Genomic DNA, 286,813 nt, shown 5'->3' with positions numbered 1-286,813 from the left:
GGTTGACAAGGTGGGGATCAGTCAGAGGTTGGACTTGATGACTGTGGAGGTCTTTTCCAACCTAAATGATTCTGTGATGTTTATGATTCTATATGCACAACTCTAATGTATGGGAATTTCCTTCTGACTGCAAGATGGGTGACCTCCTCCAAAAACTTTCTTCACCTTGGTTGCTCCCAGGTATAGCCGAGATACATCCAGCCTCTTTGAAAGTCCTTGTTTTGGGGGCACCTGCCCAAGGAGACATTTTCCAGACCTAATTCTTGAAGCTTTCCTGTAGCCAGCAGTGGTTTCCACTGTAAAGGCAGGAGGGAGGGGGCACAGAGCCCACAGAGGTGTTGGGCATCGTGTGCCAAAGGGCAGGCTGAGGGCACGGCTCCTTCCACACTGAGGGTTCTGTGTGCAGGTACAGAACTGCCGCCCGGATTTTCGGCGCGTGCTTGCAAAAGCGGCTCTTCTGAGGATGCAGTGATACACTTGAAGCAGGGCCAGCTGTCTGCATTTCAGAGAGAGATTCAAGGCACTCTCCTCCTGTGTGCCTCCCACAGCACGCCCAGAGCCTGCAGGCACCTGCTCCAACCATACGCCTCGTTGTTGTGGGTCTGGGCTTAGGTAACAGCACAGCTTCTGTTCCTTTCAGGAAGAAAGAGGGAGATGAATACAGGAGGCCACGTGTGTCTAATTTATTCATTCTGTCATCTCCCTGGCTTCTCTTTATTCCCTTCTTGTTTTGTTGAAGGCTGTTTGGAGGCACTTGGGAACGAATCAGTAACAGCACAGTACACGCTGTGCACTCGGTGATTAGCTTGGATGCAGGATAAACATAATATCTCCTACTAAATTTATTTCTTTTTGGTGAATTCGTTATCTGGTTGCAGACAGCAGGGACTGAGACCAATGAAATGCAACATGCAATGATATGGGGTAGGCTATGAATTTAAAACCTTTGCTTGCCCACCCAGGCACCACATTTTTTATTTTGTTTCCTCTTTTTTTTTTTTTTTTGCTCTTTTCAGTCCCCAGAATAGTAATCAGCTGGAGATCAGGGTTTTCTACCCTCTACTTTTCTCAGAGGAGTTGTGCTGGTATAGCGGATGCTGCCTTTGATAACCCCTCCTTCAAAATATGGAGTTTTTAAAATAGTCATTTTTGGAGTTTCTCATCCCTTTCATTTCCCTTTCCAGTCTTTATTCAGGAAAAAAAGTGAGATGTGGGTGAGTCTCAAAGGGCACTGTCTGGGAACCTCTGCTCCGAGTTGAAGTGAACCAGAGGAAACGAGGCAGGAGTTGTGCAGAGCATTGGCTGTTTGGGTCTCAAATCACATATTTCAGGGACTTGAACTTTTCACAGCAGAGATGTTCACAGTGTCTGTGCTTGTCACAGGCACACGATGTGCTCTGCTCCTCCTGCACAGCCCAGACCTGCTGCTGGTTCACACGACATGCCTCAGCCAGACAGACTGCTCAGCCAGCCACGTGCACTTCCTGAAATCCAAGGGATTTTGCTCAGTGATGCACGTGGGAATTCCCTCCCTGCCTTGAAAGTTTCTAGGTTTTTTTTGTTGTTGTTGTTGTTTTATTTTGTTTCCCTCTTTATTGATAATTTCTGACATTTTTGAGAGAAGCCAGTGTTAACATCAAGAAGAGGATTAAAGCACCAACCAAAAAAGCATGAGAAAAATCTCCAAGAATCAGAGGCTGGTTTTCATTTAAGTTCACAAATTCTGTAAAGAATAAGCAGGAAAACATGATCTTCACTGTGGTAATTTCTTTATAAGAAACAGCCTGGGCCCTGTGAGTGGGGCCATAACATGGGGGGGGTGTGAGGGATGTGTGTTTTCGGGGAATGGAGGGGGGCTTAGCACCAAGCAGCTGAATTCCCTGTATTCCAGGTGAATGGGACAGGGGAGCAGGCTAGGTCTCCCTCTTACAGAATGCCAGTTCATCCCCTGCCCTACCACCCAATACAGTCTCCTGCAGTCCACGAAACCTCTTCTTTTCCAGAAATCAGGATGGATCACTTGGTTTTAGGTGTTTTCCCCCTAATTTAGTTTCAGAAAGAGTGAAATCTCTATTAAACTGCCAAGCACAACAAACAGTGGAGTATCCTGTCGCCTGTGAGTCTACCCCTGTGAGCCCTTCTCTGGTCAGGACTTATCTCTGAGGTTGGAGCCCAGCCTGAGGTTTGGATAACTTTGCATTTACAATTTAGAATACAACAATAAACAAGCAAACAACAGCCCCTTTCCCAGACACACACGCATGCATGTACACATATACACACTGAGCAATGCTTAATTCTTGCTGTCCATGGGCCTGGGGGCTGTTTATATACAGCACTGCATGTTTATATATGGAGTTCATCTTCTCAAGTGAAGACATATTAAGCAGCGGGGTGAATAGACCAGTTATGTGAACTATGGGACTTCCAGCCTAGAAATACTGCCAAGACCAAGCCAGACAAATTGGTAGCACAGCAGTGTTTCTCATTAATGTACAGGGAAAGTTGTGCCTTGCTGATAATGCACAACAGCATCCTGTTGAGAAGTTTGGGAACCCATCTGGGAGCAGCATCAGAGCTGTATTCCAGGCTGGATTGAGTTGTCTTGCTTTCCCCTGTGTTTTCTCCTCTGACAGTCTTGCAGGGAAAAAAAAAAAAGTGCAACTCCCCTGCATTGACATCCTAAAATATGTGGGAATATCAGTATGTGAGTGGTATGGTTTGCTGAATAGAAATAAGATTATTGTATCCTCCCTTCCCTCCCTGCAGCCGTTCATTGCTGTGTGTGGTTTACTGGGTAAGTGGTTGTGGTGCCCAACTTCCATCCCAGGACAAATTATTTCAAACTTGAAAATAAGATTACCTACCATAACTGCATGTGGTGGTTTTCTTCACTGCTGCCAAGTGAAGATGCTGATGCACAGATTTGTGGGTTGGCTGCTTTTGTATTCTGTATGGAGTGCTCTCCTTCTCTCCCTGGCCTCTGCACTTTTAACACTTCACCTTCTCCCAGACACAGCAGAAAAGAGCAACAGGCTTGTGTCCTGGCCTGGGAATCAGTTGATTAAACTGCTGGGAAATTCCAGGGAAACAGAACAAAAGAAAAGAACCATGTCCCTGTGTTCCCATTCCTAACCATTTTTTTGCCCTATTGTTTTTTCCCCCCCTCCTTGTTTTGGAAAAATGCGTTCTTGGTCCACATGCTTGTTTATGGCAGACTCTGGAGCAGAGGGTGCGTCTCCGATGTCTGGCACAAAAGGTTACAGTCACCATCATCCAAATAACAAAAGGCCACTTGGCCTAGTTGTTCGGGGACCAAAACCCCAGCAATCCCTGGTGGACTGGACTGGGAGGTGCCCTTCTGTTTTTCCTTGGAAAGCACTTTGCGTCGTCAGGCTGGCTCTTGGCCCCCAGACTTGCTCTCCCTCGCTGCCCGTGATGTTCACCTCCAGGATGTCGTGGGCTTTGCCCTTATTTAAAAGGCAGCTGCTATTTCTGGCAAGCGCGCACACGGCGCCTCCGTGTATTGGATTTGTGGGGAAAGCCCCTGATAAGACACACAATTGCACCGTGGCTGAGGGGTTTGTGTGCCAGGGCTGGCTGGTTCCAGCAGCGTTTGCTTTGGGACATTCTTGCCTTCCTTTGTGTTGGAGGAGGAAGCTGGCAAAGGCCTCACATTGTTCGGAGCTGGACAACAACAACTCCTGGCTTGGGTGGAACTGGGCTGGGGCTTTTAACCTGCTCCATCATGATGGATTGATAGGAATAGTGCATTAGACTGTCTCGGAGGATGACCAGAAACCAGCAAACCTCTCCTTCCCTGTCTTGGTGCTATGGGTCAGGCATCTTGGCATTAGATGAGCAGCCTCTTTCTCTTACCTGGCTGAAAGCACCTCTCCACTACCTGCAGAAGCATCACATATCTCATGAAGTGACAATACCAAAACTTTCTGCATATTTTGGGCCATTTTTCATCCCATTAACATCTCTCTCACTGCCCATTAGTGAGTGATCTAGTCACAGACTGTCATTAGGATCGATGTGGGAACGCTTCTTGAAGAGCTAAAAAGCTGTAGCTGGCATTATTTTCTCCTTCCCTGACAGTATTTCTTGAGAGGGGTTATGTTGCTTCAGGGGATGAATAACATGGGTCAGCCTGTCCCAAAATCAGTCTGAATTCCTTCTAGTAACTGTCATGTCTGCAGCTGCCGTGTTGTGCCTGACTGCTGAAATGACAGAAGAGATAGCTCTGATTCATGGAAGGGAGTAAGAAAAGTGATTAAAGTTATGAGCTTGGATTTGCTATAGAGATACCACAGAAATGCCCAGGGATGAGTAAATATAGTTTTGACCCTGAAATGACAGTAATCTGCATGGAAAGACCTTGCCCTACAGGGCAGCTTGAATTCAGAACAGTATCTGGAGACGGATGAGGTGCCAAATTGCTGCAGGGCTTCACTGGTCCTGTTGCCACAGCTCAGCAATGACTGCCCAATGTCTGTCCATCATTGCTTGTGCAGAATGGAGTGCAGGAGTGTTGTCCATCTAGCTGGAGCAAACCTGGGGGAATATTTATGTGCCAGTGAGTGATTCTCAGCTATCTGGGGAGCTGTGTCTCATCTCACTCTTTGCTTTTATTTTATTTTATTTTTTTTTTTTTCTTTAAACACACATATTCCTCTTATCTCTCCCAAATTCTGTTGAGTTACCTCTGATTCTCAGCAGCAGCTGCCTGTGAGTCTCTGTGCCAGTCTTTAAGGGTTCTCTGAGAGTTTGTCAGGGGAAGGTAGGGTGTAACCTTGCCTGAGAGCTCTGCAAATCAGGGTCACCTGAAGCTGGGAAGCTACAGGAAGGCTTGGAGAGCACAAGCACCCCGAAAGGGAGAGGCAGGACTTACATTATATGTAAAAACTTCATAGTGCTCTATGCAGGCAGCTTGGAGTGGGATTGTAAAGTTGTCCAACTTGGCAAGAAAGCCCTCTTGGCTATTTAGTATTTTTTCCTTTAGAAAAGCACAGTTCTTATCTTGTGAAAATATACATATTTTCTCCATAAAGACAGAATTTTCCTAGTTAAACATCCTGGCTCATCTGCTCCAAGAAACATCATCCTTTCGTTATTTGGCTTTATTTGCCAGATTTTTATAATTATTAAATAGAACATGAAACAGTGAAAACAGCACTTTATGAGATTGGTTCAACTTTATAAACATCTTAATTCTGTGAAAGTACCTTTCTGACTTGCTATTCTCTGTCAGGAGTTGCATAGCAACCACCTGCCCTCTTAGGTCCTGTCTTGAACCGAGTATTTTTTGTGGTGAAGATGAACTTGACTTAAAAATAGATATTTTGCCCCGATGAGTCATTTTTCCATGGAAAAATATGTAGTTGGAGTACGACTAAACTCTTCACAAGTTTTATCTATAATGGACATTTCTCGACATTTCTCAAATGTTTTGGGCAGGGACAGCTGAATTAAAACTAAAGGCTTGACTAAGTGATACTTCCCATCCAGAGGTGTGCCTGACATGCCCACAGCGTGGAAGGCAATGGATTTTTGCAATTTACTCTTTTACCTAAGAGCTGTTCCCCTGCCCCCACAATAAAAGCAGCTTTGTCAGGGATCCCATGGAAGGGAGGAGGAGGATTCCACCTGGTGTGGAGCACGTGTGTGTTTGTACGGGACCATCTCTCAGGTGAGCTCTTTAACCCCTGGGGTGGGAGCTAAAAGAGAAACTTCTCCAGCTGTTTTGGAGGAGTCTGATCCTTTGGAGTCTAATCCTTTTCTTGCCTTTGTCAAAGTTTCCCAAGTATTTTGCTCAAGGACAAACAAAACATTGTATCTGAGACATATTAGCTGTTCAAACTGACAGATAAGGTTTAGATTAGATATCAGGAAAAAATTCCTCCATCTGAGGGTGGTGAGACCCTGGCACAGGTTACCCAGAGAAGCTGTGGTTGCCCCAACTCTGGAAGTGTTCAAGGCCAGGTTGGACAGGGCTCAGAGCAACCTTGTCTAGTGAAAGGTGTCCCTGCCCATGGCAGGGGGTTGGAATGGGATCATCTTTACGGTCCCTTCCAACCCAAACCATTCAATGATTTTATGATTCACAGGTTTTTCAGTCCAATAAAAAGGGGAAAATAAAATACTTTGGGGGCATTCTGAAATTACACCACTTAAAAATTGGTTCTCCCTCTGTCCCTGTTTGCAGAAGGCAGTGCAAAGCACTACTGATTTGCATAGCTATGTTTTAAAATACAGGGACAGAGTAGGTCTTCCAGTGGTCTGGTAACCCAAGGATACTTCCCCTAATTACATCTCCCTTTGGAGAGTTGTTGTTTCCACTTGGTGTAGGAGAGGTGGGCAGTGGAGGTTATCCTCTGAGTGTTGAGGGACACCAGTGGAAGGAAGCAGCAGGGATTGAAGAATTAAGAGGAAGCTGATGAGAATCCTTTAGCTAAATGACAGCTAATGTGGGGGAGATGAAAACTTCTCACAGATGCTGATGCCAAAGGCTAACACCTGATGGGAGTTAAACCAGAGCAGATTTTCTCAACTTTTTTCAAAAGTTTGGCTCCTCTGCCTTTGTGTGACCTCCTGAGTCAGCACCTCAGGTCCCTTCAGGGTGGGACAGAAATAGCTGCAGTGATGGGCTGTGGGTGTAGAAGTCTCCTGCTCTGAAGGAGCTGAGTTGTGGCTGACAGCATAGGCACTTTGCACAGCCCTAATTAGTGTGATCACTTATAGCTTCCAAGCACAGCTGCTTCTCCTCCCAATCCCAAAGGAGCCACAGTGCTTCCAGCAGCATGGTCCTACAGGGCTCCCCTCAGAATCACAGAGTCATTGAGGTTGGAAAAGATCTCCAAGATCATCGAGTCCAAACTGTGACTGATTCCCACCTTGTCACACAGCCCAGAGCGCTGAATGCCACGTCCAATTGTTCCTTGGACACTTCCAGGGATGGGGACTCCACCATCTCCTTGGGCAACCTCTTCCAATGCCTGACAACTCTTTCATGAGGAAATTCCTCCTGATGTCCAACCTGAATCTCCCCTGGCACAGCTTGAGGCCATTTCCTCTCATCCTGTCCCTCCTGCTGCTCCAGCCCTGCCGGGAGCCAGGATGCAAATGTGCTTCCATCCTTCTTCTTCTGTGCTCAGGAAGAGAATGGGTGTTGAGAACTGCAGTGGAGTAAAATGGGATGAAGTTTTCTTACCACAGGAGGCTTAAAGTGCTGAAGGAAGGTGTTGGGTGTCCCAATGCTTTCCACACTGATGAGACCAGGCAAAGTCCCTAGAGAACAGCCCATTGTTTGTGGAGAAGATTCCTGTGTCCAACCTGTGTGAGGTGAAAAACATGCTGGGTTGTATTCACTGAGGCTGTGCAAGACCCCGAGTTGTTCATCCCACAGTGGCTCCTCTGTGCTGCCTGTGGACAAGGCAGAGGGGTGAAGCCCCTCCTGAGCTCCTCTCAGGATAGTAAAGTTTTCACTCTCTCAGGCCAGCTCAGCCATGGGGTTTTTTTTTTTTGCCCTTATGCCTCTCTCTATCTCACTTTCAGCAAACTATAGATATCCATTCATAACAGACCCTTCGCATTGTTTGTGCAAATATGTTTATATCTAGTTATGTCTGTTTTCTCTCATGGGATTTCTCTGTGAAATCTATTTGGTAAATGAGACTTTCATCCCCTAAGGCCCTGCAAATTTCTTGTGCAACCTCTTGTCTTTGTGTTTTGTGTTATGCCTGCTTTTTTTTTTAAGGCTAAACAGATAACCTTGAGGCCCAGTGTGATTTTCTTTCTCTCTTAGTCCTTTTATAAGATCATGGGACTCTGTGAAATATGTATTCTTCAGTGGTTATGAAGAAAAATAAAAATTCCGAGTATCCCCGAGGAGGGGAAATAAAGGCAGCAGCAGGGTTTTGTTAACATTTAAGCAGAATAAGCCAAGAGACTGACACTGTCCAGATGGAAAGACCCACTTCCTGGCTGTAAAGATAATTCACTAAAGGAAACATTAGCTGTGGCTGCACTGGCGATGAGAAACACAACCACTGCCAAGAATTCACCCCAAGCCCAGTGGGAGCTGCCTCTTTCTCTTTCCCCTGTGCTAAGGGTTCAAGTTTACTTAGTTGGGAAATATGCCTAGCATTTCCTGAGGAGATGTGGTGGCCCTCTAGGTACAGCACTCATGTGGCCTCTCAAGAGCTGGGCTAGTTTCTTGCTGTGCAAGAATCATAGAATATCCTGAATTGGAAGGGACCCATGAGAATCATCAAAGTCCAGCTCCTGGCCCTGCACAGGACACCCCAACAGTCCCACCATGTGCCTGAGGGTGATGTCCAAACGCTCCTTGAGCTCTGTCAGCCTTGGGGCCGTGACCACTGCCCTGGGGAGCCTGTTCAGTGCCCAACCACCCTCTGGGGGAAGAACCTTTTCCTGATATCCAACCTAACCCTCCCCTGATGCAGCTTCATACCATTCCCTTGGGTATGAGACTGTGGTTGACCACAAGGAAGTGGTGTAGGTCTGGGTTTGCCAAGGTGTAAGTGCCGAGCTCCCTGCTGGAATTGCTGGTACTGGTTGTTGAAGTCCTGTATTGTTCCCTGGCTGGGAGCTGCTGATGGTGCCCAGGGTGCTGGAGACAGGAAAAGCATGTCATGGAAACCTCTGTGCCAGATGTCCACACAGGGTGCTGGAGCAGAGTTTTGTTATCTCAGCTTTGTGATGCCCAAAAGTGCAGCACTGCAGGTGTCAGGGTTTGGAATTGTGTCTCTACAGCAGGTATTTCAGAACACCCTTAGGACGAGGCTGTTTAGAAAAAGGGTGAGATAGGTGTGAAAAAAAAGCAAACATTTTTGGGTTTGGTTGAAGGAGTTATATACAACAGTGTTTTCCTGGTTAACCCACTCTGAGCTCTCTTCCCAGTGGGAACAGCTGAACTGGCTGTGCTAACTCTTCAGCTGCGGTCAGCGGGCAGAGGATTTGATGAGATCACATTTGTCTGTGTGTAGTTTTCTTTCTCCAAGGTATTCAATAGCCTTTTAAGTTGCAAAATTAACTGAGCAAATTGAACGCTAGGCCATAGATCAAGAATTATTGGCTTCTAATTTAACGTGGAGGTGAACACAAGATGAATCGCAGCGTGTATTTAACGCTCCGAATTTAGACCACCTCACTGTGACATCCACGGCACATTAATTCGCTCACTCAAAATGACTGAATTCATCACAGGGCCTGATGGTTCCATCCAGTGGGTGTGCCTCAGACTGGAGGTGTTTCACAGCTTTTTCTTTGTTGCCATGGCAGGGATAAACACTTTAATGCACTTGGTTTTAGATGCTGGAGGTTTTCCTGGATGTCAGATTGAACCTAATGCGTAGGACAAATTGAAGCCAATGCGTAGGATAAATTTAAGACCTGTTAGTTTTGTGGTTTTTTGGTGATGTTGGGTGCTCTGTTCCACCTGGGAATATCCCTTTGTTAACAAGTCATGGCTGTTCTCTCTGACTGAATTTTGGAAATTAAATCTTAAAAATATCCTCTATGTGGGATCTATTTTGGTTTGGATTTTTATAGAAGTTTATGAATTTTATTTTTTTCTCTCTAAAAGAGATCTGGATTCAAATACTTCCTGATCATCCTGGCTTTACAGGCAAAGTGATGTAAAAAGTGACACTAAGCATGTAGCTTCTCTGGGAAAACTAAGAGCCTGTGTGCAGGGGAATGACAATGGATATATTCTGTTCTTTAGGATGAGGTTTTGGACTGGTTTGCCTGTTTCTGTATGTTACAAAAGCAGTACAGAGAAACAACCTCCTGATACCACCATGCCTCTGAAATGGGATTCCCAACCATCCTTCCTACCAAAGTGGTGACTGCTCACCATGACATGCTTCAGGCAGGTGCTCCATACAAGCGTTGGCTTTTCCAGCCTTGGACCTGCATCAGAAGACCAGGGGTATCTTCTGTCAAGTCTTTTCAAAGATTTCCATTGATCCAGACTTCCTCTCTCTCGGCTCAGGTCCCTCAAAATCTTCTGTCCCTTTGTCACACATTGAAAGCAGTCCAGAAATGTTGCTTTTCTATTTATGAATTTTTCTATTGTCCTGTCAGAGCTAGTTAGGAGCTGGTGTGTCACAAGTTCACTATTGTCTTCTGGTCCCCTTGTAAAGGGCATAATTTGTCATGTTGAGTTCTGGAACAGGTCCATGATGCACTTGCTGGTGCTTGGACACCCTCTGTATCACGCTGGGCAGAGCCAGTACAGCCCCACAGCAGGAAGAGCTGCTGTTCTGTGGCCTGGGATTTTTTTTGCAACTTACATATTAGGTTTTCTCTCTTCTGGTTTTTTGTTTGTTTGTTTTTTTCCATCTGACATGCCAAAGAGGTTGTGTAACTAACTCATAAAATTGACATCACCCAGGAAGAACCTGGGCTGCCATCAATTTTGAGATCACAGGGGAAAACAGCATTTGTTTCTTGAAAAGGATGTTTCTGCCTGACAGAAATAACTGTGCAATGTGGGTCAGTGTGACATGACTGGCAGTTCTCCTAGGAAAGAATAAACCAAAAAATGTTACAAGTCAACACTGAGGTGTTTTGTCCAAGTGCCAGGAAAAAGGAACAGGGCAAAAGTGATGGCAGGGAATATTGCAGATCAGAATGAGAGAGATGAGAGCTGCTACTGGGACACGGGTGAGAGGATGGATAGCTGATATTTCCTGTCAGAGGCAATGTAGTTGGGAAATGGAAGGAGAGGAATGACTGATCAAAATGACAGTGAGGACAACACTGTGGAGGTGTTGTGGTTGCACATCAACGGGACCAGGGTGGGGTTTGCTCAAAGTGGGAAGAGGGAGGACATGGAGGTGGACTGGTCCCTGCATGACAGCACTGCTCTGCTGGGCTTTACTGGAAGGCCTTGCACCCTGGTTTGTTTATAGCCAGATTCCCAGTGGTGCCAGTTTTGGGCTTTCTGTATCAGGCTGGATGCAAAGGTCCCTTTCCTTCCCAGGGCAGAGGCTTCTAGTGCCATGGTTGCTGGGATATCTGGCAATCATCTCTGAGGTTGTGTAGGAGTGCAGAGGGGCACACACATCTGTATGTCAGTGCTTTAGATTTGTAACTCACAGGTTGGCCCATAAAAATTTGTTTGCAATGGGCTTCCTAGGGTTGTGCTGCATTTGGAGAGCTGGAGAGGAAAGGAGAGGTGGGAGCTGGTCTGTGGGGGGGGTCAGAGTATTTTGTTGTGCCTGTGGGGTATGTGAGGGATGTGAGAGCACTGGACATGCACTGCAAGAGGAAGGGCAGTGGTCTGAAAACAGGGAAGAAAACTGGGGGCTGGGGTGGGGGAAAGAGCAGAGGAAGCTGAGGAGGAGGTTCTGGCTGTTTTCCAGAGCCAGGGCTGCCTACAGCCTAGCCAGTAAACTCAGACTTTGAGTTTCTGGTTCATATGCCCCTATGGCATCAAGCCAAAGCTTCTGTGAGACAACCTGGAAACCTGTCAGCCACTACTTAAGCATCGACCCTTGGCACTTCACGTTTGCTTTCAAACATCTGTTCAGCAAAAGACAGGAGGTAGTTCCTTGACAAGAGGTGAAATGGCAGAGTTTGCTGGAACCTCTGAGCTGAGCAACCTTTGCTGGGGTTTGGAATGGAGCACATGGACAGCCCCTCTGGTGCTCTGTTGCAGCAGTTCCATTTTCCAAGAGTATCCAGCTCAAGCCAAGGGAGTTCCCCTGACTGCCTGGTCCTCACTGACAGAGCTGCACTCGTGGCTTTTGGGGCTGGGTCTGAGCTTGTGCCAGTTGGCACTTTTCAGCTCCAAACTGTTATGATTTGCTCCAGATGGTGTGTGTGAGCTGCCATGCCCTGAGTTAGCCAGTTGCTCAGCTCAAGCTCTTGCTCCTGGCGTTTCATATGCAACCATTCAGTCGCCTATGGAACATGAGAGAAGGAGATCCTGGGCTTTTGTAAACTCCAAAAAGTCTGTGTTTCTGCCCACTTCAGACTTTAATCATTCCCCAAAGAATGTCTTAAGGCCAGAAAAAAAAAGACATTGTTGCCCCAAAGAGCTTGCAGCTGAAATGGAAGCATTCAGCTGAAAGGGTGGAGGCTGGAAAGACTAATGGCAAAGTGTCAGCGATCTCAAGTTTAGATTGAAGTGCCCTGGATTTGTTTAGACTTGGTTTCTCTGCTTTCCCTCATGTGTTTTCTTAATGCCTTCTGAAGGGGAAAAAAGTATTTGTGAGGAATGTTTGGAGTAAATTGATGGGAGAAGTTGGAAGAGCAACATGCAATGCCAGAGAAGGGACTGAGAACTGTGGCTTGGGATGCAAGGAGCTGGTGGGTGAGACCAGGGAAAGAAGCAGAAAGATGAAAACCACTTTAAGGAAAGGAATTTGCTGCCTCTGGTGACTCCTTGTCCTGTCTCCTCCAGCATCCAACCTCTGTGAGCCTCTATGTGCTCTCTGTAATCTCTTCTGTTTGTCAGCCACCTCCTCCTTGGGGAAACCACTGGGTCTCTCTCAACATGAACTGTAGGACCCCATTGGGCTTGAGAAGAGCACAAGGGAGATATAACATGTAACATGGATGCAGAAAATTAGGATGAGCTGTCATCAGAGGGGAGGACATGGGTAATCATTTGTTACTCAAGGAGTCAGAAATAGCCTTGCCTTCATGCCTGGATCTGAGGAGAGTAACTGCCTCTAGAAACAGTGCATATGCAGGAGTGCTCATAGATATTTAGGCTCTCCAGACTTCCCATGCTGACAAGGAAAATCAATGCATCAAGTACATAAAATTTCTCAGTAAGTAAAGTTACCATATTGTGTCTTACCAGCACGGTCCTTTGCACAGCTGATCACATACTAGTGGATATATTAGTGCTTTTCCTGGGCTTGGAGATATCAGCCCTTGCACTGGGTCCAGCAAACTGTGGTTTGCCTGGCATGTGGCCTGTGCTGTGCCTCCCTCTCTGGGAGCAGCTGGGGCATCCAGGTTTCGTGTGGGCTCGTGCAGGTCCCTCAGAAGAGCCCCTTCAGGGTGTGGGTGACGGGCTGAGCTTTCTCCCGTGTTGTTTGTGTGCTGATAAGCTCAGCGTAAGCCGCGGATGAAGATGTACAATCTATTTATGGTTTCAGCCGAAATCTTCCCATGCCTGAAAGGCAATCTGCCTGACTTAGCATTCCCAAGATGCTGCCAAGCACAGCAAAGCACAGAGGAAGTGCCTCCCGCCTGCACAAACAGAAGGCCGGCAGAAAAGAGAGCCAGGCTAATGCTTTATGAGACATCTCAGTGCTGAGCCTCTGGTTGTGTTTGGCCTAGAAGCAATGCCACGGTCCCATAAATCAGTCATTTTCCTCCAGTGAATGCAAGAGTTGAGATTGAACCCTACAGCCTGCTGTGTGCCTCATGTTGAAGGTGACTGGGGAAAGAGTAGATGCTCTGCTCCTTGCGTCCTTCTTCACAGACAGAAAGGAAGTCTGGAACTGGGCAGGTTTTTTAAAGTTTTTCCTCCCTGTTTGCTTCTCCTGAGTACAGAAGACAAACTGGTATTGTACTCCTGATTCTCTGTGCTCTGACAAGGAGAATGTCAGAAGCAAACCAGAATATTTTTATTGAAAAGGGCAAAGAAAAAGATTGAATAAGAAATCTCTTTATCCTTTCTGTCTGTCTTGAAGTTAAGCATGTAAGCAAAGTATCCTCTGCTCTCTTTCATATTACTTCTTTGTGTGTGTGTGTGTTAAGGGTACTTCCTCCTCCTCATTGCTGAGTCTCCTGTTATTTATCTCATCCCTATTGTTTCTCTGTGGACCTCCAAGATATTTTCTGGCAATGCTGAGGAGATGAAACACGACAGCCAAAGAGAAGGTCCCCGAACTCTCCCTCCTGTAGATGTACTGCACAGGTAACATGGTGTCAGTGCTGTGATCAGGCCTGCAATGTCTCTTCCCTTTGCAGCTCATGTTTCAGGGATGTGAACTCGCAGCCACACAGCAGATTTGCAGACACACAAGTCTCTAAGGGGAAAATATAGTGGGCGGATTTTTGAAAAGGGCTAGGATTAATCTGACAACCTCTGCAGCTATAGATAGAGAGATGTCTGGTAGAGCTGCTTGTTGAGGGGTGTAGGCAGAGGAGAAAGGATTTTCATCCCCAGCTGTATTGTAAAAGATGCAGTAAAGGTCCTGATGTTGTTGAAGGACTCTCTCCCCCCAGTGGGGAGCATGTGTTCCTTAGTATATGTAGTTCCATATGTGCTGGGCTATACAGGCACAGCCAGAGCTGTGATGAAAATGATTTCTTGCATACTCAGAAGGGATTTCCTGCTCACCTCAATCTCACCTGCATTAGAACAGACTGGCTTCCCCAGTCCTGTTTGTGCATCATCTTATTTACATTCAGGCAGCGCATTTAGCCCTTTGGCAGCATGTCTGTGAGAAGCTGACCTCCTGCAAAGCTTCCTTTCCTCCCATCTAATCCCTGATTTTATGTTTTCTCATAATCTTAGCTATTTCCTTCCCCTGTTGTAATTTTTCTCCTTGTTGAAACATTACAACTTAAGGGCTAAGTTTTTACACACGATCGTTCCCTTCTGTAGGTGTAACCTGTAGAGGATGGGGATTTATGCCCACGATGTGCACCAGCAGTTCAGGCATCTCAAGGGGGGGTGTGTGGCCTGCAGTTAGTCAGATTTGAAAAGGAGGATGTGATATTTTAAATAGCTTGATCTAAAATTGATTCCAATCTGTCTCTTTATGACAGCAGGCTAAAATAATAACATTTCCAGGTAGGTGAGGAAAGCTGCCTGATGTGGAATTTGAGGGTGATCATGACTGACATAGATTTTGAGACTCTTCCAAGGAGAAGACATGTATAAGTAAATCCTCTGGCAGCTCAGCAGCAGAGTGGCTTAGTGCCTGGGTATAAGATTGCAAGAGGTGAGATCTCAGGAATAATAAAGCATCAGAAAGACTCTGTAGCAGGGAGATGCATCTGTGGAATGTGTGTCAGGCTCCAAAACTCGTCCCTCCATGTGTAACCGAGCCCAGGGCTGAGAGTGCCCTGAGCAGTGAGCCCAGTAAGTGTCCCAAAACAAGCACTGCCAACCATCCAGGCTGCCACTACCCTCCATATAGAAGGGACATCCTGGTGATACAGTGTACTTAAAAGTCACAGGATCCCTGGGAAAAGTGGATGATGCCCAGGAGGTATGACCCATTTTGGTAGCATGCCATGGAGCCTGTGGTCTTCCCTGCTTTTGCTCAAAGAGCTGTTGCAAATCTCAGCTGGTAAATTGAGAGGCACCTGGTTCCAATGGTTGATTGTCTTTTTCTGAACGGTTTTGTTTCTGCACTGGTAGTTTTACAGTCAGGCAGAATAAGAATGTAAAGAGGAAATTACTGTCAAACAGACCTTTCTAAATTGCTGTCACTGAGTGGCAGGAGATGAGCCAAAGAGATCCTGTTCTTGTCAGCCTCATTCGAGTAGTGTGCTGTCCTCATTCAAGGAGAGCCCTTGTCTTTTTTAGCTGTGTGTAGGATGAACCAAATAGTAAGTCATGTAAATGATTGATTTACTTTACTGCAAATGATTGAAACGTGGTGAAGTGGCAGCAAAAGTAGCGTGCACTGCTTGAAATGGATGAATAATGAATGGGGAAACAATTTGCTTGTGAATTGTAGCTCCTGATTTTCAGCTGAAGTTCCAGGTCTCCATCACATGCTGGCCTGGCCTTGTAATGCACAGGGAGAGGAGATGAGCACAGCCGCAAAGGCTGCACACAGGCAGCCTTAGTGATGCACGTGTCATGCTGGCTGATGGGCCACCGCTCTTGGATTTACCTTTTGCTGCATGTTTGCACATTCCCAACTGCAGCAGCTCTGGATGTGAACAGCCTTGCAGCCAGGACCACAGCCTGGATTAAACACCATGGCAAGAGGCTCTTGATTAATGAAGTGTGAGTGAACGAGGTTTCAGTCTTTCATCTTCTTTTACACCATGTTTTTGGTGTCATTTTCCCGGTGCTGATGGGCTCCCTTTCCGTTTCTCTCTCCCAAAAGGCTGCTCTTTCACCTCTCAATTTCTTGCTGTCAGTCCAACATTAGAAGCAAAATAATATCCAGAATCCTCAGGATGACGAATGACTGGGCTCCTGGTCTCCCATCCCAGAGGCAGGGACAGGACCACAGCAATGGATGAGATGTCAGGACTGAAAAGCACTGGCCCAGATTCAGATGCCCTAATTTCCACCTTTGTCTCTGTCTGATGTTTGCTGCTGGCAGATGCTGCTGAAAGCTGTGGGTCTTCCCACGGACCACACTAGGCTGGTAAATTAGGCAGAATTTAGGTCAGCTGAACCTGGGCCAAATTATGTTGAACTATTCATTTGATACAGTTCATCCCTTTGAGGGTGCATCTTCCTGCCTGAGAACATGGCACCTGCTTCCTGCTGGGGGTAAGAGAACACATGCTTCTTGGCCACCAGATTTTCTCCAGCTGGATGGAAAGCCAGTCTCTGTCCTGCCTAGGGGACACAAATTTGGAGCAGCAAGCCAAGATATGTGTATGGACACAAAAAAATTAGATGAGAGGATGTATCAACAATGATCGCTGCTTATTCCCAAGTAGCAATCAGAGTCTTTCCTGTCCTCAACTTTTTCAATAGTAATTATAATTCAGAAAAATAGCCCTTCACTTTGATTTGGGGTACATAGGATGCTTTGTGAAGAAGGGTATCATCATCTCCATTGGCAGGTGGCAAAATCGAGGCCTTCAACTCTTACAGTTCAACCAGACAACACTGATGCTGCCCTAGACCCCTATGCCCACAGAGGTGGTTCTTCTATGCTTGTCGAGGTCTATCCACAGTTCACCTTTCTGGGCTGGAAATAGTTAAATTGCAAGGCTTCTGAGGAGAGAAATACATGGCTGAGGTCTGTAAACCTCACTGGAAAAAGTCTGGTTTAATTTTAGCACAGTGTGCTGAAGGCAGGTCCTTAGGTTATGGTCCAGGATTTCCAGGGATTAAGTAAAGTAGGGCACAAATTATCTGGGTCATGAAAGGTCACCTACTGCTATACACTTGTTTCACAGCCCTCTGGGCTCTGCTCCCATGGGAGCTGGTGCCCTGAAGCTGTGGGAACATAGGACGCTCTTCGTCACCCCACCACCCAGGACAGAAACCCATTTCCCCAGACTGATTTGGAAATGTAAAAAAAATTTACTTTTTTCATTGAGCTTCAGTTAAACAGTGGAGGAGGAGTTTGGGAAGGACATCCATCGTGTTGCTGGCTCTTGGTTTGAACTTGCTGTATCCAACCCCTCTCCTGAGAAGGCCAAGAGCAGGGACATTTTCAACCAGATCCATTGCTCAGAGACCCATTCACACTGGCCTTGAATGTTTTCAGGGATGGGGCACCTGCCACCTCTCTGGACAACCCGTTCTGTTCTTCACCACCCTCATCAGATAAATGCAGTTTTGAATTCTGCAGAGTCTGGATCTAAGGTGGGGCAGAGATTTCTGTCATAGGGTCTTGTCCCCATGGCAGATGTAGCTGTGCTAATGGCAGAGAGCAGTGACAGGCAGCTTGTGCTATGCTGCCTGCATGAATATTTGCAGAATCACAGAATCATTTAGGTTGGAAAAGACCTCCAAGGTCATCAAGTCCAACCTGTGACCCATCTTGTCAACTAGACCAGAGCACTACAGGACACATCCAGTAATTTCCTGAACACCTCCAGGGATGACTCCACCACCTCCCTGGGCATCCCCTTCCAATGCCTGACAACCCTTTCAGTGAAGAAATTCTCCCTAATGTCCAGTCTGAACCTCCCCTGGCACAGCTTGAGAACATTTCCTCTTGTCCTGTCCCTTGCTCCCTGGGAGAAGAGCCCGACCCCCCGGCTCCCCCCTCCTGTCAGGGAGTTGTAGAGAGCCAGAAGGTCCCCCCTGAGCCTCCTTTTCTCCAGGCTGAGCCCCCCCGGCTTCCTCAGATGCTCCTCACAGGACTGACTCTCCAGACCCTTCCCCAGCTCCATTCACTTCTCTGGACACGCTCCAAGACCCTCAATGTCTTTCATGCAGAACTGGACACAGCATTCAAGGTGCCTCAGCAGTGTCCAGCACAGAGGGACAATCACTGCCCTGGTCCTGCTGGCCACCCTGTTGCTGATACAGACCAGGATTCCATTGGCTTCTTGCCCACCTGGGCACACTTCTGTCACCAGCACCCCCAGGCCCTTTTCTACTGGGCAGCTTTCCAGCCTCTCTACCCCAGGCCTGGAGTGCTGCACAGGGCTGTTGTGACCCAAGGGCAGGACCTGGCACTGGACCTTGTTGAACCTCATACCGCTGGCCTCGGCCCATCAATCCAGCAAATTATTCAGTTCCTTGGCGAGGGTTTGGACTGAGCTTCAACCTGCCCCACCTTTGTGCTTCCCAAGGCCCTCTCCAGCCAGGGTAAAGCTGGCTCAGCCCTGGCTCCAGGAGCTGCAGTTGTGGGGCTGGTTGTCTGTGCTGCCGCCGTCCCTGCGAGTGCGTGGTGCTGGCTGGGAAGGAGCTCCCCAGACACTTAAACAAATGGAGATGTCATGAGCACAGAGCATTAGACGAGGAAGGGATGTTGGACAGGCCAGCTGGAGTGTGTGAAGGCAAATGGACTAGATGGGAGGGAAGAGAGGCCTGGAAGGTGGCTACGTTTGTCTAGACAGTGTCTGTAATGGGTTTTTTACTATTTATTTTATTTTTGTAATGGAGTAGCTGTTCTCTCTGAACAGCCCATTGCAGCCTGGCCCCAGTGGGACTGGCCTGAGCACCACAGTCAGGCAGGGCTGCAGCCACCACAGAGCTGGTATGTCAGAGACATCAGCCCTGTGGGTAGGGGGGCTGTTTGTTTTCAAGATAAAAATAATTATGCACCTTTTATGAGATGTGGAATGTTTTTCACTTCGGCTGCCTCGCAGAGCTGACACTGGACTGTGTTGGCTTGACAGCTGTCAGTCACAGTACTTGGATGTGCCAATTAGCAAGTCTCATCAAGGGGTTTGAGATTTGTTATGAGGAATGTGTTGACAAAAGCCATTCTGTCAGGTTGCTCAAAACTCAACCTTGTCCTGTCCATGCCAGATTGGAAGGCACTGGGGCAGCACCCCCACTAACAGCCCCAGCAGCCTGAAATCCTCATGTGTGTGCTTTTGCTTGGCCCCTCTTCTGCAGCTCAAGAAGCCTGTCTATGTCTCTCGTTCCTTGTCTGTACAATTTTCTCTTGTTTTTCTGCTGCCTTTTGCACTTTCAGAGAGCACAATTCAGTGCTTTTCATAAGTGAAAAAAAATCCCATTTTGGAGATGTGCTGTTTCTTGACCCACCAGTCAGCAAAGCCTCCCCAGAATTGTCCAAAGCCTTGCTTTACTCTTGTCTGGGATGGATTTTAGCCCCACAAGAGAGCATTCCTCATAATTGAATCACTTTAACGCTTAATTAGGAAAATTCTATGTTTCCTTGGGGAAGCGTGAAACATACTGTAACTGAGGGCAGGCAAGGCACGACTGTGCTCCATCAGTCCAGCACAGCATCCCTGTGGAAATGCAGTGTGGGAGAGCAGAGCTCTCCAAAGATGCAGGCTGTTTCTTGCCTTTTTTGCCCTCTCTTCTCCCAGGACAGGAGACTGGGGAGCTTGTGCTGAATTTGGCTATTCATGAGGCAGTGGCTGGGTTACAGTCAGACATCTGCAGCCCACGGAATCTCCTTCCTTGGTTGTCCTGCTTTGAACAAGAAGTAGATTTTCATTTTGGAAAATAGCTGTTATTCTGTCAGGCTCCTTAGAAAGCTCCTTACACTAGGTGTGTGTAAAATAACTGAGGACTGAATAAAGAACAATAAAAAGTAATTTCCTTGGTTAACACAGTTGCTGAGCCTTAGAGTAAACAAATGAAATGCCAGTCACTATGGTACTTCCAGGTCCTTCCCACAAGTAGCAGCTCAGGTCAGTGTGTGTAGTGTCATTTTTTTTAAAAAAACCCCACATCTTCTAGGAACAATCAAGTTGCAAACTTTCATTGATTTCTTTTTCCTGAGTTACCAGCTCTGCTGTAACCTTGCAAGGATCTTTCAAACCCTCCAAAGTGATGTCTCTGAGACTGAAAGCTTCTCTCAGTCTGCTGCTCCCAGCCCCATTGAGTATTTTGGTTCTGATCTCCTCCATTTTCTCTGGACAGCTTTAGCCATGAGAAGTCTTGCCATTTCTATAGCACAGAGTCAGTTCCAGAAATCCAGCACTTGATCTTTGTCCAGAATCAGCACCAGGGAAACTTGGCCTCTGCAATACTCCAGTGGTAACAGCTGGGTATTGGGACAGTTTCTATGGCATCTGAACACACTGTTTTCTATACCAAACTATTGCTTTTCATCTGATTGTGTCGGTAGTGCTGTAGGACAATCCTCAGGCAAGAGAATTCTTCCCTGGAAATCCCAGGCAGCTCAGTGACATACCTGTGTCTTAGCTGCCAGGCTCGAAGTGAGAGCTGTCTTCTTTACCTTAGCTCACACTAATTCTTATTAAGCACCAGCCACTCCAGCATGCCTTTAAAGCTCAAATCTTTGTCCAAGCCTGAAAATGAAATACTTTTCAAATGACCTCCACCACTTAAGAAAAATGTTGAATGTGTAAAACAATAAGAAAACCCACCATGACACTAAACCTAAGCACAAACCTGCAGCAAGAGCTGTGGGGTGCTGGTGTAACATCAGTGCAGCCCTGTGCATCTGCAGCTTCTCCCAGAAGCCTCTCCCTATCCTGGGATAACAGGGAGAAAATGCAGATTTCTTCTTATGCACAGCCCTGGTGACCTGGGGAAATCAAGGAAAGGAAGTTGTAGCCAGGTAGGGGTTGGTCACTTCTCCCAGGTGACAAATGACAGGATGAGAGGAAATGGCCTCAAGCTATGCCAGGGGAGGTTAAGGCTGGACATCAGGAAGAATTTCCTCATGAAAGGGTTGTCAGGCACTGGAAGGGGCTGCCCAGGGAGCTGGTGGAGTCACATCCCTGGAAGTGTTCAAGGAATGACTGGATGTGGCACTCAGTGCTCTGGTCTGTTTGACAAGGTGAGGATGGGTCACAGGTTGGACTTGATGACCTTGGAGGTCTTTTCCAACCTAAATGATTCTGTGATTCTGTAAATATCAGGAGGCCTGTTTTTTCTCCAGTGGTTTCCAACTAGAGAGATCACAGTTCTTGCCAAACTTGTGTGAGGTCTGGTCTGCCTTTGTGTGCTGAGATTGGAGATCGGCAGCCAGTGTTGTGATGAAGATTGACACTCAAAGGTAGAGATCCCTGTCTTCCACAGCAGGAGCATCCTTAAATTCCCCGTGTCCTGCTAAGGTTTTCTTTATTGTGGGAATTTACATAACTCAGCATTAGGTAGATGTTGAAATACAGTCAGAAAAGTGGATGATATCATCCCGGTAGGGATGGGGGAGAGATGCCAAATCCAGAGGTGACAGGTGCTGAGGATTTCAAACGGTGACGGCAACAGCTCTGCTGGCTGCCACTCAGCTGGGGCATCACAGGGCTCTCTGCTTCTCATTGTCACAGCCTGAAAATAGCTCCCAGATAACACACTCCCAACACGGAGCGATGTGCGGGGCCGAGCACTGGGAGCCGGTCTCTGGAGCCGTGCGGAAGCCGGTGTAGGATCAGCCCAAACGGCTCATTCTGACTCCATTCCCAGAGTCTAATATTAGCTCACCTGCGGCTGTGACAGCCCTCCTGGCAGGCAGCCACCAGGCCTTTTTTTTTCCTCTCCCAGATTATACAGTTCCCTTATGGCAGTGACAGCCCAATTATCCAAGCTTTTCCCATCATCTCTGCTCCTGTTGACTTGGCTTGTGCTGAAGCGTTCTTAGGGAAAGATCAGTGTGTTTTAGCAGATGGACGAAGGCTGAAGAGCAAATTGTTTTAATCAACCTCCCCTTTTTTTGGGGACACCGAGTACTTACTGAAGCGGTAAAACAGCATCCGTAATTTCACAAGGCAGCAGGCTTGTCTCTAAGGAGCTTCTGTGGTTTTTTTGGATGCTGGGATTTGGGCAATTAACTTGCACACAAACTTGGCCTTTCCTCAAGGGCATTTGTACGTGCTGCCTGTTCCAGAATATGTAGGAGATCCACAGATTGTATAAGCCAGTGGGCAAAGAAAGGAACAATTTCTCCAGTCCTTCTGGGCACAGTGCTCGTCTGGACAAGGTGCCAGGGACAATCCAGTGGTTTAGTGGTGTTGGGAACCATGAGTGGTGGTCCTTAGATAGCAAGGTGGCCATTTGAATGCAGTGGTGCAGATGGTGTGGCAAACATTGTATTCAGTGGGGAAAATAAAATTGAAAAACTTGTTTCCTGCTGCAATAGACTGCTGTAGCCATTTCCAGGAGCTCTTCCAAGCAGGACTTCATAGTGAACCTTGTTTGGTATGGACTCTGGAGCGAGCAGAAGCAAGTTGTCTTGAGATGAGAATGAACAGAGAGCGCTTTCCACAAATGTGATCAGAATCCGGCTCATTTGATGAGTGTTTAAAACTTGGTTTAGTCTGTGCATTCTTAGGCATTGCTAGTGGAGCCACTCCCTTTAGTGGATCCTGTTAAATATGTAAACTGCTCTGTAGCAGGTGATTTTATCTTTTTTTTACTCTGTGAATAGGTGGGGATCCATGGGCCATGTTAAAAAAGCAACTGACTGGCAGTAAAACGAGGCAGGGAGTTCAGAGTATGGGAAGCCCAAGGCACCACTGCCTCTTGAGCAGTTGTTTCCATAAAGGATGCTAAGACACAGCCTGGGAACCATCTCCCTGCTCCCAGCCTGAAGGGCAGTCCAGGCTCACCTCCTCTTGGAAGTGACAGGGCAATGAAATGCTTACATGATAAATTAAGGTATGTCAAGACTCATAGGAAGGGAAAGATTCCATTTCTTTTCCTTGATTTGACCTCAGGCTGATGTTCAGGAGCACATCACGTCTCCAAGAAGGGCAGCACTGCAGATGTCAGCAGGTGCCTTGTACCCCTGTGCTTCTGGGCTCAGGTCCTGCCTGGAGGCCCTGGGACAAGCAGGTGCCTTGAAGGGATCAGGATGTTTTCAGGGCATGCACAGACACACACCACTCCTGGTGGTATTAGCAGAGTCTCAGCAGCATGGTGGGCTAATTTTTTTGGTCCGTGACAGGATGAAATAATCTTGTCAACTCATTTGCATTTTCTCCCATCCCTTCTTATTGTCACCCTCCTTGTGGGAAGATTTCTCAGGAAACTGAGGCTTGAGGACTCTTACTGGTCATATCCCAGCAGGACTACTCCTACTCCATTCCCATAGTTGGACACTTCAGCTATTTGCCTTTGTTCCTGTGGGTGTGAGTCTGTGGATAGAAGGGGGGCTGCTTGAAGTTCAGTGGCCATAAGAATTGTGGAGCACCAATGGCTTTTCTTTGCGTGAAAGGAACTGCATGCAGGAGACGTTGTTATTTATCACAGCACACATTTTTGTTGCTAATGGTTTGGGTTGTTCTGAGTGGCAATAGGAACTGTCTGTGGGTGTGTGGGCGGATAACAGATACTTAGGAGATGTTATAATTTGTATTCCTGCTTTTGCTTGGCCAAGTCTGTCATGGATCTGCTCTGATTGTCACTGGCTCATGTAGCAGTTAAGCAAGGCTGTCGCTTGTGCTGCACTGGGTTTTGTAGGACAAGAATTTCCAAGGAATTGGTCACCTGGTCACAGCCATAGGGACTGGCATCATGGAAGATGTTTGTCCATTTTTAGAGCTGAAAAGCTGTATCTGTTTGGCTTTCTGTATAGCTGTGGTGTCAGGGGTCTTAGCTGCAAGTTGTACTTGATCTCACTGTTCCCCCTCTCCAAGGAACACATCGGGGCACTTCAGTGGTGTGGGCATTTTTTCCCATGGCTCCAGTGCTTGAGAAGATGCTCTTCACCTTTTCTTTCACTGTGCACCCTCCTATGCTGCCTTCACCTCCTCCTGCCACAATACCTGCAGTCCCTCTGGACACAGCCCATCTGTAAGAGCCATCACTCAGCCCCTTTGCTGCTGCCATGGCACACAGCAGCAAAAAAAGACACATGGTTCCTCTCTCCTCTCCTGTATGTTCATGGAATCAATCAAGGCTGAAGGGAACTCCAAAAACACCATGGAAATGTCCTCTGCAGACTGGGTGGCCCCACTGTCACTGCAGGCTTTGAGCCCTCACTGAAGGGGCACCAACAAAGGAGCCTCATGGGGAAAGAAAAGGGCTGTTCTGCCTGATGCCTCCCGCTTTGGAGTTTATTTGTAGGCATGGTTGGTTTGTGTACATGCACTTAAACAGTTGTCAGGGTGTGCTTCGGCAGCACCGGCAGGAAAGGAAAAAGCGTTGGGAGGGTGAAATGCAGCCCCTCCACCCCAGCTCCATGTTGGGTTGCTACTGTTAAAATGTGACTAATGCTAAAAATAATTCTGGTGTTGCTATAGAAACTTGCAGTGTTGCTACGTGTGAACCTGGAGAGAATTGCACCCTCCTCGGTACATTGTTTTTCTCTTCCCCTCAGCCATGCTCACCCCCAAACAGGATGAGCACAGGCACACCAGACATTGTCGCCTGTGCCTTTGCACAGCCTTTCTGGGTTGCCACAGCTTTTTTTTTTGTCGTGCCAGAGGATGGGATTGGAGATCACTGCTTAATCTATCCTCCATCTATCCACTTCCACTCCTTCCAGCTCCCTCTGACGTAGATTTTTGAGTCCATGGCTATCTGGTGTGTTGGCCTCCTGCTCCTTCCTCAGGTTTGGTTTGGGCAGTGCACACAGGGAGCAAGAGGAGCAGGTCCCCTTCTTGCTCTTCCACCTCCTTGCTTGTCTCTCCTCAACCCACTGCCACATTTTCCTTGCTTTCCATCTGTAGTGGAGGCAAAGAATCTGTTGTAAACTTCCTTCAGGTCTAGAGATGAAAAACGCTTTTGTATTTGTTAACTTTATAAGGATACCGCAATCTTCCTGTCCCTCCCAGCTTTGGTAGCTAATTTGCAGGAAGCTGAAGTTCTCCAAGCTTTTAAGAAGAAACCAATCAGGGAATCAGTTTACATTTTTCCAAGGTGGAATGACAAATGCTGGAAACTTCCATTCAATTTGAAAAAGAAACTGGGATTAACCCAGAGACTGAACGACCATAACCCCTGGTCTGGCTCCTACAGACATTACCCTCCAAGGCAGGCAAAAGTTTTCCCCTCAGTCCTGCCATGGTTTTTTCTTAGCTTCACTGAGTGCAGCATCTGTGAATTTAGGAAAGAGCAATGACCTCTTCTATGCTCCAGATTTACAGCTTGTCCTAAACCTGAGGTGGAATAGAGCACAAACTGTGCCAGCCCTTGTGGGCAAACTCATTGTCATGACAGTATCTCACAGCGGTGACCTGGGAATGATGCAGAGGAAAGCAGAGAGAGAAGAATATTTGTTTTCCAGAAGAAAAAATATCTTTTAAAATGCCTTTCAAATCTGTTACTTTGAAAGCCTCTTTCTTGCCCTGAGAATTTTAAATGGGTTTTAGGATTTTTTACCTGAGACCTGAGGGTTTGCATCCCTCTAGCACTGATGCAAGTCAGTACCTGGAGGTGATTCACAGCAGCAGAGAGTGGCCAAATTTGGCAGACCTCTGGAGACCTTCCAGTCCTACCTCTGCTCAAAGCCAGGTCAGCAAGACCTGTGCCTGTGGGATAAAAGCTGCCCCTGCTTGTGGGATAAAAGCTGCCCCTAGCCCAGGGTACAGGAACAAGCACGATGACAAGTGGGATCCATGCTGCCAGAAGGACTTTTAGGACATGATTAAATGTCAGACCTTTAGATGGTAGTTCTGACCAGGGGATGGATGTATCTTCACACACAAGATGCTGCTGGGCACAGTTTAACATCTTCCATTTAACGATGCTGCACTGGATCAGATGAAGCACCGAGCCAGTGCACCTTCCTTTGGTTTTGTAAATATTTATCTGAGTCATTCCATTCTCTGTAACACTGTATTGTTCTTTACAATGTGTGAGGCAACTCACTGAGCCAGGGACCAGCAACTGGAGCATTATCCAGATGATGGAGGGGAGAGAGCACTGGCTGAGGTGAGGACCCCACTCAAAGCAGTTATGCCTTGTTTACATCTGTAATCCATTTCTCTATAAACAAGGCTTTTGGGACTGGTTCATGTGCCATCATACTGGTAAAACCATTTTGGCCATCACCCTTCTGGTGCTGGAGAGACAAAAGCGGCATGCTCGCCGCCAGGCTCGGGAGGGCTGCTTTTCCGAATTGTATTTCTGCAGAGCAGATCTTCTACCAATACCCAGACTTGAGAGGGTGCCAGAGAAGGGTTAAGAATAGAAAGACAGATGAGGCAAGCTTCTGGGAACTTCCCCTTCCACTGAGACACAGGAACATGTGTTATTCTCTGCCCCTTTGGCAAACACGGACGACATGACTCTCCCCACCTACGCGCGCTTGCCAGCTGGTCGTCTTTCTGTCTGTCTTTCAGCATCAAGCTGGTCGAACCTGCCCTGCAGCATCTCCACCAAATCCTTCTCCTGGCTTGCTGCCACCTCATTCCCCACCTTTCATAGGTAGGGGAGAGGGTCTTTCCCTCTCATATGCAAAAAGCTGCGTGGTGAGGACCAGGTGGTGTCCCATCCCATCTCTGTGTCAGACGAGTCGTACACAGCTCTCTTTTTTGTAAAACTTGGCAACTCAGCATTGCTTGCAATCAGAGGAATTTTGCCGTTGAACCATCAAATAGTTTGCTTAAATATCAAACAATGATTTGGCTTGTCCAAACACCGTTGAAGCTGGATGGACTCTTGTCTAGGATGTGGCTGATGAACCAGACTCCAAAGATCTAACGTGTTTTGTGGTTTTTAATGTGACTGTTGGACTTGATCTTCTGTCTTCTGAAGTGAATGAAAGTAGAGTCCAGCCCCTCTGCCATGGTTGGGGCAAGGAGATTTGGATAAAGCAGGAACCAGCCCAGACCTATGAATTGGCCTTAATCTGAATTTCTTGAGAAGCCTGAATAATAAAAAAAACAAACAACAAACTAGGCTGGCTTTTCTTGAAGTTGTTTCCATTTTCATAACAGTCTGCAATTTCTGATGTCAAGCTCCTGACAGACACTGTCCTTTGGGAACTCCAATCTGGCTGGAAGTAGAAGCTAAATCGCAAGGAATTTGTTCACAAGATTTATGGCCAGTGGTACAGATGCCAAGGATTTCATCGCAGTAGTATCTAACACTTACATGCCTAGCATTTTGAGTATGCATAGTAATTAATATACCAACATAAGTAGGGTAGGGACTGAACAGCCAAACATGAATCTGAACTCCTTTCCTTGGCTGAAGTTATGAAACACAGGTTCTGACTTAGTGTTCTGACTACATCTTCTAAGTACATAACCTGGATATTTTCATCTGGAGGGAGTATTGGGAACTGGAGTTGTAACTTGAACTGTCCCCATTTTTCCTGCTGATTTCTGGAGGAAACCCAAAAGCTACAGAGTTGGAGTTCCTTCAAAGGACTTTAGACCATTGGACAATCTGAATATCCTAAAAGTAGGATGGAAAACTCCATGAGAACCAGCTCTCTTGTGGTATCCCAATGTTTGCTGTCATCATCCCATGTAAATATAAATAAGCCCTTCCAGAAAGCTTGATTCAAGTTCAATTCCAGAAGTGTCCCCAGGCCAGCATTTCTGTTGGGACAACTTCTACCAAAACCTCCCCAGCTTTAGTACTTGTCAGATACCAGTTTTACTGATCAGCAGCCTTGGACTCTACAAATCTGTTGGCCTGTGCTGCACTGCAGGTAATTAGTTTGGCAAGGAAGACATTGCTAATGTGTCATCCAAGCACAGAGTTTCAAAGGGAGGAAGAAGTGTTTTGATCTGCAGGGACAGGGCTGGCTTTCCGACAGAACTGTGTGTGCTGTCTGTATTTCATGTAGGTAATATAAATGTGTGCTCCCTTTGACTCAGTTCTGTAGTAGTTTGGATGTAGTAACGCATTGCTTCTATCATACTTCATCAGTCTTCTTTAATTAAGTAGTAAGATCATCAGGGTAAGAACATTTAGCACATAAGGCAGCTCCAGTACATTTAATGAATAATAACAAATGCACTTTCCCAATTATTTTTTCTTCATCCTCTCTTACGAAATGACGTGCTATTGGCTTGTTCAGCAACCTGCACTATGCTCTGCCCTAGGGATGGGGGGCCTGAATGGGCTTAGCCCCTGCAGGCTTTGTTGCAGGCACAGTGTGGGAGTGCTCATGTGGGCTGACACCACTTCTCTGTGGGCATGAAAAGAATCACAGAATGGTTTGGGCTGAAAGGAACCATAAAGATTGTCTTGTTCCAACCCCCTGCCATGGGCAGGGACACCTTCCACTCGACCAGGTTGCTCAGAGCCCCATCCAACCTGGCACTGAACACTTCCAGGGATGGGAATGACAACTTTGAGCAACCTATTCCAGCACCTCATCACCCTCACAGGAATGAATTTCTTCCTAACATCTAATCTAAACCTACTCTCTGTCAGTTTGAAGCCATTCCCCCTTGTCCTGTCACTCCAGGCCCTTGTAAATAGTCTCTTTCCATCTTTCTTGTTGGTTCCCTTCAGTTACTGGAAGGCCACAATCAGGTTATCCTGAAACCTTCTCTTCTTCAGGCTGAACAGTCCCAATTCTCTCACTCTTTCCTCATAGCAGAGGTGCTCCATCACTCTGATCATCTTGGTGGCCTCCTCTGGGCTCGCTCCAACAGGTCCATGTCCTTCCTGTGCTGGGGAAAAGGGGATTTCTTCTTACTGGTGCATGCATTCAGACTTGGAACTGTGGTCTTTTCAGATTTGTGTGCTGTTATCCTGGGTTGTTAATTTTGCTTGGGCTGCCCTATTTCATCCTGCATCAATTATCATACAGAGAAAAGGGCTCAGAGATGCTCAGGGTCTCTTGCAGAACTCTTTGAGATAAGTGGAAGAAAGCTGTCATATCTTAGGAAGTAGTCGCATTAAAGTGGTAATTCTTGGTGTTTAAACAGGATCTGATGACAGATGGGATTAAATGCAAAGCAGCTTGTTATGAGGTTTTAATAACTGTGACAGACCTGGGGAAAGTGGTGTGGGGTGTGTAAGTGATCCAGCTAAGGCAGAAGCACATGATGCAGGATGACAGCTGATAGCATTGCCCAGGAGGGAGATAAGATTATGTTGCAAAAAATTATGTGAGTGTTTTGGAGAGGAGGGAAGAGGGGAAAAAAACCCCCCAAACAGAGGAGAACTCTATATTCCCACTGTTCTACCCTGTAACAGAGCTACTGCTGACAACACACGTCAGTGCCAGGTATTGTGGCCACTAAATAAAGGGGAGGAAATATGTCAATGTTATTGTCAGGTTGGGAACTAAGGGAACAAGAGACTCTCCTTCCTGTCAGACCTGGGGATTGCAGAATTTGCAGGCTGAAAACCAATGAGGTCATATCTCCTTCATGCGTCTTCCCTAGTCCTCACTCCTTCTTGCAGCATCTCCCTGGGATCGAGGAGAGGGTGTCCCTCAGAGCTGAAAAACCTGGATTTGTGCTCTGTGGAGAGCAGTGGTGGGGTTGCATCCTTGCAAAGACACTGCCGTGCAGTAGAGAGGCATGAGGGGATTCACCTGCCTGGCTGTTGCTGAGGAAGAGTCTCATGGGGGTGGAGGTGTTGACTTGCAGGCTTGGAGGGTTCCCCTCTCAGCTCCACAATATCTGCTCTCCGAGAGGAAGAAATCTCAGCAATAGGATCTCTGTGTGTCTGGAGCAGTTGCACCTGTGAGACAAATGCAGAGAAAGAAAGGCCATGCACAAAACTCGGAGATGAGTGAGGGAGAAAAAGAGCCTCCTGCTCATGGTGGGATAGAGTTGGGTGGGATAGGGTTATGTTGGAGAAGAAAGGATCAGCACTTCTGAAAGGCAGCGCTGATAAAGAAATGTCTTAGGTGGTTGCAAGGCTCTGTTCTCTACCCCTCTGACAACCCTTGCTGTTAACTGTAGCAGAAAGGCACCATTCATAGAATCCCAGGATCATTGAGGTTGGAAAAGACCTCCAGGATCATCGAGTCCAACCTTTGACTGATCCTCACCTTGTCAACCAGACCAGAGCACTGAGTGCCACGTCCAGTTGTTCCTTGAACAACACCAGTGATGGGGACTCCACCACCTCCCTGGGCAGCCCTTTCCAATGTTGACAACCCTTTCCATGAAGAAATTCCTCCTGATGTCCAACCTGAACCTCCCCATGTGCATTTTAAGCCATTTTCTCTTGTCCTGTCAAATTAATCTTGTGTAGATGAACTAAATGTCATCACTAATTCTTGTTTGGACCCAGTGCTGTTAATAACAATGGAAAAACTTGATATAGTCTTCCACTGGGCTTGTGAATAGCATGGTTTTATCTCCAGTCACAGTTTGTGTTTTGAGTAGCTGGGGTTTGAAATGACCAACCAGCAGGTCCATCACTGAAAATGAGTCTGTGACTGGGTATGTTTTTACTTGTTCATATTTTGGCCTTTTGCAGCTGCCTCAGGATGCAGCTTATGCCATTCCAGTCTTTTAACATTTGCATTGTCTGAGCTGGGGACACCCCAAACTCATGTGAGGCAGGGCTGCATCAGGGAGTTTGCAGGGGGCCCACAAGTTCCTCTTATACAAGACAGCTGCTTCTGCTTTTAATGTGACTTTCACCTAAGCAACAGATCCCATTTTGTAGACTGCATCCTTTATCTAGGAACATCCAAGATGGGACCTGTGGTTCCCATGAGCTACTTTTGTGTGCCAAGAGAAGAGGCGGCTCTTCAGCTGGGTTCCCAGATGCATTCTGCTTCTTCAGAAAATAGGATTTAGTTAAAATGGTGATCTGGAACTACCTAATTTAAGCAAGTCTGGAGTCCTGAGTGCTGGGGAGCTTCAATGACTGAACACAGCAGGAAGTGAGTTGGCTTTAAGCCTTAAAGGCTGCAGGAATCTGTCCTTATATATAGCCTCTCTCTATGTATATATATGTGTGTATATATATATTTTTTATATGCATATATACTTACATATCTTTTTAGGTCATTCTAGATACTTCCTAGTCTATGGTAATTCCTAAAAAGAAGTGGTGCAGCCTTCAGCCTACTGTACAGCCTTCAGCTGTACAGGAGCAGATGATCTTCTGGGGTCAGGATCATTCTCTTCCCCAGCAAGCTTGCTTTCATTTTCTGTATTTCTTGCATGGAGAATTTTTTCCCCTCTCATGCTATCTTCTGCTGAAGACAGCTGCATGAAACTGGTTGATCTTTTTGCTCATTTCCACCCACAGAAGTCTGTCTTTTTTAACATCCTAAATACCTTGGTAACAAGATCATGGGTCTTGATTTGAAATCAGATTTTAAAAGATCTTTTTTCCACCCTTTCCTTTTCCAGATCTGAACACCACCACACATGTAAAGACATGTATCTTCACACGAAAGACTGAGAGGGTTTCAAAACCTATGTTTGCTTTGGTGTCTCTCCTAACAGGGAATTTAATCAGGTTTCTTCTTCCCCTGAAAAAAACCCAGTAATGCAAAGCACTGGAGTGAAGACCTGCCTTTTGCTGTCATTCAAAGGACAGTGAAACCAGTGTAAAGTCTGGGATTATCTTCAAGGGATGTTTGAATCACAGAATCATGGAATAGTTTGGGTTGAAAGGGACCTTAAAGATCATCCAGTTCCAATCCCCTGCCATGAGGGGTTAGCTCAGACCGCTGCAGCTGTGCAGGTTTTATCCCACCATGAGCCCTGGACTCTGGGCCTCTGCTGGGCCCATCAGAGAAGCAGCTTGTAGGTCCCCAAATTCGACTTATCAGCCCAGAACCTCCTTCCCCACAGGCAGAGCTTTTTACAGTTGGAATGGAGGCCAGCACAACCTCAGTCCTTTTCTTTGTGCCATGCCGGAGCTTATGACCATTCTCCAGTCTCCACAGCAACGCTTTCTGCAGGCCTGGTGGGGGATTAGAGATAAATATGTGCAGAAAAGGGTATTCTTTTGATGGATGAAGATCTCTCTTACTAGAAAGCAAGTAAAAATAACACAGAGAATAGCCTGCAATCTGCTCTCTGAATTAAGGTCTGGATTTTTAGACTCTCAACAGAGGGTCTAAAAGGTATGTAAGCTTGGCATGGCTGTGTGACTCTGGCAAATGCATGTGCAAGTTAAATGCAAGTTAATTGTATTCATGGGCCTCCATGATTTCATTGCTGTTAATTTGCTTTTGAGACAGAATAGGGGTTTTTTCATGTGATTAGTGCTTTAAGGTGATTTGAAGTAGTTTTCCTGACCATAGATTCCTGTTTAGTGGTTCCTAACCCAAATCTGGCTTGAACACCTTAAGTGTAGAGTCAAATATGGAGCAGGATGGAGTGTAGTGTTTGTAGGAGAGGTCTCAGTAACAGGCTAAGATTGTGAGGTGCATTGTGAGGCCAGAAGTTTATGGTGTACCAGGCAGAGAGGGGCATAAAAACACCAGGATCACTGAGATGACCCGTTCTCAAATCATAGAAAATAACCCTGAGCAGATGAACTAGAGTTGCAACTGAAGAAATTCTTCCCTGTGAGGGTGGTGAGGCCCTGGCACAGGTTGCCCAGAGAAGCTGAGGCTGCCCCATCCCTGGAAGTGTCCAAGGCCAGGTTGGACAGGGCTTGGAGCAACCTGGGATAGTGCAAGGTGTCCCTGCCCATGGCAGGGAAGTGGAACAAGATGATCTTTAAGGTCCCTTCCAATCCAAACCATTCTGTGATTCTGTGAATGTACAGGTGTTTGTAGGGCTGCAATACGAACATCATTGCCTCGGGTCCTTGGTGGAGGGTGTTATTGTAGAGTGCCTGATGTAATTATAAATAAAACATAGTTTCAAGCAAACCTTCCTGACTGCTTTGCACAGTTGTACAGATTTGTGAACTGAACCGGTTCTTGTAAATAATTCTTGCAAATAAACTGACTAAGGCTCATGAAAGTAGAAGGTGGGGTCAGCAGTTCATTGGGCTGCACAGCCATTCAAACATCCTGTACAGGGGGATGAGTCAGGGATATCAGTAACGGCACAGAAAGATTTGTCTTAGTGAAGACGTTGGGACTGGTCTGAGATCATCTTGCACTAGGGCTCATTGCCTTGTAAAATCCTGTGGTTCATAAGCAGAGTCAGATGTGACTAAGGCAGCAAGGTGATCACTATCGCTGCCCGGTGTCCCCCAGGTCACCCTGTGCTTGTGGAAATTGTCAGCAAATTCTGATTTAATGAGCACAAAGTCCTCTTGGATGGGGGCGGGGGGGGGGGGGAGATTTCTTGCTTTTCCAGATTCTTCCTGCTCTGTAACAACAGCTGTGAGCTTTCTTTGCCTTCATGCTTACTTGCTGTGCTATCAGACCAAAGAAAGGCCAAGTCTGCTGCCCGCCAACGTAGCTCTCAGATCTCCAAATGAGAGGTCAGATCCCAGATGCAGCCAGCTTTGTAAATTAGACCTTCCCTTCCAATGTCACCCCGCAGATTGCATTTGGGATTGATATGGTATTCTTGAATCCCACGTCCATGAATTAAGCTCTAACAGCATCCAGGAAAATAGTGGAAATTTACTGACATTCGTCCTGCTTTTCATTTTTCATCCTGTATAAAACAAAAGGTAGTTCCAATGAGTAGAACAGCTCTTGGGGTTAATCCTGATGGAATGGGAGCAGGATGTGGGCTCCAGCTGGTTTTAAACTCTGTCCTCAGGAATCATGAGACTTTGGCAATTGAAACTTTGGCCTTTCCATGTGTATTCAACTGGCATTCTCAGTCCTCTCTGAAAGACTTTCTGATAAGAGGGAGATGACATTTTTAACACTTATGGCCATGAGGCAAACAAACTCTAGCGAAGGAGAAGAACCATGCAAGTTGATGGTTATTTTCAATATTCCTTGGAGTTGTGTGCCTTTTGTCTGCCCATCCATATTTCCAGCTGTAGATAGTGTAGCCAGCTGCATAGTCTGTGTAGGCACCTGGGGTCAGTGGGGCAATTTATTTCACTGAATGTAATGATGAATTCTCTTTTTGCTGTGGTAAGGGGTAGGTGGGCTCTACACCAGACAAACCAGAGTGCAAAATCCACCAGTGGCCCCAGGCATGACTGTGGATGCTGAGAGGCGGGAGTACAAGACAAATGTCTCTGTTGACTACCCATAAGCAAAATGTAAGTGAAAAAGAAATTTGTTTTCTGAAGGCATTTATGAAGGAGAGAGAAGGAGGTAGAAAAGTGTTCTCATGTGGGTATTTGTGTGAGAGACAGCAGCAACCAGGGAGTGACAATCAGTAAAGAGCCAGGAGGAAACTGCACATGGGAGATGTGGCTACTGTTAAGAAAATAACTGTAAAAACAATTGCAACTGCTTTGTTACCCAATTGCTCCCCTCCTTTTGTCTGGGTTGACACATTGCACATGTTTACCAAACTATCAAAATTTGTCAGCTGGATTTCAGATCACCTTATGCCTCCACAACAGCTACGTCCCAGTCACTGACTCTCTATTGCAGGGAACGATCCAAAATATAGGAAAAATAAAACTGGGTGATTTCAGCAGTCTATAGGATCTGTAGTTTGAACAGGGCAGGAGAGCATCCTGACGTGGTGGGCTCTATCCTGACCATCACTGCAGTCCAAAAAGGTGTCATTGGGACCCTCTGGGACTCGCACTCCCCTCTGTAAGCAGAGCAGAGCAGAGCATGCCTTACCGATGAAGAAGTCATGTTTCCAGGGTGTCCTCAGTGTTGATGGGAAGTATTGATGCTGATTTTGGAAAAGGAGATGAACAAGGCAGAGCTGTTCTGGCATGTGGCCCCTAAGCAAGAGAGGAAGTTGCACAAGCTGATATTTTTCAAGTGGAAAGGGATGAAATCAATGGGGAAAAGAGTAATTGTTCCTAGTTCAGAAGAGCACGTTCCAGACGGTGGGGAGGAAAACCTATTTTCCGAGACGAGTGTGGCTGAGCATTTTTCAGCTGAAGGATCTGAAAGTAGACACAATTGGTTATGTCCACTTGGAGGTGAAACCTAAGATAACCACACTAAAAAAAATCATGATGATGTAAAGGCTTTTTCTACTCACAGTGTTTTTTTCCTTATCTGATCTCCACCTGCAGCTGGGAGTTGGCTTGTTTTTATTGTGTTGAAAGATCCAGTTTGCTTGAGATCCTTCCAGTAATGCTTACAGCAAGGTTTCCTTCCAGATTGTTGTCATTAGTTTTCAGATACAGCTGGATCTGCATGAAAATCAGCTTTCTGCCACAGACATTCTCAGTGACCAAAATACAGTATTGCTTGAAATTTCTTGGGCCAAGACAAAGTAAACCAGATTTTTACCAGCCAATACAGTGGTTATCCTTGCCCTAACACAAGCTTTGAAGAGGTTATGCATGTCAAAGATCATTTATGCCCTGCCAGGGAGGACAGAAACTTCCAAATCCTGAGACGAAGTTGAAAAGGAAGAGGCAGAGAATGTTTTTCATCTTTAATTTGGGACCAGCCCAAAGGACACCCATGAGAGTGGTAGGGGGAAGGAAATGTCAAAGTACAGTTTTCCAGCAATGCTGATTCTTTTGCATTTTGTAGATAATGGTTAAAAGAACATCTTTATTTTTATGGTACATCAGAGATGTGCTTTGTGCCCACAGACATAACTTAAATGCCATGTCCTTGCCCAAAGGAGTCTTGTATTGAACTGAGTCCTTTTATTTTATAGAGACATATGTCTGGCAATAAACAAATTGCACTTAGTTTTTATTTCCACTCACACAAGCAATTATTGTACATGACATGAAACTGGGCCAGCTGGTTGCATTGTCAGGTTCTCAGATTGTTCCATCTCTGTAGATGCTGCCCATGGGGGTGTTCCATAGAGCACAGCTGGACATCCACATAAAATATTAAAAGCAAGGTTTAGTAGGGGAGTTTAATCCTCACAATTTCTGAACTCTTTGCACAAAGAGCTCCAAGTGGCTACTAAGATTCATCTGTAGAACTTCTTAAACAGACCCAGAGTCTCACCTCTAAGTGGAGTTAAACTGTGGTTGCAAGGACTGTTAGAGAGGGAAGCCATAAGACACAGAATCAGAATCAAATTATAGCCACAGGGAAAATTTAGCAAGATATGTTTACCCAGAGGTGGTGTTCTCCTAAAGACTCCAATATTCTGATGTGAGGGAGGTCTAGAGAATATGGAAAGAAATGAGACACAAGGTTCAAAAGCATCTGCAGGGAGCCAGGACAACCAAACCATTCCTTGATTCTATAGTTTTTTTCAGTCAAATATGTTTCTCAATACTGGGTGTATGGAATGTCATCCTCATTGGGTGTTTATCTGCCTGAAGTTTCTATGGCCGCCTTATTCCTGCGTTACTTTGATGAGTTGGGAATAGCCCCTGCAGAGTCTTTGTAGAGAGCAGGACCTCAAGCTCTGAGCTCCTCCTGGAGATTTGGGGGATAGGTGGTTGTGTGCAGCTGCAGATCAATGTTTGCACAAGGAGAGCAATAAATTTCAGACTCTCGTCATTAAATTGTGCAGTTTGGTCTGGGATTCTGTCCCAGTCTCAACAACTATTTGTTAATAGTTAAGAAGGCCTTGAAATACTCTTAACTGGTTAATAAATGACTTAGAGAAGATTTCTTTTCTAAATTGCAGGTTAGTTTGCTTTATTTTTAATTATGTTCCTCGCGTGTGCCTTGTAAAGTTTATGGAGAGTGTAAGTTGGTGAAAGGCCAGTGGCATTGCAATTACTTATGCTCTTTTTTCTGTGTTAGGCCAAGGCAACTTTGTTTTAGTCTCTTGCCTCCTATGAAATATGTTATAGGATTAAATATGCTGCTGTAAATAAAGATTGAAAAGGCCTATGGAACTTGCTGGCAGAGTCTGTCCTCTTGCAAAATCGGATTACAAATTCCAGGTGATGTCATCTCAGGTATGAAATACTTCCAGCCAGAAGAGATCGGGTTATTTTCCTAATAGCATTCCTGAGAACTAGTGCCCATCATCTGGGATTCTGCAATTGATTTTGTTTCTCCATATGTTGGAACAGCCTTAGCAAAGAGTGTTGTTCAGTCTCCCATCCCCCTGAATTATTTGGTGAATGCTTCTTTCATCTTAGATCACAGACAGACAAGCATCAGCTCACGAGGTGTCATGTACCAGCTACTGAATATAGAGCTCTAAGAAGCAGAAAACATAGACTCTGCTTCTTTAATTAGTTCATACATCTGCTTTGTTAGCTGATCAGAAGTCCAAGAGCATAAGGAGTATTTGGCCCAGGACACTGATAGCCATGCAGTGAGATCATCAACAATTCTTTCCAAGGGGGAAGGTTAAGGAGTCCTCCTTCTAGGTCCCAAAATAGATTTCCTGTTGAAAACCCAGATAGATACACTATTTCAGTATCACAGAACCACTTCTTGCCGTTATGCAAAGAGTTGTGAAGTTTGGTGGAGTTTCTACCCTGATGCACGTGACTTCCAGCAAACCCTCACCTACAGCTGAAGCTGATGATCCCTGTGCTCTTGCCCTCTCAGAGCTGTGCAGATGTGTCCCTTGCAAGCTGCTGTTCTCTGTTCTGATAGATCTCCCAAAGGGCAAAGGTGATCCAGGCATCCAGAAGACAGTTTTGTTTGCTGGTCAATGCAAAGGCTTGAATAGTGTAAGAAGAGGGTAAGATCAAAGGTACTTGTTTTAGCTTTTAGTATGGGGAAGGTAGCAGTATGGATTTGTTAGCAGTGGCAGATGGAAAATTCTGTTTCTGAACAGGAAAAGCAACATGAAAGAAAGATTGTATGGCATGGGAATTTTTGTAGTGAGTTGGTGGCTCTTCTCTAGAGGGAAGATTAAAACTCTACAGCTAGCATGGATGTTTTTGTAAACCATGACCATAGGGAAAACATCTGAATATGCAGCGTGCATATTCCTGCCAAATACAAGGTGCCTTGTTTTCAGAAATGAGAGCAGCTCTTACTTTTTCACATATTTTAGCTCACCTACCCATCTTTTGAATGTTTGACTACCTTAACATTGTACCTTCAGTAAGTCTGAAAAGCAACTCTGCAAAATGCTGATCTGGATGCACAGAAGCACCGAGACCCTTCTCCCCACCCAGGTGCTCTGGTCTGGCTCAGACCAAAGGCACTGCCTTTGCTCCCCCAGCACAAACTGGCCTGAGCATCTGAAGAATGCCTGATATTCACCACTGTCCTGCTGGACATCAGCCATCCCAGGGTGGGTTGAACTGGCTGAGAAGATGGTCTTCTGAATTCCACTAAAAATGGGAAGCTTTGGAGGAAAAGCCCTTTGTTGTGGGAGTCATGTCACATTCTCAGACTACACATATGTATATAAGGTATATGAAATGAACTCTGTGATCCAATTTAAATCTCATGCAGATGAGGGCAAGGCTGTTTTCTGGAAAATACCTGACCCCTAGAACCACCCATATTAATCTGTCTGTGGGACAGGGTTACATCCACGCTTACTGCTCGGAATGAGAGCAGCCCGTCTGCTCAGCCTAGTATTTAGTTAGGAATAGAATAATTACATGTGTTTAGTTCTCAATATGATAAAATCAAGATCTGGCATGGTTGCTGGTCTTGTCTTAACCCTAACACAAACTTCAGTTTAATACCGAGGACCAGTTCTAAGTTGCATGAATGCCTTGTGTTAAGAACAAGGACTGACGATTGTGGGTTATGTCCACATCCTGCCTTCCACAGAAGGATATGTTTAGGGCTCTCTTTTCCAAGTGCATGCTTTCTATCTTTAGGTTCTGGGTCAGAAATGTGTTTTTCTTGGTCTGTAGCACAGGTGCTCTGGTCAGGGTTTTTTATTTCAGGGGCTGGTGATGCTTGTGCAAAGTGTCTCGTTGGCACAGGGAGCATTTTATTTAGTCCCTGATCAAACCACGCTCAGACACAATGATCTGCCCTGCAGATTGATTTAAAACAATAGATTTATGTCATAAACTGTTTGCTGGAAGCACCATACTATTCCTAGTCCTGTGCCAAGGCTTGACTGTGAACTGGAGTAGAGGCTTCTTTTCTGCAAGCTGGACCAGTTTCTCTCTCTAGTTTGCAGGACTCTCAGGGCAGTTTTATCAAAACAAGTAGGAAATGGGGGCTATAGGCACATTTTGGAAGGGCACAAGGGTGGGAACGAGCAGCAAGGGTTGCAGGCATCTGAACCTTGCACTGCTGAGTACTTTGTACCCTGTGCCCAGGAGCCTGGATCAGGGTGAGGGCAGAGAGCTGGCAGGAGACACAGAGGCTGGGAGATGCCACATACCAGTGCTGCTGTGTGTCTCCAGTCCTGGCATTCCAGCCACATCCTTGTATTGAAAGGGGCAAACTGGAGCAAAGTTAACCCAGGCCTGGTATGCAGGGCAGCACAAGTGCAGGCACAGCAGAGCAGGGAGATGTGGATCTGTACTTGGCGTGCTGTCTGTGTAGTACTCAGTCACGCAAGGAAGCCTGTCCCAGGTGAGACGTTTTAACTCTCTCCAACTTTTCCTTATCCTGGGAGGAGGCAAATGGAGCTGAGGGCCCCACTTTGTAATTAAAGGCGTCAGAGATGAGGAACACGTAAGACAATGGTTCCTAATTAGCAGCTGCCTGGGTTAAATGCCATCTTAGTTTTCCTTTTTGGTGGCAAGGTGAGCAAACAGTGGAAAGTCCTTGTCTGGGACAGAGGGAACAGGTTGGTCTGCAGCTTTCTCCATCCCCATGAGGAGAGATCTTTGATGTCTCTGAGTGGTGACTCTCAGCCCATTAATTCCAGTCAGTTTTCAGTCTGAAGGGCATGGCAGGCACAAAGTAAATAACCAGATGTCGAACTTTCTGCCCTTCCCTGGAGTCATGAGCAGAGGCTGGAGCACATCTTTGTGCCTTTGATTACATATAAATATTCTGTGTGTTGTTCTGTGTCTCCCCTTGCCCCTCACGTCCTGTGACTTCATCTGATGGTCTTTGGAGAACAAGGGGACTATTCTTGGAGACAGTCCTCATCCTAGAAATCATAAACCTGGCAGCTATCCTGGCCCTCTCTTCTTGGATGTGGCCCTATCTGAAATGCTCATGGCACATCAAAGGAGCCAACACGGGCTCCCGAAGGGTCTGCTCTCTATTGAGGACACAAGTGTCCTGTCCTCACATACTGAGCTACTCACAGCTTCTTCTCTTGCTGCTCAGTCCCTTTTTGCTGCAGCCCCATGACCAAAAGCCTTGCATTTGCAAAAGGAAATATATGAAAAATAGTGTCAGGCTAGGATAAATCGCAGGGAACAACATCAGCGTGTTCTCCTATATATATATATATGGATAGGAGAAATCAGGTTGTAGAACTAGTAGTTCTAAGGGTGGGATTTGAAAGACTCCCACAGCTCTGAGTTCCGTCTATATAAAATGACAGCTGCGTGTGCGCTATTTTTTTATTGTTGTTGTTTATAATTTTAAGAGGGTTGTTTTTTTTGGTTTACCCCCATTAGCATTTCCTTAGTAGAAATCCTTTCTCCACATCAGCCATTTTAAAGACTAAGAAAGAGACAATGCCTCTGCAGGAAAGGTGAGCTGGGGTAGCTGCAAGTTGTGTCCTGCTTCAAGGTATGTCACTGGACACCTGGAGACAATGCACAGCCATGGCCATGAACCTGGCTAAAGACAAAGGAAAATGTGGTCCAGTCACTTCAGGGGCATCACTTTGGGTCTACCTGAGCACAGTCATTGAGAATTTGTCTTGTTTGGAGAAAAATTAGTTAGTTAATTTTAAAAATTACTATTTATTTTCACGCCATTCAAATCGGCTCAGGGTGTGTTTCACACAGCAAAGCAGTGGTGCAATGAAAGCAGTTACTTTTCACTCACATTGGTCGTGGTAGACACCTTTGCTAGCATAGAGAACCCTTAAGGGGCAGGGTTTTACCTACACTTTGAGGGGCAAAAGCCACCCCTTCCATGGGAAGCTGCAATCTCTCCGACCCTCCTGCCCTCCCACCAGCTCCTCCCACATGTGTAAGTACGTGAACTGATTATATAAGTGACCTGGGTTACAGCTAACCTGGAGGGAAAGAATGATAAGATTAAAAGAACAATGAATTAATGTCACCACTGTTGGGTTTTATTGCCTGTGAACACTCATGAGAGCTGCAGCCTGTGAGACCTTGGGTCAGCAGCAGCACTTGCAGCAGGACCCACAGGAGCATTAACCAAGTGATGCACATACCTGGGGCTCCATAATCAAAGGGCTGCATGTTCTTCCCTCTCTTTGTTTTGTTTTTTTAAGTCATCCTAATTAATCAAACAGCTGATGGAATGGCAGGGCAAGCACATTGTGCAAAAACTCAAAGCTGCACAGGTTTTCAGTGTGGACCTGATGAAAAGGCTTGTTGGTGTGCCCTCATTTTCATTAATGTAATTTACTCTGCTCTGAGTCAACTGAAACATCAACGAGTTGACCATCTTCAAAGCAAAAGTGATTTAACAACAGTGAAACTGATTTTGGAGCACGTGAAATGCCTTTCCTTTATGCAGTGGTTCTGAGTTTTTGAACAAAAGCTTTTTTTGTAGGATGGATTTTTTTCTGGTAGTTGAACATTTAGACAGAGAATTCACCTCATTTTCATTAATTTTTTGGCAGGGGAAAAGTCAGCATTTTCTCAGTGAGGACTCACTGAAGCAGAGAGGCAGGGCTAGGTAAAGAAGCATGGCTAACTCCAGCAGATTTACTGAGAAAAGCCAAAGTGTGTAGTGAGCAAGTGCCTCTTTGCTTTAGTGCTTTAACAAATTATCTCTATAAGCCTGGCTTATTCCTGAGATTTTATTTTACTTCAGTTAGTTTAATTCCACATTGACCCCGGGCACAAACTCCACTTGAATAAGGAGGCAAGTGTAGGAGAGATTTGGCAGCCCACTGTTGCAGACTGCTCAGTGAGTAGCGTTGGTTTGTGTGAGTAATGTCATTGCAGTGGGGCTCTCTTAAGGTTAGTGGATCCAGAGCAACATATAATGGGTGTGTGGCAGATTTTTTTGGGTGATGGAGCTTGAAGGATGGGCAATTTGAATTTTATACTGGGAGAATCTGCAAAGCAAAGGATGGGAGCTTTTGCACAACACTTTCTTCCTATAGCTGTGATCTTGGAGAGAGTTATCAGAGCAGACCCCAGAGATAGGGGTGCTGTGTTCAGGTCAATCACCCAAAGGAAGTCCAAGTTCCTTTCCTGTTTTTTCCTACCCTCCTGCAAATAACCTGCAACTTGCTGCAGCACCTGTAACACTGGGAACAGCTTTTCTCTGGAGCTGTTGGGCCTTCTGGAAACCTGACATTAATGAAGTGGTCACTGCCCCATCTATGGAGAAGCTGGGGGGGATGGATCACTGCTAATGGCTCAACAGCACAGAAATCACCCTTCAGCAGTTTGACCCTGGCACTCAACAGCCAACACAGATAGAAAATGGGTCAGGGAAGCTCAGTGTCTTTGGAAACCATCCCTCAAAGCATGATGCTGGGTAGATGCAAGTTGTCCTTGAATCCTCTCCTCCTGGAGATTTGAGGGAGAAGGAGGTGCTCCTACATAAGCAGTGACCCCGACTAGTGTGTTGTCCTTATTCTCCCAATGGCTGCAATGAGCATGGCACAGATGTAAACCCATAATATTTTCCTCTCTAAAGCAAAAATATTCTGAAAACACCTCCATGTATGCTGGAAGGGCCCATGCCAGAGCAACAGGGAAGGATTTCTCCCCTGGGGTGTTTGGCAGGCGCAGCGGCAGCGGCCACAATCCACAAGCTGATAATGTGCTCATGAGTCACTTCTCAAACACAGAACTGGTGAAACAGGCTGCACAAGGGCTCATCAGTGCTCAGGATATCGTAATTTCGATGGCCTGGCTTGTTGAAGGGGGGCAAATGCATGATTATTTATAAGGAAGTGTCAGTATGGTCTAATCGTCCCAGGGACACATCCTGGGCCTCTCTAGGGAAGCAAATATGAGCCTTTGGTGTCCTTGGCTCATTTACCCTCACAGCAATTCAGTTCAGCAGGAGCATTTGTGGCTGAGGTATTCTCCTGATGATTTTCTTGTAGTTTTTATCACCTTCTTCCACTTCAGCAAACCAGTTCTCCCCTCTGTTAAATAAATGCTTGAGTGAAGATTTGTGGTAACTGGGAATATCTCTGAAGTTTCACTTCACTATAATCACAGAATGGTTGGGGTTGAAGGGATCTCGGGAGAACATCTGGTCCAAGCCCCTTGCTCAAGCAGGTTCACCTAGAGCAGATAACCCCTGTCTGAGGCACACAGGGTTTTGCACAGACCCAGAACAGTCGTTTGTATGAGCTGCCAAGAATCTCTGCCTGTCCTGTCCCTGCTGCTCAAATTCTGGCTCTGGCAAAGGTCTAAGCAGTGTGTTCTGCACACCCTGTTATTCAGGCTGGTGCACATTCCTGGGAGCAGCAATTACTTACCTTTTTACAGCTCCTGCCTCAGCTGTGGTCTGCTACGGCATTTTCCCCAGTGACACTTCAGAACAAACTTTTTCTATATCATTAACTGCCCAGTTAGATTAAAAGATGGTAAAACAACACGGTCTGAGTTGGGACAAGAGGAAGGTAGAGACACGTGCATGGTATGAGCCTGTTGAGAGCTCACCCCAGCCATGGTGACCCACTGGATGGGTGGGAGTAGTGACTGTGGAGAACAGCAGACGAGCTCTGGTGGGAGCAGCCACAGGTGAAGTCATTTGCTGCACTGCAGGTCTGGGTGAATGCACATTACTGCCACTGCACACGCTGTCCGTCAGCTCCCACGGGTGTCTGCTGTGTCCTCCAGGGCTAAGCTGATTTCTGGCAGGTGCTTAGATACAGCTGGTTGGCCTGAGTTGATTCACTGCTCAGTGGTGGAGGGTCATGGGGCAGGAAGGGGCTGTGCTGCAGCCCCTCTGTGCTCAGCCAGGCTGAACACAACAGGAGAGACAGTCCCCGGAGCAGCCAGCCCACAGCACCAACCCATCACACACCTGTGCTCTCCCTGGATGTGATTCCATGTGGATGGTGGAGTGACCATCCCTGGAGGTGTTCAAGGAACGACTGGACATGGCACTCAGTGCTCTGGTCTGGTTGACAAGGTGGGGATGGGTCACTGGTTGGACTCGATGATCTCGGAGGTCTTTTCCAACCCAAATGACTCTGTGACTCTCTGGTGGTGTCTCATTTCCCAGAAAAGAAGGTTTGAGATACATATTTTCTTCCTAGGCGGGATAAAAACGTGTGGGTAAAATAGGAAAGATTTCATTGTTTCCTGTGGGGTTTTGAAAAGCCTCCTCTGTGAAAGAGGGACTTGAGTTTAGATTTACAGCAATCCAAGCAATTATGGAGCTGTACCTAACATCTGCAGCTCTCAAGGAATCTCTTGCTTCCATACCCTTGCATGTTGTCTTTTCTGACATTCACAGGTGTGTGTGCAGCTGTGTGGTTTATTTACTCCTCTTGACTTAGGTGATGCTGTTTTTTAAACCAGTGCATCCTCAGGTTGGACTGAATTCCCATAGATTTTTGCTGGATAAGAGGCAGAAGCTCCTCAGCATTTTTTTGAAAGGAGGGTCAGCATGGTGTCTGGGCCAATCCCTCATTTCTAGGATATCTACATTTAGCTGGTTTTGTCTCTGGAGACCTCTCTAAGTCTGTTTTGCATCTGAAGATGGTGATGTACGTGAACTGGGCAAAACTGCAGAGGGAATTATTTCCAGAGATGAGCAGAATGAGGTTGTGCACAGTTTCCAGACCTGTTCATGGACCACCCCATCCTCCTGAGCTTGTGCCTGACTGCAATACATGTCTGAGGAAGCCAATGCCTTCCTTTGAGCACCTGGAATGTGCTGCCTGGGCTGTGTTTACTCCCCCCCAGACCCTCCTGGTGGCTCACCAGCCTTGTGGTGGCTGCTGCAGTGTGCAGTCATTCTCTGCAACAGCTCTATGAGGTATGAATACCTCATACTCTATATGGTATGAGCAGCCTCTTCCCAGTTCCCTAACATCTCTCCTACTCATAGAAAGGAAGGGAGACAGAGCCAAGAAGCATCTTTCTCTCCCTGGGGCACAGCAGGGCAGTGGTGCCTGACCTGAGTCCCCAGCTCTGCCAAGGGTGACCAATTGCTCTCAAGTGACAAGCCCTGTCTTTCCATTTTAAGCCTATTTGTTAAAGGAGGGCTCTTTTCATTTTTTTTTCTGTCTTCTTTTGATGCCAGTCTCTATTGTTTGAGGAAACTTTTGCTAGGAAACTGGGACTGGGGAAAAGGAAATTCAAAGACAGAGCAGCCAAACCCTTTGCAGGAATCTGCTCTCTTCTGAAGGTTAAAGCTTGTCATTTTTTGATTTACTGGAAATGATTGGTGTTTCCTTTGTTCTCCTTTGTGGTGGCTGCTCTGATAAACCCTGAAGGATACTTTCCTTGGACAGATCTGGAACATTTACAGCAAAAGAAATAAGGAAAGTAAACCCACGTCCTGTTATTCCATATTCCATTTCTTGTAAATCAGGGATTTGCCTCGTTTCAGAGGGAGACTCAGGACTCTGTGTCTGTAGTTACAGGGGACTTTAAATGGCTGCAGACCCCAAAATACCATCCACTACAGATTGCTGTGATGACAGTGGTGCTGAAGGCACTACCGGGTCTGACCTTTTATTTTTTTGAGAGTGGCTTCTGGGACTGACACAGCTCAGAAATGAGGGTTATTTTGGAGACTGGTGTGAAGCTTGGTGGCAGCCCAGAGCCCTTTTCTTAGAGTCCAACTCTGAGTCCTTTCCAGGACCAGAGCAGGCTGAACAGGGCTGTGTGTGGCCCAGAAATACGTTGGGAGATGCTGCAGGTCCAAGTTGGCTGATAAAGCCCCCCTGATTCTAGGAATAAACATCTTCTACCAGGCTGGATGGTGAGTGGAAAGGGACTTGGCCAGCACTGATGCAGAACATGTGCCATGTGAAGTGGTGCTGCTGTCAGTCAGCCCCACTGTTCTTTCCTAAGGTGGAGTCCTCTCACACCCTGGAGAGCTGTTCAATGAGGTGCCATTCCCCTGCTTGTGCAACAGCAAACTCTGCTTATCCCTGCCAGGGGCTTCCCTGCCTGGAGAAGGCTAGAGGCCCCAACCCACACTCCCACTGAAGCAGTAGGAGACTTTCCCAGCGACTTCAGCGGGCTGCAGCCAGCTCTGTGACACCTCTGTGCCTTGGTTTCTCAGTGTAAAATGCAACACAACAGCCACCACCTCCTCGGAGTGCTCAGAGGCTGCTTGTATTTCATGAAGCACTGAGATGTGTGGGAAAAATGTGTCACGAACACCCCTCCTGAGAAGGCAGAGCCTGAGCACTTGTGACTGCTGTTTCTGAGCTGCAGGGACAAGCCTTGCAGGCAATGTTACCTGCTGTGGGCAGCTCTGCTTGGAGGCAGGAAGAAGGGGGGGGCACTGCCTTGCTATTTGGGTAGAGCTTAGGCCAATATGAACTTGGGGGGACAGCAGCTGAGTGACCCCCTTGTGCAGTCCTCCCCCACCCCTCTCTATGCCTTAGAGTCCTCTGCCTGGCCATGGTGAGGTTTTTTGTGCTGTTCTGGTTGCTGCAGCACAAACAACCCACCGAGTCTGAGGAAGCTTGAGGAGCCAGCAGCTGGTCTTATTACCACCCTCGTGCCTTTTCCTCTACCAGCCTTCAAGGCCAAGCTCCAGGGTGATGGCAGTGCCCACCAAACTGCTCCAGATGACCCAGAAACCTTCCCTATTTGAGTTTGTTTGTTTTTTTTTTCAGCTGGCACACATCTGACAGGGAGATAGTGGGAGCAGCTGGAAGGAGATACCCAGCAGCACTGTTCATAAAAGTCCAGATGAAGGATTGAAACACCTGCTAGCACCAGGAAAAATGTTTGCTATGGGACGTTAGAAATTACACCCTGTGGTGCACATGGCTGCTCGCATGCATAATTTCCTCATCATTGCCAGTTAAAAAGGCAGGTGATGGATGGGCTGGTGTAAGCCAAGAGCATAGTGAAGGCAGCAGGCAGTCCTTGCCAGGCAGTAGAGATGATGTCTTGCAAACTGTTGTCCTTAATACCAAGAGGTATCACAAGTATTGTGAGACATCGCCTCCTTTTCATTGCACAAAGATATATAAAAGATGCTGCTTTCTCTTTTCTTCACATAAAGCTCTTCAGTAACAAAGTACACTGCAAGAATGGGTCCTTTCATTCAGGATAGATGGGGTTTTAAAATACACAAAGTGAATTCATGCTCATAGGAAAATCAATGACAGGTTTTCAGTTGATTTTATCTCAAAACTCAGTGCAATTATTACACTAGTAAAACCCAGGCCAAGGAATCCCCCCAGTGAGAGGAGCTAGAATAGGTGCATGATGAAGAAAGCTGTCTGCCACAACCAAGGGACTTGGAGCCACACATTTGCTTGCCAGCATGAAGCTGGCCCAAGGGGAAAAGATGAACTAGCTGGAAGATACGAGGATTGAACGCCTCTCCCATGCTCTGTCCGTCAACACAGCTTTCTTTCAAGAAGCTGCTGGAGCTGATAACTGCAGAGCTTCTGCCACAACCTCTGAGATCTCTGAGCTGGCCAAGCCCTGGCCAAGCCACGCAGAGCCCGATGCCAGTTCACTTGCATGTACCTCCCCATCCCTTAGCACATCCAGGGGCAGCAACACCTCTCCTGGATTCGTCCCACCACATGTGCACACAGCTGAGGTGTCCCAGCATCACCCCATACATCAGCCCAGGAAGCTGTGCCCTGAATCCATGTCCCTCCCTGGCCAATGTCACCAGCCTCCTCAGGAAGCTGTGGCTCACCTTCCTGCTCTGGATGTGCTGCCACTGAAATGGGAGAACCTATAAAAAACCTGACAGAAATATTTTATATATATTGCTTCTTGGGCAGGTCTCGTTTTCCTCATAAGTCTGTGTGAGATGCTTTGAAAATCTGTTTTCCAGACCTTGCTGGGCCCTTCTCCTGAGAAAGTCAGCTGCCAGGATTGCATGTCAGCTTGGGCACATGTTGGCTGCTTTGGAAAAGCCAGGTCACTGTGTTACCTCTTGCCTTGTGCTGTGACGTGCCAGTGTGGTCCTCGTTTGTGAGCATGCAAAGCCTGTGATGAGATTCAGCCTTTTCAAAGGGAAAGGTTGAATGTCAACCCAAAATTCTGGTTCTCTGGTACCACAGAAGAAAAGCTTTAATGTCCTACTGAGTTTTGTAACATCCTCATCTTCTGAAATTTCTTTGAGGCCAAGCCCAACTTGGAGGCGTAATGAATTCAGCGTTCTCTCTCTATTAGACAGCTCTGATTTCTGTGGTTTTGTAAACATCCCCAAAACCACGTAGTGCTGTAGTAGTTGTCTTTCAGCTACCTATCTCAAATTGCCTCTCAAGGGAAGAGACAAATCCTGTATCCCACTCCAAGTCCCAGAGGAAAAGACATAGAAATTCAGACCTTAGATTTGTATATGGGAAAAAAAATTGAGACACAGGTGTAGAGTCTTAATTAGTGCAAGCTCAGTCTTGAGTCCTTGCTGGGACACAGCCCTCTGAGGGGGGTGCATCCTGAGGAGATGGTCCTCCTGATGGTACCATGAGGAACCTGAACCTTCAGGCAGGTTCCTTTCTGCACAATCCTGCACAGAGGTTGGATGAATGCTCTGCCATCAGAAACTTGCAACACTGGGGCAAGATTTAGTAATTGCAGCTATTTCCCTGCTCATGGTGGTGGGGCTGGAATTAGATGGTCCTTAAGGTCCCTTCCAACCCAAATCATTCTGTGTTTCTGTGATTCTGTGATTTATTGGAGTCTCTTTACATTCATGTTACATGATTCAAGGGTTGTTATCTCCAGTCCAAATTGTTGAGTCTCGAGTGGTTACTTTGGTTTTTTTAATAAAAGTATCCTGTCTTTATTTAATAGCTGAGATAGCAGGTTCAGGCCAGTATCTCCTGGGAAGTCTCTAAAATTGGCAGCTAAAAAAAAATTAGTAGAATTTAGGAATTACTGATGCTTTATAGAAGAATTACTGATATTTATAGAACACGGATATACATTTAATTTGGAGACAATTGTGCAGATGTAGCAGATCTTGGCAATTGTTTTCTCCCCTTTTTATTTTGCTAATAAGAACACATAGAAACAAGAGGGTCATTTATTAGAACTTTCTGCTTTTTTCCTTATGTGGTCTCCTAACCCTCTCCCAAAGGCACATGGAGATCTCCACCTGTCTGTTCCTGAACGCTGAGTGTGCAGTACCCATTGTGGTGAATCAGCCAGGCCTTTACACCAGTGATTCTGCAGGGGTTTAAGGTTACTGGTTACAGTGGAACCACCTTTGGGTTTTATGATCTCTCCACCCAAGCTCCACCCAAGCTCCAGCACGTTTTCCCCATAACGGGGATGCAGAGGAAAGGCTTGGCTGGAGCCATGGGCAACATCAGAGGAAAGGGAAGGATTGAAACTTGTCCCATTTCTGCCTTTCTGCCAGGTCTGCAAGATGAGCAGTATTAAACTGTGCCCTTAGACTTGAATGTGTGCAGAAACTTTGATCCTGCTGTCATCCATGTTATGTCCAAGGGAGCTATATCTGGTTTTACAGTCCTTCTGAGAGATGAATCAGTTGTTTCTCGGAAGGGTTATTATTGTTACTATGGTTATAGGTGAGCACGCAGTCCCAGACATGTACTGTGAATCCCTGCTGAGTTTGGTGCTGGGCTTTAGAGAACAAGACAGGCCCTGCCCCAGAAAGCTGCCTGCCCTTTAGGTTCCTGTCAAGGTATAATTTGTTTTTCATTACAATGAGCACTTCTACAAATTTCTGCACTGAGCCTTTTTGACAAAAGGTCTAACCCGAAGCCTCTTGCAGGATTTTTTTCAATTAAACCAGCTACTATGATTTTTTTCATGGTAGGGGAAGCAGCAACTCTCTAGGCTACCTGCAGCAGAAGAAAAACCAGGCACCATATGCAATGTAACTCTTGCTTGCTCTATCTCAAAAATGCCGAACTCTGGGAGAGAATTCGTCCCACCAAACGCCCACTAAGCACATTTTTTAAATCTGGTTTCTCAGCCTTTCAGGAAAGGAGAAGCAAAATCTAGCTATGTTCTTCTTGCCTGCTGGAACTGGGCCCCGTTTCATGAAATTAAATGGCTAAGGAGGAAAAAAATATATCCAAGGCAAAGATGCTATTCTCAACAAAGGGAACAGTATATGCAACAGCTTCTGCAGCATTCCTGCAACATGATGTCTTTCCCTGCACAGTTTCAGTTAGGAATTGATTGTCTAAACAGAGAATTGCTCGATTCAGAAAGGCTTAAGGCACACTTCATGAACTGTTTGCTAAGAGGATGAATAGATGGGCATGTGTGTATATAAATCTATAAATCATGTCTTGTTCTGCCCCAAAGAGGACAGCTGAGATTGTATTCTTTGTCACTTGATTTCATGTTCTCAGGGCTAGGGATAAAGGCAGCAGTGTTTCACACATGGGGTCAGGATTCGATGCTGCAGCTCCAGAAGGACAATCTGTGGAAAAGAGGAGATAACATTTACTGTGAGAGCTAGAGCTCACAAAGGGAATAACAACATTCATACTGCTCTGATGGGTTCACAGTTAAGGGAAAATTTGGTTAGTGTCTCTCTTTTGAGTTCTCTTCTATTCCAATGGGGTTTTTTTCCAAGCAATGCACAGGTTCTTGTTTGAAACCCTGGGTGTTTGGTGGCACTGCTGCTGTAAGTTGTTGCTGTCCATCCCAGTCTCTGCACTACCATGCCCATTGTTGCCTCTTCCTGCCCTTCTGCTCAGGGATGCTCTGCTGTGTTTGTGCTGATTTGGCTGGATTTTTGGTCAGGCTTTGCCCCACTGGTGAGTTTTGGAGTGGAGGGTGCTGGTGGTGGGAGTTGGTACCAAATTTAGAGCTGAGAGAGGCACTGTAGAAGGGCCCTGCAAGTACCTGTGCCGTGACCAGGGGTCCTCTGGGAGATGCTCTGAGCAGGGAGGGGAGGGTTCAGTAGCCAGTTGCCCTGAGGAACTACCACATTTGTCCCCCAGAGAGCCCTCCTGCTACCCGAGCCAGTGGCCTACAGCAGGGGCAAACCTAAAGCCCTCAGCCAAAGACCTGTTTTCTGCCAGCTGAGGCTGTGCCTGGGGGGCATCTCTTCTAGGAAAGCCCCCAGAGAAGAGTTGTTAGACCACATAGCAATCCCTACGGTGCCCGTGTGAGCAAATGTGAACCCCAGGCCAAGGGCAGGCTGTGGGACATCCTGAGCCTGCTCTCGTGCCAGTTTGGGTTCTGTCCATGAATCCCTATGGGCAGTTCTGTGATGCAGGCAAATGCCACGGTGACTCTCTCTCCCTGGGTGAAGCAGGGTGGGAGGTGGCTCCTTTGCTGAGCGTGGTGTGTGGGCAGCGGGGGCGAATGGGTGGCACCGGTGCGGGTCTGTGGCAGTGAGGCAGGCACTGATCTCACCGTAACCAGGAGCACCTTTGGAGAGACACACGAGAGCTTTGACTCATCCCTCGCCTGGCCTGTGCTGGGTGCACTGAATGGAATGCAGGAGGTGTGCAGAACAAAAGGCTTTGCTCATTTCTACGTGGATGCTCCATCCGCCTCGCCGGCCGCTGTGTGTGTCTTTCCTCTGAGATGACGCACTGGGGATGGCTGAATACAGTCCCCTGTGTGGCCCTGGCATGGCAGGTCCAGCTGAGCAGAGGTGCAGGGTTTTGGTGGGCTCTGCTCTGCCCTGGTCCATGAAATGCTCTCCCACAGCCTACCAGGCAATAGCTTTGTGCCTGGATAGCTGGCACTGCAGCATGGGCATCCCCTGGGCATAGAGCTCTTGCTTATAAATTAACTACAAGCCATCAAGGGTCAACTCCCTTTTGCTATATTATGCATGAAAAGATTGAGAAGGTCAAGCAAGAAGTGAAAGATGTTTTTTCTTTAATAGTTTTCTGCACTATCCAGTATCCCTGTACCTCCTCTTCCTTCTTCATTTCAAGAGAATAACTCTTAAGTAGAAACTTAAGAAGCTGGTCCCATATTTAGAAGGTCACAGAGGCAGTACACATGGGATTTGTTTTGGTTTGGTTTGGTTTTCCCATGAGCTCCTAAGATGTAAAATATTATCAACTACTGCATTTAAAAGTGGCCTTTCAGTCATTGTCCTGTCTGGGGAAATCAGTAACAGGTGAGAGAGCTCGAAGCACGGGCAGACGTCCTCCTCTGTTTGTGTTTCTCACTTGTCATCTGTTCCCCAAAGAGCTCCCAGAAGTCAACCAATTCTGTCTGCCTGCTTTGTCTGTTACAGAGACCTCTCTTCCTTCACTAGGAAAATAGTTGGTCTTTAGTCAGCCCCAGGAAAGGCCAGTTATCTACCCCAGATTTGCCTTGGCAGCAGCATGCTGCTTTTCAAAGAGCTCAGAAGAAACCCTCCTGCCAGCAAATGTAGGTAGTGCTTTTTTCATTTCTTCTGGAGAAGTTTCTTTTTCTTTGTGGAGAGGATTTCTCAGTCTCCAAAAATCTGCCATGCGGTATTTGTGTTCTGTAAAATGCATCCTCCTTGCCTGTAGAAATATTGCTCCCTGCTAATCCCAAACCAGTGACTGTGGGAATGGTGCTGACAAAGTCAGACTCAGCAAGCTGAAGGGAGTGGAATAGATCTGGAAATGGGTACCAGCTCTGCTCCCTGCCCAGTGACCCTCTGCTAAATATGAGTCAGTTTATATTTACGAGAAGCAGAGGGAATGGAAACCTTGGAGGGGGGTCAGGAGTAACTGTTGCAGATGTTAGGCTCTGGGTTTGTTTATTTGGGTCTCCCGAGCACACTCTGATCCCAAACTTTTCCGCTCTGATGAGTGGGACTGGGTAAACTGATTCCGGTATTTTAGTCCAGCCTGAAGTGACAAGTATCCACAGCTCCTGATTCACACGCACTTCACTTCCTCCATGGTGGCTGCTCATCACCACGTGCATTCTGGGAGTTTCCTCAAGGACAAAGGGAGATTCCCCAAGGAGAAGGGGAAGGGGAGAGAATTTTTCCTGAGGGTTCTTATTTATCTTGTGCACATCAATGTTTATCAGAAATTATGCTCATTTTCCAAAAAACCCCAGTTTGCAAATCTCTAAGTTTCCCATGGCACTGTCTATCATGTTTCATTATCCCAAATTAGCCTGTGATTGGTATCCAGCACCCAGAGACTGTATCCTGGTAGTTCTGACAGTACTTCCCAAGATGAGCCTGTTGCATCGGAAAGTTCTTCTGATTCCCTTCCCTTATTAAAATAATAATTTGCACTTATGTAATGTTCTTCAGATCTCCTGGGTGAACATTAGCTGACCCTGCTGTAAGACACAGACAAGTTTCTGCTCTGCAGATGAAGGAAGGAAGGCAGAAGGTCACACAGCAAAGCAGGAGCAGAGCTCAGACTGTAATTCACAGAACTGCTCTTTCCCTCCTGCTCCAGGCACTGCTGCACAGCACTAACAGTCCAAATTAAGAGATTATAATGCATAATCCATACTGGTGTGCCAAGAATTCTCTAAATCATATTACACTGTCACATAAAATGATGACTCATTTGCTAACACAGCCCACAACCAGTTCCTTTATGTTAAAATTACGTGGACAAGACTGGATTTAAAAAGAAAAAGGAGAGCTTATTGTGTATGTAGTGAATGCTGAGTTATAGATGCTTTCATGGATTTTATTTTGGCTGATGCTGAAGGAGCATTTGTGAGCCTGTTTGTTGACAGTGGTGCTTGGGACCAGAGATGCTGACATTCCACTAACAATAATAGGAACTGCCTCTGTTTGTTTCTAAATTGGAAATTCTTCCTTACATGGGCCCAACCCACCCTCCACCCCCGTCAAAGGAAAGGGCATTCGTCTGGGACTGGCAGATGGAGCATCTCCCTGCAGAGCTGGTGCCTCTGGGCTGCAGGGCTGGCCCTGTGCTTAGTCACTGCCAGAAGCCCCTGTTCTCCCCATACCTATGGAAAGGGGGCAGAGAAAGCACAGTTTATCTAAAGCAGTTAATAACATGGCAGAACAATCAGCCCAACTACACTCTTCCCAGGAAAAGATGCTTTCACCGAATCTCCCCGTTGATGCCTTTCTTCTCTCTGTTGGCTCTGCTCTCCTTGCTCCTCCCTGCACCATCATCCTCCTCACTGCCACCCTGGCTTCTGCCCCTCGTGATGGCCTCTGCTGCTGTTTGGGGACTGTGTTATTACACTTCCCAAAGCCATTTGGGATGTGGCTTGTGCGAGTGACACTGAGCTGTGTTTCGCTGCGCTGTGGTTTCACCATTTCCTTTTCGTCTTTCTGCCGGGGCTTTAATTCCCGTGGCTGAGGAACTGGTTGCAAAATCCTTTTTGCCAGGAATGCCCACATGTTCTTCAGCTGAGAGTTGTTCTGGCATCTTGTCAGAGATTGCTTTTCCATACCCTGCATGGCTGGCACATGTCATAGCCACTTGCTGCACTTTGAATAGAGAAGGCTGTCAGGGCAGATGGTCACTGCTTCTTTTGAAGCCACAAAGGGCTTGTTTGACCCTTGGACATGTCCATCTCTGCAGACTTCCTTTCCCTGTCTGCCTCAGATCCCATGGGTCACCTCTGGCCCAACACCATCCTGGCCTATATTCCAGAAAATGTAGTTTAATCTCCCCAGCTTTGGGTAAATAAGCCTCAGCAGCCAAATCTCCAGCAGGCAGTAAGGACTTGGATCAGGAAACAGCTTCAATTGCTGCGTAGTCAAGGCCAGTTCAAGAAGCTCTTTGGAAGATTTTCCTACTGTTGTGCTGGAAGCTCCTGCTTCCCTTCATTTCTTAGAGACAAAAAAAAAAGTAAGAACCAGTTTCTGTGCGTGACCTGCGGAGACCCTGCGCATCCTGTGCTAGTGCTGAGAGCAGGGGAGGGAAGTAATTGCTTTCAGCAGTTGGGAGGCGTGGGTGGCAGGATGGCTTTGCGCGGTGCTGGAGGACGCTCCGTACATGCATCCCTCCTAAACAAATACCTCTTTAAATGTGTATTATGGGGATTCAGGGAACAGCTTTGTTTTTTTTTTTTTTTTCCCCCTTACTCCAAGTAGGAGAGAGGCTTATTAGTACTCTCCTTCCATAGGCAAGGTGCGGAGGCTGGGAAGTTGTGAGACAAGTAACATTTGCTTTCATCAGTCAAATCTGCTCTCTCCTGGACAGTCATTTCAGCCAGAAGTACGAGGAAAGGAAGCACAAGGTGCTGTCAGAGGCATGGCTGCTTTAGGGGAAGCACATAATACTGTTCAGCACAGCTATGGAAATGAACTTGTGTCAGTAGGAAGGAATTATTTCTGTGATGCTGTTTGATGCATCCATGCTGGATAAGTACCTGTTGAAGAAAATGAGTTCTATATCACTGATGTCCATGTCAGAGTAACTGCACTCTGTTGGACATGGTATTTGGATGCTGGAAGAGCCTTTTTCCAGTGAATTTTACAACTGCAGTCTCTGAGAATTCCAAGGAAGCTCCGGCTAAGTAGGGGAGGGAAAGGGATGTTTCAAGGTGAGATATGATGGAAGGGAAAAAGGTTTGGACAGTTTCAGAGCTCCAGACAGATGGGGTTGAAAGAGAAATGGATGCTCTAAGCATCTACTCAGATTTAGAGTCACAGAGAAAGGAAAAAAAGCAGACCTGAAGGTGCAGGGGTGTGAAATGGGAGCAAGAGCTGACAGCCCTTAGGCTATGGAGCAGGGTTAGACACAGCTCTGCAGGGAGATGTCTACAAGCAGCAATCTGGTCTTTGGTAAAAGACAGATAAATCTGGGAAGTCCACAGGTTTTCAATGGAGCTCAGCTGTGAACAAGATGGAACTGGCCAGTTTGAGAGCAGAGGAGTAAAACTGGTGCTTGCTGGGAGGCAGCCAGGAGCAAGGGTGACTCTGCGGGCCAGGGAAGGTGCATCCCACCCTGAGCTGGGGTCAGGGATCAGAGGAGACAGCTCTGCTTAAGCCCAGGAGGGCTCCCTGCCCTGATGGGAAAGACAGACAGGTTTTTCAGTGTTTTATCTCACTGTTGCTGAAAGAGCTGAGTCTGTCATTATTTATTGCCATCTGTTAGAGAGACAAGAATGGCAGCTGCTAACAGTGATACCTTACATCTCATAATGTCTTTCATCCCCCAGAACTCGAACCCCCAAGGGATTTACAAAGGCAATGCAACCAATCCGATGCCATAAGAAGAGTTTCTCCTTGGGCTGGTATCAATCAGTGGAAATTTAGCTGTTCCTTGTAAACTATTTGCATCTCTGGGAACATTACATTTATACAAATGTGTTTATATGGCCACTAACAGGCAGCAGAGCCCAAAACCTCTCGTGAGAGATCTGGCCTGTGCAGGTGCTTATAGGAAGGTTTGTATCAGATACCTGTTGTGACAAACCTCAGGTGGAATTCATCACATTTTTGATTCTGAAAAAAATTTGTCTCTCTTTTTCTTATTTTTTTGGTCCCATATTTTAAAGGCCTGGGTACAGATCCATGCACAGTAAGATTTAGGGGTGATTATAGTGATCTGGGAAGCAGATGTCTGACATCAGTGTAGTACACAATGCCTCCCAGAGACTTTTTCCCTTGCATGGGAAAAAGTATCCTGATCATACTCCACTATTCTCACCTAGATGAATTTGTTATGGGAGGCACTAGTAAATGCAAAGCTGCAGTACAGTGGCTGCATGTGTCCAGTCCTGTGAGTTGGATCCAACACAGTCAGTGTTTTGTGGCTCCTCTGTTCCAGAGCTTTGCTCCAGAGTTGGCCGATGGCCGACAGATGACCTTGTACATGTTTCCTGGGTTCCTCGTGGCTCGGTTCCATCACTTATGAAATAAGGATAATGTCACTCACCTTGTCTGCAAAATGACTTAAGATCTAGTAATAAAAAATACCGGGAAGGAGCTTAGGTGATATTACTATTTTATATCTATGAGAATGCAGATACCAAAGCAAATTACACCCGTGTGCAGGTCATTCTGTCCCTTGAGGGGGAGAGAGGGAAGGGGATTTCTTAAGGAGTAGCCATCTGCCAGGCTTACAGAATAAATTACTGAAGTGTGTTATCAATAGTTATCAAAACTTGCTGGAGCGGAAAGAATTTTAAAATGCCAATGAGGTTTCATTTGTGGAGCTTTGGTTGGGCCAGTTGGTTTCCTTTCTGCATTTCTCCAGGCTGACTTTGCACTGCCTTTCAGTTCCGGCTTGGTGTCCAGTTCTGGCTCTCTCGTACTTTCTCAGTGTGGTTTCTAGAGAGAGTGAAATCATCCTTGCTGAACTGTTTCTCATGCGTATCATTTTGCATTGTGTGGAGCGGGTTATTTTAACAAACTCTAAATTTTTACAATGCCAAGAAGTAGGAGCGTTGATTGCATTCCTGGAGGCTGCCTCCATGTCCCAAGGATGTGCATTTCCATTTTATTGTCTTCTATTTTTACCTCATTTTGGGGAGGAGGAAGGGCTGGAACACCCTTGGGACAGGCAGTGACTGTCTGCGGGCTGGTGTGGCCACAGTGTGGAAGGAGGGACACGGGCAGATCCTGGGGAGGTGGCACCCAGCCCACACGTGGCACACACATGAGCTGCCCTGACAGCCCCTGGGCAGCTGCAGGGATCCAGCTGTGAAGAACCCCTGCTGCTGCCTCCGGCTTTTGAAGGCTCGTTTAAGCCCTAAAATAACAACTGCCACTCCCTGCTGAGGGAAACCAGCCGGGATTAGCTGAAGCCTCCCATTCCCCGCTGTCTAGTGAAACAAGGACTTTCCCCTCTATGTAAATAGGGTGATATTGCTGCCCTCCCCTTCTCCCTGCAGGGGAGCTCTGTGCTCCAGCCCTTCTGCCCTCCTGCCCTCTGACAGCTCCTGCCCATGGTTTACAGCTCAGGGCACCAAAGGCAGTGGGAGACGTGCTAACCCAAGGAGACAGCAGATGGGTGCAAGAGGTTTTAAGAACAGCTGCTGGCGTCTCATTCAATAATCCCATTTTTAACAAATCCGTGTGATAGCAAAAAATACTGGAAATTAGGTTTTTCTGTCCTCTCTCATCTCTTGAGCCACACTTGACCTGTTCAACATGATCTAGGGATTAAAGGCTTGTTATTTTAGCTCCTCTACAATAGATCAGAGTCTGACCTCTGCCAGGCTATTGAGCCTTGACTGTTCTTTGACTCTCCACTTCTTTCTAGCTTTTTTTTTGTGTGTGTGTGTCCCAGGACTTGTGATAGTCCACAGATGTGACTTCTGCTAAGTGGCTTTTTCTAATCATTGTGGACTGTGGCATCAGCCCAATGTGTTGGTTGCAGCACATTTTGTAGCCCTGAGGCTCCCAGTTCTCCAGTCTTAGAACTATGGAAGCCGCCTCAGAGAGGAAAGGCTTGGCAGCATCACTCCTCAGCATCATCACCCCTCGGCAGCATAAGTGTGGCCAGGAGGAGGAAGGAAACCCTTGCTCTTTTCTAATGGGGCTATATTTTTCTGTCTGAGATCAGAAGGGAGAGAAATTGTGAAGCCAATATTGTCGATACTGCACTGGAGGCTGTGGGCTGAGGTGTCTTTCGTCACCGTGCCATTGCCGTGCTTCAAACTAATCACGCATTTGCCAACACAACACTCCTGCTAATTCCCTCAATTCCCAGGTGGGGAAGTCGTGTCACTGAGATGCAAAGTGGCTTATCCAAGGTCACCCGTAAGGAAATGACACGGAGGGGGAGAGAGCTCGGGCTTACCGACTCCTACTGTTTCCCACTGCAGCTGGTACCCCTCGGGAAGGTGTTGCTGATGGACAGGTGTGCCCTGAGGGTACCGCTAGATGCTCTCCAAACCACTGGTTTTGCTACGGGGGGGGGGGAAGAAGATTTATTTTTTTCCTAAGAGAGAGAAGCAAAAGGTCTGTCTGGGGGTCAGCGAGCGCTCTGGAGAACAGCCGGGCCCGTGTTTGCCCAAACCCCGGCCGGCAGCTGCTCCAACAGATGCCAGCGGGTGTTCGCCGGAGCGCCGCACCCCCGTCACCGCCCCGCGCAGGGCGGGTTCCCGCAGCCCCCGGGCAGCCCGGAGAGGCAGCGGGGCAGGCAGAGCAGAAGGGCAGCGGCATCCCAGGCTCGGCCGCGACTCGGGCGGGGCGGGCGGGGAGGGACCGCGGGGCGGGTCGGGGGCGGGCGCGGAGCGGCGGCGGGAGGCGGGCGCTGTCCATGGCCCTGCGGAGCTCCGGGCGGCCCCGGGCTCCGCCGCGCCGCCGAGCGAGCGAGCGATGGGCAACACGGTGCACAAGACCCTGGCAGGTACCGGCGGGGGCTGCGGGGCGGGGGGCGCGTCCTGCCCCGGGGGATGCTGCGGGCGGGCGGGCGGGGGGAGCCGAGCCGGGGCGGGCGGGCTGTGCCGAGCCCCCGGTCCGAGCCCCCGGTCCGAGCCCCCGGTCCGAGCCCCCGGTCCGAGCCCCCGGTCCGAGCCCCCCGCGACCCTGCGGAGCGGCCCGGGCTAAGTCGAAAATGTCAAGGTTTTTTTCGAATATGATTGTTTCCAATGACCCGCGGCGGGCACCGGGGGTGATGCTGAGCGCGGGGCACGGCTGCGCCCACGGGGGAGCCACGGGCGCGGGTGAAGTGGGGCTGATCCCGCAGCTGAAGCGGCGATCCCCAGCCCTTTGGCCGAATCCTCTGAGGGGCTTTCTGTTTCATTTTCCCATCCTTTTTTTTTTTTTTTTTAAATGGAACTTTTTAATGTGGAGAGACCTTAGTCGTTCGGAGTCGCCAGAAGAAAACTGTTTGAAACGAGGTCTGAAATGTTTGTTGGGCTGCCCTGGTTTTTAAACTGCCTTTTAGCGAGTTCTGCTCTTACGCGAGAGATGTACAGAATCTTTTCCTTTGCAAGTTCATAACTGTGGGTCTTTTCCCCCCCTCAGAGAATCTGTGCATAATAAAAGCAGTTGGTCTCTATAGAATCAACAGTGTTGAATTACTGAGCCCTTGCCAGGCTGTATCTTCAGCTAGTTTGCTTTTCTTTTCTGCTCTTGCAGAGCCCCTGCATAGCATCCTTTGTACTTCGGGCTCCCATAAATAAAAAGGGTATTATTAAACTTATTTAAAGAAGCAGGAGGACCTATTGAACACATACACATGCCTCCCTGCAATCAGCCAGGGAGCTGAATATAGAAATAAAGAGAGGAATAGATTTGCATTTGGATGTGCCATATATTGTCTTTGCATAGAGAGGGTGCCTGGGACCTTCAGGGCACAAAAGAAAGCTGCTAAGCTTGTGGTTTAGCTATGAACCAGTGATTAGATTTCTAGTTGCATCTCCTCTCATTCTTTAATACATTTAAATGGGACATTAGCTCCTTTCACAATAAGGAAGTTTTCATTTTATTAAATACTTCACCAACTGGCAAATAAAGGCATTGTAAGGAGTGCATGACCTTGGAGAAAATTCATTTTGTGGCTTGGCTTTTCAGCTAGAGGCAACAGCAAAGGGCACATGCTAAAAACCTGGGGGGGAAAAAAAAAACCCCAGGGAAATATCCTTGGGTCAGGAGAGGTTACCTCGATAGGGCTAGAACTTCCCAAAGAAAAAATATCTGTACCTGCTGGGACGTGGGATCTAGCTGTGAGCTCTGTGCCAGAAGGCTGAGAGTTGTATCAGCCGTTCTGCCTGGTGCTAGAACAGTCTCTCCTGAGCAGCCTTCACATGCTCAGCCTTACACACGTGAATTTAAAAAAAGGGATGACATCAGCTGCACCGCAGCTCAGTGATTCAGGAGTTCCTCGCGGTGCTTTCAAAAGAACTTCCTAAGAAAGAGGAAAAGTTTGATGGAGAAAAATGAAGGCTTGATTTATGTAGACCTCCCAGCTCAGACGTTTGTTCTAGTGGCCTAGAAAATCTCTGTCCTGTCCTGCCAGGTGGAGACTGTCTGTAAGGATCCCTTTGCTGGGGATAGTCCATTTGCAAACATTTGTCAAATTGCGCAAGGCAAAGCTATGCAGGACACTCGAACGCCTTTGCTAATGTGCTGGATGATGCTGAAAACGTGTCTTTTCCCCAAATTCAGCTGTGTTCTGTTTTTACAGAGTAACAACTGTCAGAAGCAGCTGTTAACCTGTGGCTGCAGAATAGCTTTTGGATGTTTGTATTTTTGAAGTTTATAAATGTAATTTGTCGAGTTGGACCCAATTCAGCAATTTTTCACATTGATGTGCTAAGATGAATTGTTTGGCTTTTGTTATCCAAATGACATTACGGGGGGAAGCAGGTTTAGAACTGTTCTTGGAACAGACTTTTTGAAAATGATAAAGTTTTTCCGGAAGACTGAATTGTTGGATGAAATTCTATTTATAAATGCTAGAGCTGTTTAAAATTACTCAAAGATAATCAGTCAGAATTACATCTTTCCTCTTCTTGGTCTAAAATGCACCTCTTTCTTCACCCTGGCAGACTGAGCAAGGCACTTTCACTCTCATTTTGACTAACAGAGGAATTGCTCTCCCCTGATCCATAGGCTGAAGTAACTTATTAATAAAATCAAACATCCCCAAACTAAAATTTGCTTACTTGTGTTAAATTGATTCACTGTAGAATAATTTTTGTTGTTCACCATAAATAGCTTAAGGTGGCAAAAGGATTTTCTGGCTCCTGGAAAAGCCAAACAATCAACAATTCCGATTTTATACAGAAATACTTTTTTTCAAATAGTGGAATTCAATTTTAAATCCTATTGAACGTGTTTCAGCTCATTTTTATCCCTAAATTTGTTCAAATGTTTTCTGTGCTTGTTGCATCTTTAAATTCTTGCACAGCTTCGTCCTTTCTCTCCACATTTCCATGTAATGATTGAGAGCACACGCTATCGGTGCCGGAGAAATTTGTGTCGGGAGCTTGGGAAACTTGTGTTTGCCAGGTATCTGATGGTTAACGCACAATGGGTGAAGGCTTTGTCAAATTAACAGCGAGGTTCTAACCAGAGTGGTATTGAAATGAGTAATAGGCTGTGGCTAATGAAAGGCAGCTTCTATATTTGAACGGGTTGAGGAGGCATTTGAATGGAAAAGAGCTGAGATGTGTCAGATACGCTTAACAACGGGCCTGAGGTGGTGGTGGAAATTGCTCTTATCTGGGTGACAGCTAAATGACACAGGACACATTGCTCCTGCAGCTGGCCTGACCCGGAGGGGTGAGCACAACCTTCGGGCTCCTCTGTGGCTCCTGGCGCCAGCCCATCGCTGACCCTCCTGCATCTCCAGTGGGAGGATCTTCCACTGCATCCCCAGCACAGTGTGGGAATTTACACTTGGATGTCGACATTTTCTCGCCTCCCTCCCCTCACCACTCACTGCCCATTGTTTGAGGTGATTTGCTGGCAGGTGGTTAGGCAAGAGTGAATTCTTTATTATTGAGGCATGGCGTTTTCCTGTCTCCTGCAGGTGATGAAGTAGGAGTGCAGCATTGCAGCCGATGGGCAGAACCTGGCCTGGCCTGCGGAGTGGGCTGGGAGGCCGTGTGGTGGTGGTGGTGGTGGTGGTGGGTGGGTTGCATGTGGACATGGGCTTTATGCCTTTGTGGCTGGTTACCTGCGGTGCTCCGCAGAGGGTTGCTCTGAGTTAACTCACAGGTGAGAGAGGCAGCAAGCAGCACACCCCAGCATTGTGGATGGGGCTGATTGTTCCGTGCTAATTGCTGTCCTTGGCAGAGACTTTGAACGGGGTTCAGAAAATGGTTGATAGCCGGTGGGGGCACGAAGGTGCCGGGAGCTCAGTGGGGCTTCAGGACTGGCAGGTTGGCAGAGCTGAAAATTCCCCTGACCCGGCAGAACCCTTGCATGCAGCTGTGAGGAACTATGTCTGGGAGACTGGAACAGCCAGCAAGTGTCCCTGTGGTGCGTGGCAGCTCATTGTGACAGGGTGAAGGTGGACAGCTGCTGGGGCAGGCAGGGCAGGCGGGAGGCACTCACTGGCCAAGACACAAGTGAAGGACTTTCCATTTGGGATCCAGTTGTTGATCCTGACCCAAATAGGGTCATTGGTATTTAACAAAGGAGCCAAATTCCCTATTTAGAATCTGGCTGGGATCTGATTGCAGTGCTTCTCCCACAGCCTTCCTCACAACTGTGAGGAATACCAAGTATGAGTGGCATTTGTGTCTGGTAAACACAAGGGAGAATGGGGCTTGTTCTGGCAGAAGTGACTTAGTTTCAAGAAATTATTTTGTATTCTTAAGAAAAAGGCTTTTAATGACTAACCCTTTCTCAGGGAGTCAGAAATCCCAATTTTAGACCTTTGCCAGACTGATGCTCCCATCTGCCAGGCTTTGTGCAACAGTAGTGGTTGTAGGGTCCTGGTTACAGCAGAACAACAGGAATTTACAGCTTGTGAGTAAAAGATGATGTTTCCATGTATCCCTTTTCAAAAAACTGGTTCACTTCTTTTGTAAGAAATGAGGAGCAAAGACCATGTGGTGGGAAAAGATATCTCTGCCTTTTCCAGGGGCTGAAATCTTGGCTTCAAGGAGCACTTTTGTTTAGATTTGTTTTCTGGTCCCTCCTCCCCCTTTAGGTGCTAGTGATGAGTTCTTGGTATTGTGAGGAATTCAGTAAATTGTTTGATTTGGCTCCAGTCTGACTTCAAGAAAACTACAAAATAACGCTTCAGGTTGTTCTGGTTTGAGTGCAAAAGATACCTGTTCAGACCAGTTTTTGATTTGGGTTTGGTTCAACTCTGATCAACACTAACTGCAGGTGTTAATCCACTGCTATTCTGCCTGTTTTTCTGCATCTTTCAGGCTGGGAGTTGAAGTTTCTAGAGTCTTGTCTTCATTTTGATGACTCCCTGTGTGACCTTTGAGCAAGTGACTTTGTCATAGTCTTGCTTTGAACGTAAGGAAGGTAGAAAACGCTGTTTGGCTCACATGGATATACAAGAGTTAATTAATTATGAAGGATCTTCATGAAGAAGGTCAGAGAAGTGCAAAAAATAAATTAATTCGGTGCTTCCTTAGTAGCTTTCTGCTTTTCCACTCTTGAAAAGGAAACCTGTGAAGCTGCTCAGCCCTCACTGTGATTTAGAGCTGGAACAGGTCGATCGTATGCTGAGGACTATCTTTAACCAGCCTTGCACAGTACATACCCAAAACTGTGCTGCAGCCAACTGGCACAGTTAATTCAGCGCTGCCATTGGTATCTTGGCTGCTGAGACTGGAGACACAACTGTACTCGAATCCAGGAAGGCACCACCTATCAGGACAGCATTAAATGGAGCTGTGTGTCATGCCCCATGGCTGATGGGCTGTCAGACACACACGGGATGTTGCCAAGTGTGTCATTAAAGCAACAGCTTTTTGTTCTCTCCACTGTCATGCTGGGTAGTGCTGGGCAGGTGCCCTCTCTTCTACTGCTTATGCTGTAGAGGGGAATTGCTTTACTCAGAGGTAGGATATCTGGCAAACGGCACTTTCCCCCTTTTATTTCTTTAGATAATTGCTGCAGGTCAGGAGGACCTTTGTGTCACCATCTCACCCTCATGTAGATGCTGAAAATCACACCCTTAAGTCTATGTGTGTAGGCAAAACCCTTAGAGAGCCCTCACCGCAGGCAAAGGAAATTGCTGCTTCCCAGCACATTATAATTTGACAACCTATGGAAGTGCTTAAGTGTGTTTAAGGTGTTTAGGCAGTGAAGTTTAAATGTACGGGCATTAATGTTTGCTTGACATGAAAGGGATGAGTCACCTTGAAGCTTATACTGTGCTTCTCTTCCTGTTCTAGTAAGAATCCTCTTTGCATGTCATATTCAATGGCTTTTCAATTAGGAATGCAAATAAGCACCTCAGTCCTCGTTAGCTCCAGTGGATTTAGCATTCAAGCTCATTGAGTTTTGGAGTTGCACTTTCGGGCAGTCAGTGTCCTGCTGCACAGTTTGCCTTGAAAGGAAACATTTTCTTTCTCATCAGCATCCCACTGTTTACAGAGCCTATCTGTGCGGCTTGGAAGCTAAATTAAGAGCAGGCTTTCCTAAGGTGGAGTGTGCACGTCACCGTGATGGATGTGGTGGGTTCAGGAGAGAAGCAGGGAATCAAACCTGCTGAACCAGGCTGGGGTAGAGCGAGTGAGAACCCCTCTCTTGCTGGGGCGGCTGCATGTGCTGCAAGATGGGACAAGGCCAGGTGTGATTCCCTGAAACACGTGGCAGATCCCATCTGAGTTTCCTTATGGGGAAGGTGTGTGCAATCTCCTCCGTCTCTTCTCTTTGTATTTCCATGCATCTTATCTCTTATGTTGGTTTGGCGTCCTGGGCCTGCCGCTGGTTCTTGCCTGCGGCAGCCAAACCACAGGGCTGACTCATGACCTGCACCTTCCCTGCTCCTCATGGGCTCCTGAGCCACACTTTTGGGGCTTCCTGGAATCAAAATACACTGTTCTTCAGACTTACCCAGAGGGCAAAGGTGTGCTCACATACCAGCAAGTGCAGAAACAGATGGGAGCCCGAAGGGCTGTTGGAAAGGACCTGGCTTCATGTAACATCTTGGGGAAGCTTTTCTTGGGACAGCTGGAGGAAGTTTTGCTGTAGGAGGATTTCCATACTTTGTTCTGTCTTCTCATTTAGGCAACTTCTGACCCTTGCCCTCAGTGTCACTGCTCTGCTGCGTCCTGGAGGGGACAGACCCTGTGCCAATGGTCCATGTCTGTTTGGTGGCCCCAGTGCCCTTAGCTTGCAAAGTCCTACCACTTCACTGAAGAGCTCTCCATCCCACCTCTTTGCATGCTGCAAATACAGCAGGACTGTCCAGAGGCATCAGCAGGAGCAGTCCTTTCCCAAGGGACCCTTAGATAAGATATGTACCCATGGGAGGACTTTTTTGGTGGGAAGGAGGTGCTGTTCACTCTGAGTTGTTCCATGTTCTGATGATGGCTATCCATTTGTTTTCCCTCTGTATGTTAAAAAGCGTGAATCATTGGCAGTGAGATGTCTGGTTGAAAGTTTTATTTCAGTGTACCTGTGTCAGCTTTTCCCTTCAGGCCTGGATGCCCTGTTGTCTCAATTATTGAGTCCTGGAACATTAAATTCCTGGTGTCTGAACAGTTGAAGTGGGGCTTTGGGGAGGAGTGAGGGAGGAGAAAGTGATTTCTTGCTCGTTAATTTTGTTTTCCCCTCTGTGTCCAGGGAGATATCTTCCTCTGTTTTGTGTAAGCAGGGCTTGCTTTCCACCCAGGAGCTTTTGCTCTCTCGGCTCTTTCAGACCTCTGGCAGTGGAGCAGCTCAGAGATCTCCTACTGAGAGGATCAGACCCCATTCCTTCCCCTGCTCCAGCGAAACCATGTCTTTTTTTCCTTTCTGCGCCAACAGGACCAGTGTAAAAAAAGCACATCAGAACATAAGAAATTACTTCTTGCTTGCTGCTGGAATTACATAGGAATATTCTTTAAAGAAAAAAATATTTAACTGCACTTTAAAGCTTCCCAGTGCAGCAGAGAAATCACATTTAGGATTTTTTTAAGAGCTGCTGATGCTTTGAAGGGAGAAAAATGGATGGAGTTGTGTTTATAGAGTTGTTGGCCAGACAGTTGCACTTAACAGTTTTCATTTTTGAAGTTTTCTTGTTTCACTGTGGATATTTACATAATAATGAGACTTTTGTCCTTTAGGAATTCTCCTATTTTAACTGTTTTCCTGTCATTGCACTCCTGATGGCATAATGTCTAATGGTTACATGGGAGAAAGGACCACATAAAAGCAAAGCTCTGATTTTCGTTGCTCGTGTGGCAACACGGAAGACAGTCAAGAAAGAATTTCCTTGAGCAAAAGTTTTCCATCAGGTTTCCAAATGCCAGGGAAAAAAGTTGTTTGATTTTTGCACTCCTCCATTACTCAAACATTAAATCCTCCCAAGTCTTGCCTTAAGAAGCCAAAGATAAAAGATACACTATCCCATTTGGCAGCACAAATGAAATAATTTCATTGAAGTTTATCTTTCTTTGCTCAGCGATAACTGGTACTGTGGCAACAGCTTTTCTCAGGCTGTTATCTGGTTTGGTCTCATAGGGACACTGGCTTCTCAGCTTAGTATGTTCTGTAATTTATGGAGTGCAGTTCAAAATTATCTCCTTGGTGTGATGCTAAGGTTGAAAGCATAATTCCTAATGAGGGAAAGTTGCTATTGCTTGGGGTCTTAAACTTGACATAGTTGGATAGAGCTTTTCTTCTGGCAACAGAAAACACTTGCTGCTTGGGATCTGTCTGTCCTAGCATCCTGATAGTGGCCAAAATTGCTGTTAAGAGGAGCAGCTAAGAGGCTGCAGTGAATTACAGTTTTTGGGGGAGAAGATAGGACCAGCATCTCTGAGTACCTGCTCTCCAGAATGCAGCCAGGCAGGTTATCACCAATGCCAAGCCTTGGTGGAGTACAGTACATTGAAATATTTCTATCACTGGAGGTCTTAAAGGACAAGTTTGTTATTCATCAGCTAGGATTGGAATTAGTAGAGCTGGTCCCATTATGGGTAAAGGTGGGCTAGATAATCCTTGTGGGCTCCTGGCACAGCAGTGTGTCCTGGAGAAACACCTCTTTAGGGGCTGTTCCATGGCAGTCCTTTCCTCAGGACACCATCAAAAACTCTTGATGACTTTGTCCTGCAGAGTGAAAGAGTTACTAAATATGAAAACTGAAATAATTTAATAACTGGCTGTTGCTTCACTTGTAGTGATAAAGAGCATGTTCCATGCACGTGGAAGGCTTACAGATATTTCAGTATGCCAGGCATTTTGGTCGATCTCTCCTGGAAAGGAGATGTCCTCTGCAGAGTTCAAGGCAGATCTTCACATTGGCATCTGATTTGAGTCTTACATAGCAATTACTGGTGATTTGGCAGCAGCAGAACAGCACCACTTGTGCTGCTGATGTGATCAAAGGGAGAGGGTGAGAAGGACAGATGCTTCACAAGGCAGAATTTCAAGGAAATCCATCTCAGTTAAAGTTTATAAAAACTGATCTCAGCCAACAGACCCTATAGTGTGTCTTTAAATATCCCAGCCTTGAACAGCAGCCTGGGGATTGCTGTTATCCAGGGATATTATGAGGGATAAGAAGAGACAGTGCAATATACAACCACAGACACACAAAGACCAAATGCTGTTAAGTATAAAAAAATCAATCTCCTGAGTCTGAGTGTTGTTTCCAAAAATGTCTGAGTGGCTCAGGGCAGACTTTGATTGCAGGTTGCTTTACCCATCAGCAGGATGGGTTGTGCTGGGCTGAGGGTGCTGGCTTTGTATGGACTGACCAACAGCTGCCACCAGTGCAGGAAAGCTCCTCCCTCTTGGTCTTCATCAAAGGTTGGACTGGATGGTCTCAAAGGTTGGACTCAATGATCTTAGAGGTCTTTTCCAGCCTAAATGATGCTGGGATTCTGTCTTGTGGATTCAGAGATCTGACAACAAGTGCTTTATGTAAGACCTTTCATATCCATGGAATTGTGCAGGAAGGGAGATTTTTTTCTGAAATAAGAATGCCTTCTTCCAAATTAGCTTGTCCTGCTGCTGACGTCATCCACTTTGAAAAGGGATGTGAGCATGCCAAATATCAGTGTCTGCACAGAGATACTGGCAATAATGAATCTGCTGTCTGTTTGCACCCTGCCTGCTTCCAGAAGAACTTTCATGTCTAGACAAAGGATGCAGCTCACCTGCAAGGCTCATCTATCCCCTCTGTTTGTTTTGATATTGCATAGTAATTAAGAGATGAATTTATATTTAAGGGTTCCAAGAAATGCCTCTGCAACCCCAGTGTTTATGTAAGAGAGAAAAAGAAATTCATAATTTATTGAATTTGTGTGTGTTCTGCTGGGATTATTCATTGGAGGAATGTACTAAGTGATTTTTTTGTATCCTAGTAACCAACTGTGGTTGCTTTTCCATGAATAATCTTTATAGTTTAACTTGACCAGTCAAATCTAGAAGGGAAAACTCAAGTAAATTAAATTTATCAAGGCAAATAATTACAAGGCACAGATAGCTTTTTGCAGGTGAGAGAGAACAAATTTTTTTCTCCCTCATTTAACTACATAATAATCAGATTGACAGATGCTGTCTGGAGAGCCTGATTTTACCAAGCAGAACAATAGTGGAAGTTTGACTTGTTACGAACTAAACTTCAAAGCTGGATTTGTTTAACATTCATAATTAATGAATTGGTTAAAACAGTCCTTTCCTCCCTCAATGTGATGGTTTCCAGCACTTCCTAATAGCAGTGCAGATTATTTCCCTTCTGTGGGTGCCACGGTGGGGGTCCCCCACAGCTCAGGTTCCCAGCTCTGCCTCTGGTTCATCTGCCTTACAAGGACACTGATGATCAGTTAATAAAATTCTCTGTGAAGACATTTCTCCCTGAAATTCCAGCCCTAAGTGGAACAGCCAGAGTTTATCACTTAATAGGAGTGTTCGCGTTTTTCTTCTTTAAAATTTATTTTGATTCAAAATTAGCCCCTTTTCAAAATTGTGTTTCAAGGGATCACATTTTGTTCAAAATGCCTCTTGGTCTTGGAAATATTAAAAGATAGTTTCAGAAGCAAAACAAAGATAAAAATTGGCTTCCCAGCTCCCTGGATGTGTTCCTTGTTTCTCCCACCCTCTTTGAGCACTCAGCTGACCATCTCCAAGCAGAGGGCAGAGGTACATTCCTCCCAGAGAGGTCAAAACTGCTCCTCATTTTAAACCAAACTATTTTCGAACCATCTTTTTGTATGCATTCCTATTTAGTAAATGTTTATGCACCCGTGTGAATTAACTACACTCCTGTAAATACCAAAGTCTATGGTCACACTGGTAGAATCAGTCTCCAAACCACATCAAGCAGCCCTTAGCTGGTTGCTCAGATTTTCCTTTGAGATGAGATTAATGGCATGACCTCATTAGACAGTCCCAGAAGGAGGGAGAAGCCTTCCCTGTGTGCCTCTGGATCTTGACCATATTTTCTCCCATCTGATTTGCTCCCTGCTCCTTGTGTCCTGAACACAGCCCTGCGCCGACCACTCCTTGTTTCCTTTTTTCCCGTGGACTAAAGGTGATGGGCAGAAATGTTGGGTGGGACAGCACTGAGTACGTTCCTGTGCTTAACATTCCTGTATTTCCCCTTTCTGTGCCTATTCCTGCGCTGAGCCAGGGCATCACTTTGGAGTGTTGCTGTTGTGCCTCTCCAGCTGTCATTCATCACTGTAGGCTCACCACCTCAGATCTCTGCCCTACCCAATGAACGCTTTCCCAAAGCTCTCCCTGTCTTTTTCATGATCTTTTCCCCTGGGGCTAACAGCAGTACTGGGAGCACTGGTGATGACTTGTTTCTCTCTGTGGCAATGAAAGAGTAGCTGAAGGAAGCGATGCTACCTTGTAGCTCAACATTCTGTTGCCTTGGAGGGCTGTGGGGTTTGGAAGCGCTCTTTCTTCAGGGAAGTGACCATTGTTGGGAGAGCTGTTTGGGTGGAGCTTGGTTTGTGATGGAGGGGTTGGGGTCAACCCCTTCTCCCAGGTAACCAGTGATAGGATGAGAGGAAATTGCCTCAAGCTGTGCCAGGGGAGGTTCAAGAATTTCTTCATGGAAATAGTTGTCAGGCATTGGAAGGGGCTGCCCAGGCAGGTGGTGGAGACCCCACCCCTGGGGGTGTTCAAGGAACGACTGGATGTGGCACTCAGTGCTCTGGTCTGGTTGACAAGGTGGTGATCAGTCACAGGTTGGACTTTCTGATCTTAGAGGTCTTTTTCAACCTAAAGGATTCTGTGATTCTGTGGTCAGGCACATACCAGAGGGCAGACACACCTTGCTGTGGCACACGCAGCATGTCCTCCATGGATTTGAGTCGATGGTCGGAGCTGTGCCAGGATGGACATTGGCCACTGCCATTCAGATGATTTTCAGGTTTATTTTTAGACTTCCTGAATGCAGTCCCCTTCCTCGACGTGCTGGCAGACAAGGGGCTGGGTGACACCTGTAGCACCCAATATCTGATGGATTTGGGACCAGGGAAAGCCCCTGTGTGGGTCTGTTTTGATGACTTCAGGCTTTGGCATCCCTTTTTTCAGCATGTTTCCAGCTCAGAAGTCCCAGGGAGATGATGCAAGTGGGAGACACTTGGTACCATCTATTTTGGAGAAGCGGAGGGACAACTTGTAGTTAGTTGTGTTGCTGCCAGTGTTTTATTGTGGCCAAAACCACAGAAGCTCTAAGCTGTCAACACGTATTTGTGTATTTTTTGTTTGGTAGTAAAATTTTGTTCTACCAAAAAAAAAAAAAAAAAAAAAAAAAAGAACCCAAAGAACCACCCAAAGAGAAACAAAGTCTTTCTCCCCACAGTTTTTCAGATGTGATTTATAGGTGTGTTTTTCTAAGTAAATCCAAACAAGGCCAGTGGGTGACTCTGAATTAGTTTGATTCTGTTAATTGAAACGAGAGCCATCTGAGAGGAAATGGGAGGGTTTAGGCAGCTGTTTATATTGTTTTATGTGGGATTTCTAAAATTTCCACTTCCATAGTTAATAAGGAGTGTGGCATTTGACAGTACGGTGGGGTTTTATAGGTGTAAAGCATCTATAAAGAATACCCCCCCCCCAAAATACAGCTGTAATAATGACAACAACATGCAGCTCTGCAGTGAACTGTTGAGAAGGTGTTGACTGAGTGTGCTGTGCTGAACAATACACCTTAAAAAGGTGAGAAAATAGGGTGTAAACTAGTACTTGATACCTGGGCAATTGCAGTGCTGTTTGCTCTATAATTCACACCTTTACCCCATCTTTTGGGAGTGATTCTTTCCTCTAGAGGAGGGAGCATAAAGAGGCTTTGGACATTTTCTGGCCAAAAAAAGTGGGCATTTATCTTCAACAAGGCGTGGAACTGTCCTCTTATCTCCAGATTTCTTTGTTTCACCTGGCTCTATCATCTCTTGGCTGTGGTACCACAAAGGGAGAGTAAAGGGAGAAAAATGTTGATACTGACTTAGGTGTGCTGGGATCAAATCCCACTGGAATTAAGATTGACATGAAATCTTAAAAATAAACCTCTCTTGCTCAAATCCTTTTTGTGTTGAAATAATTGAAGACATTTGAGATGAAGGAATGGGCTGAGGTCATGGTGTGTCCAGTAATGACTGTATTTTCTTTAGTTTGGACAGTTTAATGTCTTGAAGTGGGTCTTGTTTCCTCTTATTAAGTCCTGCAAATATCATGGAAAAGGATCTCATTGCTCAGCCGTGCAGCAGCCAAGTGTTGCACAACCACCTGCTTCTCAGATTGGCTTCATAGCTTAGCAGAAAACTATGCATTTTAAAACATTTCAACTAAGGAAAAAAGGATGCATCTTTTTTTAGTTGAATGTTTTCCTAGGTTTCTGGACCAGAACTCTACTTTTTTTTTTTTCTATTAAAAATGTTTGAATTTGTTTCCCAAGATGTCCTGTAGTTAGAAAAAAACTCTAGCTTGTTTGTCTGAACATTAACTAAAACAGCCAACAAAAAAATGTGATACTGTTGTACAGGTTGGGAATGTACATGAGTTGAGTGAAGTCATCCGCTCTTCGGATGACTTGGAAAGAGAGTTTGGCCAGTGTTAAATTTATTTGAAATCACCCTGTTGGGACAGTGTTGGCCTGAGGCATCAGCCCACCAATGCAGACTGGGCTCAGCCCTTTGCAGTTACCTGTAACCCATCAGAGCTCCCAGTCCCACCAGTCCCACTGGTTTCCACCACCAGTCCCTTCGTGCTTGGCCATGCCTCCAAGGAAACAAGCCTGGCACACTGGAAGAGCTGTACTTTCCCCCTGATTTAATTATAACCAGTTATTACCATCCCTTTGCCCTGTTTTGGATTCTTTACATATTGTTTTGGAAAAGCTTAGTGGAATCGCAGCCTTTGTATATATAAAATATAGGATGATTGAAGACCTGGCCACTTCTTTATTTAGCTTCCTCAGCCATGCGTTCCTCCCAAAGCATTTTCCCCTCTTGCTGCCAGATCACTGTTTAAACTGTGTGTAAATATAAAAGGAACTGTGGATACAATTTAAAAATGCTGTACCATGTTGGAGGCAGGGCTTACTGGGAAGAAGACCTTCCTAGAGGCCTTTTTCCCCCTTGTCCCATGGTTTTGTGGCTCCCTTAGGACAGATCAAAAGCTCTGTATGGGTGCCACTGTTAAGTCTAATGGCTCTCTGGTTGTCTATCCCTGTTTGGACTGAAATAGCTCTACTGTTTTTTTTCTTTTAAACTGAATTCTTTCCTGTCCTTGGAGTATAGAGAAGTTGTAATTAGGAGGAGAAAAAAAGAGACCCTTAGAACCAGTATGAAGGAAGGAGATACAGACAAAAGAGGCTTCTGTAAAAATTATGAAGCAAAGAAAAATAGCAGGTTTGTTCCTTTTATCATAAGGTTGTCATAGAAAAAGTTGAAAGCAGGAATGAATGGCCGGGCTCTACTTTCTGCACTTGCAGCATCGCTCTGAGTGCTGATCTTGCCCTTCATAGAATCACAGACTGCTTTGGGTTGGAAGGGACCTTAAAGAAAGCTCATCTTGTTCCACCCCCCTGCCATGCACAAAGACACCTTCCACTAGACCAGGCTGCTCAGAGCTCCATCATCTGCAGCTTTTCTTCCTCTGTGGTCCTGGAGCTGGACAACTCCTTTGCTTAGGGGAAAGTTTTCACGTGTTTTTAGTGAGTGTGGAAATCACACTCTGCTCGTAACGCCCTCGGCTCGAGCATCACACACCCCACCTGAGTCACCCACGGTACATGCACAGACCGGGGAGGGCTCTGACAGCACATCTTATGTACTGGCCTTTCTCCAAACATGCTTTTTGGAGGTGGGAAAGGCGTAAGTGTAAATTGTTTACAGCCCGATCCCGAGGGATGAAGATAACGTAAACACTGGCTTTTCGGGGGGTTTCAGAGAACAATGCGCCGAAAGTGAAGCTAAATTACCACTATTACTGTTCAAATCTTTTTTTCTCCCTGTGTCACAAGCTGCCCTCGTGATGCAGTGCCATGACGCTGCCTGTCTGTAGGGGATGGGTGGGTTTCCTGCATCAGAGAGACAACAAAATGATTTCCCTCTTTTTTGTTCCTGTCTATGCTGGAAGCAACACATTGATGGGCTGTGGGAAGGATGTGCCAAGCTCCAGCACTCTTTCCATGAGCGCTGTATTGAAACCATGGGATGGAATAAAATTGCAGCTCCGGGGATATTAAAAGGGAATGCATGTCATTCTTCAATTTCATTAAAAGCCATTAACATTGGAATGACATGGTCACTATTTATAAATCCCCGGTGCAGATGACTTGGTACAGCTGGTCTGAAGAAAAGGCTCAATGGAAACAGGGAGTCTATTTGCATTAATGGTTGTTACGTGCTGCCCTGGCAGCAAGAGGAGAGAGTGAGGGCATGGACCATTTCAATGTCAGTGATTATGCCATGCACAAGTTCTTGTAACTCTTCAACAAATCCCAGTCGTGATTGGAAAATGAAAACACTGGTTCAGAGCAATGCTTTTGAAACATAACGTGTTGCTCTGTAAACCAGTCCTGAGCTGTTTGTACTGTCTGTAGGGGAAAAGTTGTCTTGGAAGTGAAGAATGAATGGAGAGGAATTGGGGGCAAGGACACCAACCCTTTTTTTTTTAACCTGTGAAAAATACTCAAAGATCTTTGCTGTGCAGAGGGATTAATCAGGAGTATGTGATGGTCTCCTGCAGATCCAATGACAGAGTGTGTTCCCACCTCAAAGCAAGAGCCACGTGGTGGCCTTGAGAGACCATCAGCACTTATGAATACAGCAGGTTTTTGGCATCTCTTGGGTTGCTCTTAGGTGGTGTCTGCAGTCCCTGCTGCAGCAGTGGACGCCTGGAGCAGGGAGGAAGGGAAAGGGGTCTCCGAGACAGATCCCACTGGCACAATATCCTGTAAAATTAAAATATCTCTGTGTCTGTCTTGTTGCCATGAAAATCTATATTTGGGCCATTCTGTACAGCACTGAAAACACTGAAAACAGAATCTTTCTCCTCTGATAACTGCAGGTGCTCTCATTACAGAAAAAGGTGCCCCGACACATGTGCTGTGGGGCTGTCCTTGGTCAGGCTGTGGAAAAAGGGAATGCACAAAGAAAGTGGTGTGTGACAGAACAGCAAAGCCACTGTTGAGGTCCTTGGCTGTTGGCCTCCTAAGATGGGCTAACTTGCAGTGAGGACAGCACACTTGATTTGATGCATCAGAAGCTGCTATTGGGCTTCAGAGCTCCCCAAAGTAACAACCATTGAGAAAAAATAGTTTAGCATTGTCAATCCCTGGAACTTGGACCCCATTTCAGTATGAATTCAGTAAACCTAAGCAGAATGCAGTTACCCCGGAGAACATGAGGGGTTTTGTTCACATCTCTGCTCCTCTCCTCCCATCTTTGAGTCTCCAGCTGTGTTCATTCCTCCAGACCGGTCTTTCCAGCCTGAAGTGTTGCATCTTTTAATGGTCTCTGTGTTATGGTGCACATTGTCTGTTTCTAGAAAACAATAATAAATCACAAAAATAAATATTCTAATCACTGACTGACAAGCTGAGCATTTAGATTTGGAAAATATTTAGTCTTCCAGCCTAGCACTCCTCAGAAACCATTTGTGTAGTTGCTTTAAAAGACATCAGCTGCTCACTTCTCATTACTCTTGATCACCTTCCAAAACTGTGCAACAGACTCTGAGCTTAGGACTAGAAGATAAAGTGAGCTGAGCAGCCCTCTGCTCTCCTCGAGTTAAACTTCACTTTCTAAAGAAGGTAACAATTTTGCAGAACTGTAATACATCAAGTAAGGGGCATGGGTTTGCTCTCACGGTGTATGAACTCTTAAGCATATGCAGCATATTAATGAGAACATAGTCCAAAAATTCCCAATAAGAGCTACGGTAAGAGTGGCCGACTGACTGTTTTTGACAAGATGTTTTTGTCTTTAGCCAGTAGCCAAAAATTTCATCTAGTTCTGCATCCCATACTTGATGACCTTCAAATCCATGACATCTTTCAAAGCTCTTTGGCTCGTGAGCGTGGCCTCTGGACTGACACGAGCCAGTGGACTTGGGTGTCGAGCCCGTATAACAGATTACAATAAGCTGTGCCATTTCCAAGGCTCCTCATCTGTCATGCAGCTGCTTTCATTGCTTGCACTGAAAGATTTAAGCAGGGATTATGGCATGAACCCTGCCTTTTCTCCATCCCGCTCACTCTCACTCTGTCTCTCATTAACCAACTCTAAGAATTTGTTACTAGAGTTGCAGACTCATTGACCCAGATTCGCTAATAATACGGGGAAGAGGAGATTTTTTTCCATGCTTAATCGCTGGCTTCTGTGTATACTTAGTGCTATTTATATGCAGGAGAACTAAAAGCCTGTAATAAAGATGGAGCCAACTTTGCAGCAAAATTCCTGCGTGCTGACACTGAGAGGCACAACAGGAGAGAAACAGGGGAACGGGGAGATGGAGGCAAGCGTGGGTGGTCGGACCTTTACTTGCAGGCCCAGCAGTAGGTTTTTTGATAGCAGACCCTGCTCTACAGCCTGATCCACCAGCCTATAATGGTTTAGCTCAGGGCTCCCCACTTTGGTCTGAAAATGCCTCACCGTTGAAGTCATGCACTGGCTTTCTTTGTGTCACATTTGATTTCCTTCACCACCGAAAGCAAAGTCAAGCAGAAGGTTTGGAAGTGGGCTGGGAGAGTATTCCTGCCTGATCTGGGAGAGTGCTGGCTCTCCTCAGTCTTTGGGGCTCTGTGATAACTTCTAGGTCGTGGAGGATTTGCCATCAGCACTTTCCATCCTTGGAGCAGAACTTCTGTCATGTTTTATTTTCTGCTTGGAGCCAGCTGGTGGTTTCTGGGAGGGAGACATCGGTGTTTCAGCTGCACTTGCCATCTTTTGGCTCTGGTGCTGTTGTCATGAGGAGATGCTCAGATAACCAGGAGAGCTAAGGCTTGGCATTGGATTTCCTGTCAAGGCAAATGTTCTTTTCCAGGATGTGGTTGAACTTTGATATGAGCTCCCCACTGCAAGGAAAGAGCTAAAGTTGAAAGCAGAAATGCAAGAGCTCATTTCCTGAGGACATAGTGGGAGAAAGGAGATGGAGAAGCCTGGAGTTGCTGGAGTTGCCTGTGTTTGCTGGTTTGAGAAAAAGGATCAGAACAAAAGGATTTGGCAAAATGCTGTTGGAGAAATACCTCTCTGTTTTCGTGGAAGAACACCTAGAAGCCGAGAGTAAATGTGTCATTAGCCTCTGCCTAGAAAAAAAATTGATTTTAGCATTTTTTTTAAATTCCCTGTAAAATGTTTGGTCTTAAACATTAGCCACAGAGCAAGAGGGTTTTCTTGTGAAGACAGGCAAAGCTCAATTTTTGCAAGCTAAAATCAATCCCCGTTCTCTGCCGGGGATTTTTCTGAACTGTTCTCCAGTGAAAAATTATATATATCCATTAGATATTTGCATCAAGAGTCACCTCAGTCCCACAACACACTGTCTTCTAATGAAAAAACAACTTCTGTCTTTCCTTCTCCCCTCCTTCACAAATGTTTCTTCAAAAATGTCACATTTCCTGTAATTCATAACAGGCTCTTCAGTGTCCCGTAACACCTCAATTTCTGTATCATTCTACTGCAAGTGAACCATTTTTTAACTCCCTGGAAGTTTGTTTCAGGTTAGAGGACCAGGCAGGGCGACCTTCCATCAAAGCAGGGCTCTGGGCTAGTTATGCAAACCACAGGAATTTACATGGGGGATATTTATTAATTGTTGAGTTTTCCAGTGTTTGAGCCAGCAGGACGTTCAGGAATGAGGCCAGGTTTTTTTTGCAGCAGCCTTATAGTGGATTTAGTTGCCTATCTTTACAAATTCACACTGGTGACCGTGGAATAGGCGACACCAGTGTTTCCCACAGAGCTCCCCAACACATTTTCTGCATTAAAAAAAAAAATGTCTAGGCAGTGCACTTAATTTTTATGTGAAATTATATTTATCTCCTGTTCTCAGAAGATAAGATCTCATTGGAGCAGAATCCTGTCTTGTGTTACTGTTAATGTTTGTTATCTGCAGTAACTGCCCAGTATGTCTCTCCCAGCCTTCCAGTGTCTGACTGCATCATCTCTGGCAGTGGAGATGCTGTGGGACAAGTGTGGTGAGGACCATGCTTTGACTGGACCACACTGGGATTGACTTCAGTCCAGGAGGGCTGTTTCTAAGCTCGCAGTCATGCAGTGAACTTGGCCTTCTTGTCCCCACCTGGTGGGATTTTCCTATCACAAAGCAAAAGCCACCTGCCCTCTCTCTCCAGACACTTTGTTTAATGTTCAACAGGGGTGTTGCAGCAGCGCCGACCCAACTATCTACTGTAATAGGAAAAAGTTCTCATGTTACAGATAAAGCAGCAGCCATAAAGATAAAGTGTGGGTGTGTTCGGTGGATTCCCTTTCACCTGTACAACGAGGCTGGATAGACAGATTTCAGGCCACACTCTGCTACCTCTCAGCCTCTCCTCTGAGCTTTTCAGCCTCTCCTCTGAACCTCTCAGCCTTTCTCTGAACAGCACAAGGAGACCATGCTTCCTCAGCCCGCTGATGAGTCGTATCTGCTGCGAGCTGGGTGATGGTCCCAGTAATTTCTGTTCCCTTGACATCCTCACTGTATCCAGGACACATCCCTGTTTGGCACCAAGCTGCCCCTTGTGATCCTGTGCATCTCTTGTCATGGATTTACTTGGAGGGGGTCCTCAGGAAAGGGCTGTGGGCCACAGGGAATGTCTTTTGATGCAGACCATGGATTTATTGGAGGGGCAATGCTCTCCTCCTCCTCCTCCTGTCAGGCTGCCCTCACTGTGACTGCTGTAGCTCTGGTCTCCTTGAATGTTATTCCCTTCTCCCTCGATTTAGGGGTATTATTCCTGGCTGGCTTGTCCAGGCAAGTGAAGACAGGATTGATCTGGCTTAAGGTCACTCGCCAGCTGAGCAGCCTCCTCCATCCCACACCCTGGAGAGCACCAGCCTTGGAGAGGGCTCTTGTGCTGAATTTTGTCTGCTGCTGTCAGTGGGATTACAGTGCCGCTGCAAACCCGATGCTGTGAACAAATGGGTGAAAAAAATGTTTATTTTTAGAACTGGAACCATGATAAATATGTGGAATTTGTCCATGGTCTGCCTGCTGTACCTTTTTGAAATGCAAAGTGCACGTCTGTTAAAATACCTCTCCAAAGGTCAGCATAACCTCTGAAATGAATGCGCTGGCCTTTTGGAAAGCAGGTGAAGCTTCAGATGTGCAGTTGAGAGCATGGGGCCCCATAACCCAAATCTGTTTCAGTGTTGTCTGACACCATAAGGATGTAGATGGAAATGCTGCCTTGCCAAAAGGGTTTCTTCTGCACGTTACAGTGAGGAGCCTTAGACCATTCTTCATCCTTCACTTCAGCTTTTTCTTCCTTTTTCCTGCCTTAATTTATATGTGCTGAAGTCTCTCTTGTGTGTTTAAGGGACATGCTGTAAGCATCATGTTTGCAGTTAGTGAGACTAGGGATGAAAAATGGAAAACTCTGGAATAAAAATAAGGAAAATGTTGGATGGAACCTCAAGACATCCCTTGGGGGACTCAGTTGGTCCCATGTGATGATGTAGCCAGCCTGCCAACATGCTTACAGGGTTCACGGATTGAAGGGTTTGAGAATCTTATATTTTTTAATCTATTTGGCTTCCTGTGGGGTGGAGGAATAGTGTTACTCTCTTTCAGACAGGGAAGTGAGGCAGAAAGAGAAGAGATTACTTGCTCAAAGCGTTGTAGGAATCTCATAGCTGAAAAAAAGAGTTGGCATAGCTCTTTGCTGCCTGTCAGGCACCCTTGGGTAGGGTGGCACTTCTGCCATGAGCTTGGCTGTCATTATCCCACCGACCAGCTTTTGGGTAGGAAAGCACAGTCAGGAGAGGAGAGGATTTTGAGTAATAGCAGAGGGACTGAAATGTGATCCAAACCATGGAAGCTGAGCTGCAAATTCGGGCAGTTCAAAGGCACAAACATCCTGTTGAGCTTGCCTAGTCCCCGTCAGTACATAATGAGTAAAGCACATGCCCCAGCTCAGCTTCAGGCGTGTTTCAGTGGGAAAGCTCTGCCTCCCCTGCCTCGGGTTATGTCAGGCTTTATTCCTGGTGGCAACCAGCAGGTGTTCATGCGAGGAGGGGACGATGTTATAAATAAATTATCCATTCATTTCCTTATGGGGACTTTCCTATTGTTTAGTCACAATATGCTTTCCTGTTTTTAAAAAAAACAAAACAAAAAGTGCCAGACCCTAGCCCCAAGTTCCTCTCTGGCAGGGTGGACCCGAAGCTGTGTTTGAAGTGGGTGCCTGTGTCATTGCTCTTCTGTCACTTGTGCTGCTGGCAGTGTCACTGCCACCTCAGTCCTCTGTGCCTTCCGAAAGTGGTGTGAGAAGAACCTGCCCTGGAGCGGTGCTGGAGGAATCATGTCCTGCCGTGCTCCGTCTTTACACGTGTCTTTTCTCCTGCGGGTTGATGTGGGAGGAAGGCTGGTGCTGCACTGGGAAAGCAGGGTATTCTTGGGATAGTGGAGAGGTGAACAAAAGCTCTCTTCCCTCGTTCCACCTCCTGGCCAACGCAGGGACATTGAGACCAGGGCACTTGCTTTCACAGGTTGGGGTGGGGGGGGTCTTCTCCCTGTCTTCCCCAGGACTCTGCCTTCATGGCCCTGCCATGGAAACGGCAACCCCCTCCCACTGTGTAAGAGCAAGGATGTATTTATTTACACCGGTGTTGGACAGGATTAACCATTACCTGGTGCTACACAGCGACTATCACGTACAGAAGGAAGAAACATAAACCCACCTTTTGTTCAGCTGCGGCACTTGCCTGTCACAATTTAGGACTGCCCTTTTTGTCTTGCTGCAAACAGAAGCTTTTTGCCTTTGTAGCTCTTTGACTTCTGTCGCAGATGCCTGATTGCAAGGGCTAATCCTGTGTTCAGATCTTGTCTGTGACCCCTCTTCTCTTTCATTTGCAAAGGCAGTGGTTGCTTAGTGCCTCTGTTAATTCAGACACAAATGCAGGTCCCAGCCTCTTGCTGCCCTGTCTGCTATGGTTTTGCTTGCAGAAAAAGGTGTCACAACTGCAGCCTCCTGCCAGCTCTTCCAGCTGTGCTCCCAGCATCTTCTGGTGGTTTTTTCCAAGAGAGGAAAGTGTCAGAAAATCCATCCCTTGTCACGAAGCAAAGCCTGGGGTTACACGCAGGGAGGAAGCAGCTTAAAGGAAGGACAAGGCAGGCAGCTTCTAAAGCTTCAGACATGGCAAAATATTTCAAAATGAATGTGAGCATGTGATGCAGTTTTGTATTTAGCAGGATGCCTTGGAGCACTCAGGATACGTTCCATTTTTGCTTTAAAAATCTACAAAGCCAGGTGCAGAGAGGAGGAGAGGTGGAGTGGGTGGGAAATGGGGAGACCGAATTGCCTGGAGCACCATGGTGGTGGTGGTGGTGTGATGGGATCCCAGGTCCTGGAGCAAAACCCCACGTATTCAAGGATATGCAAAAGAGATTGTCTCCACCTCAGGGAGCTCATAGCTAAGGCTTAAGATTAAAAGTTGAGCTTTTTTCATTTCTGCTTTGTGCTTGTGTTAACTTCATTTTAGGCCCCAAATCTGCTTTTCTTGAAATTGGTCTCAAAATTGCTATTGACTTAAAATGCTGAAAGATCTCACCCATAAATTCTCCTTCTCCCATCTGTAAAACGAGGATGGCAGGATTTCTGTGCCATCTGCGGTGCTGTGAAGCTGAAAACAATCACCATTTATAAAGTGCTTTGAGCTCAAATGGAAGGTTCTATGTAAAGTCAAGGCTTTGCAGGGTGAAATGCTCCTTAATGTGGCAGTTGCATCTGATATCTGAACCAGTGGCTGGGTTGAAAGTTTTGGAAGAACAGCCTGGTGATGCAGAGGTAGTGCTCCATCTGCTAAATGTGTTGGTTTATTTGTGTTGTTCAAAAATGCCTGTTCATTGCTACAGAATTAGGGCCCAGAGGAGCCGGTGCTTTCATGTCCACAAAAATCAGTCTCTTACATCTGTGTTCATCTCGAGCACCTCTGACATGTGACCATTCTCAGAGCTGATGTGTCTCTGGCCGCCATGTGAGTTTAACAACACAGGCATTGCAAATAGGAAACCCGGAGCCACAGGCACAGGTGTTAAGCCTTTCCGAGTGCAATAGGATGCATCTGATGGGAACAAAGGATGTTCCTTTCCATCCAGCTTTGCAGGGCGTAGAAGGGAAGCTGCCTAACCTTTGCCCTGAGAGCTACGTTTGCCTTGTATTTGCATAAAGCTGAGGGCCAAACTGGGACAACAATGAGCAGATTGTGGATAAGCACAATGTTGTAAGATTAAATAGCGGGTCCTAGCGAGGAGCGCAAGGCACTCCCGGCAAGGCAGGGCTGAGCCAGCACGTGGCCCGGGTCAAGCACTTCTGACAGAGCCACTGGTTTCTCCTTTTGCAGACACAAGCCACCAGACCCGCTCCGTCTCCAGCCGCCCCTACTACAGCCTGCCCAACAGCAGCCATGAGAGGCGCTCTGTCCTCGCCATCACGGAGCCACCGCGTTTCCACTCCCAAGCCAAAGGCAAGAACGTGCGCCTGGACGTTCACTCCCGCAAGGCCACGCGGAGGAACAGTTTCTGCAACGGGGTCACCTTCACCAACCGGCCCATCCACCTCTACGAGAAGGTGCGGCTGAAGCTGGTGGCTGTGCACCACGGCTGGAGCGGGGCCCTGCGCTTCGGCTTCACCATCCACGACCCGTCGCAGATGAGCTCTGACGAGATACCAAAGTACGCCTGTCCAGACCTGGTGACCCGTCCCGGATACTGGGCCAAAGCTTTGCCAGAGAGGTTTGCTGTGAGGGACAATATCTTGGCCTTCTGGGTTGATCGTCATGGGAGAGTCTTCTACAGTATTAATGACGAGGAGCCAATACTGTTTCACTGTGGTATTAAAGTTTCCGGTCCTCTTTGGGCACTCATAGACGTCTACGGAATTACCCATGAAGTGCAGATACTAGGTAAGTGTGTGTTTGTTCTTCTGGTTGCTCTTTCCACAGAGGCATGATCAGGTAGAAATGATGCATGATCCATCTGGTTGATCATTTCTATGGAACGCTTAAGAAAATTGATTTGCTGTTGGTTTTGTACCTCAAATTAACCATTTTCCTTTTGCCAGCACTAGGGATCCAGAAAGCAATATAGTTAGAGATATCAGTGGTAGAAAGCCCTAAGGCTGCATGTTATAGCAGCCATGTGAAGGGATAAATGGAAATCTTTACCTTTGACTTCACCCAGCTTTCTCTGAGCTGGATGTGCTGCTGTGGCCTGGAAAAACGTGGTGCTGCTTACAGCAAAGTCCCAGGGACTGAGCAGACAAAGATGACCAGTGCTGACTTCATTCTTTCCCAGCTACCAGTTACTGCCAGTCCATTGAAAACTATCACCAACGGCCCAAGAGTTTCCTGGAGCCCTTCTCCAGCCTCTCTCTCTTGGCCTTGGTCCCACCCAGACTGGCAGTTTAAGGGGCTGGATTTGCAGACATGACCTGATTCACCCTTCCCTTACACATGGGCATCACACAGATCACTGCATTCAGGTGGTGTCTGGCTGATTTAAAGGCATCATCCTTGGGGAGGGCTGAAAGAGGGGAGAAATTTGTTCCCATTAGCAAATCAAGCTGATTGCCATGGAATGACTTTCCTTTTGTGACTTTTATGGCACTGAAATTTCAAGTGAATTCAGTGTTAGATGGAAGGTTTTGAACTGGGCTACACCACAGGGAATCCTTTTAAAATACAAGTGTTGCCCTTTCCCAGAGGCTCCTAGGAGCTGATTGAGTTTTAACAGCCAAACTCAGCTGCACCTGCTTGAGGGGATGGTGCTGCCGTCCTGGCACAGAGCAGACACCAGTGATAAGCTGTGAAATGGTTAGTCCAGTGGGCAGGCAGCTACATCACATACTCTTCTGAATTGTGCCAATTATTTTACAGGCGAGAAGGCTACACATAAACAACACTTTTCCCTGTCTGCTGTGCCTCAAATGTGTAATTAAATCTTACCAGTAGCTTATCCTGTAATTGCAATTGCGATGCACTCCAGCCTCTGGTGCTCATCACAGAGCTGGAGTGTTTGCTGTATTGGCCAGGGCAGCTGCTTCACCAGAGCACTCCTTCTTCCTCATTAGATTGGAGTTAGAAAAATAAAATGCTGCATCTTTCTGCTTCCCCCACCCCTGTCATGCCTGCAGCATCCAAGTGTGCAGAGTGAAAGACTCAGCCTGGGAGCACCTGTACTCTGATGTTTTCTTTTTTTTATTAAAATACCAAACCCCACAAACTGCCTTGGGAATCAGGGCAATGTTCAGCACGATGATCAGGGCGATGATCTGGAGCACCAGGGGACCCAAACTCCTTGCTACAGATGTGGTGATGTCATAGAGGATGTGCTTGTCCCTGCCTCTTCCTCTCAAAATTTTGTGAGTTGAGAAAGCCATAAAATATAACTCCAGTTCTGATGCACAAAATGCACCTTTCAGCATTATGAATTGTAGAATCACAGAATGGTTTGTGTTGGAAGGGACCTTAAAGATCATCCAGTTCCAACCTCCTGCCTTGCACAGGCACACCTTCCACTCGACCAGGTTGCTCCAAGCCCCACCCAACCTGACCTCGAACACTTCCAGGGATGGGGCATATCCATCACGAAGCTTGGATGTCTTACTCTTTCTTGCCAGACACTCTGTCCTTGCTAGAAGGAGCTGGTCCAGGCGTCAGTCTACCCCAGTAGCCTCTCCTGCTGCTGAGGCAGCCTCTGCTTTGCAGGTGCTGGCTGGATTTGAGTGTTTTTCCTTCTTTGGTAAAAGCCTAGTGATTTTCTCCTTCAAGGAGCAGGCAGTGTTGGTGCTGGGCTTCTTCACCCCCATCTCTGGGAAGACCAGGAGTCTGCTTCATTCACAAGACTCTCTACTTCCACATGCTTCGACTTTGCTCAGTGAGTTGAGGCCTTGCCTTCAGAGTCAAGTGTCCAGGCTGCCCTGGGCAGGGCTGGAGGTAGAAGGAAGGACACTCCCAAACTTCTCCACACCTTTACATCGTCCCCCCAGCCTGGCATGGCCGAAGTGAAAATCTGGAAAATGAATTAAGGATCAACATCCTGACTTTCCCTTTGCTGTGAAAAGGGAAAACAATTCTCTGCCATAAAAATCATTCTAACACCTGCAGGAAGTAGCTTTTGTGACCAGCTCTCCATTCAAAATCTCTGCAGGGGTGAGAACACCCCTGAGAAACAAAACTTGAAATCTTCCTTAAAATGCCCTCTCTTAGACACACCTGTGCCTGGACACAGTTATAAGGCAGTGACAAGGAGTGTGGAAAGAATATCGTGCTTGTGTTCCTTTGCCCATCACTGTGTTGTGGATTTGACTGGCATAAGAGCTTTGGACAACAAGATATTGAGATGTTTCCTTCTTTTACAGAGTGATCTCAAAACTATTAAACCTCTCCACTGAGAAAGCTGTAGGACCACACTGGTTTACAGCTTTTTCCAGTTCACCAGTGCAGGGAACTCCCAGATCACATGGGTACTTTGAAACTCTTGTTTTTCCTTGGCTGGTGCCAAGATGCAGCTATTTGTCTGCCTTCTGCCTGCTCCACACCTGACTCTCCACCAATTACTGGTTGACCTCTGGCTGATTTTTTCCATTCAGAGGGACTGAATCTGTAGGCTGAAATAATAATTATAGCCGTAGAAGTAGGCAGTTGTATCTTGACTCTAATGCCTGTGTCACTGGGTTTATCTCACAGATAGCATGTTCGCAGAGACCATGACCACTGCCCGGCTCAGCACTGCCCGGCTCAGCACCTGCCTTCCACAGAGCAACCACGACTCAGCCAACTTCAACAACAATGAGCTAGAGAACAACCAAGTGGTGGCTAAAATTGCAAACCTAAACTTAAGCCGGGTACCGGGACTTGCGACAGACAACCACATCATCCCCTGCTGCCCAAACCGGCGGCATCACGCGCAGGGGGTCCCGGCCTTCCTGGACACAGACCTGCGGTTCCACCCCACCCGCGGCCCTGACGTCACCTTTTCTCAGGACCGGATGGTTGCGTGCACCAACTGGCAAGAAAGCAACAGGACTTTGGTGTTTTCTGACCGGCCTTTGCACATCGGTGAAAGCCTCTTTGTGGAAGTAGGACACCTTGGGTTGCCATACTACGGGGCCCTTTCATTTGGCATCACTTCTTGTGATCCGAGTACTTTACGGACAAATGAGCTCCCGGCAGATCCAGACTTTCTCTTGGACCGCAAGGAGTACTGGGTGGTTTACCGAGCGTTCCCGGTCCTCAACAACGGCGACATTCTCAGCTTCATGGTCTTGCCGAATGGAGAGGTGCACCACGGGGTGAATGGAGCCAGCCGAGGAATGCTGATGTGTGTGGACACCTCACAGTCTCTCTGGGTGTTTTTTACAATCCATGGTGTGATCAACCAGCTCAAAATACTGGGTAAGTGCAGCCAAAAGAAAGGATATCGGGGAGCACCTGACTTGTGAAGTTCCCTGGTCCAGAACCAGAGCTACATGTTTGCACTCACAGTGTTCACTGATGTGAGGAAGCAGCTCCTGATCTCACCTTGTGTTTGCAAACAAAAGTGAGTGAGGCATGGTGGCTGTCACCTAGATGTGTACAGCCTATATAAGTCCCCCAGAAATGAATGAGACTCGAGACATAAAATAAGCAGCAGGCAGAGATGGTTGTGGGGGGAGGCAGCTGTATTTCAGTGGCTTTGTTTTTAAAGGGATCCTTTATAAACTCCCTATTCCAGCCAAAAGGTATTAAATTCCTGCCTTGGTAAGGATGATGATGTTTGTGAGCACAGCCCTGGTTTAAGCACATGTATTGGACAGTAATCACTCCTCAAGCATTGCCACAGCTTGGGTATCAGCTGGCACTTTTGATCCATTGCTGGATCTATCAGAAGGGATTCTATCAGAAAAGCAGACACTGATGACTTTGTAAAGCAGGTTTTCCTCGTCCAAAGCAATGCCCTTACCCAGCTGACAGTGAGACAGCAACAGCTTGAGGCCACTGCTGCTGGAGAGATTGGGACTGTGGGGAAATGACTTTATACCCTAAATGTCGGATAACCTGGTTCTTCACTGAAGCACTGAACAGGCATTGTACAATGGCATAATGAGGTCCAGACCCTAGAGGTCACATCCAAAATCGTGCACCTCCAAAGTCACTACATATCATTACTAAGGAGCAGCACTTAACTCAGAAGCTGGGCTTTACCCTGCAGCACCCTGTGTGTGGGGAGTGGGAGCCACTCAGCAGGTGTTTAGCTGGGGTTGGGGTGTCTCTTGCCCATGGCGAGCTCAACTCATCTCTCTCCTGTGTTCTCAGGCACGGTGCAGTCCAGCCCAGTGACTGTCTCGCCCTCAGGATCCCCCGGTGGCTCCCAGTACGACAGTGACTCAGACATGGCCTTCAGCGTGAACAGGTCGTCATCGGCTTCAGAGTCATCGCTGGGTAAGGACAGCCTGGCCCTCAGCTCCCACCACAGCAAGACAGGAATCCAGCATGAGATGGGGCTGGGGCTGTGCAAGACAGCAGGGCAAGGTTAGGGGGAGATGTTACATTTCCTCCCAGACTGACAGAAGGAACTGTAGGAAAACACCAAGTGGTGGAAAGATTTTCATGGCCTAAAGAAAGGCTGCATGTTGCTTGTATCAGCAATAGCATGGCCAGCAGGACCAGGGCAGTGACTGTCCCCCTGTACTGTGCACTGGTAAGGCCACACCTCAAATCCTGGGTTCAGTTCTGGTCCCCTCATGACAAGAAAGTCATTGAGGTGCTGGAGCGTGTCCAGAGAAGGGCAACAGAGCTGGGGAAGGATCTGGAGCACAAGGAACAGCTAAGAGAGCTGGGGGGGCTCAGTCTGGAGAAGAGGAGGCTCAGGGGGTACCTTCTCGCTTTCTACAACTCCCTGATGGAAAGGTGGAGCCAGGTAGGGGTTGGTCTATCTTGTGAGTATCAAGTGACAAGAGAAAATGGCCTCAAATTGCACCAAGAGTGTTTTAGACTGGATATTAGGAAAAATTTCTTAACTGAAAAGGTGGTCAGGCATTGAACAGGCTGTCCAGGGAAGTGGTGGAATCACCATCCCTAGAACTGTTCAAAAAATGTGTGGATGTGTAAAAAAGGGATAGCAGGCTCTGCCTGGAACTGTAACTGTGCTACTGGTTGGAATACACGGGGGGTTGCTTGGCCAAACAAACCAGGCAGTGACTAAGGCAGGAAGAGCCTTAAAAACTGACTTGAGCGTGTGTGTTGTACAGTGTCAGGTTTGCACCGTTGTGGCGACTAAATTATCTCATTCCTTCCTCCTCTTTTGCAGTGACTGCTCCAAGCTCCCCCTTGAGCCCCCCCATCTCTCCTGTCTTCCCCCCTCCGGAGCCATCCAGCAGCAAGAACGGGGAATGCACCGTTTGCTTCGACAGCGAGGTGGACACGGTGATCTACACCTGCGGACACATGTGCCTCTGCAACACCTGCGGTCTTAAGCTGAAGAAGCAACTCAATGCCTGCTGCCCAATCTGCCGACGGGTCATCAAAGATGTTATTAAAATATACCGCCCTTAGCGCCCGCCTCGGGCTGTAGGAAGGGGAACGCCGCTAGCAGTAACCACGCCTTTCCGTCCCTGCTTATGGGTTATCGTGCTGGTCAGTCGTTATCAAGTGGCTCGTTATCTGTGTTTCCTTATTTGACAGGTAGGGCACAATTCAGGGATCAAATTGAGCTGAGGATCATGTAGGGCCCAAAGGCACGGCCAGGCTGTGTGCCCACAGGCGAATCCGGGGAATCACGGTCTGCACCCGACCCAGCTGCAAATGAGAAATTTCCCCTGCAAAGGTTCTTTTTTCCCTCTTCCTGCTCCGGAGGAGGCTCGCTGTGGTGTGGGTCTGCAAGGGGAGGTTGCCATTTGGTCAATGCCAGGTGCCACTGGGCTTCCTGACCCCAAAACCTGAACAGCTCTGGGATGCTGCCAGATGCTTGTGCTGTGGTGGAACAAAATTAGGATAAGGCCCAGTGGGAGGGTTCAAAGTGGACAAAACTGATCTGGAAATGTCCTGCTTATCTGTGTAAGGAGAACTAACTAAAGCCAAATAGTAGCACAGCCAGATTCTCACTTGTTTGGGTTCTGTCCCCGTGAACAGGTTTCTGGGGTACATGGAGAAGCCAGTCTGGACATAGATAAAGCAGCTTTTGCTTTCTGTGGCAGAGCAGGGACTTTTGGCCAGGGAGGCTGAGACCTGGAGAGCTGCCATGGGGTAGCAGTGAGGAGCACAAGCCCACTGAGAGCCCAGCCAGCCCCAGCAGTGGGCAGCTATGAGGGGCGACTCAGGCCTGATGAAGCCATAATTTCCAGCCCGTGAATGAGAGGAGTGTTTGGATGGGAACACTGCAGTCCTGGCTGTGATGGTGTTTGCCATCTCCAGGCACACACACCTGCATTTTGCTCTGCCCTCTTGGCAGGTGGCAGAGCTGCCATGTTACCCCATCCTGCCTGGCTAGACCTGTCCTAGACCTTCCCCTGCAGCCAGTGCCATGGCAGGGCTCAGCTTTCCTCCTGCCCCATCATGGGGATTTTTTGGAGCCTGTGGTGAGAAATTAATTTCTGACCCAGTCCCAGCAGGCTCACCTTTTTTCTGAGGACTGTGTATGTGCTGATCTTACCTGCTCTTTCTCCTGCCTTTCCCAGTTTTCCAGCACAGCTGGGTCTCAACAGTAGATGAGAACTTGTTGAGAAAAACAGGGATCTATCTCACTTGGCTTTACTTAGGAGTAGGAAAGAAAAAGGCTCTGGAGCTATTAGTAGATGTTGGGACTTAAAAGGTAAATGGGTTTCAGGTGTGATGTTACAGCTACAGGCAGCAGCTGGATGAGCTGAGCAGCATTTGAGTGTGCAGCACAGGGACTGGTGTGAGGAGCTCAGTGTCCTCCTCCCTGCTGCTCCAGCAGGAGCTACCCTCCATTCTCCGTCCTCTGCCCTCTGCCCACTTGCACAGCTCCTGTCCAGTCCTTCAGCCTGAGCCTGACCAGCTTCCAGCTGGTCCAAGAGGGAAAAAGAGAGAGGATGCAAATGGGAGGATGAGAGAGGGGCTGGTATTGCAGCTCGGTGACCGTGTGCTACCAAGTGCGTAAGAATGGCTTTTTTGGAAAGGTGCAATTTTAGTCCGAAAAAGAAAAAAACAGAATAGCAACTCCTGTACATTTCAGGGCTTCTGGGCACAGAGGGGCAGCCTGAGGGGCCTGTCATCTCGCCTGGCCATTTCCTCTCTCCTCCAAGGTGCTGGTAGCTGTGGGTGCACAGCCCTCTCCTGGTGCTGCTACCCGGGTGGTGGTTTGGCTGTGCCAGGAGAGCTGTGTTTGGTTACTGACCAGCAGCCAGCCCTGTGCTGCCATCGTGGAGAGCACACCCAGGAGAGCAGCTCATTCTCCTCCTGCAGCGGGCTGTGCCTGCCAGCTCACAGAGCGTGGGGAAACCTTTTGTTTTTTCCTTTAAGAACTGATGAACATTTTAATTAAGTGTATAAATGAGAGGCTGCTCTAGAGTGAGATCTCTCAGCCATTGCCCTGCTGCATCAGCACAAGGGCCCACCGTCTTTGCAGAGCCCTTTTTGGAAACCTGGCTGATGGCGCTGGCTGTGCCACTGCTGAGTGTGCTCAGCCCTCAGCAGAGCCACTCGCACCGCGACTGCGGCACGAGTTCACTCACACCTTTACTGAAGGAGGCAGCAAGGGCAGCTTCCCTGCATTTGGAGCTTTGCCTGCACCTCCTGGCTGCTCTCTGCCCAGGCATTGACTTCCTAGAGACCTCCCGGGTGCCACACTGGCAGATCAGGGTCCGGCTGCGGTGGGTGGGCACAGCACCAAGGGCACGACGATGGCAGGGTATGTCAGCACGGGATGAAGGGCCAGGCAGGTCAGTGCCTGCCTGGGGACAGGCTGCAGTGGGAAGCCTTTGCATGATGAGGAATTCAAGGAAAGCTGTCAGAATCCACTCACTGCGAGCGATGCCAGCCTGGATCAGGTCTGGGCTTGTGAGCACCAGTGGCCATTCCTGGGGCTGCTGTCCCGGTTTCAGGGGTGCCCAGTCCCTTTGGTCACTGCACAGCCACACCAGCAGAGCAGAGTCCATTTGCTTGGCCAACACCTCAGGTCCTCAGTGAGCAGGATTGGTGCACGCCTGGGGTGGGGTTTATTTTGGTGTAGCTCTCTTTTGTATTTTTAAGCCAGCAAGGAGAAATACCAAATCCACCCCAGGCTGGGCCTGAGCTGTTCAGGACACATTGTAGAGGCTGAATTTTTGCTGCAGCAGCCAAGACCGGTTTCCAGAAGGGCAGCACCCAGTGATGCCAGCAAGGGAACCAGCTCAGACAGCATCTGGAGCACGGCTGAGCAGCAAACAGGACGTGAGAGCAGTGGATGTGTCACCCTGCCTATCTGAGAGCAACGGGAATTTTCCAAAATAGGCCTCAAAAAAAAAATGTCTGGGAAAAGGTAGCCTCTTTCAGATTTAATTGTTAGTATTCGTATTGCTATTTTTTTTAAACAGTCCAATGATATATTATTTGTACAGAAGATCTGTTTGTGCCTTATAAGGGTGTCTGTGCACTTTTTATCCTTTTTAAAGCAACTTTTAAAAAGAAAAAAAAAAGATGGGGGGAGAAAACAGCACAGATCAATGGTAGTTTTATAGAATTTTGTGTTCACTGAGAATCCTGCTTTATATATATATATATATATATATATATATATATATATATATGCTGGAGTGAAAAAGTGTTTATTTCCATGGATTTTTCCCCCTCTCCTCCTTAACCTCTTTGTTAAAAAATTTTAAAAAAGGAAGAAAGGAAGGAAGAAAGATATGAGATTGGGGAACTCTTTTACCTTCCCCCTTTCTGAGACAGTTACTCTCTTGTCGTTACCTTTATGATTCAATACTGTGACCTGTACATCTTGTTGAAGCTGAATCAGATTTTGGACCTCTGTATTAGGCTTTTCAAGCAAATCATCTGGGGGACCGGGAGAGGGAGGGCATCGCACGAGGGGGGGAACTGCACTTCTACATGTCAGTACTCTATAGCGTTGTGTTCAGTGCTGTGTGTTTTACTTTTGTCCATTTACCTGTTTTACATTAATATAATTTTACTTGTTTATGAAACAAATAAAACTTTGGCTTGTAGAGAGTGCTCCAGAATGTTTAAAAGAGCTTGAGCTGGGGAGCGATTTGCAAAGCATGGCAATACTGATCCAGAGAGGAAGGGTCAGGGCAGCTCTCTTCATCTGCTTAAAAAAAAAAAAAAAAAAAGACACTTTACATACCTCTCATGAGCTGTGTTTTGCTTCTGGGAGTCACAGCCCAGTGGCTGCTCAGTCCCTTGATGGGCTGGGAAGCGTAAGAAGGTTTTCTGGCTACCTTAACTTTGCAAACACTTGCAAGTTTGGCGGGCAGGGTGTGTTTTAGGGCTACAGAGGTGAAAGGGTTCAGTGGTAGATGCCATCAAGAAGTGCCCTGAATTTCTTACCCAGTCTCAAGCAAGGCAGCTGCCAGCCTGATCCCGCTCCTGTGCCTGTGCTGGGGCTGTGGCAGCCTGGGGACTGTGGGTGGCCAGAGAGGGGTGATGCAAACACAGCACAAGGGCTGGCCTGGCTCTTTATTTCACAAGCAGAGGCCAACAGAAGGCTGCTCTGTAAACTGTTTATATCCCGAAATGTGGCCTGCTGAAGCCAGATACCTCAAGCAGCCTCAGATGTGGTTTAATGTGGAGTGGAAAAATTCATTCATAACTCTGCCCTGGCAAGCACACGGCCAGAGTTAAGTGTTCACACGAAACCCTTCACTTGCCACAGGTGGTGAGGGAGCCCGACAGTGGCTATTTATACTAAAATGCCTTTTTTATACACTCTGTTGCCCCACTTTATCCACAGAGCTGATCCTTCTGAGATGCCAACAGGCCAATGCTGCCAGTCTCAGGCCATGGAGCAGCTCAGCACCACAGTTAGCACTGATGTGATGACCTGTTCCAGCCTGTGCTGGCCCAAACCCCAGGGAGAGTGTGGAGAACCACTGCCCACTCCCAGCCCCTGCACCTGGGTGCTGTGACACAGGTATCAGCTGAAACTGAGCCTCCCGCGGCCGAAGCCCAGCTCTGTGCCAGCACAGCAGATCTGGGCAGCAGCTGGCACTGCTCAGAGCCAGGAGCAGTGTGCCCATGAGATGTGGCCTGGCACCTGCAAGGAGCTGCCCAAGATGGGCTGGGCCCCACATGGCCATGCTAATGCAGTACTCCAGGTTATGTCACAGGCCCCGAATTTCTCCTTGGTGCACTCACCTGCTGCTGGGTGGCAAGTGGCAGCATCAGGGCGGGTGCCAGGGTGCTGATGGACAAGCCCTGGACGGAGTGTGGGTGGGCAGACACCTGGTCATGGCATGGGGCATGTGCTGCAGGCAGCTGAGTGAACACAGCCATCAGGTGAAGCAAGGTGGGCCCTGATGCTACATGATTGATAACATTATTTGAACGAGACTAAATTCTTCCCCATCCTTTGATTATATTGATAGGGGAATCAGTTCCCAAGTTCGAAGAAGTGGAGCGAAATAGGTCTGATTGTTCCAGGACTTATTCCTACAAGTGGCTGGGACTATTCTTTTGTTTCCACAGAAGCAAAGGAGAGAATTCCTTGGCACTCTTTGCTCCAAGTCCAGAGGCACCGGGCTGGTACCTGCTGCCTGCACAGCCCTGCTGGGGGTCCTTGGCACCTGACAGCTGGGGGTGTGCATGGACAGGGCTTGCATGTCTCAGGCTGGCAGGTGGTCAGCTGGGCCAGTGCAAGCTGCTCATCCATGTCTTTTTTCCCCCACTTCTTTCCCACTCCTTATGAAGCACTGCCTGTGTGCAACACCATAGCCTTCTGCCAGACACTTGGGCTTTGGAGTCCAATCCTTCTTTTGCCTGAGCCTTCCACCTTCATTCCCTGGCCAGCCTGAACCCCCAAGAGCCCCTCCTGAGGATGGGTAGTCCCTCTCTCTCTCTCTCTCTCCCCCCACTTCCCCAAAATCACCAGACTCTGCTGCCTTGAGATCACAGTAACACAACTGCTGCACTACACCAGCTCATTTGCTGGGACACTAATCAAAGTTTGGGCAAGCCTCAAGGATCTGCCAGGGTGCCCATAACCCTCACCACTCCCAGGCAGTGCTGTATGTGGGAGCACAGCCACAGCTGCCAGGACAGGAGAGCAGCCCACGTTGCACCCCAGAATTACACCAGCCACACATGGGTTCACTAAGGTGCTTGAAACCAGTCAAGCAGTTTCTTTTTATTTCTTAAAAAAAAGAAAACAACCCTCCCTAAACCCCCCCCAAAAAAAAAAAATCCTAAACCCACCAAATAAAATAAAAAAAAAATCCATCCCATAAAGGTGAAAGTATAGATAGGCATGTACACAGCTACATCTACCTTCTGCTGCCCCCCACCCACCCACAGTAATGTAGATTTATATGCACTTACATAATATAGCGAGACACGGACAAACAAATGGGTTTGGGGAAGTTTAGGGAGCCTGTGAGGAGCAGGGCACAGCAGGGCTGGCAGCCTGCTGGGGATGTGCCAAACCGTGGCATGTCCCCAACACCCGGCTCGTGGGCCCCAAGCCATGGCAATGCCCCCCCTTGTCACAAACCCTGACCCTGGTACTGCACTGGGTGTTTGGGCATTGGCTGATGGGGTGATGCACCCCGTGGCCAAGCTCGGGGTACTCGTAGTTGCCCTCCTCCTCCTCACGAGGTAGTCGGGGAGCTCGGCCGCATGTGACGTGCAAAGTACAGAGAGGAGGCACAGCCTGGCTTGGGGCACATGTGGCTGAACTGGGGGACACCTATCAGATGGAGGGCAGAGCCCTGCCAGCCCAATGGCTCTTGGCATCTTCCCGAATGGAGTTGTCCAGCCTGCAGTCCCTTCGCAGACAGAAGAGTGGTAGGAAGGGGTAAGGCTGCAGGTGTCAGCACATACTGAGTGTGATCCCTGCCCTCTTGGAAGCTCTTTGGGAACAAGGGAGCGATCCTGTCACGTGCTCAATGAGCCAAATACAGTACTTGTGTTAGCAAAATGAAGCACTACCAGTTCTGAGGTTCAGTCTGGGAGGGAAGCGGGAATAGCCCTCATTTAGTGCGGAGGTCACACAAACAACACAGTCCTCTCTGAGGAAAGCCAGGGCAGTGAGGTCTCAGAGAGAGAAATAAGAGGCAATTCTGAGATTAAAAGGCTGTTCAGCAAAGACAGAGCAAAGACACAATGCCTGAGAAAAGCACACACAGCCCCTTCACCCCTGCATGAAACTACCAGAGCGGACAGGGGGATGCAGGTCCAGCCCCTTCCTCAGATATGGAGGGGGATGGATTTGGCTGACAAGCAGCTCTGGCTTAACTCATCCTGTCCCCACTCCTTTCCAAAGCAGAAAGGCTTTACTGGAGCAAGTGATATGCAGAGTGAAGGCAGTGTTGCTCCCCCAACCCACCCTGCAACTCTCCTGGGAGCACATCAACAACTCGCAATGTGCCACACAAGGAGCTTTGTTACTGGATTGGGTTGCAAATGGATCACTTATTGCCAGCTCAGGTGAGTCACTCTGACCAGAGGCTGATGTGCCACCAGAAAAAACTGCAGGTGGGAGCAAGAGGAATCAACTGGAGAATGGGGTGCATGAATTCCCATGGCTAAAATTGAATCTTGGGGCTTCTGGATTTTAGGCCGTACTGGGATGGTCAGGACTTCTCTATTAGATCAAACCAGCGCTGGGACAAACTGCTCCATCACTGTCCCAGAACAATCCTGGCCACAGGCACTACCATTTTCTTTCTATATGCAGACAGAGGGATCTTCAACTCTACATTTTCAGGGTAGAAAATATGGGACAGAGAAGGAAGCAAGCATTTTGGGGAGTGGAGAACACTGCTTCAATTCTGCCAGCCTCAAATTAGAGGGAAAACTAATTATTTTCAGCAGCAAAACAATGTGGCTGCAGTGCTCACACTTGCAATTAGACCAGAGAGGGCAACAGGGCTTGGTCAACACAAAACCTAACCCTGCCTTGGCTGGGGGGTGGGACTGGATAACCTCCAGATGTCTCCTCCAACCCGAACCATTCTGTGACTCTGTGAAACCCACCAAGAGCCAGGTTTAAAGCTCTTCTGGAGAGAAATGTGGCCCTGAACCTGCAAGTTAGACAAGGACAGAAGGAAAGAAATTGGCACTGGGGAATGACAGCTCATCCATGCTCATCCTCCTGCTGGGATAAGCAACACTGTGGGCAAGATTAGGCTTGGCAGGCAAGGATGTCAGCACTGAAAAATCCCAGGCTCTGCTTGACCTGAAGCCCCCCAAGCAACCTGTCACACAGCGTGAAATGAAAGGACCTGGAAGACAGGCAGGTGGGGTGACAAACAAGGTAGGCAGCCCCTGAGCACCAGACACACCTCACAACTGGTTGTGATGAGGAGCTGAACTCCCACATTCTGGATTGCACTTGATAATATCAGCACCTATGGAAGGACCCACCTCCTGGCTGCTGCCCGCCAGCCCGGGGAAGCTCAGTGGGTCATGGGAAGGGGTGGTCCCCTAATAGTCCAACAAGCCGGGCAGTCGGTGTGGGAAGGGAAGGAAAGCAAAGCATCCCTTTTCCAGGGCTTTTGGGGTCATTTTGGTCCTCCGTGCCTTGCATAGTATTCTTCCTCAAAACCCCTCTGACGTTTGGTTGTGGTACTGCAGGAGAGAAGCCTGCATGGTGTCCTGGATCAGCACAGAGAGGACCTGTTGGACGAGTGTGTGTGTATTTCTCTCCATTTTTTTCCATCAGGAGGATGTTTAAGTTAACACTTGTTGTCACAGAGCAGGGACGGTCCTGTGGCACGTGTGGGTGGAGCAAGGCACAGCCCTTAACTGGGCAATGCCTGTGCCTGCACGTGCAGACAGAGCTACAGGGACCCTGTTCTCAGCAATCATTCCTCCTTTTGGCCACATTCCCTATGGCTCTGGCACACACCTGGACTAAGCAAGGTGACCTACAACATTTAACTGTGATCCTGAGCTTCAGGAAAAGGCAAATTCTTTTGTGCAGCCAGATTCCCTTTGTTGGTACCATTCCACCCGGCTACTTTAATTCATGGTACAGGTGGCAAAATGTCTATCAAAGTCCATCTCCTGGGCACAGAGAACCATGGGAGCCATCATACACCACGAAGCTTGGCCAGGACAGCTCCAGCTGCATGTCTGGGCAGCCAGGATGGCACAGGAGCCAAGTCCTTGGGAGAATGTGGGGAGGAGGGTGGGTGGGAGCAAATGGGTGGGGAGGGGAGGCCAAGCTGCTTCCTCCACGCTGCCGCCAACAGGCACCAGCTGGGATGCGTGGGATCTCAATTATTATCTTTCCTTTTAAAGCCAGCCTCACAGAAAACTATAAATTAATCTGCTAATTAAATACTCAGGTGAGAGACCAGGGAACCTCCAGCCGTGCAAGCAGAGGAGTGACTACGGCTTCTTCCGTAGGTAATTGGAAGGGATCCAGCCCTCCCAGCACGGCCCCCCCGTCAGGACCTTGCAAAACCACCAGCCACTGCTGTTCTTCTCACGAACTTCAAACAAAGTCCCTTCTTTAAAGCTGTTGGTCTCCTCGTCGCCTTCAAAATCCGCCACTGCCACATAGAGAGCTTCCCTGGTAATATCCAGGCTGGAGACAGGGGCTGAGGTCCTCTCCCTGGGGTCCCCTCTCTCCACTGGTTTGGAAATGACCTTTGGGCTTACGCTGCTTTTTGCTTTGGCTTCATCTTGGATGGAGGCAGAGAAGAAGGGCTTGGCTTTCGGAGGAACCAGCATGGGCCTCCCTGGCACTGCAGATGACCTGATTTCAGGCGCTTCCCGTGCTGGGGCCCTCAGCTCCACTGAGGGGCCAGGGGCAGGACCCCCTATTTTCTTGGGGGGGGGAGGTCTGCGAGGTGGCACAACGGGGCGCTGTGGTGGGGCGTCCCTGGCACACGGGGTGTTTGCTGGGCCCAGGGGAGATTTGGGTAGTGCCTCTTTTGTGGTATAGCTGTCCAGCTTGGGCAGGGGCTTGCTCTCCATGCTTGGTCGCTCTGGAAACCTTCCAGGAGCCTCCGAAGAGACCACAGCACTACTGAAGGAGATTTCACTGGCAGCAGTGTCCTGCTCGGAGGGCTTCTCTGGGCACTTGGCAGGTCTAAGCTTGCTCCGCAGGCTGCAAATGTCCAGTTTATCATCAGCTGGAGGTGGGTCCGTCCGGGGGGATGCAGCAGGCTTTGGCTTGATCTGAGGTCTAGACTTTAAGAACGGATTCTGGGTGATGGGCTCAGGTTTGTCCTCCACAGGCTCAGCTTTTGGCTTGGTTGGCTTGACAATGGGCCGGAGGTTTGGCTTCTTCACCTCCTTGGCTGACACCTTATGTCCGCATTCCAGTCCCATTTCGTTTTTCAGCTGGAAGAGTTTGCCCTTCTCTGGTTTGAGCTCTGGCTTCTTGCTGTCCTTTGGGGCTGCCGACTGCTTGGGTGGGATCATGGGCAAAATCATGCCTGGGGGCTTGGGGGGAGGTCTCTGCCTCTCAAGTAACTCGCCTTCTGATTTAATGATGGACTCCTTCCTGGGCGGCAGGCTGGGCTTCTCCTCTGTGTCACGGTCTGAGATCTCCTCATAGCCCCCGGCAAAGGAAAGGTCCCCACTCTCGGGAGCTTCCCGCCCCTTCCAGTCTTTGGCCCACCTCCCACTGCAGTCCGTACCGTTAGGAGGAGCCTCTGGCAGAGGACGGCACGGCCCTGTCGCCTCCTCGCTGCCGTTGCCATCGGCCGCGGCATCGCCGAGCCGGAGCTGGGCCATCTCGTTGGGGAGCGGAGCCAGGAAATTCGGCCGGGACGCATTGCTGGTTTTCTTGTACTTATCGATGAAGGTGGCGGGGGCCCAGCCTTCCTTCTCCTCGATCTGGATGTACCACCAGCCGCTCAGGTTCTTCTCAATAACCTGCCGAGGGGAAAGGAAACCTCAGACATCCATGTGGGATCCCTCTCTGCACAAAAGGGTGTCTCTGAAATGATGTCAGGGGGGCACATGGCCTTGGCGCCTCTCCAGCCAAAAACCATGGAATCACAGCACTGGCATCTAATGGGAGGGGAACCTGGTCATGACCTCTGCCAGGGAAGGAGACCTGCGTGCCATGGAGCTGAGGAACGGAACAGCCGCGGCAAGGAGCTGTTTCCGAGCTGTCCCCGGGAGCGGGATGCCGGGTGCTGGCAGTGGCCACTGCGTGGCACTGTTGGAGCGATCAACCGGCAGCGATGCTGCACGGATCGGACACCGTCAGTCTCTGCAGCTCCGGGAGTGGGGCTGGGGCCTGGGAGGGGCTGACTGGGGCAGCCTAAAGGAAAATCCTCTTAGCGAGGGATAAATCACATCAGCACATGGAGAAAGCAAAATCCCATCTGCAGGAGGTATTCTGCCAGCAAAGAGGATGTGCCAGGAAAGCAGTTCAGGAAGTGCTTTTAACTTTACACCTAGCCTAACCAAGGAAACAACTACCATCTCTAACCTGATTTGTGGTTTGGTTTTATTTTCCCTTAGCTCTAACACAGCACCCGTGACTGGGGGACAGGAGGCCACCAAGAGCATCTTGGGCTCCAAAGTCTGGTGAGCTCATACAGGTTTCTCTCCCACTCTGATGTCAACACTACACGGAGGCAATCGCATGTATCACCATGCCCATTTTTCATCCAGAATACCATGGTGAGCGGATCCTCCCTGCCTGGAAGGGGAGCTCCTGTCTGAAACAGGTCCCAGGGCAATGGGAGTCAGGAGCACAGCATTGATGTGAAGACAGGTGAAGGGAAGATGACAGTCTCACCTCTACTTTCATTCCTGCCTGGAAGCTGATGCCATCAGGAATGGTAGTCTGGAAATCAGCGATGGTGTAATATTCCTCTTCCACTTGAGGAGGGACAGGAGGTTTAGGCAGGTTCAAACCACGTGGCTGTGACCAGAAAAAAGGAAACCCATCAGTGTGTTTCTACAGCAGGTGTGACACAACATCCCCACAGCCCACCAGCCTGCAGAGACAGACACCAGCACGGCCAGGGACAGGGGCAAGATCTCAGGCAAAGAATAACTAGTGACCAGAGCTCCTTTTAGTGCTCTTCTCCCACTCCCTTTGCCATTGCTGCTCTCCTGCATCAGCTGGCACTTACTATGGTGAGGTCTCGGCGAGGAGGTGGCCTCTGCCTCATCTTTGGTGACTCTGTGGAGGAAGAATTCCAGATGCTGTTGAGTTCCTGGCTTTTGGTCACATGCGTGTTTGCAAAAGACAAGACAAAACAGACAGGCAAGGACCAAACCTGCCCCAGGGGAAAGAAACACAAAGGAAGAATCTGTCTCCCTGGCACTCTGAGTAGCAGAGGTCACCCAGGTTTCAAGGGAAGGAAAGGGAAAGGAAACCATCTTTCAGGTGTTGCTGGGAATTGCATCTGAGGTGACCACATAAAACTGCTTTTGCATTGCACAGGACTCACCCAGAAGACCTGGCCTGCAGAGGAGTTACAATCATAGAACCACAGAATCACAGATTCTGGGTTGGAAGGGACCTTAAAGATCATTTCATTCCACCCACTGCCACGGGGACACCTTCCACTAGACCAGGTTGCTCCAAGCCCTGTCCAACCTAGCCTTGAACTCTTCCAGGGATAAGGCACCTACAACTTCTCTGGGCAACCTCTGCCAGGGCCTCACCACCCTCACAGGTAAAGAATTCCTTCCTAATATCTAATCTAAACCTACTCTCTGGCAGTTTGAAGCCATTTCCACTTGTCCTTGTCACAATATGCTCTTGTAAAAAGTCCCTCTCTCTCTTTCTTGTAGGCTCCCTTCAGATATGCCAGCTTCAAAGAGGAGAGCACCTCCAGATGAATCTGCAGCCTGGGAGGTGATCCCTGCTCCATTTGCTGACTCTCAGCAGGTCCCTGGGAAGTTCTGTGCTTGTGCCCCACCCGTGTGTGCAGTGACACCCTTTAGGAGATCTGGCTGCAGAACTCACAGCCCCTGCAAGCCTCTGCCTGATGTCCCATTACCTCACTTGAAAGCTGCAGCCACCACCCACCTGCCCCTGACCGGCCACTTACTGCGTCGGATGTCGGCGTTGGGCAGGGGGCGGCTGTCGAACCTCCCATCCCTCTGCCCAGCGAGCCCATCCTTCTCTCGGCTCGCCGCCACCTGCTGCCGGGAGATGCCATCCAGATCCAAGGCACAGGAATGAGCGGAGGAGCCCGGCCCCAGCTTCTGCGAGAACATGTCTCCATTCCCCTTTTTGAGATAGGAGGCAGGGGCCCAGCCTTCCTGGCCCTGGTACCTGTCGGGGCAAGAATGGCAACATCACTGCACCCAAGTGGTGTGGAGCCACTGGACATCCCTGGAGCCAGAGCTCACATGTTGACTGAATGTACCACCTGTCCTGGGCAATATGAGCTCACTGGGTGCTCAGTGGTACGTGGGCATCTGGAGAGCTCCAGTCATGACTAATGCTCCCACACAAGCTGGCCACAGCCAGCAGGACAAGGGCTGGGAATGGTGCAAAACCCCATTTTCTTTTCACCTCAGCAATGGCAGCAGTTCAGGAATGAAGCGCACCGGCAGGGGAAGCAGCGGGAAAAAGCAGAGGGCTGCTGCTGGATTGATGTACCTGGTCTTTGGAGAAAGCACAAGCCCTCTGTCTGAGCACCAGCAGCCTGGATCCCTTCCCTGCTCTAAATCTGTTTAGGAGAGACACCAGCCCCGTGACCTGATCAAAAAACCACATCCGCAGAGTCTCCCTGCCATGCCGGAGACTCTCCCCGCTGGCTGGGCTGCAGCCACTACGTTCTGATGGCACCAACTACTGAGCTTGTAATAGCCTTTAGAGCTCTTGTGGCAGCTCTCCTCTGCTTAAATAGTCAATGGATGTGTTTCTGGGGCTGTGCTGCTGCCAAGACCACAGGTTCAATGTAAGGTTAAGAAAATTGCAGCAGTGCTCCCACTCTGATCAAGTCCAGCCATTTGCTGGACCACAGATGAGAAAATGAGCTTCCAGCAGAAAACAACTATCAGCTCAGGATGGTCTGGAGCCTTTGGCCTCAGCATACCCTGCACGCAGCAGACCTGGCCCAGATAATGGCCCTTCTCTGCAGGAGCATCTGAACAGAGCCAGAGGATCCAGCCTGCCTCTGGGACACTCGCTGGTTTTCCCATCAGCAGGACGTGATGTAACATTCTCACACCAGTTCCCTTTGCACTGCTGGGGCATGTGATGCTGTGACACAGTCCACCTCCCAGCACAGGAAATCAGGGGATTTTAAAGATTCTCAACCAAAGCTGTGCTTGAATATCAACTGGTCTTTGTAGGGATGGAGAGAAATAAGTTCTGGTACTCTGCCCTCCCCAGCACCCCAGACTTGCCCTTGGGTACATCCCACACGCATTGGGTCTCTGCTTTGCACAGCCCCAGCTGCAGTGGCAGGGAAAAGCAAGAGGTAGGGTCAGTACCTGATTTTCCACCAGCCCTCCAGGTTCTTCTGGATCACCACCACCACAGCTCCCTTGTCCAGGTTCATTTCATCCTGGTCCCTTGCAGTGTAGGGGTAAATAACAGTGTACTTCTCCTCTGTTGGAAAGAAAGCACAGTTTCATGGAGATACTGTTTCATGGAAACCTGGGTTCAGCTGAAAAATGGTTATAAAGTGCTTCATATAATGATCATTCTTGTTGTAATTTAGGTGCAAACACACAGATACACAGCCATTCTGAAGAGAAATGACAGTGAAATATATTTCAAAACTAACACAGCTGCATTTGGAAATGTAAACTTTGGAGAGCTACTCTGGGCCAAGAAGTTGTCTCTCCCTTAGGACTAAAGACTGTCTTTTTACAGCTTGTCACAGAAGCTCTTCCATGCATCCATTTCAGTTCAAATTTCTTTCACAAAGCTTTTAAAGAAAAACTGTCCCCTATAAGGGGAAAGAAATCCCATGGGCATCAGGGAGCAACTCTTCACACACAGCTCTCAAACCAGTCTACAGCAGCAGGTCTACAGGAATTTCCCTGTTCAACAGCTGCATCTCCAAGACTTTGGTCAAAGCCATGTGTGGAGGCTGGAGAAGAGTCTGATGTTCCGTCCATCAGACCAAAGGATGTTAAGTAGGGATATGGATGTTCTTCCCTTCAGGAGGAAGGGGAAACATCCTAACAACCACGCAGACAATATGTCAGACAAACAGAACCATCCATTCACCCCTCTCCCTCACCTTGTCCTGTCCTCTCTGGAAGAAACACAGGAAAATAACTGCCTGTGCTTAAGCTGTGTCACAACAGGGTGGAGGCCATCTGGGGAAAAATCTGCCTCCAAAATCCACACCTGGACATTCATATATCCCTACCATGCAGGTTTCCTGGATCTTTCTTCTGTGAGGAGCACAGCTCTGGAAGGGCCTGATTTCCCACCCACTTCATGCAAAGGAGTCACAGAGGAGAGTGTCCTGTCACATCCAGCAAGACCAAGCTGGCTCTTCTCCTCCTGACCCCACCTGAGGCACCAATCCCGGGCCAGGGCTCAAAGTTACTTTTACAGGAACTGAGGCAGCAGTTGGAAGAAGTCTGCGTACATGTGCTGGGGGAAAGCAGAAACACCAGTCTCTGAATCCAAAACAAGCCTCAAATTGTGAGAAGGAACAGCTGATAGAGGAAAGGGATGTGGACATGAGCAGGCCTCATGGAAGGATGAGGAGTAGGTATGGCACACACTGTGGACTGACACAAGCAGGGCTCATCACATGCAAAGCAAACAAACATGCACACAACAAGGCTCCAAGCACAAAACACGGGCAGCCAAGAAAGTCTCTGTGAAGTCCACCTTGACCCCATCCACTGGTGTACAAGTCCCCAAGAGTCCGACGGCGGCCAACGTGCCTGGGCAGAGACCAGTATCTCCATGGGACTGGGAAGAGCATGTTGGGGAAGCAGGAGAAGGACAAGAGAGGATGTGAGGAGGCAACACTTCAGGTCCAAGAAGAGACAGGGCTGACATCAGAGAGTGGTACAGAGACTGTTCTCACCTGGAGCCCTCTGGGGTCCTTCCCCAGTCTGAGCCCCCCTCCCACCTCTGCCGACCCAGAGGAGGGGCTGAGCCAGCTACTTTGAGCACACTGCTTTGAGCACACAGTGGTCACCGTGAAGGATGTGCTCTCCAGGGACATTTCAGATTTGCTTTAAGCAAAGGTTGCAACCTTGCTATTCCCATAACATGAACTCAGGCGTGCTCTTTGTTCTGCATGTGTTGAAGACACGTGATTTGTCCAAGGACCTGCATTTTGCTCCTCCTCCAGTGCAGGTAAAAGCTCCCCGGGGCCTAAAGGAGGCACTGAGGTGGCAGGAGTGAGCATTTCCTGCAGGTGCCACCTTCAGCCCCTTCTGTGGGAGAGCAGGGAGGCCATCAGTCACACTGTCAGTACCCAGCTGCCCCACTCCTGCTGCAGCACTGGAGCTGCTGGGCAGGCAGGACCATTCTGGGCAGCACATGTGGGTTTGTCCTTTCCCTGCCCAATTCAGGGAGGGTGATGCAGTACTGCCAGGAGCTCTAAGTAATTCAGCAGGAAGAAGCTGGGGTAGATGCCTCCAGTAGCTTCTTACCTTCATCAGGCTGCATTGAGAACTCATCCTGGACTCCATCCTGGGCCTCCAGACAGGTCGCCGGCACCCAGCCTTGCTCCTCCAATGTGCTCACAAACCACCACCCTGAGAATGTAAAAACAGCAGGTGGCTCAGCCAAGGGCTCACACCAGCCAGAAAATCTCTCCCCTCTCCAAACCACGAGTCTGGGGGGCTGTGATCTCTCCTTGCTGCCTGCATGGGAAGCTGAGGTGGCCCCAAAGCAACAGAGCCAAGCACTATCCGAAAGGGACCACAGACAGGAGCATGGGACAACTGCAGCTGAATGACATCGAAATGCACAATTCTCTCCCCAGGAAAAACAGGAGAGGCTCTCAGAGATTAATGTCTCCAGCCACCACATTTGCTCCCCCTTCATGGTTCATTTTCCCTCAGCCTGGGTCAGCAAGTCCAGGCTAATTAGCAGAGATGAATACCCTGTCTGTGAATCGATAGCTGGCTCCTGCTGTGCTCGCCTTCTTTACATTTGTGGAAACAGCAAAATTGAAAAGCCACGAGCAACTGCAGGATTAAAACATGAGCTCTCCCAGTGGAAACCCAGCCAGCTCCACAGTGGCCACAAGCAATTCTGGGCCACCCTGTGTGCCCAATCAAAATAAGTGTGTGCTCCTCAGTTATTAAAAGCACAAGCTATTTGTGCCTTCAGGGGAAAAAAATAAAGACTGAGTATTATCCTCAGAACCTCACCAATGAGTCATTTAGAAAAACAACTAGATTGTTGGGGAGGGGATCAGCTACCTGCATGGGAGGGAAAATCAGGGCTGACCTTTGATAAATAAATTATTTTTCATTGCTTTTGAACTGGCTGTGCTAATAGGTTTCATTTGCTTGAGGGTAGCTTTTATTTTTCTCTTTCTCAAACACAGCTGCTGGTGCAACTGATCCTCCGGGGACCAGTTTTCCAGAATTTAAAAATCTATTTTCATGATTTAACTCCCCCCCGCCCCCCGCCCAAGCAACTTCTGTAAACTTCAGGGAATGAATTCCCCTTTTCGACAAACTACAGAATTTGGGCCCATGACCTGACTAGATCCCTTTGCAGAGGTTAAGAGCAAGTTTAAGTTTTGAAGCAAGCGAATAGCTCAGCTGCCTGCCCCGCTGTGTTCGGAGGCAGGAATTGTGAATGCACAATGGGGGCTTTCATGGGCACCATGAGAGTGTCCCCCTCTGTCAATAAAACAAGCCTGCCAAGTTCAGGAATGGCTTTTTGTCCTCAGGACCCATCGGCCAAGTTTTTCAGCACAAAGAAGCATAAAGTAGAGACTGAAGAAGATGGACGGTGCCTGGCACTCAGCACATGGATAGTCAGACCCTTCCCTTAGAGACAGCTCTGAAGTCTTGTCCACCCTCCTACAGACCAAAGCTTCTTCCTCCACATCCCACCTCAGCTCACCATCCAAGGACACCCCTGTGAGGAGCCTGGAGGCTGTTTTGTTTAAGGCCCTATTAGGAAAACACTGAAAATACAAGATTGCTATTCCTACCCCTGCTCTGTGACACAGAGCAGACCCAAAGCCCTCTGCCAAGCCAAACTCTCTGTACCTGATTCGTTCTTCTCAATGATATCCACCAACTGGCCCACGCACAAGCTGATCTCGGAGCTCTCCTGCTTCTGGTAGTCCGCCACCACGACATACTGCTCCAGCACCAAGGGGTCGACCGAGGCAGAGTCAGCTCCTGCACAGGGGGGACAAGAACCGACCCGTGTGCCAGGGTCAGCACAGGCCACCGCTCCCGAGCACCTGCTGGCCTGCGAGCAGCTCCAGGACACCCTGGGGACCCCAGCGTGAGAGACGTGAGCCAGAGGCTTGGGCACAGTGAGGAGGAGAGAGATCAAACCAGCAGCCAGGTGAGATGGGTACAGCCAGGTGAGACCTTTCGTTCGCTGCCCACCTTCCTGCTCACCAACAGAGCCATCCAAGCAACCTCACCACCACCACCAGTGATGCTCACAGCAGCCTGGACCTGCTTTCAGAGACTGAGGGGGTTTGGGGGACTTTCCTGTGCACTGGCATCAGCTGCCCCAATGCACAGACCAGCTCTGACCCCAGCTCAAAACATTCAAACTGCAGTGGGTTCTGCTGGGCTAAAGAGCAGAAGGTGGAAGCTGTGTGTAGGGCAGAGCAGCATCCCCTGTCCTCATCGCCCTGGGGTATTCAGGCACCTCGGTTTGCTCTGCTCTCGGCCTGGCTCCTCCTGCTGCAGATCCAAATTTCGTGTCAGAAAAGGAAAAAAAATACGCCAAGGAGGAGCAAATGGGCAGGACACACCGGGAACAAAGCCTTCCTGTGTCCAGAAGGAGGCCGACACCGGAGGAGAGCCGGGGGCGGCCGGATCGCCGGGTGCGGAGCCGGGCCGGCGGCAGGTGGCACTGCGGGATAAGATCGGGATACCGGGAGCACTGCGGGATACGGCGGGACACCGGGAGCACTGCGGGATAACGCCGGGATAACGGGTACACCGCGGGATACGGCGGGACACACGGAGCACGGCTCGATACGTGGGACACTGGGAGCACTGCCAGTTCCCCGCTGTCACGGGAGGGGAGCAGGGCCAGGCTAGTTTGTGGTTTGCAAGCACGTTTTCCACTAGGGCAGAGCTCTGGATGGCCCCCGGCTCGGCGCTGCCCGCTATGGCAGCACGGCAGCAGAGCTTCCCACTGGCAGCTGTCACTGCTTCGGAAACACGGCCCCAGTCTGTCCCATACACCGAGCAGAGCTCCCCTTTCCCCACGTGTGCCCAGGGGTGGCTGTGTCCTGGGCGCCCATGGAGCACCCAGGGCTTGGCAGGATCAGACACAGACGTTCTCTCGGGCACAGCCTCCCGCTGAACCAACCACAAGGCACTCGGGTACCCGGAGCACCAGAGCACTTGTCCATCTGCCTCCAAAAGCCTCCAAGAGGCAAAAAGGCGCCACAAACTCTCGCTCAAGACTTGCCTCCATCCCAAGCCCTGGCTTCCAACTGCCACTCTGCCTTGTGGCTTCGCTGCCTGTCAGAGGAGGACACTATTATATTATCCTGTTCTCCCCCTGGTGCAGTAAGATTTAATTAATACTTGCCAAATGCTCTGGAAATAGGAGACTGTTAATTATTACAGCACAAGTGATACCAAAGAATCACACACCTGATTGCAGGTGTTAGGTCGAATTTAAAGGGCCCATGTGTTACCCTGAGCCTCAAGTTTTGGGTTGAGGCAGAAATCACACCTGCCCCAGGCTCCAGCTGCTACAGCAGGCAGATATGTAGGACAATCAGCTCCCAGCCTCTGAGGGGTGTAAAATTCCCTAGAAGGAGGTGGTTCCTTGGGACAGCTAGGTTATATGCAGCAAAGAATTCAAACTGTGTTATCAGGAATAAGCTTCTGTGGGCAAGTGCACCAGCACCATGTACTCCCCCCAACACATGACAGGCCTCAACCTGATGAAAGATCTTTCCTATAGGGGAACCTATTGCAGGGCATAGGTTCCTCCATAGGAAACCTATGGGGCCATACTCATCCCAAAAGGGTATGAGTAGAGATGGACAAGATCTAGCAAGTCTTCAGGATTCCTAGTATGCTGCCTCACAGAGAAGTTCTCCTGTGCACAAGGTCACAACCTCTCCAACTGGTTCTGAGAAAGAGACCACAACCAAGATTTAAATGAACAATGTGTTTTCAAGACATCTTCCTATTTAAAGGAAGAGGAAGCAAATTGTCTGTGCTAATCTGCTATAAACAGCACTCTGCAGAGCTCCAGGTGAGCTGGCCAAGTGCAGACGATCTGTTACTGCTAAAGAAAGCTTCCTCCATACCAAACCCCAGAGGTGGGGCACCAGACAGAATTAAAAATAGCCCTCTAAAGTGAATGGTGGATGCTAGGACTATCTGTTCTACTAGCTCAATTAAAGGTTTGTATTTAAAGTGATCTGAGGATCTACCCAGCCCCTGAGAGAAGAATAACAGCTATAGGAAGAGATAAGTACTCTCCTTTCTGCCTCCCTTGCTGTAATTACACCCGTTGCTCTGAGGCTATTTGTAGTTTCAGCAGCCAATTCTGGATCCTCCAATGTACCTATTAAACCAGCAACAAAAGTGGTAAACTGAGCTTGGAGGAAGAAGTAGGCGGTAATTTCAGGAGCATCTTCACCTGGCATAATTGTCCTCAACCACAAAAATACACACTACAGTTAACAACGACATCCTGTATATGGACAGACTTGGGTTTCTCAAAAATAGCAGTGGTGTAAAGCTTCCCAGCTAAGATGGCAAACAGCACTAAAGCTCTGCACCTGGGGAGGGGAGGAAGGATTTTCAGAAAGGTCCCTTATGGCTGCTGTAGGATTTGAGGGCTGTGTTTTCACTGCTTCTCATCAGACTGAATACTGTGGTATGGGGGCCCTCTGCCATTGCAGGCACACTACATAGCACAACAAAAAAAGACATGGCCACATAAGAAAGCATCTAACACAAAACTGGCAGCAGGGTTTTTGAGGTCTCTGCCAGTCTCCTTGAGCAGCTCCAACCAAATATAAACTCTGGAGACAGTTTCAGGATCCTCTGCACTGTCAGTGCTGCAACAAACCCATGACTCTCCATCTGTGCTTTCTGTTCAACTGTGAGATGAGAACAGAAACGCCTTGGGGACTGATATGATGACTACTTTTAGATGTACCTAAATCAGTGGCCAAGTCAGTCTTCAGAATCCCAGAGACTGAGGGATAATCCACCCCTCTCAAGCTGCAGGCTGAACACAGCCCAGGCCCACGCCTGAGGCTCACAGACATGTGGAATTACAAACACTGGTAAAAAACCTCACCAAAGAAAGTAGATGTCATTTCCAATGCTCACATACACCATGCCCTCCTCTACACAGCAAATGTCACCTGAGTCTCTTGGTCACCACAGGAGGCTGAGGGCAGGCAGCACTCTAACCCCCTTTGCATCCCAGTGTTTGCTTAAATCCAATTTTCAAACAGGGCTTGCTGCTGGCAGGAGCTCTGAGTTCTTTCCAACACTCTCCTCAAGAGCAGTTCACCCCTTCTCTGGCAATGCTGGGAGAAATAAGCAATTGGGAAACTGCTTATTAGAATGTTCTCATGAGTTTTGTTTGTTAGCAGCTATTGGATGACCCCTCCTCAGGGAGATCCTGGATTAGTGTTCTTTTGTGCCTTGCTGCATATTTGTTACCTCAGAGCAGGCCTGGCTTGAGGACCTGATGAATCTCCTCAAGGTATATGAGGAACTGGGGTGACAGCAGCAGAACCAAACTCTGTTTCTGCTGCCAGAAAATGCAAGAGAGTGAGAGGAGTCTCTGAACATGTCTGGCATGAGGCATCGACCTGTTGCAATGTTACACCTTTCCCTGATGGCTCCTGCACATATGCCAGCTGCCATGGGCAGAACTTCACATCCTGCCCTGCCAGAGCAGGTTCTGGCTTGGTTGTTACCCAATCTCTTACCATTCTCTCCCTCTCAATATTGTCAAGTGAACAGCATCCCAAAGAGCATTTTCTCTTTGACCTCAGCAACATCCCTGTGACCCTTACAAACTCACCATGCCAAAGGGATGGCAGAGTGAAGCTGTCTATGAATGCAGTGGGAAGGCAGGATGAAGCTGTTTGCATGAGCAGGAGAAAAGTTCCTGCTTCTTTAACAGCCAGTGTCCTTAAATTGAATTTTGCCCTCAAAGAACTGAGTTATGCAGCAGAAATTTTCTTCCTCTTCTTCTCAACCCTAGAGAGGCCTTCTCTTCTCTTGCCTATGTAAGTGAACAGAAGTAAAAGTGATCTAAGCACATACTGATCTCATAGGGAAACACAACACTCTTCCCTTACTCACCAAATGTTCCTGCTGAGGCAGCACACAAGAGAAGGTTTCAAGACGAGGGAGATTGTATCTTTGTTTTACATTTGTTTCATCAAAACAGAGGAGAAGGAAAATATTTGCAGCCTGTTTTTGTTCCCACCCACAGCCAGATGCTTCTCTCTGCCTCCAAAGCTAGGTGAAGACCCACTTCAGAACAAGAAAGCCAGTACTGCAGTCTGTGCTTGCAAATGGCCCATGAGAGCTTTAAAATGACCATCCCAATGTCCTGCTTTGACAGAGAGCAGTCAGAGTTTGAGGAGAAAATGTTGTCCAAGGATTTAACCACATTCGTAAAACCCCATTAGTCCATCAGGAGAGCACCCAACTATGACCTGCCTGTGAGAACAGACCAAAACCAGGAGCCACTGTTCAAGTCAACAACATCAGAGCTTTCCATGTGCATCCTCCTACAGCTAGTCTCAGTTAAGACACTGGGACACCATAAGCTCTTGAAGGAGGGATGATCTGCAGCTCCAGTGGAAAAAAAGTGGAAACAAGTCTTTGAGTCTCCCCTGTACTACTTCTCTCTCCTCCAAGAGGAACCCACTCATCTACAGGTGAATTTGCTTACACAGCTTATGGCAGTGCCAACTCTCTGGCCAAAATCCTTTCCACCATCTATTCCAGAAGAATCTCCATCCAGCCAAGGTGCAGAACTTCTTTCCCAAAGAACCTCACGCTATTTTTAAATCTGCAGCTTCAGTAGCTGAAAGATGCCTCCTTAATCCACAGATCAAAGGCTCTTCCACTCCTCTCTCCTTCTCCTCTCTACAGGCTAAAACACACCAGCTAGGGTTTATTTCAGAGATGTTTCCCTCTATGAGGAGCAGGGGTAGAGTATCCCAGCCCCAACTGTCTTCCCAAAGGCTCCTAGCCGGTGCCATCACAAAGCAGGACCTACTGCTGCATCGGGAGACTTTCCACCTCACACTGATCACCAGGCAGCTCAGACATTCCTCTGTATTTTTGAAATTTTGCATCCCCATCCCTGCAGACCTTCACCCAGGACCTGTGGCACATCCCCTGCACCAAGAGCCAAGCCCCAGCCCCAGCCCCAGCCCGCCGTACCTCAGCTCCCCTACTGCCCCGTGTCCACCAGCCACCACAGAAAGCTACCAGGGATGTGACAGCCTCTTGCAAGGGTCTTGCCCACCCAGCCTGAGTAGGTGTCCCCCCAGAGAAAGGCAAAGCAAGAGCAAGGGCCGGGCAGCGAGCAGCTGTTAGTACCTCTCTGCAGGAAAGAGGCCGTTCTCTGGATAAACCCTGATGAGGAAAAAAACGAACGGGAGACAAGGCATGAGGCGGGGAGGGAAACGAACTTGGGGGCGGCAGCAATGGTGGCAACAGCTCAATTAATGACTGAAGGGGGAGGCCAGCACAGTGTGGAGAGCTGTGGGCATCTGACCCACCTTTGAGAGTGCCACGGGAGGCACAGGGGACATGGGATCAGGACTTGGAGGCTGCAGTGAAATCCCAGGTGGATGGAGGGGACACACTGTGCTGGGAAGCCCCACAGGGGAGCAAAGCAGGGGTTTATCTTGCCATGGGGCCAGGCCCTTGCCCTGCTCCAGGAGACCACAGCTGTGGGTGAAAGGAGGAGTTGGTGTAACCAGCAGAGAGGAAAGGAGTCCTTACCAGACCTCTTCTTTCCAATGGGCTCCCTGAAAAAGAGAAGGAAGAGTATCAGCGGAGGGATGGGGCAATTGGGTTGTTGGTCAAGTGACAAACCACCCAGGAAAGCACAGCAGTGCTTGGCCCTGGTGGGGCCACTGACCTCCCTCAACCAGCTAATGTCTCTATGGTGACATGGGGCACCACCCACCCTGCAAACAGCCCATCTCTCCCCTCCTTTCATTTAGTAATTTAATGTTTTGTCTTTCCCAGGGGAAGCCTGGGTTTCTGGCCTGGCCTCCTTGGTGGTTTGGTCTGACAGCTACAACTCCCACCACGTCACTTGGTGAAGGTGGGTGGATTGGGATGATAAGGCAGCAGTCAGGAGCTAGGGAAGCCAAAACCCCCAAAACTGCTCCCAGCACAAACCACAGCTCCCACAGAAGTGGGTGCCAGTTTGAAAACAGACAAAGAGGGAAATACTAGACTTCCTCCATGTCCCATGCTTCTCTCAGGGACAAGGTTGGGGAGCGGAAGGAAAGGGGAAATCATTTATACCCCAAAACGGGACAAGTCATTAAAGTGTTGTTGACAGGATGAACACCAGGGCTGTGCAGCCTTCAGGACAGAGCAAGCAGGAGCTATTGGTGGTTGTGAGGAGGCAATGAGGGAGCTTCAGCCCAAGTCCTCTCACTTTGGCTGGTCCGCTGACCACACCACTGATGAGATGGCTTAGAAACTACGGGTCCTGGGTCCCTTCTCTGATCTGAATGTTACCAAGAAACATGGTTGGTGAACAGCCTCAAACCCAGGGCACAAATACAACTCTGCAGGCACAATGAAATCCAAACCAAGGAAAATACGGGCCCAGAAAAACCTAAAAAACCTCCGAGTAACAAACTAAGACCCAACCAGCCTGAAATCCAAATAAATGCATCAGCCCTGTTCCCAGCCCAGCCACAGCAGTCCATGCTGCCACAAAAGGGCTCTCAGTACTTTCACATAATTCACCACTCTAGCCTTGAAATGCTGTGGTAGCGTGGGCTGATGGTAACCAGTTCCCTCTTCACTTACAGAAGACATTGCTTTCCCCACTCCTCAGACTCACACTGGTGAAGACCATCTGACCAAGGCAAAATATTCTGGTACCAGGAGATAATACATTGATTCTTGTTATTTCCAGGAGAAGTAACAAGCACAGAGCAGGGACTAGAGTTTCCAAGGAGGAAAACATTCACCTGGTGGTAAGAGGACTCTCCTCAGACTTTGAGCTGCCTGACCACTGCTTGGAAAAGTGGCTGGACCACCCCAGATGGCCCCAGGAGCCCTTTCATCTGCTTATCACGTCCACTGGCAAAACTTCCCCTCCCTCCCTGTTTTCAGGCTATGCAGAGAAATCCCTCCATGCTCAGTGAGAAAGCCAGAGCTGGGCTATGCTTCGCTCTCTTTCAAGCTTATCTGCATTTTCAGACTGTAATTAGCTGTAGTCATTTTATTCCCCTAGAGCCATGGGGTGATGTGGGGACTTGGCTGCCTTCAAGGCCCACCCATCCTGGGAATGTGTTCTGCTGGCAATGCCTTCTCCTCCCAGTCCCTCTCTCCCTCTGCACCTTAAACCTCTGGTATTCATCCATGGAGGTATCAATAAAATTAAACGAAATGCAACAAAGTTGGACCAGAAACAAATGGGACATTGTTATCTAGAAACTGTAGACTGTTGAGTTCAGAGATCACAGACTGTGCAAAGACCTGAATGCCATGTCCTGGGTGCAGAGACCAATGGAGGAATCTACTGGACAGAGCATCCCAAAGACTCTCTATCTCTATAGAGAGACTGCATTGCAGAACTAAATTAAAGTTTATTAATAAGCCCCATTAAATTCATCCCAGTTCAACGGTACAGCAGGGAAGGGAGGCAAAGCAAGGCCAGATGAACCCACTGGAGATCAGCAGGTGGGCATGGCACCCTCATGCTGACTGGAGGGCACTGATGGAAATAACTGTTGTTTTTCCCCTGCCTTCTGCTAAACCTATTACTGTAACTCATCCCCCTGTTTCCTTTCACCGGCTGCTCCGTCTGAGTGAGGGGGCAAGGAAGGAGCTGCAATTTCACTTTGCTGCTGGGTTGTTCCTGGCAGGGTTACAAAGAGCTGCAGGTCTGAAGACCAGCAGCCTCAGCCCACCACCTCAGAGAGGACAAGAGCTCAGACAAGACAGGAAACAGCAGTAAACTCCCGGCAGCATCTCCTCCTCCTCCGATCCCAGTGGACCAGAGAAAGGCACGCACCAGAGCTTGCAGGCACGGCTTCCTGGAAACTGGAGGCTCCAGAAGAAGGGAAGGAAAGGCCACTCTGCCTTCCACTGTAAAACTCATTTACCTCCAACCCCCACACCAGCCAGGCTGTGCAGATGAACCAGCAGCCACAGCACAACTACAAGGCATCAATACACAGCTATGGCTGAGTGCCATCAACCAGCCTCACAGAGCTTCCCAGGTGCTAAAACACAGGAATGGTTCTCCAGCTGCTTCCCATAACATTCCCACTGATGGCAAGGGTTCCTGTGTGCCTGTTGTCTCACTTAAAGCTCTGAGCCAACAGGACAGTCTCAGTGGGCTCAGTACAGTGTCCTTCAAGAACCTAATAATCCCCTGGAGCGATCCTGAAAGGAAACTTTTACACATGGAGAACTCTTAGCACCAATTAATAATCCCTATGGCACTTCTTTTTTTTTTTTTTTTTTAGAAAAAGAGGGTCAGGTTTCTCAAGCATCTTCTCTAGTGTATCAGACAGCATCCCTCTGGATCCAGTGATGGGAAGAAGTGAGGTGGGGAGCACAAGGATTCAGCAAGGGTGTGAGGCAAAGTGAAGAGCTTGGGAAGCAGGTTGAGAACAAACACAAAGATTTTGTTCTTCAACACTATGTAAGTGAACTGTTAAACTATTTACTGCAGGATGCTGGGGACACTGAAAGTCTGCATGGTCTTACAGGGTCATAATTCAGGCAAGAAATGTTAATTAAGTCATTAATTATAAAACCAGATAAATCCTAAAGGCTAGAACAGTGATGAAGAAGAGTTGTTACAGGCTTGCTTGGCTTTAAACTCTTTCCTAAGGCATGTTTGGTGGCTGCTAGGCCAGGCAGGGCCCTGAGCTGCAGGGAGGTGGCCCTGAGGTTGCCATGTAGAAAAGCCTACCTTGCAGTGGGACTCATGGGAGGAAGGTGCCCCAACATGTGGCTCAGGGACCTCAGCACCATCCCTGCTGCCCCACAGCCCTGGCCTCAGTGAGCTCATGGAATAGGTGAAGGACAGTGGAACGCTAACAGAAGGAAAATAACTCCAGCTGCTGCAAAACCACACAGGAGCCACATCAAGATGAGACGGATCTGAGGTCAACATTCCCAGAAAACATCTCCCGCATAAAAAAAACCCCTCTCTTAGTAAAAAAAAAATTCCTTCTGGAATACAGTAAGGTCACCAAAATAGCTATCAGGAGGTAGTTCTTCTTCTAAGTATTCAGCAAGCTTGGAGATATTAGAAAAATTTATGCAGGCAAGAGAGACTGAGAAATGGGGGTACAACAGAGCTCTTGTTTGGGAGAACTGATGTTTAGCAAATGCTCCAGTGAGCTCTGAATGGAGCCCCTGTCCCCACACACCAGTGCCAGGGCTGCCCCTGTGTTTAACCACTGGAGAATCAGCCAAGCTGAGCCCTCAGGCTCAGAAACCTGCTCTGTTAGCACAGAAAACCAAGTGCTCTGCCCATGCAACTGGCACAAAGTGTATTTTTGCAGAATGGATTCAACCTCTCTGGTATTTTTTGTGTTGCCATCTAGGAACGATAGTTCTCAGCAGAAAAGGAAGGAGATGGCTATTTTGGATCTGAGATCCTGGTGAATCTGCACGTAGGCATTAGGAGAACTGTGAAACAAACAGTTCAGTACACAAGCTGTAATTTGTCTGGATAGCAGGGCACAACCCAAAAGCCACAAGCCAGCAAGTATCCAAACCAAAAGCCATCAATGCATGGATCTCTAGTTGACCAGCAAAAGCTCCTGGAATGGCTTCCTCCATGGGGCAGCCACTCCATCCTGGAGTAGGGACCTGAGCCTCCCCTTTTTCTAGTTCATGCCCCTATTACTCCCCAAACACCACACAAAGGTGACAAGGAAAACTTTCACTCCTGGCACAGCTCAACTACAAGGAAAGGTAAGCACACAAGAAGCTACAGGGAAGCAGGAAGAAGAGAGATTTGCCTATGGAAGATACTGGCTGCAAGTCTGCACTTCCAATTTATGGAAACAAGGGAAAGGAACAGATTTTCTCCTCATTTTAATGATGGAAATATGCTTCTGTCAATCATCCTCTTCTGACACTTTGGACCAAACACAAATCTTTTACCCACAATGGCTGCCAGTACCATGGTCCTAAGCAGGACCTTTCACAGAATCACAAAATGGTTTGGATTGGAAGGGACCTTAAGGATCATCTCATTCCAACCCTCTGCCATGGGCAGGGACACCTTCCACTAGACCAGATTGCTACAAGCCCCATCCAACCTGGCCTTGAACACTTCCAGGGATGGGGCAGCCACAGCTTCTCTGGGCAACCTGGGCCAGTGCCTCACCACCCTCAAAGGAAAAAACTTCTTCCTAATATCCAATCTAAACCTACTCTCTGTCAGTTTGAAGCCATTCCCTCTTGTCCTGTCACTCCAGGCCCTCGTAAATAGTCTCTCTCCATCTTTCCTGTAGGCTCCCTCCAGGTACTGGGAGGCCATAATTAGGTCAGCCTAAAGCTTCTCTTTTCCAGGCTGAACAAACACAATTCTCTCAGCCTTTCCTCATAGGAGAGGTGCTCCATCCCTCTACACATCTTGGTGGTTTCCTCTGGACTAGCTCCAACAGATCAAAGTCCTTCCCCCTACGAGAGACAAGTTGGCCCAGTCAGATCACATCAGGCTCGAGACTCATTTTAGCCCAGTTCTCCCTTCCTTGATTTATTGGGGCTGGTGCCTGCCCAGATTCCCTGTCAGTCTCCATGTGGGAAGCAATCTACTACTGTGACTGCCAGTGCCACCCCCACATCACTGCACAGCACCAGGGCTTCGAGGGGTTACTGACAGAGTAAGTGGGGCTGCTGCAGGAATAACCTCATTAGCAGCACACCCTTTCCTCATCTGGTCAGCTCTCACCTCATTTCCAGGCACCTTCCAGCCCGGATGGCACAGGCAGCCCCCGGCACTGAGAACCCTTTGCTGATTCAGCAGCAGCTGGGATTCAGCTGAACCCTGGGTCCTGCCCATCCCCTGCTCCCTCCAGGGATGCTTTCCTTGGCAGGGAGGAGCAGGGTTACTCCCTCTGCACTTGGTCCTCCACCCCAGCAAAGAAAATACACAACAGCAGAGCTGAACTGCCCTTGAAACGCCCCAAAATCCTCTCCCTCCAGTCACGGGCTGTTTGGCAGAAAGAGCAGGAAGGAGAGTTGTGGATGTGAGCTCAGAGGGTACCCAGGCATACAGAAAGAAGAAAATAGTTTTTAAAAGCTGTGCCTGTGCCCCTACTGGAAAAAAAAAAAAAAGGGTTCACAATCCAAAAGGTTCAAACCAGTAACTTTAAGTGTCTTATATCTGATGGGCTGCTCAACTACCCAAAAGAAAACAATGAAAGATGCTTTAAATTGAAGAGGTTTCTCCTGTCACCAGCCTCTGGGAAGCAGCACCACGACAGCTCTTTCCCCACCAAATCCCACTTGTAACTGTGGGGAATGGTTAAATAACTACTCAGGAATATTAATAACTTATTAATAACTACTATTGTATTGTTTACTACAGAGTTAACCTGGGCTCCCTCATGTTGCAGAGCCGAAATTCAGCTGGCGAGGAGAGTGAGCAGCTGAATGCCTTGACTCAGCAGTGGCTTCGTGCCCAGCCATTCAGACTTCCCCAGCCTTATTCCAGAAACTCTCTGCTGCGGTTAAAAACAGCTTCAAATTGAAAAAGGGTGGGTGGGAGGTAAGGGGGGTGTGCACAGCAACTTTCCACCTCAACAGCCGGACATCCTGCTGCTGGTCAGACCTGTTGAAATATGTGGGGAGCAGGAATCTGATGACTCCTCTTCTTTGAAAATATAGGGCTTCCATCCAACACTGAGAAGAAAAATCCCACATCCCCCCAGACTGCAACTTTCTGGAGATTTCTTTTTCCATAACCATTTCTCTTCTCCTTCTTCCCCTGCCCCCTTTGCATTGCTCAGTAGAGTCAGCTCTTCCAAATTTCCTCCAAATTCAGCCTCACTCTGACAAACCACTGGGCAGAAGCTGTTGAGTTATCCCAGTCCAGAGCTTGCTGGACAGGGATCCACATCACAAAAGCCACCAGTTGTCACTGCCAGTGGAAAAACTGCAATCTCCGTCTGCTTTCCTGTTTGAAGTGGTCTGTCCGGGCAGGAATACACAGGAAAGTTGGGGATGAGGAAAGAGGGGATAGAGGAAGGGCTTCACCTCCCTCTTCCACCCTCCAACTGCTGGAGACTCCTGTCTCAACTCCACTTTTGGCTGTGATGTCCCACACAACTGGAAGTGACGGTGGAAGAAGGAGGCACAAAGTCAGTATTTGACCCTTTCCCTCTCCACAGGACAGGCTGGAGCTTGCAGAGCAGGCAAGAGATTGAGAAGGGTTGAGGAACTCAGCTTACAGGGATGGGATCCAGCAGTGACCTGTTTGTGTTGGTGCTCCCAACACCAGCACAGGGACACTGAAGGGAGCTGCACTGCAAGAAAGCAGAGAGCCCTGGCCCAGAGAGAGCTCCAGTGCTGGGGAAAGCAGACACCACAGGGGCCTGGAGACAAATGCATGGGCTGTCCAACCTCCTCTTTCCTTTCCCAGACTGCCAGCTCCAAGGACTAAATTCACCCTTTGCAGCTTAATCAGAGCTCCACAGACTGCAGCCAACTGTGGCCCTTGAAAGGGGTTTGACATCCTGGGGTGATGCAAGTTAGGGGGACCCTCACCTGCATTCCAGACAAAACAGCATTCAAAGGCACATCCATCAGCACTCAAAGGCACATCCCCTTCAGTGCCACCAGCTGCCACTCTTGTGGGCATGCTGGGACCAGAGGTGTCAACCAGGGAAGCCAAGGGAGAGGACAGAGAGCAGGAAGGCTCCCAACCATGGAGCCTTGAGAGCCCTGAGAGTGGCTGCTTGGCTTGGCACCGAGCGTGCTGACCAGTCCTTTTTATCCCTTTCTCATTCCCGCCTTTCAACCACCCAACATAAAAATCTTCCCTTTTTTTTTTTTTTTTTTTCCCACTCTGTTCATGGCCTGGCTCCCTTTCAAATTCCCGGAGAAAAGTATTTATCTGCTGGATGAATGATGACATCCGGCCAAACCCCAGACACGCCATCACGTCTGATCCAGCCCAGCCGTCTATCACAGCTCCCATCTCGTTATTGGTAACCTGGCGACCTGCCAGCACTCAGGGGCTCAGGAACAGGCTCCCACCAATCTCTCCAGAGGAGAGAGAGTCAAGGACTTTTATTAATTAGCATTTTGTATTGTAGCTAATAAATACCCCTCTGGCATTCAGAATGGGATGGGGAACACAATAGAGTTGTCCTTGAGATGCTGTAGCGTTTTGCTGCTGGAGGCAGACGGAAAAGAGCCACCCAGTAAGTCCTTCTGTGTGCTGCAAGCTTGCCTGCCCTCCCTGGAGAGGAGCAGGCAAGGGGGAGGCAGCATCTCCTCCCTGGAGAGGAGCAGGCAGCAGGAGGGAGCATGACCACCACTGGATTCAGTGGTGCACCACCTGCTCGCCCACCCAGAACTGCAAAGGCCAAACACTCACACAACACAGAGTAGTTCTGCACCCAGGAGCTGCCAAGTGTTGCTGCAGGATGCTGTGGGATGTCCCTGAGGATGGATCCCACAACACAAGCACATGCTCGGGATTTGGTTTTGGGCTGGTGCATCTGGCTCCCCTTGTTTCTCAGACCCAAACCAGGGAGGTGATGAGGGACATGGCACTGGTTGCTGCAAGGACAGAGGGCTGGAAGCTACAGCTTCAAACACAGCCAGGCACATAGCTGCACCACTCTGGGGCTGCTGCTCAGCACCCATACATCTCCCTCCACATTGGAATGTGCTCCTTGTTCTGGCCACAGCCCACACCCTGCCTGGTTTCTGGCTCAGCCTATTAGAGAAAATAAAGGTGAGGAAAGTGGGTGCAAAACTGAAGCAGCCCTTCATTCCACTATGGATGAAGGTGCCTCAGCTACAGGTAGGCTCCAAAGCTGACTCTTATTGCAAAGCAGCTCACCATCCTCACTCAGGGCTCAAAGACCCATGTACAGGCAGCACCCCACATCCCAAAACAGCCCCAGGGGCTGTTAACCCCCATGATACCCTCCCCTCCATGTCCTTGGCAAGCTCATCTTTCTCCTGTGTCTCTCGCTTGTCCCTGAGGTGATGCCTTCCCTGAGGGATGACCAATGGGGTGGAAGGTTAAGTGGTCAGCAATGGCTGGGCAGGATGGATGACGGCGTCAGCTGACAGCAAGCAATTAGTTAATGGGCTCTGGGGCCCTCAGACCAATCTCATCAGTGACCACGAGCTGCAGCAGGAATGATGACAGGCCAGGCGAATAGTAACAGGAGCCAAAGGAGGAAAGTAGGGGTGGGGGAAGGGGGAATTGTGAGAAGGAACAAAAATAATCAAAAACCCAGAGAGAAGATACAGTCCACACAAGCATGATACTTAGCTGGAGACCTGACAGGCTCAGTCGCTTCTCAGAAGACAAAAACAAAATGCCTTTATCTACCTCCACACCCTTCCAATACAGAGTGCTGTCAAATCAATTTACTGCCTTTTCTCTCACAATCAATCAGGCCTCCTCCATTGCTCAAGCCCTGGTAGAGCCATGCACCGTGTCACATGCAGCATAAAAAGAGAGCAGCATAGCAGGAGATGGAGGCGGCTGCTCAGATTTATGCTGCTTGTGATTAGTAAGAGATGGGTGGCTCCTGGCCAAAGCAGCTCATAGTCACAAGACTTATAACCACACAGAGTTGCGTAAGGGACGCAAAATTCCCTGCAAATGTTCCTCGGTTTGCATGGAAAGGCTCTGGAGCGCCGATATGGATGGGGCTCATGGACATGGCTAAGGGAAAGAGCCCTTCAAACGAGGCAAAGGTTCTTAGTAACCATGTGAAAAGAGGCTTTTCAGATTGACCATGTTTCTGAAACTGGTATTTGCAGGTAGGAAGTGATTCAGGAGGAGACCAGCACTTCATAGGGTCCCAGAGAAGTGTTTCCACTTCCCCACTGGAGAAGGCTAAGACAGGAGTTGTCTGACTGGCCAGAGGTGTCCACCTTGAGCTGCACAGCCCATGCTCCCTCTCCAAGAAAGTCTCCTAATCCCAGATCTGTAACTTGTGGGGGAACCACTAATGAACATCAGACTCACGGATATCAACAAGTTCAAGGCAGTTTGTGTTTCCTCACCATCCCAGAGGTAGCAGCTGCCCAACCAACTTACTCTTTGGGGGGTGTCAAGTCATCAGGTCGTGTCTCAAAGAACTGGAGAACCTCCTCACACTGGGAGATGTAGGGAGGCAGCTGGATCAGAGCCTGAGGAGGAAACAGAGACAACACTGATGGGAAGCATCAAGGCAGTGCAAGAGGCTGGGTGAGGACAGGCCCTCGGAGCAGAGGGGCCTGGGACATGGCATCCAGCTTGGCACCCACATGGTTCCTGCACACAGGAGCACAGAGCCAGGCTGGGGAGAGCTACAGCAAACACACACCAAAGTGGAGCAAGACCCAGGGAGCCCCCAGTTACACTCACCACATGTAAGACTAAAAGAGAATACGCAGAGACTGCTCAGGCCCTGCCTAGCCCAGCTCCAGCCTTTTGGGCAGATGTTCCCTTGCAGGGTAAGAGCCACAGGGATGTCCATCCTGGCATCCAGCCTTCTGACTGTGGCAGAGCTCAGTTTCCCAGCCATGCTGGGGACATGGAGCCGTTATCCTTGGGAAAGGCTGGGCAGTTTACATGTGGTAAACTCCCAGTGCCATCAGCCCTGACCAGCACATCCCAAAAATGCTCCGCTGGGCAATGGCAGCTTGGGAAGAGGAAGGGAGAGAAGTAACAGGAGGCAAAGGCACGGACACCAGCTCATCAGGGCAAGGGCTGGAAGGCCACTATGCTGCTGTGGAATGGTAGGAGATATAAACTGCCTCTACTTTTCTCCTTTCCCTCTGAGGAAGCCTGTTGCAAAAAAGATTCAACAGTGGGACTTGCAGAATGAAAGTATGTCTGGCTGGGGGGGCTGGGGGCAGAGGCTGGGGCAGCAATATTTGCCTTGGCAAGAGCTCTTGCAGGTCCTTTCCACCGTGGGCTGCAATGAGGGCTTTGCAGGACAGCAGCTGCCTGGCAGAGAGCCCTGCCCGCCCTCTGCTCGTGCAAGGGAATGGAGTCACAGATAATGGCAACTGCAATAAGTAAAAGAACCCGATGCAATTAAAATAGGGACCATTTGAAATCAGGGAGCAGTGCTGCAGCCCAAACTGGAGCAGATGTTTAACCCATTTTCTGTATAATTCCCACTCCCCTCTACGTGCTGTCACAGCAGTCTCGTGACAGCAGTGTGGGCAACCAAACCTCCACTCATTGCTGCCTTGGAGACGAAGCCACATCTGCAAAGCCCCAAGGTTACCACACAGATCAGATGTGGCTACATATTGACCTAACTGCTGGCCCCTAAAAGCCCTTCCAGCCATTCAGCAGACAGTCACTCACTGCCAGCACAGCAGACAGTCAGACCACTAATCATGGGCCAGATGCGAACAAGATCATGTGAGAGACAAGAGAGAGAAAACTACTCACTCCACGGCTTTTGGATCCAGGGAAGGGCTATTCAAAGATCAAGTTTTGCATGGATGCCATTCCCATGTGGTATCACTCGCCATTCCCACATGGTACCACTCCCCAGTTCCAGCATCCCATGTATGCAATTCTCCCATGCCAAAATCACTCCGATTTTGTGGCCTAGAGAAGGCTCCATGTCCTCTGAAAGCAGGGGATGATCACAGAAAACACCTTGTGCTGGAAGGAGGAAAGACAAGACCCACAGCTCGTTTCCCAGGACATTCTGAAGGAAGCCCACCTAGAGCTGACTCTGCTGGTACAGTGGTGGCTGAGTCAAGCAGGCCACCCTGCAATCCAGCTGGCCATGGTCTACAGCAGCTACGGCCACTAAATCAGTGGCACAAATAGCATGATGTTTGTCCCACCTCTGGCTCTGCCACCCAAAGGAGTGAACTATGGAGGGCCATCAGAACATGGCTTCAATCCATGGTGTTGGAGGCACAGCAAGTCACCTCACCCACACTGTTGCCTGCAAGCCTGAGGAGAGAGGCTATTGACCAAAGACAGAAAATATTTGTTGCATTGAAATCCATTTTCCAGGGAGTGAGAAAAGATTATTCTCTGGCAGTGATATTTTTACTGGTCCACCCCATCTCTTTGGGGTAGAGCATCACAGCATTGCAGCTCCTTCCTCAACTCTCCAATAACACTTTCTCAAAATCCCTGAGACAGAAGGAAGGCAGTTCCCACACCAGGAAAAAGACCAATAGATGTAGAACACAAAGAGAACAAACTGGAGAAATGGGACAGACCCCCAGTCCCCCTCCTTGTTATTCCTGTGGTTGTTTGAAGTCTCATTTAGCAAATGATTGCTCTTACCAGTTGCTCTGATTCTTTTGCTGCTTTTCCTGCACCTTATCTTAAATTGCACAACTTTTAGTATGGTGGGACCTGAAACAGAGCCTTCCAGCAAAAACACTGCCTTGGGAATCAATGGTTCTCTCCCTTGCTCCTTTTCCCTGCTTCTACCCCAGATTTCACCCACCTGTCCAGGGCTCTCCCAGAGAACAAAGACACTCTACTTCCCTGGTACCAGATGGCAATAAAGCAAAAATTTTTTCTGTGGGAACACATTCTCAACATATGCACCTGAGCCTCAACTCTCCCTCAGCAGGGCTAAAGCTGGAGGAGACATTTTGTATTTCTGTTCTGTGCCACCACCCTGCAAGCAAGAGCAACATCCACCTCCAATGACAGACATGGCAGCAAGGGAGTGGGACACTGCCCCTGCCATCTGCAGCATGATGTGCCCAAGCAGGGACATCTCCCTGCTCCTGATAATTCCTTGCTCATTCTGCATCTCTGCAGCCTTTGCTTGGTCCCACACCCACCCTCAGCTCAGCTGCTTTACGGTTAAGCAGCAGCAACTGGAAGGCCACGGCGAGCACAGTATTCCTTGGTAATGCATTAACGGGAGGAGGAGAGCACAGCTCCCTAAGTGGGTCATATAACATCGGCCATTATGTTCCAGTTGTTAAGTCAAATGGATTCATTATATTTTATGCCATTAATGGCATCGTTCTGAAAGAGTCAGCAGCAGCATCTTATCACTTAGGGACTTTTTCTTCCCAAAAATTAAATTTACGGTTGTGTGCGTCTCTGTGCAGCTGACACATTTCAGTGACTCACAAGACAAGGGGCTGATCATGCCTGGATGGAATCAAGCAGTTACTTGCACCATCAGCTTCCCCCCCGACAGCTCCAACACACCTTGTACTACATCTCCATCACTCTGCTCTCACCTGCTCTCCTGGCCCGCAGTGTTTTTTCATCTGCAGCCCCACTGCAGAGCTGTCAAGATGTATTTACTAATTCACCTTTTTCCTTGTACTTGTTATTCCAGTCACGACATCCCTTCCATAGGTCTGGCCAAGTCCCAAAACCCACAGCCTCTGCCACCATGCAAAGTCCCAGGCCACAGTCACTTCCACACTTCCTGTGCCTAAGGAATGGAATGGATATTTCACCATTTCCTCATCTCCTCCCTTGAGTTTTGCAGTCTTTGTATATGTTTTCAACAGCATTCAGACTGGATTTTGGAGGTACCAGTCCTACCTTCAGGCCATTTCATAGCTGCTGCAAGTACTAATGTCCTTCTTTGGCATGATGAGATCTGGCATACTTTATTTGTGGGAAAATAATTTTTTATGGACTTTGGTATTTTGTTTCCCCCCACCAAAAAAAATGCCCTAAAATCATAATTTCTCTTAAATTTAAGTCCAGTTTTATATTCTTTGAGAGTACGGAACAAATTGTCTCAGCCTTATCTCTGTTGGCTTCCAATAATTTTCTTCAGGTACAACTCATCTCACTCCTGCGTAAATAACTGGTTTATGTAACCAGTAACAGGAGTTTACATCCCAGTTTGGAACCATCCCACCAAGAAAGTGCTGTCTTCTACATTAAACAGGAGGTATGTTCCCAACAGATGGGAAAGGCTCCCTGAGGAACTGAGTCCTACAAGCTTAGTCCTGTGCACAAGAATTTCGCTCCAAACCGCCTGTACCAGACAGGACACAGCCAGGTCCTTTCCAGCCCATCTGGAAAGCTGGTTCTGGTTTATACCAGACAAATACCAACACATCTTAGGAAAGGAGAAGAGAAAAGGAAAGCCCAGCAGCATGTGCAAGCCCAGGTCTCCAAGCCCTCTGCATTTCATGAGGAGTGAAAAGTGAATGTTTTCATGTGGGTTTTCATCAAAGGAAGGGTTTGATAGCAGTGGATAACCCACACTCCCTGTTCTCCCAGCACTGGTACACCATTATATAGTATCAGTCAATCAGGATCGAGCTCGATCAGGTTGGGTTCATCTTTGGTGGATATAAGAAACCTGCCCTTACCTTGCAATATTCATCAATAGGTATCAGGCGCTTGACTGCAACATCGCGGATGTGACTCCGGCGGAAGAGGATCTTCCCTGAAACAGGAGAGATGGAGAGAGAAGAGCAGGTCAGCACAACACCTACACACAACTTTCTTGAATCACTCTGTCAGGACCTATTTCCTGCGTGTCCTCTTCTTGACAAAAGCATCGTACCTCAAAAAAAAAAGCCTATTCCCTTCCATAGATTAAACACCTTATCAGAATAAAGCACATTTAAAGTGGCAAGCATGTTCAAGGAGAGAGAGGAGGAAACAATTACCAGCAAACTGCATCCCCATGGTCTCTTGCCAGTGTGGTGATGATGGAGGAGCAGCCCCCATCCAAGCACATGCCTGATACCTCACAGCTTGCTGGCGTGCAAGTCCTGGGAGGACAATATTCCTGGCAAATGACATCCCTGCAGCTGCCAGTGCAGGTGGGACCCTTGCTGAAGGCTCCCAGCTTGCTCAGGGCATCCAGGTCTAGTGTGGGCAGCAGCCAAACCAGAGGGTTTCTCTCTGTGTCACTCCTGTGACAAACTGGTCGTCAAAGCCACTGTGTCGGGACTGCAGCTCTGAGTCAGACCTATAGAATTTTCCTTCCTGTCTGGGGTTTATTTTTGTTCTCCATTAATGGGATCCTCTTGCCACTCTGTTTCCTCCCCTCTGGCTTGTGGTACGGGCCTCTTTCCTTTGAAGTCTAATGAGTCCTAAATGCTTCAAGCTGCTCTCAGAGGGAACAGCTTCTCAGGCATTTAAGGAGACAAAAGCCATTAGCAGACAGTGAAACAGATACACGTAGAGACTCGTGATCAAAAGGCTTGGTATGTGGTAGGATTTCAGACCACTTCCCAGAGCACCAGGAACTGGCACTGCTTTGCAACACAATCACCTGGAAAACTTTTTTGGGGAGGTGGGTGGTAATGGAGTTCCCTCAAGTTCTTCCTGACAGTTCTCCTATATCACAGGAAACTGTCATGTCTTTTTGTCCCTGCTTGGGTTTCCAATCCCACCCCTGAATGCAGGGAAAGTAACGTGCCCATCCATGCAACTCCTTCACGTATCAAAGAGGCCACCAAGGGGCAAACCAGAACCCAAACTCCCATCATAACCAAATACCAGCACACCCTCTGTGCAAGCAACATGAGAACAGGGAAAAGCACTCTGGAGAGTCACACCATGGCTTCAGCCCTTACTGCGAGTCTTCACAAGAGCTGTGGCATTGCTCAAGCCAGAAGCTGGATCTTACCAAGCTACCCAAGAACAGGACATGGGAAAATGGCCACGTGCTTATCGCAATTTTAAATCCAAGGCTGGGTGACCCTCCTCTGCTTCTCCCTGACTTGGCCAGGATCTGAACCACGCATGACTTGTGCAGCCTGCCAGTGCATTTTTTAAGCAGAGATGAACTAAGCCAACCCAACTTCAGCTGGCAAAGAAAAGCGAACAAGAACTTTACGGAGGAGCCAAGTCTCCTGCTAGGTTCAGTTAATGCAGAATGCCTTTGAAACTGGACTGTCCAAGGGAGCACACAGCAAACCTACTCAGTGCTAGGTCTATCCTTGCCCTCCAGTGACAGGCATGGGGTCAGACCAACTCATACCAGAAGGATTGCTCCTCATTTATGTCCTGCTGACAGCGAGGGGCTGAGTTCATGGTGGGAAATGCTCTGCTCTGAAGTGCATTCCTTCTCAAAGCCTGCGAGAGCCAAGTCTGGCAGTTCTTATGATACAGTGAAAAAAATCACCCCCCTATTCAATCTGTCTTTTAGATTTTGAGAATGAATAACCTGGGAACACAGAATTTGTCTGGAAAGACTGGGAACAACAACCAGATCAGAGCTCCATTCATTGCCCTTAGCAATTATTTTCCATCAGACAAGCAAATGATCAACAGTTTTCTCTTTCCATCAGCAATCACAGCATATTTGCTGCAGAGGATTCTATCTGAATGATGATTTTAAAAAAGATGAATGGATCACACTAGTTCTGTTGGCAGTAGTAAGGAATAGATGTTTTGGTTTTATGTCTGCCAAAATGAAATCACTGATGGGTGGGTATGTTATAAATGTCTGAAATAATAAGTTCTGGGTGTGGGAATATTTAAATGTTTAACAAACATATGCTAGTGAATAATAATAATAAAAATAATATAGGTTTGGGGAATAAATACATCACCACAACTGAAGTGGTCTTAAATTAGCCCAGGCATGGAGCATATGAACCAGCAGGAAATCCAGCTCCTCTCTTCATTTGCTCTCAGTCTAGTATTTTTCAACAAGGAAGTTTATTTTCTAACAAAAAGCTGATTTTAATCAAAATGCCTAATTAACATAATTGCAGACCCTTCAATGCTGCCAAATACAGCTGTATAAATCCTCAACTTGAAAGGCAAGAGAGCACAGGAAACCACTTCCCTCCTGGAAGGGAAAGATGGGCAACTTGCTGGGTCAGTGAGATGCAACATTTTCCTGGGCATGTTTTCCTTAGACCATACCTAAAAATGAGAATAATAGTGCTGTCCACCATGGCTTTTCACATAGCCAAGGACTATATAATACAAGAGAAACACATTGCATTATTCATCTGGTCTCTGCAACACTTAGCGCTGTAGCTCCAGAAGTAGCTGTGGCTGCCCCATCCCTGGAAGTGTTCAAGGCCAGGCTGGATGGAGCTCTGAGCAACATGGTCTAATGGAAAGTGTCCCTGACCATGGCAAGAGGTTGGAATGAGATGATCTTTAAGGTCCCTTCCAACCCAAATCATTCTGTCATTCCATGTTTCTAACATCCTCAGAGACTCACTTTCCTCCTAACAGCCTCCCAGCAGTGCTCCTGCCTCCACCTCAACATCAGCACGAGGAATACCAAGGGGAAGACATGTGAGGGGAGGCAACTCTGCACATCCTGCTGATAGTGGAGCTTTCCATCAGCCTGAAAGGTCAGTGCTGCTGCAGACTGCACTTCACCAGCTTCTCACTCTTGTCACAAATCCAGGACTCAGAGATGATTAGATTTTTTTTTTTACATACATAATGTTATGCATGAGCAATCAGAGCAGCGAGTCTCCTCCACCCCTGCTAACACAAGAAAGTCATTGCAAAGGAAGTGTGGTAAAATACGCTGTCCTTTATACACACAAACAAAGCTGTGAGTGGACTGAACATTTATCACCTGGGAATGTGTCAAGCAAGTTGATTTTGGAAACAGAGGACTGAGATAAGGCACTAATACAGAATGGCTGCCCTGGCACATCTCCCTGTGCAAACACCCAGACTCCAGGACATTATGCCTGCTTTTGCTGGATCTTAAAAACCTGTTTATACCTACAAAGAAAAAGAGACGCTCCGCTAGAAATATTCTGTCACCGTGAAAACTCCTCTGGTGCCAGAAAGGTTCCATTCTCCCAGGACCGGAGGAACCAAACTCCTCTATGGCTAATCAGAGCAAATGGTGCTGAAGCAGCTCTGAAGGGGGGGGAGGGGGCTGTAAAGAAATGTAGTGTGGCCCCTGCTGCCCCAGCCCTTCATCAGGACTGAAAAGTGCCAGGAAAGCCTGAGGAAAGGACTGATAAGGAATTTGTGTCTCCAGCAGTGTGAGAGCAGGCAGGCCACAGGAGGGGTTAATCTCTCCAAACAAACAAACAGGGAAACAGGGCTCTGCAAATTATTCCCTCCTGTGGGAATTCTTCATGAAGAGCTGAAGTTATACTGGGGAGCAAGGAGCCAAAAAACACAAGGCAGAGGGACTTCAACACGGAAAATGGTGGAGACCTCTCTTGAGCCAAAGGCTGTTACTGGATCTCCAGCAAGCTGGAGGGGCAGAGAACCTGAAACACATCACCCTGCCCACCATGGCTGTGAACCCAGCCAGATATTTCAAGAGTGGAAAACCAGCTGTGCCTCTTGCTTTACCCCGAAGGACTCCCCCCCTCTCTGTCCCCGCCCCACTGCCTCGGAAAGAATTCACTTCTCTGCACCTTTCAAATCACATCCAGATTTTCCCTGGCACAGGTTCCAAACTCACTTCAAAAAAAGGCAGCCCCAAATGTACACATAATTAATCCCAGCCCATGAAGCAGCCAGCTACGTGGGCTATTCCTGGGATGGGGGATCAGGCAGTGTTTCCAGGAGTCCTACCCTTACATCTGTTTGGCCAAGTCCTGCACAGGGGTTGCAAGACAGCCTGGGGCTGTCCACCCAACCATGCTACAGGAGAGATGCCCATCTTACTAGAGCAGAAAGTAGCAATTAGGATGCCATCTCCAGCTCAGATGAAGATGGAACAGGATTGGGGCAAGTCAGGCACCACAGCTAGAAAACAGATGAGCTGTCCTCCGCCTCCCTCACAGGGCCTTTGTGGGGAGCTATGAGCATCCCCACAGTTGTTCTGGGAAAAAAGCCCCAAAGTTTTTGGGTGGCACTGATGCCCATATCGAGCAGGCTGGTGGGCTGGGAAAGGAGCAGAAAGGAGGCATAATTCTGCTTTCTAAAATGATCTCACCAAACCCCCCTTTCTCTTCCTCCCTTCTTGGGAGTTCACTATTGTCTGTAGCTAAAGCTTCCTAAAAAGCAATTTTACAGCCAAGGTTAGCTCAGCCTCAGGCAACCCCTCCTTGCCGAGGCTCACGTTTCCAGTGAATCAGACTGGCCAGGATCTGCTCCAGGCCAGTGGGGCTGTACAGAGTTTGGAAGCCTCCACTCTCCTTATAAAAGCTGTTTCCTGAAAGATCTGGCACGGCCCTTACACAGCAGGCCCAACTGAGCTCATTTGTTTTCTTAGTTCATTCTTTCCTGGGGTCTCCATACCGTCATCTCCCAGCCAACAAGTGTGTAACCCTTGGTGTGGACTCCTGCGGGCGAGGACATTCCCCAGCTGGGCAGTGACAGGTCTCTGCTCTTCCACCAGCTGTTCCCAACTCTGCTCCAGGGAGCAGAGTCGATGCCATGCAAGGGCTGGGTGCTGCCAGAGCTGTTCCAAGGAGCCATCCCAGCACCACACGAAGCTGAGCAGGCTGTGCCAGTGGCTCAGAGCCAGCTGAAGGATCCAAGAGTCCACTTCAAATTCCCCTTTGTGGCAGCAGAGCTTTTCAGGCACAGTGCAGGAGCACTGCAACATCCCACCAGGCAATACCAGATCCCACCAAGCTGAGCTACGGGATGAGTGTGGTGCCCCCACCCAGCAAGGGACAAGCCCTGGCCCCAAACTTCAAGTGTAATTGATCTACTCCACTTCAGAGGACCCACCTTTATGACTCCACTTCAGAAGACCTGAGTGGGCTGAAGGACTTGCACTTACAAAAGCCTCTTCTGAATACTATCAAAGATCTACTTCAAAAGACCAAAGTCTGTAGAAATTTCCCATAAGTTGAACCCTCAAAGCAGGCATTAACAAAATGAAGTAACACAAAGCAAACAGAGTTCCTGTGGGCTGGGTGTTGTAACTATGGAGTAATCATGGAACACTCTTCCCGTTCCAGGAAACCAGCCTGACAGACAAACCCAGATGGCACCTTGTCAGGTTGTGGTGGTGACCCTGGGTTTGGGGGGCTTCAGGGTTTCCTAAGAAAGCCAGAGCTGTTCTAGAGGCACAGGGTCACAGGAGACATTTTTGAGAACTGCAGTGGCCACAATGTCTAATGCTGCTCTATAACAGACTTCTCAGAAAGCAGCGTACTTGCAGTAAACCACTGGAGCTAAATCTCCCCTGGTAATGAAATTCAGATGCTAAAAATGTTGCTCAAAATGGGACTGGGAGCAAACTACAGTACTAACAGAGGCTGAACACAATCAAACCCCAGCAAGTCTAAGCACACTAGAACCACGTTTTGCAGAGAAACAGACCCAGGCTGTTGGCACTGAGCTTACCTGGACAGCACCTCTAGGCTGAGAGAGATGAAGTTTGGGTTCAGCTGTAAGTAGCAAAACTTGTCATCCCAAACTGGGAAGGCAAAGAGCTGCTCGGTAGAGGAAACGCTCTGACATATCCAGCAACTATTAAAAGGGCCTTACTCCCAAGTAAAGTCCTCTTTCATAAGCAGATAGAGCTTGCAGGCTATCTCGCTAGGGAGGTTAAGGCTCACTGTCCTGCTCCAGGAAAAGCCACCAGCTCCTGATCACTCCATAATGAGCAGCAAAGGCAGGAGGGCAAAGGTGACATAATTCCCACTTCTAATACCATAACTTCCCTCAAGCAAGAGGACTTCTGAAGTTGTCCCATGAGGACAGGCAAGGTGCAAGATTTGCAGTGGCCACCTCCTACTTGGAGGTGGGACAGCATCCCATGCTGGAATCTTCTCACCACACCACCCTTTATCCTGTGCTGGCATCTCAAAGCACTTGTGGTAAAGCTGCAGGTACCAGCTGTCAGGCATCAATAGTCTCCCGAGCCATCACAAGCCACAGCAAAAATGAAATGCCAAGAAATATTTCTGGGAGAAGCATGGACTAGCAGTTTTCCAAGTCAACATGTGACTCCCTCTGAAATGATATTATTTAAGCCTGTTGCAGAAAGGGAACAAAAGCAAAAGGGCAAATATCTCTGCAGAGGACACACACAAATGCACGTGCTTCTCTAGAAGAAGGTCATCCTACCTCCCCAAAACTCCTTGCTTACACAAGAGCCAGGCTTTCTTTTCCAGTAACTTCAACCCCCTTTTTCCTCCAGTGGAAATCCCAGTGACATGTTTCCTAGCAAAGGGAAACTATTTCAACACCAAGAAGGAGAAACAGGAATTGACGAGTGTGCTGCAAGGAGCACTGCTCCGACCAGGCTTCCCAAGCCATGGCCTTCTGAAAATAGCAGCATTTTGGTGGGAATTTTCTTCAAGTGCAGCACAGCCAAAGCATATATCCAATTTTTCCAAGTTATGCCCTTTGCCAATTTGGCTTCCATTTTCCCTTGCTGGCAAGAGTACTTGTACAGCAAGGGCTTTTCTGTTGTATTCACATCAGGTGTGCTTTGCTTTTGCTGATGTTACAATGCCACAACAAGCTAGAATCAGAAACTCTTCTATGGGAAACCCAGACAAGATTCTCTTATTTAAAAAGGGGTGTAAATTATTTTCTTTACACCAGTCAGAGAAAAGCAAAGCTCACAAATGCCTTTACATTTCTAGAAGAGCCAAGAGGCAAAGTACAGCACAAAGGGTTGCACTAAACAGACCTGACAGTCACTGGAAGTGATTATGGCACTGTGACATTTCTAAATATGCTCATTAGCTACTTGGGGGTAGGGGTAAGACAACTCTGTGGTCAAAGCCATTAGCTATGGGTGCATGAAAAACTCCCCTCAGGCTGGTTATTTTCACAAGGCATATTAGGGTTCCTTTTATTCCCCATAGCAGCAGCCACCAGCAATCCCACACACCACAAAGTGCCACGGCCCATTGCATCTGCTCAGCTGCACGTTGGGCTGACAGGGCACACGTCATGCCACAGAAATCCTGTCTTTGAGCAATCAGCCCCAAACATCACAGGAGGAAGCCAAGGCTGTCAATTGGCCTGAATTCCATTGTTATTTCCTTCTCTCTGGATGGCTCTTTGAGTTGCACTGGACAGGAAAAACAGCGTATGAGCAGTTCCTGGGGAGCCTCACACCATCCTCAGCCCTGTGCCGTGGTAGAAGCTGTGCTAGGGGGGTTGCTTAGTTGAGGTCTTCCACTAGTGACTTCTGGAGGGAAAGAGAAATATTGAGGGGTTTAATACAGATGTTTTAATGGACACAGTGCAGGCCAAGAACTTGCTATTGCTCAGATGGTTCCTGCCATGGGAAAAAGCTCCTGCCATGCCAAAAACAACATGGTTTTTGCTGGAGCAAAACCACTCTCCTACCTGGCAGAAAGGGGATGATCCTTTGCTTGGGGTCCTTCTGCCCTCCTTCCATCGGAAACTTGTCCAGCATTTGCATCTAGAAAAGGAAATGAAAGACAGGTTACCAGCAGCCACAAATGAGCCCGAGGAGGACCTGCCTCCCCCAGGCACTGCAGGCTCCCAGGGCAGCGCTCCTGCCCCAGCCTCCCTGGCAAGCCAAGATCACCTGCTCTTCCATCAGTCCATGAAAATACAGGAGGACGCCACATCCCTGATACCCCACAAAACACCTGTGCTGCGTTATGGTGGAGAGGTGCCTCTGGCTCTGCTCTGCCTGGGGGGAAGAGCTTGGGAAAGCTTGTGACAGGCGAAGGGTGAGGAAAACAAGTTGCACATGTGAATGCTGTTAAGCAACGCAATCCCTGAGTCACTGGAAGCTTTCCCCGCCTCTGTTTGAACTGAGGATCTCTCGCCCCAGGAGCACTCTGAGCCTCCAAGGCACGAACGGTGCAAGCTGTGTTTTCTCCCATTAGCACGTGCCTGGGCTGACCCTCTGGCCAGATCTGTTCCCAACCATGTGATCCCACCAAACCCATCCAGAACTTCAGCCCTGAAGATCATCTCCATTTCCTTTTACTTGACTGAAAGTGCCTCTTGCAGCAGCTGCTCAGCGTGGGGACCCTCTCATTGCAGCCCCCCCCATCCTGCTCCAGCCCAGCCCAGTGCCACCAGTAGCACCCCAGCCAGACCAGAGCCCACACCAGGGCCTGTGTGGGTTGGCACCATTATGCCTGTCAGCCACAAGCTCTCTCTCTTCTCTTGCTGGAGGGAGGAAAAGAGGTTGTGAGGTGTCTGGAGAACCCTTCAGCACGTACAGAAAGAGGAGAAGGTGGGGAAGTGGCAAGGCAGGGACTCAGTCCCATGGATCCCACACAGCCTGGCTGCCACATCACGCAGCTCTGGAGGAGGCAGCAGTAAATACTAGTTCACCAGTTTTCCTACGCATGAGCCTGTGGGAAGGACAGCTAAAACACTCACTCCAAAGAAAACAAGCTCAGCACTGGCTGTAAGCACTGCTGGCAGTTTGGCATAGCAGACACAGGAGCACACATCTGCAGAAACACAGCCTGTGGCTGATGGTTCTTCTGTAGTGCTACACACACACACAAAAGCACGAAACTGCGACCAGAAAATATCAGCTCCAGACCTGAGAGATGCCCCAGAGACAAGGAAAGTCTCCAGAAAGCTGGCAGATCTCCAGGTTTTGAGGTCCCCTGTGTGTTTTCTGGCCTGTCTTACTCCTGTTGACTTTGCAGGATGGGGACTACAGCACATGCAAGATCCTGGGGAGATGGGCAGACAAGAGGCAGACAGACACACAGCCCTCTAGAGCAGTGCTTTCCCTGCAGAGCACAGGAGAGCACAGAGAGGCCAAGTCTTGTTCTCAACAATGCACTCAGCCAGGCTGGGAAGAAAAATTAAAGGGAAAGAACCTCAAACAATAATTCCATTGTTTCTACCCTTCCAAGACTATTTTTAAATATTTGTGGCAGACAAGTAAATAGCAAAAAAAGATTGGAGTGGATGTTAGTTTAAAGCATTTTGGTGTCCTTTTATTACGTGGGAAGCTGTTATATCACACTCTTCAATGATCCCTTGGCTACAGGGAGGGGGATCACAGGCTGCCAGACTGTGGCTCCCAGATCCAGGACTGGGGCAGGGAAGTCCAAGTGATATATCCAGTACACAGCCAGGCTCCCCACAACAGAACGTCCGGATAGCCCATGTTTATCCACATTTATCTCCACTACCAATTTATCTTATCAATTAGCTGTTTTTCTTATTAACCCAGGAATGTCTGGGCAGTGAGTGTGTCTGGAGTGAGCCGGAGGTCTGTGAACACCGTGAGAGCCCACTGTCCCCATCCCGAGCTGTCCATTAACAGGGCAGGCGATAACACCGCTGGGGATGGGGAGCCTTTGAAAAGCAGCTTTGTGTCAACAGCCAACATGTTGGCAGACAGCTCCTTCATCAACAGGAAACTCGTAAGATAATATCCTAATTGAATCAATTAAGAGTGCTGCAGGCTGCAGGGGATCCCAGGGAGAGGGGAATGTACATGCTCAGCAGTATTCCCGGGAAGCAGAGGGCTTTGCCCAAATCAGAGCTGATGGTGCAGTGCCAGAGGGCTACGCCATGCAGATGGCATAAACCCAGAGATATGTCTGCTGAAGGAGCAGGGCCCCAGGTCTAACAGCCTGCTAGCAGGCCATATCATTTCCCAGCTGGAATAACCTTGGAGAAATTGCTGCCAAAAAAACACAACCTCAAGTCAAGTGCCAGTAGGTAATAAGGTATGTCATCACTTTGCTTCTTCTCTGCTTTCCACAATACAGTGCAAGAGTTTTCCCTCTAAAATATAGAGGCGACAGGAAAAAAAAAAAAAAGATTTTCATTTAAATCTGGTTTAAAGTAAAATGTCAGGGTAAAATGGTGAACACAGAGGTCCTGATTCTCCCAAGAACAACGAACCAGAAGGGCACAGAATTACTCTTGCAGCAAGTCCTGGGCAGCAGGGGGACTGGAGGATTTGCTTTTGCAAAGCTGCTCCAAAGCCCAGGTTCTCCATCACTGACCATCAGGGCTTGTGTGGCACGTACCAGGGCTGTGGAAGAGGAAGCCAGTCTGTGCCAGCTTCTGCAGGGTATGGTGGCTCACATCCCTAAACAAGTTATACCGCCACAGGCTGGGGGGGTGATGAAATATCCAGGCAAGGAGAACAAACTCTTCCACTCTTGCACTACTCCAGGAGCTGATGTCAGAGCCAGGCCATGAGCCACAGCCGCAGGCATGGAGTGAAGGAAGTTCCCCCCTTTTATCAAGAGGATTTTTTATTAAGACAAGAGGCAATGGGCAGGAACTGATGCCCAGGAAGTTCCATATGAACATGAGGAAGAGCTTCTTTACTGTGCAATGACCGAGCACTGGAACAGATTGTCCAGAGAGGGTGTGGAGTCTCCCTCACTGGGGATATTCCAGAACCATCTGGACACAGTCCTGTGCCATGTGCTCTGGGACGACCCTGCTTGAGCAGGAGGGTGGGACCAGATGAGCCTCTGTGGTCCCTTCCAACCTGACCCATCCTGTGATTCCGGGATTTGCTCTGCCTGCTTGACAGAGGTTCAGCGTAAAACCACATTCCCCTTTGTGGTCTAGCAAGTGAGAGCTGACCTAATTCATGCCTCCAGCAGACATGCCTGTTATCCAGAGTAGAGAAGCCAGCTTTTGACATCACCCGAAGGGAAAAAAAAATTAAAAAGAGTTCAACAAAAAGCTTCATAGTCTGCTTGAGTGAGGTGGCAGAATCACAAGAGACTCTTTGTGAGAGCAACAGCATCCCTGCTGAGAGAAGGCAGCAGCCTGCCATGGGGAAAAGATGAGTCTGAGCCAAGCCTGCTCTCATCCCACACCCCCAAACTCCCCATCGGCCCCTTCCCTCGTGAGCTGGGGAATGCCACAGGCAGCCAGGCACACCATGTGTCCCAACGTCCCTGTGGTGGTGAACTTCAGATGAGGACATTCCCATGCACTGCTCACCCTGACTTCCACGTGCTCAGCTGGCCATTAGCCAGGTCTCTTCTTACAGGAAGAAGAGTCCTCCTCCAAATGTGATTCACCAAAGGACAGCACCTCACTGATCCTCAGATGCAGTGGGAAAGGGACACAGGTCCAGCAATCGCCTGCCATGATGGGAGCACCCATCCCCACGGGACTGATGAAGGACACAGTTGCATGCTGAGAAGCAGAGACTTTGTAAACGTGTTCCTGCAGATCAAAGCGCTCTTGAGCCCTGGAATCAACTGGTTTGGGAAATCTCTGCCAAGGAGATAGTCTGGGGAAGAGAATGACATCTGGCAGCAGCTCACAGGCTACTGATGTTTAGTCTTTTGCAATCCTATGAGAGGCACCTTCCCTGCATCTTTAAGGACTGCCCGTGGAAAAAAAAGGGGGTGAAAAATACAACCACCCAGAAGACAGAAGGACTAACACAGAGCAAGCTCAGCTCCCAAGCAGAGCTCAGGTCAGTCCTGGGGAAGGGCTCCAGGGTTGCAGCACCACATAACACCCATTCCATGGCCAAGGAGAGTTGGGTGTTCACAGAGAGCTGAAGGGTAGAACAACCAAGCAGTGTGACAAGTTCAAGTGCATTTTACACATTACCAGGCAGAGGCAAAGCTGGCCTCCTCAGCACTAGGAAATGGCATCACAGAGCCTGGATTGTGAAAACCTGATGGAAAACTTTAAGCATCGCTCAGCAATAGACAAAAAGAGAATTAACTGAGGTCAGAGAAAAAAAGGGCCACACAAATTGGCAGCAGCTGCCACTGCAAGAGAAATTTTCTATTAAATCACAGGAAGCATTAGACAGACACTGGTGCCTCTGAAGAGCTCCCTGGCACAGGGAGCAGCGGGCACAGGGCTGGGCCAGCATGGAGCTCTGTGCTCATGCTGCCCCCCAGGTACCCTCAGGACCAAGCCACAGCCAGGTCTGTGTTACCCCAGCAGGTGCTGGCCCATAACCACATGGATCAAACTCAGGAATGTGGGTTTCCCTGCACGTGGGGGCTCGGAGGATGTGGCAGCTTTGCATGCCCAGGTTTGGTCCAAGTGCAATTGGTCCTCCAAAAGCAACTGGGCAAAAAGCTTCCACTGCCCAGGGCAGGATATGTCTCCATCCTGAGCACCCAGTATTTCATAGAATCATAGAATGGTTTGGGTTGGAAGGGACCTTAAAGATCATCTCATTCCAGCCCTGTGCCATGAGCAGGATGGGGTGCTGAGCAATGTGATCTACTGGAAGGTGTCCCTGCCCATGGCAGGGTGGTGGAATGAGATGATCTTTAAAGTCCCTTCCAATCCAAATCATTCTGTGATTTTATGATTCTATGATTTTTGGAAGGCCCAAACAACTCCTGTCTGCTTTCCCTCCTTTTGTAAGTCTCTAAATAACATATCTGGGAGAGACTAAGGAGAGAGCTTAGTTTCAAAAAAAGAATACCTCAGATTTGGAGAAGAGTGCTGAGTGATCTCCATTTACACAGCCCCCTCACAGAGCTGCTGATCCCTCTGCCTGCTTTTTGGGTGTTTAAAATATATCGCTTTTTCCATTCAGTCCATTGGTACCAAGTCCTGGAAGTCACCATTCTTGTTACAGTACTTTACTAATCCATTTTCCACTTAATTCCTGGTCATTGCAGCCTCTAGATGGCACTTGGGTAGGCAGGTCCCAGGCTGCAGAGATGAGCACAGAAAGTGGCAGCACTCCATGTGGGCACCAGCAACAGAGCATTAACACCCCCAAAGCACCAACCCTGCATCCATGATTCACCACATTGACCCAGCTGTGGGAAGTGACTCCTGCCGGGAGACGTGCTTGGGAACAGAGCAGGAATACCCGGGGGTGATGCCGGTCTGCGCCACTTCCTCTTCCCCATCCCATCCATGGGAACATCCCTCCAGCACAGCTGGGGCTGTGTCACACAGGAAGTACCTCTGGAAAGAGCAGGGAAGAGCTGGCACAGCCCAGTGCCAAAGACCACAGAACCACCACCATAACTGTCGCCGGCGCTGTCATTGCTGCAGGGAAGGCTGCACAGGCAATCTGTGTTCACCCACATCCTCCTCTCTAGCATCCCAAAGAAGACATGCTTGGAAGAGCAGGAAGTCATAAGATTTAGTTTCTGTTGTGGAAATGGAAACAACAGTGGAGAAAAACCAACACATTTGCCCTATTTCACGTGTTGAGCAGCTGGGGAGGAGCAGGGGCAGGGCTGTGCTCACATACTCCAACCAGAGTTAGTATCACACCTGACATGGTGCTTCACACCAACTGCCAACCCCCAGTCAAGCGTTTCAGCAATGGGTCACAGAGCAGCTCCATGCACATAGCACCCCACTCTGAGCTGCACACTTGCCAGAACCTCAGGACGACCTGCCCCAGCTCCTCCCCCAAATAGCTCATGATCTGATTTCTGTTTGACCCCTCCCTTCACAAAAACCTTCCCCACTCAAGATGAGGAGAAGCAGAGAGGTGCACATTCCTTCTCTGAAATTAATGCAAAGTCTTCAATCTGTGGCAGGCCCAAACATGATGAGACAAAGGAGGAGGCAGCATCTGAGCTACAGGTAGGGCTGCGAAACTGCAGGCCAGCCCCTTGGGAGAGCACTGTTGGTCAGTAACACCAGCCTCGTGACCCTCTTCTTGCATAAGACTTCTTGCTAACCCTCTATTTTCCCTGCTGTTCCTTCCCTAAACACAAACCCCGTTTTCCAAATGAGCACAGTCAGCAGAAAAGCCAATATGGAGAGTTTTTGTCTCCACATAAGGGAGGATTTCGTTCCACTTGGGCTCATGGTGGTGTTATCAAGAGCAGCTCCACAGCAGCTGGGACAATTACACAAGTGGAAAAAGAGGCCCTGCAGCTCCCTGAGGCATAACTGGTCAAAACCAGGGTCTCCATATGAAGAGAGATACACCTTAGTCCTCAGCATGACCATGATCATTTGTGCCCTCTCCCAGCTGACAATAAAACTCTCTGCCTAGCAGAGACAGGAGCTGATGGAGCTGATGGAGCTCTGGAGCCCTGGAGCCTCACAGATCAGTCCAGCTCCTGTGTGAACCCACCAGCATCCCCACCACACCTGCACCACCCATCCTTGTATTCCTTCATTTCCAGAAAGGGTGGGATTGAAAGACGCCAAGCTCAGAAATGCCCAAGAACTCTAGCTTGGGCAGGAAGCCTCTGCAAATAGTGCATTCCCTCTGTGGGGAAGTGCTGGGGCAGGAGCTGGGCACTGCCACCACCCACATGACAGCAGGACAGGACTGGGAGCACTTCTGGGTTCAGATAGTCCCTACCAGAAGGCCAGAGCTCACCAAGAAACTCCACTTATTGCAAACCCAGACGCTTAAGTGCTGTCTGGTGGAGGAGACCGGCCCCCACGGCTTACAGAGGAGTTAATGCACTTACCAGGGAGGGTTGAGCAGTGCCAAGCAGCTGGGGAATGGGGAGCCCCGTGGGGAGCCCTCGGGACTGCATAAAGCACATGCAACACAACTCCAGGGGAAATGCCATCCTAACTCGGGATATTCGCCCTCTGCCAGGGCCCGGAGCCAGCAAACACAGAGGCACCGTGGAGGAACCCCAGCAGCAGGCAAAGTGCAGCAACCCTGCTGCTTTCTGTGCATTTAAACACCAGAATGCAGAGTTCACACAAAATTCAGCCCAAACTGCCTACCTGGAACTGCACCTGCCTTTTTAGGATCTAACCAGGATCAAGCAATGCCAAGGTTTTCCAGCACAAAACCACTAAGGAGCATGAGCCCTGGCAGCACCCTCATCTGAGAGCTCTTCTCCAAGTGTCATCTCACCACAGAGACACAAAGAGAGAAAATGTGGAAAACCTCTGGCCAAATGCACTGACTGGCAAAAAACCACCCCGGTTTTGGGGCTTAAAGCAGCCACCTGTTGGCACATGGAAAGCAGTTGACCCCCGAATGGAAAACTTGGAGCTCCTGGGAACTTTCCGAGGGGACTTTTTTATTTCCTGGAGCTAGGAGGAGAACTGGAAAATGCTGATTTGCCAAGAAGAAAATCAGCAGATGAGTATCCATTACAATCAATGTTTTGATTTGAAACACTAAAACCTAACTGCTAGAATTAAAAGGCTTTTCTGTAATGTTTTAAGTGACTCATCAAGGGAAAAGCCTTTTAAAGAAAATTAATAGTGAAAAACCAAGAGAACTTTAGCCTGCAGCACAAGACAGGGACAGGTCTCACCTCCATCCTCCTCCTCACTCCTGGCTCTCCAGGAGCCACTCCAAGCTTGTAGAGCTGTTTTTCTACCAACCTGGGGAGAGGGATTAGTCCCAGAAGGGCCTCAAACCTCTTTGCATCCAAACCACCCGCTGAGGGAGGTATTTCTCAAAGTCTGCTACAACAAAATATCTTCTTCCTCTCCAAAAAGGTCAAGTACCAGACCATGGTTGATGCTAAATGATCAGCTTGCAGAGGAAAATGGGAGTGCAAGGAATTCTCCATAAGGTGCACAACAGCACCTTTTGTATTGAAAAATACCCGCTTTGGCTAAGGTAATATGGTATCAGCACTGAAAAATGACATACAAATGAAAGCTGCTTCTTGCCCAAACCCTAAATGTTCTATCAAAGGCAGTATTAAACCAATAAATTCACCTCCCTTAATTATACCTCCCAAACCTTATCTCTAGGATCTAATTTCCACACTGCCAGGTAAAGACAGCCATAAACATCATTTATAATTCACTACTCAGTGACTCACCCCTACTGCAAAAGCCTCGAGATATGGTACCAGTAAGGCAGAAAGGCTCAGGGAAGGGGAATTATGACAGGGAAAATGCTGGCTGTCCTACTGCCCCCAGAGACCATTTTCCCCATAGATTACTGCTCACATTGCAATCCCAGGTAACAACAGAATATAGAAGTTACCACAGAAGAGGGTGTAGAGCAGCACCCAAAATCCCAGAGACGTGTGGGAGCCACGAGGCAATGGGAAGATGAGCAGAAGTGGTGCCACGAATACAACAGCACTGCAACACCCCCATGGCAGTGGAGGAGCAAAGCCTCAGCCACTGGCAGGAAAACCATGGAGTCAGCATGGCACCAGAGAGCGGACAGGCTGGCTGCCAGAGCCCTGCTGTATCCACCCACTGGCACCAGGTCACGTTTTTCCCTCTCCAGTTTCTGGCTAACAAGGTCCCCCTCCCTGCTGCCTGGAAGCCCTGAGTCACAGAGGAAGAGCAGATCTTGCACACCCAGCCTTGCTCACCCACATGGTCTCCACCAGCCCAGTCGATGGAGCGGCCTCTGAGCTGGCACAGACCTGCCTTCCTCGTCCCTGCCACAGGACGCCTGCCACACACCCAGGAAAATTCTGTGCTGGATCCCAGTGATGGGAATCTGGAGACAGACAAGCCTCAGGGCAGAGAGTGTGTAGGAGAAGGGCAAAAAACGTGCAGAAAAGTAAGAAAAAAGGAGCATCGCTTGGATGGAGCAGAGTGCTGGGAAGGGCGAGGAAGCGGTTAAATCCTTCACCTGTGCCCAGGCCCATCAGGACCCCAGGAGATCACTGCAGAGGTTCACACCTTGTTTTGCCAGGGGACTCCAAGACTGCAAGACATCCTCCAGCGAAAGCACTTCCAACAGGCAGTGCTGGAGCAGTGATTTACAGCACTGTGGTAGACCTGTGACAGCCTGATGTAATCCACTGAAAGGTATGGAAAAGAGTGAGAAATCAGGACTGCAGAAAAACACGTCGTCTCTTCAGCTTTATCACCTTCCTCTACAAGGAGAGGCCCAGAACCACCATCTCCCAGCTCTTATTTCCATCTTCCACTTACCATAAAACTGCTTCCACTTCTTGATGCCCATGATACGTGGGTGGTGCATGCTACTGTCTGTACTATATCATATAGATTTAGCAAAATAAACAGGTCCTAACCATTTTACTAAAAATCCACCACTCTGAGATGCAGCACTCCTTTACACTGATTTACTGCTATCCATCCTCAGCTTCTCCCTAGGCGGCATCAATCAGCTTGAAAGTGGTTCATTTTGGATCCAGGGCTGCTGCCACATGATATAAATTGCAGGTCTTTCCACCAGAACAGTGGGCTGTGTTAGATTGATTAAGAGCAGGTGGAGACACTAGGTCTTGCATCAGCCCAGACCCACAAAACCTCACCAAAACCCCCAGTCACAGACAGGCATCTGCAGCAGGGCCCTGGGCACCTCCCCACGGACAGACCCCATGGGCAGTGGGGAGGAGAGGGACCACCAGTGAAGTCCTGCCCTTCTGGGATCCTGCTCAGCCCTCCCAGGAATGAGGCAGCTGAATTTCCAGAGTTTTTTCAATAAGTATCTAGGGAGTGGAAGGGCACCAGCTCACCCCTGACTCAGGGAGAGGGTTGTAACCCCTCGCCTCATGTTACAGCACAACCTTTAAACATTGCATTATCGAAAGACTCACCAAATAAAACAACACTGGGTTGTCAGCAAGAGACCTTAGCTCCATCCCCAAGGGATGGAACTTTTATCCTCCCCATCCTTCTGCCTCCCCCCTCCATGGGTTACGCTCAGACTCCCCTCTGGATCTCTCATCCTGCAATGCTTCCCCTGAGATGTACTTCCCCTGGGGCTCGGAAGCAAAGGCTGTGAATGCTGTCTCCTCCAGCTGCTCTGCCAAGTTTCCAGAGGGAAGGAGACCAGGGGTGCCAACAGGGATGAATGAACAGAGAACAGGCTCAGGAGCCAACCCTCCTTTGCCATCAGTCCATCACGGCAGTGCCAGGCGATGTCTGGGAACAAGGGACAATCTGATGGGAGCAGGTGGAGATGGGCTCAAAGCAGGAGTGTGTGGAGCTGCACGCTTGGGGAAAAAGGGAAGGGCAATCAGCTTGGAATAAACCAAGAGCCACTGAGTGTGTTCTCAGCAGCTGCTCAAGAAAGGCTTTAGCTACAAGAACTAAAAATTATTTCTCCTGCGGACGTGCACACCCCAGGTGTACACTGGCCTGGGAACCCTCCTCCAGCATCGACTCTCAGGGAGACAAGCTGCCGATTCCCAGGGGCAGGTACAGCTTTCGGCAGCCCTGCTCTCCTGCCAGGTATGGAATTCAAAGTGAGTCAGGGTGCCAGCCCGAGCCAATTATAACTCAGTGACCTGCCTCGGCACTAGCACGCACGGGAACGCGCCGACTCCTGCTGCCAAATGCTGGAAAGCTATAAATGGGAGACATTTGGAAAGAGAAAACATTGAGGAGCCAACTTTTAACTAGGCTGAAGTGCATTGGCCTGTACATGTTCTTTGTGGAGGGAGAGAGGAGGAGAATGATGAAGATCTTAGATGCACTGCTGGAAAAATACTGGTGGTTTCTTATACAGACAGAGGTAGTCCTTATTTAATGGAAAGTGTTTCTCCTTCTCTTGAGCCCCATTATGGGAATTCACTATTTCTACACTTCTGCTATGGTGTTTAGGCTGCTGGCTCTCAGTGCAGTCTGGGCACAGAGGAAAAAGCAGTTGCTAGTGCTTTGTAGCAGAAACCTCACCATAGGAAGCTGTGGGTTTTTTCTTGTCCTTGGTCACGCAAGGGCCTGTCTTTTGTGATCCAGCTGCCTAAGAGTGAGATCCTGGTGATTTATTTTTGTGGCGGGGTGAAACCACGAAGTACATTGCACACGCAACTGCACAGAATTTTGCTGAACTCCACAAACCCTGGAGAAAAAAGAAATCCCCAGAGTGTTGAAATAAGATTCCTGTTACGAAATAGCTATTGAAAGAGCCCTGTTTACAATCCCTGGACACAAAAAGGCATCCATCTCCCGAAGCCACAGACTGGCAGAGCTGCCTTAGGGCTTTTCCATCAAAGAGGCCGCCCAGACCAGGCAGCACCCAGGAGAAGGGTGAAATCCAAGGAGTGCCTTGGCTGGTGTTCCCACCTGAAGGAGTCTTGTGCTGTTTGGGACACATTATTCAGCTTGCCTGCCCCTTGTTTTCCACATCTGAATTAAGATAACACACACTTCACCTTTGTGAACTGTGTGCCCTGCCAGAAGCCCAGGTTAAAGAGCAGATGAGAAGGAGAAGTACAGGCAGAGGAAAGTAAGCACAGGGCTCACAGTACTGGAAGAAATGCAAGAGGTTCATTTTCATTTTTCAAGAGTCCAACAGCCTGAAACAATTCATCTTTTTGTGCCAGCTACAGTCATCTGAGCCAATTTTAATGTGTTGTTTTATTTAAAAACAGTCTGAATCACTAAGATACAGACTTTCCCCCCCCGCCTTTGCCTGGTGCCTCACACAACAGGTGAGGAACCCCCTCCAGAAGGCCTAATCTGTCTTGCACATCGAGACAGCAGGCACAGACCATTGCCTTTTGCCAATTTTCTCACAGAAGTAGGCACCACTTCAACAGACAATTTATTTTTTGGTGTTACACACAAAGCTGTTGGCCTGAGGGCTGCATGACTGTCCAAGATGTCATGGTTCCAGGTGGGTCAAAGCTGAAAGCTTCCAGCTAAGAACCTGAAGGATTTGTTAAACATATGGACAATTTGGGAAACACACTCAATGCACAGGCAGACTGGAGTGGGAGAGAGAGCCCGAGTAAATTTTAATGTTGCTTAAAATCCTCGGTTTTTCTGTCCCTGAATCATGCTGCAAGCGCCCTTACTCCAGCCTATGTCAAGTGTCCAACCCTGGGCTCAAAATTAAACCTCTGTGCAGAGAAGCAGCCACAGAGCATCACCTGCTCCTACAGCCTTCAGCTGGGACAAGGGCTGAAGGAAATGTTTCTGACTGCAAGGGGAAAAGCCCTGGGGTAACCTGTCCCCAAGAAGGGCACTCTTGAAACACAACAGGATGGAAAACAAGACAGGAATGGAAAGAGCCAGGCTGGTCGAAGTCATAAGTCATATGAGGAGTGGCTGAGGGAGCTGGGGATGTTCAGCTTACTCAGTAAAGGAGGTTCAAGGGAGACCTTACTCTCTACAACTGCCTGAAAGGAGGCTGTAGCCAGGTGGAGGCTGAGCTCTGCTGCCAACCAACCAGTGACAGGACAAAAGGAAATGGATTCAAGCTGTGTCAAGAGAAGTTAAGGTTGGACATCAGGAAGAATTTCTTCATGGAAAGGGTTGTCAGGCATTGGAAGGGACTGCCCAGGGATGTGGTGGAGTCCCCATTGCTGGAGGTGTTCAAGAACGACTGGACGTGGCACTCAGTGCTCTGGTCTGGTCGACAAGGTGGGGATCAGTCACAGGTTGGACTTGATGATCTTGGAGGTCTTTTCCAACCTAAATGATTCTGTGATTCTGAAAAAGTGGCTGCAGCTGAAAGGCAGAGACGACAAGGACATGGAGCAGAGCTCCTGCCCAGGGCCAGCACAAGGGGCTGGTAATATCAGGAAAGGTATAAAAGGGTTGGGTTTGGATGTAAGGATGTTTTAGGAGTGTATCAAGACATCAGTGGCTCTTGGTCACATGAATACTTGAAATGACTACCATCGTGGCTGATGAGCTCATAATTACAGAGTGGGGAAAAAATGTTTCTTTTTGGGGGTTTCCATAAAAAAAACACGAAAGACAAGCCAGAATCTGTTCTCTAACCAACAGGATCCTTCCAAGAAACTTGTTAACCTCCTGCCGAGTGATGCATCCAATGTGATCCAATGGAGCCCTGCAGTCACTGCACAGCTCTTCCCCTGCCAGCATGGCTGGAAGCATCTCTCAGGCACACCAGACCCTAGTCCTTTATCTCTGTCCACCAGAGAAGCCACTCACATGTCTAATCACCAACTTCCATGCCAGCAAACACTCTCAGCATACCTGCCAGCCCCAATTAGTGTCCTGGATACAACTGGCATCCTTGCAAGCATCAATCTTACTGCCTTTATTTCTTAGGAACAGCATCCATCTGCTCCCAATAGCTCACATCTGGCATAGTGAGTGTTATTCAAGAGCCTCAGTCCTATTTGAAGGAAATTATTCCTCCAGCCAAGAGATTCACGCAGAACTGAGTTTGGTGTTTGCAGTTACAAATTTACTACAAATCATACAGTTACACACGGTTGCAAGCTTTAGAATTACAATTTTATGTTTCTTAATCCCTAAAAAGTTCCCTCATGTAAATTGCCACATGATGGAAAACACAGAGAAAACAAGGAGGAGAGGCAGAAGGAACCTGAGGACAGAGATCTACACAGGAAAAATGCTCCTGAGCTCTACCCAGGTCCCTGAGAGCTTTCTCCTACAATGAGTAGTGTGTAGGAGATAGAGTTGATCCTTGGTTTCATCATTCTTCTCCCAGTTTCACCACCTGACATGATACACTGAGCCTCCCTGAGGTGACCCCAGAGCAGAAAAGGGCATGATTCCCAAGGGACAAGAGCCACCACTTCATCTGCTTAAAACACTGTCCTGGGACTAGGAGGAAGCAGCAGCTTGTACCTCGTGCTGGGATACAAGAGATCAGTTGGGGAAGAAGTGTTGGTCACCAGCCCTTAATGAGAAAGTGACAACCTCCTGCATGACAGTGAATGGCCCTTGGTGTGGTCAATGGAATGGAAACAGGTAATTAGGTAGAAAGAGGATGTTTTGCCAGCCTTGGAAGGGAAATGCAGGGTGGTGCTTGGAAAGGCTGCTGCAGTGATGAGCTGTAAACCTGGACTTCTGCAGGACAGAGCAAGGTTTGGGCTTGGACACCAAAAGGAAGAGCTCTGCAAATCCACAGTACTTGGGTCAAACCTTGAATGCTCCCAGCTGGTAACAGCACAGCCTTTGTGGCATTGCTGCAACCAGCAAGGTGGCTTTAGAGATTCCCCATTTCAGCACGGGGAACACAACTGGTCTGACATCTCTGCATCCAGACAGATGCGGGAAGGATTTTTTCACGGGAAGGGTTGTCAGGCATTGGAACGGGCTGCCCAGGGAGTCAGAAGTCACCGTTCCCTGAAGGTGTTCAAGGAATGACTGGACATGGCACTCAGTGCTCTGGTCTGGTTGACAAGGTGATGATCGGTCAAATGTTGGACTCGATCTTGGAGGTCTTTTCCAAACTAAATGATTCTGTGGAGTCAGAGATCAGTAAACTCCAGGCTTCACTCCTGTTTTGGCTCAGCAGACGGTTTGTTTTGAGTGTCATTCCTGCCTGGCTGGGGAGGGAAGGACACTGCCCTCCGGCTGCAGTGGGAGCCGGCGAGGCTGTCAGTATTAAGCGTGCACGTGTTTTACTTGGCCCTACTCCTAAAATAATTGTTTGGCCACAATGGAAGGTGACAAGCGAATCAGCTGTGGCCCCACAGGGAATATCAGGAGAAAATCCCCAACCACTCACATGTCTGTGGCTGTGCTGCTCTGAACTGCAGCATCACATCAGCCCAGGGTCAGCCTCCACCAGCCCTCACTCCTGCCCCACCAAGTTCTCCTTTTGGATCAAATGGCTTCTGTCTCACTGACAAGGAAGAGTCACTGAGAGCAAAAGAGGGTGCACCAACCTTCACCCGAATGCGGCCAGAGCTGCTCTTGAAAAAACAAAACCCTGCTCAGCTTCTGACAGGAGCATGAAAAGCTCAGCCAGAATCACTGGGAACATTGATATTAAATTAACAAATATCTCTACCCAAACATGCATGTACTGCAATTGCTCAAGGCTGTAAGGATGAATAAATTTGGATGGATTTTCACTGGATAACATGAAAGACAGATTCTTGACACAGAAATCACCTGCGACTCAAGTTTCCAATTCTTCCTCCAACGCACCAAAAGATCATCAGACCCGGACCCGGGGAAAATATTTTCCCTTCTTACTGTTTTCAGAAGCAGCTGAACCATTTTAGTCAATCAGGGTTTTCTGTGGGGGTTTTGTGGATTTTTTTTCCTTTTAATAACCAGAGGCATGAATAATTTCCAGCATGGAAAATTTCTGCCTAAAGAGCTAAAACTGGCCTAGAATCATCCAACAGTCACACAATAAAGCCCTCCAGCAATGGTAACAGTCAGTGCTACCAAGCCTACCTAGAGCATTTTTTTCCACTGTGCTAGGAGGATCTGTTTCACTCCTCGCCTTTCAATCCAATTTCCACTGTACTGCACCACAAGTTTAAAATAAGGACACCAGGAAGCATGTGTGATAAGGGGGAAGGAAGGGAAAAACCACAGATTCCTTCATTCTTTAAACAGAGCCAAAAAGGAGTGGTTACTTTTTATTTTTTAAGAAAAAGCTGCAGGGAACCAGGAAGGGGGGAGATGTTTGCCTTAAACTTTCCCATCTGCACAATGAGATACATATATATATATATGTGTATAAAGTACCTCTGACTCTAAAGGTGCTCCAGGGTATTTTGCAGAGCCAGTTTGAGGCTCTAACTCCAGACAGCCTCCAGTGATGACACTTTCCATTTAGGAGCATGCACAGATCCAGCCAAGATGGAAGGTGATGGAGACAGGAAGGATGGCCACTATTCCCTACATTCCTTCTTCACAAGGAGCAAGGGAGCCCAGGGAAACAACACAGCTGGAGGCACCATTTTATTGAATAAACCCCAAAAGATTGTGCCCTCCTTGCAGCAAACAACGGAATGAGCTTGGCCACCACCTTGGAGCACCAGTGAAGATAAGATGCTGTGGAGAAGGAAGCACGAGTTCCATTTCCTTCCAGCCCTGGCTGCTGCCCAACAGCTGTTCCCTGTTTATTTACTTTAATATTTCCTTGGTTACACAAGCAGTTGCACACAGCTTAACCCCTGCCTGCACCAGAAGCTGCCCATGCCACCCTACCTGGCCTTGCCCAGCAAGATGATGCAGGGCAGTACCACAGGGCAGGGGATGGACACCCAGGGTCTTGCCAAAGCTGGGCTCTCACTGGACTGTGGCCTCTACATGGTCAGATCCACAGCTCTGCAGAGGGTGCCCTGTTGGGCAGGGGACAGGGCACCACTGATGTGAGCAGCATCTCACACAATCCCAGGCTCCACAGGCTGACCTGAAGCCAGGCTGAACCTGGGAAAGCCATCTGGATTCCCAGGGGCTTGCTTTGCTGGGCAGGCTGTAATTTTAGCAGTGTCTGGATGCAGCAATTTCAGGAAAGGCATCCTCATTCCCAGGCAAGCACTGCACCCTTTGAAATACAGCCTACAGCAATGCTCAGCCTCACGTGAGTGGGATGCTAGAGGCACAAGGTGCCCAGCTCCTCTCCTGGTCCCACACACAGCCCAGGAGGGACATGCCAGCGGCCCTTCTGGCAGCTGCTGCCGCTCCATAGATCACTTCATGCATTTTCTTTTCTCCTCTGCACAGAGTCTGTTCCAGCAGCTCAGTTTGTGTTTTGGCTCATAAAGCTCAGCCAGACCCCTTGGCTTATCTCCACGAAGGAGGGGATGGAAAACACCCTTTGCCTGCTCACCCAGAACACTGGCTTTGGTTTTCTGCAACCCAGCCTGTCCCAACTGCCTTTCCAGCCTCCTCCCTCCCAGCTCCATTTTCCTCCTGGCTCCTCCCTGCACCAGGAGGTAAATGAATCATAGAATGGGTTGAAAGGGACCTTACAGATCATTTAGTTCTAACCCCCTCTGCTGTGGACAGGGACACCTCCCAGTAGACCAGGTTGCTCAGAGCTCCATCCAACCTGGCTCTAAACACTTCCAGGGATGGGACAGCCACAACATCTCTGGGCAACCTGTGCAAGTGCCTCACCACCTTTACAGGGAAGAATTTTTTCCTAATATCTAGTCTAAACCTACTCTCTGTCAGTTTGAAGCCATTCCCCCTTGTCCTGCCACTACATGCTCTTGTAAAAAGTCCCTCTCCATCTGTCTTTAGGCTCTCTTCAGGTACTAAAGCAGATGTTGCCAGCTGCCCTCTGGGCTGGCATTGGCCCTCCCCAGAATGTCAGTGGGACACCGACCCAGGGAATCGGCACTTTTCAGCGGCAGCCCTGGTTTGCTGTGACAGCTGCTGGGAAAGGCATGGCATGAGCTCCACAGGAATGGAATTTGGGCCTAACTTTAACAAAATCTTCCCCCAAAGCAAACAGAAAGTCCCCAATAAAACTCCCACCAATTGCACAGATTTCTGTTGCAGAAACTCAAACGCACAGAAGCAGCCCTGGGCACACTTAGCCCAGAAACCAACAGCAGAACATTAAAACTGGGACTTGCAAAAGTCCCAGGATGTTCCCACTGATGTGCAAGAGGCACCGGAGTGAACAGTCCGTCCAGTTTTTGAGGTTGCTTTTTTCTTGCTTTCTCAAGGATGCCCAAAATTGTGGTTAGGTTGCCTCAAATCAAAGCATTTACTAGTAGACCACAGAAGGCATGGTCAGCATAAGGCAGAAACCACACAGCTCAACAGACCTTCCTAAGTTAAAACCCCCAAAACTGGATAAATTCTTACCTGCAGGTCAAAGAACTTGCTGTACCGTCGGTATATGACCTCTGTGGATCCATTGGACCAGGTGACCTTGATGATGTACACCTGTAGGGAACAGAGGAAGGAATCAGAGAGGAGTGACCCAACAACCCACACCACAACTCAAACACTGCTAAAGCTGCCAGCACAGCCCCCAAGGCTGGGTGTCAACCAGGGAGTTCACAGGAGAACTTAAAATCATTTCAGAGATACCAGAACGTACATAAGTTTAAATTATTAAGCTCCACCACTGTAACTGAACTGTCTGCTAAATGCTTATGGCTGTGAACTGAGATAGGTCCCTAACCCTAAATAATGGTACACACCAAACACCAAAGGGCACCTCCATGTAAAAACACAGTTCAAGTCCCTCCAGACACATAAGGAGTTAATAACTGAGCCTTGCCATCCCATCTGCAGCTGCAGCATCAAGTTTGATGTCAAGATCCCAGAGCAGCCCCCACACTAGCCTGGCTCCTGGGGCTGGGGTTTGCAAGAGCTCAAGCCCCCAAGGTTTGAAACTCCATCTGTTCTGCCATAAGCAGCTCTGAGGTTCTGGGTTCTTTCTGGGGTGTAAACTACCCTCCTGATCCTTAAAATGATACACAATCAATCCTCATCATTGCAGGTTATTCACAGACCAGGCTTTTACTGGTGACAAATGCAAAACATAAAACCAAAACTCAACCCATTTCATCATTTGTTCTTCTATGAAAGACAACAAGGAAATAGAAGAATGAGACAACGCCTTATCTAATGTCCTCACTTGTTGTTCACAGAAACCAAAGACAACCCTTGATGAGGTGCCAGTGTAACACTCAAGTGATGCAAATCTCAAATTGATAACAGATTGACTGAGCAGAACGAGGGCACAGTCATTTTTTTCTCCTAACTCATGTCCTCATTTCCACCAGAAATTCAAGTATCAACTCACTGAAGCAGGAACAAAACATTAAAAAGCCCAGGTGAAGGGACCTGCTAGAACTTCAGCTAACACAATAAGGCATGAAGGCTCTTAGAATGCTGATGTTTTGGTATTTAAAACAGAATCCCTCAAGAGTTTCACAAGTTTTCCCACTGAGATGCCCATTTTTCCAGATTCTGGAATGTGACCAACATCCCAGCCCGATATCGAAACTCAAAAACCAGGAGATCACATGGATAACACAACACTCAATGATTTGAGCTCATCAAACCTACTCAAATGCTGTACTAAAACTCTAACCAAAACCTCACTCTGCTGCTCAGAGGGCTGACTCAGCATGACCCACTGAGGTGAGGAGACTCCTGAAGAATGTCAAACTCTTCCCAGTGGAATCATTTCCAAATTAAGACAGAAAATGAGGCAGAAAAATGAAGCAAGTTCTTATTGCTGAAATAAAGAACTTCCCTACTTTCAACCCAGCAATTCAACATCCACTTTTGTTAAACCCGATGATGAGCCCAAACACAGCTGTGAGCTGGTTGGGTGTCACAGCACCAGCAACCTCTCCCAGACAAAATCTGAATCTCTTTCATTCACAAACTCTTTGTTCTGAGCCAAAAGACCTGCGCTTTCTACATATTAACACAAGGAAGACAGAAAGCTCCTGCAAGGCAATATCTGTGCCGGCGGTGGAGACCTGGATAGACCATGCTCTGCTACGAGGGAGGCACCACAGCATCAGCAAACTAAGCGTTAACTTGATGCTAAGTAAGCGTCCAAGCTGCCTTTGCCCTCACCCCAGGCCTTGCCGGCAGGCCAGCATGAGCTCATTTGGGTTGGAAGCTCAGCTGATATCCCAGCTCTCTTACCAGTCTACAGCACTTCACGGGGTTATATCACCGCTGGCTGCCTGCCTGGAGAAAGCCTTCCACTGGGGCAGCAGGAAGAGCCAACTTTTCTTCATTGTTTATTCCTATCCTGCCTTTATTTGGAGTCAACAGCTTATTAGACTGGGATTTTAATCAGGATGTGGATTTACTCAAGCCAAAATGAATTCAGAGCTCTTAAGGGTAATAAAGCCATGAGATTTGAGGGCACGCCACACTTTATTGTACCCTTTGCTACTGAGGGAAGGAATACTTCTCCTACGCACTGAGGTCACTCCTATTTTGCTGAAATGCACATCTCCCAGGAGTCAGGGTTACATTTTCTTGCACATCCCATTTGAACAGCACAAAGGTCTCCAGGGGTATCTCCTCACCTACTTATGGAAAGCGGAGAAGATGGGGAAGCCCACAGGAATGGGACCTCCACAGTATCTACAAAATCACTGCCTCAGTAAAGCTGGAAATATCCCTTGTCCTTCCAACAGTTCCATCCAAGGTATTCTGTTGACCAGAACCATCACAGATCTTGGTCTCTGCCAATGCCTAATCCAGTCCCTGCTGTCCTAGGGATAAAAAAAGACACCAGAAAACACAACTCAGGTGCTCTCCTCAACTAACAACGAGAACGCAGATTTGGGAGGGTATGAACAGTGCCCTGGGCCACCCTGCAATGGTTTCCAGAGGGACTGGAGATGATGAGGCAGAGAGCTCACATAAGCACCTACACATCGCCTTCTCACATGCTTTTGGAAGACACTTGCAACAATCAAGACAGTTTTGAAAACATTGCACTTGGTCTAAAGTTTCCCCTCTTGACCTGGCACTGCACCACGTCCTGTCAGGAACAGCCACCATGAAGTAGCAACCCAAAAAAATCCAAATTTTGTACCGAGAGGAGCCACCCCTTCAGCTGCTCCCTCAACCCCCAGTCCTGGAGAGGCTGCTCCGAGGACAGGCTTTTCCCAGCCTGGCTATGTGGGTGAGAGCATGTGGAAACAGTTATTTCATGGGTCTTCTCCAGCTCCGATTTCTACGGTCCTTCAAAGAAATAACACAGAGAAACCACCAGCAGGCCTTTTCCGTGGAAAGAGCGAGGGGATCTCCCAGGGCTGCAGCTGGCACTGCCTCTGGGACATTAACCCATAGGGAGCACTGCTGGGAACGGGGGGGGGGGGCTGCCACTTGGATCCCTCTCTGACATTTCCTCGCAGAGTGGGGAGAGCCGAGCAGATGGCGGGGAGGCAGCGAGCGGGTGGATTCAGGAAGGGGGCTCTGCAACCCCATCCCGTGGGATGGGCCCCTGGCCAAAACCAACAGGCAGAGTTATCTAAATATTTACAGCCTTTTCCAGGCCAGCAGCAGGGTCTGCACCAGGGAAGGGAACTAGCTGACTTGGTGAAACTCAGGAACCGTCACCTCCTCTCCCTCCCTCTGGAAAGGACACCCTGTCCTGCCCCCCTCCCAACCCTGAAAGCCTCCATCCCTCCATTCCAGTCTCCATCACTGCACGTGTGTCACGCCAAACCCTGCAGCAAGGGCTGATGCCTGAAGGCAGTGGGTCAAGTTGAGCTTTGGAAGAGGCAGAAACCACCAGGATTGAACCCTCCTCAGCTTCACTTCAGTCATGGGTTGGGGGAATAGCTGAAATTCGTGTCTGCGGTTCCAAAATCCTAGAGGTGCAGCTCACGGCATTTGTCCGCCTAGACCAAGGCCAGAGGAGAGGCAAAGAGCTGTCAGGGCCATTCAAACACACTCAAAATCCTGCTTTCAGGTTTAAAGGAGGCACACACACGCCCTCCATCTCCCATCACTCATCTCCCAGTCTCCAGCTTCCCTGCCCTTGCACCATGAAACTATAGTCCCATTGCAGCATGTTATGGAGGCATTCCTGGCAGGACAACCTTGTCAGAACCTCAGCAAAGGCCAAAGCAAAGAAGCAAGGCCTGCCCTCCAATCCTGGGGGTACAGAGGCCACAGGGACAATTCTGGAGGTGCAGGTGGATCTTGTTTAATGCCAGATGAGAGGAGCATTTCACACAAACACCAAAAGCTCTCCATGCTCCCATCCCTCTGGAGGGCAGAAATGGAAGAGATCCTTCAAAGAAATCAGAAACTTGCAGATTCAAAGGCGGAATTACGACAAACTCCATGGGCATTTGGCTCCCAAACTCCCTGGGATCTCCAAACTTCTCTACATTACAAGTAACTGGTCACATGCCAACTGCTTAAAAATTACCAGTTGAGAAGTGTAACATCAGGACCAGAACTGCCCAAGATTCTCCTTGGTCACATTAGAAACCAAGTGCCCTAAATGGAAACATAACATAGAAAAAGGCCCAGGGAATCTTGCAGTCCACCCAGTGGACACCATGAGCTTGGTCCTCTCCAGCATGATCTGGCATCTGTCACTGCTCTCCCCTCCCCAGCACCTCTGGAGACACAGCTCAGAGGGAGAACGGGACAGTGGAAAATGGGACTGAAAACCCTCAGAAGGGAACTGTCAAAAAATGACAGTTTGCTAAAATAAATGCAAATGGCACCTGGCCAACCGTAACAGAGCTGTCAAAGGGAGCTGCCAGTCAGCTCGGATGGCAGCAAGGGCTCTGCAGCCCTGGGGAAACACACCGGCAACTCACAGCAGGAGAAAGCTGGAGGGAGATCCTCCTGGGCAGGATGGCAGCCCAGGCAGGGAGCAAGCTCCAGTGCTGGGCATCACCAGAAGAGCAGGGAGGCTGCAGGAGCCAGCTCAGATCCACATCCAGAGCAGTCAGAGTCACGGGGACTAGAGCGCGGAACAGAGGGGAAGAGAAGCCAGTGCAAATCATCTCTATCTGAAAGGGCAGCCAGAGACTTAATTATTTTTTTTCTTTTCCTCTTGAAGAAACGAAGTAGTATAAGCCATGGGAGCAGTCAAACACCAGAAGTATTTTTCCAGGGACTGCTGAAGAGCCTCGGTGCTGCAGACAGCGGTGGCTCCTGGTGACTTCCACTGCTCAAAGGGACTGAGAACTCCAGAGCCCTTCACAAGCCCTTGGTCTTGCACCTTCCCCAGGAGGCACGTTGTCCCATACAACAACGTGCATAGAGAGAGGAGATGATTTAAGCGGGTGACTTGAGGCAACAGAATTAAGAACAGACACTGAAAAAAAAAAACAACCAGAAACAGTTTCCCGTTCTTGAAACGCGAGGCTGTGTGACCTCCTAGGAGAGATCTGGGCTCCTTGCATAAATACACCATGGACTAGCTGGGAAGCAGCCTGGACTGCTTAAGTTTGAGTAGGAAGAAGGTAGAATGAAGTTACAGGAAAACCTAGACCTACATTTTCAGCCTTTCTCCTTCCACAGGAGCAGCTTTCCTAAGTTTTGCATGGAGACTTGCAAGGCATCCTGGCTGGTGGTGGGCACCCATAAAGCCCACAAGTGAAGCTTTGGGAGAGGGCAGCTGCTGGCTGGCCTGGGAACTCTGCCTGGCACAGCTGAACCAGGTAGCAAGTCCAGCCCAAGCTTAGCACCGTCCAGCTACGCCAGTTCAAGCCCAAGAGCAGCACAGCCATAACAACAGCAGCTCCCCCGGCATGGCACAGCCCTCCCTGGGTGCCTCTGGAAAAACCCCAGAGCTTCTCCAGCATCCCTGTGCCCAGAGCTCCCACACACCGAGACCCTATTGTTCCCACACTGGAGGCACGTGGACAATGTCAGGGTGGAAAGCAACACCGTCACTTGGAATGACACCTCCACAGGGATGCAGGGACACGCAGCTCTGCCCAGTGGGCACCAGTGTAGGTCCCCAGCCTCCAGCAGAGCTTCTACAGCAGAGCCAGACATAACAGCCTCCAGTGGAGGCAGAGCTGTCTGCAGAGCTGTTTCCAAAGGGTTGGAGCCTGTGTGGTCTCGGGTCCAGGGAGACTATGTACAATAAACCTCTCTGTGGAAAACTCCACATATTTAAAGCATCTCTCGCCAGCGAAGGGGAAAAGCATCAGTCAAAAGCATCAGTCTTTCTATTCCACTCATGCTAACCCCGACCCTGAAACAGGGAAGTGGTGTGAGAGCCTCGCACCCTCCCTTCGGCCACCACATGAGAAAGGAGTGCTGAGAAACCCAAAGGGGCTGAGAAACCAAAGCAGCTGAGGGACCACAGCTGAGCCAAACCAGAGCGGGTTTAATATAGAAAAGGGAGTGGGAAATTGTAAGAGGAAAAGAAAAAAAAGGAAGGAGGTGGCTAGAAACAAAGAAAGTTCTTGGCATCAAGCTGCTGTGCTTGGCCTCTCTCCATCAGCCTTTGCTGCTTCAGGCGTGTAGAGCTGGGGAGGGGGCTCTTGTGCCATGGGATGCCAAAGCTTGGAGCGGGAGAGCTGACCCCTAGCTTCATCCCCAGACAACTTGTCACCCCCTCACTCCTGCTTTGTGCACAGAGAGAACTGGGAGAAGGGTCATGCTGGCTCACACAGCACTGGGAAAGGCACGGAGAAGGTACTCCAGCAGCAACTGCAGGTTATCAGGGATGCTGTGTGGTCCCTCTAGCAGATGAGACAGGCAGAAGCAACAAGCCAGAGCTACAGGGAGCTGGGCAACAGGGCTGCAGGCAGCATCAGGACAGGCATATCCTCCCCACCACAGCATATTCCCCAAGCCAGCCTGCCCAGATATCAGGACTACAAAGCAGCCACCTCCCCTCGTTCCGATTCATCCCTTTGACTGTACCCTCTTCCCACTCTACTATTGTACAGTTTACCAGGGCACAGCACTGCCTGAGCACACAGCCAACGCTGCCGGGATGACATGAGGCTATGCCGACCACAGGAACCCCAAGGGCAACCCACTGAGCCCTGCTCAGACCCCTCAGTCACACCACATATGCACCCACTCGTTTGCTCTGAGTCACACTGAAGGTCAAACATATGGATTCTTTTGTTTCCTATTTCCCACTGCTACATGAAACGGCCGGAAGACAGGGATACCCTCCAAAGCAAAGCTGTGAGGGATCAAGGTCACCAGAGCTCTGAGCAGGCAGAGGCAGTGGATGGCCCCAGTGCTGAAGTTCACTGCTGGAATTGAGGATGAGCATCAGCTTTCTACACAGAGCTGCACCCGCCTCACTGGCCGTGTGACAGGCAGGATTTGGCCCATCCACTGAACTGCGACATTCAAGGTTTTCTGCAGCCTTGACTGACATGATTAGGGAAGAAAAACAAAGCAGAATTTGCATTTGAGTGCTGGTTTTCATCCACAAGGCTACGGGGGCTCCCTTAAACCCCAACTCTATTGAGAGGTGAGGTGGCAAGGAGGACTGGTTGGCTCTGTAACGCTGGACGATGCATGAGGACAGGTCAAAATTTCTACCAGCTACAGGCTCCAAATGCCCTGTGGCCTGCCTGGAGTGGGAGAGCATTAACCAGCCAGCAGGAAATGGGATGAGACATGGCAGAACCACAGGATATAACAGCAAAACATCACTAAGGATGCTGAGAAAGCCCTCAAACTTCTAGAGGCCACCAATACTCAGACTCCAGCTTCCTGGGCTCACCCTTGCTTCATACATTTGTTCTCTTTCATTCCTAGTTTGGTTAACGGCTCCTGCATAGATTTCACACTATTCATTGTAACCTCCTGCTTCCTAGATCTAAATGTACCCAGTTCCTTCCGTTCCCCACAGGACATTCCCACCATACCAAGAGCATGGTCACCCTTCCCAGAGAGCACAGCACAGGGGGAGTCATCCCCTGATGCCCTTTTTAAGCCACACAACCAGTATGATTCACAACGGCAGAAATAATGCAAGGTGACACTGTGCCAGGTCCCCACAGAACTCTGCTCCAGCCAGGCAAGCCAGGATCAGAGGACCATGACACACAGTCCATGGGACACAGGTTCTTCAGAAGGCACCTTCTGTTCTATACATATAAGGCACTGAAGAACCACTGAATGTGTAGATTGGCAGCTCTCCTGCCTCACTTGCCATTCAAATGCTCTTCCCTGAACACTCCATAATCAATTCCAGATAAGCAGTTGGGTTGGGTTGGACAACCCATGAAACCACAAACGGCCTCACCACTACAAGGAACAGCAACGCAGAAGACACCTACCACCACGTCACAAATTCCACATCAAAAATATAATACATATACTTTTTGAATGTAGTTTTCCCTCAAACAGGTTTTAAAATATTTATAGATGCTATCAACCAGATTCCAACATGCACTGTTAATTACTTTTGCAAGGCAGCTGCCACAAATGAGGTGTTCACCTTGTTTAAAGTTCGCCATCTTGTAAACTGAGCTTGCAAAATAAATCTATGCTGCTCACTGTTTAAGTTTCCCTTTTCAAAGCAATATGTGTGTGCAAGGAGGCTGGGAATGGAAGTCCTGCAAGACCATAGTCCAGGTTTCCCAATAAACTAACACAACCTAAAGCATGCTGCTCTCTCTTTCCTGTCAAACATATACATATAATTTTGCTTTGTGCTCTAGAACAACCATTTAAAACTATATGAACTATGAAAATGTTCTTGGTGGGCAGGATGTAGAAATGAAGATGTGATTCAACAGCTCTGCTATTAACACATAGAACAACACAGACATTGCAGCTGCATGAAAACGAAACATCCTGAAGCTTGCCCAAGGGAAAGAAAACAACCAAAATCTGGATTTAGTAGGGAAAAGCTTTATTTTAGGGCTTCTACTAGAGAATAACAAACACAATACTATAAAAAGATTCTACGTGAAGTCCTTTAAAGGAAAATTTAGTCTGTTTCGACTATGCCTTTGTTTTGGGTCTTTTCTGAATAAACATTCATTTATCAGAGACTTGGCCAGACCACAGAAATGGCAGTCTGCTATTCTGTCACTCAGAATGATTATTTTTAAACTTTACTCTTGGACTTGGCCTTTTCAGATTTGCAGTATAGCCCCAGAGCCCTTGCCAGCAGTGTCCCTGAGGGGCAAAAGCTGTGATCACTTCATATATGATTATATGGAAAATGTTACTGCAGGGTGACCCTCCAGCCACTGCCTGGAGGATGGAGTCCCCTTCTTCACTTGGACGATGGGCTGCCTCTATCCAGAGCATCCTGCAACAAACACCTGCACAAGGATCATTTCTTGCTGCCCCTTTCAGGTACTGCCCAAGGAAAAAAGGCTAAAAACACAAGTGGCACAAGTGCAGTTTGAGGGCACAGGGCCGTGTTTGGGTCCCCAGCTGAACCCTGACACAGCTCATCACACATTCAAGCTGGTATCCAGCTACTCAAACCCTGCCCTGGACCTTGCTGCGTCCTGGCCCAGCCCAAGCCCTGCAGTTTGGTGGAATATTGTGCCTCCTATTGTGCAAAATAGAACAAGTTTTTTTCTCAGGCAACACAATTCTTTTTGCATGCATTATCGAGGTGAAAGGCAAACCACACCAGCCTGAATAGAGCCAGCCTCTCCTACAGCCCTCCCCATCACAGGCATCAATAAGGACTTTGAAACACTGCTTTGATCTCTCTTTTCTGGGAAAGTGGAATTCACAACTTTCTGCTGTGGCCTCACTACAAGCAACACAACTGCACCTTTGTCCAGCAAAGAAAAGCCCTCATCGATGCAGAGAGGAGCCCGAGCAGTGCAGGTCAGTCACTGTCAGGCTAGCACAGAAGCAACAGGAGGAAAAGCCAGCATGGTCCTCCAGCCTCCCCAGGGACAGTGAGCACTGCCTCAGGGGATGGAGCAGAGCACATCTATGCTCAATAAGGAGAAGCCAGAGAGCAAAGGTTTAACACAGACACTTTGTGGTTGACTCGGATTTGCAGTGTGCCAGCAAATACAGCCTAAAGATGACTCAGCCGTGATTTGCTGCCCCTCCTTTCCCTCTTTGCAGGAGGAGGAAAAAAAAAAAAGGTTTTGGTTTCATATAATTAACTGGTTTTGTGAATGCGTCTGGTTCCTATCGATTCCTCAAACAAGGCGAGTGCTCCCATTCACTCCAGCGCTGCTGCGCCGGGGAGGCAGCTGCCTGCAAGCTGCTGGCCCCTCCCTGGGCTCAGCCCTGCTGTGAGCCACGCTGGCTCATGCTGCTGGATTTTGGTCCAAGACGAGTACAGGGAAAGGTTAGAGGCAGAGGACTCAGCTGAGGAGGGAGCGGAGGCCGAGTGGCCGGACTGCACAGCTGGCTGTCATGAGCTGCACACAGCCGCCTTCGCCCACCACCCCAGCAGTTTCTGCTCCAGTCTCCCCAGCCAGCTGCCCCACCATACAGCTCCCTTCTCAGAAAACATTTCTGTCCCAGTTTTCCAGCCTCACAGGGATTATTTGTGCTATGCCCAACTCCACCTGACTCACCACTGCGGGTGGAGGGTGAGCAGGGACAGTACACAAAACAAATTGTGTCCAGCACTTGGGGTGCATGTCCCAAAAGTGGGGACACTGCCCTGGAGGGGTGCAGAGAGACTCCAGGCCTAGCAAGGGTACAAGAGGGTCTAAAGGGAAAGCAGAAGAGCAGCTGCAGGCGATCCTGTTTGAGCCCTGTTCCGGGACCTGACAGCGATGCAACAGATCCGCCAAGACAAACAGAAGCATACGCAGCTCACAAACCTCCTCACGTACATGCTCCTCCAGATCGGGTGCCTAACACAGCCACAATGAGTAAGGCTGGGATGGACAGAGCAGGAAAAGGGGCACATCTGGAGCTGGGGCCAGATAAAGCTACAGGCAGGGCAGGAGAGGAAGAAGGGGTGATAAGGGGTTGAGGCAGCAGCAGCCACACTACATCCCCAAATGCAAGGAGAGGGTAACAGCCCCCTTTACTCTCCCCTCCTAGAGCTGACCTGCCCTCAGCTTTCCTCCAACTGTTGCTCATTGACACAAACCAGCTAAGGAAAGCTTGAGAAACCCCTGATCTCCCAAAAACTTTGAGACCCCGGCTCTTCTGACACAACACACTCCAATCAGAGTGAACACCACATCTGCACAACCAAAATGCACCATGAACAGTGTGTCACTGGGTCACCCTGGTCTAGGGCAAATGGGGCAGAAAGAACATTTTGGTCTTTGTTTTACGGTTGTTGCCAGGATTCACCCACAGCTCTCCACGGATGCCTGGAAACACACCAAAGTTTAAATAATAAAAAAAAAAGAAAACCACTTTCCAAAACAGACAAACCCACAACAGTTTGGAAGATGCCCTGGAGCACGCACGAAGGCGCTGCCTGGGCAGCTCACGCAGCAGGGGTGCAGGGGACACGAGGGATCCCTCACAGGGATAGAGCATTTCCAGGACACAGAATGCAGGAGCCGGGTGGTCCCTCGCCCCAGGACTGCGCGGCCAACAGGTCCCATGTCCCCTCTGCCAAGCGCTGCCCCCGCACCGAAGCAGAGGCGCTCGGCGGCGGTGCCCGGGGCCGCCTCCTCGGTGCGCGGTGCCCCGGGAGCGCCTCCAGCGACCCCCGCCCGAAGCCCCTGGGAGTCCCCCGGCGGGTCCCGCGCAGGGTCGGCACCGGCGCTGCCCCGGGAGCGGGGTCTGGGGGGAAGAGGCGGCACATCCCCACGCTGGCAGGGGGCACCGGATGACCCGCACGGGAGACGCCGGGGTGGGTGCGGCAGACCCGGCAGCGCTGCCGCCCTCCTCCTCCTCCTCCTCCTCCTCTTTCCTCCCTTCCCGGAGCTCCGTGCGGGAGCGGGGCCGCCCGCGGGCCGGCAGCGCCCGGCCTTTGTTTGCCCAGGGCCGGGCTCGGCGGAGCGGGCGCCCGGAGCCGCGCCACTCACATAGTGCTTGTTGGGGATGCGCCGCTTCTGCACGTCCAGCACCTTCACCTCCGCGATGCTCCGCCTGGGCATGCCGCTGCTCGGCCCCTCGCAGCCCGCGGGAGCGGCGGAGGCGCGGGGGAGGCACTGGCGCTCGCAGCCGGGACCGGAGCCTGCAGCGCCGAGCCGAGCCGAGCCCAGCCGAGCCCCGCCGCGCCGCCCGCTGCCGGGGGCGGGAGGCGGCCCCGGCCCGCCCCGGCCTATCCCGGCCGGCGGGGCGGCCCCACCGCCGTCCGCTTAAAGGGGCGGCCGGCAGCACCCGCCCCGCGCGTCTCCCCCGGCAGGGACCGTCCAGCCCCGCGGGTGCGCCCCGCGGTGTCCCCGCTCCGTCTCGGAGCCCGGCGGTGTCTGAGCGCACAGCGCTGTCCCTCGCGGGGACGTGGTTGGAGGGGCTGGAGGGGTCCGGGCTTGCCCCGCTTGCCTGTGCGTGCGCTCCATCACCAGCTCTTGTTTCTTCACCGCGCTCGTGTCCCATCACGGCGGCCCCCAAGGTGGCTCCGGCTTGGCTACCAATAACCACAACCCTAAAGGATCCAGGCAATGAGCAGGAAGAGGTCTGTCTTGGCTTTTGGTGTGGTCAAATCAGCAGAACTGCTTTGCCCAGGACAACCCACATACCTGCATAGAGAGACTACTTGCAGGAGCATGTAGTGACAGGACAAGGGGGGATGGCTTCAAGCTGACAGAGAGTAGGCTGAGATTAGATATTAGGAAGAAAATCTTGACTGTGAGGGTGGTGAGGCCCTGGCACAGGTTGCCCAGAGAAGTTGTAAATGGCCCGTCTTTGGAAGTGTTAAAGGCCAGGTTAGATGGCTTGGAGTAATCTGGTTTAGTGGAAGGTGTCCCTGCCCGTGGCAGAGGGATTGGAACTAGATAATCTTTAAGGTCCCTTCTGGCTCAAACCATTCTATGGTTCTACCCCTGGGAGCCAGGAGCTGAGCCACCACATCCACCTCTCCTCCCAGGCAGCTCACCCCTCCTGCCATGCTCCGTGCCCAGCTCTGTCCTTGGGCCAGCAAAGGAGACAAGGCAGTGACCAGGTGCTTCTCTGCATCAGCACTACCCCTGGCCCCCATCTTCCCAGTGGCTCCTCAACACGTGGCATAACCACAGCTCTCTTCCCTGTTGGGCTTTTAATTACATTATAAAGTTACTCAAGGCTTACACTGGCAGGTCATTAGTTTTCATATGAATTTAATTTAATCATAAACAACTCATCCCACTCCTTAGCGGCTCCTTAAATGTGGCTCTTTTTAAACACTATTAATTTTGCTACAACCACCCTAGAGAATTAATGGAGGTGCAGGCAGGTTGCCAGTGCTTTATTGCCCCTCCCAAAGGGCTCATCTTCATCCTGCTCCCCCTCAGCAAAGCCCAAGCCCACGGTGCCCCTGCAGGGCTGGCTGCAGGAAGGTTGCTAGGCTGTCTGAAGGGGACATCATGCCACTGATGACCTCCCTGGTGCTTCCTGGTGTGAAGACTCAGGGCTGGTTTACATGTGGACCAGCTGCACATTGCTCCCATCCCTGTCCCAGTTATCACTCCTCAGTCAGACATGTGGTGAAGGTAGGCAGGCAGGAGGCCATAGATAGGACCTGTAGAGTCCTCCCTTCCTTCTCCTCTCAGGAAAGCCCTGACATTCAGGAGGGGTGCTGAGGCTAATCAACAGCCTGGAATAGCGCCAACAGGCAGCAGAACTGCAGCTTCTGACCTTGTGTAGACTGCCCAGGCTGGAGCAGAGAGAGTTATACTCATTTTAAAAGCCCTGAAAAATGCAGAGGTCCTCCAAAGGATGGTGAGGAAAACATCTAAAGCAGCTATGTCTCATGTTGGTAAGAGAAGGAGTGCACACTGAGATGTGGAACATCAGAGAAAGCAGATTGAGACAGGAATGAAACAGTTACTGGTCTTCACGTGCTAAAAGGATAAACTAAGTCACAGAAGCACTTAAACATCTGCATGGCCTTTCCCAGCACTGTGACCTGCTGAAGGGACTCCACTGCTCCTGGGCCCCAACAGCACCAGGCAGCAGCCGCAGCCTGACAGCTAACGAGCACCCATGAACAAGCAGAGACAGCCACAGCTAATGCTGCAAAATGGCTCCTGTGTTTAATTAACAAGTCTGATGAGAGCTGTTGAGATGAGTGTAGATGGTCCTGGTCCTCCCTGTGTACAGAACAAATGCATCCATCTTCCCTGAGCTTCTTCACAAAGATTAGTCAAAAATTATGCTCCTACCCCAACAGAGGGCAAATCTCTGCAGCTAAAGCCCAAGGGAGCAGTGGTTTCCCACCATTTCACTGGGGCCGGATCTCACTGATTCTTAGCTGTCACCAGGAACAATTTTCCACTGCTGTGACCCCTGTATTGCAGGTTTTAGGTGCGTGTTGTGGATGCCACCCATGACAGCAGGCCTGGCAGCAGGTTGTACCCACCCTGCACAGAGGTATGGTAGCAGGGAGAAGCAGACCCCATGGAGGGGATGTTCAGCCCTCAAATGAGAAGGCTTTCCTGGCACACAGTGGGCAGGGGAAACCTGGATAACTCCTAAGGCTAATGCTGGAGCAGGAGACAAAGTACTGAAGCCCTGATGAGAAGCAGAGATCTGGTGAAAGGGATGCCATAGAGAGTGACAAATCCAGGGAAAAGAGCAAGCGATCCTTTTGGCGCAGCGGGACAGCTCAGCTCCGGCACTTCAGTGTCATGCCACCTAGTGAGCAAGAGAAAGAACAGCAGACATCTCCCCTCCATCTCCTGCAAGTCTGGAAATCAAGTCCAGGGGAGTCGTAGGTGGGGTGGCAGGGCAACATTCCCCTGGCACCCAGCCCCATCCCACCCAGGAGAGGAGCAACGACAAACCCCATCAGCAAGGCAGAGCCACGGCCTCTGGAGAGGCTGGGCTTCCTCGAGCCCTGGGAAGTTTGGCATTTGGAGAATTAAACCAAATTTAGTGCCAGTGCAGCAGGAGAACACTCAACAGCATTTAGTTTAACAGGATGCAGGTGACTTTTGCAGGACATGCCTATGGCACTGCTCACCTCCAGCTGCCCTCCTGCAGCGATGGAGGGAGCCCATATGCAGTCACAGGAGGAAGGGAGTTAGGTACAAGCTCCAGCTCCATGACTCTCCCTGCCTGCCCTGATTTTCCTCTCCCCAGAGAGTTTTATCATCCCAATCACAGCACGAATGCTGCAAAAGCCCTTGGGCAGCTCAGAGGAGTCTGGAGCCCAGGTGTGACAGGGTATAACCACAGGGAATGCTACACCTGCTGCAGCATCAGTAAGTTTTCAGGGCTGTCATCTCTATTTTTAAAAAATAAGAAATATTTTTATTTTTGCTCTGTTTTCAGCATTGCACCAGGACAGATTGGTAGCTAACAGTTATTTCTGGAATACATGGTACTTATAAATATATGTTGAATCCTCATGGTTGAAGCTCCCCTCAGGCACTGCCAAGGACATGCAGATGAAGTTAAATATTCCCATGAGATCCTCTGCTTCACTGGGATACACTGAGTGAGGCCAGTGTGTCCCAGGAGACAGTGCAGTCCTGGTACACATAAACAAAGATGACTAATTATGTGTCCTCAGCTATTCCATTTCTTACAATCTTGTGAAGCAAGGAGACAGGCACCCTCGGGCTTTGCTTGTCCTCTCACCACAGTGCTGCCTATTTAAAACCCCACCACTAACAACTTACAGTACCAACTCCATCTCCCTTTCAACATCTCACCTGAACTCACATCCTGCAGTTTTACCTACCATGGTGGACACTGGTAGCAGGGTCATTTCCTGCATGAAATCCAAGGTAAAAGTTGGCAGACTCTGGAGCAACCTTCCAAAAGTGAGGGGAAACTCACGCCAGCTCCATGGGCTCATGTAAAATCTGCCCTCGCACACTGCGTGTCCTTGAAAGAAATCATAATTAAACTGGCAGGTAAAAATCTCTGAGCAGAGAACAAAGGCCATGCAGGCCCTGTGTTTGGTTACACAGGTGGTGGGAGCTTTTCTGAACAACCTGAGGGAGGAGGCAGAGGTCTGCCCCTGTGCTGACAGGAGAAGACATGGTTTGCATCCCGGTCCTACAATGCTTCCCAAGCACTCCCTGGCAGGGGTCAGCGTGGGGAGAGACAAAGAGGCATCCCCGAGACTTCCTTGTCCCACCAAAGCAAGGGAGCTGAGGCATTTGTCTGAAATCTCTTGCTAAAGCCAGGCAAGCTAATTAAATAGGAAGAAAAATCCACGCCTGAGTGGTTTGCACTCACACGACAGGATGCAATACCCGCTCATCACCAAGCAGGGTCAGCCCAGCACCATCTTAACACCAAACGAGGCAATCGCTGCTTCAATTCAGCTTCACCAGTTTCAGCCTCATCGCAAACACGTTCCTGCCCTGGAGCTGCAGCACCCAGCAGGAGAGTCTCTAAATCGATTTCAAAGAACTGGAAGTTCAGCCTTGCAAGATTCAAACGCCAGAAGTGGCTCTGGAGGTTTCTGTAAATCAGCAAACCCTAGACTAGAAGCAAAGCTGGTCTGAGGCCACAGTCAGTGATCACACACAAAATCAGACACATGCCCAGGTTTCTCAGTCTGTTACTTTATTAGAGGGGTCTTCAGGTCATAGTGGTGGCCCCACTGGAGTCACTTTACAAAATATTAAAAAAACCCTTTTTATTCAAAGCCATATTTTTTAAAATGGTATCCCATCCCCTCTCAAAGGTAAGCTGGGTTTAATTGTGGTTCCTTCTGAACAGGAAACAACAAAAATATCCTCTTTTGAAAGGAGTGAAAATATAACCACCCTGTAAACGAGACAATCAGATGATGTGCTCTCCTGCCCCCTTCTAGAAGATGGTATTAGAGCCCTGGCACACTCAGAGAGGAAACAGAGAACAAGGAAAACGCAGCAGATAGAAACAATCCTACCCTCTGTTAGCAAAATTGTGTTGTTTGCTCTAGGCTGCAAACAAGCTGGGCTGGAGAAAGGGACAACTGATTTACCATGGAGGGCATTGCATCAGCTCTTTAAGAGCCCCCAGAAACAGTCTTTCCTCACGGCTGCAAAATATCCAGAGAGAGTTGATGCTCCCTGAGCTGGTGGAGAAGGCAGTCAGAGGCAGCAATGCCCTTCAGTGTGACCAGTGTGCTGCAGGACATCCTTCTGCAAGTTACATGTAAGATATGAAGGACAGGCACCAGGCACTGGTTTCTGTGACACCAACCACTTCATAGAACAGCTCAGCCTGACCCCTGCAGGACCAGGAACAAAACCAGTGGGGCTGCTGTAACACATTTCTAATGCGATTAAAAGGCTCAAACCAGCCCATTGTCCTGATTCAGGAACATCCCTCATTCATTAATTTTACGACAGCTCCCAACCTGGCACTGTCACATCTGAAAGGCACAGTCCATGCTTTTGGAGATGGGGCAGGCAGCCTGCCTGTGTTCAACAGAGACACTGTTGGTGTGGATTCAGAAGTAACCTGGAATGGCCCAAATAGATGTAGTCTTGCTAGTTTGCAGGAAGCTTAGAAATATGTACGAGGAACTCTAAATGGGTACGAAATGCACACCTCAGATACAGAGTTAAAGACTTGGGGGCTGACTCCTTCAGCTCAGTACCTACAAGTGTGGCACATCACATACCACCTTTCTCTGAAATGCCAGTATGTCTCTACATCAATATTTGAGACTTTCAAATAACCACCTTTTTTTTTTTTTTTTTTACTTTTTTAAGCAGAAACATTTTTTTACTGCTAGAGGAGCAGGTTTAAAACAAACAATGCTGTCCAGAGATGAACAGACAGAAAAATTTAAGTGCTACCTTATACCTTTGGATTGTGTAAAAAAGGTGCTGCCGTTGAGGTCTCTGACCCCCTACCCAGGTCTGAGTCCTACCCAGAAGCTCAGCCAAGCCCTCCCTGCCTGGTGCAGGTGGAGGAGACACATCACCATGAAGCAGAAAGGACAGAGGGCTGGACCTGCCACTGCTCTGCCACTCTGCAGCCTGAGTCCATGCTGAAAGTCAGGAGAACCATCCAAGAAACTGTGGCACATCATAAGGAGATGAGACATCAGTGGACAAAGTGATGCTGACAGTGACAAGCCACCATGACCTGCCTTTGCATCTCCTCTTCCCATGTTTCACGACTCCTTTATTCCTTCCAAATGATGCTCTGCAGCCCATAACCCTGATGCAGAGTGGCCAGACTGGCTGACCCACATGGCCCACACATATAGAGCACTTTAAAAAAAGTCTCAAGCACGTGAGATCATGAGAGCTCTGGCAGTAACGCTCTTCAGCCTCCCACTTGTCCTTACCAAAAGGCACATGACCATGACAGGCACTTCACTGTCTCATCACTGTTACAAACCTCCTCCTCTGCACATGCACATACACTTCTTTAAGGACAAAAGCCTGCAGCCAGCTGAACAGTTTAATTACACCTTAATCCAGTCCCTGAAAAGACAGTGCTAGCTGGGTGCCAGAGGGTCTGCAGTGGTCGCGGCAAAGGAAAAAGCAGATGTTTGGGAGGACATCCAGCCAGTCCCCTTTCTGCACAGTCTATATAGACTATACAGAGAAAGAGGAAGCAAAAAACCCAACACTCCTTACTCAAAGGCAAAAAGCCCCAAATCACTGTCTCTCCCTTAAGCAAAAAAGACCACAGTGGATAGAAATCAGTGTAAGGCAAGTGTTGGGGGCCCTCAAGGCCAAAGTTATCTTAAGACAATGCCAAAGCTGCTCTGCCCCAGGTGAGTCCTTAGAGAGGACCAGGAGAAGGAGCAGTCACAGTGGAGAGAGAGGGTGACACCCCCTGCACAGAGGGCAGGAGCCATGGCTTGTTTCTCCTGTTCAGAGTGGTTATTGCTTCAGTCTGAGCTGACCAGCCAGGTGAGCACCAGGCTCACGTGAGAGGTGACACATCCAGCTCACAGTGCAAGTACAATCCAGAAAGGGTCCTGCCCCACTTCCCAGCCTGGAGCCATGCTGAGCAGGCCAGCTCCTGGGGAAGCCACCACAACTTCCAGTCAGCATCCCACAGTTCAAGGATCACATTTATCCCAGACAGAGTGAGGGGACAGGAGGGTGCTGTTGTAAGAAGAGGCTGCCGAGAGGATCGTCCAAGTTGCCCACCTGCAGCCCAGGAGGACACAGTCAGTACCAGCTGGTGGCCTGCCAGCTGTGAGATGTTATAAGCTCTCTGAGGAGCTGAAAGGGACAAACTTGGCGTGTTTGGTTGGGGATGCTGGCATCTGTCCATCTGCCTCCTCGCTCAGCTTGAAGAACATCTCCTGCTCACGCTTCTTCTGGTTCAGCTCGTCCTCCAGGGCCTTAAGCAAAAGAGAACACACACAAGAGCTGTACTTGAGATTGTTCTGGAGCTATGGATACTGTCCCCTCCAACCAGCCAAGCAGGACACACTTCTCCCACCAAGGAGGCATTACCTTCTTTCGTGGCCTCAGCTTGTCTCGCCACTCCTTCATGTGCTGGTTGTGGTTCTCATCCAGGGATTTCAGCTTCTGAGTTTCGTGCTCGATCAAGAGGTGACACTTTTCATTCTAAAAACAGACCATGAAACAGAGCACCCATCAAGCAGCCAGGACTGTAAATCTAGTGGTCAAACAGGATTCGCCTCAGCCAGAGACAATCAGAGCTCTGAGCTCCAGGGCACATTTAGACACGGCCACAAAAACCTCTCAAGGCAAGAGCAAGGGGACATCAGGTCCCATTCACTGACAGTCCTCTGCAGGCACTTCTTAAGAGACTAAGAACCACATGGGGAGCTCTGGCAGACAGACCCACAAGGGACATGTACCTGCAGGTGCTGGAGCTCATTCGTGTTGCTCTCGCACTGGGCCTGCATGTCCTTCATCTGTGACTCGTGTTTCTGCTGCTGGTGCAGCCGCTCTGCTTTTTGCCTCTTCTCTTCCTGAAGAGCAAACTAGAAGAGAGAAAAGCAGGTGCCCATTTGAAAGAGTTGCTCTGGTCTCTGAAGCTGCTTAAGAGACTGGCCAGCTCACACTATTATATAGGAAGGAAGGAAAAGCCCTGAGGATGTTCCCAACACCAGTCACAGTGGAAACAGTGCTGAAAACCACACCTGATGCCCCAAATGCAAAGACATCTGACATCCTGAAGTGGATTAGAAGTAGGAATAGTTGCATTTTTCCAACCTCCTTTCCACCAACAGGCCAGTGAAGTACTTCACCCCCAAGCCAAACCTCAACTCTGGTGCCCTTTGCAAGACCTGACCTGTTTTATCTTCTCCCGCTGCTCGGATGCACTCCCACTGGAGTGGATGTGAAGGCTCTTCTTGTACATGGCCATGCGTGTCTTCCCTTCGCTCCGCTGGATTTTGGGGAGCCGGGCTTTCTCCTGCTGCTGCCTAATTTTCAGCTGCTCTAACATGCGCTGGTTGTATCGCTGCATTTGCTCCCTTTCCTGCAGGGAGACAAGTATCAGAGGAGGAGGGACATCTCGGGACATCTCAACAAGAAAGTGCTGAGGAGAAGAGAGAGAGCCAAGAGAGTAGATTTGGGAGTACCATGGAAGTGGCTGGTGACTGACAGCTCCACAAGAGGTGAAGGCAGCTACTGAACATGCTGTGAAAGCAAAGGAGAAGAGTGCTGAAAGGAACATGCCAGTCTTCACTCACTGCTCTGGGAATCAACCATGCCAAATACCAGACAGTGACAGATTTCCAGAAAAGCCCCCAAAATTCACAGCACGCAGCATTTTACGCACATTAAACGCACGCAGCACAGAATACATGTCCCAGGAAAGGCGGCTGACACGAGCATTGTTCTGGTCCCTTTTCACTAATAATGACCAAGTCCCTCAACTCCTAACCCACCCTTACTCACTTACAGCCTCAAGGGAAACACCCAGGAACACTCAGATGCTTTGTTGACCCGCACCAGTGTAGGAAGGTGCTAAGTCTTCACCTTCTCATGCTTCCGGAGCAGCTCATGCCTCTGGAGGAAATACTGGTCCTTCAGCTGCTGCTTGACAAGCTGGTGCTTCTCCTGTTGCTGACGCTCTTCAAGATCCCAGATGCAGGCCTCCCGATCTGTGGAAAGGAGGAGGGTTAGGAGACAACCCACCCTGGATCCTCAGCTTGGTCACACAAAGCATCCCAAGCTCAAGAGATCCCTACACACGAGCAGTGCAACAGATGTGGGGGGTGATCATTCACCTCCTGTTTTCCATGAGAAATTGGTTACGAACCATATTGGAGAGTAATTTCTTTCAATTATGAAGCCTAATTGGTTCATATTTTGAAGATGCAAGCACTAAGTATTATTATTGTTAAACATTTAGACAGGATCTGGCAAGGCTGTTTTTTTCTAAATCCCATCCTGCCAGCTTGCAACTCTGTCACAGCATCTGCTGCGTGGGAAGAGCCAGCGTTGGATAAACCCATGGTTACAGCATTCCCTTTCCTCCTTTACAGCCTTTGCCACCCACCTCTCATGAGCTGCTGCTTTTTGTTCAGGCACTCGCGTTCCTTGTCGCAGATCTCCCTTTTGTTCTGGGCAGTTATATTTTTCATGGCCTGCTCCAGGTCCTCCTTCTGCTTGGCCAAGAACTCCTGTTCCTGGAAGAAACCAGCGGTACCACCATGAGCCCTCCGTCTGCTGCAACTTGAAAAGCATCTGGTGGTGTTTTAGAAGCTGCCAGTTCCCCAGGGAGGAAGGATGCTTCTGTCTACTATGCACTTCCCAGTCTTGGAGTTGTGGCAATTTTCTCTCAGCCTTACCATGGTTTGTTTTTTCTGGGTGAAGTCATCCATCTTCGCCTTCATGTTCCCTTTGCGCTGTTGCCGTGGCAGCTTCTCAACCTCGTTCTTGACCTTCGGGGAGGGAAATGAGATTTATCTGCAGGTAATTCTAGGCTAAGAACAACCCCACCTAAAACACCAACAACTGCTTCCCTCTCAAGCTGTGCCATGGAGAAATGCTGAAGCTTTCCTGGAAGAAAGAAATGCAGGAAACCAGCTTTCCTCCCTCCTATCCCTATTTTTACCTCCTTCTTCATCTGCTTCAGCTGCTCCAGAAATTTGACATGGTCCCGCTCCTGCTCCAGGCGAATGCGCTTGGCCTCCTCCCTCCGGCGCAGGGAGTGATCTTGTTCCATCTTCTCAATCTGCTGCTTCTGCTGCCGTTCCAGGTTTTCCAGTTCTGTGTCATAGAACTTCTTCTTTGCCTGTATGGGAAGGGAACAAAGGAAACAGAGGTCAACTTCAGCCTCCTCTCCACTTTGTTTCCTTCCAGAAGTTAAAAAATAAAAAGAAGTGAAAAGAAAAAAAGAAAGGAGTGGGGGACTGTCCTCGCTTGGATTGAGCCATTGAGCTTCTTTACTAAACAGAGAGGAGGGAAATTTTCAGCTAACATCCCACAAAGCACACAGGGCAGAGCCAGCTCTAGCATCAGCACTTTAACTGATTTTTTAACTTGTTCTGGCACTGATACACTTCAAGCCTTTCTCCTGCTTTACGTCCTGATTTACAATATCCCACTGGGACCCAAGGTCTGGGCAAATATTGGCTCAAGTAGAACAGCTCTTTCTCTGCAGGTAAGGATTTCCAAGTTTGAGGCTCTGTGCTCCAACAGTGTCCTTGTGTCCAATCTCTCCCTGCCTGCAGCTCGCAGGGATGGACCACCCAGGAGTCAAGAGCAGGTTGCCCCGCGGAAAGAGCAAAGGAAGCAGGTTTGGGGGTGTTGCACAGCACATTGCATGGTGAATAAATCCCACAAATGAAAAGTGACTTGCCAAGATGGGCATTCACAGATATGGCACATCAAGACTGTAGAAATACAACAAAGCCCAGGAATAAGTGAGGGCTCCCAGCCTTCCATGAGGGGATGGGGCTTCCAGGAACACACGCAGGGTGGATTAATAAAGGGGTATTTAAAGCTTTCCTGAGCCATCTTTTAAAGGGGCTTCCCTGCAAGTGGGGAAATCTAGGTTAGATATATGGAAGAAACTCTTCCCTGTGAGGGTGGTAAGGCCCTAGCACAGGTTGCCCAGAGAAGCTGTGGCTGCCCCATCCCTGGAAGTGTTCAAGGCCAGGTTGGACGGAGTTTGCAGCAACCTGTTCTAGTGGAAGGTGTCCCTGCCCATGGCAGGGAGGTTGGAACGAGATGATCTTGAAGGTCCCTTCCAACCCAAACTATTCTGTGTACTTCAACAGAAGCTGGCCATGAAGGGACTGAGTTTGTGAGCCCGGTTTATCTTTATTCAATTTACACTCATAGGCCTGCCAGATTTCCTGCTGTCACATGTTGGCCACATTGCTTTCTCATTTAAAGGATTTTTCCCCATGGAATACAACAGGACTATAAACTATTTCTTACAGTAGCCATGAAAAGACATACAAGAAAAGGTCAATAAAGAGGGGAAGTCCAGAACAATCCTTCCCCCTGCAACACCCCACCAGGCAAAGGCCATCAGCGCTTCCCAAGCTGCAGAATGCTTGTGCTCAATGCCCACAAAAGCCTCCATCCTCCACAGAGCCATCCCATGCCTCACATCCCAAAGGGGTTCCTTGACATTTTTGCTCCCTCTGGATGTGATACCCCAAGGTCGTTGCAAGCCAGGGAGCATCACCCTCTGTGGGGTTTTGTAGGGCACCTGCAGAGAAGTCAAACCAGCTTATTCCCAGGAGCTTCCCCTGCCCATGTACCATCATTTCTTGCTCGAAGCGCCGGAGCATCTGCTCCAGCTGCAGCTGGTGTTTGTTGTTGAGCTGGGCCTGGTTTCGGTGCTCCTCCTTCTGAAGGAGACGCAGCTCCCGCAGCTCCTGGCGCCTGCAGAGGGTTAAAATGGAGGGAGAGAGAAAAATACAGAGTCAGACAAGTGCAGAGGCATGTGGGTGAGCAGAGATGGCAGAATAAAAGGCCACTGCACTACAGTACTACAGCAGCCATCCTGCCACTTGCTTTGAGCACAGGCAGGAGGTAAGTGCCACCTGACTGATATGCTCCCAGGCTCTGTGACGCCGTGAGGAAGCAGGATGCTAATTATGGGAACTGCTGGGAAAACCATCAGCTTTCACAGGTAAGGCCTATTAGCACTCACAGCTTCTCAAACAAGCCCTGTCAAAGCTCCTAAGGTGATTCTGCAGTCACTGCTACCCCAACCAGCACCCAAAATACCCATTCTGCCAGCTGGGTTAGGACTCTGATTTTCAAAGCAAAGCTGAGGCCAAGCTGGTGCTGCTCTGGCCTGGCACCTATGCTCTGCATCAGTTCTGGCTCACACCTGGGTGGCAGAAAGAGTGGTTTTCCCAATTTCTGACCTATCCATCATAACATTGCATCACTCCTCTCATCCAGCTTCACACTCAGTAAAAGGCAGCCTGTGCTCAGAGGGTTGTGTTTGAGCCCATTTGCCATGTCTGTGCCTGATCCAGCTGGAAATCACTGATGGCAAATGGAGCAGCAGCAGGAGTTCTCCCATGCAGGATCCTCATCATGACTTCCACTGCTGTGCATTAACCCCACACACTGAGTACAACCCTCCCCAGGGGCCCTGCTGGGAAGAACACTTTGGCACCATTTCTTTCAAAACGAGACCATGAAACAAGAAAAGGCCCTGGCACAGGTTGCTCAGAGAAGCTGTGGCTGCCCCATCCCTGGAAATGTTCAAGGCCAGGACAGTGCTTGGAGCAGCCTGGTGTAGTGGAAGGTGTCCCTGCCCATGGCAGGGGGTGGAATGAGATGATCTTGAAGGTCCCTTCCAACCCAAACCATTCCGTGGTTCCACGATTCCATGAAAGGTGTACCTGGAAATTCTCTGTATGCTAGTACACATATTCCCCTTGTTTTATTGGGGTTACATGCACTTCTCACACAAAAATTAATAGCTTATGAGCTTCTGCATAGATCTGATATTGGGGCCTAGGAATAAGGTTGCCACAGGGACACAAAGTGCTTGGGACAAATTATACTCTCGGGGAATCCCTGAGAGCAACACAATGGAGCCTAGAATAGAGTATCAAACAAAACAATTTGTATTTTAATTATTTTAAGGACCTTTTAATTTCAGTGCTAGAAACAGCAGTTCCTCTTTTTTAGAATAGGTCATGGAGGTTTGAAAGCTGCAAGATCTGCGAAGGAGTCATAAAGGTTTAAGCAGGGAGGATACACCCATGAATATTAAATGATGCTCGAGGAGTTTACAACTCCCTTGGCCTTTCTGTTAATGAAGTCTGAGGAGGTACATGAACAAAAGGAAGAGGAGCATCTTGAGAAGATTTCTGTTCTTATTTCCATTAAGCCAGGCATCTCCAGCCCTGAGAACACATTCAGTCATCCCCAAAGGACAGAGCCAGCCACAGCACAAGCTTCCCTTGTCACAGTCTTGCTGCACTTTTCCCCTACATGCAAACAGAGCTCAGCTTAGTGGTACAGCAAGCCCTGTGCCAGCCAAGGAAAAGCTAAAGGAAGTGATGTCCACACTGGACAGCTGTGCTGTCCAAGTGGAATGAAGATGGGAAATGAGAGCACTTCAGGTCATTCCTGGATTAGCTTGTAGGGAAGAAAACCCTATCCTGTCTCAGTGCCCTGCCCTGCCCTCCATCCCAGTGACCCACTTGCCTGAGAAATCTCATTTCTTCATCCTTCTTCTCATCCTCACTGATGATCTTCGAGGTGGTGACACTCACCTCTACTCCATCCACAACGAACTTGCGGGTGCGTTTCAGCGTCTTCTTGTGCATCCGGGAATCCTGAGTTTGGCAAGGAGGGGAAAGGAGGAGGCCATGAAGGAGCTCCCTGGCTTGTTGCATGGGGTGCAACAGCTGGAAGCCTCAGAGCAATTTTGATGCCATTTGTTCATGAAGAACACACACAAGGAAACCACATGGAGCACAAATCATCGGCCCATTTGGAGATTCAAGCTGCACAGCCTTGCTACCACCTTGCAGAAACCTGACCTGGAAGAGACACAACCCAGCACCCAAAGACCCTTTCTCACCGTGTCCAGCTAAACCATGATCTAACAAGATCTAAGCCTCTTCATGGCTTACTCCCTGTAAAACCCAAAAGACTCTTTTCCCCTTCTGTGGGACCAACTGGGGAGAACAATTCCATGTGTGGCATTGTATTCCTCTTTGGCTGGCCCCAAGGAGACCAGGTGTCCTGGGAAAGGGGTAAATTGATATGCAAGAGCATCATGTTTCTGTCATCAGGGAACCACACTGATTGCAGGCTCCTGAGGAGGATGTTGGCTCTCGTGGTCACAGCAGGAGGCAGGAGGGGAGGAATGTTTTGCTGAGAGTGGTTTCCCAGCACGTTTCTGTGCCGGGAAGCCATCACTCATGCAGGCAATTTGATAAAGATCTTGTGCAACACATCACTCTGCCCCCTTAAGTCACAGCATTTCTTCTCCTGAAGCTCAGCAAATACCATTCTAGTTATTTCTCCTCCTCCTCTAAGCCATGCTGACCTGGCCAGCTCTGGCTCACAAGCATTCCCAGCCTCCAGAAAGCTTTAGTAAAAGCCAAGAAGCCTGGGAGGTCTCTGTGCAAGTCACTGCTGACACAAACCAGGCCAGATGTATGGCAGGTTGGAAAAACTGAGAGCGGCACAAGCCCAAATGAACTTTCTCCTGGGGCCAGGTGTTCTAGGAAAGAGCAGCAGAGTGATGGCTATGGATAAAGTTCAGGAAATCACATTTGGGATTTCACACTTGCATAGTCATACACAGTTAGGAGAGTGGCATGGTTATTTCACACTTCCCAGGGCCCCAAAATAGCTACAAAACATCAGACTTCCATTAGATTTCACTGACCTAGGGCAGAAGAGGACACATAAACCTGCAGCAGCTCCACCAAGAGCTTCTCCTTCACTTGAGGACATGCCATGTCCCCATGGCACAGCTTCACCCAGCAGTATCTGCTGTGCTGGCCTGAGCCCAGCTGGGACAGTGAATTCACAGACAGGGAAAACACACTGCTGAAGGCTTTTCTAGAGAAGGCCTTCCTCCCTCCCTGTTAGCCCCGTGTTCTCCAACACCCCCTGCCCACCATTCTCACCTTCAGGGAGATGGAGCCACTTTCCCTGTTGAGGGACAGGTCAGCAGACAAGGAGATGGTGAGGTCCATGCTTTCAGAGGCTGAAGTGCTGCCAGAATCCGAGTCCCCTTTGGACCGGCTGCCAGGTAGCGGAGCCGGGGGATCCAAGCTCCCGTTGGCGAGTTTCTCCTCTGTGAAGTTCTCCAGGTGGCTGCTCTCCGGTCGCTCCCCAATGCTCTTCCGCTCCTTGCTGCCTGCCCTGGGCTGCTTGTTCCCCTCCGTTGAGTTATCCAAATGTCCAGGCTGCAAGATGATGTCTGGCTTGTCCTGGGTGGCTGAGGCGGCAGAGCTGGCGGGGGTTTTTGTGGAGTGATTGCTCTCCAATTTGTCATTGTCATTACTTATCCCTTCGTCTGAGACTTTATCGCTCTGTCCATCTGTGGTGTTCTTGCCAATCCCCACAGACCCGTTCACTGCTTTGGGCAAGGAAGAGTCTGGAGGCTTCTCCCCATCAAAACTCAGCTGACTCACCTCAGAGGGGTCCCGCTTGTGCTTACCAGGGGGCTGGAAAGACAGGGAAGGGAAGATGTTAACACAATTGCAAGGGCTCTAAGTCCCTACACTTCAGACCAAAGCCACTCGCAGCTAAAGAGTTATTGGGAGGAAATCTTCCCTTTTAGGACATCTGCCCTGAGATACTACTTTCTCCAGGTTTGTGGCCCCAAGGACTGTGGACACTATCTGGAAGGAAAAAGCACGGTGAAAAAACTCCAGAATCTGCATGTTCTGAAGAAGCAGCCTAGGGGTTTGCATATCAAGCACTTTTTTTCCCCATGGCTAACTCCACCAGGGACTAATCACCACCCTTTGCCACAGAGGAGGGAGGTCGAGGCATGTTCCCCCAGCAAGGCTACCCAGGCAGCTTTGAGATGTCCTCTTCAAAGAGGTCAGCTCAGGGGCAGATTTGTCCAGCTTCTCCAGCCTCTATCAGGCCTATTTTTCTTTTTTTTTTTTTTTAAGCCCCTCCTGTGAGCGGGCACTGGGTCACCCACGGTATCATTGTTTCTCCATGCCCTTGGCAGCCACTGAAAAACAGCCCCTCCCTGGCCAAGCAACCATTTTGCCTCCACCTGATGGGGCTCAGAACAGCTGTAAACTCAGCCTGCTGAGCCCTTTCTCCCACCACAGCCACACTGGCAAACCTGCCAGCACGATGCCAGAAGTGCTCACCGAGGCAGACTCCGATGAGTCATCCTCTTCTGCTTCATCCCGACTCTCCTCAATCTCTTCCATCACCTCAGCCTTGGCCTCGGCCACCAGCTCGCGCAGGGCCCGGTTGCTGGTCACCTTGCTGACGAAGGGATGCTGAAAAGCAAGAACAGTGCACGTGTGTAAGGCGACCAAAACCAGACCTTGTGAGCTCGTGGCCAAGTGACAGTTCGGGCACGAACCACCTCTTGCTGTAAAACAACTGCAACCACCTGAGGATGTGGTTCTTTCCAGTGTCACCGGGCTTAACCCCCCAGAAGAATTTACAGACAGGCACAAGGGAGAACAAGAGAGAACATGGTGCTGAGGTTAAACACACACTCTGCACACAGATGCTCAGAGCCTGGTGCTCTGCAAGGCTGCTTTATGTCAACATCTCCCCCACAAAAGCACCAGCTGAATTTAAACAAGGGGACGTTCCCCCTCCCCACACAGCATCTGAGCCCGCAGAATGCCAGCAGGAGCAGGGCAAGAGCCAGTCTGCAGGATCCCTGGGTGCAAACAGAGCCTGGGGGAAGGTTTAATTGAATTCAGGCTAGAATCATTCAGTGCACACAGCGGGGTGTTTGTGTTGAGCTTCAGCAAAAGGCTGTGGAGTCCCTCAGGTCTCTCAGGGACTCCAGCATGGATGGGAGTGTGCAGACAGTGCTGCAGGGTGAGAGAGCTGCAGTCAGCACAGAACAGCACCTTCCAGGTTTTTGCTATTATTTTGAAAAGGGACAGGAGGAAAAGACAGGAGTTGAATTTAAATTTGGGATAATCAGGTATCATCCAAGCTGGCTGCCAGATGGATGTTCTTAGGCAACGGGAACCATTTCTATTCCAGCTGCTGTCCATAGGGGCTCTGCAGTTCACTCCAAGGGGAAAAACATTGCTGAACCTTTCTAGTGGCTAAAAAGTACTATGAACTTTCTAAACAAGACAAAAATAATCTGAAACCAGTCTGGGGCCACAGATCCAGCCCAGGGGCTGGTGCCAGTTCCTACCTCCAGCAGCTGGGCAGCACTGGGCCGGGTCTCTGGGTTCTTGTCCAGTGCCTTCTTCAGGAAGTCTCTAAACTCCAGGGACCTGAAAACACAGTTGTTGGTGAGAAGCTTAGGAGGGAGAAAGGCCTTGAATGCCACAGGGTTCTGCTTGATCCTTCTTCCAGATTATGTCCCAGCTTGCAGCTCTCCGTAATTCCCTCTGCACTCCCATGGGAAACCCAATGTTCAGTTATCCTGATTATTTGTAAGCAAATCATCAAAGTGGCCAAGTGAGAGACTAGATTTTGCCTTACCTATGATGGCAACAGATGGTGGGGACTGAGCCCCAGCCACTGTTCCCCAGGGCCAAGGCAGAGGCAGGAGAGGACACCAGCAGGTACTCTCCAAAGGGAGCCTGTGGCTGGAGCTGCTTGTGGACAAGGATGTTCCAGGAGTCATCCCCACAGCCACACTGGGAAACGATGGCTGTGAAGGACCAGGAACCCCATAGGAGGGCACCCTCAGCCTGCAAAGCACAGCTCTGAGATCCAGAGCATGTCCCTGATCTGCTTCTGGCTTCGGAGCAGCTCCAGAGGAAACTCCAGAGGAAGTGGTGGGGTCCTGCCTGCACTGCTGTGACAACACTTGTGACTCCAGTGCTCTCCCAGTATTTTGTTACTGGCTATCACACAGCAGGTTTTATAATGATTTAAAAATAAATAAATTAAAACTAACTGATTGGTTTACTTTTAAATGCAGAAGTGGCTTTCCAGAAATTCTGGAGCTCTTAGCCATCTCCAAGTTTAGAGAAAAATCTGCCTTTCATACACATGGGAGGTTTTGAAAACAGCCAAGGGATCACCCCTCAAGTCAGGGGGACCTGTGGGTAAGCAGCAGCTCCCCCCGTGCTGCCTGCATGCTGTCAGCACAGTCTGAGAGTCTCCCCTCAGCCAGCAGTGCCTTCGGAGCCCCTAACACACAGCTGGACCTAAAATACAGCTGGAATTCTACATTGGGCTCTCAAATTAAACAAAACTGCTAAAAATGACTGGGTTTTTTTCCTCTCTTTAAGTTGGGAAACCTGCATTCTGCTGGCCCAAATGCCTCACCATTTGGAAGGGCAGCTGAGCGTGGGGGGGTCGGACTTGGCGATCTTCAGCAGGACTCTCATGGGGTTGAGCTCGTGGTGGGGTGGCTCAATCTGGGCCATTTCAATCAGTGTGATCCCCAGGGACCAGATGTCTGCCTTGTAGTCGTACGGAGTGTCCTTCATGGTCTCACACATCACCACCTCCGGGGCCATCCTGCAAGGGGCAGAGCAAGGAGCAGGGATGGGGAGGGATGACACCACTGCCGCACAGTGTGAGCCTTGCAGCAGCAATTAAAGACTTTAAATAATCCACAGCATCACATAAAAACAGCCTTTCCTCCTAGTTCCAGGTTTCAGAAGCAGCAGCATCTTTTCTAAGGGGTCCAACCCCCTCCCTCCCTCTTCCACAGACACGGAGACAGCCCATGGAAACCCCCAGGCCATTGACATCTGGCGCGGATGTTGCTTCAGACAATAAATTAATCCTCACGATTCCATTCCCTCAGCAAGTCGGGTGATTTAGAGATCGTGTTTCTGGAGCGAGGAGTCGTTCCCATGTGCTTGGAGTCGCTCCAAAGCCCACCCCAGCCCCTGAGGTGGGGGAGCAGGGAGAGCACACACACGAGCACACGCGTGTCCCTTTGCTCTGTCAAGCCTCGGCCGGCCCAGGCCACCGTGACACCACGCAGTGCTCCCACACCACCGAGGCTGCTCACAGCTCCATTCAGGCAAGGAAAACTCTTGCACATGCAGATATTGCAGCCATGGCTCCTTGTAAAAATCCTCCCACCCATGGTAAGGCACCAACATATCCCAAAGGCCACGAGATCCTCACTTCTGGCAAGCCTGATTTTCAGAGGAGTGAAGCCCCTCACGGACTCAAGGTTCATAACAAGCAGGTCACTCACCAGTAAGGGGTCCCAATGAAAGAGTCTCGCTTCTGCAAGGTTTTCATGTTTTTGGCAGACACTCCAAAGTCAGCTGCAAAGAGCAGTAACATTAGATGCTGTAGGAAAACTAAAAGACCCCTCTGAATTAGCACACTTGGCTGAAATGCAGATTGAAAAGCAAACATTTATTTGAGGCAAGAACACGATACAACATGCTGTGCCCCCTCAACTGAGCATCAGAAATCAAATTTGGTTTTGGGTACGTGAACCCCAGGACCTTCCTCTCCTATGTACCATAAGACAGAGACATGACAAGCCACCCCTGCCAAACCTTACACATCCAGAAGGAAGTCAAGATCTTTTCTGCAAACAAAAGCAGATACTTTCAGAACTGCTATTTCATGGCAAAAAGTCTCATTTTACACCAGAAAACCCAAAGCACTGTTACATTCCTTCTTTCCCTTCAGTCCTGTGCACAGCAGCCACTGCATGATGCCTCTCCCTGATTTTGTCCCTTCTGCAGAGAGCTGCTGAAGCCAACCCAACCCAAATCAAATCAGGAAGACCTGTAAAATGTACCGAGCCCACTCCAGGTGAGTTTGCTCTCTGAGACAGCCCTGATAACAGCTGGAGGAGATGTTACCCATCTGCACCCTGAGCTCAGGGTGTCCCTGACTGTGGGCCACACTTGGCACAAGCCAGTAGTGTTACTACAGTGAAGTACATGGTCACAGGAAGGTTTCTCTATTCCCAGTCTGGCTGGTCTCCATCTGCACCCACAGACACAACCCAAGAATACCCAACAGCTGCTGGCACCCCTCAGGAGAATCCAGCAGAGATCTGCACCTTTCTGACCAGTTCATATAGACAAATTTACTTTCTCATTCCCCAGCAGGTTGCTGGATGCCAATTTAACTCAAACCCATAGTGAGTTGGCAAAGCAACCCTTTGGCAAAACTCACCCTGTCACCACCAAACCTGCTCTGCAGATAAGAGGAATTCTTCCAGCTCCCAGCCCTGCCAACTGGCACCCTGCACAGGATGCTCAGCAGGCCAAAAAGCACAAAAATCAAGTTCAAAGAGGGATTAAAAAAAATTCATGCAATAAAAATCCATCGAGGAGGGCCTGAGCATGGCTGTGGCTTGGGGAGCCTCGGTACATTTTGCCTCCCGTGGAACAAAGTCTTCCCATCCTCCTGCCTGCACCTCTCAGCCAGCAGACAAGCAGTGGTGTCCCATAGGCAGGACAGCATCCCTCGATCCCCTCCCACTCAGGCATAGCCAAACACTACAATCCAGCTCCAGCAGCATGTGGCTGTCCTGGGTGCAGCACGGAACGGCCCCAGGCAGCACCATCACCCACAGTTGCTCTCTCAGGGGAGCTTGGCCAAGCAAGCGCCTGCTGGGCAGCTCACCAAGCTTGATGTCCCCATCCTGGGTGAGGAGCACATTCCCAGCCTTCAGGTCCCGGTGGATGATCTTTTTGCTGTGGAGGTAATGGAGGGCTTCCAACATCTGGCGGCAAATCACTTGGATCTGAGGCTCAGTCAGGCCCCGGTCCAGCTCTGCGGGGAGGGAGAGGGATGTTAAACGGGACAGGGAGAGAACGATGCTCCACCTGAGCAGCAGCAAGGCACAGGTTACCCAGCAGACCATTGAAAAACCACTGTCCATGTGTCAGAGCAGCAGGAGACAATGCAAATCAGCTTGTTAAGGTAATTTATTCCCTAAGCCAGCACTTGCAGCAGAATGCCCAACTCTTGGAGTTGCTGGTTTATAGCTCCCTTCTGGGAATGTACAGCTGGGGCATTTGGCTCTGGAACAGAGGATAAGGGGGACAAAGAGGGGGAACCAGGCGTGCCTGTGATGGGGGTCTGAACTACAAGTTCCCTGACAGTTTGGGAAACAAGTCCCTGCACACAAGTTGGATCTTGCCCAGCTGCTGTAGAGAGGAGGGAGATGAACTTGGCTGCAGGCAGCAGGGTCAAACGCAGGCATGAACACCCAGGAGCTCCATACAAAGCCATGCTCTCGTTCCCCAGGGAGCTATCCCTGCCATGGAGATGCACTCTACCCCCCTATACCCCATGAGGGACATGCCACTTCCCAAAGGAAAGGGTAGGGTTGTCCCTACCCACTGCTCTGAGCTGGTTTTTTGGGTAGCCCTGGGTACCATTGCACCAGTTCATACCCTGCTGTCTGTCCCAGAGTTCAGGGAGAGTTTGGACAACGCTCTCAGGCACGTGGTGGGATTCTTGGGACTGTCCTATGCAGGGTCAGAAGCTGGATTTTGATGATCCTAGTGGGTCCCTTCCGACTCAGGATATTCTGTGATTCTCTGATTCTATTTCTGATGCTTGAAGGGACATGCAATCACTGGTGTGACCTCCCTGCTGAGCTCTGCTGGGCCACCTCCACCATCTGAGACCGCTTTCCAAGGCGACAGCTCTGCAAACCATCAAACTTCCAGATGGTTAGCATCTCCTGAGCTTCCCTCCCTCCCTCTGCAAGCCCTTTGCACTGCAGATCCCTCCTCCAGCAGCTCTGAGGCTGAGGCAGAGCAGATCCAGCCTTAGACAGCATCAACTGCCAAACTGCATGGCCACGATGGGGGCTGAGGGAGGGACCCCAGCAACTGCAACAGACTGAGAGTGAGGATCTCAGCCACAGGCTGGGGGATGCTGGGTCAGCCACTTTGTTCCTCCTCTTCCTCACCAAGATCTCCCTTCCTCTGGGGGAAGCTGATTATTTTCATTTTCCCTGGAGCATCTGGCAAAAGCAAGGTGCAGTGGGCCACAGGTTTTGTACAAAAGATTTAAACGGGAAAACACCAGTTGCTGGTGGGGATGGGGAGATAGAACAGGCAGCATTCAGCAACTCTGAATTTACTAATGCTGGGAACATTCCTAAGCTCCAGCTCACAGCTCCTCCTGTCCCTCCCTTGGGGGTGACAGTGCTATAGCCAGCCCACTTGCTCATGGTTTCCTATGTTGCCCCTTCCCAGGTCCTCCACAGACTGACTGCCACAGCCACAGACCCACCAGTGCTCAGGGGGATTTTCATGTCCCAGGAGATGGGTAAAAAAAACCCTGTTGAGGTTTTCTGTGAGGAAGGCATAATTTCTCCATCACTTTGGAAAATGTACTTTTTCATGTAGTGATTTGGACCTGCTTTAAAGAAGTTCCCTAAAGGAGGGCCAAGGTTTAAGGGCTGAATCAAAGATGACAAATTTGCCTACTGGAGATAAATAGAAAGCAAGGCCTTTGGAAATATCAGGGCTGAAAGGGAGTAACCCCTAGGGAGACATGGGTCTGTCCCAGGGGCTCCAGACAAGATGTCAGAGCATCCCATTCTCCACGCAAAAGGGACGTCAACCCTCCCCCCCCCGGGGTCCATACAGGCCTGGCATAGGGGGGCTGTAGCACCAGCCAGGGCTGTTTTGGGGTACACCCACACACTACTGGTCCCAGCAGCTCCCTGTGTGTGGAAAGGAAGAGTTAAAAACTGAAAGATTCCTGGGATTACTGCAAACTGCAGTTTATTAGGTGCTCGCTGCTTCATGAGATGACTGATACCATACGGAGAAGTCAGCAAAAAGATCTTGGGATATTCATCATGACAGACACCCAGATTAAACATCTCAGCCCTGCTGCCCTTCTCAGGAAGCTGTGGGAACAGGATCCCAAGCACCCAATGCCCCCAACAGATAAATATTTAAAATCATCTTTCCCCTCCAGCCAGACTCTTCCTTCTCCCCATGCCTTGTGATCTGCTGATCCCAGCAGCATTTAAATCACAAAAGGACATTAAGGTAGCTCAAAAAATACCCCAGGGCTGCCACACCTTCTGCTCCGGGTATGAAAATAGGCAAACTCATGGGAGAGAAAGGGCAGGTGGAGGAGCTGGGGCACCCACGCCTGCCATCTGTCTGAAGGCTGCCCCTGGGAACGAGCCAGAAGGCTGGAAATGCCTTCAGGCATCGCCCTGGGCACGGAGTAGAGCCCGGCACCGGCGCTGCACTCACCCAGCATGGTGGCATCCACCGCCCCGCCCGGGCAGAACTCAATCATGATCTGGGGGAACAAAGAGAGAGGAGTTAAAGTCAGGTCTGTGTCTCACCGAGAAAAGCCACCGGGCAGGGAAGAGGAGACATAACCGTGTGATTTGCTTCCCTGCACGGCAAAGCTGCCCCTCAACACCACCCGTGGGTGCAGAGGCTTTGGAGCTCCCCAGGACACATCCCTTGGGCACTCCCAGCACCAAGGATCGCTCAAGCCCTGGGGTCAGAACACCCCCAGCAGCCCTGTACCTGGACACCCACCCCGAGCAGCCACCCCAAGCAGCCGACTTCAGTATTTCCACCTTCCTCTCTGTTTACACCTCTTCCCGGTGCATTTTGGAGCCGGGGCTGCTCCACCGAGCAGCCCTGCCAAAAGGATGAGATAGCTGTCATAGCTGGGAGCTGACGTGGCTGGGAGAAATCAGGCAGGATTTTCTCTGGCAAATGAGGGATGGGGAGGGCTGTCGTGTCTTTAGGGTGTTTTTTTTTAACTATTTTTGTTTCCCCACATTGCTCAGTAGTTCATTGCTCCCTTGATTTTGAACCATTTGAGAGGAAACTGTCAATAAAGAGGGTGAGTACATTCACCAGACTGATGCTGTTTTTCTCCCAGGGACATGCACAGAGTCCTGCCAGTCCCACATACCTGCTTGCCTGTGCCCTGCCATCCCCTCCACATTGTCCCCTTCCCCCTTACCTCTACACAGACTCAGCCAGAGCTGCCCCAGTGCTGGCCCCCGTTCCCTGCTCCCCTTCGGGGCAGCCAGGGCTGCTCAGATAAACAGATTACAATTTCAAGCAGCCAGGGATTACAAGGGACAAGAGATGCTTCACCTCTCTGACAAGCTCTTCTCCTTGTTGAGGTGACACAGGGCAACATACCGGAGAGGTGAAATGTCAGAGTTTACTCCGAGGACAGCGCCTGAGCCAACCAAAGGCAGTTTGTTTACCAGCACAGTTCTCTAAGCCCTTCAAGTAGAGGTCATGCTACTCAACACAGCTCTAAGCACTGGAGCGGGAGCTGAGGGTAGAAGGTTCAAGCTCCCTCTTTCCCATGGCCTAATCCTGCAGCTCCAGTAAAGCCACATCCCAACCCTTCAGTCCTGCAGCTCCTACACATGGGCAAGGGAAAGGCTGTTATTGATCTGGACAACACTGGAATACAACTGCTTTGTTTTGGAGGAGGAAGGGGAACAGAATCAGGCGCTGGGATGCAGGAAACCTGGAATTGCTCTGTAAGAATCAGTGCAGGTCCAAGAGTTGGGAGGAAGACAATGCTGAGATGATAAACACAGGCACCATTGGAGGAAGTGGAGAAGAATATACCAGAGGCCAGGGCTGGTGAAACATTTAAAACAGGTAGATGCAGAGAAGCAATTGGAAAGACATTTGAACCATTTGCAAACTTGGAGAACACCTGACACAGATTCAAGCAGGAGTTTGGCAGAAGGGATGTCAGTGGGCCAGCAGAGCCCTCGCACCAGTGGCCCATATTACACTCTTTTTTTCTCTTGCTTGAATTACTACCTTGAATCAGAGAACCAGCAGCTTCACTAGCAAATGGAAAGGCAAGAATTGCCTCCTCTCATGGTCCCCCCAGGCAGAGACTGCACTGGAGCCCTGTGCCCCATCATCACCCCAGCACAGGTCTAAAAGGCTCATTTCAATCAATACTTTTTATAGTGTTCCTCATCACATTTATCAGAGCATACTAACACCACCAGTAGACACCAGCCTTTCCTGGGCTCCTCAGAGCCCAAAGCACCAGAAAAAAACCTCAGACAAGCCTCATACTGGTGACAACCTGCCAGCTGGGAGGCCAAGGGCTTTCCCTTCCTTTGAGGGTGAGGGGATGTATGTGCCTCTGCTGGCTCAGCCACCCTGCTGATGGAACCTCTGCACAGCGATACCATGATCCCACCTGTGGGACATGTCCTCTGCCAAACCATCCAAGCTGCCACTAGCCCAGACCAGCCCAGAGTGAGTGATCTATCCCCCCAAGCAGATGCTGGGCTGAGGTTTCCTACCAGGGTCACATCTGGCACAGCCAAAACGTGCTCAGGTCAGACACATCAAGCTTTTAAATGGGGAAAGGCCAAGCACAACACACGTGACTCTGAATCTGCGTGGGATGCATTTCACCTCACAAAACTTCGTTCAGGTTCACAGTCTAGCAATGAGAAAATAAGGAGAATTGGCCCATCTGAACCAGCATGACCACGTATGTTTATGCAGGCACAGCAAGCTGCAACTCAGGCTTTGGGAAGATGGGAAACATGGAAAACTTAAAATTATGCATTTTCAACAAGGGCAGAGATGCCAAAGAATAATCATGGGTGTGGCCAGATAGACAGAACAGCCAAAAAACTAATGAGCTTGTTTCAGCACAGAAAATACTATTAAAAAAAACTCAGCTGGCAATCCCATAGATCACACTCCACACACGCTTCCTTCCAGGAGCAGGGCCAACCTGGGAAACGTTTTACCATTGAAGCAGGTAGAAAGGCAGGCTTGGTGGCAGCAGGACACTGCCATCTCTGTGTGTGAGCTGGGAGATGGAGGAAGCTCACAGAGGGCAGAGGCTGTGCAGGCATCGTCCCCAGACCCACAGGAGGGAAGGGGATGGTGGGATAGTCTCTGACACCCTGGGGCAGGCAGTCTGTCACTGAGAAACAAGTTGGGAAGATCATTTAACTCTTTTCTTAGGGCTGTTTCCACGTGCTTTGCTATATGGGCTGACTACTCCTTCACTGAGGTGTCCCCTAGCCCCTCTGGAGCAGTAACTGCTCTAGTGACAGTGCCAACTGCCCTTCACCCCCAACACTGCCCCAGGCTGCTCCCTGTGCTGTGCTCGGACACCTCGTCATCCCCCGGAGACCTGCAGAGCTGGGACCCTGCATGGGGCCCACTGAGGAGCCACAGCAGTGCTGCAAAACAGTGGTTTCACACACCTTGTCCCAAAAAAGCTCCTCTGGTGTTGTGAACCAGAGATATGAGGCCCAAGGGGGGGCTCTGCCCCACTGCTGACATCCCAAAAGCTGCTCCTTCACAGTAATTAGTACTGGGGGGAGCACCCACACCTCCTCTTCCTCCTTCTGCTTGGGGTCCAGCACCCCTTGAGAGGTCTACAGCGAGCAGCCTGGAATGGGACTGGAGCAAACATCCTGTTTATAATTATTTCCTCCACACAAGAAATCCTGGGACTTCCTTGCCAAAGGCTGCCCAGCCCCTCTGCTGCGCCGGGCTGCTGGTGGGACATGCAGCAACAACAGGAGCTCTCCCTCCTGCTGCCACATCAAAGCTCTTACAAATCCCAGGGATTACACACTATCAACATTTTAGTTTTCAGTCTGTAGGCAGTTACAACCACACCAAAATTCACTCCATCTCTGAGCTATCTGAGCAACATGACCAACTGACAGCTGCAGACACATAGACAGGGCCCCCAGCTCTGACACCACGGCCAAGGAACTCCACAGGGATGCTCTAGCTGCACAGGAGCAGATTTGGGCAGCTGGTTTGTAGACAGAGAAAAGAACCTACTCTTACTACCTCTCAAAACCTTTGTGCCTTTTCTCCTATACTTTTAATGAAACAGCACGAATGAAGAGGTCTGCATGCAGAAGCCACAAAATCTTTCCCTTTCAAGAAACTTTTGCAGTGGGCAAAGTTAAATTTAAACTTAAATCTGAAAGTCCACTCAAGTTAAAGGTTTTGCTGGTGACCTTGATTTTTCCCATGGCTCATCCTAATCCTGCCTTTAGGCACAGCAGGATCTGGGAACATTTTGGTAAGCCCAAGTGGGAGCAGGGCATGCGAGGGGGACTTTTCTGGGTTGCTTAAGTAATAAGTGACTGCCTGGGAGGAGAGGAAGTGAAGTCCAGTGAGCCTGGGGTTGCCCAGGAGAATAAATGTACATACATATGTATGAAACAGCTATGGCTTAAATGAAGTGCTCTTAAAGACACAGGTCTTCAAGTTGTACCAGAGCAAGGGAGCACTACATGTTATGAAAAAGCATTATATGATTTAACAGCTTAAGAGAGCAGATTGGGCTCTGTGCCAGGAGAATCCCTCCAGCACTTTCACCTGAGGACCAGAGGGGCACCAACCTAGACAATAAACCTAGGATGGGTCAGAGCCCAGTGCATTATCTGGGTCTGACAAACCAGGAGCAGTGTCTCCTGCCCAGGTACCAAGGTCCTCCCAGGTGGGACCCAGACCCTACTTACTCCGCCCACCCTGGGCAGGACTGGTCCTGCCTTTTGAGTGTGTTTGAACTCCTGGACCCTTCTATAACACTAAAAAAAAAAATACAAAAGGCTTATCTTGAAAGATAATTTTACCAAACACTGCACAGTCGCCAAGGGTGGAACAGCTTATGTCCCTGAACAGGGTTTGCAATTGAAACCCAATTAAGAGGAGAGGACGCACCCTCAGCCCAGCTCTTACTCACCCCATTGGCATGTCAGAGGGCAGGGGCCCATGAACCTTCCCTTGGCAGTGCTGGAGAAATGCCTCTTCCAGTCAGAAAGGGAGAGGGGGTGGAAAACAAAAGCCATCAGCTGGGAAAGCTGGGGGCAGCTCATCTCGGGGGTGGCAGCCCTGAGCAGCCAGGCATTTCCCATGGAGTACAGGGAGGCCACCAGGTCCCCTTAGGACAGAGGAGCCCTTGGCTGGCAGCCCAGTTGTTCCCAAGTCACTGGAGGTGATGGGTGCCTGCAGGCTTTTCCTGTGACTTTGCTGCTTGTGCAGTTGCATTTTTAAGAACCCAATCACTTTGGGGTCACAGTGGTGCTCCAGAGCACCCAGCACTGTGCGTGCACAGTGTGCCAAGCACTGTAACCACCCACCCTTCCCACCCAGCCCTGGGCATCAGGGCCCCCAGCATCCACCTGCCCCCAGATCCACCCTGCCTGGCCAAGAAACTGCTTTAAAACTGAAGTACTTCAGCAATTTCCTCTCCTAATCTGCAGCAGAGGGTTTCATTTTGTTTGTTGAAGCAGCTGCCCGCTGCTGGGGAGAAGGTAACCCACAGCATCCTGCTGCTGCGGCTGCCGCCATGGCCCACGTGCAGCCTCGTGGCTCTGCCACGTTTTTGGGGCAACTTAGAGGTGTCCTTGTCACCCACAGCAGGAAGCACCCTCCAGCACAGCCACCAGCTCTCCCACCTTGTGTTGGCGCAGAGGTGCTGGGGAGATAAGAAAAGTAAATTTGGTAAAGTAAACTGTGCTCCATTTACAGAGGAAGCCAGTGAAGGAAATGCTCTCAGGTTCCCTCCTTGCCTGCCATCACACCTGTTCCATCTTCCCTTTCTCCAGAAGGTCAACTTGACACAAAGATCCCAGGGGGGTTGCTGCCATTCGCAGCAATTTCCATCTTGATGTTCTCCAAGATGGAGCGGGGCATGGAGAAGGAGCGAGGTGTGTCACGGATGGCCCCAGCCACACTCACCATCAGAATTAAATCCTGCTTCGTGTGGTGCTGCCATTGCATGGGGATCACAGTGGGTCCCTGGGCTGTCCCCCATGAGCAGAGCCGGGAGGAAGAGGCAGGAGGAAGGAGCCAGGGCAGATGTGCCTGTGTTGGTCCCGCAGCAGGGAGAGCAGGGCTTTCCTGGCATTGCCCACCCACTTACAGGAAAAGCAGAAGAAATGCAACAAAAACAACAGCTCCCGTGATCCAGAGGCAGGGGGGTGGGGGACAGGAATCCTCTGCATTCAGCAAAAATGCAACAAAGTGAAAGGGAAAAGAGAAAGAACCAGAGCCTGGCTGCCTCCAGCTGTCCCGGTGCTGCAGAGAGATATGAGCTGCCCCAGTGTGAGGGTGGGTGGGGAGGGTGGTGCAGAACAGTTACAGGGACTCCCATTACAGAGATTCCCACCTACAAAACCTCCATGCTCCAGGTGCTGTGCATTCCCCACACTGCCTGTCACTGCAGTCACGCTGTGTGCTGGTCGATGTGCTGAGTCAGCAGTGCTGTGAGCCGAAGCCCACCCTTCCTCCCAGTGTATCCAGGCGATGGACACTGCTTCCAAAGCCTCCTCACTTAGGAGCCACCAGCTTACTCAGCCCTACGACAGGAGGGGCTCAGATGCTGCCATGCTGACCTTGCTCATGCTAGGGCATGGGAGGAGGGAAGAGGGAAAGAAACCCCCTTACAGTGAATTTTACAAAGCTGCTTTTTAGCAAGCAGAAGCAGCTTTTCCATAAGGGGATTGCCCAAAGGGAGAAGTCTGGATCCTCCTTCTGCTGCAGCAAAACTGGTGGCTGGGAGGCGAGAAAGCCACCAAGGCAGCACCACATAGGCAGCATCACCTCGGGTGAAAACCACAGAGCACATACCCCCGCCTGGATTTCAACAGATGAACACATTGAGTAACAGCCGCTGCCTCTGCGGCTTCAGAGCCCTCCCCTGGCTCAGTCAGCCCCTGCTGCTGCCCCTGCAGCCAGACAGGAACAGGTTGGTCCCTCTCAGAGAGCCCCCAGACCCACAGAGGCAGCTCGTTGAGGTCCCTGCACAACAGCTGCTGAGGGTGAAGGCTTTGGCCATGAAACCTGGTACTGCCCTTCTGCCGCCAGAAAGGAGCCCCAGCCTCGTGCCTTCCTCCTGCTCCTCTACCCCTGTGGAGCAAACACAGGTAGGAGACCTCACACCCCTCCCTGGCAGTGCAGGAGGAGCCTCACCTGAGAACAGACCTCCTGTGTGCACTGCTCAAACCCACTCAAAATATTTCCTGGCTTTGGCACGGGCACAGAGTCTCCCTTCAGTGTACTGAGGCCAGAGCAGGACTGGGTTTCCTGGAGGCTCCTCACACAGCCCACACCAGCACCATGGCACCCATAGCATAGGATGACTCCCCTGGCCTTGCAGGTGGTAGGGGCAAGGCAGGAGGAGCAGGAGGAAATGGTCTAGACCTCCCCATCTGCAACAGAGGAGTCACTGCAAGGCAGGTCTCCCCTCCAGCATCTGGATCACACACCACGGGTGAGACAAGCTCCTTCCCAAGCCCTGCAGGAGCGGTGGGAAGCTGAGAGCCCAGACGGTCTCCAGGGCTTTTGGTCTTGACTCAGAGGCAGAGGAGACTGAGCAAGTCCAGGAAAACATCTTCCTACAGCCCCTCGGTCCTGGTTTTAGCACTGCAGAAAGTTTCCCGACCCAATACCCACAGTGGTGGTTCACTGGCTACTGAATTCCTGCTTTCCCATCCAGTTCTTCAGGATGAATGTCACCCATCAGCTTGCTGGTGGCCTTTCCACACTACTGCTAAGCCCCATAATATAGATGATGTGGAAAATAAAGGACAGAGGCAACAGCTGGCTCTGTGCTCCAACTCTGAACGTTACCATAGCAGTGAGAGGACTCCGACAAGGTCAGGAGCACCTGGAGCAGGGGCCAAGATCTGCACAAATCACGTGGAGGGGACGACCCTGATCCAGTAACACTGGCTGCAGCAAATACAAAGCATAGCACAAAGAACATAGATGGTCATTTGTCCAAAACCTGCCCAGATAAATGACGGATACAGACCTCAAACCCCATCCTGAGCCACTCTGTGGCCAGAGTCCAATCCTGCACACAGAGGGGCCACCTGGGACACAGACAACATCCATATGTGCCCTGAGATGCCAGCACCATCTCCACAGCCCACCTGTGGCCCAGACACATGAGCAGGCCAGGCACTCTCCCCATGAACAGCTCATATCCAGCCCTACTTATCTATTTGGGCTTTCACCAGCACCCAGTGCCTCCAAACACGTGAGCATGGAGTGAAGAGCCACTTGGCTCCATCTCCTGTCCCTCCAACCCATTGTGTCCCTTGGGCTGATGGGCTGAGCATCCTCATGGCTCCAACAAAAGCTTTAGACACATTTCTGCCTCCCAGGACTGAGGAATAGGCTTCAGCTTCTGAGTGACACAAAGGCCAGAGGACAGAGCTGTTCCTCCCTGGTGGAAAGAACACGGAGATATATTTAGGCACAGAAGCCATGTTTAGTCAGGGCTAAGGGGCATGTCCTTGACCCCATCTGTGTGACATCAAACCCAAGTTCTGGTGGTTAACAGCAAAGCTACACTGTCCTGTCTGCAGCAAGAGGAGGCAGGACAAACAACGCCGGATCAGATCTTCCAGGAGCAGCTCCCCTCTCCCCCTCATAGCACAGAGGTGTGCAGGACCACAGGGGCTGGTTTTGTGGAGCACCACCTTGGCTTTTAAATACCATTTGGTCAGATCCACTCCCTCCTTTAAAATCAAGGGCTGTGCTGACCAGTTCAGTTCTGTTTGCAAGTGTGTTGAGTCTCCCCGTTATCTCAGCCAGCCTGCCCTGCTCCGACTGAAGTCCAAGGATTAAGTTTACATTATGGAGCAGAGGGAGGAGGTGGATCACATTCCTACACCCACTTAACTTGGCACTTTCCCCACCAGCCTCCTGCCCAATGCTTTTCACCCAACACATGCCAAAGGGCTGTAAGAAAATGGGGAGCAGATTACACTAATGTAGCTCATAGGCCAGATGGGCTGATTCAAAGCAAGGCTGAGCTGCTCCAGCTGTTTGCTGGGGGCTGAAGACAGGGCAAGACATGAAAGCAGCCTGTTACACACCGAGGATACACAGCATCCTTCCTGATCTCATTCCTAGAGCCCCACGAGGCCACTGTGCCACCAACACAAAAGGGGACAAACACTCAAGTATCTGCAAAAACCACCAGCTCCATGCTCCCCTCCCAGCCAGCCCTCAGCACACACTGGAGAGCACATAAAACAATACAGAAGCCACCAGAAGCCCTTTGCTGCCACAGAGCAGCACAAATGTCAAATGCTTGCCTGACATGGCAAGTATGCTGTAGGTGGAAGCGAATAATTAGCTTTCTGTAAGAGAGTGCTCCAGGCTTGCCAATTTCCCCCTTACAAACAAGGACACTATTCAGAGACTTTAAATATAATAAACCCTTCTGCCCCCTTTTCTGAACAAAATAATCTACAGAGAAAAATATTTGAAATAAAAAAAGTCTGGCCCCCATAAGGAGTGGGGGAAAGAAAGAAGATGCAGGGCAGCAAGTAAGGAACCAAAGGCTTATGGAGCTTCAGAGCAGGAAAACTTCATGGAGAACAAAGTCAGATAGCACTGCATATTCCTTGTGAAATGCAGAGCTCCCTGCTGATCTTAGGGGACTAGTTCCTCACATCTAAATCATTCTAAGATGACAAAATATTTCCTTGAATGACCCCCAACAGTTGGCAGAAATATTCCCATTACTACTGAAATTTTGGCAGAACAAATTAAAACTCCTTTCAGTTTAACTAAATGGTTTTGATGTTGCAAAAAGCATCTTTCCCCTTGCTAGAACTACACAGGGCATTGAGTTCCTTTTGACAAGGGCTGCTATCCAACCCCCTTGAATTCAGCATCCTGACTTTCAGCATCCCAGAAATCCAGAATCCCAAACTACCCGCAGCCAGCGAACACAAACAGCTCTGGGGTGCAGAGGAGAGAGGGTTGGCATGGCTGTACCCAGGGTACCTGGGATGCTGAGTGCTGCAGGAAGGGTTAATCGCAGCACACATGGACTTCTTCATGAGCCCCCCTTCAGGGAACAGACCACAACTGGCTCCAAGCACTCTGGGCTCCCAAAGTCGTGCTCTGCAGAGCAGGGACAGAGGGATGAAGGCCAGAGCTGCTCTTTGCCATAGAAACCAGAAAAAACACCCAGACCACGGCTCTCTGCCCAGGCATGGGGCAAAGCCTTTGCTGCCTGGAGGGCTGTCACTGGGATCCCCTTCTCTCACCAACTTAATCAGCATTTAGAGGCCACTCAGTTCATGAAGAGCGTTTGTTACCGGGTGGGAAGCAGAACTCAGAAAATAATTTCAAATACAAATAGCTAAAAGGAACAAGTTGCTTCTTCAGTGGAAAGATTCACCAACCTCAAGTGCCCTAAGTTTGTGTCAGCAACTTAAAATAGATGATGCATTTCAGAAGGGCAAAGCTCGCTGTGAGAGCTGGAGTTTGACCCAGGACAAGCTTCCTGATGTCTTTTTTTAACAGTCAGCAGTTCCAACACAGCCCCAGAGCCTCTCCTGGCCAGGAGGACAACTCATGGCAGGGATGGCAAAAGACTTTACAAGTTTTCCACTCCTGCCTGGAATCTCCCTAGAAATAACTATTTGTCCTAACCATCCCCAAATTCACACACAAGGTGCCTGGATCCATCACACAAGATGAGTACTGCTATTTAACTGTTTCAGTGAGGGCTTTGAAGTCAATAGAGAGCACCCCAAGCCATAAGGTCTGCAAAAAGACATCCCTCCCTCCCTCCCAAATGACAACTTTCAGGCTATATCTGAAATAAAGAAGTCTAAACCTGCAAGCTATCCCTCGTTTCAGGGCTTAGACTGAAACTAGGTTTCAAGGCACTGTCTCCCATACACAGGTAGTTCATAAATATTCGCTTATATGCAAACATTGTTCCTTAGCATTTCCCCTGGAGAGCCAGCCAAGTGGGAATGTGGCTTATTGCAATTCAGTTCTAAACAAAGTTTTCAAGTGCTTTGAAAACTGATTTGCCTACAGGCTTCTTGTCTGCTGCTTTCTTTACATAGAACTATGGCCTCATGGTTATAGCCCTGGACTGTGATTCAGCACATAAGACTAATTCCCAAGGCTCCTGGGTAAACTTTAGGCAAATTCTTGTCTGTGTCTCCACTCTTGTAGCTGGGATAATGACACCAGGTCTCTTTTATAAAGCATTCCATGGTGTTCAGATGACAAGACTGTGTAATCACAGGCAATATTATTGCTTCAATAACCTTTTCATGCAATGTTATCCTGTATAAAGGGTGGCAGACAAAGGCTTCTATTCTAGTTTGGGTTGTCATGTTGCTACCTGTAGAAGCACTCTTGAACTCAGCTGGGTTATGGTAATTTGCCTGCTGCATAAGTCATTCTTGGTGGTGGTTAAAAATCACTCAGTTTCCAACCCTGCTTTAAGGGAAACCCCCAGAACAGGATTTACAGTGACTAGCCAGGAGTGTGAATACTCACGTTCACAGGATGGAGTATATATATCAGTCTCACAGAACTTGCTGCCCAGCTTTCCAGCAGAAGAAGACTTAGACCTCCATGTCTTTGGGAAAGACAACAGTCTGTGGAATAGTGAGGCAGAGGAAAGCTTTATTGCTTCACAGACAGACAGCAGGTGGCAGGGAGAGGAGGTAAGGAGGGTGCCACTCAGACATGCCCTCTGCAGCATCCCAGCTGGCAAAGACAGTGTCAGAGCAGAATTGATCACCCATTTCATCAATTACCATACTCTGCTACTCTGAACAGCAAATTGCTTGACCCTGGAAACCCAGGGAAGTGTCAAAAAAACTACTGGGCTACATCACTTTTTCCAGTTTCCAGCTCTGGCCACAATGATGTGCTTCCAGCTGATCCTAAGGACAGGGAGAGGACATAGTGATATCTCTGCTGCACTCCAAGCCTCCAGGGCCAAGCAATGCCCTGTCCCGATGCATGCAGATGTCTGCCCACATCTGCTCCTCGCCTACCCACCCTGCAGAAGTTACTGGGGATGTTTTGCCATTCTGCCCAAATTCTGGACTGGCAGGAATTTAGAAACCAGTCCAGCAAACACCACCCCCACACTGGTTTGCCCAGTGGGACTTATCCTGCAGCAGCTCACGGGAACCGGAGCACAGCCCAGCCAGCAGCCCAGCACGGGGTGTCTCAGGGCACAGCTATATCTGGAAGGGATTTACATTTCTGCAGCTGGAGGAAGGAGGAAGAGAAAAGAAAGGGTTGTTCCTCTAGGACACTGTCAAGCTGTTTAACAAAGTTTGGGATCAGGTTGTTTTTCTGGGTCTCTGCTACGCTCCAGCACAACGCGCAGTTCGACTCTCGCGAGCTGCAAACAACTGTTCAAGCGCTTTGGGGGGAAGTTTTGTACAAAGCTTCAGGAGAACGAGGCCAAGTAGGAAGGGCCAGTTCAGACTGCAGCTCTCCTGCCAAGTGAAGTTTTAAAGGGACACGAATCACCATTAGATTCCTTGGGGACAGAGGACTGAGCAGCCTGGAGAGCCCTGGTCTGGTCCAGCATTCATGCAAACAGGATCCTGCAGGCATCCAGCCAGGCTTAGGCTGCTGACCCTGCAAGACATCCCTGCAAGTTGTAATAACCTCCCTTTGCTAAGGAAAACTGTAGAGAATCTGACACTGTTATCAGCTCTCTTTTCTGTTTGTTTTAAAGAAAAGGTATTTCCAACTTAAGAGAATTAAAAGTTGCAGATGCTTTACATAGCCCAGCAGTCTAGTGCATGGGATAATGAACATTTATTTATGCTACAGGATTTTCAGGAATGCCCAAATCTCCAGTCAACATCCATATCAAAGGGGGACCAATCCAAAAAGTCCCTGGCTAAACAGGTCAGGGCCTGCCCACAGAAAATGCAAAAGACTTTTAAGGCAAGTACAAAGACTAGTACAAAGCTGGTGTCTATCTGCCAGCTGTATGAGTTACATACCCACACAGTGGGCCAGGGAAAGGAAACTCTAAGCTGATTAAATTTACTATTTCCAAAATGCTCTGGCTAGGCAGGGTTACCTGCACAGTACAGCGATTTTTGCTTTGATCTCCAGGAAACTTCTGTTTATTCAAAAATCCGTTTGCTATAGCAACCGTGGGTTATAGAAAAGGAGGGAGGGGGAAAGAATTCCCTGGTGCTTTGCTAGAAGGGCTGCACCACCACTGTCAGAGTCCTGTGGTTAAACCCCTGGGGCCAAATGGCATTTCAACTCATTTCCAGAGAATCCTGCAGACTCAATGCTGGAGCATCTTGACAGGTTCCTGTAGGAAGGATCCTGGGTTTCCTGCCCTGCTCTGTGGATCAGCTGCCATCCTGTGCTATCAGTCACCATCCCCTGGGAGCAGAGATTTCCAGCATGAACGTTCATCACACCAAACAAGACTCTCCTCACTGGTCACCTTATCGCTCCTCTGTCTGCGGGAGGAGACACTTGGAAACAGCAGAGGTATTCAGAAGCAGGAGATCAAAAGTTCCTCCCTTCCTTTGAGGCTTCAATCTTTTTTTGTTGTTTTGGAAGAGGAAAAAATACCCAAACACGCAGCCCTCAAGAGGGACACAAGAGCTGTTGTTTTTCTTTCCCATGTACTTATAATTATCAGTGCAAATTCAGCACTGTTGATTCCAAGCAAACAAACCGAGGTGTCAGTCCCATTCCTCAGTCACAAATAGCTTTTACAAGTCCATTTTTAAAGCTGTGTTATATTGGGTGAGGGGGATTTGCTTTTGTGTTTCCAAGTCCTACATAACACTTCAGGAAAAGAGACTTCAAAATGTGTCCCAGCCACAAGGACTCAAAACAGATTTTTTTTTTTTTTTTAGTAATATGAAATTCTCAGCTTCCATTTGGTGCCCCCATTTCCAGCAGCTGGTATTTATGCAAAAGAACATCAAATGCCACAGGGCTTGTAATAAAAATAAAATAAAATCATGAAAGCTCCCACCACAGCAGTTTTGCAGCCTCCCTGGGCTGTTTTCAGCCAGCACAAGACTTCTTGGCCTCTGCCACAAGCAAAGAAAAGAAGATGGAGGGGGAATGGAACAAGACAGCAGCTCCTGGTGAGGGCACAGCCTCTCTGCAGTGTATTTATATGCCAAGGAAGTTCATGCTGGATGCTGCCATTCCACCAGTTATATTCCTGGGGACTAACTGGGGTCCTCCAAGCCCTTGCCTGTGACTCACAGTGGGCTTTGCTCTGTGCCACACAAGAACTGAGGTTCTCCTCCTTCAGCTTGATGCCAATCACGTGAAGGTGATTTACCCGGTATAAAAGCCAGAGGAATTTGCTGGGTTTGCTTTCATTCCAGTGCTATGGATTTCAAAGCAGCTGCTGTAGGATAAGCCACTTCCCTTCGCACAGAAAGGTCTTTTGCTTCATAAATATTTTATGTCACCTCCTGGCTACTGAAGGGCAAAGCCAGACCCTGGCAAGAGAGGCCACAGGGACCTAAAGCTTCTCAGGGGGAAAAAGAAGCTTCTGCAGAAGCAACCACCATGAAGTCCAGGTTTCCTAACATATTTCCTTGTTACTTGAAGAGTCAGAGAACAGTCAGACCAATTTAACAAGAACCCCTCTCAGCATCAGCAGCTGAGACTGTTTGTGGCACAGACCAAGCTGTAAATTATTCAGGAGCCAAAGAGCCACTGCCATTCAGGAGGTTGGGCACATCTGCACCCCTTGCCAGCCTGTCTGTGTACTCTCATTCCTGTCCCTTTCTCACTTTGAACATTGTCTTTCCACACTGGGCTGCGAGGACAAGGAAACCACAGTGAATTGCTGACTAGACAGGCACCCCCAGAGGTTCTACCCAAAGCCACTTGGAGCCAGGAGCACAGCAGAGTCCATGCACCCATCATGCAAATGGTCCAGGAAATGCTGGTTTAAACAACTGCACAGACAGAAATGGGGATGGGATATGGACAGAACAATGAAAGCTGGTGTTTATACTTGGATGCAAATTTTCCCCAGCAGCACTGGTGACCAAGAAGCGGAAGCCTTTGACTTCAGGGAAAACCTGGTAGTGACTAAAAGCCTTCCAGAAGTATAACAGCCTGGCTTATTTACTTCCCTCCAAGCCAGTAAAACACTAGAGCATTAATAAAAACAGCCTGAGCAATGAAATGCAAATGCTGCTCAAATAATTAAATAAAGAGAATGATCCTCCTCCCAGAACAATGGCCGGGGCTGTAACGTGCCCTCGCGGGAGAGCCTCATACAGGAGGCTCTTGTTCCAGGAGTTTCAAAAGGCTGTTTAATTTTAGTAGGTCGGCAAGCATATGACATTACAAAGCACTTCTTGGACAAAGGCAGAGCCGAGGAGCTCTGCAATCCATTTTCCCTACAGGAAGGAAGGCAAAGCTTCCTATTGCAGGGAGGAGGTGGAAGGGAAAAGGGGAGGGAGTTCACATTTTAGAGAACGAACAAGGCCAATGTGTAAGATTCAGGCAGACCAGGCACAGAGCAGGGAGGTGAAACCAGCTGAACGGGGTCAACTATAAACCAGCCTCATGTCTTACCCAAGCTCAGCATGTGTTTGCCTTTTTCATTTTCCCGAGATTAGTTCGGCTGCAGTTGCAATCCATCCAAATCCTGAGTCCCCTCCTAGGAGGGATGTTTGCCTTTCACTTCCTTAGAAGGGTACATATTGACTTTGTTCTTTAACATAGCCAGGGCTCAGCATCACCATTAGCAGCTGTCCAAATACCAACTGGACAACTTGTGCCCAGCTCCCTTGAGTCAAGAAGACACAGAACAGAAATGCTCCACGCTGGCACTGCAGCCCTCCAAGTGGGGTGTCAAAGAGAAGTTGGGGGCTATATCCACAGATTTTTAAATAAGAAGGGTCACCAACACATGCTGACATTGCAAAAGGAGCTTGCTGACTAAACACACGTTGCCCAACAAAAGTCCCTCTCCTGCGTTGCTTAACCGAGGAATGAACTAGACATGGATTGCATTATCCCAGCTCAGCCCTTGGCACCACAGCCAGGGACCGACAGCTCCGACAGCTCAGTTCACACAAGTGCAAGTCCCAAAAGCTGAGAACTTTTTTTATCTCTACTAAAATGACTCAGGGAGGCCACAAAGTTACATGGAATATTAAAGAGGAAGGAAAAAGTAACAGAGCTGCTGAACGTACCCTTTGACACTCTCCTGACTTGCCTGCAGTTATAAGTAGAAGCAGACAAACTGGCACAGGAGATGGGTTTGGAAATCCTCATTTTCACCTGATTTCCACTATCCTGACACAGGCATACCTTCGTGCACACAGTTATTTGAGCATACAATGGTTCATGCCCTCACTCTCTCCTGGGCTGCACCTTTTCTATGGCAGCACACGGGAAGGTGCCTTTCACGCTCACCTTCCTCTGCTGCCAGGGACTCACAGAAAACAGCAGGCAGGGAAAATAAAAAATAATATATGTACCTGCCGGGCTAGGGGAAAGAGCTGCAGGAACCTGCTGTTCCAGCCTTTGCACTAATCCACTCGATTGCATTTTATGTCCCTGTGCCTCTACAGCCATGGGAAACAGAGCTCTTGTTTTCAGCTGCCTCTGCATTACAGATGCTGAGCCAGAAGTAAAGCCCAAATCCAAAAAATCAGTTGGAAGAGTTACCTTTCCAGCTAATGTTTTGTAAGAGGGACTGAGAAGGGAACAGATGCCCTGTTTCCTACCAGGAAACAGATCAGTGATGCACTTTCTACCCTTACAAACTCCAAATGGTGGAAAAAACCACAACTCCAGTCTCACTGTGAAGATTTCTTGACCCTCTCTTGGCTACTTTCAAGCAGCTTTAGTTAGAAGACAGTTTACTCATCAAAGAACACGGGGAAAATCCAGGCCCTGATCACACAGTGAGTAGAGCACAGGTTGTGAGTAATTTCCAACTCACACTGATGCTTCAAGCTGCTCCAGAGGTTGTGCTTCACCATAGATTAGCCATTTCCTCCCAGCAGAGTGAGAACTGTGCAGCTGTACACATCACACACAGCAAGAGCCTCTTACCCAGAGCTTGCCATCCCAATAAAATGCTCCCAGCAGCTTGACAATGTGACGGTGATCACAGGTTGCCAGGATTTCAATCTCCACCATGTAATCCTCCAGTTCATCTTCACTCTTTGTTTCAATGACTTTGGCAGCTGCTAAAGCACCAGTTTCCTTGTTTTTAGCCTGAAAGACAAAAACAATGTCAGCCCAACAAAGGCAAGGAGAGCCAGGAACACACAATACTTGCACAATTCCTGCTGTTCCAATTCACGCTCAGCTTGACTGGTACCAGCCATAACACAAGGAGGGAAACTTGCAGATGCATTTCTGCTTCCTAAACCTGCCCAGAGCGTCACAGGGTGGCTGGATGCTGCATCAGGGCCAAAGTATCCTCCTTCCTCCTGCTAGTCTCCAATGCCCACACCACTTCCCATCACGGAGAGACAGAGACTTTTAGAAAAGGCAATGTGTCCTGTTGTTTGTAGAACAGGAGGGGAAAAAAAAAGAAGCAAGAAAACCTTGAAGTATAGAAACACTCTGATAATATCACAGGTGAAAGTACAAATTACTAGAAGTCTCAAGTAAATCCAACCAAGATGATCTTGCTCTTTACAACACTCTGACAGAAGGGTGGAGCCAGGTGGGCATCTGACTCTTTTTCCAGGCAATTAGTGGCAGGATGAGAGGAAATGGCCTCAACCTGTGCCAGGGGAGGTTCAGATTGGACATCAGGAAGAGTTTCTTCACAGAAAGGGTTGTCAGGCATTGAAGGGGCTGCCCAAGGAGGTGGTGGAGTCACCATCCCTGGAGGTGTTCAAGAAACAACTAGACATGGCATTCAGTGCTCTGGTCTAATTGATAAGCTGCTGATCAGTCAAATGTTTGAACTCAATGATCTTGGGGGTCTTTTCAAACCTAAATCATTCTGTGATTGTGCAAAATTCACAGTACCGCTGTGCACCACCCAAACATCCCTGCACTCCCCTTCCTCACCAGGCCAGTTCTCTTTAACAAATGAGGTAAACTTCAGGATCTTCACAGGTAAAGCATCAAGAAAGGTGCATTTAAATTCCCAGGACTGGCCAAGTATTCCCTACGTGGTATATTAATGAGTTCTTCAGAGCACAGTAAGAAAAATACTACACATGCTCTCCCACCTTCTCCCTCCATTTTAATCAGTTTATTCACCAAATAACTGGGAAACCACCAAAAACTTGACTTCTCCCTAAACTGCCAGGGCAAGTTTGCATTTTGCAAACGCGATTCGTGTAAATTGTTGCGACAATTAGAAGTTTGCAACAAAACACCAAGAGGGTGTTTGCGAGACAGTCTGCACACAGGGCTGCACCACGAGATGTGTCACGATGGGAGAGGGGGTGAGACAGCAGCTGTTGACTCAGGAGCACCCCGGCATTCCCAGAAGTGCATTGAATCAGCAGATCAAGGGGCAGAAATCCCTACAGCTCACCTGCTCTGCTCCCACTGCCACAGGAGAGCCCCCATGGCATGATTCCAGTTCATCACCCAATTTTTTTCCATCACACCCACTCCAGGCTACCTCTCCCGCAGGGGAGCAAGTCCCACTGTGGATGTAGTCACTGGAGGAGCTGGCCAAGCTCCGGTTGTGACCTTTCTTACTGCTCTGTAGTTTACATCTCTGTGTTTGGAAAACCTACGTGGAGCTTACAGGAGGATTAATTCCTGGTATAAACACCACAAGCCCCGCTGAACAGCTTTACATAGCTTAGGTGAGAGTATCAGTGTACCAAGGAACAGGCCAGGGAGGAGAGGAGCAAATACAGAAAAAACCATACAAAGAGAGGAAAATGAGGGACCCCTGAGTCTCTGCTGGGTTTTGAAGACTTGCTGCATTTGCAGGAGTTGGCAGGAATACAGCTGTGTCCTTACCACAGGGGACAAATCCATCTCCATTTGGACTCGCTGCCCAAATGCAAGACAGCAGCTCATGCTGGCTTCAGAAGAAATTAGAGGGTTTCTTTAGCTCAGGTTGGTTTGTTTCTCACCAAGTAGCCATCAGACACCCACAGAGCAGGGCTTGGAGGGGGGAGGAGATACAGAGCAGAGCAAGCACAGGGAAAAGCACAGAGCTTCCAAATGGGAGCAAGAAGTGCCCCACTGTGTTTGCTCTGCACTTAGGGTGTTGGGAGAGGGCCAAGGAGGGGAAGTAAATATTGTGAGAAGAGGTGGGGCTTCCCTTGGAGATCTGCCATCGCACGCTTCCCACCGGCAGGGTCCCAGCCAGCTCAGCCCTTTCAGGATGCTGGGGCCCAGCAGGCACCTGAAAAAACCCAGGAGCAAAGCATGTCCCAGTCTCTCCACAGCATCATCTCCCGCTGAGAGGTCAGAACCAACCTACTCTCACCCACAGACCTCAGGGGAGCCACCCCAGCAGCCACCTCTCATCCCCTCCTGGGCTTGCTAAGGCATCCAGGGGGGTCGACCCTGGGCTGGGGGACAGGGGTTCCCAAAACAGGCTGCAAACTGTTTCTGCAAAAACCAGCCCAATTACAGGGTGACCACCTCAGCACAAGTTCATGTAGAGAAGGTAAAGATGTGGGGAGAACTTCTGTTCTCAGATAAAACACCACCAAACATGCAGCCCTTGAGTAATTTACGGCATTTCCAATTTTTCCCAGTGAAATTTGTGGACAGAAGCAAAAGAATCACCCAGATGGTGAGATTCCAAGAAACTGTTTGATGCCAGTCTATTACAGTTGGTCAGTCTAAAGCAGGCATCCAGTTCCATCTTTTAGCTCCTCCACTCCTGGGCATTTTAATCCCATGGATAATTTGTCCTTGGGGTGGTAATTAGCACCAAAAAAAATTAGAGCAGACAGCTGCCAGCATGATGCCCAGGAGGTGCTGCTGAACTACAGTGAGATCCATTACAGTCATTTAAAACCCCAAAAGCCCTCCTAGCCACCACTAGCCTTTGTGCAAATCAACGCAGTGCTTGGACCATGGTGACAGGTCTGTGCAGGAACAGGGCTGGAATGTGCATTCCACAACAGAAAACATGTCACATAAAAGTTATCCAGTAAACCACTTCCAGAAAGCCATGCCAGCAGCTAGGCAGGGTACAACACAAAAGGATCTTACTGGAGTCCTCTGAAGCAAGACAGGCACTGGACATGCTACTGCCAAACACACTGGGAATACCAGGGAATAGGGGATGAGTAGGATCTCCTAGAAGGCAGAGGCATAAAGAAACCACAGCTCAGTTTATGGATTTAAGGGGTGAGAGGTGGCTGTTCAGGTGACAGAAGCGGCTGTTTGGCCTTTGCCTGTGACTCACCCTGGCAGCTATTGTGAAATCTAAATTGTGACAAACACAGGAACTATTTTAAGCCTTTAAAGAACACATTACCGGAAGGCTGCATCGTTCAGTACAGCCAGTTTCTAGGTGAGGCAGAGGAAAACCCTGTGCGAACTCCTCACTAACAAAAAAAGGAGAACTACCACCAAGAAAGCACCCTGATTGCTTCATCTAGGCCTGCTTGCACCCACTATCTTCCCAAGCCAAGGGATGATCCTTTATAAGCTGGTCTGCCATATCATGCCACCATATTTCTGGCGTGAGCGATTCTTTCCATCCTTGAAGCCCTATCTCTGTGCCAGGAGAGCTGATGCTTCAGATATCGCTGACTGAGAGAACGAGGAGTAAAGAGGCTGGTGCTTTCAGTGGATGCTGTATTTGGGGTTGATAGCTGTGACTGCCCCACCCCCAATGCACTGTATTCCTGTTGTGTCTTTGTATACAAGCAACTGCTCACTTACGTATTTCTCAGGGATTACATAATGATCAATGGCCTTCTGATGAACTTTGCCTGAGCTCTCTGCATCAATAAACAAACACACAATAGATGGGCTTGAGTCAGTGCTCACGTTGTTGTCAAATAATCAATGGGAGCTGGAATGAAGACGCCTCCCCTGTGGAAACAGGCTGAGAAAGTTGGGGCTGCTCAGCCTGGAGAAGAGAAGGTTGTGTGGAGACCTCACAGCCACTTCCAGTATCTGAAGGGGGTGTAAGAAAGCTGGAAAGGGACTCTGCATCAGGAACTGGAGTGACAGGACAAGAGGGAATGGCTTCAAACTGACACAGAGTAGGTTTAGATTAGATATTAGAAGAAATTCCTTACTGTGAGGGTGCTGAGGCCCTGGCACAGGTTGCCCAGAGAAACTGTGGCTGCCCCATCCCTGGAAGTGTTCAAGGCCAGGTTGGATGGTGCTTGAAGCAACCTGTTCTAGTGGAAGGTGTCCCTGCCCATGGCAGGGAGGTTGGAACAAGATGATCTTTAAGATCCCTTCCAACCCAAACCATTCCAAACCCTTCCAAACCATTCTAGGAGTTCCATGCCCAACAAGCCCCCTAGAGCCACTTCAGTTTGTCACCATAAATGGAGCCTACTTGAGGTTTTGTTTGAAATGCTGAATTCAGGCCTTGGTGCCATCCAGAAGAGGGGCTGGTGACAAATGGGCAGGAGTGCAGCAGCGAGGCTGGCACAGCCCTGGTCCCACAGCCCCCATGGGCACTGGGTCAGGCAGGGCTCTGACTGCACTGGGCTGGACCAGCGCTGCTGCTCTGGCAGCTGAGGCAACACTTCTGCCAGGGGAAGGGGAAGTGGCTTGTGCAACATGCCAAGAACTGTTAGTTAAAAAAAAATAAATTAAAAAAGCAGAAGTGCCTTCCTTTGGTTTTACAAGCCAGAGGCAAGGAAAGCAACATCACCAGAGAGCTCAAGCTACAGCTGAGGACTTGTTTTCTATGTAGACCTGCCAAAACCAGTGTGACCAAGGAACAGCACATATACTTTTGCTCGCCTTAAAAGCTCAGCAAAGGCCCAGCAGAAGTGGGGGAGAGATAACAAGCCCACAGAGCAGGATGTTAGGCAAGAAGCAGAGAAGCTCCATGTGATACTTCAGACCTTGCACCCAAACAGCCACAGACCCAGAGGCACAGCGAGGGGCTTTCTGGCTGCTGTGCCCTGTTATAACCCACCTACGGAAGCTGAGCAGACCTTGTGGTCCTGGTGTGAGTGAGATGTGTGAAAATAAACAAGCAAGGTTTGAAGAGAGGAAAGATCCCCATAGATCCAACATCTTCAGCCTACATAGATCTAAAACTTGAAAGCGTGAAACATCCCTCAAATCACTGGTCTTCAGGAAGAGTGTGGTGCTCCAAGTGAAGCATTCCTGGGCTCGTCTTCATTCAGCCAATGCCACAACACTGAAAAAAACCAAAAAAATAGGGGGGGGGAAAAAGCATTCCAGCACTTCTGAGTTTCCTAGCAACTTCCCGAAACAAATTTGGTCCACAGAAGGCTAATGCAGGAGTGGCTGGATGGCTACTTTGCCTGAGAACCAGGAATGGAGCTTAGCAGGCAGTTGACAGTACTCATGTCTGTCTGTCTGTTTGTCAGCCGTTTCACACGGTGCTAGAAAAGCATCAGCTAAACAAGGCCCTGGTAGAAGAATTAAAACTGATCAGCCCCTCACTATCTCCACAGCACAGGGCTGCCAGGGTGGCCCAGCAGTTGCCTGCACTGCCCACAGCTGTGACGAGAGAAACGCAGGGCAGGAGCAGCCACGATGCCAACAGATGCAAGAGCTGAGGTGCACCAACAGCAGCTGGCCCTGCTGGGGCACAGCTTCCTGCCCTGCCTCTGCCACCTACCCAAATACCACACAGACATTATGGTTGAGCAAATAAAGACATGAGCCAACAGGGGCACGAGGATGGGTAGGTGTCAGGGAATTGCACAGGAAGGGAAAACATCAGGAAGGTTTCCATGTGTTGTATGGGAAGAGCATCCTGTTTTGAAGGGCAGGTATTCTGGGGGTGGCACTGAGGTGCTTTGCTACAGCCAAGAGACAAAGTCAGCGAATCCAACTCCAGCAGCACTCGTGCCATCTCTCTGCTCTCACAAGGCACACACTGGCCCTTCCAACCCCCACATTCTGGAGGTGGCACATACTGACACGACTCCTAAAGGCCACTGCCTTCTTCTCTCTTCAATGGGAGCAAAGCAGCTCCAGCAGCGACACTGAGGCCAGCAGTGAGCCAGGTCCTGAGCCCTGTGCCAGGGCAGCACTCACTCCTGGCACACCCACACTCCCCACTGCCTAATTTAAAATAATTCATTATTTTAAAGAATATAATTCTAAGTGCCTTTGCTCTTCTTCTTCTTTTCACTCTGGATTCAGGCTGAGCCAGGCTGGCAGTCCTGGAGGATGGGAGGGCAACACAGCCGCAGGTTGCGGCAGTGAGAGGGTGCTTGACCTGAGACTTAAAAGGGGAACCCAAGGTTTACAGACAGCAGCACCCCATGGATGAGAAAAAGAAGCTTTATTTCCAAGGAAACTGGACACTCAAGAAAAAAACATTTAAAAAATCATGACGTGTACTGGGTAGGGATTTTTCTAAGGAACAACAATTGCCACGTGCTCAAGGGCAAAAGGCTCAAAGCCTTCATCTAGCTTCCTCCTCCATGCAGTCACCCACAGCTCCCCGCTATCAGCAGCACTGCCAAGTTCTAGGCTGTGTACTGAAGTAATTATCAAAATATTTAGGCCATGGAGAGCTATCTCTCTCCCTTGCCACATCAATACAGTCATGGCCTGGCAGAGCACAGGACTTCAGCACGGATGGAGCATCACACATTTCTTGAGTTTAAAGTGAACATCGAACTTAAAGTTCAAGCAGGTTTAATGTTGTTGGGCCACTGCTCTCTAAGTAAAGGAGCAGTGCCTTCCTGTTCCTCTTCCCTCCCCAGCTAAAATATTTAAGAAACCCCCTCAATTATTCTAAGGGACAAGACCATGATTTGAGCCTACTGTTGGGTTTTGGGTTTTTGGATCTGGGGGTTTTTTTGTGGCCAATCTGCTTAAACTCCCCCCCCCTTTTTTTTTTCCTTCCTCCTTTCTTTTTTTGAAAGTTAACTCAGCAGATTAACATCTCTCTGTGACACCCTTTCCAGGAATTACAAGTTAAATCATAGAATCACAGAGTGGTTTGGGTTAGAAGGGACCTTAAAGGTCATCTAGTTCCTACCTCCTGCTATGGGCAGAGAAAGCTCCCACTAGATGAGGTTGCTCAGAGCCCCATCCAACTTGGCCTTGAACACTTCCAGGGATGGGGCAGCCACAGTTTCTCTGGGTAACCTGTGCCAGGGCCTCACCACCCTCACAAGGAAGAATTTCTTCTGTGTATCTAAATCTAAACCTACTCCCTCATGAATCGAACAGACCAGAGATGAACCTGAGTCACTTGAGCCAACCCATGCAAAACCAGAGCAGTGCAGGTTGGGGTGACAAGCAGAGTGGTCTGCAAGTGACAGGGACACTCTTGTGCCTCCGTTGCTGTGACAGCCAGGCTTCTAAGGCAGCTGCACAACATCCAACAATTAGTCTTTTATTACCCAAATTTCAAAACAACATTTCTAGCCCGTAGCATGTACAGCACTAACACCACCACAACAGATCAGACAACCCAAATTCAGCTTTTTAAGCGTATCTTAGAGAAGAAAGGAGAACAACAACAGAAAAGACACGCTTGTGACTCGCTGTGGCCCGGGGCTCAGTAGGATCTTCGGGAGCCGTTTGAAGCCAAGTTTAAGTGAACAAACCCCTTTTCCACGGTGCTGGGGGCTGTGGGCAGCCTGTCCCACCCTGTGAAGGGGAAAGCCTTATCGGGGAGCCAATGACCCATCAGCATGTGCTGGTGAGGGGAGATAGTGCTTCACAAGAGGCCTGAGAGCAGCAAAACAATCCATCATGAGAAAGGCAGCGAGTCCCCGGGGCTTCCTCCAGCAGAGCACAGGCATCTGCAAGATCCTGTCCATCCCCTGCCAACTCGTGAGTTCTCAATGCCCAGAAGAGCCCTCATGCATCTATTCCTGCTGACACTAATGCAACTACCTGCTACAGTGAATCCTGCAGTTAATGGGTTTTGCAGGACTGAGATGTGATTCAGTGGCTCCAAGCGCTCGCCCACGGCAGCCGGCACTGCTGCCTCTGCCTGAGCACCTGCACAGCCCCGAGAGCAGCTCACGGGAGTGCCACTGCCACTTCTTCCTCCCTGCACTCACAAACAGATGTCAACCCTGAACCACTAAGCCACAGCTATACATTGTATCAATTGTATCTCAGGTGTTTTCAAGAAAAATAACTGTGGGGTTTTTTAAGGCAGTATGAAAAGTGACTGATTTAGGAAGTTTTACAGGCTCAGAACCCTGGAAGGGCTGCAGACTCCCCAGGCTGGCACACACTGATCACAGTCCTGCCTGCTGGCCTAATGATGGATTAAGATCATCGACTTAACGAGCTTGGATGAGGTGGGTAACAAAGCATGGTTGGCGCGCAGCACGGGGCTATCTGTGGGCTGCCGTCACAACATCCTAATCGTACCTGCTGGACTCACCAAGACCAACAACCTTAAGAGAATGAGAACTAGAAAGAAACAGTTTCTCCCCACCCCTCCTACGTTTCAGCTTAATCACCCTCTGCAAGTTTTTCTGTTTCCTCATACAACCAGGTCCTCTTTTGCTGAAAAAAGACTTTGCATAAAATTTGAGAAACCCCAGTAGTTTCTGCTGGGTGCAGGTTTCTTAAGGTCTGCTGCTGTACAATTCAGACTCCACTATAGATTTCATTATTTTTAATTAATATGTATTTAAATAAAGCATGTCCTACTTTGTAAACAGTGTCAAGACAGTTCAATTTTGCTCAACTGAGTGCACAAGGAGCCCAAGACACAGCTCCCTAACAGCGTTCTGTGGGGCTAGGAACACCCCAAAATAACCATCGCCCAGCCAAGCCCTCCTTTCTCCTGCTCAAACCTGGCCTCATAAAACAAAATCTACTAAAACCAGCACATTTTTTCATCTCTCCACATTTGAATTTCTCCCAGGTCAGCCTCTCAGTGTACAAATCCCGTCCTTTTGCATTGCTCAGGCCCTGCAGAACGAGGTACAACATATGGTATGTAGGGCAGGATGCAGGCACAGGGAGATTATATCACCTCCCCACGCTTCCGTGTGTGGAAAAGGGTGGAAGAAAGGCAGGAACTTCATTCAAACATCCTGAAACTCTCAGAGCCATATAAACACTCAGACTTGCTCTAAGCAATGGCTTTTGTGAGAAGAGCAAACTTGACTCTTTAAAGTGTCTACAAGAGAATGGTTCAAATTGTTTGCTGAATCCTGGCCACCTCCGTTCCCCTTGAGCACAAGCGGGTTAGTTCATCTGTTGGGGCTTTTTTGGCAGCTGAGCAGAACATGAGGGCAAGACCCTTCTTTTGCATCCCATCTTATACTCATCCCCACCTAGGGCAGTGCTCCAGATGTGAAAAGATAAAGGAAGACAACATGCAGGTTAAACCTTAGCATGGAGGGAAACTGTGTCTCTGCAACAATGCTACTGGCTATTACCTCAAAGAAGGCTTTATAGTACAGGGCACTCAAACAATTTGAGATTCTTAAATGAACAAACTCTCGCACACAAACTCTTCAAAACCCAACCATGTCCATTTGCCAGCCGGAATGGAGAAAAGGTGTCAAGGAGATCAAAGCAGATGGAGAATTAAAATGTTACTAAGAAGAATAAAATAGCTTTTTGATTTCTGGCACACCACCCCAATCAACAGTGTTAAAACACCTCAAAAGCAGACAGTTGCCTGAATATACTGTACAGATGAAGTGAACTTCTAGTTATAAACAAGTGGTTTTCACTGGGTTATTTACATTCTCATTTGGGTCAAAGAGGGGATGAAAGGAGCTGAAAGTAGCTGGAGATGTTATTGCCTGACAGGCTGACATCCTTAGCCTGACAGTGTTATTGTTGGGGTGAGGCTGGAGTTAATAGCTGAGCCATTCAGATATAACAACAGACTTAAAGTAGCTTTATTCCGAAAGTTACCACTTTGGTATGTTTAACCTATTTAAAATAGAAAGTATTTAAACAATTATTCTTCCAAGCTTTTGTTTATCTCAGAATCCAATTACCTTATTTTACAATGTTTACCTTGTTCCTGTCATTGCTTGAGAAACCTGAGCAAATATAAGCACGGAATTATCCAGGAGAAGAGCGAATGTTGCTGTATACAAACAGGTTTCCAGCTCGCCACACCAAGCAAAATGGTAACAGAAGGGCTGATTTCTACTGGTGCTACTTTCAGAAGGACAACTATAGTAGGGATTTAAATATGATTTTTAGGAATTGTTTTTTCTTAGAAGACGGGATCCTTTACCAAAGACTTCCACTCAGTGGATAATTAGCACCCAGTTTTTCAGAGAGTTTCTGTCAAATAATTCAAAAGAAACGAGAAACAAACACTCCAAATCCCAGGGCATGGCAGTAAACCACCTCTGTCCCGATCTGGCCCCCAGTTCTCTTCCTGGTCTTCTCTTCACTCACAACTTATTTCTCAATTCTGCAAGGGTAATACCTTCTTAAATGATCTAATGAGACCATCGAACACCAGCTGCCCAACAGCTAATACCCACCCCCAGTTCCAAACTATGTCTGCAACGCAGGTGTGCCAAGGAGCCTGGATCCTCAGCCTGCTCCTCCAACACCCCTCCTCGCTCAGCTACTGAGGAGACGGGGCATTTCAGAGCCGTGGACAGCACGAACGCTGGTGCTTTGGAGTGCAAAGTACAGGGAATCTGGTCTTTGAAACCCTCATCCCTAAATATCGAGGTTAAACATTCATAGCACTGGACGTGTCCCCACAGTCAAGGAGCTGGGCTCCTCTTCGCCCTCCAAGTTCCCTGCCGGCGAGGACCGCAGGGACACAAATCATGTTACCCCTGGAGGCTCACGAAACTTGGGACACAGCCCTGGAACTGCCGACTTCCAAGAAACCTCCCTCCATTCATTGTACCGACGGGCTTGGCAGGGAACGCCTGCTCTCTTTACAAAAGCATCGCTCTGAAAACGGGCGATTCAGAGCGGGTGGCTGGGGGCGAGGAGGGGTGAGGAAAGATGAAAAAAAAAAGTGCTTCTTTCCCTCCTTTCCCCTGCCCCGAGCGCTGCGCTCCCACACTCCAACTCACTCTGTGTCCCCGTCCCTTTACTCGCGACTAACGGGATGCGCGGAGCCGGCCCCGGGAGCGGCTCCCCCGCAGCACCGCAGCAGGCTCCGGGTGCGTTCAGCGAGCGGAGCCCGCACCGAACCCCGGACTGCGGGGCCGCAGGTGCTTCCCCCCCGCCCGGAGCCCCCGCCGCACACCCACCTTGTAAACTTTGCCGAAGGCGCCGTCTCCCAGCTCCCCTACCACCTCCCACACCTCGCCGGGGTCCAGGTCCCGGCGGACGTGCTCGTACTCCTTGGAGCGGCGCTTTTCGAAGGCGGAGAGGCGCAGGATGCGGCGGAAATTGGCGAAAGCCATGCCGGAGGGGGCTACCGAGGAGCCGCGGGGAGCTGCCGGCAGCCGCCTCCCGCTCCCGGGGGAGGACGGAGCCGCTGCGCGCCCGGGGAGCGGCGAGGCGGGACCGGAGCCGCCCCCAGCCGCGCACATGGAGCCGGGGCCGCTCCACCTGCTGGGCTGGGCCGGCCGGGACAGAACCATTGGCCGCCCGCGCCCTCCGCCCGCCCGGCACCGCCCCGACGGGGACCGCCCCGACCGGCACGGCTCGGCCCGGCTGCGGCTCAGCACCGCCCGTCTCGGCACAGCTGAGCTCGGGTACGGCCCGGCATGGAACGGCTCAGCTCGGCTCAGCTCAGCCGGGCCAAGGTCCGCCCCGTCGGCCCGGCCCGGCTCGGCTCAGCCCAGCTACAGCCCGGCACCGCCCGGCTTGGCTCAGCCGGGGCAGGTCCGCCTAGGCGGGCATGGCTCAGCCGCAGCACGGCTCTACCTGTCCCGTCTCAGCCAGGGAATAGCAGCGGGCCATGGCATAGCCCGGCTCGGTTCGGCCGCTCTGCTGAGCGAGGCAGAGGGTCCCCAATCCCCCCCGGCTGCTCACGCCGCTCCATGCAAACACCGGGACAGCCGGGCAGGGAAGGACCGAGCGGTCCTCATCCCCGTGCCCAGCCCGCAGCATCCCCTGGGCTGCTCTGCCTCGTGGGCTGCGCCGCGGGGTCCGAGCAGAGGCACGTCCCCACATGGAAAATCCTAATCCCGAACTGCCTTGGCAACAGAGGCACGTTTCCTGCTCCCCCCGGTTCGTCTCCCGGGAAAACAGACAAACACAACTGTTTTCAAAACTCCCAGAAGCGGGAATTTGAGTGTATCCTCACGCTGCGCACCTGCCATCCGCTTGTTTTAGGGAAGATGAGACCCGGTTGGTGTCGAGTGGGAAATTCACATCTTCTCCATGGTGACACTTCAAATCCTCTGGAAAACTGACTTGAAATCCAGTATGGAATGGGGACACCTAGGGGAATGCCCCGGCGGTGCAGCCCCGCTTCCTATCGGCTCTGCATTTCCCGCGGGGATCGGGGGTGGATGGCTGTCCTTGCACACCCCACAGACACCTGCACCGCCCACACGCCGGGTGTGTTTTGCCCCTTGTCATCTTTCTTTTTAAAAAATAGGTTCATCCTGGCATGGTCAGCCCTCACGTTTATATTGGGAGTTTCCCAGTACCAATGCTTGAATTTAAAACTCAGTTCCTCCACTATGCTCGTGGTGAGGCGCTGGCACAGGTTGCCCGGAGAAGTTATGGATACCCCATCCCTGGAAATGTTCAAGGCCAGGTTGAGTGGGGCTTTTAGCAACCTGTTCTAGTGAAAAGTGTCCCTGCCCATGGCAGAGGGTTGGAATGAGATGAGCTTTAAGGTCCCTTCCAACCCAAACCCTTCTGGGATTTGATTATGATTCTACTATTCCTGGAAATTTGTGGCCGAGAATTGCAACTTTCTTGAAACCACTTCCATATCCACCTATTTCTTTCCTTCTCCCCACTGAGTTGTAGGAAAAACAAACTGCAAATGCAAAATACATCCCTGAAACAGAAAGAAGTTGAAAAATATTGAGTACTTTTTTCCCACCTAATTTCATGGAGTTTGGATTTGATCTGACAGGACATGAGGATTTAGCAGTACTGGAGTAAGAACAGAGTAGAATAGAATCAGAGCAGCTACTTTCAGAGTTTTGTGCTGTGAGGGGTAATTTCCACGGCACTAATACTGTTTCACTGGTCTTCCACCAGATCTCAGCCAAATGAGATGAAGCTGGATTTTGGGTGTTTTCTGCAGCACCTGTGTGTAGATGAAGCACTATTTGTTGTCAATAGGAAACACTGTGGCACTGGCAGAGTATTTCCAGCTCATTGATGCTCATTGAAAGAATTACCTCTGCAGTAAATATTCCTGAACACGAGATTGGCACTAATGCTCTAAAATTACAGGCCCTGTGTACTGTTTTGAAAAGCGTTACACAGAAAGCTGCATCACTTGGGACTTAAAACCAGAGATCACAGACATTACAAATATTGCACTTCAGATGTTCCAACAACGGCAGCACCCTGTAATACTAATTAACCAGCAGCTTGGTTAATATAAGGGCTTGGCAATTCCCCAGAAAGCTTTCAGACACAGCACGTATCACCGTGTCCTCCCTGCTCCTGGCTGCTCTGGAAGGTGACACAACCTGGCTACTCCTGCATCGTATTCTGAAATATGTGGGGCTCAGGAGACTGTGCTGAGCCACCGAGATGCATTTCAGCTCTCACTGAAGATACTTCTTTCCCCTCCCCCCTTCCATTGCCTCTTTCCCTGTTTGTGAGACAGACAAAGGTCCAAGAGCCTACAAACCCTGTTTGATTTTATGGTATTCCTGTCCCCCATGTTGCAGCAGCGTGTGAAGCCTCCGGGTCCAGCTCACCAGTGCTGTACAAACACGATAACCAGGTCCTGGCACAGCGAGCAGAAAATCGATGTAGGAAAAACCCCGGCCACTGATGCAGGAGATCCTTACAGCTGTGCAAGCAAGATGCCAGGAACAAGGAGGGCAAGAGGGGATTTCAGGCTCACTGAAGCTAATTCCTGAGTAGTGCAGCAACCTCTCGTGTAATCCTTTCCATAACATGACCGTGCTCCATGTTAGAAAGCAGCTGGGTTTCTTGCCAAGAGTGTTCTCCACATGAGGCCGTTTGCAACCCCTCATCCACAGGTTCACCATTTCCCCACCTCATGCCTGCAGTTCTTCAGTCTCTTGTCATGTCTTTGCAAGATCCCATGGTGCTCCAGCTCAAATGATCCCTCTTCCATGGGTTTCCCTCACTGACAGAATCAGATCAGGCTGCATATTTTTTTAGCAGCCAGGAGCAGTTTGTCCTCTGTGTTTGCACCTGGGGAAGTTTGACTGAAATTCTGGATCTGGAGGTTTGGCTCTTCCTCTGCACTGGAGAAGATTAAATAGGACTAAAGATAATTGTTACTGGATCATGAATTAAAAGTGATAGCTACAAAAGAAAAATGGTTACTTTTTTCAGTGTTTCTGGTTTGTTCGAAAAGTCCTTTTTTCCTTCAGGTGTGGGGTAGAAAAGAAGAAGACAGGAAAAGAAGACAGGAAAAGCAGACAGGAAAAGAAGAGAGGCAGACAATAATAAGCACTTTTCCATTGCCTCTGTGCAGAAATCACATGACTCTCTCATAAATCAGCCCATCTATTAATACTGTTCTATGAATTCTGAGCACTATCTCGTGTCTGTTCCTGTGTGTTAATTGCCTGTGCAACCTGTCAGGGAGCAGTGGGCATTTAAAATAAAATAAATCCTGCTAATTATTGCTCTCAGCTTTGTGCAGGCGATGCCTGAGAGGCTCACTGCTCTCCTGATCTTCAGTTTGTATTGCTTTCTCCGTGACATGACTGACCTGAATAAGGATCAGATCATGCTGCTGTTCAACTCACTGGACTGAAACGTGAGGGGGAGGATTATATTAATGAGTTCTGTGTGGTGCTTTGCATCCTCCTGTCCCACTGACTGCACACCCTGCAGGTTCCTGGAGTTGGTACAGGGACACCCACACCCTCCAACACCCCATAATGGGAATCGGCTCATTGGAGCTGATCTTTACTCACAGTGTGCAAGGATTGGAGAAGGTCCCTGGGTCTGGATGTGTCCTGCAATGCTGCTGCACTGAAGAGGAAGCAGGAAAAGAGCAGTTGCCCTGTTAGTACCAACCTTGCTCCTCTGGGATAAATTGAACTCTGGACCTGTTGCCGGGTAGGAACCATCTTAACACTCCTCCCAGCTCATGCTGTCCCTCTTAGCAAGGAGTTCAAAAACGAAGCCCTCAGGTGTGGGGAAGCCCTACCTGAGGGGAAGAGAGCTGAATGTCTGTTTTCACCCATTGTTTTTTGCTGCCTGGTTGGTGCAGTGCCAGTGCCCTTCTTCAGCCTGCCCGGCATCACCTACAGCCCCACCTGGGGAGGGGCTGTGCCATCTCGGGGAAAGGCAGTGAGGATGCCAGGCTGCAGTGTGGGAGAGGAGTGGTAGAGCCAGGATTACCCCTGGAGCTCAGCCTTGCTGTTGGACATGACCTGCAGCTCTGCTCTGGATCAGGAGCCTGGCCAAGGGCCAACACTCAGGGCTGCTGCCCAGGGGACTCAGGGAGGAAGGAGAGAAGCCAACCACAGGGCATGTGGGAGGGATGGGAAAGGACCTCTTAAAGGAGGACACCGACCTGTTGGAGTGAGTCCAGAGGAGGCCACCAAGATGACTAGAGGGATGGAGAACCTCTCCTGCAAGAAAAGTCAGAGAAGTGGGATTGTTCAGCCTGGAGAAATTTCAGGGTGACCTAACTGTGGCCTTCCAGTACCTGAAAGGAGCCCAGAAGAAAGACGGAGACTATTTACAAGGGCCTGGAGTGACAGGACAAGATGGAATGGCTTCAACTGACAGAGAGTAGGTTTAGATTACATATTAGGAAGAAATTCCTTACTGTGATGGTGGTGAGGCCCTGGCACAGGTTGCCCAGAGGAGCTGTGGCTGCCCCATCCCTGGAAGTGTTCAAGGCCAGGTTGGATGGGGCTTGGAGCAACCTGGGATAGTGGAAGGTGTCCCTGCCCATGGCAGGGGGTGGAACTGGATGCTCTTTAAGATCCCTTCCAACCTAGGCCATTCTGTGGTTCTGTGACTCTATGAAAGCAGCTTTGCAGCACGGCTGGCTGTTGGTAGCTCTCACTGAACCCAGCCAGCAGCAGCTGGGAGGCTCCATGGCAGGAAGCACCAGGATTTTGGTATTTCCTGAGGGTGTGACAAGCTGGAGGTCACCTTTATTCTCTGGATGCAAGCACTGGTTGGTATTCCACATATTCTTTCCAAGCAGGAAATCAGTGCTTATCACGTGTTTCTAAATCTTTCTGCCCTGAAACAGAACCATCTCAAAAAGCAGTTCATCCATCAGCACATGGACCTGCCTTTCAACTGTTGGACATGGGTGTGAACAATATGATTAATTTGATTGGTTTTAATGAGTTTGGAGCCACAAGGTTTCTCTTCAACCCCATGAAAGAACATAGGAAGGTATTTAAGTGCTTTGATATATCTGGAGATGAGATCAAATTAGAGAAATTAAAGTCAGAAGAGAGGCCATGAAAATGTCCCTAAATTCAAAATTAATCCTTAGAATTAATTTGGTACTGCAGCTCACAGGTGATTCTCCCTTAACCTGGGGGTTTTTCTCATTCACCCCAGGGGCAAGGTCTTTGATGACTTACTGCACTGTCTGAATTAAAAATATTTTAACAGTAAGATATCAGCAGGAAGAAATAATTTTTGGGGTTAAACTGGGCATATTCCTCTGTCTGAGACTGTAATGGGAAGAGCTGGGCAGGACTGGGAGAAGGGCCTTTATCTAAGCCATTTTCTTCTGAGTTCATTTGTGGCTTGTCATTATTTTCCAAGCTCTCTGCAGTCCATTCTCAGGGCTGTGGCTGGGGGAGGTACCTTAGTGTGGTACACTTGGACTTGAAATTCCTTCGAGGACATTCCTAGAGCCATACTTGGCTCTGTGCCAGATATGAGAAGCTTGCTCTCTTCCTGTGATGGATCTTCATTTTGACCTTAAACCAGCTGCAGGTTCCCAGGAGAGTCTGTGTGGATTTCACCCATTCCCTGCAACCAGAAAGGGAGCAAAGCTGGTCACAACACCTCCCCTCCTTACAGAGGTGCAGGCACACCCCCCCCCCCCCCCCCCCCCCACCCCCCCACCCCACCCTTACCAATTTGCTGCTGCCACCAGCTCACCTTTGTCCCTGTCTGGTCGCTGCTCACTCAAATCCCCCCCTGCTCTCTGATTAATGATCTCCCGTAGTTACCAGTTAATCAGTCATTAACAGGCTGTAGATATCTCTGTCACAGCTCCACACCATCCTCATGACTTCCAGCATCTCAGCATGCTCTGGGAGCACATCGACCAAGACAGCCATCAGGAACCAAGGGAGATCACTTCACTTGCTCCTCCTTTCTGCTGCCAGCTTCCTGGGTTATGTCTTTATGGATAATCTCCTTTGTGTTCCACCACCAGTATCCTCTTTAATTATTTGTTACAGGCAGTTTTGTACCTCTCAGCCCTGCGGGCTTGCAGCCTATTCCCTGCGTGGTTTAGCGGGCAGCGAGGTATCAAAGCCTCCATCCTGTGGATAGTTCTCTAATGCCCTCACAATATTTTCCTGGAATGAGCTGTTCCAGCCCCAAGTTGCACTGTGCTTTCATCTCCAGGCTGCCTGGTTAAAAGCCACTTTAAGCAGGAGCAGTGTGGCTGTGACCCTGCCATGAAGGCACCTCCCTGCTCCCCCAGCCATGGGGTACCTCCAGATGTTGTGAATCACTCCAACATCTGCAAGTCATTAAAAAAGGCAGAGCAGCAGCCATGTGCCAGGGAGGTGCCCTATTAGCCTGTAACATATTCAGGATGAGCCTGAGGCAATCAGTTGGAATCAATTTCTCCTGAGTCAGTCGGGAAACAAGCAAGTTGGAGAAGGGGACAAGAGCCTGGACTTGGGGGTCTTTCTCTGAAATAACTCTTCCTGGTGGGCAGGCCTGCCCTACTAAGATGGGATCTATCTCCTCTCCAAAACTAGCAACTGAACTACAGGGAATTGGAGATATTTGAAGTTTTCTGCATTGACAAACAATAAGAGGAAGGGAATCATGAAGACCCTCCCTGCAGGACCAGCCTGCTCCTAACAAATTCATAAGAACCCTTTATCCACATGGGAACAACACAGCCTCACGCCTCTGACCCCCTGGGCTCAGCTTACACCCACCACAGAGATGCACCAAACTTGTAAAAGGCGAATAAATCACAGAGCTGCAGCAAAGCAATTCCTTTGCTCCAGGGTGAGCATGGGAGACTCATGTCTGAGAAGGAGGAAGGACTGATGCAAGCTGGACTTCACCCTCGTACCTCACAGCTCCCCCCAGGTCTAATCCTGATGCTGGCACTTTACCCACCACACTGCAATTGTTGTGTCTCGTTGGTGTTTTGGAGTGAAGCCGTTCCTCTGCTTTGCCTTTCCTCTGTGCTGCTGTTTGGCCACGTTCAGGCACACACGGAGCCAGGCTGGTTTGACATGGGGCAGACAGGGCTCTCTCCAAGGCTGGAGCCGCTCGCAGTGGCAGCTTTTGCTCCATATCCCCGCTCCGTGCTCCGGGCACGGGCAGCTCCCATCCTGCTGCCGCACTCGCGAGTAACAGCCCGACAACAGGAAACGCTGTTTGCTTTGTTAACGAAACCACCTAATTAAGGCCATGTGGAGAGAAAGCAAGAGAAACAGTTTCGTTTCTCTTGCTAAATATTGACTGTTTACCCTCTGGGCACAGCAGCCCAGTGAATTTATTTCCCCTCTCACCTTACACACAGCCCATCACACACCACGGAGCCTCCTCCAAGCTCGCTGCCATTGGAGTTCCCTTAATGAAGCAGCATGAGGGACTAATCAGATTAGAAAATTCCAGTCTCTGACCTCCCAGGAAGCAGGGTTTTGGCTTGTCTGTAGGGTGGCATCCCACCTCTCAGACCTTTGCAACTGCTCGGAGTCCAGAGAAAATAAACTCCATGGCTCAAATCCCAACTTTTCAGGATTATTCAGAGAACACAAAGAACTACTCTTTGCAGGGCTGAAGTGAGAGCTCATTGCCTTTTCCATAAATTACCTTGATATTTTTAGCCCAGATTTGGAGGAAGTACCCGCCTCCAGATGCTCCCTCTAGTGCCCAGAGCATCTCTGCATCCTGCACTGACCAGGGCAGCCATCCCAGTGGAAGCAGCAGCAAAGTCAGATTAGAGATGATTCCCCTTAGTGCTGTCTCCAGGTCCTAACACAGCACTGTGTTCAAGACCAGGTTGGATGGGGCTTGGAGCAACCAGGTCTAGTGGAAGGTGTCCCTGCCCATGGCAGGGGGTTGCAATGAGATAAACTTTAAGGTCCCTTCCAACCCAATCCATTCTGTGATTCTGTGAAATGGTTTCGTACAAGCCTTTGCACCTCATTTCGTGTGTGTATTAAAAAGGGGAATATGTATAGATAAAAGACATTATATGTACACACGTATAAAAGGAATAAAAATTACACATATGTATTTTTATATGTATATGAGGGGAAAATTTCCAGGAAAAAAATCACGTTTTGTTTGCTTGTTACTCATATTGTGAATTCTACTGTGAAATTATCCTAAGATGTAAATAAAAATGGAAATATTTAGCTGTGATAACATTAGACCAAAATGGCCTGCAAATAATTATTTCTACTCCTCTGATACCTTCTGTAGTTAATCAAGACTATAAAAGTGGTGACCTGAATTAAGACAACACATCAGTTAATGTAATTACAGGACAATTACACAGATTCATTACTTTTGTTCACCAAGGAGCCAGAAGCTGATCCACAGACAGCACAGGAGGTTCATGCTGGATATCTGAACACATCTCCAGGCCCTGCATTCTCCATGGATTGCACACCTTATTTGCAAGATAAAACATAGTCACACACTGAAATTAATACTAAAATGTGTCTCTCTGGGGTGGCAGAGGTAATGGAAAAGTTGTGGCTTTCCAGCTCAGAGCCAAAAGCCTTACTGAAGAAATTTAAGGAGGAAAAACAATGCCAAGTTTATTCCTTAAGGCATGGCATTGCAACTATTACTGTTATTTTTTAAATGCAGGGGAAGAAAAAGGTGGGTTTTTTTGTTTTAAATACAGAAATTTGTACAGTGTTTCCAATAGAAGTTCAGGATCACTTGCTCTCAGTGGTAAAAGATCTTCCCTAGGATAAAAAAAATCACATAATTTATCAGTCTAAAGACTGTGATGTGTCAGCCAAGTACCAGAGGCACAACATAAAATACATAATGCAGTTTAGAAGTTACCTATGTTCATAGTAGGTTTACATTGGTCTAGAATTCTTCATTGACCGCAGAAGCCAAGGAGGGGAAAAAAGTTAAAAAGCCTGTTTTACATAAGTGGTAGATTCGATTCTAAAAGTCTTCATAAATTTACAGGGGAAGAAACAGTCATGTCACTGGAATCCCCTCATCCCTGTTCCCCTGTGGGCTGGAGCTGTGTGTTTCCTGTGTCAATACCAAGTCTAGCACCGTATCCTGTGGAACAGGAATGTTTGTCACATGGCACACACAATCAAAGTGCATACAAAGAGTTTTACCATAAAAATGAAGGTATTTATTCAAGAAGTACAAATTTGATGGTACCAGCCATCTTTGAAAGCCATTCCCATGAGGCAGAGAGGACACAAACCGAAGTCTCTTGCTCAGAGTATATGAAAGCAAGTGTCACACACGGCCAGCTAACACAGTCCTTTCCATCATTGCTCAAATCCACCTCCACTTTTGAAACATTCCCTGGACTTCAGAGGCACAAGTAGGGTTTTTAATCCAAGACCAGTTAGTTATTTTAATGAAGCCATCAGCTCAAATTTATTTTGTTTTCAATTGCCTAAATTGTCTCCAGCCTTTGACTGGATTCCAATTTCCTAAAGAAAAAAAAGGACTTGGGAATGAGCAGGTGCAGAATTTCTGGAGCTCAAGATGAACTAAAGGTTTTAAGGCAGGAGTCAGGATTTTAAGTTCTCTATTTGCCCCATGGCTCTGATTGAATGGTCTTCCTCTGTAAAATATACAGTTCTACTGGATATATACCCAACACGTGGTCCTGCTCGGAGGGCAGGAATGCACTTTTTCATGGAGAGTCCAGCAGACACATTTGTTAAAAGTCTCAAAGTCCATGGTAAGAAGCCTGCTGGTTAAAACATCTCATCTTCCAGCTGCCTGACTTGTGTAGGCTCAGTGGCATGTATCTCCCTTTAGAAGGAGAGCTCCATCTCCATCTCCTACGGACAAGAGCAACACACACACGGCTACGGAATATCTACGTGGATGAAATATGGAAGAGGAGAGTCATTTGTAGAGCAGAGCAATCAAAAACACTTCATGGAAAGGGAAGTCTTTAACCAGGCAGACTTGTATATACAGTCATTAACCAACAGAAGCGTTTGTAGCTGCAGACAGAACAGCAGGACATTCATCATCTTGGGGAGAAAACAGAAGTGCGGACGCTGGGAAGTTGAATCCAAGGCTTCCCAGTGAATTTGCAAGGCAGACCACCAACACCTAGTGGGTTTGAAGCACATTTTTTGCTGTTTTCCAAGGAAGTTGCAGAGCGTATGAAGCTCATCCCCCACCCAAAGCACATTTTTCAAAATGCCTTTCTGAAACACCTCTACGTCCCACTGCAGGAGAGCACAAGATGCCCCGGAGCTTCCAGCCACCATCCAGGAGGGAGTTGCTTACGGGGGAAGTGGTGAAGGGCAAAGGAAAAAAAAAAAGCCCCTTTTTCTAACAGAGACTACTTTCATTTCAAAGTAACAGGATTTGAGCAGCGCAGGGAAAAAGCCAAAAAAAATTTTTTTTTTTTATGTAAACATTCTCTGCATAAGGTGCAGGGTCCTGGATGTATGTACAGTAACACAGAAAAGTTTGTAAAATATAGATCAAGAGTCAGAAACACTTGCGCTTCTGAAGCATCGCAGACATGGAAAAACGTTCAGCATTCACTTTGTCAACACCTACACAGCGAAAATGCTTTCAAAATTCCATGGGTAAAAGCATCCCACCATTGTAAGAAAGAGTATTTTTTTAAATACTTTTAAGGAAGATTTTACATTATTTACTAGCAATGGATATATATGCAGAAGCACATCACACTACAGCAATATTTTATCAATCAACCATCTGCTTCACCAAAGGTTATGCACCGTGCCATGGGTTGCCCTGTTGCTCCAATGAATTCTTCTTTCCTCTCCTCCCCAAAGCAACTTAGGGACTTTGTGTGGAAGGCAAAGAGGAGCTGGGTTTTGTTTGGTTGCTCCTGGGGTGAGGTTTTTTGTTGTTGTTACCCCTACTTTTACCATTGGGGTGTCTATTAACAAACGAAACACTACACTGCCAACACACACTATCTCATTTTCCAAAATATTTCCCAGCTCCAGAGAAGCAAAGGCTTTCAGAAAACTATATATTCCAGGCTGTGTTTTCTGCAGAAGACACCAATAAACTGTCATGCACAAAGAGCCAAGGCAGTCAATGACATTTTGGGAGCTGGATGCTCTAGAAGGAGCAGCTGACACTTGGTTGTAGAAGAAGACCCTGAGAATCCTTCTGCAATGCACCAAGCAATGTACCTGCAACACCTGCAGCTCTTCTGGAGCTCCCTGGCCTTGTCAGACCACCTATGTTCATGCCTCTCTGCCCTTCAAGCTGTTCAGGAGTGTGGACTTTCATTAGGTCATTACTTCTGTGTCAGGCAGAAGCAACAATAAAGAGTATAAAAATCTGAATTATGTCAAACAGACCTGTCACTAACACTGTAAAAAAGGTTATCTACTGGCATCAGTTCACAGCCAGAGCTAATCAGAAATGGCACAAAGGGCTGATGGGTCTAGTGCATAAAAAAACCCCCAAACCTATTACTTCTCAGTTGCCTGTATTTGGCATTGGTGGTGTGCATTAAAAAACTTGTTGAATTGTTTCACTTATACCCAAGACACCTGAGGGTGTGGGGCAACCCACCAAGTTCCAAAACACAACCCAGGCCGTGCTGCCAACATCCTCCAGCTGCAAAACAGGGATGCACACACCAGTGTGCTGTTATCCATCCTCCCCTGAGCAGCCACCAGCCTCCACCAGGGCTGCCAGTGGTTGAATACCTGGTTAGTCTCACTTGAGCTGTGCCTACACTCTGCCCTGCACTCAAACAAGCCTGAACTCCCTACCTCAGGCACATGGGGAGACCCCTTCTGCCCCTGAAACTCATCCCACAGGAGCCCCAGCCCATTCCCCTGCACTGGTACTTGCACCAAAGCTCACCTTGTAGAGCAAAGATAAGGCATTTCAGAGACAGAAACAACTGTTCTCTCCTCTAGTTCTATAGTGGGACATGTCTGTCATATGCCTGTACACCTTCATTACTGATACTTTTTAATATATATATTTTGAAATTTAAAATTATTTCCCAACACAAATCTTGTAAATTTTTGTTTCTGCAGGTTATGTGCTTAGTACCTCTGTAATTTTATACAGAGAGGTTCAAAGTCTTCACTGTCACCTCTAAAAGCATTTTACCATTGAACTCTTTCAGTTTTTGATATGTAATTAAGGAGGGGGGGAGGCTGTTAGAGGAAAGAGTATTTTCATGAACCAAGTCTCTGTTCTACTCAAAACCCACTCATGACATGGCCTACACATCATCACCTTTCTCCCTGCCATAAAAGCAATTAATATAAAACATGGTCATCTATAACAGTGTAATAAAACTGAACCTTTTCCAACTAAGAGGGGGAGAGGGAAAGAAGGAGCTCTCCCAGGCCCTGCACGCTGTCCTCTCAAAAACAGTACCTGGTGACAACTGCCTGAATGATAATAGAAAAAGAAAAAATTCAACAAAAGGTATCCTAAAAAAATTAAAAAGTCGTGGTTTTAGTGTTCATAGATCCAGAATTGTCACCCTGGTTTGCTCTTCCTTAATCTATCATGATTTCCCCCTTCCAGAAGGGACTGCAGGGAAATGACATCGTGAAGACCACTTATATAGATATGTAAGTTGTGCCTTATGAGACCAGTAGTATCTTCCTGGCATCAAACCATCCTTTGCCCAGAGAAAATCCAAGAGATTTTTGACTTGTTTACGTATCAAATATTTTTCCCCCACTGGAATGCAAAAGATTTGGCTGCAAAACCCCAGTACAGTAAATCATATTTGTCTTAAAAAAACTCCACAATAGGAAACTTGTTATAGATTAGTATTTATCGGCTTCACTCTCATCTTTAAAAAGAAAAAAAAAAAAAAGAAGAAAGAAAAGCAAGTCACTTTGGTGTTTATGAGAACAGGGAACTTATTTTCCTTTACACAGCTCTGCCACTGCACTTCAGGCATCCCATACCCAAGTGAGGCTAAAGGAGCTGTCAGAAAAACACAGGCTTGATACAACACAAGAACCAAAAAGAAAGCTGTAGTTCTGTGGGGTAGGGTGGGAAGTGCATATAAAATGTGGATCTGTTTCCCACCACTGATGTAAATTCTGCTTTCACCTGCTGGGAAAGACTTGTGCTGTTGTACAAGTGACCTCTGATTGTCCTGGCTCTGTGCTGATGCTGGTGGTGTAATAACTCCCTCTGAGTTCAAGACTTTTATGGAACTAATGAAGGAGCAAAAGTAACAGGTTTAAAATCTTCAAGGTAACCCACCAGTTTCACCAGCAGACGAGAAAGAGCCGTGACAACTGTAGCTTTACACCGTTAATTCAGAGAGGGAAGACAGAAAACAATAAAAACATGCTATTCACAACGAATAGCACGTTTGACTTTGGAAGAAGTGAAGTCGTTTCAATGGTGGCTTAAAACCCAAGCAAACTAGAAATCATGTTTAAAAGGAACAGGGCATTGATCTCAACCAAAGGCATTGCCAGGCAGGGGTGCAGAGCTGCCACGGCGACACAGAGCATCTCCCACTGAGGGAACAAGCTACTTGGTCCCCCCTATCTCCATATGCTCTGATTCAGATTTTTGAGACTACAAAAGGATTTGTCATTTGCTGAAAGGTCCCTCTTACAGTCTGAAGGGAAAGCACTGGCTGTGAAGCACCATGGCCACACTCTGGGTCGCAGGTGCGTGCTGGTGAGGACAACTCCACCTGTCCTGGCTGGAGAGTCACCACAGCTAGAAGACTGGCTCCTGCTTCCAATGACACACCAAAAGCTGAAAACTGTGTGCTATTGTGTCCTCCTCACCATCTTCCGTGCTTTGTGCCCTCTAGGAAAGCACAGGAAGCTACAGTCCTTTGCATCTGGGTGTAATTGCAGTTTAACCTGGACCTATTACACCAGTGCTGTTGGACAAAGGCGATGCACCCGTCCGCTCAGGGGCAGATCAGCATCGCTCACCTCAGCTCACCTCATCAAAGTCTCTTTTCATGATCTGAGTGACAGAAACTCAGCAGGCACACACTCAGGTGCCCACCAGCCAGGAAACTTCAGGCTAAGTCAGTCTTGTAGCAGGTAAGTTTACAGTACAGTACGTGAGAGTTTACATGAACTAAGTTATTGCCTCAGGCTCCGGTGGGCTGCGTTCCCGGCTCGGGAACAGGCACAGGACTGCGTTGCCATCTTGGAATGTACAATTGCTTGGTCTGAGCATCACCAGGAGCAGCTGACACAGGACAGAGACAGAGCCCCCAGCCCAGCTCCACTGCCCAGGGCTGGCTGTGCCTCGGTGGTGCCTCGTTGGAGCACACGAGTTCGGTCGCACCTGAAAGCATCCTCGTGAACAGGCAGTGTGGGACCGACCCAGAGCAGCTGTGATTCCTGCATGAACTGTATGTGGTGCTGATATGAAATTGGATACATTGATTAGTTTTTAAGTTTGTTTGTTTTTTAAATAAAAGTGCTCTCTGTTGCTCTGGCCTCATGGATCAGGACACCACCGACAGTTTTCAGGATCATTACATATTTGTATTAAGTGAACAACAATATATTCCCTCCCTCTTTTCCCTTTGCCTTCCCCTTCCTTCCTTTGCCCTTGCCCCGTTCTGGTTGCTGTTGTGTTAAATATGAGATCAGGCAAACCCCAGAGGCCAGTTTACATTTTTATGTTTTTGCAGATCTCCATCACAGATGGAATTCTTGCTGGTCATTCCTGGAACCAATCCATTAGCAGGACAAACCAAAAGAAGAGAGGGCAGTGAAAACAAACCCCATGACAGAGACGGAGGAAAGAAGAATCAATAAACAAGCAGAACTCAGTTTTCCACCGGGGTGGGATTTGCTAAGGGCTGGCTCACAATGACTTGCACCACGTAGTCCTTTGGGATTTTCAGCTCCTCCAGTTTCATTTTGTCTGCCAGGGGCCTGCCCGAGAAGAACCAGCGCTGGCTGCCTGGCTCCACTCCCTCCACGGCGTGCAGCCGCCTCTTCATGTGGTACACTGTGTCCATGCTGCGGACCATGAGTTTGAGGTCTTTGCCCGTGGAAAGGCGCAAACGAAGCTGGCATTCGTGCCCTGAATTGGGTGGGGGATCAGGAATATCCAGAGTCTCCAGGTCACCCTTCTCCTCTATCATGTTGATAGGTGGGGCAAGGCAGTAGACGGGAAGCTGGTACCGGTTGCCCAGTTCATCGTAACACTCTGTAAGAGCACCTTTAGGAGAGAAGAGGGATTAAAATGAGTATGAATGCATGTCACATTTAACACTGAAGTGGTCATGCTGGGAAGCATTTACCCTGCTGTTAAACCACTCAAGCGATGAAGACTGAATTCAGGCTTTAAAGGACTGATACAAAAATCTTCAACACTTCACTTGTTCTCGTATGGAAACTTGAGGCTGAGTTAAAAGCATCCCCTAAAAACCAAACACATCCCTCCCTCCAGATAAACCAGGATAAACTTCAAAAGCAGAGATAAGGGATGATGTTGTACTCCCATGTGCCATTTAAAAGAGGAGTCTTTCTCCAGCAGCACAGTCTGAGGTTCAGAACACACACGCACCCAGAAAATGCCACTTGGACGAATTACATGATGCTGAACCTGAGCTGTGAAAAGGCAAAAGACCACTGTGAAAGGAAGATTTCGTAACTTCTCAAACATCCAAAACCTGCTGAAATGGTTTCATACAGGACTCATGTTTTAGTGAGCACTGCCAGAATAAACAAACACGACCACCCAAGTCAGACAACTCTGTGGCTCCGTTCGGAGTCACCACCAGAGCGACGACACTCAGCATGTACTTTATATTTGCAAAGCATCTGTAACTCCCATATTCAAAGCCCTGAAGTTTCAGTAGTGATTTTTATTTCCCTAGACTCCCGAGAGGTTCCTTGGGATAATCTGAGTGTTTGTGTTCAAGGCTGCATCTGGAATTCCTCCTCCCCAAAATGGTAGAGGGCACAGCGCAGCTCAAGGACTATAACACACACTGAAGTATCAAATACAAGCTGAATTTTTCACAGTATGACTTTATAAAATATATTTCAAGTACTACCCTGGAAAAGCAGCAACATATTTTTCATACCATTTTAAGAGTAAGAGAAGGCCAAAACCAGAGCCCTGCTGCACACAGTGATCCAGGAAACAGAGATGTTGAGGAAGCTGCACACAGCAGAAATCCCTTCTTACTGTGGTTAAAAACCCCACCTATTCACACTCCAAGCAAACTGTTTCGAATCTACCTGCTATAACAAATTTCCACATTTTTGCCCCTAGAGGGGGCACAGCCACTTGCCAAATTACCCGTCCTTTTGGAGCTGGAAATGTTTGAAGAGGAGCCAAGTCCTTGAGCTACAGAATATTAAAAAACCTCTTTGACTTGGCAGTTCTGCACACAACAGCCAACTGCTCCTTGTTAGAAATGTAAGGGTTTTATTTAGTTGGAGGTTTTTTCATGCTGACAGTGAGTTGTCTTAAACTTTGCTGTTTGATCAGCAAAATTACTACAGTATAAATTTATAACTGGAGGATGTACTGTGCCACTCAGCCCACTGCAATGGCAGCATCTTCGGCTGGAAATCTTTTCGACAGAAGTCCCGGGTTTTTTTAAGGATAATTTGTGTTGATGAAAACAGACAGTGGAACTCTTTGGCTAAAAGACCAATGTTTTAGATGCATCTACTGTTTGTGGCTTTTCTGTTTGTACAGGCAGCACAAGGCATCTATGACCTAAGATTTAGTGAGAGAGCAAAACAAAAAAGGAGATCCGGAAAAATATAGTTATACCAACTCATTATACTCTTGTATCATTTATGAATCTCAGAGCAAACCAGCTTTTATGAAAACTATACTGGATCCATTCCTTTCACGGTTCTTTGCCATTTACAGACTAAAGCCTGAAGTTCCCACACTTCAGTTTTGTTTTACAATGTTCATTTCATTCTGTATGCCTCATCTGTTTGCTAAATGTCACAGTACTAAATTCTGGACATAGAAACAAGTACATGTAGTTTGCTGCTAAAAAAAACCCCGAAAACTGAAACTTGAACAGCCTTTCAATTAGCCAGCAGCACCTTTCTTTAAAAGCCATATATATTAAAAACAATGCTCCTACTTTAGAATAGCATATCAAAGAGTTAATTTTAAATATCATGGGGTGAGCTTGCTAAGGAATTTCTTCACCATCTATATCGTTGCCCAGCTGAACTAACATCAAGGTCAAAGCATATGCTATAAACACTGGATTGCTTAATCATAATCAGATAAGCAATATTAAAACAAGTCCTCTAAAACAGCAGCTAACTTGGAGGTCTGTATTTAAATGAAAAAAGACACAGTAGAGGAAACCTCTTGCCAATAAAATCCCACAGTCCCATCCCAGACTGAGAAACAGTTTATAACAAACTGTTAATGTAAGAACAGGTTACCATAAGCCTCATCAGTAATCCCATTCATCCACTCATACTGGTAAAAAAGTCCCTAAGACTCTCAAGTCCTGCTACCTACCACTCAATGGCTTTCAAGACCTAGATACATTGATTAAAGTGCAGAAGACAATTACTGTGAGCAGAAGAGACTTCACAACAGCACTCCACACCTACTGAAGTCCTTACCAGCACTCCACACCTACTGAAGGCCAGGCCAGAGCTCCAAGGAGATGAGGATGTGTTGGTCCTCACCTCCAAAGAATCACAGAATCATTTAGGTTGGAAAAGACCTCCAAGATCTCCCAGGTCTACAAAGTACCACATCCAGTCATTCTTTGAACACCTTCAGGGATGGAGACTCCACCACCTCCCTGGGCAGCTGCTTCCAATGCCTGAGAACCCTTTCCACAAAGAAATTCTTCCTAACACCCAATCTTAACCTCCCCTGGCACAGCTTGAGGCCTTTTCCTCTTGTCCTATCCCTTGTTCCCTGGGAGCAGAGCCTGACCCTCACCTGGCTCCACCCTCCTGTCAGGGAGTTGTAGAGAGTGAGAAGGTCCTCCCTGAGCCTCCTTTTCTCCAGGCTGAGCCCCCCCCAGCTCCCTCAGCCACTCCTCATAGGACTGACCCCCCCAGACCTTTCACCTGGGGGGTGAAAGGAGCTGTGCACACACATCCTGGAGCTGTGCACACACATCCTGGTCCCCTCCAGCCAGTTCATTCCTGCTGGGCATTACGAGGCTTTCTGTCAAGTGATCTTTGAAGAGCATCAGACTCTGCCACAGTTTTCAAGATGTCGTAAACAGTGACAAACTCAAACAGCAGCACATGAAGGGGTGTCACGCTGGTAGGGTCTCAACAGTGAAACGATGGCTGAACGTGTTAACAGGGGGTGTGGTGAGTGTGGGGCTATTTTAAGCGATGAAGGCAAATGCAAGTTATCAGAGAGGAAGAGAGAAAGTGGTTGAATTACCCACAGCCACCATGGCAAGGCCTATCTCACCAGCCAGATGGCAGCTCTTCACCGAGGCATTCGCTGCAGCGCCCCTTACACAGAGCAAAGCACCCAGGAAATTAAACATCCCAACTAGAAAAGCCTCTGTAATTTTGCTGTTTAAACTGAAAATCATGTTTCTGATCTTTCTTTCAAGATACATCAGCTTGGACCACGCCAGTTATTTAGCAGGAAGTAGCACTAAAAGAATGTCAAGCTTTTATGAGAAAATAAAGAAGAGGAAAAAAAATTTTTCTAGGTTTTCCTGTTACTTAGGCAACCAGGGTCCTCACCGGGCAGTTCCAGCACAGGAAGGATGCAGCCTCCCTTGAACCAGAGAAGGAGAGAGCAATGAAGAGGTGTCACAGTTCAACCCTGTGCCCTCCCTGCCACCAGTGGGCACGGTGCTCAGAGCTGTGGAGGACTCCATCCCTCAGCCCCACTTAGACTGCTTTCCTTTCCTTCCCCAGACCCTGCAGACAGATGCTGCATCAGGCAACCAGAGTTCAAATGCCAAAGCCTGGAGGGTGAGTTGGTCCTTAGAATTTTCACTGCTGGATCATAAGAAAGCATGCAAAAGGAGCAGATTCCAGGAGGAAAGCAGCAGGGAGGATGGGTGGCAGGCAGCAGATCTAGGTGAGGATTCTGTACTGGACATGAAAGATCAAGATGCTGTACAAGATCTTACAATACTGAGGCATAATCTAAGCTTATCAATACTTGATGTACTTGAGTAATCTTTGTGTATTTAAATGTTCCTCTAGATGTGAACATGACTTTAAACTTGCATACCAAACAACACTGTTGCAACAGAAAGAACTGCCTTTGAGAAAAGCCAGTGACAGAACCAACCAATAAACCAATCCAACCACTCAAATCCTAATTGGTTCCAACTTTCTACCATTCAGAATTAAGGTGCCATCGGACATGATCCAGAGAGTGCTTTGAGGGTCTCATTAACTGATTCATTACTCTGAAAATTTCCCAGCTAAAGACTTAATAGTGTCAAACAGGCTCTAGATATCAGGAAATAATCAGATATGAGGAAAAGGTTCTTCTCCCAGACAGTGGTTGGGCACTGAACACACTCCCCAGGGCAGTGGTCGGGCACTGAACACACTCCCCAGGGCAGTGGTCACGGCCCCAAACCTGACAGAGCTCAAGGAGCATTTGGACAATGCTCTCAGGGACAGGGTGGGATTGTTGGGGTGTCCTGTGCAGGGCCAGGAGTTGGACTCTGATGATCCCTATGCATCCCTTCCACTCAGGATATTCTTTGATTCTATGATTCTAGAGTCATTCAGTATTGATGCTGCTACACAGTTAGGGAATTTAACTTTATAAGCTCAATTCAAGTCAGATAGAAAAGAAGATACAATGCTAAGCCACAGCAGATGGGATTATTTTAATATTTCAAAAGTAATACCTCACTTTGAGAGTGAGGAATTCTAGAAGGAGTTGCAAGGCAGAGCTTCTTGTTGGTTGTTATCCAGGTAGGAGACAGCTTGAGAATTTCAGGGGGAAAAAATAAGCAGATGTGATGATCAAGCAGAAGGAATTGGAACATTTTGAAATTAATTGCCTTGCAGGCCACAAAAACTTTTTTTTACTCAGACAATTAGGATGGAGATATTTCACAGGATTGGTAAGGGAAAACACTAAAAAAGGACTAGGAAATACTGCTTCCACCCCTAAGCAGTTCAGAGTTTGGACTTAAGTGTCCTTCTGCACATAGAAGGACAAGCAATTTAAGAGACCTAAATGATATCAAGATAAACTTCTGCAGGAGTTATTAAGTCAGGCATATATGACCACACTTGTCTGAAAACATAAAAAGTTTTAACGGCATTTTGGCATTTCCTTAAAGCTGCACACCATTCTCTTCAGAAAAAGCAGCTTTCTGTTCATGAGGTGCCTTCTATTTCTTTAAGCTTTAGAGCAGTTTTGAGGAGGATTGTTCAGAAACACATAAAACTTAAAAACTGAGCAGATTTTCATCTCTTCTTCCCTTCCCCCAGACAGACTTGCTGCAGGAACAGAAATTACGACAACACAACACAAAACAAAATCTAGCATTGCAATGAGACTAAGCTAATTTAAGGAGCCTGAGTGTCTGTATATAACACACTTGCCCAAGGAACAGCTGGTTCGTTTGTTTTTCTTACTGAAAAACTCCATTCCAAACCCAAGCTGAGCCTGGATTACTGAATAAATTGGCAATAGCAGAGCTTTCACCTGTAGACTATTGATTTGAACCCAATATAGATCAGTATTGCCTGAAATCCATGATGAAAACAAGGGGATTTCTTCTGGGTCTTACAGTACAGCTGTTCCTAGAGAGCAACGGTCGAGCCAGAAAAGCTGAACTATCTCTTCATCTTTATTAGTTGCTGATTCCTGGTCACAGCTGAGAAACACAAGATCTTATAAGAAAAAAAAAAACCCATGTACTGACGTCAACAGCACGCGAGAGCGGTGAAGGGTGACTTTGAGCAGAACATGAACAGGGTTGAGACAAACAAGTGCAAACATGCCGTGGTTTGCTCCAGCTCACCTACAGCCATCACAAAGTGGGAGGAGTTAAGAGGAAAAAGCTTTTTCTGACTTAATAACGACCCAAACGGCTCAGTGCTGCAGTTACCAACTGTGGCTCTCCTGTTATCCAGAGGGCACCGCGTGGGAATACTCGTGCAAGCCTGTGCCTTGCACCACATACAGAGGACAATAAAGCAGCTGTAATAATTAATCGTGTGGATGAAGCACTTGATAATAAACCACACATATAAGCCCCCTCTCATGTTTCTTCCATGCTAAATTTCCATGGGTTATGCAAATTTAAACTACCATAAAGCTACCAGACAAAGGTACAAGCCTGTCTCCTAAGCCCCAGCACAACTGCTTACACAACACAGCCCTGCTCTCATCTTCACCCTCCCTTTCTAATAAAGAACTTACTCCAGCTTCCTAAAGAATGAGGTTTGGAGATAATGAGTATTAAGCATTTAATAATTCTCATTTCAAATGCACTGAAAAACAGCTCTTCCATTATGGGAACATTATGGGTCTGGCTCAATTCCACAATGGAGAACAACTCCCAGAGCCAGCAGGAGATCCCAGTGCTTCAGGGCCTGCTTGGTGAGCAGGGACCAGCTCACTCCTGCTTGTGGCAACTGGCACAAGATAGATGGGAATTGTCCTTGGTGCATTACAACAACGGAAAGGGGAAGAAAATAAAGAGACTCTGCTACTGCCTTTGTAACCCTCTCATCACGTTCTCTGCCAAGAGAACTACCTCATAGCTGGTTCCATCAGCTATTGCACTGCTCGTGCTCACCTCCATGCTTGGATGTTCTTTAGAAAACTCACTTGGAATCTAAAATCCCCGATAAAATAACGCACATTCAGCTGCCTGAAAAGAATCTGCAAGGGAATAACCTGAGATGCACTTACAGCAGAGGGTTGTACTACACAGACTCCTGAGGTCCCTTCTAACCTCTACCATCCTACCCAGATGATGGGTATCACAGAATCACAGAATAGCTGGGGTTGGAAAGGACCTCTGGAGATCATCCAGTCCAACTCCCCTGCCAAGGCAGGGTCACCTAGAGCAGGTTACACAGGAACACATCCAGGTGGGTTTGGAATGTCATCCAGTCATGGCATCCCTTACAGTAAGTTTCCCCATCCCCTTCCTCACAGGCTTTTGTCACAATACTAAATCTAGAACAGATGGATCCATTGGTGAGTCCTTCTTTATCCAAATGAGGTTCGATAAAGTCAATTATGTATTAATGCCTGGTAGTTGTCATGTTAGCAATACCATATGTACTGCCACTTCTATATCCCTCTAAAACTTGGAACTAATATTGCATGAAGGTAACAGCTTCCAAGAAATATTACATCAAGGTTCAAGGATGACAACTCATTTTACTAATGAAGTATTCAGCTACTATGCAGCTTTGCATGTCATTAAAATAGATGCCTGTCTAGACAGGCTTCTTAGATAAAAATTTTAAAAAAAAATCTGGTTGCTGAAAGAGCATCTGTGTATGCCCTTCTCATTTATATGCTGTTCTCCATTATCTATATTCTTAAAGAGGGTGGGGGGATTTGAAGGAAAAAGAAAAAGCAGAGTATCATAATCACCTGAGCCTGCATCGTATCGCAATGATTAAAGTCACCAGGTTACCTGTTCAGTGTGAGGCTGCACAGAAGCTGAACTCAGATTTAAACAAGTTGTTAATGCCTTTGTTACCATTGAATTTTTAAGTAGTCTGTTGTTCCCATAAACCCAGAGTGAACACCTAGCACTCAGCATCCCAAACATATGACTAACATGGTTAAAATGAAAAACCAAATGGGAAGTTAACAAAAGTGATTTATACAACTAAGAGATATTCCTTTTTCTTGCCAACCACAGACTTGGGCAGTTTTTGCTCTCTTTGCAGGTCTACAAAGTGTCACATCCAGTTGTTCCTTGAACACCTCCAGGGATGGTGATTCCACCACCTCACCAGGCAGCCCCTTCCAATGCCTGACAACTCCTTCTGTGAAAAATTCCTCCTGATGTCTAATCTGAACCTCCTCTGGCACACCTTGAGGCTGTTTCCTCTTGTCTTGTCACTGGTTACCTGCAAAAAGAGCCCTGACCTGGCTACAACCTCTTTCCAGGTGGTTGTGTAGAGAGAAGGCACAGTCTGACCATGCTAAGACCATCCTATGCAGGGATGTTCAATTAGGAACTCGTGACCACAGCAACTCAAGCTGCTCCACCTCCCTTGCATGACCGTGGGCAGTGTGCTCAACCTTCAAACAATCCCCTGCTTAGCACAGTGCCCACTCTGGGCAGCAAAATGGTATTTGAGACAGTTTAATCTGAGCTCAAAGTGGCTATGAATGGAAATTTGGTGTGAGATAACACTTATTATAGCTCCAGTTAGCAGAGCAGCAGAGACAACCTTTAGATTGAGCATGAAAGCAAATGTTGGCTTTTATGGAGAGCAGAGAGGCCTCACATCAGTTTGAAATGAGAACAAGATGTGGAAAACTACTGTCTAAGACTAAATAATTTTCCCCACAACCTACCTATATGCAACAAGGGATAGAAAAGCACAGAATGACCTAGACAAAGGTCTGCCCTGTACTGTTTTGTTCTTTCTGCTCCCAAACTTGCCTGTATCCCTGTGCTGCCATTCAAAGACCTGCTAATGAGCGTGGAAGTCATTCATTTGCATGCTCAGTCTCCAAGGATAACCAGCAAAAATGTTAAAGGCTCCAGGGAGGTCAAGCAAACTGACACAATCCCACATTAGTACCCACATTCTAAAATAAAACTACAACACAAGGCTGTTTAAAGCTGTGGGGGTGGAGGGGATTAAAGGAGGCTACAGGGAAGATTTGAAGCAACAGAAGGCTGCAGCACTGCTTTATGCCATTCAATGTGCTGCTCACCTACAAGGTGCTGTTCCTTCAGAGTGACCTTATTTATAATAAAAAAGAGAAGAAAAGTATTGATTAAGCATAAAGGTAGAAGACTGCATGTTAGTCAGTGCTGTATCATGCCCTGAATGTGCACAGAGCAGAGGCTTTGGGGATCTGCACAGATGGTGAGAGCCTGAAAAGGTTAAAAATTCAAGGCCTTGCCACAGCTATGACCTTCTATAAAAATCTTACTTGATCACCTGGGAACGATTAAAGGCACTGCCGAGATTTCATTATTTCTGTATAATGACTGGTAGTCAAAACACGTACGGAAACACACAGTTCATTTTGTTGCAAGTTTTCTTTGCAGTAACACTACAAACCAAACACTGCTTACTCTGGACTGAGCTCAGACATGCATCAGCAAAAAAGCAAAGCCCACTGGGCTTCTCAGCGATGTCTGTCAGCAAAAAGCAACTACCAGCTCCAGGTCCAAACTAACTCAGGAAAAAACAAAACTTCTTAGAAATCAGTATTTTTCCAGAGGTCAATCTGCCTGTAACACTTTTTCTGAAGCCCAGTAATGACCTGAAGTTACCATTACAAGGTATTTATAGAAGGAGGCTGTGGGAGATTTAAAAGTACTAAAATATCTCCAGCAAGTACTGCCCATGCTGTCTGTGACACACCCCAGGTAGGATTTCCCTTTACCTGCCCCTAAAAGGCTGCCAGGCTAAAGGGAGAAGCCTTCTGTGACTCAGATCCTTCTGACCATAATAACCATTTTGCCTTGGTTTTGGAGAAAAGTTTCTATCTTCCTATTATTAAAATACCTGAAGGTAAAACAGTAAAAGATGACAAGTGTCACGGCCGCTGTCAACTGGAGATCATGGAGGAGGAGGAGCAGGATGGGAAAGGAGCAAGTGAGACACCCAAGGTGAGACACTCTGGAGGACACCAATTCCTTCAGGAATACCAAGTTTAGCACAAAACATGGTCAATTACAGAAGCAAGGAAAACCCCCCTGCAGATCACCTTTTCACACAGAAGGCAGCACCGAGGGGGCTCTCATGGGCTTACACTGGAATTTTCAGTGAGGAATAAATATTGAACACTTCATCTTTCTTTTTCTCATTTTACTAGCAGACAGCAAGGCAGATAAGGCAGATACCCAGTTCCTCTGCTGTAAGCAGCCAATGATGGAGTAAATGTCCACTCCTGGGAAAATATCTAATAAACTAGACATCATGTCCTGACCACTATCAGATACCAGAGGACTATTATTCACTTAAACCAGACATACTCCTGTCTAGAACATCTGCAACACACAAATCAACAAGCAGCTTCTTATATGAAGAATTTGAGATGTTCTTTTTTCATGAGTCTGGGTTTATTTTGAGCCATTACGTACAGGAAGTTTTGGTTTGTTGCTTTGATTTTGTTGTGCTTTTTTTTTTTTCTCCTAAGGGAGTTACCTGCAATTTCCTGGTCACACATTAATGGTTAAAAAAAAAAGCAGTTCTGAAAACAGTGTTGCACAGTTGTCCTCCCCACATCAGAAAAGGCAAACTGAAACCAAAGACAGGAAATAGACGGGCAAGTGCCACAGGGTAAGAGACTTGAGAAGAGCCCAAGCAATTATGTTGACAAAGCTTCTCAAAATACCTTTCAAAAACCAAGAGCAGAAGTTAAAGATATTTAAGGAAAACAACTGTAGGATGTAGCCATAAGTGGGTTTTTATTTGAAGGGTTGATAGTTCCTAACCTGCACTTAGATATATAAATATTTCATCCAGCCACAATTGCTTTACATCCTGATGCTTTGATTCGACACTCCATTTGAAGAAAACATGGAAATTCAGCATCCCTCAGATAGGATGTCGTGCATCTATTTTAAAAATATTAATCACAGCAGAAATGACGAAAAGCATCATCTTAATTGTAGCTCTGGACTGAAGAGGTTGAGAAAATAGACTGGTTTCAAGGTTAGAAGGAATCCAGTGAAGCCCAGCAGGGTAGCACGTCCTTCACTAGAACCAACACGACATTTCCCAACAGCGTTTCCTAAGAGCAATAAGTCATTTTTCCAGGTGTGGCGGCTCAATGACGGACACAGAAAATGCTGAGAATCACCAAGGCAGGAGACAGCAGCAGAGGAGGAGCTGCCACCCTGCTGAGTGCCTCCAAGCAGCCACCGGGAAGCGGGATGGAGCAGGTTTAATTCGCCGTCCAAGCAGGGAGCACACAGCCTGGAGGCCACTGGTTGAAGATCCCTAATTTAGATGAAATCTTCTAACGAAAAAGCAATTACTGTGCCTGAGCAGAAGTGAAACAGCCAGAGCATTTCAGAGATTTCTCAGCAGCAGGAGGTACTTTCTGAGGACAGAGAGGGCAGCAGGAGTGTGCGCAAAGCTGCTCCGTGAAATGGATTTTGAAGATGAGTTGGTCTCCCCCACTGCTTGGCAGGAGCCCAGAGCAGAAGCCCATCCAGCAGTTGGATGGCAGCATTGCTTTTCACCCTTGTCACAGCCTCATGCTGTGTCTGTGCTTCAGAGTAACAAGATGATGAGACTGAAATCACCAGAGTGGCCAAAACTTGAAGCATGCACCATCAAAACTGGGACTGCAGCTCTCACCTGGGCAGGCAACCCTCTTCCAGAGTATCCATTGGTGCTGTGCACTCACGGTGGCAGGAAAATCTTACAACAGGCTGGGTGCAGTCTTCTGAAAGCTTGACTCAATGTAGTCACACTAATCACTTCAGTAAAGCTAAACCTACAGAGGGAACTTGACGTCAACAACTCTTAAAAATAGACACTGATGTGTAGAAGAAAAAACAAAATACAAGCCCTCTCCTAATGCACACACATCTTCAGTGCCAGCAGCAGCTAGTCTGCTTCCCTGCAACACACCAGCAATTTTGGGTTTTAATCCCTTACTTGTGTTATTTTTTTTTAACTGAAGTAAAAACAAAACAGAAAAATCTTCCCTCAAACTCATAACTGCTTTCTCCTGAGCAGTTTAGTTAAAAAAAAAAAATCCCCAACCCAACTCAAAAAGCAACAAACTAGTAGGCTTAACTGTAAATTTTATGATATTCACTAGAGAAAGATTTTAGTTCCCTTAGCTTTTAGAGCTGCATTCTCATCTCAGTACTGCTGATCATATTGACAGACACGCTTTGATAGTCAGACCTCCCAAAGCTTTCATAACTCTGCTGAAATCTAAAATTAGGCAGCCACAGTCACCAAAATAGCATTCACTACCCTTTTAAAGAGACATTTAGAGAAACCTGACCGAGTATTCTATATCCTCCCAGAAAAACACATTGTCCAACTTTGCACATGTGTGTAGATAATGTAATCCATAAAAAATACAATTTTCAATGACAATTAAAAAGTCTCTTCAGACAAATAAGCTACTGAGAAAGCAATTCCTATAGCCTTAAACCCCAGCAAAGGCTAAGCAATGAATTCAGTAGTTTGCAGGCACAAGAGAGAGAAAAACCACAAAGACCTTGTGGCTTAAGGGGCAGCAGTTCACAGGAGATTCAATTTAAATGCTAAAGATGCCACAGCAAAATTCACTGTTCAGATTCTCTCAATCACAGGTTCATCAATACAACAGGTAAGTCCAATATTGCCATCACACAAAAAGCACTGCAAAAATTACAGAGTTCCAGTTCTGAAGCTAATTATTTTACAGGAGACATACATGAAATCTACTGTATCATTTTGTTGTAGATATTTCTGAATTATTGTACAATTTTAAATACTAATGGCTGGCTTGCTGGGCTGTGAGTGCACACTGCCAGCTCTTGCTGAGTTTTTCATCAACATAAAATAATATGAATGGAGTCAATAAATGGAGTTTTTCATCAACATAAAATAAAAATGGAGTTTTCAACGTAGCAGAGGGTAACTTTATTTATTGACTAATACTGAAAAGTGCTCAAAACACCCAGAATCCAAAACAGATCAGTCAGGAGCAGGTGAATCCTACACCGAGATGCAGCTGAGCCCTAAGGGATGGCAGGTCCATGATGTAACATGGCCTTTTAAACAACAACAGGCTCAGAAAGCCCAGCACACACAAAGGGGAGTGGTGCAGGGAGAGATGCAGGACTGCAGGCACAGCCATTAAAAGCTGCTCTTTAGTGCAGGGAAACATTAGGCCCAAAGGCAGCAAATATCACAGAATGATGCATAGTTACAGCTCAGGAAGAATTTCTTCATGGAAAGGGTGGTGAGGCATTGGAAAGGGCTGCCCAGGGAGGTGGTGGAGCCACCATCCTTGGAGGTGTTCAAGGAATGACTGGATGTGGCACTCATGCTCTGGTCCAATTGACAAGGTGGTGGTCGGGCACAGGTTGGACTTGATGATCTCAGAGGTCTTTTCCAACCGAAATGATTCTGGGATTCTGTTTGATTCAATAGGGAGAAAAGAGTTTTGCTGCAATTAGGAATTTGTGTCTGGACTGGGGAGGCAAAGCATGCCATGTTTTCCCCACACTGCTGCTGTTGCTTTGAGGTTTTTCTTTTTTTTGTCTGGGAGGTTTTTTTATGCTTATCTATTTAATATTGCACCCCAAGGGGAAGAAAATGCTCTAGTCACAGCAAGAGCATTTCAGTAATTTCCCTTACTTTTCCCCAGCATTTAAGTTAACTACTCACATCCCCACTTTTCATGATCTCAAGTGTTGCACACAGTAAATGTGACAGTTGTGCCTGTACACAAAGAACCAGCCCTGCAAGGCTGCTCACTGTAAAAGCCTGCTGGGAGCCACAGGAGCTATGTTCCTTTTACCATTCAAACAGCATTAAAGGAGCTAAAACTAATATCCTGGTAACTCTGCTGCAGCAGATTAAGTGTCCATCCTGAACTTTAAAAACTGCATCCCAGACAGATTGCAATTAATATTAACTACACTCAGGACAAGTCCAGCTCAACACCAACATTTGGTGCAGATCATAATAAAATACTACACACTCCAACATTTCCTGTTTGATAGCTGAGAAGTATGTAGAACTGTTCTTCATTAAATTTAAATGGACTCATTAATAAAATATGGAAAATGTGCTACTTTAAGACATCAGGAAAAAAAAAGTATAAATTGGCGATAACGTTATTTCTATTTTTAAATCCATCCCACAGAGTCACCCAAGATAGATGAGAAGTGCTAAGCCCATCCCACAAGCTTATTTATTTATTTAATACTTCTTACATGCTATTTTTAACCTCTGAAGACAGCAAAAGGCATCCATTAGAAAAATTACACTGGTTAGAGCCTTCCTTACACAGATTAGACAAGTGAGATATCTGACTGAACACAGTCTCAGAAGAGATGTGGTGTCCCCCTCCCTTTCCTATAGGATGCTGGAATAAAAAAGCAATTTTATTTTTGCAGCATCAGCTAAGCCCAAATCTCTATCTGCAAAATCTGTATCTGTCAGTCCTTACTCACTCCTCAGCCCCCTCCTCTCACTCCTCCACTTCCCTCAAGGTTTAATTTTCTAAGTAATACATGGCTTGAACGCACACACACAACAATGTTACCCTGCAGGGACAGTAAAATGTAGATGTAGGGTTTAGTTTGGGTTTTTTAAGCCTCTGTTGTACACACAGAAAATAAATGAGAAGAAACGCCACAGTCTCATGGTATTGCATCATTTTGCAGACGAGCTCATCCTTTGGGAGAAGAACAAATTAGTTAAAAATCTTTCATTTTTTTTTCAATAGAGTTAAAGGAATTTACTTTAGTTGATACTGGTTTTCCTTAGGAATCAGAATTCTTTGGAGAGCTTAGAAATCAAAGGAAAGATGTCTTTTGATTCCAATCTCCAATACAAGTTTTCACATACAAAAATGTCAGAGTGACATTACCAGATTATTTATTTAGGGATAAAAAAATCTTGACTTGATTTCTACACATCATCTTCCTAAAATGGTTGCTTTCTTTGAGGAAATACAGAGTGTTTTCCTGCACAACTGGAGCATCACATTTTCCCTTCGCCTTGTATTTGAAGGAACAATGCTGAACTCCAAGGAGACACTCCGGCATTCCTGAGCAGTTTCTACCACGGTTTCTAGTGGACCAGAAGACAAAATTGCACATTGCCATTCAGGTGTTATTTCAGGAGGCATTTTGATTTTCAAAGAATCATTTAGGCTGGAAAAAACTTCCAAGATCATCAAGTCCAACCTGTGACCAATTCCCACCTCGTCAACCAGCTCAGAGCACTGAGTGCCACATCCAGTCATTCCTCGAACACGTCCAGGGATGGGGACTCCACCACCTCTCTGGGCAGCCCTTTCCAATGCCTTACAACCCTTTCCATGAAGAAATTCTTCCTGATGTCCAACCTGAACCTCCCCTGGCACAGCTTGAGGCTGTAACTTTCATCCTAACTTTGGTACAGAAGACAGACCCTGACCTGGATGTGTATTTCCTGCCTGGTCAGGTAAAGAGCTACAGAAAACAAAAAGGGTATAAAAGATGAATTTCAAAAGTGACAGTGGTCCCCTGCCATGCTCTGGGTCCCCACACAGCCCAGGGCAGGGTGGAAGGACAGACCACCCCATGCTGGGCACTGCTCAGCAGTTCCATGGATAAATCCGTGGGGGTAGGTCGGGTAGGCACAAACTGGATCCTGATGCAGACACTGAAGCTGGATTTCTTCACAGCTATTTTCCCTTCTTTGCAAACTTTGCACAAAATGAGCTTTTTGTAAGCAAAACCACAGAGGCTGTTGGTGTCACTCAGAACAAGGACAGTTTACTTGTTCTACCTGTCTCAAGAAAAGCTCAGTTTGCTCAGAAAAGACATTACTGAGCCCATAAATGGAAGGTTTTTATCCATAATCTATTCAGACGTGGCACTAACAATGCTTGATGGCTAAGAAATACTTGAATTTCTAAAAGAAGTAGCTTTCTCTGTAGTGGAAAGGTCACACTGCATGGAGAACTATGCAAAGAGCTGATGCTCAAGACAAGTGTCACAAGCAGACAGTTGAATAAACAGCACTTAATGCAACTTCGTGGGTACAAAAATCACTAGTAAACTCAAGATCCTGGATAAAAATTCAAATATTCTCTGTGTTTGGAATTCAGCCTCAAGCCAGGCCTGGATTGGGCAACAGAGTCTCTGACACAACTTTGATTCCTGACTTATTCCTGAAATGCTCTGAATATTCTGCACACAGGCCTTAGAAAGCAGATTACAGCCTGCCAGCAGTAGGCAGGACCCCAAGCAAACTGCTGAAAAGCCAAATTTAAGAGTTCATATACTTCCTCCCCATTAAGTATTACATACAATAACATTAAAAGGGTAATTTCCAGGGAAGAGCATCCATCATACATTCTCAAGCTGCTCAAAGAGAAGAAATGTCCATCCTTGGAAGTGTTCAAGGCCAGGCTGGATGGAGCTTTGAGCAACCTGGTCCAGTGCAAGATGTCCCTGTCCATGGCAGGGGTGTAGGACTAGATGATCTTCAAGGTCCCTCCCAACTCAAACCAACCAAAACAATGCAGCAACTCCCTTAGGTCTGCAAATCCGCAGTGTCTGAGATATTAATTATTTCCATCTATCTGAATAGTGACTTATTATCAGTAACTTCAGTTATACCTTTTATCAGCCCACTCTCATCTATAGAATTCCCTCCAGCTCACAAGCTGCCTGAACACCCAGCTGCTCCTGGGACATTTCCAGCAATGTAGGTGTTTCAAAAGGACAAAAATCCAGCAGCGTTATCAAATTAGGAGGAGAATATTGTGATGTTTTCTAGACACAGAATAAATATAATATGCTATTAAAATACATTATTTATACAGAAAATGAAGAAGCCTCATAGGCAATTTAGGATTTCTAGATTCTGATCCGTTTTATGACCTTGTGCAAGGAAAGAAACCCTTATGGAAAACATAGGAACAAAGTTGTCTTCTAGTAACAGTTCCACATGAGACAACTTGACTCCTTTCACCCTCTTTTGAAAACCACATTGGCCTATTGCAGAGAAATTATTTTTCTCTCTTCAATAGCTTGAGCCTGGGACACGTACAGACCTCCAGCAGGCCTGTCAGGGAGGAGACCTGAGATCTCCTCGGCATCGGCAAGTTCTGGAAATAATTGACAAATTCCTTTTTAAAATCGACTTCTACAGAAACCATTTCCATATGTGTAACTCCTCCTGACAAAAACTCCTTCAGTATCAGTTAAACACAAACCTCCTTGAAAACAAGCAACGATCTGGAGGACCACAGTAGACCACCCAGGAATTATGGAAAATCCAGGTTATGTTGCAGCACTGGAAGTTTCCACCTCTCAGTGACGTTTCAGAGATCCTGACTGTTCAACAGGACTAGGGAGAACAACACATTGCTACCAGTAATGTGCCACAACTACCAGTAATGTTTCACACTTTAATATGGGAAAAGACAGAGGGATCCCCAAAAACACCCCTTCCAAACTAAATACATCATCAACTGTGACTTTTAAGGAAACTGAGGTCCTAAACACCATCAATAAAAGAAAATAAAAAGGCACTGGGTAGTCAGTCTCATATAGACTAGTTACCTTAGAAAGCAAATCCCTGGATCTTCCAAATCATCCTTTTTTCCAGGAGACCCCAGTCAGCACATAAATAATGTCTTTTATACATGTCAGGAACAAGTTCATTATTTGGTGCAAGGCTCTTCATGTCCCTTCTGGAAAAGGGGACATGAAGCAGAACCTAACCAGGACTTACGCTGCTCCTATTTAGTGTGTTCTGTTATGGGGTGGTGGATGATTAATTTTTTTGTGTGGATTGCTTCTGGTGGGGTTTTATGTTTTGGGGTTTTTTTGTTTCATTTTTTTGGGGTTTTTTTTTTTTGGTTGGCTGGTTGGTGGTTTTTTTCGGGGGGTTCCTTCTGTGGGGGCTTGAGGTGTGTGGGGATTTTTTGTTTGTTTTTAATTTCATCCTGACTGTTTTATGTTACCAAAGCTAAAAATCCATTCAATTATTATTATTTTCTAAATAGAGAACTTGAACTGTATTTCTGTTAGGAATAAAGGGAATTATGATTCGTTTCAGATAGGTGGAATGAGGCAGAATATAGCTTGAAAAAAACCCCCACTAGAATTCCGAACAACAGAGGAAAGGGGGAAAGTACCCAAAACAAGTGCTTACAGTTTATCTCACACAAGATCTAACAGCAGATTGCCAAGTTTTTGGGAAAGCTTTTCATACTCTTCAGAATAGAAACTTTAAAAAACCCCAATAGTTCAAATGCCAAAGAAACCCATAAAATCAGGAGTGGAAAAAAAAAAAATCTATTTCCTTACGAAGGGAAGCTGAAAAAAAAAGGTAAGAAAATTGTGCCTTCGAGCATCCAGGTGTTTCAAAAGATTAGAGAAAGTCCCAAGTGCTGCCTGTAAAGATCAGACACAAACTGCATTATCGCATGCACCAGATCATACACTCAAATCGAAATAAATACAGAAAGGCAGATTTTCTTGGTCCTTTTACACACTAATATGATTTTGCCTTGAAACTCCAAATAGGAATACATACTAAAATATTAGTATTTTAAGCTATTGCGTCCACATCTCAACTGACTGTCAGGTTAAAAATATATTTGTCTTAACCTACTGTTACCGTTCTCAGAGGCCACATCCACGTCAGCCAAACCTACCATGTGGTAGTGTTATGTTTGCACCATCAATGATGGCTTGTGCCAGTTCGTGATCATTGCTCTCGAAAGCGTGTGCAGCAGCCTTGAGGGCATCCCAAATCTCCTTGCGGCCTTCGAAAGCTGGTGCCGTGTCCCAAAACTCATCCCTCTTACTGCGCAACTGTCCGTCTGTCATGGGGTAATCGCTTTTCCATTTCGGCTTCTCTTTCTTCAGGGGCTGATTACGACCGAGAGCAACTGCGGGGGAGAAAGAGGAAGGGAAATTAATAAAAATAACAGCACAAAATTACTGAAGTGCCCTTTGCTCGTTCTGTTTAGGATCTACAGAGCTAAAGTTTACTTCCTGGCAATCCGAACTCTTTTTGTCCACCTCCACCGGGGCATCACCTCCCTTTCCCTAAACTCAAAGTTGGTTTGACCTCCTGGAAAAATGGAGGAGCTACACCCTGCTTGCTGATTTCATCTGGAAATCCAGGAATCCATCAAGCTTTAAAAAGTGGTTAACTCATTCACAATAAACACAAAAGCATTTGTTGTTTCATTTTACCTACAGCTATTTTTACGTAATAGCCAGTTAAGAAAATCACATAGGTATAAAGTTGGTAGATTAAGACCCTCTGCTCACTTTAAATTCCAGCACTGCCAAGTCTGTTCCAAACCATTCTCTTTCATTTGTGTGAGTGAGTAAAGGATTATTTCAACTTCTGTTGAAAGGAAAAGGAAATAGAAAAGAGCAAACTTCAGTGCACACTGGGAATAATTTCTCCCTGCAAGAGTTAAAACTCCATTTCCTTTTCCATTTCCTTCCTCCATTTCCAAGCCCCCTTTTGAGGACAGTATGGGGAGGAGAGCAGTGACAAACCACAACACAGTTCTCACCACGGCTCAATACCACAAAGCCTTGAATACGCAGTTTAAACGTCTCTAGAGGAAATGAATTGTCCTTCAACAGTTAAAACTAAATTTGGGGGTGTTTGCAGCTGAAAACAAGCAGCCCCCTCCATGGCACAGGGCACAGAAACTGGGTGATGGTTACTAAATGCTCCTGAAACACAGGAAAGCTGCACAGGGCTGAAGTCAATTAGGTATCCCTGCAAGAGGATACTGGAGAATCAACTTGATGCTCTCCATGAAGAGCCATTGCTGTCCCAAGAGAGCAGAGGAACCCCAGCTGCCATCAGGCCAAGGAAGGATGAAGAGATTCTGCCTGTCATCCCACATCCACATTACCAAGGCCAAATTATCTCTCACAGGAACAAGGCACCACAGCTGCCATGATATCAAAGCCTGCAGAGCAAAGCTGCTGCTGATCAGGTGCTCCTGGATAGTCTGCATGGATGGGAGAGCACCAGGACAAACAAGGGTTTAAATTTAGTATTCTGTATCCCATGCACATCCTTAGAGATAATAAATATTTCCTGTCTCCAGATCCTCTTATTTTTCTGGGAGAAAGCTGACAAGAGCTGACAAAAACCCTTATATCTGTCCTCAATCTTACTCTATCTGGTTTTCAATGGAAGAATAGTGTAATGTCCAAATATTTTTCATAGTCCTTAATCGAGATGTAGGCTCTATCTCTACAGTTAACTACAAACCATATCTATGGCCAAGAGTGTGTGGGGGGGTGAGGGACATAAATGTCAATATATCAGAAATACTGAGTTCAGTTAGGCTGTAACATTTTACAAACATAGTATTTAATTCAAACATTGCCTCTCCTTCCTTGATATTTTTTTTTTGGCACAGAGGCACTCAGCTGTTCTCAGATCAGCCCTTAACACCAAGCACTGGGTCTCAGAGTTGACCATCAGTGCCTGGTGTTGCAGCAAGACATTCCAACTTCACACAAGCTTTAAGGAGACTAAAACCTACACGCACGAGGTTCAGCCACACACCTTTATACAATCTGACTCTATATGACCATAGAATTATCTACTTCGTAACTCAAAATGACAGACAACCTTATGAACCTGAGGTGCAAGTCACTGAAAATAGGATTTTAAAAAGAATTCCTGATGGTAAGGTGACATTGCCAACTATGCAAAGGCATGAGCCTTCTCTGGATTAGAAAAAATCATAGTAGAATCATAGAATGGCCTGGGTTGGAAGGGACTTACCTTGAAGATCATCTCATTCCACCTCCTACCATGGGCAGAGACACCTTCCACTAGACCAGGTTGCTCCAAGCCCTGTTCAACCTGGCCTTGAACAACTTCCAGGGATGGGGCAGCCACAGCTTCTCTGAGCAACCTGTGCCAGGGCCTCACCACCCTCACAGGGAATATTTTTTGTCCAGTATTCAATCTAAACCTACTCTCTCTCAGTCTGAAGCCATCCCTCCTTGTCCTGTCACTCCAGGCCCTTGTCCAAAGTCTCTCTCCATCTTTCTTGCAGGCTCCCTTCAGGTACTGGAAGACCATAATTAGGTCACCCCAGAGCCTTCTCTTCTCCTGGCTGATCAATAGCAATTCTCTCAGCTTCTCCTCATAGGAGAGGTGCTCCATCCCTCAAAACAACTTGGTGGTCTCCTCTGAAGGAGATATTTGCATGGAAACAAAGTCAGATGACAATTAAAAGTAACAAATGACAATCACATGGCACACATATACTGACTCCAGCTGTTATTCTGTATCCCATGCCGAAACTAACAATAATAAACTTCTGAATCCTTTCAAGTGACCACAAACATTTATTGCTCTTTGTTTCCATGGGATTGCTTCCATGAGATTGCTTCCATCCATTTGCTTTTCAAAGAAGTGCTGACCATTTAACAGATTTCAGAACAGCAAACCCAAGTGTTTACAAAACACCAAGTTTCCTGCAAAGCCTGGCTGTTCCCAGTCCAAGTCTCAGCTGAGCACACACAAGCTGGGAGATGATGATGGGGCAGCCTAAAACAATGGTGAAGGAGGCAGCCCTGCATGCATTAAACAGTATATTATGAAATTGCAAAAACATATGTGGGAAAACACTTGAACACGAAATTGTTTCCTTATTAAGGCTTAGCAGTCAGAGCATGAACATTTCAGACAGACAGAACAGGACACTGTTAGAAATTTGGGTCAGTGGGCATCTTTTTTTCCATTCAACTTCAGCTAACATCTGTTTGCACGTACATTCAATGAATGCTAATTTATCCCACAGGGCCCTTTCCTTCTCCCTGAACATTAATTATGGAAGCAGGTTAAAGGCACTTTGCGCAGTCACGGCGGCGTTGCCTGCACCAGCCCTGCCTGCCTGTTATCCAGCACCATGGAGGAAAATCCAACAGGCTATTTCTTTCCCTGCTTCCCCCTTTGCCCAAGACAGCATCTGCATTTACTGCTCTTCACTAGACAAGAATAGCAGGGGAGAGACTGAAGAGACAGAAATCTTAACAATCTCAAATAACTTCTCCCTCGAGACACAATCCTTCCTACATAGACAGCAGTGATGATAAACCCAGGGATAAATTCTATTTTTTCAAGTTGGAAAGAAAGGTGATGGAAGAAAATGACTCTACAAATGCCTCAAAAGCCAAATTCACTCTAACAAGCCATCCATCCCAGTACCAAGCCTTTAAACACAACTTGGATTCATCACAAGCCAGTATTTAAGGTCTTTAGCATGTTTATAATTTATTAGAAGTGCTTCAAGAATCCCCAAAAAATCTTTATGCCTCTCCTAGAGAAATATTAATCTCTATCCAAATGTGTGGATAGATGGATCAGAAGGGACACAAGAAACTCAAGACATATAAAAAGCCCTAATGTGTAAAAAGGCCCAAATATTTCACTTTCCACCCCATGCCTTGGTCACTACAGCAGAACATCACTACGTGAATTTCTACAAAGTTTTGGACCACATCAAAGGACTTTCCCTCTTTCTGTAACAAGGCTGATAAAGAAACAAACATCAACAGTCTGAAACACTTTCTCAAGTATTTACAGTGTCAGTTTTCTATCCCTCACTTTGGAAGCAAACTAGAGCTTAAAAGAAAACATAGGCTTCATTTAAGACCATACACATCAGAGGCACAAACAGCTTGCAAGATCTGGAAGAGAAAGTAACATCCACATTAATTTTTCATCTTACACCACTTCAACATAAGTAAGAAATTATTAATATGCTGCTTGAAAACAGGAATTGTTTTATAAACGCCAAGAAGGCACGTTCCCTCAGAGGCAATACTGAAATTTGTCGTCTCAATGGATGGCAGTGGTTGATATTTTTGGCAAGAGATTTATTTAGAAGGGAATATGAAAACCATTAAGAGTCTACTTTTTAAAAAGATCAGCACATTAGTGACAGTCCAAAATAAGTCAGGTTGTTCTTGCTTCAATAGCTCACAAGTGGTGTAGTGCATTCCAAAGAGGGGTAAGAAGTTCACAGAATCCAACACCTCCAAGATCATCGAGTCTAACCTTTGACTGAACCCCACCTTGTTAATTAGACATTGGGACTGCCCAGAGAGGTGGTGAAATCACCATCCCTGGAGGTGTTTAAGAAACAACTGGGCATGGCACTCAGTGCTTTGGTCTGACCACCATCTCCATGGGCAGTTCCAATGTCTAATTAACAAGGTGGGGATCAGTCAAAGATTGGACTCGATCTTGTAGGTCTTTTTCAACCTAAATGATTCTGTGAACCTGTTTAATACCTCAAAGTGACCTAAGAACAGCAGCAGACAAGCCACAGGCTGTTTCTGTCCTATCTATAGGATTTAGCAGCATATAACGTTTTTACTACACAGGTAGAGTACCACCCCAGGATCCTCGACATAGCTACTACTGTTTGCCCCACTAAGCTCCTAGCAAACTACAAAGTCTTTTTTTTTCAGAAGGAAGGACATATTTCTCCAGTCCTTGCAGACTGTTTTATAACCTGATTTGTGAAGATTTATTTCCCTTTTCTACAGCTTCCCATCAAAGCAACGGAATCAGTAAGGTTATCTATGCTTCTTTTGAGTGAGCTTATGCAAATAAATCTGGATATTTAAATCAGTTTCTTAACAGAATGTCAAAAAATGTCTACGTAGAACTACTCCTTTAACAGCTGGTGTGTTTGTTATGTCGCTCTCACTGTGGATCACAGTACTGTCACCTCCTCCAGAGCGGGCCAGATGAGCAGGAGCAGCTGGTAACACAAGAGTCTCATACTAAAAGCCAATATCCAGCTAAAGCTTTCATAATTCCCAGCTTATATACCCATGAACTATAGCACTCGATAATCAAATTGGATAACATTTCTGCCTCAAAGGGCTTTCTGTCAAATCAAATATCACAAATGCAACAAGCTGAATGAGCCATCAGACAGTTTAGAGCCTCTGGAGAAGGGCAGGTGGACCTCTGCTTCAAGTGCAAACCAGATCTTCCTCCTTCCCAGCTACTGACCAGGCAGGTAACCCTGTAAGACACCCCTGATAAAGCCCAGAGTTATCTCTAACAACTGAGCTAAAACCTGAAGCATTTGGGGAAACACCTCCTTTGCTGTCAGTCAGTCTTACATGAGCTTTTCCCTCCCACCCCATTTCTTGGAGCATCTTTCACCTATTTCTAAAAATAACATTAGGAATAAAATTTGGCACGTTAAATCCATGCAAGTGCTCCACAATGAATTTCTTCCTTTTCCCTCGAAACAGAAGCATATGTTGCTTGTAGCATTAGTCTTTTACTGCTCTTGTAATTTGGGGGAAACTGTCCCAGTTTGGTGAAAGCATCTGTTGGAAAAGTTTCCGTGCACACAGAACCCACCCAGGGCACGGAGAACCTGGCAGTGCAGTCCCCAGAAGGAGACATCTGGACTGGACTGGAGGCCCAAAGCTGTTGATCTCCAGGTATCCACCTGTGACTGTGTGCCTGTGCTTCCATGCAGATGTGTGGGAAGACAGACACACAATCAGAAACAAGCACTGGACCAGCACAGAGACCCTCAACCAGCAGAGCACGAGCTATGAGCAGATAGAGGCAAGTATTCAAGGATCAAAATGTTGAAATGACATCAGTATTAGGAAAATCTGGCAATATATGATAATACTTCCTTTTTTAATTTCATTTTGATTAAGAAAATATCTAAGAGATAAAGACAACTGTTGAAATGTGGAGAGATAATGAAGATTTGCAATGAACTGTGAGGAAAGGAGCAGACGTGCCCAACAGAAGTGCTAAGGAAGGATAAAAAAAACACCACAACAGTCTATCTGAATGTTCAGAAACTGTTCTCAGTGGAAATGTTGGGATTTGAGGACTGTCAGGCTTCATGGGAGGAGAACAGAAATGATAAGCCATCAAAGAAAGAACACAAACCAAGTGTTGCTTGCAGAGGCTGAGGCCAGTGAGGAGAACGTGGCACACATGCCCTGTTTGGTTTGTTAAATTGTAAACACTCACAGCTTTAACAGGGAAAGCAAAATCCTCCCAGGGAGACAGTCAGAAAAACAGTGATGGGTAATGACTTGAAGCCAGTCAAGAGAAGCAAACTAAATGTTTTACAAATTGAACTAATGATCAAAAATATTTTCTTTACACGATTGTTTCCCTGTTGAGGATCAGTTGCTAACAAAGTACTTTTCTAAGATAAATTAAATGCAAATAACAGTTCACTACCCATAAAGTTTCTTTTAGTAATAGTCCCAAGGGCTTCCCTCCCCACAATCAGTGAGTAGTATTCTACTTAAATCAAATGAGTTGCATTTCAGATCTATTTTGTTCCAATTTCCTCATAAGGTATCTTGTAATTTGGTATCAATATCTAGACACAGTTCATCCTAACATTATCTTTCCATCATTCTCTAGTGTAATCCTTCCAGCAGCTGAATTACAATAGTGCTTGGAAGAGTCAGTACAAAGGAGAGGTGCAGAAAACCAAGGAAACCAGGGAGGGGGCAAGGGAAAATGTATTGCATCTAAGCAGCAAACAATTTGAATTACATTAAGTAGCATAGGCTTACACAATTTAAATTACATTAAGTAGCACAGGCTTACCCAACAACAGGAAAATGGCAGAATCTTTTCTGTTATTGCTAGTTCTCAGCATTTTTATTTCTTAAGGTGGTTATGTTTTTGCAAGACAATAACAGTATTTTGGAAAGGAAGTGACACTGGACAGTGTTAAAGATTTACAGATTAAATAATTCACTGTACAATTAGGTTTTCCTAATGAGAAAATAAAGGAGCACCCAGATTTTATATATACAAAAGCAATACCTATTACTGCAGTGCTGAGAGCCTTCAGAGCAGTGTAACATTTCTAGAGCCCCTGTGTGAGCTTTCCAAACGCTGTGTGTAGATAGACAGGCAGATATAAAGACAACGCTTGAAACTAAGACAAGTTTTAATTTCCTTCATGAAAGGAAAAAGGGTAAAATGAACACTACAAGAAAAACTACATCTCCTGATAGAAATTCAAGTTATATCTTTAAGCAGTTGCATAATAAAACACCAGGCTACTGACTCAAAGCCACTTTACAAAGGTTGATCACCATCACTGAAAGCCAAGCTTGTGCTCCCACGTGAGCCACCTGCCAGACATGCCATGTCCTGGTGTTAAATGATGTATGTGGTCCCTCCAGGGTCTAAAGTGGGGGGTCATCAATCAGTTGTGCCACCCCGGCGTTCAAAGCCAACCAGGCAAAGAGCGCTGTGTCTCAAAGCAGGAGCAGGGAATGCACCTTCCCTGTTTCTCCAGTCTGTCCTCAACTCTTACCCAATACCTTCCTCCAAAATGATTTAATTGAACAGAAGAAACTGTAGCAAGTAAAATGCAAGTAACTCTGGTAATTCCAGGCAGCTCTGGACAAGTCGTACAGGCACGACACTTCCCTGCCTACACAAAGCACTAAATCTTCACTGAGTCAATCCAGAGGCTTCACAGCGTGAGATATAAAACACATGAGATGATGTATGAATAAGGGTGTATGAATGTGCTGGACAAAGAGAAAAATTGTCTCTAATTACCAGCTATGACACCGTATTTTCCATTTCTCCCATCATTTTCAACAGGAACGGCAGAAGAAATCAAAAGAGCTTGGTATTTCCAGGCAGCTCATCACTCATCGCCCCTCACTTTTCAAAGAAGCCAGAAGTGTTGCAGCAAGAAATAAAAGCTTCAGCTTTTGAAATCTTCTCCCCCAATGGTATTCCAGATCCAAACATCCCACCTCATCCCAACACACGCAGGATCTGTTCAGATGACCAACAGTCTGCTTTGCACTGGGATATGCTGCAACAACACAGGTTGCCTCCCACAGAAATTGAAACCAGGTCAGTGTATTTTGTTTAATGTGAGGTGCATTCACAGCCAAGAGCCAGCTGGCAAGAGGTGAACTTCAGCCTCCAGTCTGTTTGTGAAGGTTTTATGAGGACAATTCCTCTGTCCCGAGAACTGCAAGAGCAGGACAGCAAAGCACTGGTTACAAACACTTGGGATAAGTGGTGTTGGATAGAGCAATAATGCAAACAAAGCCCCTGTGAAGTTGCATGCTGTTATTTGTCTCACCATTCCAAAGAGTACTTTTCAAAGAAAAATTTTTGCATTGGTCTCCCACCAAAAGCTCAGCACTATTTCCCAGAGTTGATTCTAAGGCTTTATTATAGAAAGGAAGCCAGAGAGAGACTTTCCATCAGGAACTGTAGTGTCAGGACCACGTGTAATAGGTTCAAACTGAAAGAGGAGACACTGAGGTTGGATATACAGAAAAAATTATTGTGAGGGTGGCGAGGCCCTGGCACAGGTTGCCCAGAGAAGCTGTGGCTGCCCCATCCCTGGAAATGTTCAAGGTCAGGTTGGACAGGGTTTGGAGCAACCTGGTCTAGTGCAAAGTGTCCCTGCCCGTGGCAAGGGGTGGAACAAGATGAGTTTTAAGGTCCCTTCCAACCCAAACCATTCCATGATTAACAGTTTACAAAAGCTCTGTGGTTGCTCCTGAGCCCTGCCTGCCCACTCAGCTTCCTGCTGGAAGCACAGGCAGAGGAGTTCTCAATCATCTCAGTTAAGGTTCTGATACAACACCTCTTCTCTGGACAGAGAAAAATGCCTGAGCATCAGACACCTTTGTGGAGTCACCACATCCTTCTGCCTTGGTCAAGGGGTGATCAGAGATGAAGAAAGAACACTGCCAGGCAGGGCAAAGGACAGATGATGCCCATCTGTCTCTACTATATCCCATCATAGGAATCCTAAAATTCTCCTTCCACACACAGTACGAAAAACAGCAGTAGCTGTTTGGCTGCTCAGTGTCAGCTTCAGCCTCACAGTTCCAGCAGTACTGTGGTGAAATAGCTTTGAGGGACAGACATTATCAACACAATTACATGTCAGCACTGTTTACAGTGGAATTTAAACTGTTCCTATCTTTGGCAGATGAATGTTTTCGGCTGGATACAGAACGGGATGAAGATTTACCCATTCCCAAATCACAGTGTGCAAGCACCAAGACCTTTAATCTGTTATCATCTACAGTGCACAACTAGACTATCTTTTTTAAAACCTATGACAAGAACCATTAAGGAAGCTGTCAGCAACATGAAAAATACTCTAGTTGAGATAGGCTGCATAAAGTACATGTTTCTTTTGACTTCTGCAAAGCATAGCTTAAGCTAAAACTCAACTGCAGCTGAGGGCTTGGCACCAAGGCAGCATCTCACATGCAAAACAAGTGCACTATAGAGCACAGTAGAGCTGTAGGAATGCAGTAGGAAGCTGCACAGAGATTATCTAAAAGAAAAAAAAAACACCCCAGTGATTTCTGTGTCTCATGATGAGGAAGAAAGTAACTCAGCAACTTCACTTTTAAAGTACTAAAACCCTTTTGTACCTTCCCCTTGATTCAGTTAACAGGGAAACTTTAGACACATCAGATAAAAGCGTAAAAGGTGAGTTCCTCTGACTGGGCAACCTTGTGCCAGTGCATTGCCGTGATGTGGGCACCTGCCTGCTGCTCTGTGAGAGTGTACTGGGGGCTGACATCACAGAAACACAGAATGATTTAGGCTGGAAAAGAGCTCCAAGACCATGGAGTCCAACCTTTGACCGATCATCACCTTGTCAACGAGACCAGAGCACTGAGTGCCATATTCAGTTGTTTCTTCAACACCTTCAGAGAAAAGGAACAGCATCAAAAAACTTAAATTGCAAGTGCTTCCCCACACACTGACAGCTGAGTTCTGCATGCTTTGAGCAAGGCCCAAATTAGGGTCTGGTTCAGCAGGGTTTAAAACAAAGCTTTGCTTTTGTGCTGGCCTAAGCCATGGGAGCAGTGTGGGCAGTGCTGGCCTCTGTCAAGCAGCCACAGCCCGACCACACAAGGCCACCACAAATCCTCCGAGTTGGTGACAGACAGGGACATCTGCTGTACATCTGGGCTGTGTTTAACACACCATGAGTATTTCCAACACTAGCAAAATTTTCATGGGGAAAAAACTCCAATCAAACAAACAATGAAAAGGCAGCCCTATCTTTTGTGCTGCCAGAATTACATAAAATATTAGACTGATAATTTTTTTAAATAATGCAGCCCACTCCACCCTGATGAGGTGTGACCATGCTGAAAGCCAGCAGGCACACCCTCAGCAGGCCCATGTGCAATGTGTGTACACATGATGCTGAACCTTCTGAAGACCTTCTGGATGATGCCACCAGGGGATTTACTTTATTATGACAAGTAAACCCAGATTTCATAAGAATCACAGAATGGTTTGGTTTGGAAAGGGACCTTAAAGATCATCTTGTTCCAACCCCCCTGCCCTGGGCAGAGACACCTTCCACTAGGCCCGGTTGCTCCAAGCCCTGTCCAACCTGTTCTTTTAACACCTCCAGGGATGGGGCAGCTACAACTTCTCTGGGTAACTTATGCCAGGGCCTCACCACCCTCACAGGGAAGAATTTCTTCCTAATATCCAATCTAGCCCTACTCTCAGTTTGAAGCCATTACCCCTTTTATCACTACATGCTCTTGTAAAACATCCCTCTCCATCTTAGGTTTTCCCCTAAAGTAAAATTGCTTTGGAGGAGCTGCAGAAGTCAGCACAATTCTCAGATCCCATCTCAGCACAGTGTTAATTTGCATCAGGCTTGGTTGAATTAAACCCCTCCACAAAATTCTGAAACTCAACAAGGTCTGTGTAACACAAGGTGTAATGCAGATGGCCAATTTCAGGCTCCCAAGGGCTACCTCGGTGAACATGGCACTGCTGGTCATGTCACTTTGCCATGCACAGCAGTCACAAATTCCAGAAGGGAACGAATAAAAAAAGCATCCAAGTTGGTAACTGTTTTTGCAATGACCAATAATTAAATTAGCTTAGTTAAAGGATCTAACACCACGTCTTGAATTTATTCCAGTGTCACAGTTATTGGTAGGGATAAAGTTTCACATTAGCCAATTAACTAAATGCACTATTACTGTATCTCAGCTGCTTAAGCTCATCACTTAATTAAGAGCTCAGCATAAGCTGAAAATAGGACTCTTACCTGACACACATACCAAACATACACTACATTAACGACTTAATTTTACAGTTCCATATTACATTCCTCAGGTGCCATTTGGAAAACTGAAAGGCAATTGCTTGCTTTAAAGAATATAAGCAAACGTTTACAGATTTAATCTAAGAAATTGTATTTCTTAGAATGATACTTGCTGTTTTATTAAGTTCTGTTTTACAAGGTAGTTTTTCACAATAAAGTTAGCATTTCACACTCATTACAAATCAATTTTTGGATGCTTTCAACTTGGTTCCTATTTAAGAAATGTTTTATAGAATCAGAGAACAGATTGGGTGGGAAGGGACCTTTAAAGGTCACCTAGTCCAACCCCCCTGCACCTACCACTCATCTTCCCAAGGATTATATGCCCTTGGCATTTCTGAGGAGTGGGTCTGACAGTGCTGGGTCTGAACAAGGCAGATCTGTGAGCACAGAGCTGTGCCAGACACCTACAGACAGATGTGCAACGGTGGGATAACACATCCTTGATGCTCCTCGGATGTCAAGCTGCTTTCTGCAAAGTAATCTCTCAACCAGCCCTTAACAGTAGGTGGTGATGTCTTTAACAGCTGTCAAGTCATCCTGTCACACACAGCACCAGCACACCAGTGATTCAGTAGCAGAAAATCCAATACCCCACTTGTTGAAGTTTATCCTTTCAGGTCACACAGCACACATCATGACACCATGGCTCTTACACCAAGGCTACTTAAGACTGCCCCAGAATATGAACATCTACCACCAAGCCCATCTTTTTGGAGTATCAGTCCTTCCTGTTACATTTACAGTCACAAGACTAAAAAACCTCAAAACTCCAAGGCCTTGCAAGAGTGAGACTTCATTGTCCATGTCAGGTTGATTTAAAAAAAAAATAAAAATCAGCACATTATGGTCTAGTTGACAAGGTGGTGATCAGTCAAATGTTGGACTCAATCTTGGAGGTCTTTTCCAATCTAAATGATTCTATGATTAGCAAAAAGCAATTTGTCCTGACATTAACAAATCAGTATGATCACAAAAGCTAAATGATCACATCACTGAGCCTCCAAACAGCGAGGCACCAAAAGAACTAGGAAAGTTCCATTTTAATGTTCATCCACTTGACTGTGCCCACTGCAGTTGAGCAGGGCAGAAGTCTGACAGATTGGTGGCTTAACGCCCCAGCGAAACCCAAAAACATTCATTTACTTCTCTTTTATAGTCAATACTTTCTGGATCCGTAATCTAGTTAATAAGCTTGAAAATTTATTCATGGAACTACATATGCTTCCAGTCTAAGCAAACTCCAGCCTTGAGTGCAAGAGCACGTCATCTAAAACAAGTGGGGAAAAAAAAAACCAACAAAGGAAAAATTTTGATGCAAGTTAGATTTTAAAATAAGGAATTTTGAAACTAAACTCCTATCTGTACATCTGGAAAGTTATCCCCCAAGAAACACCAGTACCCAAGCCTGGATAAAGCCTGGCAGCTGGAAGATCCATGAGTGGTTGTAGCTGGCTTTTCAAAAACACTTATGACCTACCTCTTAGCCATAGGGAACTCCTACCTTTCAAGGACACATTTTGTTAGGTAATCATATTTATCCCAGAGTTAGAAACAAGTAATAATACATAAGGACATTAGTGGATTGCTCAGATAATTAGAAAAACATCCTCCATCTTCCTAAGCTGAGATGAAAAATGTGCAAATCTTTGTTGCAACTTGTATGTCTCATATATCCACAGGAAAGAAAAAAACCTCTCCTGTAAATATGAGCACTTGAACAAAGCAGCCTTAAAACTACATCCTTCCAAGGCCGTTTTATCCCCCTATGGATGTATCCAGGAGAAAAAATAGACCTATTACAGCCTATGGTCAAGGATTATTGACGTAACTGTAGAATGGTTTGGGTTGGAAGGGACCTTGAAGATCATCCAGTTCCAACCCCATGGACAGGGACACCTTCCACCAGACAAGGTTGCACAGAGTTCCATCCAACCTGTCCTTAAACCCTTCCAGGGACAAGACATCCACTTCTCTGGTCTGTGTGAGTGAATCCAACTCTAAGAATCTAAAGGTGCACAAATTAGGAGCATAATCAAAGCAACCTCCCCTGAGCAACACCAAACACAGACATCAGCTTCTGCTGTGAACCTCCTTCTTCAGAAGCCTGTGGCTCTCTCTGAGACGGAAGGACCTTGGAGCAGGGACAGGAAACTGCCCTCTTCATTTAAATTGCTCAAATGAAGATAGATTAAAGTAGCCAGAGCCTTTCCACCTTTAGCAAATTAATCTGATCTCTTTCAAAATTCCCTGAGCACATAAGGCTTTAGCTCTATTAATGGCCTGGGTGATGCTTGTTCAGTGTTTCCAGCAGACACAGCAGCACATCCCTTAAGTAACTTCTCTTCCTTTCAAAGGAAGGGAGCACTACGGAACATAATTTGATTGAAAACGCATTTAATTCTCAACAACTCAGGGCAAGCTAAAAACTGGCAGCACAACGATTATGTTGGCAACGCTCTCGGCTGTTACGTATCCAGTAATAGCTGAAGTAGGTCTTGGCCAAGGGCTATGCTTGTCTTTTCTAAAAAGCACTGTAATGCTCGAAGGAGCTTATTTCTCCAGTGTCATCTACTCACAAGCAAAAGCAGTACTGTTTGTCAGGACAGATGCACTTTTCCTACTTTTTCCCCAACGTTGTAGACATGAGCGATATAATAGCAGATTAGAGTAAGTGTAGGATGATTCCGGGCTTTAAAGTTCCTGCAAGAAAAGTCTTTGGTTCTGAGTTAAGGTAGAAGTCTCCACTATTGGACAGACCCTCTTCTCACCCCTCCTCCCCTTCAAGGGAAACTAAACTTAGTTTCAAATTTAAGGATGAGAACTTTAACTGGTAATGAGGGAAAATGCAATAGTAAAGAGAGTCTTAGTTCAGCCTTTTGAAAACAAGAGCCTGTTGGTCTCATGGTTTTTCAGTGCAGGTGTAATTATTTTTTGGTGAAGGGACCCCTCAAAGCATTGAGTAAAAAAAAAAAAAATTCCACCCTAACCAGTTGATTGCTGGCTACAGAAGTTAGAATAATTCACATAAATGGCTGAATGCAAATACATTGCAAACTCACTAATTACTATGCTCTAATGAGCAAACCATGCCCATGAAGTGCTGACTCTGCAGCTCTGATCAAGGGCATCTCAAACCCCAGACCCAGCAGAAGTGGGGGCACATTTCAGACCTGTTTAAAAGCTAAGGAAGAACACAAGAAAAATGCACTAGGAAATGTTCGCACCTGAGTACTGTTCACACCAGCTCCCCCAGCTGAAAAGAGTCCATTCATAGGGGCTCATTATTTAGCATCAAAAGTGTCTATAACACATAATAATCTGTGCTGAAATATCTTGATGGAAAAACGTTTTGTGAGAGAAAGGGTTCCTGATTTACCAACCTTCAACTTAGACAAGTAAAAGTTGGAAAGTTTCAAAATGCAAGAGAAGAAATTACACAGATATCTCAATCTGAACTGCATGGCAAGAGTTCTTTCAGCTGGAATAAATCACCCGATTAATTTATAATAATGCAATGAGACGTGAAAGAAGGAAGGGTGAGTGCACTGAGCAGACAGAAGTTCACTTTATCAATGGAAGATGAATTCAGCTTGGAAATTTGGCAGGCAGAGCAATCAGATAGCAACAGCATACTTGAGTAGGCAAACCTGGAAAGAGTTTCAAGACAAGATTAGATCAGTCAGTAGAATTTCTAAGACAGAATAGTCTGTTTGACATTGCACTGAAGTAGGAGATACAGAAGCTTTTGCTGTCTTGGACTTGCACAACCTTATTTTAAGCTGAATTGTCACTACTTAATAGCATAGGTTTTTAATAGGCTTGATTATCAGACAGTCATACTCTCAGAGTGTCTCTGGACATATCTTGCCAAGAGATGGCAAAGTAGGACACTGGCAGGAACCAAAATTCTTCCTCCCCCACTCCCAAATATCTATAATATTTTCCTAACTAATGTGAGCTCAATGCAAATGATTAACTCTTGGTAATAAGTTTCCCACCACAATAAGATAAAATGCTAATGATGTTCCTTTCATACTCCTGTGGCACAATGTTTTTCCTGAATATAATTATCAGAAAAAATATAATTGGAGTAAAAAAAAAAAATTGCAGTTGCATTCCTAAGATAAAACACCTGTGTTCTTTGGAATGGATAAAGCAGAAAGAATTAATTCCATAAGTGAACAGTTCTACAGAACGCAAAAGAAACACTTGTTGATTTTTCAAAGCAGTATTGTGAAAAGCTGTAAGTACCAATTTAAATATGTTTACTTATAAATTCTTGAGAAAAAGTTGCTCCCTGAGAGCTGATCATGACTGATCATGTCCTGGGATGGATGAAGGCTGGGAATGGGGAGTGTTTAGAGCTCACTCATTCTGCATATGTAATCACTGCTCCAAGATGAAGTGATTAGCTGGGCCCCATCAATGGGATGGATACAGAGAGCGGGTTTCCTTTGGGGCTCAACTAATGGACCCCCAAATTTCCACTCCCCATTGGTTTGGTGAGCAGTCTCCATGTAGCTGGCTTGTCAAAAAAGCTTAGAAATCTCCACAGGCAGTACTGAGTGACACCTGTCATGTTAAAGATGAAAAAGAGAAATTTGGGTTCCTTGTTTAAGTGGGTCACTGTGTTTTCCCCACTGCTGGGCACTGACTCTCCAAAGACCAGCAGAGCATTTCGCTTTTCAAGCTGCCTGAAAAGCCAGGGTGATAACCTAATCATAAGCCATGACTTCTCCTCCCCAACTTAAACCTAGCTACTAGAACAACAGTATTTAGGAGAATTAGGTGCACGGCAGACAAGCCATTCTAGAAAGGGCATGAAACCTCCCAGGAAGACAAAACATACACAGGTCTTGAGATTCACCTCTCCTAACATTATACTGCGGTGGGTGAAGGACCATGAAGTCAACCAATGCAGAAGTGAGATGGTACCTTGGAGCATTAATTACTGCTAACTAGGCAAGGTCAGACCAGCAGCAAGACGGTAGGGTTAGGTGTAAAGAATTCCCTTCTAGTCAAGCTTACTTGACCAAAAAATGGATAGGGACAGTTAAGAAAATTCAGAAGTTGCTTCCACCAAACCTGTAAGGGCCAGTTATCAAACTGCAAACTCGTTGGGGTCAGTGTTGTTCCTTTGGCTCAGTTTATTGGCTGCCCATGAGCCAACACCACAGAGACACAGACCATGACTCGTACCCAGGAAGAGCACGATTCCAGCTCAAAGCCCAAAGAAACATGTTTTAAAGAGGAGACCAACAGGACAGAATCTACGAGAGACACACAGGGTGAAAACTTGGAGTTTTCCTTTAACTCTAAAAAGCACATTTTCGTAGCATTTCTCTCCATAAGAAACAAAAGGTAGACAAGCTTTTGGAACCTGTATCTAAACACATGGTATTATTTACATCATCATCTCTCCAAGGTGGTGGTGGCCCAGGCACTTCTAACACAGTTGAGAAGAACCTGGTATGTTTTCTAAAGGTTCATGCCTTTTGGAAGAAAAAATGACACCCCAAATACAGTTAAAAGCGTTTTTAGAGGTTTACAGGAAAATAGTCTTTCCATACACTGGATTGGTTTATCTCACTTTCAGACAAATTTCACTGGTTTAGAAAATGTCTACCATGAGCCAGAGTTCAAGACCTAGAAGATTATTTACACCTAGAGGACTCTCATTCTGGTATTGCCTTGCAATACCAATCCACAACATCCACGCTTGCTTGTTTTGACAGTGCTGCTGCTCCTTTTTTCTCCCAGAGGAGAGACTAAAATCATGTATTCCCTCTTGTTCCATTCTGAAGGAATTTCAGATAAAGCCAAAACCCGTGCCTGTAGTATTTTTGGAGCTATTTTAGTGCAGTAATATCAGTACAGCAGCTGAAGTGTCCTGGATACACACAAGGAACGTGCTTGTTTGGGATGCGTTAAGGCAGCGCTGGGATGTTGCAGTAACATCCATGAGGCCATCCAATATGTGCCTGATTGAAAGCATGTGATGCTAATAAAGCAGTGAGATTTCAATACTCATGTGGTTTTCTGTTGCAATCCAAGCTTTTTTGGCACCAGAACTAGTTTTAGATTTGGATAAACATACAGTGGAGATCTAAAGATGTGAAAAGCCAACACACAAATGAGTAAGAGAACTTATCTCAAATGAGCATTTAAACCTGTCTTAGAATAATATCCAATATCGATCAGCACTTTACAGAAGATATTTTTGTTCTGTAAATGCTTGCATTTATAGCAACCCATGTTCTTTTAAAGCACTTCTGCAGGCACACAGCAAAAAAAATTTTTACAAAAAAAAAAAATAAAAAAATCAGTCTGTTGTGTATTTTACCAAGCCAAGTTATCAACATGCAATTCATGAGTGAAATCCAACTCATAAAAAAAATAAGGTTTAAATAGCTATGTGACAGCTTTTCTCTTCTTCACCCTTCCAAGTGCTAAACCTCAGCTGGGACCTGTGATTTACCAACCGTTTAATGAGCAGGTTTGCTCATTACATGCGCTGGAAGTACGTAAATGCACAGGCAAAGGAAGAGATTCGCTCACCCTCAGCCATCAGGGCATTGGCATCATGTCCCAAAGAGGCAACCAGATCAAATCTGGGCACAGTGAAGGATGCTGCTACTTGGAGGTGTGAAGCACTGGAGTGCTAAGCTTCATCTGAACGTATGTTTAACTACTGCTGCCACCAAATATAGGCTCCTTGTGAATACATCCAGCAGGAGCCAGGGAAATTGTTCATCCAACCTTCAGATAACGTTTATGGTTTCCAAACTACTTCACACGTATGCTACACTTTGCTTCCCATTAACACTTCCAAACTGCTTATTGCCCATGTCTTCTCACCCTTGCTTCAGTGCCTGTGTTAACAAGCTTGGAGCAGCCAGAGCCTGTGATGAGTAGAAATGGGACTTGTACCTGCACCAAAAAAAGCATCTAAAACATGTTTCCGTGTTCACAGACTTTGAGTGTCCCCTTCCCACTTTGAGCATGGTCCTTCTCATCCCCTCTGGAGAACAGGGATGCAGTGCAATGACTCAGAGAGCTTCAGAAGCATTTGGCAGGTAGAGCACAACTAAAAACTAAACATTCTGCATTAAAAATGCTATTTTGATATACACAGCTTCTTTGTGATGAAGAAAATGGATCCAAACCCACCCTGAAGGCATGAAGCAGTCCAGCATATATGACATAGGCAATGCTTTGCTATAGCTTTTCCAAGAAACACTTTGTGCAGTACATGTGAGTTGGCAATTTTTACTTCCATCATTTACCTTTTCTCCAGCCAGCCATTATCCTGTGATTGCTGATGCTCTGCAACAGGCTCAGGTGCTCCTGCAGCAGCATGTGGCCAAAAAACAATTGGTAGGAGAAAGTGGCATTCACCAGCTGCAGCTTCTATCTGCTATTTTGCAGGTACTCTTTTACAAAAAGACTGTATTTACCCATACAGGCAAGAAATCACAGGAGATGAGAGTTCTGTGGCAGTAAAATAAAGCAACAAAGTAAATGCCATGAAGAGATCCTTCTCCTGAATCCATAGTGCCCTTCATCACAGCATGAGAGCAGAAATTGAGCTTCATGACTGAATTTTAAAAATAGAAAGGTAGCAAGCTTCCAACCCCAAAGTGCTGTGCTCTGCTTCCGATGCCATTTCAGGCCCTGGGAGTGCTCTCAAAGAGCACACAGCTCCACTGGGAAAAGGTGAAAAATGCCTTCCTATATAATATGTTGTCTGAACTAAGAGAATTATTTATGGTTGCTACATTTATTATACATTATTATAAACTGTAAGCTGTTATGAACTATGAAATGTTTATCATTTCACTGGATGAAAAATAATTTAGTTATTTATAGAAAAGTGTTGAAAATGTTAGACTGAATATATATGTTTTAAGAGTAAACTTTCCCTATTAAACGTGTAAAGATAAATGCAATCTACAGCACTGTATGATACACTTTCACATTTTAGCCTCTAATCTTTTCCCCCTGGGCAGTACCTGTTCTTGCTGAAAACTACTGAAGCATTCTTCTCTACCATTTGTGAAGTGCCTTTTCTTTCATGTTTGAGAATGTGGGAAAACCACATGATAGATCATGCAGAAACTCCCCAAACCCCCTCCCTTCTACCTAATCTGCAGCACAAGGATGTCTTTATATATATATATATATATATATATATATATATATATATGCATGTATAAAATCCTTCAGCACATCTGATTTTCTACAGAAGCGAAGAATCATTTCTTCAGAACTGTGCCCATCTCCTCCCACAAATGGCTTTCAAGCAGGGCTTTGAATTTTCCTTTTTAAATGATGTTCACTAAGGAGAGGGGGGAGATGGGAAGAGAAAAGACTGAAGGGAGGAGCTGTTAAACTGATCTAATACACAAGCACAGCAGCAAGGATCCCCATCCCCACCAGTATTTCTGCTTTATGAAGTACAATTTCCAAATGCTTTACATTAGGCCTAATAGGTCAACTGGATGTAGAATAGCTCCTGCAAATTCATAGCATCCAATAATTGCTCATGCACTTATTACCTGCAGAACCTGCAGTGCCCTTGCTTTCTCAGTGCTAGAAGTCTCAGGATGACAGTCTACTTATGTCATTTTAAATATTTAAGTTAGTCTAAGAAACTTCAGACCCATTCAACATTTAAGAGACTTTCTAATTTACTTCTAAGCTGGGAAACAGAACAAAAATGGTTTACACACAGTTTGCACTGCCCCATCTTTTGTCCACCTCTCACTTGTACCAATCTGAGTGTGCCAAGAGAGAAAGCTACTCCCTGGCTAATAGCTGTGAGATCAGCCCAGGATCAGCACAGGGCAGCACATGGAAAATTCAGGTTCCAGCTGAACCTTAAATAAACCACATTAGACATTTTTCTGCACACAGGTCAAACAGTGCAATATCAAGTGACATTCTGTGCTATAGGTATTTTCACCTCAATGGTGCAATGAGCACTCATGCTGCTTTGGGGTGCACGAGGCACCGTGGTTTGGATCTATCACTCTTGATAACTCAGTATGAAACACCAGATTAGAGTCTGCACTTTTCACACTGGAAACACAATCACCACGTGAGGGTAAACCTTTTTGTTTTCTTAAAAACCAAGAAAATAAACCAACCATCCAACCAAAAAAAATCCCCCCAAAACCCCTGCACTTTATTTGCTTCTCAAGTAGTGGAACATCTCTCTTTCTTCAAACTTCAGGTGCCTGCCAGGCAACACACGGGCAGCAGATTAAACTGTGATTGAAAACCTCTGAGTGCAAACGAAGTGTTTCGTTCCACAGACAGAAACCAGGTTACTGACTCCAGCTCTTTTATTCTTCCTTGCACTCCACCCGCTTCCCACAACGGGTCACTCCATGCCTTTCCCTTCTGATTTTGGGTAATTGAGCTCGTCGCTCTTGCCACGCTCCCCTGCCAAGCAATGCCAGGCACCAGCCTGTCACCAGTGGGACCAGCAGCCGTGGCACAGGCACATCCCCACACTCATGTGAGGATTCACCAGTGGGACCAGCAGCCGTGGCACAGGCACATCCCCACACTCACGTGAGGATTCACCAGGCACGGCCAAGCCGCAGTACAAACACTAAAGGCAGCACTGAGCAAACAGAGCCTGGAGGTTTTCAGTAACCAGAACAAGCAGATGCCTCAAAAACTCTCCATACCCATGGCACAGTACCCAAGGTCAGCACCTCTATACCCTCCAACTGGCAAGACATCCCTGAGAACCACCTCATGTGCCTGCCTGCTCTATTTTGTCTGCAATTACGATGACTACAGGTGTCTAAATGGAGCAGCTTTCCAAACTAGAATTAGGAAGATTTGGAAAGGCTCAATTTCATAATGTGACTCTTGCAAAAGAAAGAAGAGTCCTACAGAGCTTCCAGTTGAAAGAAAATTAAACCCCACAAACTTCATCCAAAGCACTTGCAAGTACAAAAGATAAGTGCGAATCAACAGCTCCTGCCTTTAAACTACTGGTTGGGCTCTACGTGCCCAAAGGATGTCACACACAGACTTCCCTACTTCATCCCACCTGCTGGGTGGCAGAACTCCTCCCTAGGAATGCTCTTTCCTTCCCCAGACATGGATGCCACCAGCTCTGGGAAGGTAGAAACCCCATGGCCACACACTCAGCTGTGCCTCTTCTCAGAGAACAGCCCATGGGAAGAAAAACCAAGCCCTTCCCACATCTACTTTCAGAGCAGAAGTTGGGAAAGCCATGCTGCATGGATATGGACACACTGGGATCTGGCTTCTCCGCTGAAGAGGATGGACATCTCACACTAGCCATCCTCAAAAAGTCATTTCGAATTTGGTGAGACAATTGGGAAGATGATCACGAAGCACCTACCAGCCAGCACAGCACACTTTCCTGTAGCAGGCATAAGCGGTTTGGGGAAAAAATTAAAATCAAAACCCCCAAAGATTAAGAGGAAAAACCTAACTGAAGTATTTGCATCAAAGAAACCTGAATTTCAAGGCAGCGAAGCCAAGGTGGCAAATTGGAAACAATTTGTTTAAAAATGTAACAGACATTTATACACAGTGTCCATCTACAAGACAGGACGAAAGCGCTTGTTACATCACACCCTGTAAGTATCCCAGTCCCCCTTTGCGGATAAAGGAGCAGTTATATTCACCTCTGAATCATGGTCATTTGGCCACAAGTTTTGTACATATTTATATTCTTTCTTTTTTTAGAAGAGCTGGGTAATCAGACTAGCTATGGCCAACTTGACCCTTCTTCGCACCTGCAAAAAGACTCACAGGAATTTGCAAGACTTAACTATAAGGCAAATCTTTATTTCTGGCGTCAATTGTATTTTAATTTGTGACTCATTAATTATATTATTCAACATTCACATGAACAATAATAGTTATCCTATCACTTGCTGGAATAAGAGTGGATCGCTGCTTTTTAGAGTTTATTCAAACTGGCAACTAATAATATTTTCCATTTGTCAAAAATCTCCAAAGCACAATGAATTTTCAATTTATTATATTTAACATTCAGTGAAGGAGGACGTTGTCACTTTCAGCACTGAAATCCCAAACAGAGAAAGTAAAACAAATCACTTCATCTAGAAACCAAACAAACAATTACATGGAGGAACAACGCCAAAAAGGAAACCAAACAGCTGCGTTTGCCAGCCCTTATTAACAGTAAAAATAACACCTTATTTCATTTTCTGTGAGTGACTTGTTATCACCTGAAAAACAAAACAAAATCTATTAGTTTACAAATGAAAAGTGTCATACCATGAAAGTGATATTCCAGCAGAAAAATACTCGGGACTGAATTATCAGGTGTTCTCAGTACAAGATTCACAGATCCTAATAATCCCAAGGAGGCTGTGGGTCCCAGCCATCAGCAAAAGGAGTCATTAAAGGCTACTTTTATTGTAAAGCCCTGTCAAAACCACACATATTCTTGTGGTAATCGCAGACTCCTTTAGGTTGAAAAAGACCTTCAAGATCATTGAGTCCAACCATCAACCAAGTCCACCTCTAAACCTTGTCCCCAAGTGCTACATCTATACACTTCAAATACATCCAGGGATGGAGCATGAAGGATTTAGAGCAAGTTTAAGAGCCACATTAAGCTTTTTTTTATTATTCCATTTAAAAACCCCAATCAAAACAAACAACACAAAACACTGCACAGTAAGACCTAACAGCTAACACCAGCTCTGATTTAATTTTACTTTTGCCAAATCATATCCAAACCCACAATTCAGGGTTGAATTACAAACCAGCAGGAACTACCTGAAGCCTAGAGCTGCCTTCTTTAGATGGCAACGAAACCCCACCCAGGTGCCTTGTTCAGGAACACACCATCACAGCTTGCACCCAACAGCTACAACACACTGCAAGATCAGTCTGCAAGTGGGACACTCTTTGTAAGCTCCAATACAAAGGGGAGGCACCAAATGCTATTAGCTGCTCAGTCATGAGATGCTTGTTTAACCCTCCCCATGCAGTCCAAGCAGAGCCCTACTGTATTAGTCCAATTGTGAGCAACAAATCTCACTACTTAATATGCAAATTCCCCTGGTCAATCTTCCATAGAAGCACCATGAAAGCAGTTATTGTAACTTCAAATTAGACATGTGATATGCAGCACTGCACAGCACTCTAAAGAAAATATTTAAGAAACTGTTGTCCAGTTATTGAGAGCAGAGGTTGAGCACAATATTTGGCTTTCTCAAAGTTAATGAAGCTCCGGCACTGCATCAAACGCTGCAGGAGGAATTGATATTTTTAATAATCTCCTCTTCTAGCACGTCAATCAAATGTGCAGCCCTATTTCCACTTGTCCCTATTATCACTGCTGGGTGATAGGGGCAGCAGTAAAGAAGACAAATTTCAAACATAATCAGCGTCTTTCATAACAAAGAAGGGCGATAAGAACTCCAGCAGGCAGGCGAACATCGTGTCAAGGAGAGCACAGCAGCAATCAGACAGCTGCAGCCAAAAGGCCTAATCTGTAATGACTTGTCATGCCCGTGCTTCTAGACACTGTATTTCCTGCTCTTTCCTTATTCCACACAAAAACTGTCTCGCTGGACTTTCCCAAGTAAGACAAAGTACTGTGCAACTTCTAATAGGGGTAAGAGTGTGCCAGGAGAGAATGAACAGGCTCCTCCTTTTCCTTCTCACTGCTCCCCTTGGAAGAAGGAAAACAAATTGAGGAAGAGTCCTCCAGAAAGGACTTGCCTGTGGGGATGAAAGCTGGCAATCTTGATTTTGCTGAACTGAACACACCTGATAAGCTGTTAAACCTTATGTACAGACACAAGTGCAGAGTCTTCCAGCAGTTAACTCCAAACCCAAAGCTCTTCTGAACACACAACTGAAGAAGTCACATAATCTGGAAGTGACTGGAGAATAGCTATTTCTTGTCTGCTCTCACCGTTCTGCAGGGACTCAAGTCACCTTTGACAGGGCAAGAAGAGACATGGTGTTTGGCTCCTGAGAGCCTGGAATATCAGGTGGGAGACAGCTGAGCTAAAGATATGAAGTGGGGAAAAGCCCTGTCTACAAACCATTTAATGATCATCTTTTATTCTTATTTGTGTCTCCTTTAATGAGTCCCCAATAAATGCATCTCACCATCCAGAACACTCATCACAATTTGGCTCTGCTGGACTACAACACGTTGAGCAACCAGGTAGGAACTTTTTCCTATCTATGACAAGCAATATTCTGTTGAAACAAAAACTTGCTAAAAAGAGCAGCAATAATGAAATGGCTGGTACCAATCTGCAAAGACCATTTCATTTCCAGCAGGATGGGCAGAGCAGCATCTGTTAAATTCTTGGTAAGGAACAGACTCTTCCTGCTTTGGTCAATGGAAAGAGAAACATGCGATAGTATTTTTGATTAGCTCAGTCTCACACATGGAGACACACCTGAGGATATACAACAGCTCTCCGGATACACACAAGCATCTTGACCTTGAAAAATACCCATAGTAAGAGACAAAGAAAGCACACGTGGCCAGGACATGCCGTCAGCTTCACCGAGCAGCAGAGAGGTAATGGGAAGTGCCGGTGATTAACAAAAAGGCTGGGGAGAATACAGGGATGTGACAAATCCTCATCTCAGTTCCAGTGATACAATTGAGCACGATTTCTCCACTCCCCACAGCACTGCAACAGATCGAGACTGGGATGAATCAGACTTAAGATCTGGCTCCCACTTTCACACAGCATCACACACTGCTACTACTGTCTAATCAATCTCTTGACCTCTCGTAATTCTCCAGGAAGCTTTTCCTTTCTGGGAAAAAGACAAAGCCTCCCCAAAGTAAGTTAATCATTGGCAATGCTCTGGTTAGAACCGCAATATTTCTGTTCCAAAACACCTTCCTAGGATTTATAAATATTCCGCCCCTGCTCACTGACAGCAATCTGAAACCAAAAACACCAGGTTAGGTCACAGCCCCAGAGGTGGAGGAAACAAGCCTTATTTGGGGAGCAGGAATAAGTCATCTTTCTGAACAGGTCTAGTCTCCAAATCATGTTCACTTGAGCTTCAGCTGGCTCACTTGCTGATGCCTTGAGACCAGAAGCCCCCTTGAGAGATTTCATACTTGGTGTGGACATGTTTGCAGAATTCGTAAAGCTCAGAATTTGTGCAGGCTGGACTTTGACATCTGGGGAGTCAGATTTACAGAAGATATTTTGAGGCTTTTTCAGTTTAACCTAACCCTCCTTTTTTTCTTGTGGAGAGGCAGGAACAGATACGTAACGTTACAAAACAGGCTATTGCACACTGTAGCTGATTGTTTAAGACAGTCCTAAGAAGCTCATAATTCAACTGAAATTTCATCGCTTCTCACTTCAGCGAGACAACCTTAAGGAACATTATCCTTAGAGCATGAATCAACACGAGCCAGCTGACACGCATTTCACATCTCTTACATCTTGAAACCCCAGCTGCTGTTGTAATGCACCAAGCACAATGGGTTATTTAACCCCAGAGCAGCAGTGGGCTGTGCCATGGAAGCGCCACACAGGAATACGCTCCAAGCGAGTCCACCTGGGACAGTAGTGTGTGCACAACCCGGACAGAGACCACCCACCTCATGTGCTGCTACTGGGTGTGTAATCTGACTGTTTTACAATATCAGCCAAACTCTGGTAATGTTTTTTTTCCCATCTCATTCATTCGATACCACAGGCAAGATAAGGGCGAGGAAATTAAACTGAGGCTATTTCTGTGACATGATCTCACTTCATAACACCTGGCTACCAAAGCAGACCTCAGGACAAACATCAGCAGAGCTTTTAATGTTATTTTTCAGTCAAGAATTTTTGGGTATGTGATGATTCCTGCCATTCTTTTCCTCGACTGGTCCATTCCACATGACACTCCTGTAGTTTTTTTACTAGTTGATAAGTCTGCTTAGCACAGATGCATTTTAGGTAACTCCCTTCTTCCCCTTTTTTTTCCTAATAGAGGAGAGTAAGGAAGACTCATACTAGTCAAAGCTATAAAATTCCTTTGAATGACAATGATGTGATTAAATGCAAGAGAGGTTGTGGAGTCTCCCTCTCTGGAGAAATTCAGAACCCACCAGGACGCGTTTCTGTGTCATCTGCTCCAGCTGACCCTGCCTTGGCAGGGGGTTGGACTGCATAATTTCTAGAGGTCCCTCCCAACCCCAACTATTCCGTGATTCTGTGAAATCCCACACAGTTCTTAGCAGCTGGACTTACTGGTATTTCTATGAACTCTGTATCTGGTATTAATCAGCAGATGATTGTTTCAGATACAATTGTGAGTGCTGCATTCTTTTACATAATGGAATGACAGCAAAGTCACTGATATAACAGAACACCCATCAGCTGGGACATCCGAAATAAAACCAGACTGATAAATAATACCCAGTAAGGTACAGGGGAAAACGTAGACCTATGTCAGCAATTTTCATCCTGAAATCTATGGACCCTGCACGTGTAAGGACTACTTATAAGTCAAGTGTCCCGTTGATAGGCTGACTTTAAATGACTATAAAGCATATACAGCTCAGCTGGAGAACATCAGGGGTCCACAAACCTACAAACGTTGAAAAAGCAATCATTCAGGCATTTAAGTAGAGGAAAAACATGAGGATAAGGGCCGCTCACACTGCAGCAGTGTTTCCACAGAGGCTTTGCTCCCTAAGTAGGTGTGCACTTGCACATGAGTGAGAACACGCTGCTCCAGCACCTCAAGTCGGTGGAAATCGATCACTTAGCATGGGAGACTTAGGCTGGAGGAAAGCATCCATCCTCCTCGGCGAGAATAAGAAGGAAAACAAACCCCAAACCCGCAGCAGCGCCAGGATCTAAGTGAAACGAAGAATCATTTTCCGCACACCACAAGGAGCTGAGCCCAAGGAAAACAAACTTTAGGAGCCCCAGGCAGGCCCTTTCCCCAGCCTGTCTTTTATTTCGCCAGCCGCCTGCCCCGGGGCCGCGCCGCGGAGCCCCGGGCGCTGCTCTCCCAGCACTGACCCCCGACACAGCCCCCCCGGCACCCCGACAGTGACCCCCTGACCCTGAATGCCCCCGGCAGAGCCCCCCGACCGGCCGGGGCAGCGGGGGCGGGGTGGGGGCTCTGCCCGACGGGGCCAGCCCGCCGAGCTCCTGCACGGCCCCGTCGCCCCGGGAAAGTTCGGGCGGGGGGGAACGGCCGGGGGAGAAGCTGGAGGAGAAGCGGGGGCAGAAGCAGGGGGAGCGGCCGGACGCGGCGCCCCGAGGCCGGCGACGGCAGCGCGTCTCCCCCGCCCGCCGCAGGCCCCGGCCCGCAGCGCCCGCCCCGGGGTCCCCCCGCGGGCCCCCCCCCGGCCCAGCCCCGGCGCTCACCTCCGGTGCCGTCCGAGTTCTCGTTGAGGCTGCCCGAGGAGTCGTGGTGGGAGCCCACACACCCGCCCATGGGGCCCGCAGACCCGCCGCCGAGCCGCCCCCCGCCCCCCTCCCCTGCACCGAGCTCCGCCGCCGGCCGGGCAGGCGCGATGGCTCCGGAGCCGCCTCCCCGCTCGGCAACACCGCCCCCGAGGCGCGGCCTCCGCCCGCCGCCCGGCCCCGCCCGCGGCCCGCGGGGCCCGCCCCGGCACCCGCGCCGGCGTGGGCACCGGCACCGGCATCACCGTCGGCACCGGCATCACCATCGGCACCGGCATCACCATCGCCATCGCACCGGCACCGGCACCGGCACCAACCCCGGCCCGGCAGCGTCGGCGGGATGCGGGACCACCCACGGGGTGCTGGGGTCGGCGAGACCGGGTCACCGGGGCCGTGGGTGCCGAGATGTGTTTATTTCCTTCTCACAGTGCAGCCTACGGCTTTTCCCCTGCTTTCCTGTGCTGTTTGTCCCATCCCTGGAAATGTTTGTGTCCCATCCCTCGAAGTGTTCAAGGACAGGTTGGATGGAGCTCTGAGCAACCTGGACTAGTGGAAGATGCCCCTGCCCATGGCAGGGTGCTGGAGCAAGATGAGCTTTAAGGTCCCTTCCAACCCAAACTATGGTTTATCTCTGCACATGAAGATAAAGTCCACACACAGGAGATAAACCTTTGTCCCACTAATCATCCAGCCACCTCTGTGCTCTCAGACTGCCCGCTTAAAATAAAAATTTAGCAAAATCAGTGCTTCTTGGTCAATCTGACCAAACAGACTTCACTTCTCTGAGAGGGAAGGTTTGACTTTTGTGCACTTAATGCCTAGCTGGGTTATCCGATTTCAGTAGCAATCCCACTGTGGGATCAGGGAGTCATGGTTCGTACACTATCAGATGCACTGTAGCTCCTTGAAACGATCAGCAATAAGTCAGAACATTTGAAAAATGGAAGCAGACAGTGCAAAAAATAAAGCATGGTAACAGACTGTGCTCTGGCTTCCCCACACGCTCTGCTATACGCGGCAGTTTAATGTTCTGACACACAGAGCAGCAGAAAACAAAACTCAAGCTGAGCATATTTTTCCTCCATAAAGATGACATTGCAAATGTGTTTTTTTAGAATTAGGATAGCTGTTTGTGGAGTTTATAGTCACTGCGGTTAAAGGAACGGATGGACAAAGCCTCTTCTCTACCATTAATTTCCCTGCATAATCTTCATACCAAAAGCCCAGCCAGCCTTTGGGAAGGCTCTTGTGTTGATAATTAAAATCCCAAATGTATGAGATAAGCTGAGTGCCAAATGCCGAGCACTTTGTCATCTGAGAACAAAAAGGCATAGAGCTCATCTGCTTTATTGGGTCCAAATGGGGAGGTCAGGAGTGGTAAGAAAGTTTAAAGAATGATTATTAAAGTCTGAACTTGGGCCCACTAATTACAACAAATGCAAAAATTCCTTGTTCATGCGGACATTCAGACCAGATAAAGGAAACGCACAGAGCTCAGTTGTTTTCTTTTCAGATTTTATCTGAAAGCCACATGGGAGTTTGCCTGAATATACATGGGTGTAATAAAAGATATCACAGAATCACAGAACCATTGAGGTTGGAAAAGAGCTCCAAGATCATTGACTCCAACCTGTGACTGATCCCCACCTTGTGAACTGGACCAGAGCACTGAAAGCCACATCCCATCATTCCTCGAACATCTCCAGAGACGGTGACTCCACCACCTCCCTGGGTAGCCCCTTCCAATACTGGAGATATGCCATGTATGTACTGGGGGGGATTGAATGTAATTTGTTCCAAACTGCAGAAATATGGAAGATAGTTTAGTATGTTTGCAAATTTTCCTAAGAGCAGGTGTGAGTATATCATCATCAGAGTACAGCAGCTCTGCAGGGAAATCATGGATTGCGGTGAGGCCCTTGGGTTGCATTCTGGGAGGGCTTTTGGATATCATGCTGCCCAGTGAGATCCCAAAAATGCCTGTCTGTGAGGCGAAGGATGTGTGTGTGTCAATACAAAGTGACTCTGTTCCATAACAGGGTGGCTGCAGGACCACGGGCTGGCGTGGGAAAGTATGTCCCCACCGAGACAGCAGTCTGCTCGTGGAGCCTTGGAATAACACATCAGTGCTTGTTTTTCCGCGTGTTTGGTACTGAACTCTTTCATTAGATACCTCCTTGCTCTCACACACAGCGTACATAGTACATATGTGTGTATCTGTGTGTACGTGAACACTCAAGATGGGCCAAAGTGAATTTTTACCCCATGTATCAGAAGGTACTTGCAATGTACTAATAAAGTAGCAAAGACAAACCGAGACTTTTTCTAGATGAACAATTTATTTTGAAGGTTATGTTCCTCCTCAAAATTAGTTTCACAGGAGGCAATCAGAATTTCTGCCCTCCAGACACCCACTGTGGCCTTGGACAAGACACATAAACTCAGCTGCTCTATTTCTATTGGTAAATTAGAGTTTGTCTATACATCTCTTGGGGGTACGGCCAGGATTAATTAATTCTTACTATTTATTACTTCTAACTACCTGCAGTGCAGGAGATGTAAAACACTGAACATCAAAAGTGCCTTTTCACAGATTAAATGGTGTAATGAGTTGACTATTTCATATAGGTACCACTGCCCTATATGGTTGGAAATGATTATTTGAGGGTAACAAACCCTAAATTGCCAACAGTTGAAGGATTTTGTTTTGGCACAAGTCCTGCTGGACTGTGTGTTGTACTAGGAGCACCAGAGCAATGGGGTTTGTGGCCAAGGAATGCAGCAGTAGATCCCCATATACATTATGTTGGAGCAAGTCCAGAGGAGGCCAGCAAGTTGATTAGAGAGATGTAGCACCCCTCCCACAAGAAAAGGCTGAGAGAATTGGGATTTGTTCAGCCTGGAAAAGAGAAGGCTTTGGGGTGACCTGCTTGTGACCTTCCAGTACCTGAAGGGAGCCTGCAAGAAGAATGGAGAGAGACTATTTACAAGGGCCTGGAGTGACAGGACAAGGGGAAATGGCTTCAAACTGACAGAGAGTGGGTTTAGATATTAGGAAGAAATTGTTTATTGTGAGGGTGGTAAGGCCCTGGCACAGGTTGCCCAGAGAAGCTGTGGCTGCCCCGTCCCTGGAAGTGTTCAAGGCCAGGTTGGAACTGGGCTTGGAGTAACCTGTTCTGGTGGAAGGTGTCTCTGCCCAGGGCAGGGGGGTTGGAACTACATGATCCTTAAAGTCCCTTTGAACCCAGGATATTTTATGATTTCATGATTGTCAGGGTTTTTTCCTATGTATTTTAACATATTAAAATATTTTATATACTTCACCAGTTTTTCTCTCCACTGTTTGCTCACAGTCAATGGTGGTGGATTTTGCCATCACATGATGATACAGTGTGATAAATCTCTGTTCTCTGATGAGTCAGCTTTGTGTGGGAACAAGTATGAGATGCTGACAAATTGCATCAGCACTGAAACTTCTGTCTCAGGCATCAACATTTTGATTTTTATCAGTGCTACCCAGGGCCATAGTATCAAAGTCTTTACTTTTTAAGTGAAAGTCTTCTCAGATCTCTTTCATCCTCCTTTTGACAGATGGGAAAGAGAGACATGACTGATGAGGTTATTTGCCAAAGGTCCCACAGGAAGCAGAAGCAGGAAAGAACCATGGAGTCCAACTGCTGATCTTCCTCCTCAGAGAATCTGAAGAAATGTAACAACTTGCTATTTTCAGATTTACTTCCACATGGCTCTTCCTGAAAGCTAATGAGGCTGCAGCCTCATTTTCAGAGACGACATGATGGAGGTTTCCTTAACTCCATATGATGCACAGTACTTCTGTTTAGATGCGGTTTTGAGGAATGCTGGCTCTCATTCCAGAATTTCCAACAGCAAATTTTAGGCTGATTCCAAGCTAATATAATCCATCCCCTAAAAAGCCATAGCGAAGCAACTGGTATCCATCTCCACCACCGCAGTGCCGTGTCAAAACGATGTTAAAGTGAGCAGAGTTTATTTTCCTGGAATGACCAAGGGAAAGAATTCTACTACGCAGAGGGATCCCTGTGGCTGAGGAACCCATCAGACATCAGGAGCTGGCCAAGTATGAAGAGAATGAAGAGTCTGCCAAGTCCTGCTCATGCCTCCCTGTGCCCTCTGGTAGTGCATGTCCTTCAGCACCTCTCCAGGAGCCCAAACTCATTGCTCCAAATGCCTTGGCACACACCTCTTCTGCAGTAAATGCTGGGATGGGAAGCTGGAGCTTCTGAGGGAATTTCCATCAGTTGGAGAGAATATTGCTGTGCAGAACAATGTTATGTTTCTCTCCTGACCTCTGCAAAGCCCCATGCCTGCTCCTGTGGACTGCTTTGGCAGGTTCTTTATCTTGTCTCTGTTAATATCAGAAGGAACAGTGATGCTTCCTCTTACTTTTATGTGTTTCTGCAAAGCTCTGTAGTTTTGATCTTCAGTTGCTGTAGAAAAGGGGTCACTGAAAAGGCTAAAAATTGCTATTTAATGTGCAACATCAGAGGTGCTGGTAGGAATCTCTAGGGGTGGCAGATTCTACTGCAGGAACCCCATTGGATGGGACTTGGATCAACATGGTCTAGTGGAAGGTGTCTCTGCCCATGGCAGGGGGGTTGGAATGAGATGACCTTTAAGGTCCCCCTCAACCCTGGCCATTCTATGATTCTATGAGGGAGGTTTTGCTAATGGTCAAAATATACATTAAAAAAAAAAATTAATTAACTTAGACTACTAAAGAAACAAAAGTGAAACACTGCTTCCCTCCTGTGGTGACCTTCTTGATTGCACAGCAAAACACTGAAATAAATGGCACATTTTAAGTGATTTTTAAAAATTATTATTATTATGCTGATGACATTGCAGCTGAACAGTCACTCACATCCTGCTGTTATTGTTACAGTGCTGGAGTGACATTTCCAAAGCAGAAGAGTGCTTTGAAGCACATGAAGCCCAGCTCTTGCCACTCGGCTGCGATGGAAGCCTTGAGAACCTTATCTTGTTACAACCTGCTGTTTGTGGACAAGTTCTCCTCTTACAGCTGCATTTGAATTGATTCTCTGCTCTGGTGGGTGCAGGAGTGTAGTGTATCAGTGTGCTAAATAATGCAGAGGGTGAGTGGCAGCAGGACAAAGGGAGCACACGTGGATGCAGGCTCTGCTCCGGTACAGCAGGAACTGGTTTACAGCTGCTGGGTCACTGAACTGGCACAGAGAACAGACCAGACAAGGGCTTTGTTATTACCATTTCTGCATTTGCTACTATTATCAATACTGTATTAGTATCTGGAGGGCTCATTCAGGGTCCTGTGTCTCCTGTGTCTCCACCTGAAGTAGTCAAGGTCAGGCTGGATGGAGCTCTGAGTGACCTGGTCTGCTGGAAGGTGTCCCTGCCCATGGCCAGGGGGTTGTAATTAAATGATCTTTAACTCCTCCAACCCAAACTGTTCTGTGATTCTATGATTCTATCACACTGAATTTTCAAAAGGCAGACATGGGGATGTAGGATGTAGTTTACTTTAGAAGAGGAACATAGCAGGGGCATGAGAAAAATATCTGTGGTCGTGAATAAGCAAGAAGAAACAGGGCAAGAGATTAAAATTTTCCTTTTTTTCTGTCCTTTTTGTTGTACAGGAATGAAGGAATGTACTATCAATGGTGAAGGGGTAAGTCAGGGCTGAGTAAGGAACAGATTTTTCATTCTCCCAGGCAACCAGCAACAGGACAAGAGAAAATGGACTCAGTCTGTGCCAAGTGAGGTTCAAGTTGGATATGAGTAAGATTTTTTTCATGGAAAGGGTTGTCAGTCTTTGGAGGGGGCTGCCCAGGGAGGTGTGAACATCTCCATCCCTGGAGGTGTTCAAGGAATGACTGGATGTGGCACTCAGTGTTCTGGTCACAACTTGGACTCAATGGTCGTGGAGATCTTTTCCAATCTTAATGATTCTGTGGTTCTGTGATTCTGAGTAGAGAGTGGAAGAAATTCATACCACCCAGGACCCCCTGCTTCTCTTTTAGCTTTGAGCTTATGAACACCAAAAATTCCTCTTGGAAAGAAGTTTGTGAGTTCCTCTGTTCCTGGATTTTAGCTCTGCTTCCCAAATGCAAAGCATTTGAAATCAAAGAGCTATTCCTAGAAGAATATACAGACAACCTTCTCACACAGGACTGAAAATTGGGTTCATTTGAGGAGAAATCATGCAGGTTTTGGCACAGGGAGAAGGAAGGGTGGAAAAGGAAAGATGCTACCTCCTGTCATAATGCTTCTGATAAAATTAAAGCTGAGACAGATGGTAATGGTACAGGCTAATGTTACCATATGGCAGAATCAATCATGCAAAAAATATGCTGCTTTAAGGAACGTGTGAAACTGATAGATGTTAATATTCCAAATATTTTAGATTTGTGTCTTGAGCATTCTCACAGGTTGTGGAGCTGGAAGAAGATTCTCATGCTCAGGAAGTGTTTGCCTGGACTGGAGTTAAACTCCTGTGGGTTATTCATTCTTCCTCTGCTCTCCTCACTGGTAGGAAACATCTGGCCAACAGCAGTTTGTGTTTGGGCAGGTGCTCACCCAGAAGGGAAATGGGGACTGGGAAAGGAGCAAGGTCTCACTGCATTTGCAGGGCAGGTCAGGGGCACTGTCACCACCAGGTTGTCCTTGTTCTACAGTTTTCCAGGAAATCTGGAGGAGAGACACTGTGGGCCACAGTCTCAGGAGCTGGAACCTCTCACACCTTCCTGTAGCAGGGGAGGGGAGTGAGAGGAGAAGGCAGAAGGGTGAATGGCTGTGAGCCCAGACCTCTTCATTTCTATCAGTCAACAAAGAAAACCAGAAATCGTGATGGTGCCATCACTGGCCAGGTGCCTCCAAGACAAGGAATGATACAACTTGGCTCCCAGATTCTTGTCAGCTCTTAGTTCCTAATACTGACTTGCAGTATTCAGAGATGAATTGCTTTGTTCTCTTTTCTGTGACTGAGCTTTGCATGGAAAGGGGAAAAAGACCACAAAACCTCAACCTGAAAAAGATCTCCAGCATGGCAGGACACATTCACATTGAATTGTTGGATGACTTCACCTGGACGTACATCAAAAGCTTGTCTCTTCTTATGACTATTGTCTCTGAGGAGAAGCTTATTTTATATATACTATGGCTCCATCAAGTTGGTGGAATTACATCAGGGATGCTAAACTTGGATGAAAATCTGTTTTGAAGTTTTGATGATGATATTAAAGAAAAACAACAGCGACAACAAGAGATCTTGGCTTGTGATGACTATTGTTTGTCCCCTATGCTGTACAGTGCCTCGGGATGTAGAATAGGATTCTATTGTTGTATCTCCAATAAACAAAGAGGCAGTTTCTCTTCATGCCTTATTAGATAGTCTTTGTATGAACCAAGGAAAATAACGTGTCTATGTGAGACAGAGCACGGTGTAAATGATCCTCCTTGGCCGGTCCTGGTGGGGACGTGACCTCCAGTGCATGTGGAGAACCCAGCGAGGGAGACACAGAGCCAAGATTAAGAATCCATTATTTCAGATAGATAAACGTTGCTTTATTTTCCACTTCAACATTCTGCACTCTTCTGCAAACCAGTTCCAGCAATTTAAACTGAAGGGATGTGGGGATTAGAGCGACTCTGTCAGGACTGGAAACCTCAAAGGGTGATTGTTCAGCAGAAGTGGTGCTAAGGAGTGATCTCCAGTATTTCTACCAGAAAACTTCCTTATTGTATTACAACTAACATAACAGCCTGGATTCATGTCACCTGATGTCACACCTGCAATCTGCTGACCAAAGATACTCATGATAGAAAAAACCTGAAGACATGGGAAAATGGTTTAAATATTTATATTAGTAGAGCATCACATCCTGCATATGGAAATAGGAAAGACCTCTTGCTGTGTCTAAGAAGAAACACTTTTTTTGGGAATGGTGGCTGGTAAGTGACCATTTCTGAGGTTTCCCCTGTCATTTGGCTTTGTCAGCGTGCAATGCCAGGTCCAGGAGATGAACTGGCTGGGTAGAGTGAGCTCCATCAGAATCACAGAATTACTGAGGTTAGAAAAGACCTCTAAAACAGTCTAGTGACTGATCCTCACCTTGTTACCCATACCAGAGCACTGAGTCCCATGTCCCATCTTTCCTTGAACACCTCCAGGGATGGAGACTCCATCACCTCCCTGGGCAGCTGCTTCCAATGCCTGACAGTCCTCTCCATGAAGAAATGCTTCCTGACACCCAGTCTTAACCTCCCCTGGCACAACTTGAGGTCTTTTCCTCTTGTCCTGTCCCCTGTTCCCTGTGAGTAGAGCCTGACACCCACCTGGCTCCACCCTCCTGTCAGGGAGTGACAAGTTTCCCCCTGAGCCTCCTTTTCTCCAGGCTGAGCCCCCCCAGCTCCCTCAGCTGCTCCTCACAGGACTGACTCTCCAGACCCTTCCCCACCACTGTTCCTTTCTGGACACTCTCCAGCCCTTCAATGTCTTTCTTGCATTGAGGGGCCCAGGACTGGACACAGCACTCGAGGTGTCTCACCAGAGCATCCTTCAGGATGAACAGTCCAGGACTTGGAGGGCTCATGGGCTCACAACATCACACTTCCCACAGCACTGCTGTCCCCAGAGTAAAATTCTGCCCTAAATAAGATCACTTCTATTGTGCAATACTAGCTTTTTTCTCCATTTAAGCTCTCCCTTACAAAGTTACCTTCTAGTGAATAAACCTTGGGAAAAAATTTATTTTTGCTAAATATAAAAAGAAAAAGTCTGTGAACTTCCACCATTTCTGTCAATGCCAACAGTATCTGTACACATTGTAATCAGAAAAGAAATACTCTGCACACAGACAGAAGTGATAAAGTAATTTGTATCATCATCTTTTCAGCGATGCTTTGATAGTTATGTCTCATTTTGTATTCGTACATTTGATTTTTCCTGCCTAAGTCTGTTTTTTTGCACTTGCCCTCATTGAGTTTCAGCTGACAGATTTTGTCCCATTATCCAAATCAATCTGAATTCAGGATCTGTCCTCTGTAATGTTTACAATACCTCCAAGCTCATAAAACTGTATTATTTTTGCTATCATGCAAATGAGTTATTAATGGACATAACGAATTAAACAAGCTCCTCTGTCCCCCTTTGAACTGGCCTGTTTGGGAACTGTATTTTCTCCTGCTTATGCACCTAAATTCTGGTGCTTTTGTTTATGTTCTTATTTTGTTCACATGCCCCTAATTTGCTCATGAGACTGTCATGAGACTGAGTACACAGACTTTTTACAGTCAGGATATTTCACATCTGCTTCTCCCTTGTCCATCAGACCTGTTATTTTGTCAGAGGAGGAAATTAGATTGATTTTATGTGATTTGTTCTTGAGAAACCCATGCTGGCTTTTTCTTGTAATTTTATTATCTTCAAGGTGTTTATATTGATTATTTAATAATTTGTTCCAGTATCTTTCCAAGAAATAACGTTAGGTAGGCTGGTGGATCACTCCTGGGGCTTCTTTTTCTCATTTTTAAAGCCAAGGCACCATTTGTTTCTCCTGTCCCTTGTCATCTGCCACCATCTTCTCACAGATACTCACCAATGCTTTAGAAGTCTCCTTGGCAGGTTCACAAGTGCTCTGGGATGGATTCCATTAGCTCAACTGACTTCAGGACATCCACACATTTCCATAGCTGTCCTTTCTGTATTCTAGCTTCCATGAGCAGCACCTTTCTAGCACCAAATGATGCTTTGGTGAGGGAAAATGATGCATGCAGCAAAGCAAGTGCTCTCCAAAGCAGAGCCCAGGCACAGACAGGCAAGTGCCCAGGCAGGGAGCTGGGAAGTCTCTACAGCACAGAAATGGTGCCTCTCACACAGACCTGCAGGAAAAACGAGACCATGGTTTTGCAGCAATTCTCTCTAGATCTCTTGCTACCAAATAGGGATTATTTCCTCATTGTGTGCTCACTCATCTGAGCTGCAGGACACTACTGAAGGCTACAGAATAATCAGATAAATTGGGAAAGGCTCTGCGATGTTGGTTATACACCCAAACTGGTCTGTGAGGACATCTATGGCCCACATAAGGATGCAGGTGCTTTTGAGGGTTTCTGGCAGTTTTGAACCTGTAACTGTAAATTTGAAAAAAGGAATTGGACTATCAGCACAAAGCACCTGCTGCTCTGGGGACTTTGGGACACATCACTTGCTGATTCAGCCACGGTCCAGGTGATAGCCCATGTCCAAGGCCATGTCAGGACCTTCAAGAGAGACTAGGCATTTTCTGCATCTTTATTTGAGTGTATTT

General features: G+C 47.7%; 4 protein-coding genes across 8 annotated transcripts; 1 reads left to right on the top strand and 3 right to left on the bottom strand.

The window, feature by feature from the left end:
* Nucleotides 1-59,335: 59,335 nt before the first annotated feature.
* On the top strand, nucleotides 59,336-92,502 carry NEURL1B (neuralized E3 ubiquitin protein ligase 1B). The gene is made up of 5 exons (XM_032703243.1): nucleotides 59,336-59,448; nucleotides 82,700-83,260; nucleotides 86,045-86,752; nucleotides 87,653-87,778; nucleotides 88,647-92,502. Exons 1-5 carry the CDS (start codon nucleotides 59,418-59,420, stop codon nucleotides 88,889-88,891), a joined length of 1,671 nt encoding a protein of 556 aa, XP_032559134.1. The 5' UTR covers nucleotides 59,336-59,417; the 3' UTR covers nucleotides 88,892-92,502.
* A 2,207-nt stretch (nucleotides 92,503-94,709) lies between these two features.
* On the bottom strand, nucleotides 94,710-163,787 carry SH3PXD2B (SH3 and PX domains 2B). Its single transcript, XM_032703279.1, has 13 exons — nucleotides 163,667-163,787; nucleotides 152,103-152,183; nucleotides 134,139-134,214; nucleotides 126,287-126,363; nucleotides 122,055-122,146; nucleotides 112,544-112,569; nucleotides 106,604-106,738; nucleotides 105,023-105,127; nucleotides 102,884-103,001; nucleotides 101,488-101,714; nucleotides 100,561-100,610; nucleotides 100,221-100,346; nucleotides 94,710-99,343 (listed from the first exon to the last, which is right to left on the bottom strand). The coding sequence occupies exons 1-13, from the start codon at nucleotides 163,736-163,738 to the stop codon at nucleotides 97,847-97,849; spliced, it is 2,682 nt and encodes an 893-aa protein (XP_032559170.1). The 5' UTR covers nucleotides 163,739-163,787; the 3' UTR covers nucleotides 94,710-97,846.
* Nucleotides 163,788-168,281: 4,494 nt separating this feature from the next.
* Nucleotides 168,282-215,046, bottom strand: STK10 (serine/threonine kinase 10). Its single transcript, XM_032703163.1, has 19 exons — nucleotides 214,830-215,046; nucleotides 203,593-203,757; nucleotides 186,967-187,015; nucleotides 184,358-184,507; nucleotides 182,961-183,033; nucleotides 182,072-182,266; nucleotides 180,984-181,065; nucleotides 179,959-180,093; nucleotides 178,750-179,292; nucleotides 177,311-177,441; nucleotides 175,396-175,519; nucleotides 173,736-173,915; nucleotides 173,470-173,562; nucleotides 173,178-173,307; nucleotides 172,655-172,779; nucleotides 171,963-172,151; nucleotides 171,526-171,651; nucleotides 171,155-171,268; nucleotides 168,282-171,039 (listed from the first exon to the last, which is right to left on the bottom strand). Exons 1-19 carry the CDS (start codon nucleotides 214,983-214,985, stop codon nucleotides 170,899-170,901), a joined length of 2,901 nt encoding a protein of 966 aa, XP_032559054.1. The 5' UTR covers nucleotides 214,986-215,046; the 3' UTR covers nucleotides 168,282-170,898.
* A 9,155-nt stretch (nucleotides 215,047-224,201) lies between these two features.
* Nucleotides 224,202-276,571, bottom strand: UBTD2 (ubiquitin domain containing 2). 5 transcript variants are annotated; one of them, XM_032703075.1, is made up of 3 exons: nucleotides 276,450-276,571; nucleotides 248,551-248,787; nucleotides 224,202-230,250 (listed from the first exon to the last, which is right to left on the bottom strand). In XM_032703075.1, exons 1-3 carry the CDS (start codon nucleotides 276,517-276,519, stop codon nucleotides 229,853-229,855), a joined length of 705 nt encoding a protein of 234 aa, XP_032558966.1. In that variant the 5' UTR covers nucleotides 276,520-276,571; the 3' UTR covers nucleotides 224,202-229,852. The 5 variants fall into 5 exon arrangements, with proteins under 5 accessions (XP_032558966.1, XP_032558968.1, XP_032558967.1 ...); XM_032703077.1 differs by lacking the exon at nucleotides 276,450-276,571 and adding an exon at nucleotides 258,425-258,476; XM_032703076.1 differs by lacking the exon at nucleotides 276,450-276,571 and adding an exon at nucleotides 258,344-258,457.
* Nucleotides 276,572-286,813: the final 10,242 nt, after the last annotated feature.

The sequence above is a fragment of the Chiroxiphia lanceolata genome, chromosome 15 (assembly GCF_009829145.1).
Source record: "Chiroxiphia lanceolata isolate bChiLan1 chromosome 15, bChiLan1.pri, whole genome shotgun sequence".
Taxonomy (NCBI): domain Eukaryota; kingdom Metazoa; phylum Chordata; class Aves; order Passeriformes; family Pipridae; genus Chiroxiphia; species Chiroxiphia lanceolata.
The sequence above is the reverse complement of the archived record's forward strand: the minus strand, read 5'-3'. Positions and strand labels throughout refer to the sequence as shown.

Excerpts from the sequence above, each read along its gene's own strand:
- NEURL1B (XM_032703243.1), top strand. The coding sequence starts at position 59,418 with ATGGGCAACACGGTGCACAAGACCCTGGCAG. Across the intron at positions 59,449-82,699 it reads GGTGCACAAGACCCTGGCAG|ACACAAGCCACCAGACCCGC; the intron begins GTACCGGCGGGG and ends CTCCTTTTGCAG. Across the intron at positions 86,753-87,652 it reads CAACCAGCTCAAAATACTGG|GCACGGTGCAGTCCAGCCCA; the intron begins GTAAGTGCAGCC and ends CTGTGTTCTCAG.
- SH3PXD2B (XM_032703279.1), bottom strand. The coding sequence starts at position 163,738 with ATGCCCAGGCGGAGCATCGCGGAGGTGAAGGTGCTGGACGTGCAGAAG. Across the intron at positions 101,715-102,883 it reads GAGGGCTGGTGGAAAATCAG|GTACCAGGGCCAGGAAGGCT; the intron begins GTACTGACCCTA and ends TTGCCCCGACAG. Across the intron at positions 99,344-100,220 it reads AGGCAGGAATGAAAGTAGAG|GTTATTGAGAAGAACCTGAG; the intron begins GTGAGACTGTCA and ends TCCCCTCGGCAG.
- STK10 (XM_032703163.1), bottom strand. The coding sequence starts at position 214,985 with ATGGCTTTCGCCAATTTCCGCCGCATCCTGCGCCTCTCCGCCTTCGAA. Across the intron at positions 173,916-175,395 it reads GCTTCGAGCAAGAAATGATG|GCAAAGAAGAAGTTCTATGA; the intron begins GTACATGGGCAG and ends CTTCCCATACAG. Across the intron at positions 171,652-171,962 it reads AGCGGGAGAAGATAAAACAG|TTTGCTCTTCAGGAAGAGAA; the intron begins GTCAGGTCTTGC and ends TCTCTCTTCTAG.
- UBTD2 (XM_032703075.1), bottom strand. The coding sequence starts at position 276,519 with ATGGGCGGGTGTGTGGGCTCCCACCACGACTCCTCGGGCAGCCTCAAC. Across the intron at positions 248,788-276,449 it reads GAACTCGGACGGCACCGGAG|TTGCTCTCGGTCGTAATCAG; the intron begins GTGAGCGCCGGG and ends TCTCCCCCGCAG. Across the intron at positions 230,251-248,550 it reads AAACATAACACTACCACATG|GTGCTCTTACAGAGTGTTAC; the intron begins GTAGGTTTGGCT and ends TCTCTCCTAAAG.